Below are 288,358 nucleotides of genomic sequence, written 5' to 3'. Positions count from 1 at the left end.
AGAATTAAATCCATAAAAGGACATGAACTAAATGTACTGAACTCAACTTTTATCTTAATCCACACTAGGTGGTTTCAGTGTTATTTCAAAACTTGTGAAATGGTGAAAGCTTTATTCAGGTATTATTCAGGGATAAAATAATCCTGTTCGTTGGTTGCCCACTGATCCCTTATGGATCCCATACTGACCCATGCATGGACCCATGATAAACTGTTAACTTTGTTGTACCAGGGCTGACATACTGACTACAGATAATTCTTATTCTCTTTCTTCAATTTCAAGTTTATTTTTAAGAATCAGAGTTCTTACTGACTATGTTAACAGACTTTGATGGTTTCAGTTTCTATTTGAAAAGCACTACAAAGATGTAGTATCACATTTGGACAGGTTTAAATTTCCCTCAGTGTGATTAGAATAGTAATAACAAAACTACAATAGAAAAGATGCTCAAGGCAGACAAGGTTACATAAACTCAATGTTTTCTAGTCCAAATCATCTGGTAATTTAGCTAGAATTTTGAATGAGAATTGCATTCAAACTTCCATGGGGAATAAAAAGTGCATAGATACAATATATTTAACTTAATGACAACTGTTTGGTGCTAGCAAAATAAAATACGGCCATTTAAATAGTTTGCCTGACTGGATAGGCCTGATAAAACAATCCTAAGCCAAAACTAATTATTGTCGCAATACTCAAGCTTTGTGGACACAATCAAAGAAATGTGTATTCAGACTTGATGGCCTTTGTGTTTACTGGGACTTTTCCTCTCCTTTCTCTGGGTCTTGCAAAGCTGACCCTAACCCCTTTTGAAGTCTGTGGTTACCCTGGGATCACATCAGATGCATTGAAGTGGGTTGGGCAAGAAAGAAGAGAGCTCATTAAGTGCTCACATTTTAATGCCATTTTCAGTGGATTACAATGATTGCTGAATGAGTTCTAGCTCTCCATTCATAGATTTAAAAGTTAATATTTTAAGATATCAGCTTATTGTTGTAGTAACATGAGGGCTAATGTTTTGAAAGGGAACAAAAAGGTTTCAGTGGTAAAGTTAATTTTGTATTACTGAATTATAAAAAATGTAAACATTCCAAAATGTATTCAATATATCTCTTTCTCCTTTTTGAGATCTACTAATGTTTTTATGCACAGGGCTATATATTTTTACGCACCCTGTACTTAAACTTCAACATAGCATGTTGCATAGTTTTTTGCATTTCATTCATTTAAACAACATTTAAATGACTTCTGTATACCAGGTTTGATACGCTAGGAACTTGAGATGTAACGATAGTAAGAGTTTTAATTATGGTAGAGGAGATAGAAAACAAGTTAGAAAATAAATGAGAGTTTTAGAATACACTCAAGACTGAAAAAAAGAAGACAGAGCAATAGGATAGAAAGAGCATAAGTGAGGGTTTACTTTACATAGAGCGGCCAAGGAAGGCTCTCTGAGTGTTAACTAACATTGGGTAGGCGCCAAAGAAGCCAGCAATGCAGAGATTCAGGTGTAAGGATGGGCTAGTACAAAGGTCCTAAGAAGAGCACAAATTTAATTTGGTAATTTTTGGTTTGTGTCCCTTCTCTGCCATATTATAAGGAAAGGTATCATGTCATTTGGGATGTAGCAATTATGTGTTTATAGTAAATACATAAATAATGATGATGGTAATATCATTATTAATAGCTAACATCTAATGCACTTAGTACCTTCCAGAAACTATTCTGGATCTTTGGCTGTATTAGCTTATTTAGCTTATTAGCTCTGGGCTTTGCCTATATTAGCTTATTTAATTCTCACAGCAACCTTACAAAGTAGATGAGAAAACTGAGGTTCAAAGTGGGTAAGTAAATAGCCCAGGGTTACACAGCCATGTCAAACTAGCTGATCTGGAATATGAACCTAGGCATTCTGGCAGTTAACTACCTCCACCATTAACCCCCCGTTATGGACTGAAATGTATCCCCCCTACTAAAAAACTTCATACATTGAAGTCTTAAGAATGTAACCATATATGGAAACAGGGCTTTAAAAGTGCTAATCAAGTTAAAAGGAAGTCTTAAGGATGGGTCCCAATCCCATATGATTGATGTCCTTATAAGAAGAGGAAATTTGGACACAGACACACACAGAGAAAAGACAATGTGAAGACACAGAGAGACGACAGCCATCAACAAACGAAGGAGAGAAACATCGGCCAGTGCCTTAATCTGGAAATTCTAGCTTCTAGGATTTTGAGAAAATACATTTTTGTTGTTTAAGCCATGCAGTCTACAGTACTTTGTCATGACAGTCCCGGCAAACTAATGTGCCATCCAACTTGGCTAACAGGAAAAAAAAAAAAAGATCATGAATGGCCTAATAGCAATTTTATGAAAAAGGAAAAATAAATTGGCTTGAGCCCAGATAATTTAACTAAATGTATTTAACTCTGCAATATGTAAGAACCTAAAAGAGAGGCATTGATAATACTCTTTTTTCTTTACTGTTTGCAGTTTAGGTGTAACATCATTGTCAGAACCTGACGTAAATGACACAAGAGGATGAATTTAGACTTTTGTAAGTTAGGTGATGTGTTTTGCCTACACCGTCACCATTTGAACTGTTCCTCTGAGTAGTTATCTCCTGAAGATAAAAAGAGAACAAAAAAATGACTCACAGTATAACAATCATCTCACTATACAAAAACCCTAAATGTGTTCAAATTTTCAACAGAAATGATTATGATTCTAAATGAATACTTCTGCCTGTTATTGATTTATTACCTGTCAACTTCAAATTCAACCTTTGTGCCCGTTTCTTGAAAACGGATCTGGGCCCTTTAAATATTTCCCCTTTGCCAATAGACATAATGTTAAGCTTTGTCTGGAGACAGCACTAGAGAGACAATGCAGGAGGAAAGGGGTTTTGCATCTCGATGCAGGTGTTCTTGCTCCTCATGTTGCCTTAGCATGGGCATTTTCTCGAGCAGCTGACAACTGCGGCATGCATGGCTTCTTCAGCACTAAACTTCTGAAGCACTCACAGATGCTCCAGTACACGGTCCCCGCAATGTCTTCAGGCACCCACCTCAGGAAGGTTCACACTGGAGTACCTCCGGTGAAACATCATCCTGTGAACAGCCTTCCCTGGCATCCTTGAGGGTGGATTCCCTGCAAGTTCCACTAGCAACTTTTCCTTTTCTGCCATCAATAAGATCTAGATCTCAGCCCTGGGGATCTTCTTTGATTTCTCTATCTCAGCCAGCCATAAGGGCAGTGACTAGTATATATAGTTTAATGGAATATAATATAATATAATATAAATATGCTATTCTTTCTTTAGAATTCTTTTTACTTCTAATCAATATCTTGTTAGTCATATTCCTTTTATAATTAATAATTCTTTATATTAAACTTCCCTGTCCAAATTGCTCTGTGGCTTCCCTCTCTTGCCAGGACCCTGACTAATACAGTACTGAATAATCTCTCTTAAGGTTTTACAATCTCTCTTAAGGTATTGCAATATGCTTTCAGTTAGATTGTTGTAAAAGTAAGAATCATACAGTAACATCATTCTCCACTTCAAGGGCAATAAAAAGCTTCCCTACCCTAAACTTGTAATCCTGGAGAATACTAACATAGGACCACAGGTTCTTTGACTGGCTTATTTTTATTTTTCATACTCTACAACACAATCCCTAGCAAACCATCTTTACAGTGTTTACAAAGTTGATGCTCCAAAAACACCAATATGAGACCCCACTCCTGATGGTTCATATTTCACCTCCTATCCATGTGCCTCCACATCAGACCTCCCCACACTCCCACCTCCCACCAGGAAAGCATTATCTTGACCTTACCAGAGAGAATTATTTTGTCTTCAATTCTGATTTGTGCCCGCAACCTTTGTCAATCATGAGTCCTTGCTTCATATTCCAGAACCATAAAATTTTATATATATATACACACACATAAATATATATGTATAAATTTATACATATAAATATATACACATATATAATTCAATATATACATTTATACATTAAAAATATACATTTTTATATATGAATCTTTCATTTTCTCTTCTTTCTTGATGATTTCCTAGCGGTCATCTGTTCCTAGTAATATTTCTTACACCTGTCTACATTTAAAAATGCCCTAAGGAGCCAGAGCTGCTAGCTTTATTTCCCTCTTATTCAGATGTTTACAGTTGCAGATTGCTTTCTACAAATCCATTATCTGACTCTAAATCAGTCTGGTGGTAGTTTACTGATATTAGCATAAGGTTGACCTGAAAGTGCTATGTCTGATTGCCAAATACCACAAGTTTCTTATTTTTCTTTTTCTTTTTCTTTTTTTTTTTTTTTTTTTTTTTTTTTGAGACAGAGTTTCACTCTTGTTGCCCAGGCTGGAGTGCAATGGCACGATCTCGGCTCACTGCAACTTCCACCTCCCAGGTTCAAGCAATATTCTCCTGCCTCAGCTTCCTGAGTAGCTAGGATTACAGGCATGCGCAACCCGCCCAGCTAATTTTGTATTTTTAGTAGAGATGGGGCTTCTCCACGTTGGTCAGGCTGGTCTTTTTTTTTTTTTTTTTTTTTTTTTTGTGAGATGGAGTCTTGCTTTGTCGCCCAGGCTGGAGTGCAGTGGCGCGACCTCCACTCACTGCAAGCTCTGCCTCCCGGGTTCGCGCCATTCTCCTGACTTAGCCTCCAGAGTAGCTGGGACTACAGGCGCCCGCCACCGCGCCCGGCTAATTTTTGTATTTTTAGTAGAGACGGGGTTTCACCGTGTTAGCCAGGGTGGTCTCGATCTCCTGACCTCGTGATCCGCCCGTCTCGGCCTCCCAAAGTGCTGGGATTACAGGCATGAGCCACTGCGCCCGGTCCACAAGTTTCATTTCAACTACATTGAGAATGGTTTTAACATGGAAAGTCTTAGAAAATATACATTCAAATGATGTCAGTCCATACCTCACTTGGTCAAGCTCCTGTTTACAATATGTCAAGTACTAGGTGCGTTTAATATTGACTGTATCAGTACTTTCCATCTTTCAGTATAAATTTATTCCACTGAGTCCAGGAAAAACGATATAAATTTTCATTAAAGAAAACACCATATTATGACAGCAGTAAATGAATCATCTGCAATCTCTTTTAAAAGGTTTGATTTATTTCCTGCACTTGGGAGGCACTATGTTGTAAAAATATTTTCACTAACAAGTATGAAATATTGCAATATATATTTTTATACATACTGTATTTGGCTATGTAATACATTTCATTTTTGTATCTGCACACACGTGCATATCTACGGTGGGCCCTCCAGATAATTTCTTGGTTACATTTACTTTTTTTCATGAAAAAAAGAAAAACAAGTTGGCCAAGCAGCCTAGGCAAGCATCAGATTCATCATAGCTGAAGATAATATTTTCCTGAAGTGATTCATTCTCACATCTTCCTGCAGGAGTTTTCTCCACCCAGTGACATAGTGAAATGTCACTGAAGTGAAGGCTATTTTGCTTAGCCTCGACCAAACAGAGAGGCTTACTGTGGATATGCAGTTATTTTTCCTCTTGGAAGACAAATTTTTTTATGTATAAGTAGAGTTAAGCTGAATCTAGAGAGCTGCTGCATGATAAGAGCTTGGTTTGAAAACATGTTGTGCAGTTGAATGACTTGAATAACAAAATCCCCGGCAGAGTTTTTCTGAGCTAACTGCATTTGCACTCTGCAAGGAGATCAATGCTTCCCCTCATTGATTTTCCTCAGTTGCAGAGCCAGGATTATGCACATTGTGAAGCTGTATTCCCAGATTCATCCAATCTGATTTTCTAGTCAGCACTAAAAAGGCATCGTGCTCAACTGTAAACTGAAGGTTATAAAAGTATAACTGTATCAAATTTGTACTTTCACTAAGCCTGCATGTTAAACAGAAGCACAATAATGTATTCCTAGTGAGATGGAAGGGCTGCATGGGACAAGACAGATTCTGTTTGTGCGCAGCTTCTAAATAAATGGCAGAGATGCCAAAGATAAATCTGAGATGCCTTGCATACGTTTGTGTAACTCCCAAGATATTTTCAAATGTGCTAGGGCTTCCTTTCTGGCGGACTCGAAATGCAAAGTAAGCATGTAAAGAAATGATTTCCTTCCTAAATTCAGGAATTGACTGTCGTCTTTCTGAATTTGAAATTGCCCTAGAATTTATCACTGGAGAAGGTTCGTGGTTGGAAGGCTGTAAAAATCAAGGATCTAAAAAAAACATCAAGGATCTCTTTCACTGTAAACAACTGGCAGCATTAAAGGTTGGTGGGTTTACTCTGCAGTTAACACAAAGTCTTGTCTTCCATAAAGTTGTGGAACATGTTATAATCCAGTTCAGCACTAACAGCCAATAGCAAAATGAAAGCAACCCCCAAAAAAGGTGACTTCAGCTTTTCCAAAATTTTCACCTTTATTATTTTTATATATCAAATAAGTATGCTGCTGTTAGTGAAGGATAAGAGGGGACAGCTGACTCCTACATTAAATTTTCTCTTCCCCATTGCACTTTGAGGATAGAGAAGGTGTCACGTTACAAGGAGGATTTCATATTTGCTTTTGAGAAAATTGTGTAAAATAAGCCATTTCCTACCAAGACTAGATAAATGATTACACAGCTGCTTGCCTTTCAAAGAGAATTTGCTCAGAATCTGGGCTTGCCACGGTGCTCACTTCATTATTAAAGAGTGCTGTCATATCTCACTCCCTGTGTCTGCTGGGGGCCGGGGTGCTCTCCCACACACCCACCCCTAGAGGCTGCTTCTGCTATGGAAACAAAGTCTGGAGGCCAACGAAAGACATTTGGGCAGATCCATATCCAGGGTTAAGAATTTCCACTTCCTAGGCTTAACATGTAAATTGAGCTGGCAGATCTACCCTAGTAGCTAAGAAATATAAACATGTTTCTAAGTTACCTAATCAGTGGACATTTTCCTGGTAAAAGATTAACCAAGCTGTGATCAGTTTCTGAGCAACTGAAGGTGAAAAGCAGATTCTCTATTCTAAATGTCAACAACTTACCCCAAAGATTTTCTTCTTTCTTTAAATCATTCACATAGATTTTTAAAAAATCAAATGAATATTATTTCCCAGTGTAAACTTAAATGAGACCAACCCACCCTTATAACCAACAAACATACCTTGATCTGCTTTTATTTTTCTAGTCTGCCATAAGAAAATCCGCACTTAATTGCAGGCATTGGCAACTAAATGCATTTTTCCAGTTATTATTGTCATTCTTATCTATAAGTATCAGTGATATTTTCAATTAACTGTGATGTAGCATGAATTACACTAATATTTAAGTGATAGTCTTCTAAAGAGCATTAATTTTTTAAATAAAAGTAACATATATATCTCATACAGCAATTTTGAAATACTTGAAACTCAAGTTGGAATTGATTTTCTTGACTGTAAAGGAATGTTCTTAACCAGAGTACTTTCCTCTTGGCGTGTTCTCTTTAATGAAGTCTTACTTCTGAGAAAGTTGAGTTTTTACGAGTTGGTGCCCTTGCTTCAGTGATAGTAGTCTAAATAAATATCGTGAAGAAATTTGATAATGGATAAGTAGCAGGAGACACCATTGTTTAACCTCCAAACTATTCTAGTAAGTAGGGTGATAGACTTGCCGTGCTGAATAATGGAGCTGTTATTCTAGCCCAGTAGGATTGTTTCCAAAGGCTTGCAACAGGGATCTGCCAGGCCCTGGCTGTGTGTTGCCCCTGAGTGCACTCATAGCCTCCAGTGTCAAGTTACAGCACATTTATCAAAGGAAATAACAATTTGGAAGAAAACCACATTTTCTACTCTTTCAAATAAGAAACATCCCTGTACGCTACTTTCATTTTTACTTGTTTTACCTAGGTGGAACAGAAGACTACTCTGGAAAAATAATTGTTAATAAAAAAAATTACAACATTGAGAGAATTTCTTTCCTTTGAAATATATACTTTTAAGGGGCCATTTTAATACTGTATTTAAAAAAGTATATTTTCTTTATAAACCCTGAACATGCTAATATATTATTATACACAGCATAAAGTTAAGGGCGTTTCAACAGTGAAAATAGAAAGCATTCGTAGCTATTCAACCCTGAATACTTAGGACATTTCATTTCTTTTTACAGCAACCATATTCCGTCAATAAAAGATCAAATGCTTTTGGTTACTGGACTGAAAAAAATCAAATCCTCCAAACTTTTAGCACTTGATGTTCCTGGAGTATTTGCTCTCAGCTATAGCTCATTAAATGAGCTGATCCACCACTGAGTCTATAAATTGAAACAAAGGCAAAGAGCTCTTTTTTTTCCTTTTTTCAAAGTAGATGGCACCAAACTGAAATGCACTTAAATCTGGGTTTTTTACAAGTTTTTCTTACACACAGTGGGTATTCTGCAGAAAAAATGCATGTCATTCATCCAGCCATTTTTCAATACCAATCTGGTTGGGACGTCTCTGGGTTGGAGTGGTGGAACCATGATTATTAACTGGTAACTGGATGAGACTGAGGGGAGGCCATGCAAACAATAAATGAAGTTTGACAAATTGGGTATTTGGTAATCACATGACCACTGCATTAAATTACAAGTTTCTACTGTATTTTATGTCATTTCACACAAAAATACGGTGTTAGCCACTATTCTAGGCACTTTATAGAGTATGTAAACAACCCTATGAAATGGATATCATGATTTATCCCCATATTAAAGGTGATGAACTGGGTCACAAAGCTTACAGAGCTAATAAGGAACAGAGTTAGGACTTGAACTCAGGGAATATTAGCCTAGAGTTAATTCCCTTAATCACTCTTTTATTTTACCTCTTCTGTCTTTCTTAGGGATGTCAAATGAGGAGCTTTAGAGTCCCAAGGAAGTTGAAATAGATTGACCAATATGTAATAGTCAAGGCCTTCATGCCACCCTTTTCTTCAGCCTTTCTTTATGTCACACATCCTATTAGATAAAATGTAAATCTAAGATCCTTTGCATTCTGGTGCACATATGAGTACAGATTCATTCATTCATTTTTAACCACATTTCCATCTGAGAGGTGATACTACAAATATCACCAATTTTCAATTCCAAACATTATTTTTCCTTTACTTTATATCCCAAATCAAAGAAAAGATTTTCATCAATTGTTGAGTGTTAACCAAGCCAAGATGGCATTGCAATAGCTCTGCAATAATCTCTTCAAAAATAGCTTGGCTGTAGTGTTAGATTTTAGTAGTATATTCAGGCCATATAGTTAGAGTCATGCCGTATGAAGCCTTTCAGATTGGCCTCTTTCACTCAGTAACAAACATTTAAGGTTCCTCTGTGTCTTTTCCTGACTTGATAACTCATTTCTTTTTAGTGTTGAATTTCAATATTCCTTTATATGGATATACCGCAGTTTATTTATCCATTCACCTACTGAAGGACATCTTAGTAGCTTCCAAGTTTCAGCAATTATGAAAAAGGCTGCTATAAATATCCATGTGCAGGTTTTTGCATGGACTTAAGTTTTCAATTAATTTAGGTAAATACCAAGGAGCATGATTGCTGGATCATGCAAACTCATCACGATAAGAGCTTGTTTAGTTTTGTAAGAAGCTGTCAATTGTCTTCCAAAGTGGCTGTACCTCTTTGCATTCCCACCAGCAGTGAATGAGAGTTCCTGTTGCCCCACATCCTTGCAGCATTTGGAATTGCCAGTGTTTTGGATTTTGGCCCTTCAAACAGGTGGGGAGTGGTATCTCATTGTTATTTCAACTGGCACTTCCCTAAGGACAGATGATGATGAACAACTGTTTATATGCTAGTTTATCCTCTGTATGTCTTCTTTGGTGACATTTCTGGTCATATCTTTTGCCCATGTTTCAATTGGGTTGTTTGTTTTCTTACTGCATTTTAAAATTCTTTGTATATTTTGGATAACCATCATTTATCAGATAGGTCTTTTGCAAATATTTTCTTTTAGTGTGTGCCTTGAATTCGCATTCCCTTTGTGCCTCTTGATTCTTTTGAGTTTAGGGTAATTAGTTCACTGAAGTGATATAACAATAAATTTTTAAATTTGTATCATAAAATCCCATTTTCTCTGCTGGGCATGGTGGCTCACGCCTGTAATCCCAGCACTTTGGGAGGCCAAGGCAGGCAGATCATGAGGTCAGGAGATCAAGACCAGCCTGGCCAACATGGTGAAACCCTGTCTCTACTAAAAATACAAAAATTAGCACGGCATGGTGGCATGCACCTGTAATCCCAGCTGCTTGGAAGGCTGAGGCAGGAGAATCACTTGAACCCCAGAGGTGGAGGTTGCAGTGAGCAGAGAATGTGCCACTGCACTCCAAGCTAGGCAACAGAGCAAGATGCTGTCTTGGGTCTCGGGAAGGGAAAAAAAATACCATTTTCTCTTTTACATTTTAACTGAAGTCTTGCTAGTCCCACCTCCATCCAGTCTCCCAAACTTGATTCCTTAAATTGCCTAGACTGGTTTTACATTCACCTCTGTGAAAGTCTGAGTAACTAAAATTTCCATATAAGACTGTGCCTGTTGTGTGTTTTTCCTTTGAGCTCTGGATGTCTGATATAAACACAGAGGAAATCTCTTCACTTTTATTCATCTTATGTTCTTTGTTTAAATTTCCTTTTCCTGAACCAGTTTCCCATTTGCTTCAATAGTTCCACTATTCCCTACAGAGCTATAAAATAAAATGTGCACCTTAATTTCACAACCAAAGGGGAAAAAGAATTGGATATGGTTGCTTTCACGTAGAATACAGTGCTAGAGCCGGCAGCAGAGCAAATTTATTTGCTCGTTTATGTAATCATTTTCAGGTATTAGCACATTACTTTTAACAAATGATTTAAGGATGTTGGTGGAAAAGGGGCCTGTATGGGGATATTTATTTAGATTTTCAAATAGTTTGAAAAATTAAAGCATAAGTCTAAACTTGGTGTCGATACTCTGTATTTTCCAGGCACGTCTGCAGAAATGATCAGACATATGGAATTACAAGATCTCCTGCTCATTTAGGGTGTTCAAGGAAATCAAAGAACTGTGGAAACCATTACTGTCCAGGAAACAATGTTGTCTTTGAAAGCCTCGTCACCTAAGACATATCTCTGAAGTAGATGAAAAAGCCAACCCAGGCATGGTAGTGGAGCCCAGATGTCTCATATGTTTAGCATGAGCTAGAAGACACTGTTTAAGTAAAAATGACTAAAGCCAGCCTGCCAAAAAAGCTTGTGTTTCAGGTTCTAAGAGTTACTTGCTCATTTGACAGATATTTATACATTCCCTACTTTGTGTAAATCAGCTCACACAGCAAGAAAAACATATTTAGACGGTTACATAAAAGACACTAAGAGCGAAGTGACATGAGAGGAACAAAAATAATCTTATTAGAGTTCTTAGAGGGAGAGAGTACTCTTCATTTAGTAGATGCGATCAGACAGGCTTTAAGGAGGAGCTGCAACAAAAGGGTGAAGATGGTGGCAAGTGGAGGTTGGAGGAAACAGTAGTTTGCATGGAAGGGCATCGTAAGGAAAAGGTGTAGAAGCAAAAAGTTCACGTCTTCTGGTCCTGTTTGGGGAAAGAGAAGCAGTTCGGTCTGGCTGGAGCTTAAACATATATAAATATATAAAGAAGATGAGAAGAGAGGTGTGGGAAGAGAGCATCCGGGCCCTGTGTTTGCTGTCTATTGCTGCATAACAAATTACCCCAAACCTGACTCCTTCAGACAGCAAACTATTGTTATTTTACAGTTTCTGAAGATCAGAAATCTTGCTGCAGCTCAGCTGGACTTCAGGGTCTCCCATGAGACTCAGTCAAGGTATCTATGAGTCTGGGCTGCAGTCATCTGAGCCTTGTCTGGCGCTGGAGGATCCACTTCTAAACTCAAGTGGCTATAAGCCAGAGGCCTCACTTCACTTCCAAGCAGGCCTCTGCATGACAGCTGGCTTCCCCTAGAGAAAGTAATGAGTAGGGGAGACAGAGAGCAAGTAGGACAGAAGCTTTAATGTCTTTTGTAACCTGATCAGGGAAATGATGTACCATCATTTCTGCCACATTCTATTGGTCACAAAGACTGACCCTTGTACAGTGTGAGACGAACCACACAAGGGGGTGGGTGCCAGGGGGTGAAGATCTTTGGTGCCATCCTAGAGTGTGACTTGCACAACCATTTCAGTTGTGCAGATGAGGCCCTGCACATCTCTAAGAGCTTTATGTATAATGTAATTATCATGAAATAATTTTTGAAAAGTAGAATGTATGAGCAGATAAACAGAACTTGATGCCTCATAAGATGTACTTAGTGACATTGAAACATACGCATTTGATGAATGGTAGAATGAGCAAACAGAATGAGTGAACAGCTGGAAGGATAACTAAAGGTCTAGATGAGAACTAATAAAGCCCCAGCTAGGTTGGAGACAGTGGGATGAGAAAGAAGGGCCAGATGCCCAAGTCAATAGCACAAAGGCTGAATTGACAGGATGTGCTGTCTGTCTCTAAAATAATTCAAGAAGAGATCTGATGATGTCTCCATTCTCTCAGCAAACATTGTGTACATGCTAAATACCACACACTTTGCTATAGATTAGGGAGAAGAACTGAGGAAAGTCAGGAGCTCTCCGTCTATTTGGAGAGAAAGATAAGTAAACAGAAGGTTAGAATTCTAGGCAGTAAGCACACTCCCGGGAAACAGAAAAGGGCATTTGGGGGCTTGAGAATGTATTGTCGCTTTAGTTGGTGGGCTGTGCCAGAAAGGGCCCCCTAACTGAGTCAGGAGAGATGAGGTTGAGGAGATCAGTAAGGGTTTTTCAGGCAGAGAAAATGAGCAGCTCGGAAATCCAGAGCTTTAAAAAATGGCCCCATTGGCAGACCAGCACTCGTCTATGTGGGTGTGGCAAAGGTGGGCCTGCAAAGGTAGGCAAAATTGAGGGCCAGAAGTGTCCTTGGTCCCAACTTATGGAGTGTATGTTTTATTCAGCATGTATTGAACATGGTAATCATCACATAGACTTGGTGTTTCAGAAAGAGCTCTTGGGCCACTATGTGAAAAGAAGGTGAAAGGAAAAGACTGGAGACCAGAGAGCTGTAATCTGGAAGTAATCCAGGTGAAAAATAATTAAGATCTATAGACAGGTTGTTACTGTGTGGCTGCAGGAAAGGGGCATCTAAGAGATATTTCAGAAGTAGAATTGATCAGATCATGTCATTGATTAGATGTGGGGCACGAAGGAGAGGGAGGTGTCTAGGATTACTCTGGCCTTAGTGACTAGTGGATGGTTGTCCTAACCATGGGAGCAGATAATGCAGGTGGAAAGGCAGTTTTGGGAGAGAAACAGTGAGTTTCGTTTTGGATGGGCTGCATTTGTGAAGAGTGTGCTATTCTGGTAGAAAAGACAATCGTGCAAACTTGGAAGCCAGAAGAGAAACCTGGGGCTGGGCAGATTGGCTCAAGAGTTATCAGAACGCTCTTCTGTATAGGTGAGCTCATTGGTGTGGATGTGATTGCCGTGGGAGAAAATGTCATATGGAAAGGGAAGGTGTGGCCACATGGGGAACACTAACCAGTGTGCAGCTGGTGAAACAGACTGTTGGGACTGAGAACGGGAGATTCAAAGACGGGAAGTGTAAAGACAGAGAGGCTAAGGGAGAAACGTGCTGAGAACCAAGGACTTGCAAACAGGAGTTACAGACAGTGTCAAATGTGTCAGAGAAGGGAACCAAGACATGGATGAGACGATGTCTACTGGATTCAGCTGCTGGGCTCTCTCTGGCCACAGAGGCCAGAATACAGAGGGCTGGCAAGTGAACATAAGGCAAGAGAATGTAGAGATTCAGCAAGAAATGTGACAGTGAAAAGAAGGAAACAGAAGGTTCTGTAGCTAAAGGGGAATGTGGGTTTGCCAGAGACTGCAGACACCACAGGAAGGATCATCTAAGAAGCTGTTACGGAAGTGGGCCAGGGAAATGCTGGGAAGGGAAGGACAGGTCCCTGGCAAGGGCTCCACCCCCAGGCCTGTGCCCACGGACCTAGGTGAGGACAGGCACTCCTGTCTTCATGCCCAAATGTTGCATTTCCCAGGACCACCCTGGCCTGCCACGCCTCCATCCTGTGCCTATAAAACCCCCCGAAGCCGGGCGCAGTGGCTCAAGCCTGTAATCCCAGCACTTTGGGAGGCCGAGGCGGGCGGATCACGAGGTCAGGAGATCGAGACCATCCTGGCTAACACGGTGAAACCCCGTCTCTACTAAAAATACAAAAAGAAATTAGCCGGGCGTGGTGGCGGGCGCCTGTAGTCCCAGCTACTCCGGAGGCTGAGGCAAGAGAATGGCGTGAACCCGGGAGGCGGAGCTTGCAGTGAGCCGAGATCGCGCCACTGCACTCCAGTCTGGGCGACAGAGCGAGACTCCGTCTCAAAAAAAAAAAAAAACAAAACAAAAAACCCGAGACCCTTGGCTGGGCGCAGTGGCACACGTCTGTAATCCCAGCACTTCGGGAGGCCAAGGTGGGTGAATCACTTGAGGTCAAGAGTTCTAGACCACCCTGGCCAACATGGTGAAACCCCATCTATACTTAAAAAAAAAAAAGAAAAAGAAAAATCAGCTGGGTGTGGGCCAGGTGTGGTGGCTCACGCCTGTAATCCCAGCACTTTGGGAGGCTGAGGCAGGTGGATCAAGAGCTTAGGAGTTCAAGATCAGCCTCACCAAGATGGTAAGACCCCATCTCTACTAAAAATACAAAAAGAATTAGCTAGGCATGGTGGTGGGCGCCTGTAATCTCAGCTATTCGGGAGGCTGAGGCAGAGAATTGCTTAAACCCGGCAGGTGGAGGATGTACTGAGCCAAGATCGCGCCACTGCATTCCAGCCTGGGTGACAGAGCGAAACTCCGTCTCAAAAAAATATATAAGTAAGTAAACAAAAAATAAAATAAAATTAGCTGGGTGTGGTGGCGGATGCTTGTAATCCCAGGGACTCAGGAGACTGAGGCAGGAGAATTACTTGAGCCTGGGAGAGGGAGGTTGCAGTGAGCTGAGACTGAGCCACTGCACTCCAGCCTGGGCAACAGAGTGAGACTCTGTCTCACAAAAAACAAAAAACAAAAAACAAACAAACAAACAAAACCCCTGAGACCCTTGCAAGCGGGCACACAAGTGGCTGGACGTCAAGAGGAACACATCGGCAGAAGAAGACACAAGCAGCTGGATGGCTAAAGGACAGCGAGGGCAGCATGCCTGCGGAAGAGCCCCTGGCATTCTGCCGGCACACCAGCAGCTAGGTGGAGGTTGGCCAGGGCAGTTGAAGGAGAGTTCAGGCCACCTAGCAGCCTGACTCCAGGAGAAAACCATCTCCCTTCTGGCTCCCTCATCTGCTGAGAGCTACTTCCACTCAATAAAACCCTGTACTCATTCTCCAAGCCCTCGTGTGATCTGATTCTTCCAGTACACCAAGGCAAGAAACCAGGATACAGAAAGCCCTCTGTCCTTGCAATAAGGCAGAGGTCTAATTGAGCTAACACAGCCGCCTACGGATGGCTAAACTAAAAGAGCACCATGTAACACACACACACTGGGCCTTCAGGAGCTGTAAACATTCACTCCCAGACACTGCTGTGGGTTCGGAGCCCCACAACCTGCCCGACTGTATGCTCCCCTAAAGGTTTGAGCAGCAGGGCCCTGAAGAAGCGAGCCTCTCCCCCATCACAAGTCCTTCAAGGGGGACAAGGAAACTCTTCCCATTTCAAAGCTGTATCACTAGGAGAAAAGAAGAAATGGACGCCAGATACTATGTAGGGAGACTCACTAGTATGTGTGAGGGCAAGAGAAATGGATAGTGGGCAAGACATCAAAAGAATTTCTAACTTAATAAGTAGGTTAAGAGGGAGAGTTGCTGGGATGGGGTGCAAAAAAGAGAAGTTTCAAAATAACCAGTGTGAAGTAAGGGGGAAGGAAGTGTCTAGGGCCAGAGGAAAAAGGATTAAAAGCAAAACAGAGGAACCGTTTGAGCGTATGAATTTATCGTGGCACCAATTAATTGACTGATTGATTGAATCAGTCATTATTGGATGCTTCATAAGGTTTAGGTAATGTTGGTGCTGAAGGAGTCACTGAGGACTAAAAGATTCAGACAAGCAAGAGTCCATCCACTCCAAAGGAAGCAGAAAGCTGCCATGCTAGGCAAAGACCAGACAAATGTATCAGGGAAAGCTTTGCTGAGGTTTTAAGGTCCAAGATGAGTTCTGATTGGTTGGTAGGGGTGAGCCAACACAACAACTGTTACTCCTGGATAGATTTCCCAAGCCATACGCACATTCATGCATAGCATGAAGTCCCATGCCAGCCACTATTATAGCTGTTGGTAAGTGTAAGTCAATTTTCATTTGAACTAACATGCTTGCTCTATACCTGAATATGTTGAAGATACAAAATATTTCATATTTAGGTGGTTGGCAAATAGAGAAATAATACCTTTATAAAGATCTACTAAAAATAGTTTCAAGAACTAGTAGCTACAGTCATATTCTTTTTTTTTTTTTTTTCTCTTCTAGGAGGTAATCTAGCTTCATGTAAGCAAAGAAGAGAAGGAATGGAATATGACGTGCTTGTTCCGATCCCTTTGTTCATCACTAGCACATTTCACTCCTCGCCTGCTTAGAAAGCCAATAAGCCAGCAAACCCCCAGGCCAGGGCCCAGGAACTGGCATCCACTCTAGCCCTTGGAAGCAAGTCAGACCAATTATAGGTTGTAGAGACACTGCAGTTTGTTTGAAAATATTAAGTAGGTCAAATTGTCCTGTGAAATGTAGGCTGCCAACTTCTTTATTAGTAAGAAGACCATTTATTAATGTATTCAACTTCTGTTTCTTGAGTGAAAGGCAATTTGATGGAGATTTTGGGTCTTACTAAAATAAATCAGAGGCCCCGTCCTCTGGAGACGACCTGCAGTCTAGAAGGGAGATGTCTACAAAAGGCTCATACAGGGCAGCAAGGTTATGTGCCCAAGAAATTTCACAATAACACAGAGTAATCAGCCCATTGATATTTTTGGGATCTCCCACTGGCAGTGAAGCTCAGGAGAGGTGAAAAAAATACCAGGATTTCCAGGTCAGTATGCAGCTGCTAAGCTGGCCCATGATACTATATATAGTCTAGGTGTCCTGAAACTTTACACCACCTTTTAAAATCATGTCCAGAAAAATTAGTTAAAATCAAACTGGATTAATGAAAGTCATGCACTGATCTAGAGGCAGGCAAAAATGCCAAAATATGCCAACAGAAAAGCAGAAAGTAGCAACATCATACAGGGCCCTAGAGGTCAGGGGTGATCCTCTGTAGATGCCCGAGCAGAGCATTGGCAATCAGGAGGATGAGTACAGGCAGCTTCTCTGTGAACAAGCTGAGCTGCAACTGAGTGGTAAAAGAGCAGTGGAACAGATATTGGAGAGGATTATGAGTAGAATAATGACCTCTACGGAGCCACCGGAAAAGGGTACGGCTGACATCCTTCCATCCTACAGGGAGATGCTGTTGCAAAGTTTAAAGGAAGCTTTCCCTAAGATGCACAAGCTGAGGAACCTAGAGAACATGCTGGTAGCAGGACCTAAATAATGCTATGGGGCATAGAAGAGTAGGTAGCAGGGCTTCACGGATGACCAGAAGAAAGGGAAAGGCACCAGCAGTCCTACCTCGACTAAATTAAGGGAAGAAATTGTCACCTCCACCAGGTAAGTACCCTTCATGGGCATTCCCAGAGCATCTCAAGGTTTCTTTGTTTTGTTTTTGTTTTGAAACAGGATCTCACTCTATTGCCCGGGCTGTTGTTGCTCTATGCCCAGGAATAGCTCACTGTAGCCTCAACCTATTGAACTCAAGCAGTCCCCCAGCTAAGTCTCCCAAACAGCTGGAGTAGCTGGGGTTACAGGCACGGGCCACCACACACGGCTAATTTTATTTTTAGTAGAGACAAAGCCTTGCTATCTTGCCCAGTCAGAGCATTTTGAGTTTATCCTTCGCAAGGCACAGGCTTGTAATTGCCTGCTTACTTGTATATGCTCTTGCCTAGACTAACATCTCCTTGAAGTATCCATTATTTCTCTGTTTTCATTACCCAGCACATTACTCAGCATATAGCCATCACTCAATGTTTGCTAAACGAAACAGTGATCAAATGACTTCTTGTTGGGTTTTGTTTGCATGTAGGATATAGGAGTGTGAGTAGCAGGGCACTGGATCAGGAAGGCAGAGTGAACCTACAGTGAATATCTGCCCTTTGCCCAGCACGTAAATCATCTCCCTTTTCCTTTGAGGAATTTCCAGTTTCCTTTGTGGAATTCACTACTTTTGAGTTATGGAAGGACACACATCCCACCTACCATCAAAGATGGCCAATCTGTCAAATGCTCTTTCTCAACCTCCCTTGCACCTGGGGCATGGGCATATCACCTAAGTTCTAACAATCAGACCACTCCCCTGGTTTTGAATAGAAAGCTTGTGATACAATGAGGGACAGAAAAAAAAACCACTGTGGTTTGGTGACAGTTGCAGAATTGAGTGCTTGGGGCAGTAGCATGATGGCTGCCATAGAAGACAGTGCACATGGCAACCACATCATAGTGGGAACTGACTCTGCTAGCATTCTGTGACAGCAACTGTGGTGTCCTCATCCAGCCAGTTCCGTGGCATTATTTTGAGAATTCATTCTGGCAATACAAGCTTCTGAGTCTGTTTCCAGCCCTCCTGACAAGTCTGTAATCTGCCCAATATATTTTTTAAAAAATTCCTTTCTTGTTTAAGTCAACCAGAGTCAGTTTCTGTAACTTGCAACTTGGAACCCTGACTGATATAGGGCTAAACCCTGGGGGACCAGGCTAGAACTTTCACATATCATCTGCAGGCAGCAGGGACCATTTAGACTTCTACGGGTGTTGTGACAATCACAGAAGTGCTCTAAGAACATCAAACTGTCAGTGGTATATAGTATGAACTAGAAGGAGATGGATCTTGAAGAAGAAAAAAGACCAGGTGGGAAGGTTTTGTACCTATACAGGTGAGAAGCAATGCAGTAATGAAGGACTGAGCTAGGAGATTTGTAACTAGTCAAATGGTAGATGATGAAAAGAGGTCTATTTCTAATTCCTTGTCTGGTTTTCCACAGGGAATTTGGTCTAAAATTAGGGAAAACTGGGCTTCCATGAAAATGCATTATTTAGATCACACCTTTCCAGGTTATCTTATTCTGGTCTTTCATAGTCTTTGAGCTATTTTACAACTCCTCATATTGTGAACAACTGATAGCAATGCAAAGTAATTCTTGTCTGTAGATAGGTAAATTATGCCTACTAGAGGTTCTATTGACTTTCTTCCCCACTGTGGAAGAAGCCAGTTTTGCCTCTATTTGCACATTTGTTTTAACATTTCTGATCCATAAATTAACATTTACAAAAGTATCCCTTGAACTGGTTGAAACACCTCACCAGTTTCCTCTTTAATGAATCAAATAAAATATTTACCTTGTGTTTATATTTATATCCGTAGGAGACCTTGTTTTTTTTTTTTTTGAGACGGAGTTTCGGTCTTGTTGCCCAGGCTGGAGTGCAATGGTACAATCTCGGCTCACCACAACCTCCACCTCCCGGGTTCAAGCGATTCTCCTGCCTCAGCCTCCTGAGTAGCTGGGATTACAGGCATGCGCCACCATGCCTTACTAATTTTGTATTTTTAATAGAGACGGGGGTTCTCCATGTTGGTCAGGCTGGTCTCAAACTCCCAACCTCAGGTGATCCACCCACCTCGGTCTCCCAAAGTGCTGGGATTACAGACTGAGCCACCGCACCTGGCCTGGATACCTTGTTTTTGAAAAATTTAAGCCTTCATTTCTTTCTTTGTACATGGCTTCTTGAAAAAAAAAAAAAAAAAAGCTCCAAAATGGACATAAGTTACCGTTGTTCCTGCTATTACCAGTTGATGTTTAACACTAGAGGTAAGTGTCTAGTACATGACAGGATTTATCTTAAAGAGGCTGTAGAAGAGGAGAAACTTTCCCTCTACTCTCTTAGGTTCAGTATCTGGAGACTGCACATTAAACTGAGAAAAGAAAGATTAACAGGATAAAAGGTTTATTTCACATGGACACAGGGAAGTGGGAGACTCACAGAATAAAAGTGAAAACTCCAAAATTGTGGTTAGACCCAGGGACTTAACATACTATTTTAGCAAAGGGTAATAAAGTATGGAGAAAGGACTAGACAAAGGAAAAGAGGAGTCTGGCTTCTAGAGAGGGTAACTTGTGGGAAGGTGACTAGGAAACTGTTATGGTCTGAATACGATTTGTCCCCACCAAAACTCATGTTGAGGCTTGGTCCCTAATGTGGCAGTGTTGGGAGGTGGTACCTTTAAAGGTTGATTAGAGGCCAGGCACTGTGGCTCATGCCTGTAATCCCAGCACTTTGGGAGGCCGAGGTGGGCGGATCATGAAGGCAAGAGATAGAGACCATCTGGGCCAAGATGGTGAAACCCTATCTCTACTAAATATACAAAAATTAGCTGGGTGTGGTGGCAGGCGCCTGTAGTCCCAGCTAGTTGGGAGGCTGAGGCAGGAGAATCACTTGAACCTGGGAGGCAGCGGTTGCAGTGAGCCAATATCGCACCACCACACTCCAGCCTGACAACAGACCGAGACTCTGTCTCAAAAAAAAAAGGGTGATTAGATTGTTAAAATGGATTAACGTCCTTTTTGTGAGACTGAGTTAGTTCTTGTAGGGATGGATTAGTTCTCATGGGAATGGATAAGTTCCCAAGAAAGCAGTTATTATAAGGTGAGATTGCCTCTCATATTTTGCCTTTGTCTGCATATGCCTAGTTCCCCTTACATTATCTGCTATGTTTTGATGAAGCACAAGGCCCTCATCAGAAACCACCAGATGGGGCCACCCAACCTTGAACTTCCCAGCCTACAGAACCATGAGTGAAATAAACCATTTTTTTAAAAAAATTAAATCTGTCTCAGAAATTCTGTGATAACAACACAAAAATAGACTAAGAAATACATGGTAAATAAGCATTATTTAGTGAAGTTTGTTATGTAAACTAAGTCACCTCAAGTGATAATAGTTGTCTCTAGAGTCTTTCTTCTCTTCTTCCTCTTATGGAAAAAGGAGGTCACCCGTACTTTGCAAGTGTGGATTTCCTTTACAAATGTAGATTTCCTTTACAAAGGGGAAATTTATGCCCTTTTAAGCAGAAAAGGGAATGACCTAGAGCGCCTCCTATGTTTGCTGTTTCTTAATTGCCTTCAGTTCAAAATAATCCTTATGCCAAAGTGACATATTTTGAGGTGATATTCTGATCCCTTCCAACTGCTATAACAAAGTACCACAGACTGGAAGACTTTCACAAAGCTGACTCATTTATATGTAAAGTATTTGTCACCCAGTGTCCTAAATACATAGAAGTGTATGAGGGATTAAAATCCCTGCATATCCAATAGAGTCCTAAGTAGATCTCAATCAATATGAATGAATGGATGGGTGGTTATGTTTATAGTGCCTGTCTTATGGCTGCATGCTAAATCCTTTTCAGTGGACTCCAAGGAAGTGACCCAATTCTCTGGTTATATTAGAATTTTGTTATATGGAATATAGCTTAAAATAAGTGGACCATCAGCTGAAAGTAAGAAATCTTTGAGTCTTACAGCTATTTCATTGAAATAGAATTTGATTTGTACCACAATCATAAAAGGTGGTCTAGCAGTGCAAGATACTCTTCTATGGGATCATGAATACTGATCTATTTTTTACACAGATATATCTCAGAAGCTAACATTCAGAAATGTGCTAACACAATATGTCACAATATGTTGTTTAACAAAAATATAGAAAAAAAGCCATATCTGCCACAAATGAGGAGTGTCATTAAAGCATCAGCTGCAAATATTCACAAGCTTCTGACTTGGCAATTGGCTGCAGAGAACCACTTACTCAAGCAATTCTTCACTATTAGCTTTTGCTTGTTGCTCTTGGCTTTAGCACAAAGTTGCTTTTAAAAGCAGGTGACAAAATGAGAACCTCAAGTATATGACCTTATTTCAGGTCATTTGTAACTGCTCAGATTGTTGGTTTGCAAATAGTATTAATAGGCTTGCATGGTTTTCATAAACCACCTGAATAAGGTGCTTCTCAGAAGGAACCATGCCATTCATAAAGCAAGGACTCTGGAGCCAGATGGAATGGGTGTAAAATATGGCTCTACCATCTCCTATCTGTTTGATGCTGAGAAAATTATTTAAATCTCCCTATGTCGGCCGCGTGCGGTGGCTCAAGCCTGTAATCCCAGCACTTTGGGAGGCCGAGACGGGCAGATCACGAGGTCAGGAGATCGAGACCATCCTGGCTAACACGGTGAAACCCCGTCTCTACTAAAAAAAAATACAAAAAAACTAGCCGGGCGCGGTGGCGGGCGCCTGTAGTCCCAACTACTCGGGAGGCTGAGGCAGGAGAATGGCGTAAACCCGGGAGGCGGAGCTTGCAGTGAGCTGAGATCCGGCCATTGCACTCCAGCCTGGGCGGCAGAGCGAGACTCCGTCTCAAAAAAAAAAAAAAAAAAACAAAAACAATATCTCCCTATGTCTTGGTTACTTACCAGTAAACCTCAGAATCCTCATGGGGAGTGAATATGTAAAGCACTTGCATAAAGTCTGGTCCACAGAAATGCTACATAAGTATTTGCTGATAATATGGAGATGTGTATTTATTCATTGAAAAAAGAATTCCTACAAACTACAATGGTTCTGGCTACTTCCCAACATGGGGAAGAAAAGTGGCAGACTCAACATTGCCAACAGCTGGGGAGGACCAAGATGACTGGCCCTTTACTTCTCTATTACAGTATTTCCTCTCTCCCCTCCACCTTTCCCACATTTCTGGGAAAAGTGCCCAATAATGCAAACAAGTTGTTACCAGGACCTCCCATGTGATGTGAGAGGAATGGTACCTGGTCTGGACCCTTTTCTTCAGGGGAAATTTTCTGATTCTTTGCCAGTTTAGTGGGAATGATCAAAATGTCTTTTGATAATGGTTTCTGTTCATTTTAGCAAATCTCGTCCCAAACTGCAAACATAAAAAAAATGTGGATAGCATCTTCTTTTATTTCCTTTGCTAAGTAGTTGAGAAGCGTGAGATAGGTCCTTACAGCTTCAGGCTTGTCTTCAAGAGTAAGTCCAAAAAAGAGATAAACAGATTTCCTGCTTCAGGGACAGGCTGACAAGGGTTAACATTTTGCTGAGGACTCCATTTGTGTGCTCTGTAAGGAAACAGGCAATGCCTCACAGGATCCCATTACCCAAACAGGAGAAGCTAGAAGCCTTGGGAAGTATTTACCCGGGGCATGAATGGGTCATATAACTTCATGTAACTTGCAACACAGCATTTGTTTAACACTCAAGTAAGATTAGAGGGGAAAAAAGGCGCGCGCGAACACACACACACAGAAAGAGAAGGAGGAACTTAAACCAGCTATGGTGAAGACAACCTAAAGGTCAAAATTGTAATATTAAATAAATCTTACAAGATTTTATAAACCATAATTTATTGTCTATGTGCAACTGACATTTTAGCTCTTGGTTTAATACCAGACACTTCAAAGTATTCTTGTAGAAGAATGGTTGATAACCCTCTTACACAGTATAATTGGAATTCTGCATGTTAGAACATTTGGTTTCTGAAAGATTTTTGTAAATGTTAATAGCTGTCTTTTAAAATAGTGTAAGTGTGAAATGCTATGAAAAGCAAAGGTTTAAATGTCACTCTGTCTATAATTTTCATATTGTAAAAACTAAATAAGTTTTTTTAAATGGAAAATCTAAAAGCCTGCTGCAAGTTTGAAGATATCAGCTCATTCATTCTTCGTTTTTGAAATAGATATGACATTTAACCAAATGAGCCAAATTTAGAATTAAAGGTGATCTGTTTTTTCTAAAATTTAATATTGAACATTTAGCCTAAACTGAAAAGCAATTATATTTACAGAGTGCCCTACTTCTTCCCACATTGCATGAGCTTATGATTAAAGATCTGCCTTTAAAGTATTCATCTGATGAGCCACCCAGCTACACATAGTCATTACCATCTGAGTTTTCATTGTGGACTCCAGCCAGTCTGGCTGAGGCAGTATTTGGGTTCTTTGTATAGAGGCAGAGCCAATGCATTTCTTCCCAGAGTACATTTCTTCCTACTATGAAAACAAAAAATGCCTTTTCCCCTTCTCCTTTCTTCTGCTTTTTGTTTTGTTTTGTTTTGGTTTGGTTTGGTTTGTTTTTTTGTTTTTTGTTTTTCTCTCAGGTTGGCTTTTACTTCTTTGTGAATGTTTACTGTGCAAAGGGGGAAGTGTTCATTTTCGTCCACTACCCCTCCTTGGGAATCTGAATTCTGCATCATCTCTGGTACTTGGCAGCCTGCGTACATAGGCCAAGAATGAGCATCCTACAAACAAGAAAATAAATAAACCTGATTCACGTAGAATAGGGCCTGAACATTACTGCTCAAACCCCATTTCACCTAAGTCCTGTTTAATGGACCAGTGTATTTGGTGTTGGGTACCTGGCTGCTATTAGAAATTTGTTACTTTTCATAGGTACCAAAGGTTGCAGGGGAATCAATTAATAAAAATGTGAATGAGATGGCATTCAAGAATTTCCCTCTAATGTATCACACTCATTCAATGCAATAGTGTTGCAATATGTTTTGCTGGTTGAAAGAGAAAGGAGCCAGTTATTGTTCAAATGCCAGGAAGTACAAGTAACTTGTACCTAACTTATCTGTGCTCCTGTAAGCATATGCTCTAGATCTCAGCATCCTTTGCCTTGTGTAGCTAACAAGAGAAAGTCAGTTGGGTTCAGCTGGTTTAATACACACTAAAGCTATTTTCACAGAATCATTTATTCATTCTCCCTCAGCCTTTAACTCTATGAATAGAAACCAGTTTTAGGCTATGCTCACATTAGAGGCAGAGTCAAGAGATACAGTATTGGTCAAATCCAATATTTTCTATTGGGATAAATTGGGGATGTATGTAATCTGTCCCTCTTTCATTTTAACTTACATCTTAAGAATATGATATCACTTTGACCCAGTACACCGGACAATGCCTCCCTCTTCACCACAGAGAAAGAAAAAAGATGTATCCTTCTATATGAAAGTGGGATTTATCTATATCTATATCTATATCTATATATATCTCCTGGGAGAGGCCTTAACAAGTGATTAACCCTGCTATTTAATTATGACACAAGAGCTGAGGTTCTCAAACTTTAGCAAGCATCAGAATCACCTGTAGGGTTTGTTAAAACACAGATTGCTGAGTCCTGTCCCAGTTTCTGAGTCAGTAGATCTAGAATAGGGCTGAGAATGTGCATTTCTAAAAAGTTCCCAGATGGTGCTGATGCTGCCTTTTCCACACTTTGAGAACCACTGAAATAGTGTGTTTTTCCAGCACCAAAGCCAAGGATTAACTGGGTTATAGCTAACAACCCTAAATAGCACACTCACTAAGTCACCTAAGGGCGTACTTTATATTCTGCTTTTCCCGGTTTACTAAAGAGAGAGCATCAGACTGGATGATTTACAAAGATCATTTTTAATGGCATGGGTCATGGACTGGTAAAACCGCTTAAAAATGTTCCCAACTAAATTACTGTGAACATGTTCTATTTGGGGCTTTAATTAATCATTCATTCCCATTTTTCTTCCTGAAAAACAAAAATAATAATATAATAACTTCCATTTGTTAACTTCTTCCTACAATGCTACTGGCTCTGTGTTGCCTGGTTCCCATCAGTTTACCTCATTCAACCTTCACTGCAATCAAGGAGGAAGCTTTGTCATCCCTATCTGACAGAACTGAGGACATGGCTGAAGGAGATTAAAAGCACATTTGGAAATACCGCTTTAGATACTCTACAAGTTAACCTTGGAATAAACCAGACTATCAGGGAGCATTGTCACTTACTGACAGATTTCTTTCATTCCTCTCTGCTTTGGCATTCGGCAGTCAGCCACATCAAGAGACCTCATAAGAAACAGCCCTGTAACTCATTTGTTGCTTTCCTGTAAGAATGTTGTCAAGGACATTATTTACTTCATTACAAAAGGTCTTCTTTGTGCTGGAGAAACTTCTCTCAGATCTCTGTGCCAGGAAGAATGGTGTTTCTCCCGAACACTGGGTTTGATCTTACAGATAGTATAAATTATATATCCAGGCACATCCTCCTTTAGTGAGTATATACAAACTGGCTTCACTTCATTTTTTTCATCTTCCAACATCTGCATCATAATATTTACTTTTAAAAATGTTCTTAACAATGAATATGACCAAGACAATTTGAGGAAACAGATCATAAACTTTGTGTCAATAGAGTAAGCATGTTTCCTGCAGGGAGATACCACTGTTCCCACTAAAACAGAACACAACAAAAGGAGGCAGGAGAGAAATAAATGACTTAGGACCTGTCTAGGTTGAAAAGGCAAACTAGAAGTGGTGCACACCTAACGTGTTTGAAAATATTTTGTCAACTATTATTCTTGTACTCTTGGCATTCCTGTGTTCTCCTCGTTCCTATTTCATTGCTATTCCCCTTTAATATTTCCTTTACATACCTGATACCTTCCCTCCCCAAAATGGTGTGTGTCTATGTAGTTCCTTGATAATTTTTGTCAATGAATAAACTTTGGGTTTTTGAAAAGGAGGTAAAAAGAAAGGGCTCTTACTGATTCTGCACAGGGCTGTACACCACAGGGTGAAGAAAAAAGGAATATCCAAATATGTTTAGTCAAGATGTTTTCCTAAACTATTGAAGAAATCTTATCTGGCCTCCTCTTAAAATATGTAAGAACTGTTTCCAGCAGCTTGTTATTTGGCTGTGCTTATTTTAGACCAAAGCCAATAAAAAAAAAATGAGACTCTTCCCACAGTTTACTTATTAATTATACAGGAGAAAATAGTAGCTCAACAGGAGAACTCTGGCAGACACCCTTTTACCCAACTTAGTGTCACTACCGGTGGGATGAACAGGCACCATGTGTCTGCTTGTGTGACAGTGTGACAAGACACAATACCACTTACCTCGCACTCCTGAGGGGATAAAAAAGTGCATCCTGAATCTAGTTATAGGGAAACATGGGATAAACCCAAACTGAGGGATATTCTACAAAATAAATGGCCTATAGTCTTCAAAACAATATCATGAAAGACCAAAAAAAAAAGGTAAAGAAACATTCCAGATTAAAGGAGATTAAAGAGTCATAAAAACTAAACCTAACACAAGATCCCAGATTGGGCTCTGAACCAGGGGGAAAAATGCTATAAAGGATATTACTGGAGTAGTGGCTTGTGCCTGTAGTCCCAGATACTCATGGGGGAGGCTAAGGAGGGAGGATCACTTGATCCCAGGAGTTCAAGGCTGCAATGAGCTATGAGTAGACCACTGCACTCCAGCCTGGGCATCAAAACTAAACCCTGTTGCATACCCCCCAAGCAAGGAAAAGATATTTTTGGAGCCTCTGGCAAAATCAGAATAAAGATCTGTGGATATGATAAGGGATTGTATTGATATTTCACATTTTGATAATTATAACATTGTTATGTGAGCAAATATTCATATTTTTAGGAAATACACACTGAACTACTGGGGTAAAAGGGAACTGTGCCTACATCTTACCCTCAGATGGTTCAGAAAAATAGAATCACATAACCATTTTACGTAGACGATAGAGATAAATATAAACACAGGTGCATTTACCCCATGTTCATGATGCAGCATGTTCATCACACAGCACAATGGGATAGATGGATGGATTCACAGATGGATGGATAGTTAAAGACAGGAAAGTAAATGAGGCAAAAGGTTAAAAACTGTGAATCCAGGTGTACAGTAGTTCTTTGTACTATTATTGCAATTTTTTTCTGTTTGAAATTATCACAAAATGTTTGAGGTTTGTTTTGGAAAAAATAATAGCCACAGCGTATTTTTTTCCCCAAGTAATAGTGCATGAAGTTTTGTTTGTGATGTGGCAAAGCAAATAGCTGCAAAATAAAGTCATTCACATAACAAGCATGGTCATCTTAAAAGCATGATGCCTAGTGAAAACCACTTCCTTTCATGCATAGACTTGGCTAAATCTTTTTAAAAATGTTTTGAAGCACTGGGGTTGATTATTCACACCACAGAGTTCTCATGTGGTAGCAGTGTTACGCACGCCATTTTTAAAACAAGCTTAGCTCTCAAAAAGCCCTTCCCGCTACCCTCTAAAAAGCACTAGAACACACCAAAGCATAGGCGGTACCAGCTGGAGTCATATATTCTGTTTTCTCTGACAAGGGTAGTGCCATTATAATCCAACAGGCCCATGTGAATGTGCGGCAAGCATTTGCTTCGATTTTTATTGTGGAGCATGACAGAAAAGAACATTTGTTCCTTTTCATTCCTGAATGTTTTCATGGTGACATTTCTCAATCTGTGGGTTTGGGTGTGTGTGTGTGTGTGAGTGTGTGTGTGTGTGTGTTTACTGCTTTCTTTTCCCTCAAAGAGATCACCCAGTGACCTTGAAATCTGCACTGGCATTTTGCTGGCAGGAAGGGAAGCTCTCTCTTCTCATTTGCAAAATGAATAACAATTTGATCATCTTTAAACTTCTAAAAGGTTAATTATGCTCTCTTCATGAGTACCGAATAAAAACGTGTTTTATCTCTGCCCAAATGAAACCCACAGGGCTCACCCTCCCTCCAGCTCTGCCAGGGGCCCGAGTCCTTCTGGCTGTCAATTAACCACTATCAACTCCTAGATCTGTGTGAGCTGCTATAGATTTTCTCATCCCAAAACTATGACAGCCCTCATTTGCTAGAGCCGTGTGGTGACTTTAAAAATTTCTCAGCAGGAAAGTGTTACCAGCTCCGGGTGTGGTGGAAAAAAAAGGGAAGCAAGAGGAGAGAGCTGGAGAGAAAGAAAGAGAAAGACAAAAAAAGGTATTGGATTACTAAAACTTCATTTCACTTCAAAGATTTCCACACCCAAACAAGAATTCAAACAACGTAACGAATATTGAAGGGAAACGCTAATGAAGATAACAACCAAAAAAAATTAAAAGCAAATTTAAAATATTTAAGCTTTGCTGCAGCCAGAAGCATTACATTCTTGCTGATCTGCTCGTTCTCAAGGTATACTTCTGCACACTCAATGATGATGGTGCCCGTGTGTCAACACTCGTGGTAGGAGTGGTCAACAAGACTTTGTATGGAAAAGGCTCAACATCTACCCCTCTCCCCTTTAACATTTCTAAGCTGCTACTATTTCTTGGCCATAAACAGCCTCTTTAGTTATAAGCCAGAAACCATATCTTTAAAAGCAAGTCTGAGAGAGTTACATTTCATTTTTACTACAAGAAAACGTCACCTTTCAAAGAAAAGCGATGGCGGAGAATGGCAGCTCACGCTGGGGGGCAGGAAATCCTGCTTTTGCTTGACACTCCTGGCTCCTTGTTTTAATAACTCATACCATTTCATATAAGCCAACCAAGCATTATTATATTTGAAAACATAAACAGAAGATGGAACAAGCAACATAGTTTTTTCTAAAGGAAGCTTGTTACTATACACAACAGCTCAGGTGTTTTAACAATTGTGTAATTACCAAGATACCCTACAGAGCCTGATCTTTTGACTAGACTGAAGTGTGTTGTGTGTATAAAAATAAAAAAGGCCTCTGTGCAACTTCACCCCATGTTCAAGATGCAGCGACTAAATGGGTGATAAAACAGCAAGTCCCTTTCTTTCCTTTCCTTCCTTTCCTTCCTTTACTTCTTTCTTTCCTTCTTTTCTTCCCTTCCCTTCCCTTCCCCTCCCTCCCTCCCTCCCTCCCCCCCTCCCTCCCTCCCTCCCTCTCTCTCTCTCTCTCTCTCTCTCTTTCTTTCTTTTTCTGGTCTCACTCTGTCACCCAGTTGGGAGTACAGTGGCATGATCATAGCTCACAGCCTCAAACTCCCAGGCTCAAGTGATCCTCCCACCTCAGCCACCTATGCGGGACTAGAGATGCTCACTACCATACCCAGCTAACTTTCTTTTTTTGTAGAGACAGGGGTCTCACTGTGTTGCCCAGGTTGGTATTCAGCTCCTGGGCTCAAGCAATCCTCCTGCCTCAGCCTTCCAAATAATGCCTGAGATTACTGGTGCAAGCCACCGGGCCTGGCCCTTTATTTCTTTAGCAACATCTCTGTAAGAAGATCTAGTGACGACTACAACTTTCCAGTGATTTCGTGAAAAATGAAATCATTTTTACCAAGAAGCACTAATGCAAATTCAGAATTTTGGTTGTTCTTCTTCCTGGATATGTGAGTATATGTGTGTGGCAATATACATAACATAAAACTTACCACTTTTACTATTTTCAAATGTATATTAAGCACATTTTAAGTGGTGTTAAGTACATTCACAATGTTGTAGGTACTTCACCACATCCATCTCTAGAACTTTTTTGTCATCCCAAAGAGAAACTCCCCCATTACCTCTTTCCCTACCCGCTGGTAACCTCTGCTCTACATCCTGTGTCAATGAATTTGCCATTTTTGGTACCTCACATAAATTAAATCATATAATATTTGTCCTTCTGTGCCTGGCTTATTTTACTTAGCATGTTTTCAAGATTCATCGACGTTCTAGCATGCATCAGGATCACATTTCTGTGTTTAAGGCTAAATAATATTCATATATAGATCATATATATCTATACACACACACACACACACACACGCCCCATTTTGTTTATCCATTCATCTGTTGATGGGCATTTGGGTTGTTTACACCTTTTGGTTATTATGAATAATGCTGCTATGAATATTGGTGTGTTTGAGTACCTACTTTCAATTCTTTGGGATATATACCTAGAAGTGGAATTATAAAGTATATACTGTGGTTTTTATGTATAATAATTGTGTCAGGCAGGCCAACACACACATGTTGCTTTATGTGAGGTAAAAAATATAATAGAAAGTTTACTTAGCAAATATTGGATATTATCATGCTTACATTCCATTCCAACATGGTTTTTGTTGTTATTACTCAAGTATTTGACTAATTATAGGAATATTTTAAAACTTTAGAAATGGGGGAAGAAACTGAATTCATGCTCTAATTTTCTTTTAGCAAAAATATAGAGTTTAGGTCTTAGTCCGTTTTGTGTTGCTATAACAGAATACTTAAAACTGGCTATTTTTTTTTTTTTTTTTTTTTTGAGACGGAGTTTTGCTTTTGTTGCCCAGGCTGGAGTGCTATGGCGCGATCTCGGCTCACTGCAACCTCCGCCTCCCGGGTTCAAGCGATTCTCCTGCCTCAGCCTACCAAGTAGCTGGGATTACAGGCGCGTGCCTCTAGACCCAGCTAATTTTTGTATTTTTAGTAGTGACGGGGTTTCACCATGTTGGCCAGGCTGGTCTCGAACTCCTGACCTTGTGATCCACCTGCCTCAGCATCCCAAAGTGCTGGGATTATAGGCATGAGCCACCACGCCCGGCCCAAAACTGGCTAATTTGTTTTTAAAGACTTATTTAGCTCATGGTTCTGCAGGCTGGGAAGTTCAAGATTGGGCAGCCACATCTGGTGGCTTCTGGTGAATGCCTCATGCTGCATCAGAACATGGCAGAGAAACAAAAGGGGAAGCAGGGCCGGGCGTGGTGGCTCACACCTGTAATCCCAGCACTTTGGGAGGCCAAGGCAGGCAGATCACCTGAGGTCTGGAGTTTGAGATCAGCCTGACAAAAATGGAGAAACCCCACCTCTACTAAAAACACAAAATTAGCTGGGCGTGGTGGTGTATGCCTGTCATCTCAGCTACTCTTGGGAGTCTGAGGCAGGAAAATCACTTGAACTCTGGAGGCAGAGGTTACAGTGAGCCCAGATTGTGCCATTGCATTCCAGCCTGGGCAACAAGAGCGAAACTCCGTCTCAAAAAAAAAAAAAAAAAGTGGAGGGAAGCAGGCACTTGCCAAAAAGGGCAAACATTAGAGGTGTCCTCACTTTGTAACTACGTGCATTCTTGGTAACTAACTCAGTCCCTTGAGAGTGAGAACTCACTCTTGAGAGAAAGGCATTGAGACCTCTTAACGACCTAATTGCCTTTTAAAAGCACCGCCTCCCAACACTGCCACATTGGGGACCAAGCCTCAACATGAGTTTTCGTGGGGACAAATCATATTCAAACAATAGTAAGGTCCAAACTAAAGCACTAACATGGGCAATAAGTATTTTCCTCTGAGTGGTGGATGGAGGAAGAACTTCATGTTTATGAAGAGTTATTATCACTTGGCAGGGACAGTTGACAAGGGTTCCGTCTCCACCCTTCCGTATGCCACTTTTCTCCCTGTAGTGGGAAGATTTTCCACAGCCCATGCAGAGTGTCATTTGGCAAACTGTCCCCCATTCTTCCTTTTACATTTTTTTTCTTTTTAGAGACAAGGTCTTTCTCTGTCACCCAAACTGGAGTACAGTGGGATGATCTTAGCTCACTGCAACCTCTACCCTACAGGCTCAAGCAATCCTTCCACCTGAGCCTCCTGAGTAGCTGAGACCACAAGCACATACCACCACAATCAGCTCATTTTTAAGTTTCTTGGAGAGATAAGGTCTCCCTATGTTGTCCAGACTGGGCTCAAGTGATCCACCCACCTTGGCCTCCCAAAGTGCTAAGGTTACAGGCATGAGCCACTACATCTAGTCACTGAGTCACCATGCCCAGCCATCCTTCTTTTCTCCCTACAACCCACTGTGCCTTTTGTGAACCAGATAATGCCACTGTTCTGCTCTCAGTTAATGAGAACAGATGGGCACATAATCCAAGGAGGATCAGTCTACAGATTGGCTAGGTGACCAGTGGCCTATGATCCAGATTTTGGATTAAAAACATGAGCAGAACTAATTGGACTCCTATCTCAGGACATGAGAATCAGGAAACTGTTAATGAATCACGGAGCCACCGAAGTAGTGGGCAAAGACGGTACTAAGAATGCTATGAGATTGTCAGGTTTGGAAAGGACACTGTAAGCCAAAGTTACATGCAAGCTGAATTATGAGGGAAAAGAGAAGGTCATACATTAGAGAAAAAATGCATCAGACACACACAGAGAAGTAGATATGTCTTGTGAGATGATACAGTCCATGAGGATGATGGCAGAGCTGCTAGGAAGAGCTGACTTTGTGTCTAAGTCTTGCCATTTCAAAGCCTCTCCATGTATTTCTTTATCAATAAACCCTTTCGTTGAGTTAACTGGAGTAAGTCTCTGTCCCCTGCAGTTTAACAAACCTAATTGAAACTCTATCTTCTACTGTTTCTTCTTCCATATCGACCATCTTCCAATGTCTCTTATTATCCTTCTAAGCCCCTTTCTTTTTTTTCTTTTCTCCCCCATCCTTCAACCCTACCTATGCCTCAAGCATACTGCTGAGGCCCATCCCTGTAGAAGACCCTAAAAAATGGAAGAGAAATAACACAGTAGTTTGGATATTTCTTTAAATGACAACTTTATTGAGATACATATCATAATTCAGTATTTTAAAGTATACAATTTAGTGGGTTTTAGTATATTCAGAGTTGTATAATCATCACAACTGTTTAATTTTAGAATTAATTTTCTTCATCCCAAAAAGAAATCCCATACCCATAAGCAGTCATTCTCCATTCCCTCCTCCCCCTAGTCTCTGAGAACCACCAGTCTACTTTCTGTCTCTACAAAGTTGCTTAATTCTGGGCATTTCATATAAATACACTATGTACAAAATACAATAATCATAATACATGAGTAGCTTCTTTCACTCAGCATAATGTTTTCAAGGTTCATCCATGTTGTTGCATGTACAAGTACTTCATTTCATCTCATTGTTGAATAATATTCCATTGTATGGTTATACCACATTTTGTTAATCCACTCATCGGTTGACAGGCATTTGGGTCGTTTCCAGTTTGCGGCTGTTATGAATAATCCTGCTGTGAACATCTGCATACAGGTTTTTGTGTGCACATGTTTTCAATTATCTTTGGTATATACCTAGGAATGGAACTGCTGGGTCATATGGTATAATGCAATATATTTAGTTGTCTTTTTGCTCCCCTTTCTTTTCTGCAGACCTTTGGCAGGTTTTGCAGCTGTCATTCTATTATTTTCTTTGCATGTTCCTGTTTTCAGTACATCTTTCCATTTTTCTCTTCTCTCTGCTTTTCCTTTTACCGGATTATTTGAGTTCATTAAAAAATATATATATATCTCATCCTTAAGTAGCTTTCCCTGATGGCTTTTATTACATTTCCTTTACAATATTTTCCTTCTCTCTCCCTGTTGCTGATAATGCTTGAGTAAAGCCTGCTTCACCTAGAGGGAAATAAGTATGTGGAATAGAATGGCATGAAGTAGTTCCATAGAGTAAGAACTTCATAAACAGAAGCACATATTCAAAGGTGCACAGACAGAAGATTACAGTAGCTCATATTTAAATGACCATTGTGGTCATATTTTTATTCCTGTATTTGCCGAGTCTGACCACAAAACTTGATGTTGACCTGCAGTCTCTTCCATCCATCCATCTAAACAAACTGCAAACACAATGTGACTCCCAGGTAATTGCTGCACTGCTGCTATAGGGTATGTCACCATCAGCAGTACTAACCCTTTGCCTCGGGCACCATATGAACAGTGACAGGCGAATCACCCTGATGAGATGAAGAACTCTAAGTGGACTGAGGGAGGCCTTTGACTCATCCCAGCCCCACAGCTTCCCAGTCAGACGTACCCTGATATTATTCCTACTGTAAACTCAAGTCAGAAGCTGAAAAGCACCAATTTTGCTCAGGGAGATGATTCAGTGTTTTTCAAGTTTTTGACAGCTGACCAATTAAAAACCAGATGATACTGTTAACAAGCTCTAAATAAGCCAGAATTTAGAACCATAGAAGGCACCAAAGCACCTACTGGCCCTCCATGCTCAGTGTGAGTTTGAGAGAAATTCAAACATAATTACAATGATGAGGAGGATGCTGATGACCTTAGGGATATGGGGCATGACTCACATCATTAACTGGAAAGCAGCAAATTCTGTTTCTTAAATATATCTCCAGTGAGCCTCCTATTTACTCCATTTCAGTATTTTTTATTTCAAGATTCTGAAATTGTATCCATTTCCAGTTAATGATTTGAATCCTGCCCAATATCCCTAAAGCCTTCACCATCATCTTTATCATCGTAATTATCATTGAATGTTTTTATACTCATACTGGGTACAGCTGCATATTAGATGAAGTAATGTGGCTGATTTCACATGTAACTTAAAAAGCATAGTTTCATCCATATTTAGTCAAACCACGTAGTTTATGCTATTGAAAATCTACCATTACTAAGACATTTGTTAACAAGCACTTTGCTAAGCCTTTCAGTCTATGAATGGGGAAGTTGAGATATTATTCAAAAGGGAAAGCCACACAAGCTCATATTCCTAAAATTCATTAATATCACCATTTTGTAAAAGCCATTGGAGATTTTTCAGGACAAGGAGTCACATAAAGAAGCCTGATCCCCAAATTGGTTGGCACTGCCCTTAACTTACAATTTTGAATACATTGTGTCAGGCAATGGGACTTTTGAGGGTATAGTGGATATGAACAGTAATGAGTTTTGCTTTTATTTTAATTTTTGTGCTCTTTATTAGCCAATATACCAAACCCCTTTCCAAATAAAGAACTGGTGCCAATATCAGTCAGGGATTTTCTATCCATGAGTGTATTCTTATTTCTGTGTGATCAGACTTCAGAGAGAGTTCTAAAACAAGCAGGGCTGGTGGTGCTGGATTTTAGAGCAGAGATGCTATAAAAAGTGCACATTAGAGAAGTTTTGGATAACACAGCATGATGCAAATTGCTACCATACGCATCGCTTACTGGAACCACGCCGATCTCAGCAGAGGGGACAGGAGTGACATCACCAGTACTGTGACTTGAACCACCCTCAGGAAAACACAGCTGATGGGACAGCGACGGTTGTAACAGCGCAGAGACCTAGCAATGCACGCCATGTGAGACCAATCAAGAAGCAGTTGCTGGAGTTCTCAGTTTCATTTCTCAAATTTTATAGCTAGACCACATAAAAAATTTATAAGAGAAGTTTGGGACATTTTGAGGCAATGAAGGGAAGTGGCACGGTGAGCATCATTTTATTTTGTTCTTATCAGGTAAGAAATCACCAGAAATGAAAGCTTTCACAGTGTCAGTGTTAATAACAAAATGACCCGTACAACAAGAACAGTTCAAGGGCTACTCTGTCCATTTCCTATGCCAAATAGCTCTTGCATTAACACTCTTGCTCTCTTCCCTAAAAGCTCACAGTGTTGAAATTAGAGAAGCCCCAGGGGTTACAGCAGGCCAGAATACTGGGGCAGACCATGTCTAAATGATGCCAGACACTGAGAAATGCTATCAAGGACCAGCATTTTAAAAAATATCTAGAGAAATATCGAAATCTGCTCTGGTTTATTTTATTTTATTTTATTATTATTTTTTGAGACAGAGTCTTGCTCTGTAGCCTAGACTGGAGTGCCGTGGCGCAATTTCGATTCACTGCAACCTCCACCTCCCGAGTCCAAGCAATTCTCTTGCCTCAGCCCCCCAAGTAGCTGGGATTGATTACAGGTGCACACCACCACACCCAGCTAATTTTCATATTTTAGTAGAGATGGGGTTTCTCCAGGTTGGCCAGGCTGGTCTCAAACTCCTGACCTCAGGTGATTCACCCACCTTGGCCTCCCAAAGTGCTGGGATTACAGTTGTGAGCCACCACACCTGGCTCTGATTTATTTAAATTTAGTGTCAGCTCTCTGGCAATCTCAACATCTCCTCTTTCTCAATCCAGTGGTTTGCTGACATTCATTCTCTTAATATTTAGATGCAACCACTAGCTGACCATGAACTGACTCTGTTTCCTATCGTTCACAAATACTTATTAAATACCTTCTATGTGCCAGGTACTGACTAGGTGCTGGAGATGAAATGATTCACAAAACAAACATGATCCTTGCCCTCATGTTGTTTATGTATTTACTTGTAGGGGAAGAGTAAGGGACATCAACGGAGTGCCACTCAAAACTGTAAGTAGAAACCACTATTGTAGGAAAACAAAACAAAACAGGTGTTATGAATGAGTGTATGGGAGGAACATGCTTGGTCAGGGAAGACCATATCAGGAAATAGAACCAGACACTTCTTGTCACCTTCTCTGCTTGTGTCGTCATCCATGATCCCTTTGTTCTATTGCCAGGACCATGGCAGGAGCCTTCGAAGCAAATTTTCTGATTCACTTCCTTATTCGCAACTGGTTCATTTCCATACAGCAGCCAGAGGGAGCCTCCCAAAATGCATGGGAGGTAATTTCTCTTTTTTTGAGACTGAGTCTTGCTCTGTCACCCAGGCTGGAGTACACTGGCACAATATCTTGGCTCACTGCAACCTCCGCCTCCTGGGTTCAAATGATCCTGCCACCTCAGCCTCTGAGTAGCTGGGATTACAGGTACACACCACCACACCTGGCTAAGTTTTTTGTATTTTTCGTAGAGATGGGGTTTCACCATGTTGGCCAGGCTGGTCCCGAACCCCTGACCTCAAGAGATTCACCCACCTCGGCCTCCCAAAGTTCTGGAATTACAAGAGTGGACCACTGCGCCCAGCTCATGGGAGGTAATTTCCTTCCCCTACTTGAACTTGTAGTGTAAAGATTAAAAGTCCTTTCATAGCCTTCAAGGCCCTAGAAGACCTGACGCCCTACTACCTCTCTGCCCTCATCTCCAACCACTGTGTTTCCGCCACACTTTCCTCCTTGTTGCTCTTCAAAAGACCAAGACTGACCCTTTCTCAGGGGCTTCCAAATTGTGGCCTCTCCTCCAAGAAAGCGCTTCCCCCAGATGTCTGCAGAGTGTCCCCATCACTTAACACAGACTTTACTGAAATGTCACTTTGTCAGGTCTGCCTTTCCTGCCAATCTGTATAAATAAGGAGTGTCCCACCAGCACTCCCAGGCCTCCACTTGGCTTTCATTTTCTGTACCATACTATATATTGTGTTTCATTTACTTATTGTCTGTTTTTCCCCACTAATGTGCAAACTCATGAAAACAGGGAGCAAACTGGGATAAAACTATGAGGAAAAGTCGAGCAGAGGGAGCAGCATGTGGGAAATCCTGAGACAGGAGAGCTTGGTGTGCTGAGCCACTGACAGCATTGTGGCTTTATGATTTATCTGGAACCACAGGTGCCTCCAACTCTGAGAACTGATCAAGGGCTTGGACAAAAGAGTGAAAATACCATTAGGAAAAAAAGAGTCCCTTCTGTGCAAAAAAGAGTCCAGATATATAGAGGAAGAGAAGGAAGGAGAAGAGAGAACTCAACTTTCACTGCTCAGCAAGGCACAGAAAAGGTCATGCTTTAAGAAAGAAATTCTCATTAAATTTCATGATTATTGTTTTGTTCTTTATTTTCCTAAGATCAAATGAAAAACATCTGCCTTTAAAAAATTCCTTTGAGAAAGTTGGTTAGGAGAGAAAGTTGTTTTAGCATGACTCAGTAGCCTACATTTTCAACATCTCTCACCCAGTCTTCATCATTGCCAGGCACTTGTTAAGTTTACGATGTCATTGTTTATGATAAAAGTTAACAAAAATGTATCAGAAATGAATTATAATCATTTTATTTAACAATTCTTTTCTGGGTACACTGTGCATTGAACAAACATTGAGTATTTACTAAATACCAGGCCCTGGGTTAAGGTGCCAGGGACATGTGGACTCTGCCTTCAAGGGACATCCTGGTCTACCAGCAAATCAGGTAAAATACCAAAGATTACAGAATTGGTGACAAGGGCTACAACAGGTAAACTGATCTTGTAAACCTGAACTGGAAGGAGAATCAGACCCAACAACACTTCCTGAAGCTTGAAACAGGAGCAAGGATCACTAAGGCGAAAATTGGGGGAAGACTCTTATGGGTGGAGACAGCCAAGGAGCAAAGCTCTGAAAACACCAGAGAACAAGAAGTCCTAGAGGCCCAGCTGCAGTGGCTCACATCTGTAATCCCAGCACTTTGGGAGACTAGCACTTTGGGATGGCTTGAGGCCAGGAGTCTGAGACCAGTCTGGACAACATAGTGAGACCTTGCCTCTACTTAAAAAAAAATTAGTGGGGTGCAGTGGTGTGTGACTGTAGTCCCAGCTACTCAGGAGGCTGAGGCAGGAGGATCACCTGAGCCCAGGAGTTTGAGGTTACAGTGAGCTATGATTGTGCCAATGCACTCCAGCTTAGGCAACAGCAAAACCTTGTCTCAAAAAAACAAAAAGAAAAAAGTCCTAAAGAAGGAATCCTTTAATTATGTGCATCAGAGACAGGCCATTAATGGGTTGTAATTTTAAAAAGCAGCTAAAATGAGGGAGCGCACACACGCACACACACACACAAAAAAGTGTACACTTATCTCAAATATTTAAATACTCATTAGCCACTTTAAAAAATATAGGACCTCCACATTGACCATGGACTACCACATGGGCTTTCTTACATAAATCACACCCAAAATAGATCACCAGCTTTTTCTGTAAGAGAAACTTAAACATGTTTTATGAAGCAATCTGAATGTAAAACACTCCTAGACTTCTAGGATCCCCTCACCCTAATATTCACAGTAGTCTCTACCACATCTAATCAAATGCATTTCTCTTATAGCAACTTCGTGATGTCAAGTTTTTCCAGCACTTTCAACTTAGTTTCATTGTAATAACAAGTTTCTTTTGAATCTCATATTTTATTGTTTCAAATAAATTTTAATTAAATTTAATAATTACAATAGCAATTACAACTTGCATAAACAGGTTCAGGAACAAATGCAACCAGTTCCATGAAGCAGACAACTCAGTGTGTAGGAGAAGATGGATAAGGCCATATGGCAAATTTGTCCAAGCCGCTGCCCACTGGCCACATGTGGCCCAGGATGGCTTTGAATGTGGCCCAACACAAATTTGTAAACTTTCTTAAAACATTATGAGTTTTTTCATGTTTTTGTTTGGTTTAGCTCATCAGCTATCATTAGTGTTAGTGTGTTTTATGTGTGGCCCAGGACAATTCCTCTTTCAGTGTAGCCCTGGGGAGCCAAAAGATTGGATGCCGCTGCAGTGAAGTAACTAGCCTTCTGCTCTAAATCAACCATGTTTTCTATGGGTTCCTCTCCTTAAAAGATAGTACCTAAGAACTAGGTACATACTAACACTTCTATCAAGAGGATGCAAACTACTTAGCATTCTCTCTTACATCTCAGTCAATTCACCATATGTTTTATATCTATTAGGTGCAGAGATTTACAATAGATTGAACAGGAGAAATTAAATATAAATGAAAGGACTATTCAACAGCATAATGGGGTGATGATAGTCAATAATAACTTAATTGTACATTTAAAAATAAAGAGTGTAATTGGATTGTTTGTAACTCAAAGGATAAATACTTGAGGGGATGGATACCCCATTCTCCATGATGTGCTTACTTCATATTGCATGCCTGTATCAAAACATTTCAAGTACCCCATAAATATATACACCTATTATGTACCCGCAAAAGATAATAAAAATAAATGAAAGCCAAAAAAAGACATTATTGACCTTAAAAGATCTCTAGTGTTATTGTACAAATAACTACCATCATCACTGTATTATCTGACATTCACTGACTACCTACTTTATGCTAGGCATTATGGAAAATACTTTGCACACATAATCTCAATTAATCTTGACAACATTTCTTTTTTTTTTTTTTTTTTTTTTTTTTGAGATGGAGTTTCACTCTTGTTGCCCAGGCTGGAGTGCATTAGCACGCAATCTCAGCTCACTGAAGCTTCGCCTCCCAGCTTCAAACAATTCTTCTGCCTCAGCCTCCCGAGTAGCTGGGAACACATGCATGTGCCACCACACCCAGCTAATTTTGTATTTTTAGTAGAGATGGGGTTTCTCCATGTTGATCAGGCTGGTCTCAAACTCCTGACCTCAGGTGATCTGCCCACCTCGGCCTCCTAAAGTACTAGGATTACAGGGGTGAGCCACCACGCCTGGCCTGACAACATTTCTTTAAGGTAGATACAAATATCATCAACCTTGTTTTACAGGTAAGTTAACTGAAGCTGAGAGCCACTCAACTGGCAAAGCCAAGCTTTGTCTGAGTGAAAGTTGTTGCCACTTTGCTTCCTTGCCCTTTGCTGTTACCAATAATCAGAAACCCCAGATCAGTCTTTCAGCTATTAAACTGTAATAAGCTTTCCTCCTTTGGTTTTTTACTATTAGCATAGAAGAGTTTCCTTAAATCACTTTCTCCACCTGAAATTATCACTGGAATGAATGAGACCTAAAAACTTGTGAAGTCTGTTATGGATTCATTGAGTGTCCTGCAGTGTGCTAGAAGCCCCAACCCTGAATCAGTCTCAGGCCCACAATTTCAGTGGTCACGACCAACCAATGGGACCATGGCATGACCGATGAGCATTCCACTCAGGAACCATAATGCCAAACCTCTTTCCCATCTAAGAGTCGACCCTGATTTTTATTACTTGCATTATGTTTTTTTTTTTTTTTTTGAGACAGGATTTTATTCTGTTGCCCAGACTAGAGTATAGTGGCATGATCTCAGCTCACTGAAACTTCTGCCTCCCTGGCATAAGTAATCCTCCCACCTCAGCCTCCCAGGTAGCTTGAAATACAAGCACACACCACTATTCCCAGCTAATTTTTTGTATTTTTTTGTAGACACAGGGTTTTGCCACATTGCCCAGGCTGGTCTCAAAGTTCTGGACTCAAGTGATCTGCCCAACTCAGCCTCCCAAAGTGCTGGTATTACAAACATGAGCCACAGCTGCATTTTGCTTATTTTAACAGGACTTCTCTAACACCCTAGTTTTAGAGAACTAGGTGGAATAAAGAAAAAAGAGAATGAACACAGCAAACTATTAAGTTGGTGGTGATGACCGACTTCTAAGACATCATTAATTTAATACTCTGATTTTTTTAACTATGATAAAAAATGTCATATGATGCATTTATAGTTTTATAATAGATGAATAATACACATATGTTATAAATAGTCCCAACAATACAGAAAAACATAAGAGATAAAATAGAAGCACTGAAATCTTTCTACCCACTGACAACCATGATTAATATTAATTGATGTATAATATTCTGCATGCATAAGTGAAATTTTGATGAAAATATTTTGACTTCTTTTTCTATAAATAACTAATCCAATTTTTACCTTTGCAAAAGAGCATGATGTATCCATATCAGCTATCAGGCATCATCTCCTGATGGTATTTCAGGGACTCCCCTCTACGAATCCAGTTAGAATGAAGCACTGTAATGCAGATACAACAATGTCCTACTGCAAACACCTTTGTATTTAGACATAACCTGTCTAATATATTTGTTTCCTGTGCATGTAGTCCTTAAATAAAAATAGTCTCCTTTTGCACCTCCTCCAAAGAATTGATCAGAGTTTAATTAGATTTCATTCCATTGATTTATTGCAGTGAACTGAATTGAGCTGAATTAAAGAGAGTCATGTAGGAACTGCTGAGCAGTTGTTAAAATGTATCTCCATTCTTGTGACAATGTGGTGCCTTCAGTCATATGGACTTAAAATGAAAAGACTTATAGTCTTTTAAGATAGCAAAAGCTCTTAAAGTTTGGGTGAACAATGTACTGTTTTATTCAAATATCAAAAATCAAATAAATTAGAACACCATGATTCTCACAATAGTTGAATGAATCAAGAAAAAGAATTTCTTCTTTATTTTCTTCTCATGTGTATTATCTTCATTCCCAGAATTACCATTCCCTCATGCCTTAATCTGTTCCCGAAATCCTATCCCTTCTAAAATAGAGCTATAGCTAATAAATATTTTAAATACTGAAATTTGTTAGGCATGTTCAGAAAATCTGGAATAGTTCAAGCCAACTACAATGTCTCATGATGGGTCGCTGGGGGTTACTGGACAGGTGATGCTTTGCGATTTTGGCTGTTTGGGAGAGTAGCAAAAGGATGTCATCACTGCCTTTGAGACAAACGTATGTCCTGTGCTTAGTAATTGACACTAATAATCCCAAACATGGCATTCTTTATGCCACCTGGAGGTTCTGGAACTTTTTTTTACTACTTTCACTGGTATTCCAGTTTTTATTCCTTCTCTAGAAAGAAACCAGAGCTCTTTAATACTTGGCATGATCAGGCTACTAAAGTGTGTCCCACGAAGGGATTTGCACTTGAAGAACATCCTCATAATCTTCAGAAATAAGCAAGTACCCCGCCGGGCATGGTGGCTCATGCCTGTAATCCCAGCACTTTGAGAGGTCAAGACAGGTGGATCACTTGAGGTTAGGAGTTCAAGACCAGCCTGGCTAATGTGGTGAAACCTCGTCTCTACTAAAAATACAAAAATTAGCTGGGCATGGTGGTGCATGCCTTTAATCCCAGCTACTTGGGAGGCTGTGACAGGAGAATTGCTTGAACCCAGGAGGCAGAGGTTGCAGTGAGCCAAGATCACGCCACTGCACTCCAGCCTAGGAGACAGAGCCAGATTCTGTCAAGAAGAAAGAAAGAAAGAAAAAGAGAAGGAAAGGAGAGGAGAGAAGAGGAGAGGAGAGGAAAGGAAGAAAGAGAAAAGGAAAAGAAAAGAAAAAAGAGAGGGAGGGAGGGAGGAAGGAAGGAGAAAAGAAAGAAAAGAAAAGAAAGAAGCAAGGAAGGTAGGAGAGAAAGAAGGAAGGAAGCAGGGAAGGAAGGAAGGAGAGAAAGAAGGAAGGAAGGAAGGAAGGAAGGAAGGAAGGAAGGAAGGAAGGAAGGAAGGAAGGAAGGAAGGAAGGAAGGAAGGAAGGAAGGGGCAGAGAAAGAAAAGAAGCAAGTACCCAACATGTCAGGGGAAGAAGAGGTGTATCCTGTCTGAAAAGCAATTTCACTGAATGCAATGAGCCTGGGAGCAAAAAAGATAAATTACAGCCCTTTCATCTATAGAATCAAGACAAACAAACGCAGTGGAGAAAATGTAAACCCCTATGGCTGGTAACTAACTACCATCTGTCTTCCATAAATCCCTTGGAAGTGGAGAAGGCATTTCAGGTGCTAAATGAGACAAGGGTTACAGCCCATATGTTGCAATCAGTGCATTTACAAATAACCACACCCTCAATTATAGTGATTTGCAAATGGCAACGGCAAAAGCTGATTGCTTCCTAATAGTCACTCTCCCCTTCCCTAGTAGCAGAATCCCAAATTTATTTAGGGGCATCCATGAGCCCAGACATAAGACCCTACTTTTCAGCCCCCTCTTTAAGTTTGATGTGACCGTGTCAAGAAGTTCTGGCCAATTATATGAAACCAAAGTGTTGTACAGTGTTTACAGAAAGTTCCCTCAAAATGCAGGGAGTGAGCCCTTTTTTCTCTTCTTTTCCCATTTTTTTTTTTTTTTTTTTTTTTTTTTTTTTTGAGACAGAGTCTCACTCTGTCGCCAGGCTGGAGTGCAGTGGCGCGATCTCCACCTCCTGGGTTCAAGCGCTTCTCCTGCCTCAGGCTCCCCAGTAGCTGAGACTAAAGGCCTGTGCCACCACGCCCAGCTAATTTTTGTACTTTTAGTAGAGACGAGATTTCACCATGTTGGCCAGGTCGGTCTCGGTCTCATCTCATGATCCACCCGTCTTGGCTTCCCAAAATGCAGAGATTACAGGAATGAGCCACCATGTCCAGCCCTTTGTTCTATCTACTTTATCCTACGGTACAGAACATGAAACTGCAGACCACTCCTAGGAAAGGCGGAGCAGAGAATGAGAAGAAACCATGCCAGTCCTTGACTCGCTACCTCCAGATTTACTTTACTTCAAACAGAATTAAACTTTTATATTGTTTAAGCCACTGTTGAGGGGGTTCACTATTATTTGCAGCTGAAACTAATCCCAACTCATACAGATTAGAAATAAATAGAGATGTATATAATGCCCAAGATGTACTGGTAGTGCAGAGAAACTGGCCCAGGTTCTTTACACAGGCTAATGGAAATGAGTTCAACATAAGTGCCCAAAGCAGCAAAAGGGTAAGGCAGGGAGGGGGAGTGGGCAAGGAGTGCCAAGCCCAGAGGCCAGGAAGGCAGTCATTATACTCACGCCAGGCTGGGCCTGAGCACAACCTCACAAAACTTAACTCAGTGAAGGTTCAGGGCACCACTACCAATTCTTTAGATTGGATATAAGCCAAGAGAGACATAGCACACAAAGGCTCTACGGCAGTATTTTCAACTCTTATTCCACGCCACTAATGGTAAACATAAAAAGCTCCGAGCCCTCACCTTGAGAAAATGATACACCCCTGGAGGATTGAAACCCAACTCCCCTCTCTCCCATGCCCACCAAGAATAACCACAACAGAGCTCCCATCAGCTGCCTATGTACTGCTAAAGGTACTCATTAAGAGGTTTGTTCTTTGTGTATAAAGAAGTTCTCAACTTTTGTTTTTTCTGCCTCAAGGAACAGAACAGATGATACTCACAATGTGAAACACCCATGGGCATGCCCAGAGTGAGAAGAAATTTCCAGCTTGCTAACTGTAACTCCAACATTTTCAATCCCACTCAAGAAAGCACGTAAGAATTGGAGTGAGAATGACATTATTATAAATGATGTCATGACAGTGACAACTTTGAATTTGCTTTAATATATAAAGATATTAAATCATATCAAGTGTTCCTAAATAATCTTCAAGTCACTTGAAGATAAAAGTATTTGTAACAACCCTCTTAAAAACAGCAAGAGCTCAGAGCAAGTCACCCATTTACAGATGCTCCTCAATGATTTCCAAGCCAGAAACAGGCTTACAGTGTAGAAAACCATTCACCAGGTAAATAGCCGAGCAAGCTTCCTCATGCAAATGAGTTCTGAATAAAATTCTCTTTAATGATAATAATGAGGATGCTGATCAGAGCCAATTATTTCAAGTTTCATAATTTGTATATTAACTAAACATTCTCATAATTAAGCAAGTTAGCCTAGGGAAATACCATTCATTAAAGGCTCTGGTGTATTTTGTTTCTGAATTTTCTGCTCTAAAATATTCCTGTGAATAGGAAGTGAACTTGCCTGTAAGTAACAGGAAGCTGAAAAGAGGAACTTAAACAAATTTGGGGTATTATTATTATAATGCAGCCAAAAGTCTGGAGGTAAGCTGTTCAGAGCTGATGCAGTGTTTCCAGGTAGTGGGAAGGGATCCAGGCTCTTTTCTATTTCTACTCAGCACGTCCTTAGGGTGAGTTAATCTCTTTAGGGTCTCAAGATAGCTGCTTCGCTGCAAATTTATGAGCCCATTCTGAGCAGGAAGAAGAGGAAGGCAAAGGGCAGAAGTAGCCACCAGCTGAGTTGGTGTCCTTGAAAGAGCTTGTCTAGAAGCCCTACCCAGTAACTTTCACCTACACTGCAGTGACCCAAACTGTCTCATGGCCACCTCTAGCTACAAAGTGTGACTGTGGGGAGTGAGGAGTTGTGAGAGTGATGATGAGGAGGGTGGGTAAGAAAGGGTGATGAGAAATAGCTTTTCAGCAGGGGCAAATCTCTTCCCTACACAAAATGAGGGTTATGTTAGGGAGGAAGGTGAGGGAAGGGTTGATATCAGGTGAGCAACCAGCCTTGTCTTTATCTCCTAGCACTTGGAAGAGTAAAGAACAAAAAGTAAGGAATTCTGGAAGTCTCTTAAAAAAAAAAAAAAAATCTATGTTTGAGATCGCCAATAGAAGTCATCAGAACCCTGTTAGGGAAATGCATGACATGAAGACACATGCTTGTCTCACTTTGGAACTGGAGCAAAGAGTTGAAACCTACATCTGTATGGAGACACTCAGACCTAGAATAAATGAACCTAAAAAGCAGTCAAGCTGCCTACAGCAATATCACAAATAGGGGAATGTTGAACTTTTTCTAAGAAAAAGATAAAAGAAGACAAACATGTAATTCTTTCTGTATGAAACCTTTCTTTTGTTTTCTTTGTTTGTCCCTAAAGCATCTTTGTTGTTTTTGTTTAATCTTCTGTTTTCTCCAATTCCTTTTATTCATTTAAAAAAAAAGGTCCAAAAAGGTGCTATAATTGCACCTTTCTTTTTTTTTTTTAGCTTACAATGTTCTTATCAGTTGGGCCCCTCTTTACAAGTCAAACTGTACACGTTTTCTCTGTGTCAGTGATGGAAACCCAGCTTGACATCTGACAGTCATACTCAGTCCTTTCTGCTTTGCACATCAGCAACTACTGGAACACTTCTGAATTAGCGCTTCGCTGTCAGTTTTGTTAATGATGTTTGAGGCAAAGAGGAACACAACCTACTCTTCTGGGAATATGATATATTGACTCTGTAGAGTTGACAATAGTAAAATGTTGGTCTAATGCCAAATTTGCCTTTCAGATATGTCACAAGTTCTAAACATCTGAAAAAAAGAACGAATAGAGCTTAACCCCGTATTAGCAACTCGTGAAAAGCTGGATTTAAATGTTGGCTTAATAAGAGTTTATTTAATTATCATTAATCATTAAGAAATCTCCATTACAGGTGACATACGAAAATGAACAACAGACTTTGTTCTTAAATAGTATTTTCCCATTTGAAATAAAAACAATTTGCTAATAATACTTACCATGACCCCTGAAGAAAGCATAGACAAAGTTTTTTTCGTTTGTTTGTTTGTTTGTTTTTTTGAGATAAAGTCTTGCCCTTGTTGCTCAGGATGGAATGCAGTGGTGCAATCTCGGCTCACTGCAACCTCCTCCTCTCGGGTTCAAGCGATTCTTCTGCCGCAGCCTCCTGAGTAGCTGGTATTACAGGCACCCACCACCATACTCAGCTAATTTTTGTATTTTTTAGTAAAGGCAGGGTTTCGCCATGTTGGCCAGGCTGGTCTCCAACTCCTGACCTCAGGTGATCCACCTGCCTCGGCCTCCCAAAGTGCTGGGATTACAGGCATGAGCCACCGTGCCCGACCTAGACAAACATTATCCTATTTATTTATTTATTTATTCATTCATTCATTCATTGAGACAGGATTTCTCTCTGTCTCACAGGTTGGAGTGTAGCTGCGTGATCACAGCTCATTGCAGCCTCAATCTCCAGGCTCCAGTGATTCTCCCACCTCAGTCCCCCAAGTAGCTGGGCCGATCGGTGCACATCACAACACCCAGCTACTTTCTATAGTTTTTGTAGAGAAATGGTTTCACCATGTTACCCAGGCATGTCTCAAACTCCCGGACTCGAGCAAACCTTCCACTTTGGCCCAAAGTACTGGGATACAGGCAAGAGCCACCACATATAGCCAATTATTCAATTTTTAAATAAATTGAAATAGTGGTCGAAAATGTTCAGTAAAAGTTATATACTTTCATCACTTATTTTAGAAAAATGAGTCATCTCACAGTCTGCAGGTCCCATGTTATATTTTGGTTAAAGCAGCACATAATAATAAATTGTATTCTTATCATAAGAGCATAGGTCTAAGAATTAGAATTTAGCCTCCAACTTTCTTGTTAGAATTTCTAACTGACAATTTGCTAGTGGAACAACTCAGAATTTACTATATCTTTCCTTGAATCTTTGTTCATAGCTATGTGGGACATGTTTGTCCAAAATGCACAAATGCAATTACAGCAAACACATCCAGCTCTGAAACGAAGACCCCAGTACCTTACATTCTTAAATTTCTATGCTATCTGTCCATGGAAATAAATACATTCCTAACCTTTTCCCCTTTACCAAATAGATTTAATAAATCTACAAAGTAAAACTGCTTAAGTGGATCAAGTACATATTCAACTTTTATTTACAGGACAGTGTGATAAACTAAAAGCATCACTTTCATGAAAACATTATATTAAAAGGCTCATCAAAAAACATAGTTATTTTAAAGAATGAAACAATGGCACAATCATAAGAGCTCTGCCAGTCTTTTCACCTAGAGCAAAGATAACGGTTACCTATGTACTTTATAAAACTATTGTGATAAAATACACATAACATAAAATTTACCATCCTGACTCTTTTTGTTGTTGTTGCTTGTTTTCTGGGTTTTTTTTTTTTTTTTTTTTTTTTTTTTTGAGACAGAGTTTCGCTTTTTCACCCAGGTTGGAGTGAAGTGGCCCAATCTCGGCTCACTGCAACTTCTGCCTCCCAGGTTCAAGCGATTCTCCTGCCTCAGCCTCCCACGTAGCTGGGATTACAGATGCCCACCACACCAGGCTAATTTTTGTGTTTTTAGTAGAGACGGGGTTTTGCCATGTTGGCCAGGCTAGTCTCAAATTCCTGACCTCAGGTGATCCACCCACCTCGGCTTTCCAAAATTCTAGGATTACAGGTGTGAGCCACCATGCCCGGTCCATCCTATTTCTAAGGAATCAGTCCAGTGACATTAAGTATATGTATTTATTGTGCAGCCATTGCCACCATTTATTTCCAGAACTTTTTCATCTTCCCCAGCTTAAACTTGGTACCCATTAAACAATGACTTCGAAATTCCCCTCCTCCTCAGTTCCTGGCAACCACTATTCTACTTTCTGTCTATGAATTTGACCACTCTAGGTACTCATCTAAGAGGAATCATACAGTATCCTTTCGTGACTGGCTTATTTCACTTAACAAATCAATGTCCTTAAGGTCCACCTATGTTGTAGTGTGTGTTAGAATTCCCTTCCTTTTTGAGACACTGTGTGTCTATACCACACTGTGTTTATCCATTATCTATCTATGGACTCTTGGGATGCTTCCACCTTTTGACTATTGTGAATAATGTTACTATGACCATGGGTGTGCAAACATCTCTCCAAGTTCCTGCTTTCAATTCTTTTGTTTTCCACGCAATTTTTAAGTGGTAAAACCGAGTACTAGTGTTTATTTTACATGTGAGGAAAAAACACCTTTAGAAATATTTGGAAAACATTTTAATACTAATAGGTAGCAAAGCAAGTGCATAAGACAGTAGAAAGAATAGACTCATCTCTGCAACTTCCCTTTGTGGCCTTGTAAGAGTCATTTGTGCTCTGGTTTCCTCATTTGTAAAATAAAAACCTCTAGTTATAATTACGTAATTATTAAGTCTCCTTTCCAGTTCTAAAATTCCACGGTTTAATGGCTCCAGTCGACTCAGGACATCGATTCACCAAAGCTTATGAGATAGTTCATGATGGTCCAGGGCCAGAGTCCAAATTTGATGGACTTTTTAAGTTTACTTTTTAAATTCAGAAATTTTTTTGCTCAGATGTAGGGAAGAGGAAACTAATAAGAAATTCATTTGAAAAGCAACTTGTGTTTTTTTGTTTTTTTTTTTTTCGAGATGAAGTCTTACTCTGTCACCCAGGCCGGAATACTGTGGCACAATCTCGGCTCACTGCAATCTCTTCCTTCTGGGTTCAAGCAATTTTCTGCCTCAGCCTCCCGAGTAGCTGGGATTACAGACGCCCACCACCATACCCAACTAATTTTTTTTTTTTTTTTTTTTAGTAGAGACAGGGTTTCACCATCTTGGCCAGGCTGGTCTTGAACTCCTGACCTCATGATCCACCCGCCTTGGCCTCCCAAAGTGCTGGGAGTACAGGCGTGAGCCACCATGCCTGGCCCAACTTGGGTTTTTCAAAAGAAGTAATTAATAGAAAAATGAGCGTTCCAAGGACCTTTGCAGGTTACATTCTTTCTGAAAAGAGAAACGAATTCACCTGTAATATCACTGTAAGCATTGTGAGCTTTGTCAATATGTTAAAGTGTTATTCTTCAAAATTGTACACTGCCTTGCTCTTCTGAAAGTACAGTTCAGCTAAAAGAATCTCAACAACTATGTTATCCAAGTTGCATTTTACTCAAACAAAGGTGTGTGTGTGTGTGTCAGAGAGAGAGAGAAATACATCTTCAACCCTCCTCTACTGTAACTGGTTTATGTCTGAGAGTCAAATTACCCAGTTTGGATGATGGCTTGGTTCAAATAAACTACATAATTGCAAACTTTCCACTTCGTTTTCTGTTGAGTAAACATAGAGTTTGTGTAAGTCTGTGGTTTCGTAATGCTACCGAGCCCACTCTCCCCGAACTGGCACAGAGGCCACCAATTCCCCGTCTCTCAGGCCCGGCAGAGCGTCAGAGTGGCGGGATCAGCCTGGAGTGGTAAAACAGATTCACGCAGCTGCTATTCTCTGAGTTGGGAGAGGTGAGAAACTGCTCTACTGTAAGTCTGTCACGTTCTGGACTTGGCTAGCACCCTCACAGGAAGTGTGCAGGAAGCCTTCTGATTGGTCCACAGAGTTAACCTGTGTACTGGGAATTTTATTTCTGATACACACACATAACTCTACCTCACTCCCTCTCTTCCATTCCCATGAAATGCCAGGAGCTAGCCCACATGCTCAGCCTTTGAGCCACTACCAATGCTATCATCTTAACCTTGGTGTGCCTCAGTTTCCTCATCTGTAAAATACGGATTATATAATAGTACTACTCCATGCGGGTTTGTGAGGATTAAATGAATTAATATAGTCAAGATGCTGAATCTGTACCTGGCATTTAGTGAACCCTGGGTACATGTGATTATTATTACTCCCTTACCATGCCCTCCTGGCTCCTTAACCACCTCCAGGGTTGGTCCCACTGCCTTGATTTTACCGTGACTCACGGGTGTGCTCTGATTCTGGGTCTCTTCTCCAGCTGAAGGCCCTTGCAACTTGCCTGATGCTTTTGGGCACTTATTCCAGAGTCCTACCAATTTCCACATCAAGCACCACCTTTCTTATCACACTCTCCCAGGCCTCCAGCCCACTTCCCTGACCAGCTGCTCCATGCAGTTCCAACACTAACAATATTCAAGTTTTGGTTTGATGACAGGCTCTCTTTTTACATCCTAACCTGAGGGGAGACTGCCCATGGCACATGTGGCTTAGAAGTTATCTGTTGGATAACCTTCCTCATCTTATAAAAGATAAAAGTGCTGGAGTCATGTACAATCAATCCCTTGCACCCCTCTGCCCCCAGGTCCAGCTCTAGAACGGATGTGGGGATGAAGCCACGTCTCTTGCCCTGAAACATACAGGATGTCAGTAACAGAGCCAGAAACTGGGGCCAGCTCTCGGCTTTCCCATGACTATGTTCTACCCACTCAACTATAATGCCAAAAAAAAAAAAAAAAAAAAACCACAGACATTTCATCAACCTGTCTCTTCTGTCAAATTGCGTTATTCTCAAATTGTGTAAGCCTTATGTAAACAATATCGCTTCACACATGGGGTTCCATAAGTACATTTGCTGCGTGGTTCTCACACAGCAGGTTTTCTATAGATGGATATATAAAAAGTGCCAAGATTTCAAACTTAAGAAAACACTTAAAGGGCGGCCATCCAGCAGCATTACAGTCATTTTTTTGCCCCGAGGCACAGGAGAATGAGTTCTTTGCAAATGGACGGTTCTAGCTGATACTCATTACCAAGTGCTTCTAAGCAGATGGCTTCCCTACTCTACTGATCCGCTGAGACCAAATGGCTGATGGATCTGATTTTTCAGACACATAATTTTTATATTCTTGCTGCATTTTTCTTCTTTCATTTTCTTCTCTTGTCACTCTTGTTCTCCTCCATTCTCTCATTCTCTCTCCAGAATAACCATTATCTCTGTCCTCTCTCTCCCCTTTCTCCATTCCCTCTTTCGTAAACAACCCTTAGTACTGCAAGTCCGCACATGTTTATTTGAAATTATTATGTCTAGGGAAGGAGAGTCTCTGTTAAAGCTCTCTTAAATAATGCAAATTCATTACCTAAAAATGCTTCTCCATCTATCTGATGTATATTTATAAGGTTGCTGGATTTTTATTGTTTTTTGTGCAAAGATGGAGTTTCCTCCTACTAGTTACTAGCTAAAAGTCATTAAATTAGCTTGCACTGTAATAAAATGAAAGCATTTACTTGATTGTTAAATAATTTAAAGCAGGCTCACTAAGGTATATTGCCACAACTTAATATGTTGTAGCATAAAATGAAGATGCTAAAGCCCTGACAAAGAACAACTTTGGAATTCAGCAGCAGGTATTATATATGTTATGCTGATTAAGATGTTATGTTTTAAAATAGATTTTCCTGCCTCCGATCTCTTCTCTGTCCAATCTAACTCACAGTTGCCACCTTAATCCTACAGAAACATCACTTTACATACCTTTCAGAAATCTGCAGCTTCGTATCATTTAGAGCATCGTTCTCCAGTGAGCATCAAAATCACCTGGAGGGCCTATTAAAACAGTCTGCTCAGCCCAATTCCACCGTTTCAGATCCGGTGGGACTGGAGTGGGGCCTGATAATTTACATATATAACATGCTTCAGGTGAGGATGAAGCTGTTGGAGTAGAGACCACACTTTGAAAACTCATTGACATTGAAACCCAGACTTTCACTTTGATTTCAATGCCCTTTTCTTGTAATAATATGGCCTTTCTCTATTCCTTGAAATGGATATCCATAAGTTCCTTTCACAGAGACCTGCTATTTTGGTGAAACTTTTCTATTTTTTACCCCCAGAACAGATGTTGCCACCTGTATTGAGATAATTTCTGCTGTTTAAAACATACACTTACTCTTTCTGTAAAACTCAATCCCACCACTTCCATGAGGTCTTCTCCAGATTCTACAGGATTTCAGGATTTCTTTCATCTCTGATTATAGTAGCATTGGCTTTTCTCTTCTATGTATTTGACCATGGTATAAACTGCCCGGTATTATTACTTATCTATCCATAAATGTGATCAAGTAAACTAGTTTGCAGTACAAAACAACCAATAAATTTGAAGATCCTAGTCAAGGTTTAATTTATATAGCAAAACAAAAATTAACTGTTTTTAAATTTGTTGTTGTTGTTTTTTAAATAAACATGATAATGGTTAGTCACCAAGAACTCTAAAATTGTACCAGCCGTCCTCCTAGTGGAATCAAATTGGCCACATAGTGATCCGACAAAGTCTTCTGCTATGTGCTGCACAAAATCTTTTACTAATTCATCAATATATGATTTTTACGCCAGTGCTTTTTCGAGATAACATAGCTAAGTAATAAAACTGATTTCCACAAGCCATACACAAATAAATCACGTGGTGCTTCTAATGGGGAGAGTTACTACAGATGCATATCCCAGTTTTATTATGCATATAAGTCCAGAGGTGGATTTACCATGTAATGAAGCTTAATCTTCAGGCTCATCATTTGGATCACGGCTTCATCATGTCCTTCTGTGGCTCAATGAGAAGCCCTGATATTGAGTTAATGTGGTCAACTATTTTTGCAAATTTTGCGAAAGTAAATATTTTTTAAACTGTCTTCTTGAAGAGGGCCTCCAAAATTGTATAAGCATCAAACCCTACATGACTTGGGTCTGGCCCTAGAGATGGTACATGGATATAGGTCCAAGATGAGTAAGGCAACCAAGCCAGAAGCAGAATTAGGGTTTCAAAAATAAATGATTACTTTGCCGCCAGTTCTCTGTTTTTTCCTTGAATCCATCAATGTAATTCTAGAACTATTAATCAGATGAAGACACATGTTTTGCTTTTTAAAAATTAGCAGCCATCTTATTCATTTGTGAAAATGGAAATATTAATTTGTATTCTCATTGATTTTATGTAATTCATATTACAAATAACATTACTTGAAATACAGGTAATTACAATTTTAACAACAGTTATCTTTGTAAATCAATGTAGAGCTTGTTTGAGAAAAAGGTTTTTTATTTATTTTAGGAATTGAAATGAGACTCTGAAGATGACCTATTAAAAACATATGGACAATTCTGAATCCTCAAAGAATGGAACAAAGGGAGAGAAAACCTCATATTTTAATGACCACTTAAAAGAACCACAAAACTTAAACTAATCAACAAAGTCTTGGATGTTTGCATAATAAGGACATGTGAAAGAGTAATACATCACTAGCGATGATAACACATTACTCAACTCTGAAGCCACAAAGAACATAGGTAGAAGGTTTAGGAAAATCTGAAAGTCACAAACTAGAAAAGATAAAATTGGGCCTCTTAAGTTTATGGTCAGATAATATGATTTATAGATACTGGAATAAGTCTAGCTCTTATATAAATTTGTTTCAAAAACAAAAAGTAACGTTTTCTTTCAGAGCAATTTGTCATTACAATGAGCTTCTGGCACTTGACCAATTCTTTTCAGAGACTTGCTTCAAAACAAATGGCCATTAAAATCTTACCATGTCACAATAGAAAATCCTTACTATAATTCATTCTTGATGCAAAATTTACTTAAATTACTGTATTCATTGAGAGAGACTGCCAAACTTCATTTCACAAAGTCATTTTCATAAGCAGTAAATCATAATTTAAATTTATCTTTATTTTCATCAGATGCATTATTTGTTTCCCATGTATAAGATACTGTTTTTCTTCATGCAGTAAGTAATTCCTAAGAACAAAGATTTTCATTTCTAACCCTCATTCCTTGAAGAAATGATGGAAATGAAGTGAAATATACATTATATGGTACAGTAAAAATTAGGCTTACATTTTTAAAGCCAAGAAACATGAAATGTTAAAGCTAGGACTCCTGAAAAGTGTTTAGTAAAGCCAATTATAATTTAAATTAAATGGACCTATTAAGTAATCACTATGTACACAATCCTTGCACAGATAAATGAATGTGTAAATTACCAAGAATAAAATAAGAAAATTTTGAGATATTAGCCATATTGATTCAACTGAAAAAGCTCTAATAAATTAATAATTGGAAAATGGTAATTCACAATGCATTTAAATTATAACTTTCTGTGTTATCTCATTTTTGGAAAAAATTATCTCATATTCATATATATGTGTGTATGTACATGTATACATGTGTAGACATAGATTTAGATAGATATAGAATAAAGCGTGGAAAACAGATGCCAAAATGGAAGCAGTGGCCATCTTTTGGTGATGAGTTTCTAAGTGATTTTTATCTTCTTCCTCTGGCTTATCGTTTATAAAATGATTCTTAAAACAAAATATTTTAAAATTCATCTTTGATAGCGACAAATGATTGCCAGTTGTACAGATCCATTTTCTATTATGAGAAGTTTTAAGGTTGATTTTCTACTTTGTGCATATGAAATTTCCCTTTTTGCACTCTGCTCCCCACTTTGGTATAGCATTTTACTTGAATACGTATAAGTACATATTAGAATCATCAAAACCTTCTAAGAAAACTTAAATTAAAGAAGAGGCACTTTGGGAGGCCAAGGTAGGTGGATCACTACTTTGGATCTGCTTGGCAGTTTTCCAGATGAGAAGCCTGTATTTTGTAAACAAAGGAAAAAGTCTTCTCAGTCTAGCCTTGGAACGTGAATAAGGATACCAGAGAAATGTGATACGCTAGAAGCCTCCTTTTCAAGGTGGGCTTACAATCAAACAGTTTTTTCTCAAAAATAATAATGAATTCAGGGTTCGCACCCTTAATATGGGTGATAACATTTCTTTTTCTGCATTTGTTTGTTTCGTATTTTGTATATATATTTATTTTTTAAATTTTTGTTTCCATAGGTTTTGGGGGAACATTATTTGGTATTTGGGGTGGTATTTGGTTACATAAGTTCTTTAGTGGTAATTTGTGAGATTTTGGTGCACCTATCACCCGAGCAGTAAACATTGAACCCAATTTGTATTCTTTTATCTCTCACCCCATTCCCACCCTTTCCCCCAAAGTCCATTGTATCATTCTTTTCTTTTTGTGGGGGGAGGGACGGAGCCTCTGTCGCCTAGGCTGGAGTGCAGTGGCACGGTCTCAGCTCACTGCAACCTCTGCCTCCTGGGTTCAAGCAATTCTCCTGCCTCAGCTTCCCAAGTAAGTGAGACTACAGGTGTGTGCCACCATGCCCAGCTAATTCTCATATTTTTAGTATAGATGGGGTTTCACCATGTTGGCCAGGCTGGTCTCAAACTCCTGACCTCGGGTGATTCACCCCGCTCAGCCTCCCAAAGTGCTGGGAATATAGATGTGAACCACCGCACTGGGCCCACTGTATCATTCTTACACCTTTGCATCCTCACAGCTTAGCTCCCACTTATGAATGAGGACACATAATGTTTGATTTTCTATTCCTGAGTTACTTCACTTAGAATAATAGTCTCCAATCCCATTCAGGTTGCTACAAATACCATTAATTCATTCCATTTTATGGCTGAGTAGTATTCTATCATATATATATAGATCATATATATGATATACATGATATACAATACTATATATCATATATTATACATTTTATATTATATATAATGTATGTATGAGTATATATTATGTATGATATATATAATATTATATTATATATGATATATATGCCATAATTTCTTTATCCACTTGTTGATTGATGGGTATTTGGGTTGGTTCCATGTTTTCACAACTGCAAGTTGTGCTGCTATAAACAAGCATGTGAAAGTATCATTTTTGTACAATGACTTCTTTTTTTCTGGATAGATACCCAGTAGTGGGACTGCTGGATCAAATGGTAGTTATACTTTTAGTTCTTTAAGGAATCTCCATGCTGTTTTCCATAGTGGTTGTACTAGTTTACATTCCCACCAGCAGTGTAGAAGTATTCCCTTTTCACTGCATCCATGCCAACATCTATTATTTTTTTTTATTTTTTTTATTATTCCCATTCTTGCAGGAGTGAGGTGGTATTGCATTGTGGTTTTGATTTGCATTTCCCTGGTCATTAGTGATGCTGAGCATTTTTTCATGTGTTTGTTGGCCATTTGTGTATCTTCTTTTGAGAGCTCTTAGCCCACTTTTTGATGAGATTTTTTTTTTTCTTGCTAATTTGTTTGAGTTCCTTATAGATTCTGGATATTAGTCCTTCGTCAGATGTACAGATTTTGAAGATTTTCTCCCACTCTCTGGGTTGTCTGTTTACTCTGCTGAATGTTCCTTTCGCCACGCAAAAAGCTCTTTAGTTTAATTAAGTCATACCTATTTATCTTTGCTTTTGTTGCATTTGTTTTTGGGGTTCCTGGTCATGAAATCTTTGCCTAAGCCAATGTCTAGAAGGGTTTTTCCGATGTCACCTTCTAGAATTTTTGGTTTCAGGTCTTAGATTTAAGTCCTTGATGCATCTTGAGTTGATTTTTTATAAGGTGAGAAATGAGGATCCAGTTTCATTCTCCTACATGAGGCTAGTCAATTATCCCGGCACCACTTGTTGAACAGAGTGTCCCTTCCCCACTTTATGTTTTTGTTTGCTCTGTCGAAAATCATTTGGCTCTAAGTATTTGGGTTTATTTGTGTGTTCTCTATTCTGTTCCATTGGGCTATGTGGGTATTTTTATACCAGTACTACTACACTGGTTTGGTAACTACAGCCTTACAGTACAGTTTGAAGTCAGATAATGTGATGCCTCCAGATTTGTTCTTTTTGCTTAGTTTTTTTTTTTTGAGACTGAGTTTTGCTCTTGCTGCCCAGGCTAGAGTGCAATGGTGCAATTTTGGCTCACTGCAACCAAAGCCTCCTGGGTTTCAAGTGATTCTCCTGCCTCAGCCTATCTAGTAGCTAGCTGGGATTACAGGTATTTTCCACATGCCTAATTTTTGTATTTTCAGTAGACACAGGGGCTCACCATGTTGGCCAGGCTGGTCTCAAACTCCTAACCTTAGGTGATCCACCTGCCTCGGCCTCCCAAAGTGATGGGATTACAGGCGTGACCCACCATGCCCAGCCCTTTTTGCTTAGTCTTGCTTTGGCTATGCAGGCTTTTTTTTTTTTTTTTAATTGAAGAATGATGGTGCTATTTTGATCAGAATTGCACTGAATCTGTAGATTGCTTTTGGCAGTATGGTCATTTTCACAATATTGATTCTACCCATCCATGAGCATGGATGTGTTTCCATTTTTTGTGTGTCATCTATTATTTCTTTTAGCAGTGTTTTGTAGTTTTCCTTGTACAGGTCTTTCACCTCCTTGGTTAAGTATATTCCTAAGTATTATATTTTATTTTTTTGCAGCTATCACAAAGGCGTTGAGTTATTGACTTCATTCTCAGCTTGGTCACTGTTGGTGTATAGCAGAGCTACTGACTTGTGTACATTAATTTTATATCCTGAAACTTTGCTGAATTCATTTATCAGTTCTAGGAGCTTTCTGGAGGAGTCTTTAGGGTTTTCTAGGTATACAATGAGATCATCTGCAAAGAGTGATAATTTGACTTCCTTTTTACTGATTTGGATATTCTTTATTTCTTTCTCTTGTCTGATTGCTCTGGCTAGGAATTTCAGTACTATGTTGAATAGAAGTGGTGAGAGTGAGCATCCTTGTCTTGTTCCAGTTTTCACACGGAATGCTTTCAACTTTTCCCCATTCAGTGTTATATTGGCTGTGGGTTTGTCATAGATGGCTTTTATTACGTTGAGGTATGTCCCCTATATGCTGATTTTGCTGAGGGTTTATAAAGCGATGATGGATTTTATCAAATGCTTTTTCTGCATCTATTGAGATGATCATGTGATTTTTTTTCTAATTCTGTTTACGTGGTGTATCACATTTGTTGACTTGTGCATGTTAAATCATCCCTGCATTCATGATATGAAACCTACTTGATCATGGTAGATTATCTTTTTGATATGCTGTTGGATTCAGTTAACTAGTATTTTGTTGAGGATTTTTGCATCTATATTCATCAGAGATATTGGTCTGTAGTTTTCTTTTTTTGTTATGTCCTTTCCTGGTTTTTGTATTAGGGTGATACTGGCTTCATAAAATGAGTTAGGGAGGATTCCCTCTTTCTCTATCTTGCAGAATACTGTCAATAGAATTGGTACCAATTCTTTGAATGTCTGGTAGAATTCAGTTGTGAATCCATCTGGTCCTGGACTTTTTTGTTGTTGCTGTTGGTAATATTTTATTACTATTTCAATCTCTCTGCTTGCTATTGGTCTGTTCAGGGTCTCTAATTCTTCCTGATTTAAGCTAAGAGGGCTGTATCTTTCCAGGAATTTATCCATCTCCTTTAGGTTTTCTAGTTTATGTGTGCAAGGTGTTCATGGTAGCATTGAATGATCTGTATTTCTGTGGTGTCAGTTGTAATATCTCCCGTTTCACTTCTAATTGAGCTTATTTAGATCTTCTCTCTTCTTTCCTTGGTTAATCTTGCTAATGGTCTATCAATTTCATTTATGTTTTCAAGGAATCAGTTTTTTGTTTCATTTGTCTTTTGTATTTTTGTTTGTTTGTTTGTTTGTTTCTTTCAATTTCATTTAGTTCTGCTCTATCTTGGTTATTCCTTTTCTTCTGCTGGGTTTTGGTTTGGTTTGTTTCTGTTCCTCTATTTCTTTGAGCCATGACTTTAGATTGCCTATTTGTGCTCTTTCAGACTTTTTGATGAAGGCATTTAAGGCTATGAACTTTCCTCTTAGCATTGCCTTTGCTGTAAGTGTGATAACATATAAATGTGAGATCATAGATATGTTACATATAGGATAAATTTGGGGAAAATTTTCTGAATATGAGGATGCTTTTTTAAAAAAAATATTACCTATGTGCCTGAAAGGCCTGAGGTATTAACCTAGAGTAGACTTGAACCTCTGAAAGGACTTGAACGTATAGAAAAGATAAGAGCTGAGTCAGGATCAAAGTATAACATGAATGGCCAAAGGCCCATCCCACCCAGAGATGGAGCTAAGCAAAGGCCACTCAGAGAATTCCTGGGGCCAAATTGCAGGGAACACAGTGGGGGGACTGCATATCTCGAAATTTTTAGCACCTTCTGATTTCAAATGGTTTGTCCCATTTTTCCTTTAAGGGCATAAGCAATAAATACACCTTTCCAAATATACAGTTTGTGTAGTGCTTGGCTCCCGTGAGATTGATGTTTGCCTGAATTTAAAACAGGTGCCTGTAGGGCTTAGGAAGGCAAAGATTCCATTTGTCCTGGGTCCTGTAGGAATAAAAATGTGGTACAGGCTAGGCTACATGGATGGTGGAAGTGTACACTGGCAAAAATAAACAACAACATCAAGCATCTGAATGTAGAGCAGTGGTCCTCAACCCTCATTGTGTAGCAGGGTCTAATATTTGGTGCCTGGCACCTGTGCTCAACTCCCGCTAAATTCATGTTCAATTGCTCTGCAATGAGGCTCAAAATCTTCCTTGATATGGTACCACTAAGGAGCTTGTTAGAAATGTGGAATGTCAAGGCTCCAGCCCAGATCTACTGAATCAGAGTCAGTATTTTAAGAAAAACTTCATGTGATTTGTATGAATGTAAAAGTCTGGCCAGACATGGTGGCTCATGCCTGAAATCCCAGCACTTTGAGAGGCCCAGGCAGGGAAGATTGCTTGAGCCCAGGAGTTCTAAACCAGCCCGAGCGACATGGTGAAACCCCATCTCTACAAAAATATAAAAAATTAGCTAGGTGGACTAGCATGCACCTGTAGCCCTAGCTACTCAAGAGGCTGATGTGGGAGGACTGCTTAAGCCCAGGAGATCAATGCTACAGTAAGCCTAGATCATACCACTGCACTTCAGCCTGGGTGACAAAGGGAGACCCTGTTTGAAAAAAAGAAAAAGGAAAGAAGAAAAGAAAAGAAAAGGAAAGAGAAGGAAGGAAGTTAGAGAAATACTGCTGAAAGGGATCAGAATATGCTAACCCAACTATGCCACTTTAGCGTAAGGATTATTTTTAGCTGAAGACAATTGAGAAACAGCAGAAACAGGAAGAGCTCTCTGCCCTCCTGCTTTCTGCCTAAAAGCAAGGCATAAATTTCCCTTGTAAAGATGTTCCCTTCTTTCTATCAGGAAAAGGGGAGCAACTCCAGAGACAATTCTTATCACCAGAGACAACCTGAGTCTGCATAACAAACTTTACGACACAAAGTTATCTACAATACATTTCCTAGTCACTTTCACAATTTATCACACTTAGGATCCCAAATCCCCTTTTCCTTTGTCTAGTCATTTCTCCACAATTTATCACCTTTTGTTAAAATGGTATATAAGTCACCAGGTCTAACCACTTCTTTGGGTTTTCATTTCTTTTCTGGGAAGCCCCTATGCATGTAAAAATGTTCCTAAAATGTGTATAACTTTTCTCCTGTTGATCTGTCTTTTATTAGTTTAATTATAGGCCTCAAGCAAATAACTGAAGACAGTAGAGGAAGTTTTTCTCTCCTATACTACTTTGGGAGATGTTTGTGACCTGGAAAGGAGTTTAGTGACAGGAAATGCTTTTAGGTTCTGTTTGTTTAATACTTTAAACTTGTGCCAATTAGGAGGCCACAAAACATTTGTGTCTGATCCACTACAGCATTATTTACTATTTACTAGGAAATTTCCCAGGACACTGGAGTACAGTGAGGACTTCAGCTGAATGTATATATTTAGCACTTCAAAACACGCTGAGATCAGGGCCCAGAAGCCAGCAAAAATGGCAGTAGTTGAACAGAGCTCACCTCTGAATTTAGAACAGAGGCTGCTATCTTTTTACTATTTTAGACTTCCTGCTGGCTAAGAGCATCCCTTGGCCTAGAGGTATTGATTATATCCAGAAATAAATCAGAGACTTCTATGCCTGCTTGAGTTAAGAGAAATCAGACTTCACACTCTTGACAGCTCTGCTGGAGCTGAGGTCTGCACCCAGCCAACACAAATCATTTATAAACAGAAATGAGAAGGCACTCTCACAGCATGGTCACATTCATGGAAAGCATCAAGCTAAAGCAGAGGCTCAGTCCCAAAATTAGCAGTGTCAACATCACCTGGCCACTCCCAGACCTACTTAATCAAAATCTCAGGGGGTTGAGGCCCAGTAATAAGAGTAATTAGAGTTTTAACCAACCCTCCAGGTGATTCTAATGCAAGCTAATTATTGAGAAGGAAGCTTCTTCCCATGTGTACTGAGCCTTTCCTATGCACCAGGCACATTTCTAAGCATATTAACTCATTTAATCTTCACACCCGCCCTATAAGGTGGATACCATTTTTATCCCGTCTTGTAGACGAAGAAAGCGAGGCTCAGAGCACATTTTACATCATTTCACAATACTGAAACCAATCAAGTGCCTGGCACTGTGGTGTATTAAGCACTTGGGCACAATGGGGAGCAAAACTCACATAACTGTTTTAGTGGAACCCACAGGCTAGAGTAGCCACTAAGGATATAATCAAACAAACAAGAAGTAAGACACAAATCGTGTTACATAAAGAGATATCTGAGCCATAACAAAAGTCCCAAGGTTGCTGTCTCACATAGGCAGCAGATTGGTGCTGGCTGGTGGCAGGAAGCCTCAGTTTCTATCCACACTGGGTCTATCCACAAGTCTGTTTGAGTGTCCTCACAACATAAACAGCAATTTAAAAGAAGAAGGTGGAAACCAAAATACCCTATATAGGGTTGCCAGGTTTTGCAAATTAAACTACATAACACCCAGTTAAATTTGAATTTCAGGTAAATAAAAAATGAAGTGTTAGTATAAGCATGACACATGCAATATTTGGGACATACACTAAATTTTTTTGTTTGATTATCTCAAATTCAAAATTAATTGGATATACTGTATTTTATCTAAAAACTCACCCTTCATTACCTAGGTTCAGAAATCACACACCATCACTTCTGCCATATTTAATTAGCCATGCTGAGCAGCTGTGATTCAATGGGAGCGGAAACTACACAAAGGTGTGGACACCAGGAGGTGAAGATGACTGGGGGCTACTTTGGAGGCGGACTAAAACACCAGATTTGCTACCTGTCACCAAAGGGTTTCTCCAGGGATCCATTCAGTTTCCTCACATTTTTCCCCAAAAAGGAGTGATCATTCAGCATCTATGATCACAATATTATGGTATCAAGACACAAAATAAGAGTAAGACTAATTCCCCTGAAGGAAGGGGAAGGTGAACAATGTAAGCTTTTCTTGAAGCCACTTCCTCAACAGTGAGATCAATGTTTGCATATGTGTCTAATTTTAATATCTATTCAAAATTATATTTTTACCTACTATGCAAAAGGTTTCCAAACAACAGTGATGCTTTCCTTTCTTTCTTTCTTTCTTTTTTTTTTTTTTTTTTTTTTTTGAGATGGAGTCTCACTCTGTTGCCCAGGCTGGAGTGCAATGGCGCGATCTCAGCTCACTGAATGCTCTGCCTCCTGGGTTCATGCCATTCTCCTGCCTCAGCCTCCCAAGTAGCTGGGACTACATGCACCTGCCACCATGTTAGCCAGGATGGTCTCAATCTCCTGACCTCGTGATCTGCCCGCCTCAGCCTCCCAAAGTGCCAGGATTACGGGCGTGAGCCACCATGTCCGGCCAAGTGATGCTTTTCTTATATTCCCTTTATGGTTTGATTGATGATCAATGTGGGTATTTTTTAATCACCTTCTATGTGGACTTTTTCATCCCTCTTAAGTAAAACAGTATGTTGCATTTCAAGATCTTTAAGTCACTACAAACCTTTATTTTCTTGCCTAATAATACTGTGAAATGAAAGACTTAACATTTTCATAATATGAATAACATAATGCATAATGTATAGAATTTTATCAGCTCTTTCAACTTGGAAAGTAATCGACCAGAAGTAGAAATATTAACCAGCATTTCTTGAGTACTTACTAAGATTGGGGAATTTTTCATGCCTTTTAAGCCTCACTGAAAATCTGCAATGTAGGTATTGTAACTTGATTTCCTCTTCTCCCATTAAAATTTACCCCACTAATAGATAAGCTGAACACATATATCATTCTATTAAAAGATTTAGAGATCAGTATTTAAATACTTGCTTCATTCCGCCCAGCTATAGGCATTAAAGAACAGCAGGCCCTGAGCCAGTCAGAGAAGAGGTGTGAAATGGCAGCTAGGTTTTTATGCTAAGACTGACCAGGTTCTGAAAATCACGATGTCAAATACTAGAAAAGAATATGGCAGCAAGAAATAGTTTGATAATGGGTAAGATACAGGCCAAGGCAGGCAGATCATTAGGTCAAGAGATCGAGACCATCCTGGCCAATATGGTGAAACCCCGTCTCTACTAAAAATACAAAAATTAGCTGGGCGTGGTGGCGGGCACCTGTAGTCCCAGATACTCAGGAGGCTGAGGCAGGAGAATCTCTTGAACCCAGGAGCCAGAGGTTGCAGTGAGCTGAGATCGCGCCACTGCACTCCAGCCTGGCAACAGTGAGACTCTGTCTCAAAAAAAAACAAGAAAAAAAGACTTATATCTCAACTCCTGCAAAAGTGTTCTTTGTCTATTTTATATTGGATTTTATTGTGAATAATTCTGAAAGCTCTCATTCATTGAGCATATTACATATGTAAGGGATTGTCCTAACTGCCTACATCTGTAGGCACTGTCCTAAACAGGGTGCCCATATATAATCCTAAGCCTCACAAAAACTCTTACAAATGACTTTTTTCCACACATGGTAAAACTGTTTCAGAGATGCAAAGCAACTAACCCAAATTTTCAAAACTGTTCAATGTTATAGTTGCAGCATGACCAAATGTTCCAATGCAGAGTACTTGGTCACTCCACCTGGTTGTATTCATACGCCAGATCCTTCTGAATCCAAAGCTGGTGTTCCTTCCATTACTCAACAGTTTCTTTGTTGAGTTGTGTAGTATCTACTTACCTCCCACCCCCATTACAGCAATGCTTAGCACAACATTTTACCTGACAACACTAAGTAGATAGTGAATAAATGAAGGGATGGATGAATGGATAGTTTCTATAAATAGAGTTGTGTAATGATAATACCTATTAACTATATTCAGTAGTATGGGTAGGAGAGGTTAATAGGGCTTATAGGGCTTAAGATATCCTGGGGTTTTGTGTGTGTGTGTGTGGTTTTGCTTGTTTTGTTTTTTTCTCCCACTAGCTTTAAATAGAAAGGCGTTAAATGTGCTGGTAAATGCTAGCAGCCCTTGGGGACAAGAAAGGACAGATGTTTAGGGTGTAGGAGGATAGACAGTTCGAGTTTTTGTGCTGCTGATTTCCCATCTATGATGGTCAGTTTCAAGCTACCAAGGCAATGTCATTGCACACAGAGTTGGGGAGAGAGGAAGCAGTACACCATTATACTATACTTCTATCATACAATAGATGTAGATAACCTCAAGAACATGGGTAATAGTAAATATTAAGAGGTGGTCGATTTTAAGGTATTATCTTTGTTTTAACATAATTTATGTAATTAAAAACTTGCATAATCTAATTTTGAAGAATGATTGTGTTTAATAATCAGCTCACCAGAATCCTAAAAATGGAAAATCAGTTCTTAGGAACAATCCATTGCACTAGTTGGCAGGCTCCTGGTCTATGCAGTAGCCCTATAGATTTCTCCCACTGGAGAAATTCCTAATCAGTGAGCTGGTTCAGGCCAGCACTATCATCATACCTGGACCAAAAAAAAAAAAAGAGGAAACTCAACAAAATCTCTCTGATATACAAAAAGAGCAGGGCGTCCCTTCCAGAGATAAGTAACAAAATCATCTAGGTGAAACTTTAGAGGATTTTAGAAATTTGGTGGTCCATTAACATTATGAAATTATTTCTAAGGTTGGCTAAATTTCATAGAAAAGACTGGTATTTTCACATACTCATGCATTTTTATTTTAACTGACTGATTAACAGACTTCAGCCAATTTTCTGGAGAAATATGATAATATAGCTTACTCTGTTTTTATATATGATACAAGGATTGACTTATATTATCAAATTTACATACTAAAATATAAACAACTGAAGAAATCCATAATATTTGGGATATTTTGTTAGTTTTATACAATTATTTTGCAAATGAATTTCATATAATAAAGTAAATCCATAATTAGCAATAGGAATAAGTAGGAAAGAGACTGTAAATACTTCTCTAGTCTAAAGGAAAATGTATGTATCTATCCCTCTATCAAAACAAAGCCTTCAAGTAGAGTAAGTTTCTTTTATTGTTGTTGAGAGTCTGAACTTTATTTTGAAGAATAATTAACTCTAAAATTGTGTCTATCCACAGAAGAAATGAATCTCAAAAGCAATTGTTCCTCTCTAAGCAAAAGGAACAATAATTGAACAAATATGCTTTTCCAGGTAGGTCAGCTTTGCCCCCCCTTTTTTTTTCAGGATAGGCCCAAGGTAAAAATGTTCTTGTGTTTAGTGAAGATTATGCCCTGAAAAGCTACCACCAAAAAGCTGAGCTTCTAGAGAACCCTCTATAACTACTCTCAAGGTGAAACAGGATCTAAAAAGTTTAGAAGATCCAGTGTAGACCCTCTCCTGGAATTGACCAACACAACATAATGCCGCCAATATTCATGAACATCTTTAGGGCCTTAGAAAGCAGGGGTGGCTCACGCCTGTAATCCCAGCACTTTGGGAGGCTGAGGCGGGCAGATCACCTGAGGTCAGGAGTTCGAGAACAGCCTGTCAAACATGGCGAAACCCCATCTCTACTAAAAAAAAAAAAAAAGAAAAAAAGAAAAATAGCCAGGTGTGGGGGTGGGGGCCTGTAATCCCAGCTACTCAGGAGGCTGAGGCACAAGAATCGCTTGAACCTGGGTGGCAGAGGTTGGCAGTGAGCCGAGATGAGATCACACCACTGAACTCCAACCCTCAGTGGGAATCTTTTCCCACTTTATGAGAATTGAATTGGGGAAATACTCACCACAAGGAGAATCTTTTCCCACTTTTCCCACTCAATAAAGATGGAGTATTTACTGAGACTCCATCTCAATAAAAAGAAAAAAGAAAGAAAGAAAGAAAGAAAGTAGCTAGGCTTACAAGATGCCTTCGGCTCCAGAACAACATAAGGCTAACAGGGTGCCTTGAGGCTGTGCCCTAGTGGGAATCTCCATGTATTCCATCAACAAGTGCAAATGAGCCGACTATGTGCCAATACTCTGCAAGGCCTGAAACTGTATGCTGAATATGGCATATGTAGTTATTTTCCTCATTGCAGCCCAGGGAGACAATCAGACCAGCCTGAAATTAACATTCTTAAAAGGACTCACATGTATGCTTCTACTAATATCTTCGAACAAGGTTATATAAAGTTATATAGTCACAAGAATACACTGACAAAACTGCAATTAAAAAAAAAAAAAGTCTGGTTTGGCCTGGCGTGGTGGCTTATGCCTGTAATGCCAGCACTTTGGGAGGCCAAAGTGGGCGGATCATAAGGCCAGGAGTTCAACACCAGCTTGACCAGCATGGAGAAACCCCATCTCTACTAAAAATACAAAAATTAGCCGGGCATAGTAGCGCATGCCTGTAGTCCCAGCTACTTGGGAGGCTGAGACACGAGAATCGCCTGAACCCAGGAGGCAGAAGTTGCAATGACCTGAGACGGCGCCACTGCACTCCAGCCTGGGCAACAGAGCAAAACTCCGTCTCAAAAAAAAAAAAAAAAAAAAAAAAGTCTGGTTTACTGAGGTAAAATTTATATCAAGAAATAATTTACCCTTTTGAAGTATACAATTTTATAAGTTTTGACAAATATACACAATTGTATGACTACTACCACCACCCTACTTCAAGCTTACTTCTTATTACTACACCACACCACCTATACTACATTACCAATAAAAATATTTTTAGGCCAGGCTCAGTAATCCCAGCACTTTGGGAGGCCAAGGTGGGCAGATCACGAGGTCAGGAGTTCAAGACCAGCCTGGCCAACATGGTGAAACATCTCTACTAAAAATACAAAAAGTAGCCGGGTGTGGTGGTGCATGCCTGTAATCCCAGCTACTCAGGAGGCTGAGGCAAGAGTATCACTTGAACCTGGGAGACAGAGGTTGCAGTGAGCCAAGATCATGCCATTGCACTCCAACCTGGGGGACAGAGTGAGACTCCGTCTCAAAAAAAAAAATTTAATCCTATTACTATCTTCTGAATAGCATAATTATGCTGCATTTGATATTTTGCAGGTCAAAGAATTAAATTTGTAAAACTGTAAGTTTCTCAATATACTTTAATGTTTATAAGCCTATCTTAGTCATTCTCCATTTTTAAATTAAACCAAGCCTATCAAAAATACAAGGTAGTCTTGGTCTCTCTCCTGTGCTCAAATAACTTGCCCTAATTATGTGGTTGGCTTCATAGACAACTGAAAAACTGTGTGTAAAGAGTATGCATTTACTTTTTTACAGAAAGTTCAATTGTATGTCTCTTACACTACTCTTGCTATACTTTATTTCTCTCATCACCCTTCCCAAGTCTAACTGTAGCAAAAAGTTAAGTTACATAAAGTAATATTTGAAAGCTGGTGGGTCTGTGCATTCTAAATACACAAGACACTGGAATGGCATATCAGTTCCTCTTCTCCTTCCCCATCCCCCACTTTTATTTTACTCTTTTGAGAATCAGTGAGGCCACACTTACTGTTACTGAGGCTTTTCAGGCCAGTTGAACATCTACATCATAGCAATATTGCACCTCAAAGAAATTGTTCTCAGCATAGATGGGGAAAAAAAAATCACTCACTTGAGCAAATGATTGGACCAAATTGTACAAAAACCTTTTAAAGACTGCTAGGGTTTGAACATTTATCCCCTCTAAAACCCATGTGGAAATTTAATTCCCAGTGTGGCAGTGTTGAGAGGTAGAAATTTTAAGAGTTGATTGGGTTATAAGGGCTCTGCCATCCTGAATGGATTAATCTATGCATGGATTAATGGGTTCATGGATTAACGGGTTATCACTGGAGTGGGACTGGTGGCTTTATAAAAAGAGGAAGAGAGACCTGAGCTAGCATGCTCGGCCACCTCACCATGTGATGCCCTGCACTACCTGGGGACTCTGCAGAGAGTCTCAGCAGCAAGAAGGCTCTCACCAGGTGTGGCCCCTAGACCTTGGACTTCCCAGCCTCCATAATTGTAAGAAACGAATTTGTTTTCTTTATGATTTACCTAGTTTCAGGTATTCTGTTATAAGCAACAGAAAGTGGACTAAAATAAAAACAGTTGCAAGCAGAGATAGTAGTGGAAAGCTATATCCTTGTGATATAGCTTGGTGAGTATTTCCCTAATTCGATTCTCAATGACTTCACAATGTGAATGGGTGCTGTGTACTTCAGCTTTCGGTGTTTAATGTGCTTATCTGTAAGATGTAAATCATACATACCTCATGGGGGTTGTTCGGAAAATTCAATAAGAATAACCTGTTTACCAAGCAGAGCACCTACCATGCAGAAGATGCTCAATCTGTTTACTTTCCTCTCGTCCTCCTTAAAAATTAGTTTCAAAATCCACTTGAAATATTCAAAGCTACTTGTAGACTCCAAAATCTACATTTAAATCAAGAAAACTTGGTAAAAAGGTACTCAATAATGCTGACCCTTAATGAAAGTACCACACTATTTTGAGAGTACAGATCCCCTCTTTACAGATTTTGCGTCTCATAGCTTCTTATTGCAAGTAAACAAGAGCCTTTTGTGGTAATCTCTCCCACGTGAGCAATGGGAACAGACTGTTTTCAATCTAATGCAAACAAGAAATTGCTTAAGTAAAGGTAGTGACTGTATGAATCATAAACCACTTTCTCAGATAACAGCCATTATGTAAGTCTGTGAACAAATTTGACAATTTTTATTTCATTGCCTTTTGACAGCCCTTTAGAAGGGTTTAAGAGAACAAGATCTGACTATAGCTTTCAAAAATTCATCATTGCATATTTGTTAACCTTGCTCCCTGTGATAGCTGAAGAACTAAGATAATGCCCTTCAAATGGAGATAAATTACAATCTTTCAAAAGATTATCACGGTCTTAATCGAGTTTGCTCCAGCAGCTGAACAGCCTGTGACCTTGTTAGTTACACAACAAACGTACCTGTTACTTTATGCTTCTATAGGTAGCGCGGTAGAACCTTTAAACTACATGTTTTCTGTATATAAAATGACAGATTTATTTCAGCTAATGCTTTTTTAGATGAAACAGAAGATCGTTTATTTTAAAATATACCAAGCTACTTTGTATGTGTAGTGTAATTTTTTAATGATTTGCATTGAAATAACTTCAGAATTACCAAAACGTAGAGAAAATAATATAAAGACTATATGGATACCTTTCACTCAGATTCCTCAAATGTTAAAATTTTACAGATGTGTAGTGTAATTTAAAAGAGGACAATGATTCCTGGTTCAGAAACAGAAGTCTTGTATAATTCTGTGATAGCATATTATATGTCTAATAAAGGCATAGGGATTTCACATTGAAAATCATTTAGGAGAATGTTAGAGAATCCACATTCTCAATTTCTTTGAAAGAAATCAATTGCCAACTTTTACATATAAATGTAACTAACTGCAGGTATATGAACACATCCCAACATATGGTTCAGTTTATGAAAACTACAATACTACATCTTGGGAAATTAAACTACTTTTATCCTGAATATAATGTTACAAATAGCATGGAAATCAGCACATCAGGTGTTCCAGGATGTCAGCACATCAGCAGTTATACCAGAGTGCCAGCATTCAACAGAAGGGAGGGAGAGTTTGAATGGAATTAATTATTAAATGGTAACATTTAATCCTAGATCCTTATTATGTGTGCCAAGAGAAAACATCTGTGGGTGCTTAGAACAGACAGATTTGGAGCATCCACACAGATTCTGCTAGGTTTGATGAAACCTCCCAGGGAACAAGGTGATTTGGGAAGCTAAACATTTATTCTCCCACTTACACTCATAACCTCTCTGGAAATAGATGAGTCCGTGGTATCAAGAATGACTTTATGACTTACCCCATGTGGCAGAGAAGAAAAGGAAAGGCGCTTACTTTCCACTTTTGCTGTGTCAGGGCTATTTGAAACGAGTTCAGTGTCCATGAAAGAAAACTAAGTATCACTGCATTGGCCAATCTAGCAGCAGCTGCCATCTGTATGACAATATCCATTTATTCTGTTCCCTGCCACCTCTTGCATCTCTGTTGTAGTGTTCTTTTGTAAGTGTTCCTGACATTTTGTTTATCTTTCTTTTAAACATTCTGCCAAGATTATGTCTGAAAATGAGGGAAAAAAAAACCCTCCATTTTTCACTTGCTAAATCTGTTACAAGGGAAACAATTCAGTGCCATTCTCAAAACACTAAAGAGCTTTCAAGATATTGAAAATTCTCCAGTAAGTTGCCAAGCAAAATCAGGGCTAGGGTATAAATGTAAAAGGGACAAATAAATTCTCATACGTGATTCTAGTTGGATGGAATCAAACTCTTAATGGATAGCCTATTCTCTCCATTGTCTAAATGGCAGGCTTAAATAAAAACATTTTCCCTCTCAGCCTCACAAGCAGACACATATATAAATACCTTCTATACTTCTTAACAAAAGAGAGACCCTTTTGAGGTACCTGGAGAAAATTTAAAATTTAGTATTAGAAGTATTTTGATTCACAAATCATAATTGTGTACATTTATGGGGTACAATGTGATGTTTTGATATTTGTACACAACATGGCATGATGAAATCAAACTAATTCACATATTCATCATCTACCTTCCCTATCATTTTTTATGGTGAGACATATGAAATTTACTCTCTTAGTTATCATTAGAGTCACCCTGCTGTGCAATAGATCTCAAAACCTAACCTCCCTGTCTCTCTGAAACTTTATACCCTTTAATCAACAATTCCACATTTCCTCCCTTCCCATCCTTTTCCCCCGCCCTAGCCACTGGTAACCATAGTTCAACTTTATTGGATCCCACATATAAGTGAGCTCATACAGTATTTGTCTTTCTGTGCCTGGCTTATTTCACTTAGCATAATGTCCTCTAGATTCATCCATGTTGCTGCAAATGACAGGATATCTTTTTTTTCTTTTTTTTTTTTAAGACTGAGTAGCATTTCATTATGTGTATATACCACATTTTCCTTATCCATTCATCCACTGATGGACACCAGATCATTTCCATATCCTGGCTATTGTGAATAATGCTACAATGACCTTAGGTGTGCAGATGTTGCCTCAATATATTGATTTCACTTCTTTTGGACATGTACTCACAAGTGGGATTGCTGGATCATATCATAGTTCTATTTTTAGTGTATTGAGTACTCTCTAGATGACTGTTTTGATAAAATGTTTTTATGACTTCATAAATACAATCCAAGATCGTCTTACTTTGATTTAATTGATTACAAACATTTGACAACAGAGTTTTTCCTTTTCTTTCTGTGGAGCACCTTGAAGACTTCCGGGCATTAGAATTGCAGCAGCACTACCACAATGTTCATTTTGTTAAGTTTGGATGATTTGTTCAGTGATGGACGTCCCAAATGTAGTGCTTAATCATTCCATGGTGAAAATGCTGTAATTTACCAGCAAAAGGAATTTTGTAAGGAAATCAAAGAAAAATGTTTCACAAATGACTGGAAAGACTGCTTCTGAATTTTAGACTTAATTCACCATTGTAAATCTGATTTCTATGTTATCATATTTCTTGTCTGTGTTTTTCATTAGCTAGATTGGTTCGATGCCCTCTCCTCCCCTCCACTTTTTCTGACCTTTCTTTGATTCTTTCTCCTAATTTCTGAATCATGGTTTTTCTTCCCAAGACTTGGGAACTGCTTAGAAAGAATGTAGAAAACTTCTAGCAGAATGGCTAGAAATTTCTACAAATTTCTATATAATCTGTGTGTAATATTTACAAATCAATGACTAAAATTAAGACCAGTTTTGCAAATGTATCTCCACTAAAGAAGCATAGTGCAAAAAAGTAATTCCTAATTTTTATTGATCTCCTTGAAGGCTTAAGAATATCCAAGAATGTAGTGTTCACTAATTCACTTAAAATCTTCTACTCTTGTATTTATTTTCTAAGCCTGTGAACTCTTGGGAGCTTCTCACTTTATTGCCTGAGCATTAAGGTCTATGTCATCACAGTATCTTGTCATAGTCTCCATTACATTAACCCTTTTCCCAATAGAGTCCCCTAAGACATGGTTCTTCAGCTTTGATTGTTTCACCAAAGATCTTCATGTAGTTTTTATCATTTCCATACTACCATACTTGCTGGGTGGGGGGCCCTCAAATAGAGCCACATTAATTTTAGTTAATTGTTATTCTAGCTCTCCTTTCTACCTATTATTGCCCCATGCAAAGCCCATGCAAAGCCCCATGCAAAGCCCATGACTTAACTCTGTGTATCCCCAAGGGCTATCTCTGAAGTGGTTATAAAGAAGACTTGGTATCAAATAAACAAGAGCAGTAAATAAATCCTTAGCCACATAGCTGTATGATCTTAAGCATACGATTTCGTGACCTCCTCTAGTGGGTGAAGAGGTATTTCACCAAAATCCTTGTCCATCCTGAACCTCAGAATGTGATCTAATTTGGAAAAAGTGTCTTTGCAGATACAACTAAGAAAATGATCGGCTGGGCGTGGTGGCTCACACCTGTAATCCCAGCACTTTGGGAGGCCAAGGTGGGAGGATCACGAGGTCAGGAGATCAAGACCATCCTGGCTAATACGGTGAAACCCCATCTCTACTAAAAATACAAAAAATTAGCCAGGTGTGGTGGCAGGCGCCTGTAGACTCTGTCTCAAAAAAAAAAAAAAAAAAAAAAAAAACACGATCAACCCGGGAGGTGGAGCTTTCAGAGACCTGAGATGGCACCACTGCACTCCAGCCTGGGTGACAGAGCAAGACTCCGTCTCAAAAAAAATAAAAATAAAAAGATCAAGATGAGCTCATACTGGATTAGAGTTGGCCTTCAGCTAATGAAAGTGTCTTGGGAGAGACATAATAGAAGGCATAGAGACACAGGAAAGAAGGCCACATGAAAACAGAGGCCAGGGCAAGGAACACAAGGAGCCACCATAAACTGAAATAAGCATGGAAGAATTCTCTCCTAGGGTCGTTGAAGGCCGCATGGCCCTGCTGACACCTTGATTTTAGATTTCTGGCCTCGAGAACTATAAGAGAATTTTACCTACCTCATGAAAGTGTTGTGTAAATTAAATGAGATAATGCGCGTGAAGGGTGTGTTAGTCTGTTCTCATGCTGCTAATAAAGACATACCTGAGACTGGGTAATTTATAAAGAGAAAGAGATTTAATTAATTCACAGTTTCACATGGCTGAGGCCTCACAATCATGGCAGAAGGCGAAGGAGGGGCAAAGGTGTGTCATACATGGCGACAGGCAAAAGAGCCTGTGCAGGGGAAGTCCCCTTTATAAAACCATCCGATCTCATGAGACTTATTCACTATCATGAGAACAGCATAGGAAAGACCCGCCCCCATGATTCAATTACCTCCCACCTGCTCCCTCCCATAATACGTGGGGATTATGGGAGCTACAGTCAAGATGAGATTTGGGTGGGGACACAGTCAAACCATATCAAAGGGGCTGGTACAAGAGGAGGTCCAAGTCTCCACTTAGTCACTCACTAGCAACAGCAGGGAACATTACTCAATTTCTATGTGCCTCCCCTATCTTAAGGATAAAAACCAGGAACAATAATTTTCACCAACCTTCACTGAACAGTTTTTGTGATGATCAAATGACTTCACAGACATGAACATTCCTAGCATATAAGAATCACTCAAGAAATGTGGAGATCTGTGCTCTTCCTTCCCCTTGTCCCTCAAACTACTGGGAGTGGTATAGTAGTGGAAGAGAAACAAGAAAATCAGGACATCGTTTTTTTCTCTAAGAATGGCCAGATGCCCCCTGGCAACCCCAAAAGAAAATTCTGCTTGTATCTTTGAGTTGATGTCTACATCTCGTTACATTGTTACCCTCTAAATATAATTTTCAGAAGTACTGATGTTGACATCGCTAAGCCAAAACAATGTCTATGTAAATAGAATTGGTAAAAATCCTATCAGCAGTTCTACGGGTTCAACCATTCCAGATCTGTTTCCCTCCCTCCCTCCCTTCTTTCTTTCCTTTTTGTGAATGTTTCTTCCCATCCACTTTCTCTCCATATTATTACAGTGTTCTGATGTCATGGTTGGGAATAATTCTAAAAAGAGAGCCACCCCAGCCTGCTCAGGGTGATTCATCATACTTTAAGCTTGACATGTCAGGTTGTACTATAAATGTGTGTTCCTGGGCACTGTGGCAGGTTTCACTAAGAGCTGAGACACACTACTTAAGAGAAAACAGAGAAAATATGCAGCATAAAAACAGGTAGTGGGTATTTGTGAACAATTCAATCAATTGCAACGATCCACAAGACCAGGTTGGTGGCTATAACCAGGGCTATCATTTCATATGTGGTGACCACAAGAACACCAAAGTATGGTAGGGAAATCAAGTCAGGGAAATATTTGATGGGAACCAGCCATTTATTCAGTGACTATTTACCAGAGTTGCCTGGGAGAGAAGTAGCCGGACAATATCACTGGCTTCCGAGGGCCTGAGAAGGGCAGAACTACCCAGGAATGGAAGCCACAAGCAGCCCAAAGCTAGAAGGCTGTCCCCGTGACACTGACCACTTGCTCAACAAAGAGACCACTGGAGAAGACTGCAAAAGTCAGAAAAACTCGCCAGGGATTTAGGCAAAGAGCTGATGAAGTTTAAGTTGTAGAGAATATATGACTCTGGAGTCTTACAGTCCTTGGTGTAAATCTGGCTGTGACACATATTTGAGTGGCCTTGAGAACATTATTTATTTAAGCTTCAGTTGCCCCCAAACGTAAAGTGGAGATAAAAGTTACCTACCTTGCAGACTTGTTGTAAGACTTAACTGAAGTTATATATGAAAACGCCCTAAGATGTAAAACTAGGAAAAAATGAATTTTCCCCTCCCTCCCTCCCTTCCTTCCCCTGAATTTCTATAAAATCAGTTCCCCAAGGTAAGAAGAAAGAACTTTTACATTCCATATGAAATAATCTATTTCTTGATCCTTTAGCATCAAGATTCAAATGGTCCTTTACTTAATTAAAGCTAGAAAGGGGACATTGGAAATTTCTTTTACAGACATCCCTAGATTTCTAAAACGGTTGACTGACTATACATTAGCCTCCTCTCCACTTGTCACTAGTAAAGTATCCCCTTACTGTGAACAAGAGCTGTATATATACACATACACATAAACTTCAATGCTTCTAAATGCTAATTTGTAATGGGCCAAGAGTAGACAGAGAAGAGATGATAAAAATGGCAAAGTTATCAGGGTGAGTGGAGGTCATAAAACTGGAAAAAAAAAATAATAATAAATTTTAAAAAAGGTAAATTACCAAGAAGCTAATGAAAGATACCTGAAAGCAGGGAATGAATTAAGACCTTGAGTGAGGGATTTAGACTTAAAGAAGATGGATTACTAAGGTGGATTTCAGCTTCAAGTAACAGGAAACTAAGCTCAGAAATGTTTAAGCAATAGATTTATTGGCTCATCTATCAGAAAGTCCGGATATAGTGAGGGCTTCAGCATTGTTGGATGCCATGGTTCAATACATCGACCTGGTCTGGGGTTCTATTAGTCTTTTCACTCTGCCTTCAGAGTGAAAGCCCAGTACTAAAGTCCATTCCACGTTAATCACAGAATGGCCACAGTACCAGTCAGAGCTCTGGTGCTTTCTTGTTCACATTTGGTGGGAGAGAGGAAGTAGATCCTCATAGTTTCAGAAACTTCCCACAAATCTGTCGGCATCTTATATTTTCTGGAATTGGATCACATACCCATCCCTAAAGAGAAAAGGACTTATCCCTCAATCAATCAGCCTCACCGATAGGCCATGTGGGAGTCAGCTTCCCTTGAAGTATTTGGACTACGTCAGAGGGCTTAGGTACCTGAACAAAACCAGGTAGTGTTAGGAAAAAAGTATAGATCGATCCAGGGTACGTCATCTACCTTTTACACTACAGAATATTAGCAAGGTAAACATTATACTTTCATTTAGTTCAGCCTCCTAAGTTTTCCAATGTGATGGCAATGTCACACAATGAAGTATTGGTAAAGTCAGATCTAGCGATTTTTCTTACATTCCAAGTCGTAAGTTTGTTTTGCTGTAGTGTTGTTTTCTCTTAACTATATTAAACTGCCTCTTAAGCAAGTAACACAAAACCTTTTCACCCTAACAAGTGCATATAATAAGAGTTCTCCAATTCTAAAGTCTGATACTCAGTGAGTCCCCAGACCCACACATCTTATACTGTGCCCACCAGCGTGAGAGGTCCAGGAATTCTGCCACACCATCGAAGTCAGTGGTTCTTAACCTGATTGGGCAATAGGATCACCCAGGGAACTTACTAGAAATACCCATGCCAGAGGATAGTGACCCAGTGGGAATGAGGTGAGGTCTGGGCATCTGTATGTTTTTTAATCCCAGGTAAAAGAGAGTTAGAGACTGGAAAACTGAAGCTTGGATTGGAGAGAGCATTAATTCACTGTATACTCTTTTGTGTGGATTCAATTTTTTCATTATGTATCTATATTACTCTCTTCCTTTCCTTTTTCTTTTCTTTATTAAGGTCCTCAGTGTTTCTGAAGTGCAGACAATGAGAACTATCAATCTATATGATCAAATATCAACCTTTAGGTTGAATACCCTAGAGCCAAAAGTGTTTAAAGTTGGTTGTCAGAGTGATATTTAAACATATTGACTTTTTTTTTTTTTTCATAGAGATCTGGGGTGGGGGGCATCTTACTGTGTTATCCACACTGGTCTCAAACTCATGGTCTCAGGTGATCCTCCCACCTCAGCCTCCCAGAGTGCTGGCATTACAGGTGTGAGCCACTGCACCCAACCCATACTGCCTTTTTAATGAAAACCTTGGGGCCAACAAATTGGTCAGTGCTAACACCTAACTCAGATTCTTGGACTCATTTTTGGGGATTTCTGGACAGACCACAGAGTCTGGAATGTGTCCCAGTTTTTGAAATGAAATAACATAGATGACCAGATCATTTTGTTGACAAAGAAAATTCCGGAGAACCTTGTTCGGCTTCCCCTCAAACGAAGAAATGATGAAATAATTTATAACTGAAAACAGCTCCATGCTGTTTGCCATCAGTCCTCAGACACATATGCCTCAAATGACAGAGAGAGACCAAAGTAAGATTGTGCTGTTTACTTTAAGACGTCTTTGTAGAGGTACTTCTCCGAGTCTCTTCTAAGTGATCAGAGGCACTGCCCCTCTTTGAATTACAGCTCTAAGAAGCAGGAATCACTAACGAGATGTTTTAAAACCCCTTTCACTAGCAATTTAAAGAGATTAGAAGTTTGATGGAGAAAGATGTGTTTGGAAAACATTAAAACAGTAGACATTGTTTTCAGAAAGAAACATCCTTTGGTCACACTTTTGTAGCTAGTTATGATCTGATGGAAATCAACTACAAAGAAAATTCAGTGTAGCCTAATGGTCATTTTCTGGTGTACAAGCGTACACCAGATCACTTGTGGCATAGCAGTTACTCCCTTTTGTATTTGTATTTCACATAGGATATTTTTAAACCTGCATATAAATTGTCTGACAAATCTCTATATCTACCATATCTGGGGTATTGTTCCTCCTATGAGCCCAAAGCCGTAGCTTGCTAACTACAAACATTTTAGGTACAAATTGCTGCTCTCTCCTTCTGTATATCAACATTACATATAGCCATATACGGCTAATTTTCTTCTATAGGGGCTTCCTATCCTTACAACACCTGGAGAAACAGATGTTCCTCAGCAGCCCTGACTTTAGAGGCAAAGCTTATCTGTGTGCAGGATGGAAATGCTAGGTAACTCTCCAGAGGAAGAGCTCAGAGGTTGTCTCATCCATGGAATTCATGCAGTATAAGTGACTTAGTCTGAGGAAACACTGATCTCAGCCATTGGCACCAAATCTCCCATTGCTCCTTTAAAGTAGCTCACCCTTAGTTTGGGCCTGTCGCCTGGAGGTACATCCAAGATGGACCAAAAGATCCAGATTAGCTCCAGGCAGCGACATGACAGTCTAGAAGAAGGAAGGCCAACAAGTTTTCCTAAGGCTGTTTCCCCACAAAGCATTGATAAGAAGAAAGCCAAATTTTCTGTTTTCCAGGTTTTTTTCTATTCCCATCCATCTCCCTCAGCTTTAAATTTCCAAATATATCAAATATATATATTTTTTTTAGATGGAGTGTCACTCTTCACTCAGGCTGGAGTACAGTGGTGCAATCTCAGCTCACTGCAACCTGGCCTCCCAGGTTCAAGTGATTCTCCTGTCTCAGCCTCCCGAGAAGCTGGGATTACAGGTGCACACCACTACGCCAGGCTAAATTTTGTATTTTTTGTAGAGATGGGGTTTCACAATGTCAACCAGGCTAGTCTCAAACTCCTGGCCTACAGTGATCCACCTCGGCCTCCCAAAGTGCTGGGATTATAGGCATGAGCCACCATGCCTAGCCTCAAATGTGATTATTCTTAAAAGCAAACCAAGTTCCACAGAATATATATATTTTTAGGTGAAACTTGATATTTAGTGTTCTACACTGCTTTGAAAATTGAAAAGTATCTTTTCTTTAGTTAGAAGAAGGGGAGAGAACTAACAGTTGAATTCCTATTGTGATTTATTATAGATACATGTTGGATTTTATGTCATTTCATTTAATCCTTGTAACTATTCTGCAAAATAGTTACATTGTGTAACTTAATCCCCAGACAGTGTCCACTGTGTACTTTTTCTGTTCTAGGGACTCTTACAGGGGTTAGAGACTTTGTGATCCCGCCAGGAACTCAGTCTGGTGGGGAAGATAGCATATGAATGACTAATTACAGTACAAACAGTAAAGTCCCATAATACGGAGATGAACAGAAGGATATTCGAGCATACATTTTAAATTTAAATTTCTTTAACATGTGCACCAATCAAAATGGTAGGCTCACCCCAAAAAACATTCTGAGGCTGTTGCAAAAGACTCCAATATTTTGATACAAAAAGCTTTCTAAAAACAGATGGTAACTAACTAGTAATATAGGTACCTCTTTATCTTTTTTTCTGTAAGGGAACTCTGGAAAGGTTTCTAAATACTCTTTTCTTCTAACAGAGTTACTTATTTCTAACAAAGTTATTTTATCTTTTTATTTTTATGTTTTGAGACAGGGTCTCACTGTGTCACTCAGTGCACTGGAGTGCAGTGGCACGATCGTAGCTCACTGCAGCCTTGACCTCTTGGGCTCACAAGATCCTCCTGCCTCAGCCTCACGAGTAGCTGGGACTACAGGCATGTGCCACCACATACGGCTAATTTTTTTTTTTTTTTTTTTTGTAGACGTGGGGTCTCCTCGTGTTGCTCAGGATAATCTCAAACTCCTGGCCTTAAGTAATCCTACCACTTCAGCCTCCCAAACTGTTAGGATTACAGTTGTGAGCCACTGCACCTGGCCTAATTTCTAATGATAGTATTTGCCAGTAAAATAACTTAAAACAGGCTTAGTGCAATAGCTCACATCTGTAATCCTGGCACTTTGGGGGGCCAAGGCAGGTGGATCACTTGAGGTCAGGAGTTCGAGAGCAGCCTGGCCAACATGGTGAAATCCTGTCTCTACTAAAAGTACAAAAAATTAGCTGGGCATGGTGGTACACACCTACAATCCCAGTTACTCGGGAGGCTGAGGCAGGAAAATAGCTTGGACATAGGAGGCACAGGTTGCAGTGAGCCAAGATCACGCCACTGCACTCCAGCCTAGGCAACAGAGCGAGACTCTGTCTCAAAAAAAAAAAAAAAGAAAAAAAAAATCAAATATTTTAAAGAGATTTTACCTATTCATTCATACTCTTACACAGTTTTAAAAATATTTTCATGTGGCTTACAAAAATACGTACAATGGCACAGAGTAAATGAAAATAGCAGCAAAATGACTATATCTGTGTATCTTTCTATATCAACTTCCTCTCAATATCAATTTCCTATTCCCCACAAATAGCTATTTCCTCTCTCCTGGTTTCAATTATTTGTGGCTATCTGGAAAGCTCTGGTTTCCTCTGGAACTGATCAGTGCCTTGCTCTGGCCCCAGCCTGCCCTGGCTTGTCTTCATGTGGGGTCTGCATCACCTCCTTCACAAGCACAATTCAGTCTCCAAATGACTCAGGCAAGAACTTTTGTCTCAAACAAATCTGTTTATCAGAGAGCCATTGGATCGTAGGTTATAGAAGCCTCAACAAACAGGATATTCCATCTCAAATTGATGGCCTCTTGGCAAACACAATAATGCCTCCCAGGGAAGCATATGATTCTCAGGAACACCACAGCACGTCATCAGCCACAGTCACTGAAGGAAACAGGTTAGGAATCTGCTCACTGGCACTTCCTGGTTGAAGTACAACAATTAGTGTCTTTTTTGAATATGTGCAGCTTTGGGATTATTAATTTCAGCATGAGAAATCATTAGTATTCTTAATTTAAAGAGGAAATCTTTGGACAGGAGTCTGCGGCTATAAGTCAATACTAAAGATTTTCTCTGAATTATGATGTTTTTACCTGACTCTGAAAATGGATTTTTTTTCCCTTTTCATTTTTGAGCTTTTGAATTTGACTTAGCACATGGACTCTGTCAGGTTCCTGTGGTGAATTGATAATGAAATTAGGAGAGACAGGGTCCATTGACTTAGAAGACCTGTGCCATTAGTTAAGTCTTCCCTCTGTTTCTGCAACTGGCTTGACACCCACTTAGTCACCTGGGTTTTGGCACTTGCCTCTGACACTAACACTTGAGAGAGCAGAGCTCAGAATGGAGATGAGGAGGTAGCACAGTAAATAGGCATTATCAAAAAAAGACAGAGGTAAAATCAATACCTCCATTAACATCTAGAAGCAGACTTCTCAAAGAACATTTATATGTTTAGCTGACAGTAATGTACCAAGAAGACTACTTCCTTTATAGGTCACAAAGTATGTAACTATCCCTATGGTGTTATTTATTTTTCTTCCCATTTGGCTAAGAAGTATCATCAATAGGATTTAAAACTAAAAATAAACAAACAAAAAACTCTGCCCAGTAAAAATACTCAAATAAAGGGTACAATTTTCAACAAAGTAGATACAACAAAATTCTAGTAATATACATCAAAATTATTAATAATGTACAGTAAAATAGCTATTCTCTTGAAGTTTATCATAAGGCTTTGATATATACATACATCTTTTTATAAGGTCATTACTTTTGTGATGCATGTGACTTGAGATACCTGTATTGCAATGAACTGTATGTTTCTGGTTTTGTTTTAATGGCACTGTGTTACTGTTGTTATCCTGTCATGTTCAAATATAGGTTTAATTCCTGGTTTTCACATTCCTTAGCTCTGTGACTGTCAGAAGTCAACTTACATCATGCTCGGTTTCCCTATGTGTTACAGTAGTATTAGGAGAAATAAGTGATAGATATGTGTAAATGCCTAGCACAGTGCCTGGCACAAAATAGGGTCTCAGTAGATGCTAGTCCCCCATCTCCCCACCCCACCCCTCATTGCTTTCTCTTCCTCCCATGTTGGTTCCCGTGCCTCCTCTGCTTTGCCATCTCCTTCTCTACACCGTCAAAGGAACACCTCTGGGCAAAGGAGACCACATTCATTTATGTCAGATAACACATTGACCTGGTGGCCTTCATTCCAGTGTAAAGAGGCTGGGTACCTCCCCTGTAGCTGTCATTCTTGCTCCTCTGGTGTTCTTTGCTAGTGCCTGTGCACAGGAGCCAAAGCTTGGTGTGGCCACCTATCATCACTAAGCAGTGTAGGATTTGGGGCCTGTCTCACCTCCAGGAACAGAAGTTGGAGCAAATAAAAAGACGTAGTCTGTCAACTTGGACTTTGCAGGACACTCTGAACTGGAGTCCAATCTTCAAGAAAGAACAGGTTTAGAACAAAGAAGTATTGAGAACCTTGGAAGAAAGTGAGATCGCCTTAAAATCCATCTGAGCAAAAGATAGGCTCAGCAGTATCTGACATGCATCCTAGACCATGGAAAAGCACATTTCAAAAAGTTCAAAGAAAATATATGTTTGGTCCCAGGGCCAGAGGGTTTTCTAGAAGACTATAAATAGGTCCAGAAGGACTAGAAAATTAAATTCTAACTATATAATAAAAATTAGCCAGATATGGAAGAAAAACTAAAGAAATCAATATAGTTGCTTGGGAACTCTCCTTGGAGCTCAGATATTAAAAGGCATGTTTGAAAGATCAAAGAACTTGTAGCCAAGAACAAAAGCAATTCAATAGCACAAACCTAAAAGAATGGTGTCATATAGAAGAAAGTGAAAAATAAGCACAATTTTGCTGAATAAAAGGTTAAAAATGACTTTTACTAATGTGTACAGAGTAAGAACAAGGAACTGTTAGCCACATTTCTAAGAGATCATGATGTAATGGTAATGAGACAAAGAGAAAATAGAATGACTTAACTCCATTTTGCTTGTGTCTTTTCCACTAGAAGAATGACCTTCAGACTGAAAATGCAGATGTGGCTGACAACTACAGACAAAAAGTGTTCTCTATCAGGCAGGGAGCCCCGGGGTGATTTTCCATAGGCCAGTGTCAGCAGGATGAAGAAAACTGGAAGCCAGAAGCTGGGCAACTACTGTGATGGCCCATACAAGAGGAGGTAAGGACACAGTCCAGAGGAACAGAGCAAAGCAGGCACAGGGGAGAGGGGCTGAGAGGGCGGAAATGACAGAATAACCCACTGCAAAGCCTCTAGAAAAGCGCTGGATGTGCTGCTTAAGGTGAACTTACAGAAGGAAAGGATTCCACACATCTTTTGTGGAAGCAGAAAGCAAACAGGATGGGGACGGGGAGAGCAACCACATGAGTCTATTCATGGAGGCAGAAAGTGGGGCTGTGTTGGAGACATAGTGAGAATCCCGGTTCATCAGAGTCACAGGTTATTTCCAGGGAAATAGCTGGCTATAAAGGGGCCTTAGAGGAAGGGATAAACACTATGTCTGAAGGGTTTACTACCTGTCAGAAAGTCTCCAATGAGCGCTCCACACCTGATGAGGATCCAGAGAGGAATTAAAAACAAAACAAAACAAAAAAACACGCACATATAGAGCCATTCATTTGCCTCCTCATTCTGGGGATACCACGTAATCTGAATATAGAGTTGAAATCTGAAGGAATCAAGAGTTTCGTGAATTTTTTTGTTTTGTTTTGTGTGGGATTGATTAGTTAACAGTGAAACTGTTGAAAACTGTGGACAGAGCCACCCCCCCTCTCCCTGTGAAAGGCAGGGAATCTGGATTAATTCTTTAATTTCAGGGTGTTAATGCCAGTAAAGAAAGCCTTGTGGTACCACCAGAGCCGATGCTGAGGCTTCCTAAGGCCGATTGGGGGGGTCATGAGAAGGAAGTGACATATGGGCTGAGAACTTTCAGACCAGTAGAGCTTAGCCTGAAGAAATACTCTGCATGTTTGGAGTGTGAAAACTGTATTCAGACCACGGTGCCTCATTTTAAAGAAAAATGTTGCCAAACTGAACTCTGCCAGATGAGGAATCAAAGATGGCTAGCTAGGAGTTAACTGACATAGCAGGAAATCTGGTTATCAATTCCATGTAGCCTTAGAGGAAGAATGTCATCCAATTCTGAGGCAATCTAGCGTCAAGGTCAAGCTCAGAAGCTCTAGACCCAAATATGAGGGTTAAAATTCCGGCCCTACTATTACATTACCTTTTCTGTTTAATAACATTAATAATAATAATTGCATAGAATTGTTGGGAGGATGAAATGAATTAATACGCATCACGTGCCTAAAACAGTGCCTGGAACACAGCAGTCACTCAATGCATGTTGGTTATTATTAATATTATTATCCAGTGAATAATAGTTATAATAAAACAGATAGGTATATATTGCTATATTAAAGAATGTTTTGCGATTCAAATCGTTGAACAAAGTAAACAGGGTTACCTTTTAAATAGCCCCTGAGGCCGCTGCGAGAGGAGCCGCCGCCATGTCTGCGCAGCTGCAATAGATGGTCCTGCGGAACTGCCCCAGTTTCCTGATCAAGAGGAGTTGAGTAGACCTACAGCACAGAGCCCAATAACCTGAAGGCCTGCAACTCCTTCCGCCACGACGGGCTGATTCACTGCAAGACTGTGGGCGTGGAGCCGGCAGCCGACTGCAGAGGTGTGGTGGTGGTCATGAAGCGCAGATCCAGCCAGCGGAAGCCTGCCACCGCCTATGTGCGGACTATCGTCAACAAGAATGCTCGCGCCACGCTCAGCAGCATCGGACACGTGATACTCAAGAACAAGTATGCCCTGACCTGCGCATGGCTGCCATCCCCAGGGCCAGCGCCCTGCACGGCCAGAAGCCTGTAATGGTGAAGAGGAAGCGGACCCGCCCCACCAAGAGCTCCTGCGGCCGCGCCGCCAAAGCAATAAAAAGTCAGCTGGCTTTCTCAAAAAAAAGTATAATAATAAAATAAAATAAAATAAAAAATAAAAAAGTTAAAATGTTTAACCAGAGATTAGAGGATCATCTGAAAGAAGCAAGGAGGAGCTGCTGCCTGCTTTCAGTAGACAGAGGAACTGGCTGAGTCTAGTTTTTCTGACTTTTGGAGTATATACGTACATATGTATAAATATATATATGTAGTGACAGGATCTCGCTCTGTTGCCCAGTTTTGAGTGCATAATCCTAGCTCGCTGTAACTTCGACCTCCTGAACTCAAGTAATCCTCCTACCTCAGCCTACTGAGGATGAGAAATTGATATTTCAGGATGGGCGCGGTGGCTCATGCTGTTAATCTCAGCACTTTGGAAGGCAGAGGCAGGCAGATCACCTGAGGTCGGGAGTTCGAAACCAGCCTAATCAACATGGAGAAACCCCATCTCTACTAAAAATACAAATTTAGCCGGACATGGTGGTGCATGCCTGTAATCTCAGCTACTTGAGAGGCTGAGGCAGGAGAATCGCTTGAACCCGGGAGGCGGAGGTTGTGGTAAGCCAAGATCGTGCCATTGCACTCCAGCCTGGGCAACAAGAGCGAAACTCCGTCTCAAAAAAAAAAGGATATTTCAAGTGCTCTTCATTTTGACTAATAGATGTATCACTGGTAGTAAAGTATTTATTAAATGTCCTGTGAAACTTTCCTTGTCAGGGGGAAGTATCTATTTTATAGATTCCCAAGGCCATAGATCTTAAATTAGATCTATCCTTAAATTAGGACATCGCTGTGTATTTCAATTTGCGTTGAGTCCAATCCTGGGGAAAGCTATAGGTTCAGTCGATAAGGCAGAAATAAAGAGTACAGACTTGTTCATAGAAATTCATTCCAAAATGTGAAATAAAGGAGTTTTAATCTACTGTCAAAACTGCCACAAACATTTCTTACACATTTCTTTGTCATTAGTGAACTAATTGTACTTTAATCGAGTCAGCAGTGAGCAATAAGAATCCATGAGGAAATACAGTAATATAGTACAGATTTTTATTTCCTTCAAGAGCTCTCCTCAGAATTCATGATCTCAGTGAGAACATTGGTAATCGGTGAATTATCTGGGCTCTCAAAATGCAGAAAAGAATCAAAGGAGATTTAGAAAGAAGCACTGGCCCATTTTACTGAGAATTCAGCCAGGCTGATCTGCTCAATGGTTAAAGAGTAACAGCAACTACATTAAACACCAGAATGGTCAGTGCAATTAATGCAATTAAAGTAATTAGTCCTGGCAGCTGTAAGGTCAAATAGAGGTAGCTTTGTAACAACAATCTGCCACTGCAAAATTACTGACATTTCCAACTAAATTATATTCTCTAAATTGTTGCCTTAATGCTAAATAAATAAAGTTATGCTAATGTAGGGACTGATTACAGATTGAAATTAGCACAATTGCTTGTTATACAGTCTGCTAGGGTTAACATTTTTTAAAAACATAATTAATGGCCTTTGCTTACTGTCTCTGGTTATAGATCCTGCAGCTCATTTGCATTCTTTTGCGATATGCTGACAGTGCTAAATGTCTAAGAAGAAAGATCTCATCTGCAGGCGGAAAATGCGTTTTTCACGTCATCAAGTTAAAACTTGTTATGGTTTCAGGGCAGTGTTAATAACAAAAATGACCAGAAAAGGAATGGATAAGAATGAGGCTAGAATCCGTTTTTCTTTTCAGTCTTGTGATCCAAGCCTTTTCTGGAGTCAATGTGAAATGTAATTGCTCTTTTGACCTCTATCTTCTCTCTCCCCAGGTCTGAGGAAGAGCTACACTGGTTGATTATTGCAGGAATGAAAGGCACTCTGACCTTGTCGACCGAACGCCTTGCTGCTTTCAATGTTGCCCATTATACTGAAGGCAGGCAACTCCTGGAGAGAGGCGGAATCTACAGGAGAGCTGCTCCCCGGGCAACCTGCCAGAAAAGGCTTCATCAGCAGCAGTTCAGACATGACCAAACAGCTCAGGCAGTAAAGGAAACAGCTAGAGGGGAGAAAAACAGAGTATATCAAAATATTGTTAGCACACAGCCTGAAGAGCTCTCAGGCATCTATACTATAGAGTGCCTTTGCGAATACTGCCCATCGTCATCCGCCTGAACTGAAGATCGACCTGGGAATATTTGCTGGGGAAGGAAGCCGTAACCAATATAAGTACAGTCACTGATTTCCTAAAATAGGCAGTCGCTCATTCAAAGGGATTTGTGATAATATTTCTATGTAAAGAGGAATGTAGGGTGATTTTCAGCAGAAAGTAGGTCGGGATATCTGGTTACAACAATTGCAGCCGGGTGGGTGATGGCTCAAGCCTGAAATCCCCACACACTGGGAGCCCCAGGTGGGAAGATCACTTGAAGCCAAGAGTTCAAGACCAGCATGAGCAACAAAGCAAGACTCCTTCTCTACAAAAAAATATAAAAATTAGCCAGGTGAGGTGGTGCGTACATGTAGTCCTAGCTACTTGGGAGGCTGAGGCAGGAGGATTGCTTGAGCCCAGGAGTTGCAGGCCACAATGAATTATGCTTGTACCACTGAACTCCAGCCTGAAAGACAGAGCAGGACCCTGTCTCTAAAAAAAGAAAAAACTTACATTTAAATTTAAAAGAAAACACAATTGCTCTAGATGATAAATCATTCACTAAAAACCTAGTTTGATTATTTTTAGAATTTATGGTTGATGTAAGGATTAGGGTACAATTCACAATGAGAACATGCTCTCCCTTCAAGCTCCAGAGTTGAAAGAGTCTTTGTTTAAAATCAGCTGTGGTTCCTTCACATAACTGCTCATTCTGCTCAAATCAATTCTATTCAACAAAATTTTATCGAGCATTTATTATGTGTCTAATCATTCTGGGAAATGTCAATGAGATGTGAAGTGTGCCTATGAGTTAATGAGACTGGCTGACCAAGCAGACACAGAAATGGTGGTGTTTGCTTTCTCATTTCATTGTATTCATTGAGAGAGAACACCAGAGGCCTCTGCTATGAGTGAGGCATGGTGTTAGGTTCTTCAGATTCAGACGTCATTTAACTGTTACATTAATTTTCAGGTCCATATTATTATCCCCACTTTAGAAAGAGTTTACTGCAGTAAAAAAGACCCTGGAATCCGGAATTAGCCAGACTTGGGTTTGCAAGGGAGAAAAGGTATAATAACTTTCCTCGTCCGTTGTAAGGGACGCTCCTATAACGAAAGAGATTGATGAAGACTGGACAGGCATATGGAAATGCGATTGTACCAAAGAGTATGATCTAATGGTAATAGACTGGGAATGGTAGGAGCCCAGCAAGGCCTGTCTGTTTAGATTCTTTTTGGCCTCTCTGTGTAACATTTCTTCCTCCCAGGTATGGGACAGGACCCTTATGGAATGGCAGTCTTCAAGGGAGAAGAGAGAGAGTGACCTTTCTAAGTTTTATGGCTTGCTTTGCGGGAGAAGAATTCTGGTTTCTATGGCTCACTGAAAAGAAGTGAGGGACTCCCAGGGGAGCAGGAGAAGCTCAGAGAGACCTTGCTTCTGAAGCCTTTCAATCTCCTTTAGTTCAAAGTAGTCAGCATGCCAAAGCACCATACTTTGGAGTATCATGTTCTGAGCCCCAACAGGTTCATGCACAATTCTGTTACTACTCAAAATCTCTGCAATCTTGAAAAAATTCCCCATTTCTCTGGATTTTTATTAGTCTTGTTCCTGGAATGAAGGAGACGAGATGAACTTAAGACCTTTTCCATCTCTATAGTTCCATGAGAAATATTGTTGTGCAGATTTTCTGGGACATCCCAATTCTAAATGTTGTGGCCCATCGTGCCTGTAAAAATATTTATGCTCATCAAATGCTGAACTCAGGAAGCATAATCACCCTCTCTAAAAATAAAAAGAACTATCAGAGTTAGGAAAATAATGATGAATAAAGGCTAGGGAGAATGACATTACAAGATAATTTTCAAAAGAAGGGTGAAATCACGACCCTCATACAGATATAAAAATGAACACGTTAAAGATTTGATTCTAACCATTAATCAAAGACGGAATGCAGAAGATATTATAACTGGTTCAAGAGAATGTGAAGAGACATATTTAAAGATCAGGAATATTGAAATTAGCATGCAAATTGAATAAAACCAGTTTTTCCAGGGGTAGGGGAAGGAAGTCAATTGAACCTATATTAGACATGGCAGAATGTGCATGTCTATCAGTTACCTACAAGACACAGAGTTGTAAAATAACTCAAAGACAATGAAAGGCTAGAATCAGATAACAGGAAGGTTGTACCAGATGAAGCATAGTTTCCCATTGAAGCAGTTTTTTTTTTTTTTTCTGCAATGAAAATAGCTTTGATGGGGTTCAGAAACCACCCCCCTAAAATATGGCATCTTGCATACTAAGTATTTTAAGCTGGAGGAATGTGAGAAGATGGCAGAAGCAGGAAGGCCTATCTGACCTTCTCCCACCCTTCCTTCCTGAAGGAAGGAAGGTTAAAAAACCTAGAAAGGATTTTTTGACCTTCCCCTGAAGCAGAACATAAGACCCGCATGTGAGAGGCTGCCTCCTACGCCTGGAGGAAAGGAACATCCTTATCTCTCAAGACACGGGGATACAGAGAAGAATCTAAGAAAACAGGCCTGGCTAAGTCTCCCCAGTTTATTATCGTCGTCAGATCATACTTTTTAATCCAATCATACTTCTCCACAACTATCTACTTATTAAATCTAGCATAAAAAATACACAGGTTTACCTGTTTCTTCAGGTCTTCATTACCTTATGAAGGCTCCCATGTCACATAAAACTCAAATAAATGTATTTATTTTTCTCTCGTTAGTCCATCTTTTGTTATAGGGGCCTTAGCCATGAACCTAGCAATGGGTGAGGAAAAGATATTTTCGCTCCCCTACATTCGCTTCATGTGGAATACAGCATTTCATTGTAATTTCTGATTTTTCAACGGATATCTAGGAAAAAATGTCAGTGGGGGCCTGGGTGTGAACCAAAATCACCTGAGATACTTTCAAAATAGAATCACACCCTCTTTGACCTGCATCAAGCCATCTAATAAATGCACTAAACAAATAGAGGGCGTCTTCAACTGCTTTTTGAGGTTGAAATTCAGATTTGAGGAGACCTAGAAATTCAGCTATGTGCGGTTTTTACAGATACAGTAACACTTCCTGATGCTTTAAGGAATCTTTTGTGATTTTCTTGATGTGGTTTTAGAGTCATGAAACTGTTAAGAGTTTGGTTCACCAAGGGCTAAGGACCAATGTGCACATTGCAGGGATGGGAAGGTCAAAAGGAAAAAAATGGGAACTAGAGAAATAAAAATAGGGAAGAATAGGATAAGGAAGACTAGAAATAGAGACTAAGAGGGGAATCAGCTGGTGCACTGGCATGCCAAGGATGCCTCCCTGATAGAACTACTTTGTTAATAAAAATACCATTTTAAACCCGTGCCCATAAAGAGTAGGAGTAAAAAGAAGCTTTATTTCTAAAGCTCTGCTGCCGCCTCCACTGGAAATCTAATGTGGTCTCTTTTTTTCTAACTTTTCAGGGCATACGTATTCTAGTTCCATTATAATGGTGGAAAATGCTGTCATACACACTGTTCCTGCAGTTTTATACTTTGGCTTTATTTTCCTCTCTTCTACACTTCCTTCCCTCCACAAAAATCGAAAATACATAAAATGATAAGTTGAAAGCCCGAATTGAAGTCTTTTTAAATTTTAACTTATTTTTTTAAAACCACAACGTTGTAAATAGACTGGACTAAGGGAAATATAATTATCTATAGCTATGAAAGGGGAATTTATGGAAACGCCAATTCAGGCTTAACTCAGCAACTAAAATGAAATGTGAAAAAGAAAAGAAAAGTGGAGAACTCTTTGGAGGTTCTAGGATGATTGTGAGAATCCCCAGAGATTGATCATGCAGATGGAGGAAAGAAGGCCTCCAGAGGGTCCGGGTGTAACAGACATTCTGTTTAGTGAAGCTTTATAACCCTCCAAGATACTAATTTGGAATTACTTTTGAAAGAAACAAAGTAATGGGGTTCAGGACATGCTGCCGCCCAAATATGGCATCATGACATTTAAGAAAACAGCAGAAGCAGAAAAGCCATTCTCCCCTTCCCCTCACTCTTCTTCCATGCAGCAGGGCATGAGACCCTCATTCAAAAAATATCCTTTCAAACACAGAGAAAAGGACCAGCCTTGCCTCTGAGGACACAGGGACACAGAGAAGAATATGAACAAACAGACCTTGCTTAATTCTCCCTTAAATCTTAATTTTTATTACCATTAGATCATGCCCTTTTGTCCTCCAATCACACTTAATCAAACTTCAACATAAAAATCCTCAAGTTGTCTATTTCTTTGGGCCTTCATTTCTTTATGAATGCTCTCCTGTCACATAAAACTTATATTAAATAAACGTGTATGCCTTTCTCTTGTTAAATCTGTCTTTTGTTATTAGGGCCTAAGCCATGAACTTCATGATAGGTTAAAAAAAGAAAAAGAAAAAAAGAACGTATTTTTTTCCCCCTCCAAACGTAATTCTTACATTCAAACACATCAACTCAAGATGGGAGGCAATTTTATCTTGACTAAATCCTTCTGGAACTATGGACACCAGGAAAGGAAGAAAGGCCCTATGGCTTTTATGCATGACATAGAGCAGATGGTCAGCAAACTCCCCGTGGGCAGTGAATTCACTGTGCTTGGACAAGTCAAAAAAGGTTAAACCAACTAACACCATGAAACAAATGAAAGAATGCTACTTGAGTCTTTGTGAAGTCCAAGTTTCAAATAAATTGTTTAGTCCAACAGAATAGTTGCTTTCTTTTCATCGTTTTAACCTGAGGGAAGAAGAAAAATAAATCAATGTCAGATTTTTTTTTGGAAACCGCTTCTAGTAGCTGGGCAAAATATATAAAGAAAATGAAAATAATCATTTGCTTGTGGGAAGAGAAAGCCAATAAAACTTATAGAAGCTTCCTTCTAAGAGTACATTGCTAGGGTTCAAGACACATTACACCCAAGATATGGTGCCTTGGCATATTAAATATTTTAAACTGAAAGAATTTGAGAAAATAGTAGAAGCAAGAAAGTATCTCAGACCTTCTCCCACCCTTCTCTTCTGATGCATGTCCTAAAACATAGGAAGGATTTTCTAACCTTTCCACGAAGCAGGTCGTTAAGATATTCACGTCAGAGGTTCCCTGCCTACACATAAAGGAAAGGAACATTTTTATCTCCGAAGGCATAGAGACATAGAAAAGAATCTGAAGCAAGTGTTGCTAAGTTCCCTGCCCCCAGTTTGTTACCATTAGATCATACTTTTTAACCCAATCTTACTTCTTCACAACTATCCAGTTACTCATCCAGCTTAGCATTGAAACATACACAGGTTGGCCAGGCGCGGTGGCTCATGCCTGTAATCCCAGAACTTTGGGAGGCCGAGGTGGGTGGATCACAAGGTCAGGAGTTTGAGACCAGCCTGACCAATATGGTGAAACCCCATCTCTATTAAAAATACAAAAATTAGCCAGGTGTGGTGGCACGCGCCTGTAGTCCCAGCTACTCAGGAGGCTGAGGCAGGAAAATCACAGGTTCAAAAGTGGGAGGCAGAGATTGCAGTGAGCCAAGATCGTGCCACAGTACTCTAGCCTGGCAACAGAGCAAGACTCCATCTCAAAAAAAAAAAAAAAAAAAGAGAGAGAGAAAGAGTCCTTATCTTGTGGAGATGTATACTAAAATACAATTCTCCCTTGGTGTCCATGGAGAATTCATTCCAAGACGCCCACAGATACCAAAATCACACCACTGCACTCCAGCCAGGGCAACAAAGCAAGACGTCATCTAAAAAAAAAAACAAAATAAAACTAAAAAAAAAAAAAAAAACACTGGCTTACCTGTTTCTTCAGGTCTTCATTTCTGTATGAAGCCTCCCATGTCACATAAAACATGCATTAAATAAGTCTATCCTTTTCTTTCATCCATCTTTCATTACAAAGGCCTCACCATGAACCTAGCAATGGGTGAGGAAACGATATTTTTCCTCTGTCGCAATACATTGGTGTTTTGTTGTTGTTGTTGCTGTTGTTTGAGACAGTGTCACTCTTGTCACCCAAGCTGGAGTGCAATGGCGCGATCTTGGCTCATTACAATCTCTGCCTCCCGGGCTCAAGCGATTCTCCTGCCTCAGCCTCTTGGGTAGCTAGGATTACAGGCATACACCACCATGCCCAGCTAATTTTGTATTTTTTAGTAGAGACAGGGTTTCACCATGTTGGCCAGGCTGGTCTTGAACTCCTGACCTCAGGTGACCCCCCTGTGTCAGCCTCCCAAAGTGCTAGGATTACAGGTGTGAGCCACTGCACCCGGCCACAATGCATTGTTTAAAATGGAAGTTTAGAGATATTTTTTCTCCTCTGCTCTTCCCCAAAAGCTTTGAGGTACACAAACTGTATCAAAATACGGTTGCTTTCTAGATGTCATGTTTTAAATAGTACTATACACATGCGTTCCAAGTTTTCAGAAGCCCATTCAATGTTTTAAATAAAAGCAATTTAAGGAATGGGTAGAGAGTGTAGTACTAAATACAGCAACATAATTATTTTCATGTAAATCGTCTCCTCTACATAGTGTTAGAACAATAAGAACAAAAACATGTTTATACTGACAAAGTTTGAATAAGTAGAAGAGGTGGATTTGGTTCAGAATGTCCATAACTTCTCCATCCATGGACAAAGAGTAGGGAGCCCCTTTAATTTCCTTTGCATTTGGTAAGTTTTCCATGGTGCATTCAGATCACGTGTGCCTGCATGATCAGATAAGAGAAGGCTAGAATTACCAATGATGAAAGGAGGCAGCACAAGGGCAAGATGCAAAACAGCTCTTCCTTTTCTCACCTCATCTGGATGGATCTGAATTTCAACCATCTCACTTCTTTTTTGTTCTCATAGTGATGGTGGGTCTGTTTTCCAAAACTGGGTTAGAGACATGGCAAATTGAGTTCTACAGATTATTTTTCTGAAGTGCCATTCAAAGAAGAAATGTGATGTCATTACGCTGACTGGATATTTCGTTCTGCCTATTTGTATATACTTCTCAGATAATAAATTGAGGGCAGTTTAAATTAGCCATCATTGGCCAGATGCCGTGGCTCACTCCTGTAATCCCAGCACCTTGGGAGGCTGAGGTGGGTGGATCATTTGAGGCCAGGAGTTCAAGTCCAGCCTGACTAACATGGTGAAACCCCATGTCTACTAAAAATACAAAAAATTAACTGGGCATGGTGACACGCGCCTGTAATCCCAGCTACTCAGGAGAGTGAGGCAGAAGAATCACTGGAACCCAAGAGGTGGAGGTTGCAGTGAGCTGAGATCGTGCCACTGCACTCCAGCCTGGGCAACAGAGCACGACTCTGTCTCAAAAAGAAAATAATAAAAATAAAAACTAACCATCATTCAGCAAGCATATGGAAATGATAAACACAGAGGTCTTGTCCTTGAAATAATTTTTTGGAATAGAAAGTTGGAAAGCTGTGATTTTAAACATAGTTTAATAATCAGAATAATGGGGTATTAAGGTTCAGGAGTAGAAGTGACTTCCAATACTCTGTTGCCTTTTAGGTAAATGTAGGGATTGACCCAGAGCCCTCAGTAGACTGCAATTTAATATTCTCTAGCATAAGTCAACATTTGGTAGTCAACACTGAGCACTGCACCTGGGAAGCTGAACGGGAGACTTGTCAGGAGATCACTGGTCTCTGGCACGCAAACTAGGCCATTGGTTAGGATATTGTTTTCCTTTACTGCAAGCTTCCAAAAGTCTCTAGAAAAGAAAAACTATGCCATTTTATGGAAAATGTGGGAAACAAGTGCAGGGTCAACATTTCATTTCATTAATATAGATAATACAGAGACCAAGTACACTCTTGTTTTTGATTCAAGTTCATAATTTATTTAGATTTCCTTAGTTTTTAACTATGTTCCGGTATCCCATTGATGTGGGATATTTTCTTGACCCCTTTGTGGGACTTATGGCAGGGGTGCCCCATTCCTCAGTCCACCATGCTCCAACCCCACCAGAGGGAGCACATAGGTAATCAAGGGCAGGAACCAGCTGGCTGCTTTGGTAACAGCAGACGCAAACTCTGTGCAGGCCCTGCGGTGGCATCCAGGTGGGGGTGCCTGTGACCCTAAGGCCCCAGAGGTGTAATACAATGCTTTGTTAGCTCTGCTGTCCACAAACAGCAGAGTGTTACAGCTCAGTAAGGCTTTTTCCTCATTGCGTGGGGTGGCTGTCCTCCACCAGCAAGGGCAAAGGGCCAGTGTGACAGCCTTTTCGGGTATCCACATTTGGTGGGTTCTGAATTCTTGTCTAGTGACCAAGAAGAATGAGGTCATGTGGATGAATTGAAGGATGGTGAATGCAGAAACCTTTATTGAGTGATGAAAGCTGCTCTCAGTGGAGAGGGGAGCTGGAAAGCGGATGGGAAGTGCAGGCTGCTCTCTCCTGAAGTCAAGTTGTCTGTCTGCTTCTCTCCTTCAAAGTCAAGTTGCCTCTCTCCAACATCCAGCCATTGTCCCTAAGGTCAAGTTGCCTCTCCTCGATGTCCAGCCGCTTCTCATCTCTACCGGCTGAGTTGCGGATCTTTGTAGGCACAGGACGTGGGGCAGGGCGTGGGGTGGCTCATGCCTGTAATCCCAGGACTTTGGGAAGCTGAGGTAGGCTGACCACCTGAGGCCAAGAGTTCAAATCCAGCCTGGCCAACATGGTGAAACCCTGTCTCTACTAAAAATACAAAAAATCTGCCAGGTGTGGTGACGTGCACCTGTAGTCCCAGCTACTCAGGAGGCTGAGGCAGGAGAACTTCTTGAATCCGGGAGGTAGAGGTTTCAGTGAACCGAAATTGTGACACTGCACTCGGGCCTCGGCGACAGAACAAGACTCCATCTCAAAAAAAAAAGAAAGAAAGAAAGAAAGAAAGAAAGAAAGAAAGAAAGAAAGAAAGAAAGAAAGAAAGAAAGAAAGAAAGAAAGAAAGAAAGAAAGAAAAAAGACATGATTCAGAAAGAACCAATCAGGAGAGAGGGGACTGTGGCTTTCAGGCTTTTCAGCTTGAAGGTGGGGCGAACCTGCCCCTGTTTGCCTAGAGTTTCTCTGCCTCCTGCCTCTATCACCATAAAATACTCTTATACAATGAAAAGAATACAAGAATACAGAAAGAAGAAAAACTATTTTGTGTTGACTTACCTAGGAAATGTTAAAGGGATCTTGGAAGTATGCAGCACTCAATTGACTGACCTGACTGGGAAAGGTGTAGTATAGCCTTTCATCTATTGCCTGCTGCCCTTTTGGGTGAGGTTCTTCCCTGGGGTGAAGAAGAGACCTAGAGTGAGCAACAACAGCCCAAACATGAAGTCATTTTGCTCCAGGTCACCCAGAAACACAGTAACTCTGAGTTGACCACGAGCATACTCTGGCTTCTCTAGGCCAGCCCATGGTGGTTAAGCTTTGTTTGGTAGTGAAATCTCTCAGGCTGTATGACATCCTGGGCCTTGTCCCACACAGACAGCAAAAGCAACTGTGAAATAGTGACAGTCTCATTAAGAGAATGGTGTTTTTGCGGTGGAACATCAGTCACCACTAAATAATTTTTATAAAGGAAATGTAGCTCCTACAACGGGGAAATTCTTTCAGGACCAGTTCAAAGGTGAGAGTAGATTAGCAATCATCTAAAAATGAGAATGCAATTATGAAAGAATCTCTCCCACCCCCCATCCCACCCTCCCCCCCACGTTCTAAATGTTTTCTTCCCCCCCCCCCAAAAAAACATCAAAACAGTGGTCTCCAACTTTTTTGGGAACAGGGACCAGTTTTTCAAAAGACAGATTTTCCACAGTAAGGTGAGGGTGAGGGGGTGGGTTGGGGTTATCAGGCATTAGATACTCATGAGGAGCATGCAACCTAGATCCTTCGCATTCACAGTTCACAATAGGATTCGCACTCCTTTGAGAATCTAATGCCCTGGCTGATCTGCCAGGAGGCTGAACTCAGGTGGTAATGCTCCCTTCCCCTCACGTCCTGCTGTGAGGCCCAGTAGCAGTCTGTGACCTGGAGGTTGGGGATCCCTGCATTAGAACATAGTCTAAACTAAGACAAACACACGAATAAAAGCAACATCATACCACCACCTGCAAAGTCATTTTTCAGCTGCAAATCCACATCCCATTGAGCCCAAAATGCAGGGGGTAGGGGGTGCGAGGAGATGAAATGTATAAGAGCAGGAAGGGCAGACAATACCTAAACTTCTGATAGGAGTGATGGTGCTTTCATTGAGATAGGAAGTCTGGACAAAGACTAGGTCTGGATAAGAAAGACTATAATGAGGAAGAATCAGGACTGAAAGAGAGAGAGAGAGAAACACCCTGAAAATAGAGAAATGGAAACAAATGATAAAACCAAAACTGAGAGAAAGCAATAAGGAACTGATGGGTGCATACAGGTTGAATAGTTAATCCTAAAGCAAAAAGAATACTGATTCCTGTGCATTAGGAAACTCCTTACTCTAAGCTAGAAAACTCCTTCCTTTAAACTAAGGGACTAACATTTGTTGGTGACTTTGCATGTAGCTAGCACTGTGCTTCAGCACTTTCTCGTACAGTTGACCCTTGAACAGAATGAGTTTGAACTTTGCAAGTCCACTTATACGTGGATATCTTTTCAGCTTCTACCACCCCTGAGACAGTAAGACCAACCCCTCCTCTTCATTCTCCTCCTCAGCCTACTCAGTGTGAAGATGGCAAGGATAAAGAGCTCTATGATGATTCATTTCCACTTAATGAATAGTAAATATATTTTATCTTCCTTATGATTTTCTTAATGTTTGCTTTTCTCTAACTTACATCATTTGAAGAATATGGTATATAATACATATAACATACAAAATGTGTTAATCACCTGTTTATGTTATAAGTAAGGATTCCAGTCAATAGCTGACTATTAGTAAATTTGGTGAGGAATCAAAAGTCATATGAGGATTTTTATCTGGGCAGGGATTGACACCCCATCCCCCAAGTTGCTCCAGTGTCAACTGTACGTTAGGAAACTGTTTTAAAAAAAGAGCAGGTTATCATATGATAGTCTTTATTTTCTATGTGTCTACAGAACAAGAACACTGACTGATATTTTGAAAGTAGAGAGTGAGATTAAGAAGATGGTTACACTTGGGATCATGCTTTGGGAAAGGTGAAAGCAAAAATGACTAGAGATAAATAAAAAGAATGCCAAGTGGTATTCAGTGTTCAAAGCTGGATATGCACGGTTCAATGTCTTAATTTTTTCAGACTAACTAAATATCATGTTGACATAATTCAGGGTCTATGGCAATTAGAATGGAAGAAAATTGCTTTCTGTGTTCTTAAAATAATTTTATCCTTAAAAAGCTAAACTCACAAGAAAAAAACAACCCCATCAACAAGTGGGCAAAGGATATGAACAGACACTTCTCAAAAGAAGACATTCATACAGCCAACAGACACATGAAAAAATGCTCATCATCACTCGCCATCAGAGAAATGCAAATCAAAACCACAATGAGATGTCATCTCACACCAGTTAGAATGGCAATCATTAAAAAATCAGGAAACAACAGGTGCTGGAGAGGATGTGGAGAAATAGGAACACTTTTACACTGTTGGTGGGACTGTAAACTAGTTCAACCACTGTGGAAAACAGTGTGGCGATTCCTCAAGGATATAGAACTAGAAATACCATTTGACCCAGCCATCCCATTACTGGGGATATACCCAAAGGATTATAAATCATGCTACTATAAAGACACATGCACACGTATGTTTATTGCGGCACTATTCACAATAGCAAAGACTTGGAACCAACCCAAATGTCCATCAGTGACAGACTGGATTAAGAAAATGTGGCACATATACACCATGGAATACTATGCAGCCATAAAAAAAGATGAGTTCGTGTCCTTTGTAGGGACATGGATGCAGCTGGAAACCATCATTCTCAGCAAACTATCGCAAGAACAGAAAACCAAACACCGCATGTTCTCACTCATAGGTGGGAATTGAACAATGAGATCACTAGGACACAGGAACAATGAGATCAATCACACACCAGGTCCTATTGTGGCGGCGGGGGAGGGATAGCATTAGGAGATATACCTAACGTAAATGATGAGTTAATAGGTGCAGCACACCAACATGGCACATGTATACATATGTAACAAACCTGCACATTGTGTACATGTACCCTAGAACTTAAAGTATAATAATAATTAAAAAAAAGAAAAAAAAAAAAAAAACTAAACTCAAGGCCAGGTGCAGTGGCTCATGCCTGTAATCTCAACACTTTGGGAGACCAAGGCGAGCAGATCACGAGGTCAAGAGATCAAGACCATCCTGGCCAACACAGTGAAACCCCATCTCTACTAAAAATACAAAAATTTTGCCATGGCCCACTCCCGTAATCCCAGCACTTTGGGAGACTGAGGTGGGTGGATCACGAGGTCAAGAGATGGAGCCCATCCTGGCCAACATGGTGAAACCCCGTCTCTACTAAAAATACAAAAAATTAGCCGATGCAGGTGCCTGTAGTCCCAGCTACTTGGGAGGCAGAGGCAGGAGAATCACTTGAACCTAGAAGGCAGAGGTTGCAGTGAGCCGAGATTGTCCCACTGCATGCCAGTCTGGCAACAGAGACTCCATCTCAAAAAAAAAAAAAAAAAATTAGCTAGGTGTGGTGGTGAGTGCCTGTAGTCCCAGCTATTCAGGAGGCTGAGGCAGGAGAATTGCTTGAACCTGGGAGGCGGAGGTTGCAGCGAGCTGAGCTTGCACCACTCTACTCCAGCCTGGCGACACAGTGAGACTCTGTCAAAAACAAAACAAAACAAAAAAAACAAAGCTAAATTCAAAGAACTGAAAAAACAAAACAGAAGTAGCTGGCAAACTTCTGAGTCATTGCTTGAAAGTATGGCGGATTCTGAAATAGGCACCCTTCTCAGGTCAATAGGTTAAAGACTAGTCTGTGTTAGATTGGTTCAAATACCCTGCAGTATTGCCAAGGGTTTGATTCTACAAATTAGCAATACTAGGAGATACAATTATTACACAACTCCGTGACCTCCGATAACTAAAGCATTTTGTGAATCTCTGACAGGTAAGGTGCAAGTGAATAAAAGCAGCGTAGTCAGATTTCCTGAAAATGTTACACATTCCTGCAAAATTAGTTACAATAAGCACTCTCGTAATATCCAATTGGGCAAATAGGCTTATTCAACTTAACAAACATTTACTAGGCACACCTGAGTGGGAAGCACAATGCTAGACAAAGCATTACCCCTACAGGGGGTAACCTTCATGGAGGACTTACTATGCACCAAGTACCGTTCTAAGCTCTCCACATGTGTCCATCTCAATAAGTGCTTACAACAACCTTATGAATTAGGTCTAATCCCAAGTGTACAGAAATGGAAACTGAGGTGTGCTGGTCACTCTCTGCCTTTCTGAGGCTCAGGGCAGTGAAAGGCACACTTGGAGGAAGAGCAATCTTGTTTATCTTGTCTCTCCTTGTTTATCCCACACTCACTGTAAAAGCGTTAGTGAGGAAAGGGAGCTCAGAAGTTGCCAGAAGAAAAAAAGTGAACTCTTACATAAAGTCTAGATGTTGAGAAAATGGACCAATTCTTATTATTGTATCATATTAAATCATATCATCTCATATCAGATTATCTCTTTTTTGTTGTTGTTTTCTTTTTTACTTCTTTTTGAGACAATATCTTGCTCTGTCACTTAGGCTGGAGTACGGTGATGTGAACAAGGCTCATTGCAGCCTCAATCTCCCAAGCTCAAGAAATCCTCCTGCCTCAGTCTTCTGAGTAGCTGAGGCCACAGGTGTGTACCACCACAGCTGGCTATTTTTTTGTTTTTTATTTTCTGTAGAGATGAGGTCTCGCCATGTTGCACAAGCTTGTCTTGAACTCCTGGGCTCAAGCAGTCCTCCTGCCTTGGGCTCCTAAAGTGCTGGGATGAGAGGCATGAGTTACTGCACCTGGCCAAGATTATCTTGTCATAAAGATATATTTAGAAGTGTCACAAGCAGCCTTGGAAAAAAATTGTCTTGTTAACTATATTGGTTAACGGTAACTGCTACACATAATGTAATCTTTGTTTTAACCTTAAATGTTTGACGGTAGTGTGACTGCTTCTGATGAGGACATGGGAATGAATGTGTAAAAAGCATGATTGGCCGGGCGTGGTGGCTCACGCCTGTGATCTCAGCACTTTGGGAGGCTGAGACAGGCAGATCATGAGGTCAGGAGATCAAGACCATCCTGGCTAACACGGTGAAACTCCGTCTCTACTAAAAATACAAAAAATTAGCTGGGCGTGGTGACGGGTGCCTGTAGTCCCAGCTACTCGGGAGGCTGAGGCAGGAGAATGGCGTGAACCCGGGAGGCGGAGCTTGCAGTGAGCCAAGATCGCGCCACTGCACTCCAGCCCGGATGACAGAGCGAGACTCCCTCTCAAAAAAAAAAAAAAAGCATGTGATCATCCACATTTTACCTCAGTCTCCTTAAAAAGAGGAAAAGGAACTTATGTCTACTAAAAAACATTGTGTGTGATTGTCCTACAAGAGTTCTAGGAGTTTCTCTACTATCAAGATATTTAGGAATTTGTCCATATTGAACAACATTCCTTCACTAAAATGTCTGGTTAACATTCCATATCATTGTTGATTTCAGATTCTTTAAACTCCATCAAAAACATGTCAGCTACCACTTGCAGCCTCAAGAGTATACAGTTGTCCCTCAGTATCCATGTGGGATTGTTCCAGAACCCTCTTGGGTACCAAAATCTGCAGATGCTCAGTTCCTTACACAGAATAACCTAGTATTTGCATATTACTTACGCACATCTCTCATATACTTTAAGTTATCTCTAGATTGCTTATAATACTTAATACAATGCCTACACATCACCACATTCAGGTGAATTCAACACAATCTTCGGCAGGTAGCAAATTCAAGTTTTGCTTTTGGCAACCTTGTGGGTCTTTTTTTCCCCAACATTTTCAACCCAAGGTTGGTTAGATCCATGGATGTGGAACCCAGGAATGTGGAGGACCCAACTGCATACACAGATGTTACACCATTTTTAGAAAAAAGCTCGTACCTTTTTAAAAAGTATTTGTGATTAGTTTATTAACATTATTTAAATAATAACACAACCATAGTTGATTTGCTGCCACTACCTTGGAAATATTTAAACATTATTAAAACTTAGCTACACAGTCTAGTTTTATCTCTAAAATTAATGCTTTTAGGCTCAATTTATGCCTGTCAACAAGTAATGATCATAGATGTGAGCTGGCTCATAATCCAGAGGTACTAGGTTACAATGTGTTACCATGGAAACTGTGTTTTATTGCATTCTCTCTTCTTGATTTAAGGCATTTGACAATCATAGCAACTGTTTGCCAGTTTCCTCACATCATAAAAAATTCAAAAACACAAACAACCAATATAAAAAAAAAAGAAGGAATATCCTCTACTGTTCTTGGACCCCCCAGAAACATAAAAAGGAAATGACAGCCTTATATTTAACATGAACCTTTTGTGAATAGTTTATCTCTTAGAAAGTCTAAACGTGTTGGAAAATTCAATCAGTGGTTAGTCATCGAATGGACCTGTCTATGGTTCATTTTGTTTATTGCATCATATATCTTTTATGATCACTGGGACTTTAGCCTGAAACAGCATTTTCTTTAACAAGGACCGTGTTTCCTTTAACGTTGTTTATTGCATCTGAAACATTACTCTTTGAAATCATGGTACATTTTCCATCGAGCAAAGGTCTGCAACCGAATCTTGCATGAATGTGTTTATTCAGGAGCTAGAGCAGAGGGGGAAAAAAAAAAAACCACCTCATCCAGTTCATGTAACATTAATCACTTTGCCAGTGTTCAGCTGAGGTCATTGCCACATTCCTAGCAGTATTAAGGCAAGTCAAGATTAATCACATACATTAAACCTTGGAAGGGGAGCACGTGAAAGGGATCTCAAATTAGACATGTCTTAAAAGACAGAGAAGGGACTGTAGCGAAATGGGTTTACCTTGCTGCAGTCTGTCTTGGATATAACTTGCTCGCTTTTACCACATGTAGTCATACAACTGCTATGAATCTGTAGGTCTTTTTCCTCTTTCTGGAAGCTTATAAGTCAAATTTAAGGTCTTTCTGGGCATTCAAAATAAAGACTCATTCACCAAACATTTTTTAGTACATACTAAACACCAGGCACCTGCTAGGAGCTGTCCATGCCAAGACGAATGAGACATAGCCCTCCCTCTCTCTGCCTCCTCCAATAAGTGCACAACCCACCCAGGAACACTAAGGCCACTAATACCATGCACACTGGGAACATGATTTGGTGGGAGTACAGAAGGGAGAATGGCTGATTGTGATGGGAAATCAGAAAACACTGAAGTTAACTTTAGACAGGGAGAAAGATGAGAAAAGCAATCTAGACATAGGAAGCAACATAAAGCCTTAGCGAGTGTTCATAGAGTAATCTGTTGGGGCAGGGGCGAAAGCAAGATTGTGTAGAAGAGCTGGAAGGAGTGGTAGAAGATGAGATTGTACAGTAAGTTGGGGTCAGATTGCAAAAGTCTTTGTACATGTCCTTTATTCTAAAAGGAATGAGAAAACTGTGAAGAATTTGAAGCAGAAAAGTTAGAATAATCAGATTGTATTGAAAAATGATTATTTGGAGCAAGCGCAGGTTGGATGGCAGATTAGTTGGTAAGAAACTAGAATCACTGTCTCCAAGGTGGAAGAGAGTACAAGTCACCCAGAAAAGCAGTGATAACAGCTTAAACCCATAGAGTGGAGAGAAACACTGTGGAGCCAGATGTGACAGACTAGTCAATAGAGTTCCTGGAAGGAGCCAGAGAGTGGACGATGGAGCAAAAGGAATCTAAGACAATGCCAAGGGATTTGGTTGTGTCGAATAAGCAGATAATAATGCCATGGAACAAGGCAAGGAAGGTCATGGGAATGATGATTTCTGTTAGGATGTTATAGCACTTATAAGTGACAACAGGGCTGGATACCTTGATTTGGGGGTCATCAACTTACACTTGATTGTTTGAGTCATAGAGGAAGACAAGACTATCAAAGGCAAAAAAAGAAAGGAGAAGAAGGAGAGTCCAGGGAATATTTTATGGGAGAAAAACTATTTCCCATTTTTTGTGATAGTTTTTACATTAAGAAAAACATTAGAGGCTTGAGGAATTTTTTTTTTTTCTATTTACAAAGTAAGCTTGGCACATAGAATAACAACTCCTTAAAGACAAAATTTGGGAATAAGTATTAGATTGAAAATATTTTATATTCATTGCTTATATATAAAATGCAATCTGTATTTAAGATGCTAGTGGGCTCATATTTATAGAATAATGTTTCACATAAGAGGCTAACATTATTTCGAATCATTGCAGCTTTAAATGTTCATAATATGCATATTTAAATATGTGCTTATATTGCAGGTGACAGATTTACACACTTCCCATGTCAACCATCACACACTTTCATTAAAGATTTATTTATTTTTAAAACTACATTTTATACTCCCATAAAAAGGGGAAATTAAATCATAAAAATACACACAAAGTTAGTGTTTACAGTCTAACTACAACTCATGCAAGAACCATCTGAGTCAGTGTCGTCTTTCCCCAGTTGAGTGTGGAGAGAAGGCCCAGGTTAAGAGCTTAGTCTCTGCTCATGGAGATTTGAATTGCAATGACTGAATTTTCATTCAAACCTAAATATAACAAATGTGAAGTACAAAAGTATCACCTTCTAATAGAGCAGAAGACTGAAATCGTATTCATCTATGCTTTGCCTCATCTTTGTTAATATTGAAAATTGAGAACTGTTAATCATCCAGTAGCAAGAAACCATTAGAAAAATAATAATTGTATGTTAAATTCAGATGGAAGATTTATACTTTTCAATGAGTTTTCTGTGAACTCATACAATAATTCATTCATTCATAAGTACTTACCAAGCAGCCATAATGTGCCAGATGCTATGAGTGGAAAGAAATTGGTGACACGGTGTGGTGTGCAGTGGCTTATGCCTATAATCCAAGCACTTTGGGAGGCTGAGGAGGGCAGATTATGAGGTCAGGAGTTCGAGACCAGCCTGACCAACATGGTGAAACCCCGTCTCTACTAAAAATATGAAAATTAGCTGTGTGTGGTGGCGGGCGCCTGTAATCCCAGCTACTCAGAAGGCTAGGGCAGGAGAATCGCTTGAACCCGGGAGGCGGAGGTTGCAGTGAGCCGAGATCACGCCACTGTACTCCAGCTTGGGCAACAGAGCGAGACTGTCTCAAAAACAAACAAACAAACAAAAAATAGAAGATGGTGACACAGTCCTTGCACTCAAAGTGTGAATACTCTACTCTTTGGGAAAGGATGAGATAACTACTTCAGTTGCCATTGTGATTGACTGGACACACTGTGTTTTGCACAACTCCAGGGGGACCCATTTGCATACGGACTACAACATAGCCCTGAAGAGACTCTAACCCTGCCTTAAACCAATTGGCATCCCCATCTCCCTGCCTACAGTGAAGAGCTCAGAGATGAATGTGTGACCCAATCAGCACCAATGAGATGTGAAGAGATGTTTGCTGAGACTTTGGGAAAAAGAAGCCACCTCGCTCTTCCTGAGTGCTCCCAAAAGGAGCTCATGGTTCATGTGGTGTGAGGATGTGAAGTCGGAAATTGCTTTGGGTGTTCTGCAACCAGAAGTTTTGAGCTTGGAGTTGTTGGGGTCTATCATGTGGAACCTGAAGAGGAAGACAGAAACAAGGCAGGCAGAATGGAGGGATGGAGCACTCAGCCCCTTAGCGACATCCCAGGAGCTGTAGGTCAAGCCTCCTCCAAAGTCAAAACTATTTTGGCTGGGTGCAGTGGCTCACGCCTGTAATCCCAGCACTTTGGGAGGCCAAGGCGGGTGGATCACAAGGTCAGGAGATTGAGACCATCCTGGCTAACACGGTGAAACCCCGTCTCTAGTAAAAATACAAAAAATCAGCCAGATGTGGTGGCACGTGCTTGTAGTCCCAGCTACTGGGGATGCTGACGGAGGAGAATCACTTCAACCTGGGAGGCAGAGGTTGCAGTGGGCCAAGATCGTGCCACTGCACTCCAGCCTGGGTGACAGAGCAAGATTCCATCTCAAAAAACAACAACAACAAAATTAAAAAAAGCAAAGTCAGAACTATTTCATGTGCATGAGCCCTTTTTTGCTTAAGCCAGACTGAGTGGAATTTCTGGTCACAATTGTGAGAATGCTGACATAGTCACCAAATTAACACCTTCCTTGTATCTAATTTTTGTACCTATTCAGTATCTACTGGTTTATGTGCTTCCAGATGTATATTTCAGCTTAGGGTGAAATAGATTCGAGTGGAGTCAATGAGAGAATGGATAAGCCCATCTTTGAGAGCTTACCCTAAGCACAGAGGCAGAGCCAACTGCTTTCTAATCCATCGATTCTCATTCAACCTGATACAGAGATGAAGACAAAGAAAATGGATATTAAAAAGAAGTATTTAACATTCAAAGCTAACCTCCCAAGCTGTCGACACTCTATCTTCCTAGAATTGGAGGCTTTTTGTTTGTAATGTCCTCAATAACACATAAGAAAGTGCTCAGCATTTGTGTGATCCTTTATAAAGATTTGCTTTAAAATTTTTGTTTTAATTGTAGTAAGATATACATAACATAAAATTTACCATTTTGACCATTTTTAAGTGTACCATTCAGTGGCATCAGTACATTCACAATGTTGTGCAACCATCCATCCATCTCCATTACTTTTTCATCATTTCAACCTGAAACTCTGTACCCACAAAACAATAAACAGGCCGGGCGCAATGGCTCACACATGTAATCCCAGCACGTTGGGAAGCCGAGGCGAGTGGATAACAAGGTCAGGAGTTCAAGACCAACCTGGCCAAGATGGTGAAACCCTGTCTCTACTAAAAATACAAAAAAAAATTGCCAGGTATGGTGGTGGGCTCCTGTAATCCTAGCTACTCGGGAGGCTGAGGCAGAGAATTGCTTGAACCCGGGAGGCAGAGGTTGCAGTGAGCTGAGATCACGCCACTGCACTCTAGCCTGGGGGATAGACCAAGACTCCGTCTCAAAAAAAAACCCACAAAATAATAAATAAAATAAACAATAACTCCTCTTTCCTCCTCCCCTCAGCCTCTAGTAACCTCTATTTGCCATTCTGTCTCTAAGAATTTGCCTAGTTTAGGTACCTCATTTAGTGGAATTACACAATATTTGTTCTTTTATGTCTTATTTTACTTAGCATAATGTTTTCAAGGTTGATTCATGATGTAGCATTAAGATCCATTTTCAGGGCCAGACGTGGTGGCTCACACCTGTAAGCCCAGCACTTTAGGAGGCTGAGACGGGTGGATCACCTGAGCTCAGGAGTTCGACACCAGCCTGGCCAACATGCCAAAACTCCATCTCTACTAAAATACAAAAATTAGCTGGATGTGGTGGAGTGTGTCTGTAGTCCCAGCTACTCAGGAGGCTGAGGCAAGAGAATTGCTTGAACCTTGGAGGCAGAAGTTGCAGTGAGCCGAGATCACGCCATTGCAATCCAGTCTGGGTGGGAGAGCAAGACTCTATCTCAAAACAAACAAACTAACAAAAAGATTCAATTTTAGCCAAGCCCAGTGGCTCATGCCTGTAATCCCAACACTTTGGGAGGCCAAGGCGGGCAGATCATTTGAGGTTGAGAGTTTCAGACCAACCATGGCCAACATGGTGAAACCCTGTCTCAACTGAAAATACAAAAATTAGCGTGGAGATGGGCACCTGTAATCCCAGTTACTCCAGAGGATGAGCCAGGAGAATCACTTGAACCGGGGAAGCAGAGATTGCGGTGAGCTGAGACAGCGCCACTACATTCCAGCCTAGGCAACAGAGTAAGTCTCCATCTAAAAAAAAAAATACATTTTAAAATGTATTTGGCCCCCCCCAACCATGTTTAATTTCTGCTATTCAAAAAATAATATGCAGGGCCGTCCAGGCACGGTGGCTCATGCCTGTAATCCCAGCATTTTAGGCCGAGGCAGGAGGATCACCTGAGTTCAGGAGTTTGAGACCAGCCTGGCCAACATGGTTAAAACCCGTCTCTACTCAAAATACAAAAATTAGCTGGGCATGGTGGTGGGCACCTATAATCCTAGCTACTTGGGATGCTGAGGCAAGCTAATTGCTCGAATCCAAGAGGCAGAGGTTGCAGTGAGCTGAGATCGCACCATTGCACTCCAGCCTGGGCAACGAGAGCAAAACTCCGTCTCAATAATAATAATAATAAATAATAATATGTAAATATTGTCCTTGTTTTTAATTATAACATTATAACATGCTCAGGAGCTGTATTAGGGTTCTCTAGAGGGACAGAACTAATAGGATATATGTATGTAAAGGGACGTTTATTAAATAGTATTAACTCACACTATCACAAGGTCCCACAATAGGCTGTCTGCAAGCTGAGTAGCAAGGAAGCCAGTCCAAGTCCCAAAGCTGAAGAACTTGGAGTCTGATGTTTGAGGGCAAGAAGCTTCCAGCACAGGAAAAAGATGTAGGCTGGGAGGCTAGGCCAGTCTAGCCTTTTCACATTTTTCTGCCTGCTTTATATCCTGGCCATGCTGGCAGCTGATTAGATGGTGTCCACCCAGATTAAGAGTGGGTCTGCCCTTCCCAGCCCACTGACTCAAATGTTAATCTCCTTTGGCAACACCCTCACAGACACTCCCAGGATCAATACTTTGCATCCTTCAATCCAATCAAGTTGACACTCAGTATTAACCATCACAGGAGTTGACACATATTTAGAACCCTCAAGGGCCCAGATAATGTACTAAGCCCTTTAAAGACATTACATTATTTAACACTAAAATAGTAACAGTTACATTATTGTCAAAGACCCCTCAAGCCTCAAGATCATGTGACATTGTAACTAGGATACCATCCTAATTCTCTCCTATTCAGAGCTCGTGCTTTTCCCATTTCTCCACATTGCAATGGTCCAGATACTCCAAACCAGAGAATGATGTAATAGAAAACCTATTTCTAGTTCTATTAATAGCTTTAAAGTTTCCAAGATAATATACTTATCCTTCTAATTAGGCTTTGTTTGAGCTAATATAAAAACTAGTTCACACTGCATGCGCCTACTTAAATATTTGGGAAAAGGCTACCCTCCAGAAGCTTACAGAGTGATGGATCTATTATCCTGGAAACTCAAGCTTTCTTTGTCCAACACAGAGTTCACTACACACACAACACATAGAAACCCTGGGCCTGGCACAGTGGCTCACACCTATAATCCCGGCTCTTTGGGAGGCCGAGGCAGGTGGATCATGAGGTCAGGAGTTCGAGACCAGCCTGGCCAACATGGTGAAACCCCATCTATACTAAAAAATAGAAAAGCTAGCTGGTGTGGTGGCGTGCACCTGTAATCCTAGCTACTCGGGAGGCTGAGGCAGGAGAATTGCTTGAACCCGGGAGGCAGAGGTTGCAGTGAGCCAAGATGGCGCCACTGCACTCCAGCCTGGGCAACAGAGTGAGACTCTGTCTCAAAAAAATAAAAAAAGTAAAAAATAAACGAATGAAAAACAACCTGTGATTTTTCAAGATGCTTATCATTATCACAGAGCTCAAGATTCTTCTGGCTTTTCCATGCAAGCATTCTAGCTGCCCAAGAGGAACCTTGCCCAGCAGTCCCTAGAGCGAAAGGACTAGGGCCACTTTCTAGCCCAAAGCCTTTGTTGTTGTTTGGAGGATTCATAAAAGAAGAATGGGAAAAGGCTGCTGGCAAAGGTATTTTGTTTTCTAGAGGCAGAGAAAAGTGGGTCAGAGATTTTTTTCCCCAAATCTAGGGCAAATCTATTTTTTGGCTGAGCATTTTAAAAGACATTGCTCAATTTAACAGAAAAACAGCATTGCCACATACCCAGTTCTTCTGAGAACTGTTCCCCTGACTTTGGATTTTCACCAAATGTGCAATTATACATTTTTTCACCAACATATAGTTTAACTTTGTGGACAGTTCTTTGGGAACACATTGGGGGAAGTAGTGTAGGTCCTGACAAAATAACAGCCAGTGCAGTCAGCGGACTTGGTTGGATTTCTGGCTCCAACACTTTACTTCCTATGAAATTGTGAGCAACTCTCCAAACCTCCCACTGGCAGTTATTTATTTGTTGCTGTGTAACAAAACAGCCCCAAATTTAGTAGGCTTAAAACAGGAATCATTTTATTTTCTCATGATCGTGTGGGTCAGCTCATCGGACTAGGTTCCATGGGGCAGTTCTTCTGATCTCTCCTAAGGTCAGGTATGAGGATATAGTTGGACAGTGATTCAACTAGACTCAACTAGGGGATGCCTCATCAAAGATGGTCTCACTCACATGTCTGCCTGGGGCATCTCACTTCTTCCCATAACCTGCAGCCTAGTTTGGGCTCATTCACACAATGATCTCAGGATTGCAGCAACCACAAGCAAAAAAGCACAAACCCATCTACAAACACTTTTTAAACCGATGCTTGCATTACATTTGCTAATGTCTCATTGACCAAAGCAAGTCTCATGGCCAAGCCCAGACTCAAAGTGTAGAGAAAAACCTGGGCAACATGATGAAACCCCATCTCCACAAAATATACAAAATTTAGCTGGACAGGAGGACCACATGAGCCCAAGAAGTCATGGCTTTAGCGAGCCATGAGCATGTCACTGCACTCCAGCCTGGGTGACAAAGTGAGACCCTTCTCAAAAAAAACCCAAAACAAGCTGGGCACAGTGGCTCACGCCTGTAATCCCAGCACTTTGGGAGGCTGAGGTGGGCAGATCACAAGGTCAGGAGGTCAAGACCAGCCTGGCCAATATGGTGAAACCCTGTCTCTACTAAAAATGCAAAAATTAGCTGGGCGTGGTGGTCAGTGCCTGTAGTCCCAGCCACTCAGGAGGCTGAGGCAGGAGAATCGCTTGAACCCGGGATGGAGACGTTGCAGTGAGCCGAGATTGCACTTTGCACTCCAGCGTGGGCAACAAGAGTGAAACGCTGTCTAAAAATAAATAAAAATAAAAATATGAAAACCAAAACAACAACCAAAAAGCAAAGGGTAGAGAAAGAAACTGTATCTCTTGATGAGAAGAAAGGCAAAGTCACATTGCAAAAAGCTGTGAACGTAGGAATGGGACGAAGTATTGTAGCCATCTTGCAAACAAACTACCTTCTTTATGAAATGGGGATAATCATATATTAAATATAACATTGCTGTAAACACTGTAATGTCCTTCTCTTTGTTGACTAGATCACTAGGGCTTAGAAATGGAAAGGGTGTAAGATAAGGTAGACTCAATCTCATGATACAAGGTCTCTAATGCTCAGTTGAAGCAGCCATGGAAACTTAATGATATACCAGGTACCTGTTGAACGACATCATCGAATTTGTTCAGGGAACTATTTCCACTGGTATATATAGAAAGTTTGGAGACCTGGAGTAGGGTAAATCAAGGATAACAAGAATTGCTGCAAAGAGGAAAATAGAAAGTAACAGTGGGAAAAAATAATGGGAACAGTAGGTAGAACAAAGGCCATGGTTATGGATGCAATCAGGGTAGAGTGAAGCAAAGGGGAGAATCAGCGGTAACCCTCTGTGTCTCTGCCTTGGGTTACTGAGACACTAGAGGTCCTGTTCACAGAGAAAGAAATGGGAGTAAGAGGTGCTTATTAGGTGAGATAATGGGGCGTGGTGTGGAGGGACCAAGGAGATTTCGAGACCTCAAAGTATCCCATGTGTGAAGAAGAGTCCAAAGTGTTGACATTTGAAAATATTTGAGACTTTTTTGTAGCAAATCTTAAGCTTTACATTAAGTCTAGGATTGTCTTATCAGGGCAATGATGTTTTATTGCGTAAGATCCTTTTTCAAAGAGTAAGTATTTTTTAAGTATGTGTGAATTGATCATTTCGCCCCTTCAGGGTTAAGATTTTTTTCATTATGGTGGAAGGTATTTATAAATCAGTCCATTCACGTGTTTTTTTAATCTGAAGTCAATTCATTTATATTCCCTTTTATCCACTGACTTTTCCCTTGATTGTAATAACTGTATGGTTTGCAGTTTCTGTTTGTAAAGTGGCTAAAAATTGACCAGTGCACCACCTGGAGCATTGTCTCTTAGCAGCGCCACCATCAGCTCTCCCTGGGATCATGACTCTGACCTTCCTCCTCATCTCCCACCCCATCCCCTCAGACCATCTTATCTTCCAATTCCTCAACAATTTATTCTCTACACAAAAGCCCAAATGATATTTTAAAAACATAGCTCTGATCTTATCATTTTCTTTGTAGGACCTTTCTCTTTTCCTTAGAATAAAATCTAAACTCATAAACATGGCCTAGAAGAGCCCAGCTGACATCTCCGACAGCCTTGCTCCCCTCACTTTCTGTACTTTAGTTATCCTGGCCCTCTTTCTCTTCCTCTAAGGCACCATGCTCATTCCTGCCTTGCTGTCTTTTCATATACTCTTCCTTCTGCAAGAATTACTTTGCACCCAGATTGTACCAAGGTTGACTTCTAGCCTTTCCAGCTTTAGCTCCAGTGCCCTATCCTTGGAAAGACATTCTCCAGCCTCTCTATTAAATGTTACTTGCCCTACTCTCTTCCTGTACCTCTCTTGTCATCGTGTTTTATTTATTTTTATTTTTATTATTATTATTATTAATTATTATTATTAGAGACAGCGTCTCGCTCTGTTGCCCAGGCTGGAGTGCAGTGGTGCCATCTCGGCTCACTGCAACCTCCACCTCCCGGGTTCACACCATTCTCCTGCCTCAGTCTCCCGAGTAGCTGGGACTATAGGCACCCGCCACCACACCCGGCTAATTTTTTTGTATTTTTAATAGAGGCAGGGTTTCACTGTGTTAGCCAGGATGGTCTCGATCTCCTGACCTTGTGATCCACCCGCCTTGGCCTCCCAAAGTGCTGGGATTACAGGTGTGAGCCACCATGCCCGGCCCACTGTGTTTCATTTCTTCACAGCAATTATCACTATTTAAAATTATCAGTTTCATTTAGTTTCTTATCTGTGGTCTGTTTTCATCCAGTAAGTTTATAAGTACCATAAGACAGAATAAAGATTTTGGTCTTCCACTCTGTGCTCAGCGCATACAGCTATGTCTGGCTCAAGAAATGCTTGCTGCATGATTGAATGCAGTCAGTCATTTCAAAATTCTTGTTATTTATGGCTTTCAGACTTTTCACTGCACTCATGCCTGTGTAGATGCATGATGTCCTCTAGCCCCCAATGTCCTCTAGTACTGTGCACAGTCTTTCTGGTATATTTGATGATCATTAGAGAAGGATAGAAGTAACTCTTGATGTGATTACTTCACTTTCATTGATGCAGCCTAAGGTGGAACTTCTTGGGTCACATAGAACTTATAGGCAACTAAAAGTCCTATTTTCACCTATAAATGACTCTCCATACAAATCTTAAGCTTATCCCATCCCCAAATTGTCATTAAAAATCATTTTTAAATACCATAAAATACATAAGCTTTGTCCTCACTCAGACTTCTCTTCAGTTTCTGGCTCATCATTCAAATTTGTCTGAATTTTTCTGAATCCACATTATGTCACCAAACACATTTGCTTGCTTTCTCAGTTTTGTGCCAAATTCAAATTTGATAAGCACATTTCCTCTGTCTTCAGCAAAGTAGATGATAAAATGTTGGACAGGGAAGTTCTGAAAGAGAGACATGCCACTATTGTACCACTAAAAATCTCCCCATTAGTTGAACCAGCCACACCCACTCAATTCTCCTATTCCCCACTTTTCATGTCTCTACCTTTTCTGAGGATGTCATTAGCAATTTGTCATATGTCTTGTTGAAATCAAAATATTAAGTATTAGGCTGATATTAGGCTGAGGTGGGAGGAAGTCTTGAGGCCAGGAGTTCGAGACCAGCCTGGGATACCTAGCAAGACCCAGTCTCTAAAAAAAATGTAAAAATTAGCCAGGCATGAGGTGCACTGCTATAGTCCTAGCTACTTGGGAGGCTGAGATAGTAGGAAAACTTGTGCCCAGGACTTTGAGGCTTCAGTAACCTATGACTGCGCCATTGCACTCCAGTCCATGTAACAGAAAGAGAACTTGTCTCAATAAATAAATACCCAATATTTATAGAATTCCCTTTTCTACCTACCTATTTAACCAATCCTATTTCTAAAAATGAAAGGAAACTAGGTGTGTCATGACTTGTTTTCCTCTTCTGTTGACTGATCTGCAACTTTTCATACAACTTTATCTTTCTTATTTTTACCAGGGGAAAACACTCTTGATTCAATGGATGTTACATCCTTCTATTAGGACTTCCTAAATTAACTCCTTGCATCTTGTTGCAGACTTTAGACATGTCTACTCTTCAGTAATATCAGCCCCTCCTTCTTTCATCAGATCATAGTCATCACAACTGCAGTATTGGTTCTTGTATTAGTCAGGGTTCTCCAGAGGGACAGAACTGATAGGATATATACGTGTGTGTGTATGTATATGTATATGTATATGTATATGGGAGTTTATTAAGAAGAATTTGCTCACACGATCACAATGTAAAGTCCCATCATAAGCTGTCTGCAAGCTGGGGGAAAAAGGAGCCAATAGTGGCTCAGTTTAAGTCCAAAAGCCTCAAAAGCAGGGAAGCCGAGGTGCAGTCTTGAGTCTGTGGCCAAAGGCCTGAGAGTGCCTGGCAAACCACTGGTGTAAGTACAAGAATACAAAGGCTGAAGAACCTGGAGCCTGATGACCAAGGGCAGGAGGAACGGAAGGAAGCATCCAGCATGGGAAAAAGAGGAAAGCCAGAAGACTCAGCAAACAAGGTTATCCCACTTTCTTTTACCTGCTTTGTTCTAGCTGTGCAGGCAGTGGTTGGATGGTGCCCACCTACACTGAGGGTGGGTCTTCCTCTCCCAGTCCACTGACTCAAATGTCAATATCCTCTGGCAACACCTTCAAAAGAGACCCAGAAACAGTACTTTACCAGCCATCTAGGCATCCTTTAGTCCAATCAAGTTGACACCTAATATTAACCTTCACAGTTCTCAAACCTGATTTGGCTTCAAAATCATCTGGAGGCCTTGTTAAAACCTAGATTGTTGCATTTCATTCCCAGAGCTTCTCATTCAACAGTTCTGCGGTCGGAGCCAAGATTTTGCATTTCTGATAATTTCCCGGCTGATGTTGATGTTGCTGGTCTGGGGACCATAGTTTGAGAACCATCAACCTTAGTATGCCTCTTCTTTAAAATAAAACAGTCTGGGTGTGGTGGCTCACACCTATAATCCCAGCACCTTGGGAGGTCGAGGTGGGTGGATCTCCTGAGGTCAGGAGTTGAGGACTGGCCTGGCCAACATGGTGAAACTCTGTCTCTATTTAAAATACAAAAATTAGCCAGTGTGTTGGCAGGTGTCTATAATCCCAGCTGTTCTGGAGGCTAAGGCAGGAGAATCATTTGAACTCAGGAGGTGGAGGTTGCTAAGATCAGCCACCGCATACCAGCCTGGGTGACAAGGGTGAGACTCCATCTTTAAAACAAAACACCAAAACTCTTCTCCAATTTTACAAGCACCTACAAAAATGTTGCCTCACTTCCCCCCTCCCCTTCATAGCCAAACTTACTCAGAGCATTGTCTAATCTCATATTCTCCATTTTCTCATGTTCATCCCAACACCACGGAAACATCTTTAAGCAAGTTTACCAATGGTTTTCTTTTTGTTAAATTTAAAGATCACCTGTCTGACCTATTCTTATTCCTTCTCTCTGGTACATTTAAGAACTTCTTTCTTAAAATGCTTTTCTAAGGCTACACAAGATGGCTCATCCCTATAATCCCAGCACTATGGGAGGCCAAGGCAGGAGAATCACTTGAGCCCAGGAGTTTGAGGCCAGCCTGGGTAACACAGAGGGACCCAGTCTCTACAAAAAAAGAAAACTTAGCCAGGCATGGTGGCACACACCTGTGGTCCCAGCTATTTGGGAGGCTTAGGTGGGAGGATCACTTGAGCCAGTGAGGTTGAGAAAAACAAAAATGTTTTTCTTCTTCTATTAGTTTCTGAAATACCATTTTTTTTTAATGCTTTGCCTCCTAAATCACTGATTTTCTTTTACTCTCTTTCACTGGTCTCCCTACTCAACCCAAACTCTAACTGCTGAAGTGCTTTAGGGTTTGGTCCTAGACTTTCTTCTCTATCTCATTGTTCCTCTAGATCATCTTTTTTTTTTTTTTTTTAATTTTTTATTTTTGATGGAGTCTCGCTCTGTCACCAAGCTAGAGTGCAGCGACATGATCTTGGCTCACTGCAACCTCTGCTTCCTGGGTTCAAGGGATTCTCCTGCCTCAGCCCCCGAGTAACTGGGTCTACAGGGGCACGCTACCATGCCCAGCTAATTTTTTTTTTTTTTTTTTTTTTTTTGTATTTTTAGTAGAGACGGAGTTTCACCATGTTCGTCAGGATGATCTCGATCTCTTGATCTCGTGATCTGCCTGCCTCTCCCTCTCAAAGTGCTGGCATTACAGGCGTGAGCCACCACACCCGGCCTCCTCTACATAATCTATTTCCCTGTGGCTTTAAATACCACATCTCTTACATTTATACCTGTTCGCCAAGACCTCCCTTGCGAACTTTAGACATAATTCCAAGTGGAGATCCAACTACCTATTTGACATTCCACTTGGATGTCTCTTGAGAATCTCAAATTTAAATCGTAATTTTCCATCTTAAACCTAGTTCTTTCAATTATCCCTGTGGTAGGCAGAATAATGTCCCTCCCAAGGATGTCCACATGCCAATACCTGGAACCTTTGAATATATTACCTTACATGGCAAAAGGGACGTTGCAGTTATGATTGAGAACTTTGAGATGAGGAGATTATTCTAGATTATCTGAATAAAGTCAACGTCATCACAAGAGTCCTTAAAAGTGGGATGAAGAAGCAGGACAGAGAAGGAGCTGTGACAATGGGAAAGAGAGTCAGAAAGATGGCAGCATGATTATCAAGGTGACTCCAATCTAAACCTTAAAAGCAAAGAACCTTTCCCAGTTGTGGTCAGGAGGAGATGTGATAACAGAAGGAAGCTCAGAGAGATTACATGCAAGAGCCACCTTTGTTGGCTTTGAAGAGGAAGGAAGAAGGCTAGGAGTTTAAAAATGCTGCTAGTCTCTAGAAGCTGATATTGACAAGGAAACAGATCCTCCCCTAGAACCTCCAGAAAGAAACAGTCTTACTGATGCCTGGATTTTAGCTCAGGTCAGACTTCTGACCTATAGAACTGCAAGATATTGAATTCATATTGTCCTAAGCTGCTAAATTTGTGGTATTTTGTTACATCAGTAATAGAAAATTAATACAACCCCCCCCCCCCATCTCTGGAAGTGGCACCAATATCTACCCAGTTGCCCTGGCCAAAACCTTATGTGTAGTTTGTGATGCTTCCTTTTTAACTACCTTTTACCCACTCAATCCATTAACAGGTTCTGATGGGCCTGCCTCCAAAATAGAACTTGAATCTGTCCATTCCTCTCCCTCTTCACTGCCAGCATCCTGCTCCAGGCCATCATCATCTTGCTTCTGGACAACCACAGTAGCCTGATAGTCTATGTCTACAATGGCCACCCTCCAATTAATTCTTCATGAGTTAGCGACAGTGATCTTTTAAAAAGTGCATGTCACTTTTCTGTTTTAAACTCTGTAATATCTCATCAAGTTGTATACAATAAATATGTACAGCTTTTTGTATGTCAAAAAAAAACCTCTGTAATATCTTCCCATCACAATTAGAATAAAATCCAAGTTTCTGAACATGTCCTACACAACCTGGTATCTGCTTACCTCTCTGACTTCACTTTATACATTTATCTTAACTCACTTTGTTTACTATTATTGAACTCCTTTCTTTTCCTATAACAAGAAAAACTTGTGCTTTGTATATGTTATTCTCTCCCCCAGTAAATTCCCATATACAAATTTGTTTGATTTGTTTTTTTTGCTTTGTTCCTCCAACCAGAAGGCAAGCTACATGAGGCTTTCTTAGTTGATTCAACCTTACTCCCCCCGTGCCTACCACAGTGCCTGACACATTGTCAGTAGTAAATATATGCTTCTTGAAGTCAATGAAGAGTGAGTGAGTGAGTGAGTGAGTGAGTGAGTGAGTGAGTGAGTGAGTGAATGAGAGTGATGAGACCATGGATTTTTTCACTGAGGTGAAATGCACATAACATAAAAGTAACAATTTTAAAGTGAAGAACCAGTGGCATTCAGTACATTCACAATGTTCAATTACCATCTTTATCTAGTTCCAAAACATTTTCATCACTCCAAAATAAAACCTCATACCCATGAAGCAGTTACATCCCATTCTCTCCTCCCCTTAGTCTCTGACAACAACCAATCTGCTTTCTGTGTCTATGGATTTACCTATTCTGAATACTTCATGTCATTGAATTATATGATATATGACCTTTTCTCTCTGGCTTCTTTCACTTAGCATAATGTTTTTGAGGTTCATCCACATTACAGCATGTATCAGTATTTTGTTCCTTATTGCAATTGAATAATATTCCATTATGTGAACATACTTGTTTATTTAGCCATTTGTCCCTCCATTTGTCCCTCCATTTTAGCCATTTGTCTGTGATGGCCATGGATTGTTTCCACCTTTTGGCTATTGTGAGTACTGCTACTATGAACATTGTATATTTCCTTCTAACAGGTCCCAAACCCCATTTTGGAATTTGCGGTGTAGACAGTGATTTCTAGAGTATAAACTCATTCAGTTTTTGCGTGTTTCTTATTTGTTAGCATATCTCTCATACCCCAGGATTTCTCAGAGTAATTGAGAGTAGCTTTGTGATAATGTCTGCTTAATCATCACAGAATTCTCAGCTAAGTTGTTTACTCTGTGGATTCATATGGCAGGTCCCAAACTCAATACGGCTGGAGACGGAACTGGGGGTAGGCAGGAAGAGATTAAGGGGAAGGGTGGTATGTGTAGTTAAAATTATAACTTTTTTGAAAAGTGCATGTTGCAAGATAATCAATTTACTCATTCAGTGATGAACTCTGTTTCCCTAAGAAATATCAGACGCTGTCAATGCTTACTGAATTACGCACTTGGAGTCCCTTGGTGGTATGTTCAATGCCATCTCCAGTGTTAGAAAGTTTTAATCTGCAATTAGATATATTATTAAGCCATTAAAATATCATTGCATTTTAATGATTTGAATCTATGAAAATATGTAAATTAGTAATGGCTTATTAAACTTTACAATTTCTGGTTATTGTATAAAAAGATCTGTACATTATAAGATGTTGAGCGGGGAGCCTTTTGTGCATTTCATTACATTATTCTTCTGTGAAGATGACAAGAATAAAAATGCCCATGCAATTACTAATTTTTAAAAATAAGCACATTAGCTATTATGAACTGAAACTATTTCCATGAAAGCCAAGTGCAAACAGTTGTTTAGGTCTAAGCACTTTATCTCAATCCCTGGCACTCTATTTTGTGCTTTGGAAAGCTCTACTCAATTCAAACATAAATTTAGAAAAGGTTTCCTCCCTGAAACCCTCTAAAAGCCTGTAGTTATGGTGGTTACTTAAATATTATTTCCATAGCTACACTGGCTTCTAGCCACAGCTCAAATGCATATCAACAAGCTTGGTGTGAAAATGGAAAGGGAGGGAAAAAAAAAACAGAAGAGACAGAGGACACTAATTTTTCTTCTTCGGAGTAGGAAGTATAATGTCTTTATAAAGTAATAATTAAAAGAAAAACAATTACTGGAACCTTATCTGGACCATGCAGCTGTACTTCCCCCTTTTACATTAGCAGTGTTTCTAAGGTTATGACAAACCATGAAAATTGCATCTTTAGGGGAGTTTTATTCCTTTTCCTATGATTTGATTGAAACAGACAGCTACATTTTGTGTATATATAATTAGGCAGTAAAATAGGCTTTGAAGGCAGGTTTCCATTTAGTATGTGAGTCACACACACAACAGCCTTTCATTCAACAGCCAAAGACTGATCTTTTTAATGCTTCAACTCACTCAACATGTTTTTTGAATGCTACATCTTGCACTGAAGGGGAAAAAGGAAAAGAAAAAAAAATCAGCTTTTAGCCCATATTTCTTTATTTTCTTTCTTTCTTTTTTTTTTTTTTTTTTAATCTCCTTTCCAAAGAAAAAACAATCTGAAAAACCAATCTAGGAAATCTTTGGTGATTTAACCTTATGACAAACTGATTTTTATCGTCTTTTTTCCAGATTGTCGTTCGGGGCACCAGTGAATGCTGCACCAGTTCTTGGCGTATCTAATCCCTCTCATAAAAGGCCATTGTGGCAGGAAAACTGAGACCAATGGCTTTTTCATTCTCCACCTCTCAGCTCTCCAAAATAATGGCACTGGGTCTAAGAAGGGGGAGTGAGAGGGAGAAGAAATACAATCCCATTTTCTCAATGCTGTGCCCATATGTGGCACTAAGTGATTTCTTTTTTTTTCTGAACTTAAATTAGGAAGAGCTTTAACATGGTGCAGTTATTTAAGATGCAGCCTGTTTTTAGGAAAGAGATTGCCCTCTGAGATTTTGTGACTACAATGAGAACAACCCTGGGTGTACTTTTTTTTCCTGTAATAGAAATCAAGTCTATCAACTGTGCATCATCATGCCTTATCTGATTACAAAGCAGTCGCCTATTAATCTCTATGCTTTCATCTCACTGTGTAGCATTTGCTATCTCCTGTCTTATTCTGGCAAACCCAAAGATGGAGAGAATAATATCAAGCTACTTGGTTGATTTATGCAAGTGATAGTTTGTGTTTGTAGAATGCCTTTCATCTGAAGACCTCAAAGGGCCTTATGAACATTATCACATTGACAGGGCCCAGCTCCAACATAAAGGGCACAGAAGGGCCATAGTCATGTAAATCTAAATTTCTAGAGTGATTAGTACCCTGGTAACCAAAAGAGATAAACTAGATTCTCATTTTTGATGTGAAATTTGATGTCCATGCAGGAATTTCAATTTTCAAGTCAGGCCCCATCACTGAATAAACCACTCAGTATTCAATTTACTTCCTGGGATGTCCCCCTGGGAAGTCTACTCCCCAAGATAAAGGGCTTTACATGACAGGCAGGTGTATATATTTCTTCAATTGGCCTAATCTAATAAAGCTGGACATGATTTATATGTGCAAAATGTTGCCGTGTTAAATAATTCAGAATGAAACTGCCTTTCTGGTTGTGCTACAAATAGATGTCAATCTGCATTTGATGGTGCCTGTATCCCACAGGGATTTTGAACCAACTAAAAGAAAATGCATTTCTTGTGCTGGTTCTAAGAAAAAACACTCGGGACAGCTCTCCCAACTGAAGCCTAGGTAATTTTGGCCCAAACCAAATGACATCTTTCAAAGTAGACTATCCTTGCTGGTTCTGTTTTTGTAGGAGAAGCACCTTCCACAGAAGAGTGTGGTATCCATCCAGGTTTCCCTGTCAATCTGATACAAAGACCTCTCTTTATAAGAGAGATACATATGCACATAATCAATTCCCAAAAGTTGAATAACCTCCTAACAGGTCCCTCTTTTTGCTGACTTTCTTAAGACTCTTCTTCACATTTCTCTTCCCTTCCTACCTCACAACTTCTCTCCCCATTCCCAATCCTATTCTCCCAAACTTGATTCTTAATGATTTTTTTTATGAAAACAATATTATGAGTCAATTTTTTACCATTCTGATATCAAATGAAGTCATAAGATTTGCATGCATCACTTCCATATTAATCAGAGAGACACAATAGGAGCTGTCAGTTTGCCAAAACAAGGTCTCCTCACTTCCATAGCATTATGTGTCTAAACTTCAACAGTGGTTTGCATTTACATGATAAAGCATAAGAGGCACTATTTTCCAAATGGGGTCTCTTTGCTTATGAAAATGAAATGGCAATATTATGAAAATGATCCAACCAATATCGGGAGTTTCTTGATGATAACTTCAGAATGCCTGTTATTATATTACCAATTCGTTAGCCTAATTTTATGGATAGATATGATAAAACAAGGAAAATTTATGTCCTGTGCCTTTCCTTGCGAACTAACCAGACCACAGCAGTCAGTTATTTCATCAGTCTTCAAAAGCTCACTGGGATCTCAGGGTTGTGTTACCCTGAAAGAGAATGCAGCAAATGGCCAGTGAAGAAGTGCTAAATGACAAGTGCACTTTATTCCTGTGGATCCCTCGGTCACACAGAACCACGACGTGGTTTTTCTGGGACTAGTCCTATTTCATACGGGCAATGCTTATTTAATACTCCCTCTAATGCAAGCATATTTTTTGAGGCTTATTTTAAACCCAATTCAGAGGAATATTCTACAGTTACGAAAGGAAGCCCCTCATGGATTTTTGACGAAGTGGTGGGAGGGGAGTTAGAGGGTTAAAATTCTTCCTGCTCCCATCACATTCCCTCATATCATCCTTTTCTATCTTCTTTACATCATTTATTACTATCTAAAATTATTATATGTTATTACCTGTTTACATATTATTTCTCAACTTCACTAGAATATAAACTTCATGAAAGCAGGAACTTTAGTATCCCTGGTTCCTAGAGCAAAGCCTGGCACACAATAGATTTTCAATAAATATTTGTCGAAAGAATTAAGAATGGGTATCAGTTATTCTAAACACATATATCAACATTTGATAGACTTCTGATTCTGTAATTTTGTAAATATTTAACTAGTATACAAATGACCTGATTATTTTGATTGCTGTTTGGTATAAATGTCAATCCACTGGAATTAATTGCAAGCCAATGTCCTGTGACTCTCTACTGCCACTTTATCACATCTACATTACAAAGAAAACTAAGACATATGATGATCCAGAATTAGCGCAAGATGATAACTTACAAGCTAAGCTATAATTTTGAAACAAGAGTTGGATGTAGGTTCTGGATATTATATTCAAACACATTGATAGTTTTTGGGAGCCATACACTGCACCCTTAAAAACAAGCCTATGGATCAAAGCCTGGCCTTGCCAAATCCAGTATATGTCTTCTCTTTTTTCCTATTTTGCAGGTCATAGACCATAGTAGTTAAGAATGTGGATTTTAGACTTACGCAGGTTACTTGAGCTCCAGCTCTCCCATTATGCCTCCATTTCCTCCTCCCTAATATGGGATAACAGTTTCTATCTTCTTTTTTAAAATATATTTTAAGAACAAAATTATGAGGCCAGGCACAGTGGCTCATGCCTGTAATCCTAGCACTTTGGGACGCTGAGGCCAGAGGAACACTTGAGGTCAGGAGTTTGAGACTAGCATGGTCAACATGGTGAAACCCCCATCTCTACTAAAAATACAAAATTTGCTGTGCATGGCTGTGGACACCTGTAATCCCAGCTACTTGGGAGGATGAGGCAGGAGAATCACTTGAACTCAGGATGTCGGGGTTGCAGTGAGCCAAGATTGTGCCACTGCACTCCACCCTGGGTGACAGAGCAAGACTCATTAGAAGTAGTGTCATGATTCTCTTGTTGCCGTTGTTGCCAAACCTATTTTGGCTAGCCTGTCCTAACTTGGGGTATTTACTCTTTGGCTCTACATTGTCTTCAGCTCAAGATCTCCCTTCAGATACTTTATTCTTTCCTTTAGAGTTTAATTGACCCATTTCTACCTTTTCATTGGAGTGGATCATTCAACCAACTTGTCTTTACTCCTGGCTGTCCATAAGCTTCATTTTTTCTCCCAGCCCAGCCATGCCAGCATTGTTCATCTTGTCCCTCTTTGGAATCCCAGATTCTTAATCTAGCTACCACTTTGAGTGAGTCTCTCACTTTGGGCTTGAAAAATGGTTTCAAAGATAGCTCTGATTATCCAGAATATTAGATTAATCTTGCCACTATCTTTGATGTGTGACCTTTGACAAGGAACAAGCAAGTTGAGTTTCCATGTTTTCAGATGCCAAATTACGAGAATTTGGGTTAGAATATTCTCTAAGGTCTTTTCTAATTAAAAATGTTGGTTCTGGCTGCAAGTGGTAGCCCATGCCTGTAATCCCAACATTTGGGGAGGCTGAGGAGGGTGGGTCACTTGTGTTCAGGAGTTCGAGACCAGCCTGGGCAATATGGCAAAACCCTGTCTCTATTAAAAATACAAAAAAATAGCCCAGTGTGGTGGTGCACACCTGTAGTCTTAGCTGCTCAGGAGGCTGAAGTGGGAGATTTACCTGAGCCCAGGAAGTAGAGGCCACAGTGAACTGTGATCATGCCACTGCACTCCAGCCTGAGTAGCAAGAGTGAGACCCTGTATTCGAAGAAAAAAAAAAAAGAAGAAGAAAGAAAGAGAAAGAAAGAAGGAAGAAAGAAAGAAAGAAAGAAAGAAAGAAAGAAAGAAAGAAAGAAAGAAAGAAAGAAAGAAAGAAAGAAAGAAAGGGAGGGAGGGAGGGAGGGAGGGAGGAAGGAAGGATATAGTTCTAATGATGAAAAATTTTATTTACTTTCATACCTCCTCAGGTTAAATTTTAAAAATAACCACTGTACCAAAGCATTCAACTTCACTATTATTTTATCAAATGCTAGACCAACTTATCTAGATTGCATATTTGCTATTATATCTTTATCTCAACATCTCCTAAAGCTATCAGTGTCTAATATATCATTTTCTAACATACTCTTAGACTCATCTGTATACAACTGTTTTTATCCCTCTATCAATTCATACTGTTTTGAAATGCAATTTGGGGGTATAATATTAGCAATTTATTATGTCTGTTTGTATAATCCACAGCCGTCAAGATGGAGTATCATCCAACTACATGTTTATTTGATAGTTTCACTAGACAACATAAAAAATGAAAATGCATTGCATTTGTGGATGGCTTTTTGTCTTAAAAGCACATTCCCACATTAACTTGTATGACCCTCACAACAAATGAATGAGATAAGTAGGGCAAGCCTTATTGTCCCAATTTATAACAAGAAAAACTAGGGCACAGCAGAAAACTGAAGTGGCTTGCCGTAGGCACCACCGTTGATTAGCGACAACTAGGACAAGAACCCAGGATTCTAACTCTAAATCCAGGGTTATTTCCATGGTTCCTGCCCCCATTCTCAGCCAGCTCACTCACTCCACTAGGTGCCCATCACCAAATTCTTCACTGCTGTAAGAGATCTCTTACCCATTGACCACATTGCTTTGTTTGGGCAAAATAGTCAAATAATTTGTTATATAAAAATACAAATAGAAAAGTATATACATGTGTTTATATTCTTATGAAAAGTTATACAGGGAGGTGTTTGCAGTTCACAGTTTTAGATGTGTTGCTGAAGATAAAAATCCTGACCAGTGTGATTACTCATACCTGCAATCCCAGGACTTTGGGAGACTGAGGCGGGTAGATTGCTTGAGCTCAGGAGTTTGAGACCAGCCTGGGCAACATGGCAAAAACCCGTCTCTACTAAAAATACAAAAAAATTTAGCCAGGTGTGGTGGCACATGCCCGTGGTCCCAACTACTCTGGAGGCTGAGGTGGAAGGATCATTTGAACCTGGGAGGTGAAGGTTGCATTGAGCCGAGATCACGCCACTGCAGTCCAGCCTGGGTGACAGAGTGAGACTCTGTCTCAAAAAAATAAAAAAAAGAAAAAAGAAAAAAAATTCTGGTTATGTTTGGCTTTAGTGCCCTACTGCCTTTGCCAACATGGGCCCTGGTGAGGAAACCATCTGATAATCAATTAAAAATAACAAGAGTCTAGTGAAAAAAAAAAAAAAATATATATATATATATATATATATATTTGAACTGTAATGTTCCTGCTATTTACAACTCTGAATAAACTATTAGGTTGATGTTTACTCTTGCTGACTTACACTCACCTTCCCCATTTTATTACTGTAACATCATGGGTATTGGCATCAATCTCTTTCAATGTCAGGCCAGATGTGGTGGCTCACCCCTGTAATCCCAGCACTTTGGGAGGCTGAGGTGGGAGGATCACCTGAGGTCAGGAGTTCAAGACCAGCCTGACCAACATGGAAAAACTCCATCTCTATTAAAAATACAAAAAATTTTCCAGACATGGTGGCACATGCCTGTAATCCCAGCTACTTGGGAGGCTGAAGCAGGAGAATCACTTGAACCCGGGATGCAGAGGTTGCAGTGAGCTGAGATCATGCCATTGCAGTCCAGTCTGAGCAACAAGAGTGAAACTCCATCTCAAAAAAAATATATATATATATATACACACATATCTTTCAATGTCAAAGAGCCTAGAAGTTTTAAATGTTTGCCCTTTCTTCAGTCTTCTATCACTGACTTCTTTCACACTAGTATCCATGAACTCATGTGTCTTAGTGGTTGTCCTTCCATTTATTTTGATTTGCAAATTTTGTAAAATAGATTTCATGTGTATATTGCTCAGTCTACTACATTTCTAGTTACAGCTAAGCCCTTTGCAAGAAACATAAAAGAAGTTGAAAATACAATACTATCTGTCTGCTTGAAGTCTTGAAAGACAAGATACATTTAAGAAAGCACTTTTTATGCACCACATGTTTGTGTCTCCCCAAATTCATATGTTGATGCCCTAACTTCCAACGTGGCTGTATTTAGAGATGAAGTCTCTAAGGAAGTAACTGAGGGTGAATGAGATCATATGCATAGGGCCTTGATCCAATGGCACTGGTGTTTATAAGAAGAGACACCAGAGAGCCCTCTACCTCTCTCTCTTTTCACCACATAAAGACACAGGGAGAACGGAGCCATTTGCAAGCCAGGAAGAAAATGCTCACCAGTAACCAACCATACCAGACATTGATCTGAGACTTTTAGCCCCCAGAACTGTGAAAAAAATAAATTTCTGTTGCTTAAGTCTCCCAATGTATCTTGTTTGTTATGCTAGCCCAGGCTAACTTTTATAGCTTAGAGAAAAAAATATATGACAACCTATGGAGAACTAACTAGATCATGTAGTGTACAGTGCAACAACAACAACAACAACAACAACAAATAAGAGAAGTAAAAAATGATTTGGGGTAGTATTCCTCAACATAAAAACTATGGTGGGTTTGACTTACTTTTTAGCCTTGAAAGAACTGTATGATTTAGATTACAAAAACCAGTGAAACGAATGGTGAATTACAGGTATAGTCACATGATCTTGGTTTCAGGAAGATAACATGGAGTCATGAAGAAACATGGAGGAGGCCTTGGACTCATACAGACTTGACTTCAAATTCAAGCTTGGTGTCTTTCTGGTCACAATAATAGTACTGCCATTACAGGCCAGGCATAGTAGCTCATGCCTGTAATCCCAGCACTTTGGGAGGCCGAGGGCAAGTGGATCCCTTGAGCCCAGGTGTTTGAGACCAGCCTTGGCAACATGGTGAAACCTCGTCTCTATCAAAAATATGAAAAGTAGCCAGTTTCATAACCTGGTCTCAAAATAAATAATAAATAAACACATTTTAAAAATAATAGTGTTACTATTACATTGCAAAAACCACAATTACTTTTGCACCAACCTGATATCTATCATTTGAAAGCCTGTTTTGTGCCAGGTACAATTTTACAAGCACGATTTCATTGAATCTTTCAAACAACCTTGTTACTCAGTCCCTGAGACACAGTAGGAACTCAATAAATGTTTGTAAATGATTTAGTACTAGAGTATGGTTCTCATTTTTTTCTACGAGGAACACAAAGCTCAGAGAAGTTATATGACTGGCACAAGGCCACACAGCTAACAAAGAACAGAGTTAAGATTTGAACAAAATCTGTCTAATTTAAAAACAAGGATAACACTTTTCTTGGTTGGTGTATTGGGTAAGCAAAATGTTCTGGCTAAAGATTTAGTGCAACGCCTGGCACACAGAGAGTGCTTAAATAAATATTAGAAGAAAACGTCTCACATCAGGTAAACTGATATGAGGTGAATAAGGAACAAAAAGGAAAGCAGTAGCACAACTATTTTTAGATTTTCAACAGTTTAAGGCCATGGGTTTAGAGTTGATAGAACCTCAAATGACCCATGGAAAGCAAATATTTAATGTGATGTTTGCTTTCATGCTCAGCCATGGCCACTGTTACTTAGTTTTTTCTGCCTAATAATTTTAATCCTAAGCATAAGAAAGACAACTAAATGACTTTTCCTGGAATAGTCTTCATTTTTCATACTGAATAGTTTAATAATATTTTCTGTTATGGTATAAGATGTTATTTGATACCTCTGATATATATAACACCTTAATAACTATTTGAGATGTTGAATCAAACCATATGCTTTTTCGAAACAACCTAAATATTCATCACTTGGAGAACTGATATAGTAAATTACAGTATTTCCATCCCAATGATATCATGCAGCCATAAAAAGAATGAGCTCATTTCTATGTACTGATCTGGGAAGATGTTTATCATATATTCTTAAGTGAAAAAGTAATTGCAGAAAAAGCTATAATAGTGAAATTCTAGTTTTTGCAAGAAAAAACTGCATATCATGTATAAACTTATAAATGCATGGAAACAAAATATGCAAGGGAATATAGTAAATCAGAGAGAAACGTTTCTACTGGAGAAGAGAGTATGGTTAGAAGGAGATGGAAGACAACATATTCTTTTTTGCTTTATATACACCTGAATATTGCATTTATTAGTAGTAGTAGTTTTACTTTATGAGACAAACATAATTATTTTTACTTATTTCTTCAATTTAAAACCCAATAGGGATTACATCAAGATAATGACCTCAGCATGCCTATACAATTTTTTTTAACAACCCAAACTCCACTAAGATGACAGAAAATAACCTTTAAGAGTGCTACAAAGCAACATGGGTTACCATAAGAGCACCATATTGGCCGGGCGCGGTGGCTCATGCCTGTAATCCCAGCACTTTGGGAGACCGAGGCGGGCGGATCACATGAGGTCGGGAGTTCCAGATCAGCCTTGCTAACATGGTGAAACCCTGTCTCTATTAAATACAAAAAATTAGCTGGGCATGGTGGCGCAAGCCTGTAATCCCAGCTACTCGGGAGGCTGAGGCAGAAGAATCACTTGAACCCAGGAGGCGGAGGTTGCAGTGAGCTGGGATCATGCCACTGCACTCCAGCCTGGGCAACAGAGCAAGCCTCCATCTCCAAAAAAAAAAAAAATTTGCTACAAAGCAACATGGGTTACCATAAGAACGCCATATTCTCTTGAGAAATTCCTGAAAGAGAAAAAGCAGTAGAGAAAAACATGAACAGAAGAAAGCTATCACAAACGTGATATCAGTAATACCAACAATAACCTAACATATGCGAAGTTCAATAGAGAACCCACGGTAATCCTCAAAGTACCAAAGAACCACATTTGAAAGAGCTACACTAATAGGGTCCAACTGCTTGCTCCTTTGCCACATCAATTGACCAGCAGGAAACAAAGGCTTTTTGCCTCCAGATTATCGCTCTAACTTCTTTCCAAACAAAATAAGATGACCTCTAGTTTGTGAGTTCAAGTTGGAGAGGAGCCCTAGGTAACGCAAGGTCTACCAAAGGACCTGGGAGTGGGGAATATATTCACACTGTTTGCAGCTGCATTACTTTCCTTTTGCATAGCATTTGTTACTAGGATAAAACCTTGAATAGGCATTTATTTTTTTTAAAAATGTATTTCCACAGGTTATTGGGGAACAAGTGGTTTGTGGTTACATGAGTAAGTTCTTTAGTGGTGATTTGTGAGAGTTTTGTGCACCCATCATTCGAACAGTATATACTGAATCCACTTTGTAGTCTTTTATCCCTCACTCCCTTCCCAACTTTTCCCCGAGTCTCCAAAGTCCATTGTGTCCTTTTTTTTTGAGACGGAGTTTCACTGTGTCCCTAAGGCTGGAGTGCAATGGCACGATCTTGGCTCACTGCAGCCTCTTCCTCCCGAGTTCAAGTGATTCTCCTGCCTTAGCCTCCCGAGTAGCTGGGATTACAGACATCCACAACCACACCCGGCTAATTTTTGTATTTTTAGTAGAGATGGGATTTCGCCATGTTGGCCAGGCTGCTCTCAAACTCCTGACCTCAGGCGATCCACCCGCCTCGGCCTCCCAAAGTGCTGGGATTACAGGTGTGAGCCCCCATATCCACCCCTCTCTACTGACTCTTTTCTCTCCACATGTTAAGAATGTCAGCCGGGCACGGCGGCTCACACCTATAATCCCAGCACTTTGGGAGGTTGAGGTGGGCAGATCACGATGTCAAGAGATTGAGACCATCCTGGCCAGCGTGGCGGAACACCATCTCTACTAAAAATACAAAAAATAGCTAGGTGTGGTGGTGTGCACCTGTAATCCCAGCTACTTGGGAGGCTGAGGCAGGAGAATCGCTTGAACCTGGGAGGCAGAGGTTTCAGTGAGCTGAGATCATGCCACTACACTCCAACCTGGGTGACAGCAAGACTCTGTCTCAAAAAAAAAATGTTGAAGGCTGTTTCATAGTAGGTAAACAACAACAAAAGTCTTTTTCCCAGACTCTTTTTCTAAAAATGATGCTCTCTCTTCCCTTTCAACAACAAGCTTCTAAGACTAGACTTCATTTGATCTACTTGTTCCTGTCTATTTCAGTCCCAAACCCATTGTAGTCAATGGGTTGTTGCTACCATTTCACTGACATTGCTCCTTCTAAGATCACCAATGACTCTCCAAAAATAAAAACCAACGGAGGCTTTTCCATCTGAAACTTACTTGATTTCCCTGATGCATTTGGAATTGTTGGTCACTCTCTCCTCAGACCTGTCACTTCCCTAGTTTTAGAAAATCTCTCTTCTCTCTCATTCAAGCCCTTTTACATTTTGCCCTATACTTAGATATTTATTTATTTATCCAGAAGATCTTCCTTGACAACTTAGATGTTGTTTTTCTCTAGGGATCCCATTTGTGACTCTATGTTCCGTTTGTTGACATTAACTTTTGTTTCATTCAACATGTTTCGATTCATAAGGACCTGTCTCTCAATAGGTTTTCATTCATAAAGACCTCTCTCTGCTTCCATTAGTTTATTTAATTTGGCTGTAAAATATTCTTGCAGAATTTGCACTTTCTAATTTGAGGGTTTCTAAATTCAGAGTTGTCTTACTACATGTTTATTGTTATCTTTTGTCCAGTGAATATACTCATTGGCTTCAATATATCTCCATACATCCTGAGCTGCTTGTGATTCATTACCGTCCCTTACATTTTTGGGGAATCCATTCTCTCTACTATTTATACATACGAAGTTCAATATAGATTCATTAATTTACAAATGTTTTGAGCATTACAATTTTCAAGAATGTGCCCAGGCATATATGGTATGATTCATTACTATCTCCTGGAACTTTTCTATCTTTTCTTTTCATATACATTAATAAAAAACTGTAGGTGATAAGAAATTAAAGAATTTTCCATAGTCCCTACTGGGGTAGGCCATTGTCCTCTGATAAACTCAAACGCCCCTCTAAAGGGGGTAAAGGCAACTGTGTAATCCAGTCTGGATGAGAACACAGTTTGACATACATTACAAAAGATTGCCCTTCGTTAGAGTGACACAGCACAGAGCCAAGGCACTCAGCCTGGTGAGCAGAGCATGGTCTGATGTCAGCGTCCATTGTCCCCTCAACAGAACACCGTTGTGCTGGTTCATGATGACCCTATCTACAATAAGACTTCCGCCTACAGCCTGACCAGCATTCCTTCCCTTTAAGACCCCTAAGATCTAGCCATGCTGGACAACACTGGAGCCCCATTCTTTCTTGCCCCTACATGTATGGTCATTATATTTCCTCTGCTTGGAAATACAATCTCCATTCTAATGTGGTTTAACAATTTAACCTACTTTATTTCTAGAACCTATACTGACTCCTCAGATAAGGGTAGCTTTTCCTTTTGCCCCAAAGCAATGCTTCTTTCTACTTATTATCATAAATCACATTCTTTTCATAGTTTAGTGTCTTATCTCCTCTAGGAAACTTGAAGCCTCTCAAGGGCAGAGATGATGTCTTTTCCTTTTCATATCTTCTTTGAACCTTACATAACACAGTAGAGGTTTGTTGAGTTACTACATGGATATCTCAAACTTAATCACAGGAAATGAGTTGATATTTGTAAAATGCTTAGTATAGTGCCTTGCACTGAGTAAGTGCTATACAGGTGTTTCTTAAATAAAATGAAAAGATGATAGGAGATGAGTTTGAATTTGGAAGAACCATTGTTTTTATAATTAATGAAAACTGGGTCTATAATTTATTAATAGACTCAGAGATACTTTCCTCTTTATCACTAGACTTTTACTAATGTGGAACCATGGATAGAAACATTGCTTTCTTTTTATATTCTGTTCCTTTTTCTAATTACATATCATTTCTCTTACAGTGATAGTTAAATCTCATTATATTTAATGATTTATCCATTTTCTGCTATAACAGTTTTATCAGTGACTCCTTGTGTTATAATCTCATTATTTCACAAAATTATATCCTATTTGTTAAGAATAGTAACTGTTACCATGATTTTATCTTTTTCAATGCCCTTTTTAATGTCAATGTCTTAGACCTCTTTGTGAAAAGATTAAACATTTTTCTCTTCATTTAGTCTAATTCTGTTCAATTTTGCTTATATTATATAGTGTCTTTCACTGTATGCTGCTATTTTATTTAAAGAATTTAATTCTGGATAGGCATGGTGGCTCATCCTTATAATCCCAGTGCTTTGGGAGGCCAAGGCAGAAGGATTGCTTAAGTCCAGGAGTTCAAGACCAGCCCTGTCAGCAAAGCAAGATCCCCATCTCTACAAAAATAAAAATTAAAAAATTAGCCAGATGTGGTGGTGTGCACCTGTAGTCCCAGCTACTTAGGAGGCTGAGGCGGAAGAATGGCTTAGGCCCAGGATTTCAAGGCTGCATTGAGCTATGATCATGCCACTGCACTCCAGCTGTGGTGACAGAGCAAGAGCCCACCTTAGAAAAAAAAAGTAATTTAATTCTGTGTCTGAATTCTGTGTTTCATTTCTACAGCTCTATTTCTTTGAATAAGACAGAAAACATGTACTGAAGAAATCTAAACCACCAAATTTTTTCTTTATTTTAAAGAAAATGAATGAGCTGGGCGTGGTGTCTCACGCCTGTAATCCCAGCACTTTGGGAGGCCAAGGCAGGTGGACCACGAGGTCAGGAGTTTGAGACCAGCCTGACCAAGGTGGTGAAACCCTGTCTCTACTAAAAATACAAAAATTAGCTGGGCATGGTGGCACATGCCTGTAATCCTAGCTACTCAGGAGGCTGAGGCAGGAGAATTACTTGAATTTGGGAGGTGGAGGTTGTAGTGAGCCAAGACTGGGCCATGACACTCCAGCCTGGGTGAAAGAGTGAAACTCTGTCTCAAAAAAAAAAAAAAAAAAAAAAAAAAAAAAAAAAAAAAAAAAGCTTATACAAGGAAGTTATAAACTGTTCAACTGAGTCTCCTAGACACATGTTGAAAATATAAATAGTGGCTGGGTGCGGTGGCTCACACCTGTAATCCTAGAACTTTGGGAGGCTGAGATGGGTGGATCGCTTGAGGTCAGGAGTTCGAGACCAGCCTGGCCAACATGGTGAAACCTTGTCTCTACTAAAAATTCAAAAATTAGCCGTGCGTAGCAGTGCATGCCTGTAATCCCAGCTACTTGGGATACTGAGGCAGGAGAATCGCTTGAACCCAGGAGGCAGAGGTCGCAGTGAGCCGAGAGAGCGCCATTGTACTCCAGCCTGGGTGATAGAGACAGATTCTGTCTCAAAAGAAAAAAAAGAAAACATAAATAGCATGTTACAGATTTTCAACGTATATGGCCTTGCAAGTAAATTGGACTCAAAACAAACAAACAAACAAACAAAAACCTGTGTAAACAAAGGGTAGGCTACAGGCATAATCTGCTGCTTGTTTGTATATACAGTAAAGTCATTTTACCCTATTGGATTAATGCAAAAACTGTTCTAAAGCCAAGGGATAAATTGTGTTTCTGAATAGCTCCTTCCTTCTCCAAGGCACGGTAGCTTTTTTTGTTTGTTTATTTGAGTCAGGGTCTTGCTTTTTTGCCCAGGTTGGAGTACAGTGGCATAGCTCACTGTAGTGAGCCTTGAACTCCTGGGCTCAAGTGATCCTCCTGCTTCAGCCTTTCAAGTAGCTGGGACTACAGGCATGTATCACCACACTCACCTCATTTTAAAAATTTTTTTGTAGAGACATGGTTTTGTTATGTTGCCCAGTCTGGTCTCGAACTCCTGGCCTCAAGCAATCCTCTCGCCTTAGCCTCCTAAAGTGTTGGAATTATAGGAATGAGCCTCTCAACTGGCCCCAGTTTTTAACATAGAAATTTTCAAAAGTGTGTGTGTGTATGTGAGCACATGTATTACATAAAGAATATTATGATACCAGCGGGGCATGGTGGCTCACGGCTGTAATCCCAGCACTTTGGGAGGCCGAGGCGGGAGGATCAGGAGGTCACGGGATCGAGACCTTCCTGGCTAACACGGTGAAACTCCGTCTCTACTAAAAATACAAAATATTAGCCGGGCGAGGTGGCGGGTGCCTGTAGTCCCAGCTACTCAGGAGGCTGAGGCAGGAGAATGGTGTAAACCTGGGAGGCTGAGGTTGCAGTGAGGGGACATCGTGCCTCTGCACTCCAGCCTGGGCAACAGAGCGAGACTCCGTCTCAAAAAAAAGAAAAAAAAAAAAAAGAAAATTACGATCCCAGTCAACAAACCACCAGTCCCAATAATGGCCAGTTTTATGTCATTTTTTAATCTCACTCTGCCACCTATTGTGGTAGGACTTTTCCTTGGTTCAGCTAACGACGGGGTCCTTTTCCATCCCACGGTCATGAAAATTTAGGCTCCCAGATGGTTTGAAGGGTGAGTGAACCAGGGTTTCATTGGGTGAAAAGGAAGAAAAGGGGGAAACAAGGACTCTGGCAAGGCCAGATAGAGTGCTGCCCACCAGCAGCTTGAATCTCAGGTTCCACACAGGAAAAGGTGGGGCAAGGTTCCTCCCTGCCGCAAATGTCCTGAACTTCGCGTTGGCAAGGCTCCATCTCACTGGCTTGGCTGGTTGGAGTTTCTCCAGGGATCCCCTCCCACCTGGCTGCCTCACTATTATGAGAATATTTTTTAAATGTTTAAAATTTTTCTCAGATCCAAAGATCTGACCCCCCAATTTTTTTTTTCAATTAAGTGATAAGAACAAAACTGATTTTTATAAAAATATCCTTAGTCTTAGGACCAGAAGAGATACAATTTCTCGCATAGTTTGCATATATCTGATCAAATGTGCCATATCTTCGGTTTGGCATAGAGTTGTTCTATGTTGGAAAAAAATGAGCACATTGCTTGTTAACTGCATTCTTTCAGGAAACGAAGTCCTTGGTCACCTGTTAACATTCCTGTGCTCGGCTGGGCGCGGTGGCTCACGCCTGTAATCCCAGCACTTTGGGAGGCCGAGGCGGGTGGATCACCTGAGTTCAGGAGTTGGAAACCAGCCTGACCAACATGGTGAAACTTCATCTCCACTAAAAATACAAAAAATTAGCTGGGCGTGGTGGCACGCGCCTGTAATCCCAGCTACTCAGAAGGCTGAGGCAGAAGAATCATTGAACCTGGGAGGCAGAGGTTGCAGTGAGCCGAGATCAGGCCATTACACTCCAACCTGGGCAACAAGAAAAAAAGAATGAAACTCCATCTCAAAAAAAAAAAAAAAAAAAAAAAAAAAATTTCTGTGCTCAACAAAAAGAATGGCAATATAGCAATGAATGTTGTCTGGAGTTTTATTTTTTTCTGATAGTTCTGGTGCAGTAGTTAAGCATACAGGCTTCCTATATTAAATCTTGGCTGGACCAAGATCTGACTGGAAAATTTACACAAATTACATCATTTCTGTGTCTCAGTTTCCTTATTCTGATGCTAATACTACTTATCTCACTTGCCTGCTATGAAGATTAAATAAATTAATACACATAAAGAATTAAGAAGAGTTTTTGGAACATGGTAAATCACACATATATTTCCTACTATTACTCATTTGAATTACAAAGCTATTTCAGGCCAGGTGAGGTGGCTCATGCTTATAATCCCAGCATTTTGAGAGGCCGAGGCAAGAGGATCCCTTGAGCCCAGCAGTTTGAGACCTCCTGGGCAACATAGGGAGACACCCTTCTTTACAAATATAAAGAAATTAGCTGGGTGTGGTGGTGCATGCCTGTGGTCCCAGCTACTCAGGGGGCTGAGGTAGGAGGATTGCTTGACAGGAGGCTGAGGCTGCAGTCAGCTTTGATCATGCCACTGCAATCCAGCTTGGGTGACAAAGTGACACCCTGTCTCCAAAAATACAAAAAAAGCAAAGCAAAACAAAACAAAACCCAACAATAACAACAACAGCAAACTTGAAAGAGTTGTGCATCCTTAAGACACTATAGGAGCGTTAACTTCTTTTTTATTTTTTTTTTTGAGACAGAGTCTCTTTGTTGTCCAGACGGCAGTGCTGGAGTGCAGTGGCGTGATCTCGGCTCACTGCAACCTCTGCCTCCCAGGTTCAAGCGATTCTCCTGCCTCAGCTTCCTGAGTAGCTGGGATTATGGGCGCCCCACTATGCCAGGCTAATTTTTGTATTTTTAGTAGAGATGGGGTTTCATCATGTTGGCCAGGCTGGTCTCAAACTCGTAACCCCAAGTGATCCACCTGCCTTGGCCTCCCAAACTGCTAGGATTACAGGCGTAAGACACGGCACCTGGCCAAGAGTGTTGACGTTTAAAACATCTTTTAAAATTATAAACAAAAGGCATTGTTTTAATTATGAAAAAATACATTGTCTCCTTTGCCTGAAAGATTACTTTTCAGTATTAAAGGTTTTTTAATGTAATGTTTTGAATTGTAAAAATCTCAAGAAAATTCTTTTTTCGGAGACATTATGTTTAGAATTATAAAAATTAAAGCATATGTTTGTTCATTTAACTTTCATGGGACTCCTCTAAAATCCAAAGAGACACCATTAGAACCCAAATAAACAGAAAACATTAAAATATGGTTAGAAAACATGTTCTCGCCGGGCGCGGTGGCTCAAGCCTGTAATCCCAGCACTTTGGGAGGCCGAGGCGGGTGGATCACGAGGTCAGGAGATCGAGACCATCCTGGCTAACACGGTGAAACCCCGTCTCTACTAAAAATACAAAAAACTAGCCGGGCGCGGTGGCGGGCGCCTGTAGTCCCAGCTACTCGGGAGGCTGAGGCAGGAGAATGGCATAAACCCGGGAGGCAGAGCTTGCAGTGAGCTGAGATCCGGCCACTGCACTCCAGCCTGGGCGACAGAGCAAGACTCCGTCTCAAAAAAAAAAAAAAAAAAAAAAAAGAAAGAAAACATGTTCTCGTATATTCGACTCTGTTCTTAACAGATCATTACATTTTAAAGGTATTTACAAGAAAATACAAGGTGCTTCCTTAAATGATTCTAAAAATCTTTTTAAAAAAGACAGAATGACAGAAAAGAAAAGAAAGGAAAATAAAAGGTAATTAAAATATTCATAGTAAGAAAATGTCCACAGAGCAGTCTGGCATGCAATGCATGTGTTGAGCTGTAGAAACCTTAAACATCCTGGACCAGAAGTCAGCCAATCAGGGGGCTGAGAACCACATTTCCATAATGATGATTGGCTGGTGGACTGGAGGCTCCGCTGAGCTGTGAGGAAGGGGAGGAAAAGCTCTGCTGAGAAAATAGCAAAACAACTTTCTGGCTTTCTGTTGTTTATCGCATAGTCTCCAAATGATTGTAGTGATTCATTCTTTAGGAAAGCTTGTTTTGAAAACAAAAGAGGCACAGTTGCTCACAACGAAAGTGATATTCAACAGCCAAAGGAGCCGAGTATAATGGAACTCTTTTATTCTTCTTTAAAATAAACTTTAGTCTCCTGATTTCATCTAAGCAAGTATGTGAAGACTTCCTAGGTGATGCATGAGGGTTGGATTTAAATCATAAAATTAGGCAGGGGTTACTGTTTCTGATAAGTATCACTGCTTTAGTCTGTCAGCTTTAGAAAATGTGCACAAATAGAATGTATTTTTATAAAATGTGAAAAAAATCCTTAAATTCTAGCATCAAAAGTGTATGTAATGCTTTCACACTTGAGGGAATTCTGCCACTCTCCAAAAAGAAGCTAATGTAGGCATTCTTTTTTTTTCCTGCAGTCATATATGTGTGAAAGTTGGAGATACATTTATCAATGTGTTTGGTATTGCTCTCAATTTTTACACATATGTAAAAATCTACTGTCATTAAGTCACAGGGATTTTTAAAATGACAAACGAGGAAGCAGAGAAATGGAGGCAAAGGAGAAAGATGGAGTGGAACGTAATGGCTGGATCCTGCTGCCTCTTGATCTTCCTGTGCTTGGTCGTATTGCATTTGTTATAATTGTTTTGAATTCAAATAGAGCAGTGACAACATTTCTTCTACAAGTTTTTAAATTTAGTTTTACAGACATTGTATCTACAGGCCATCTATCTGGAAATGAGAATAACTCTATAATGCAGATTAAGCAGAAGTATTTTGCAGTCTCTCCCAGTGACTATTCTTTGGCTAGCTAACAGACCAGCCATTCAGAAGCAATTTTCTTCAGGCTGAAATTATGTGCTGACCTTAGCAGATCACTTCCCATAATAACCCTTCCCCCACCCAGTGCTAAATACAATCTGTCTCCTACTCACTGTAATAACGTGCAAATGACTGTAATTTTACAGACAAGAAACAGCCCAAAGTGAAACGTGTCTAAACAGAGGTCGATTTGAAAAATCAGGGCTATTACCTAAATCTGTAAAATACATATTGTAATAAAACCAGCAACAGAAATCTCCAATAAGTAGTTCTTTTTTTTTTTTTTTTTTTTTTTTTTTTAATGTAGCTTGTGTTTTGATCTTCTTTATGCAGTCTCCACTGGCATAAAAGAAAAATCCTTTTCCAGAAATGGTTTCATTACATGAGATGTAAATTGCCTTACTTTGCTAACTGATCCTCAGACCTTGCTTGGGCACCCACTCAGATATAGCTGCACACACCACACCACAAGAGCCTGAGCCAAGCGGAGGTACAATTTCAGACACTTAACACTGACCTACATTGCAGTTCTCTTAATGCGAGCAGTATACAAATGTTTTCCTTTAAAGACCACGTTGTTTTGCAATATTTTGCTAGGTTCTCCATAGCTGCAAGGCATAAAAAAGATCCAATTTGTTGCTTTTTCTTTTTGATTATTTTAAGATGGAGGATTGGAGACTGTATGAGGAATTACATAAACATAGAGGGTTTATAAGTATATAAAGTTGTTCACCTTTATATTGCTTTACTAATTAAATGCATTGTAGTCGTAAATAAATTCATGTAATATTTGCTTTATATCGTCGCAACTTGTTTAAGGTAACCTGTATTGTAAAGACATGTCAAGACAGTCATTATTTTCCCTCCTTTGGATGGAGGATCTTTTGTTATACTCCAAGGAATTTAAACAGAAGGTGAATTAATAGGGCATAGGAGTATCTTGAAAAGTTAACATAGCAGAGTTATACGATGTGTGTAAGTAGCCATATTTACAAAATGGATATTGGAAATGTCCCACAGTCTTTCACGGCAGGGAGAAGACTATTGATGTTTTTCTTCTCTGAGAACCTTGCTCCCCAAAAGGACCTAAAGTGTTATGGTTTGCAGGGGCCCCTCTTTCCATGGTAGACAAGGCTCTTGGTGCTTTGTCTTGTTCCAGTGATATTTCAGGATAATGGAAAATGTCAAATGTTTGACCAAGAACAACACTGCTCTTCTCTTTTTGGCGACAGTTATCTAGAAATGGATATTTTTTGATTTTTTTTAAAAGGCAGGATCCGGCTCTGTTGCCCAGGCTGGAGTGCAGTGGTGTGATTATGGCTCACTGCAGCCTCGACCTCCTGGGCTCAGGTGATCCTTTCGCCTCAGCCTCCTGAGTAGCTGGCATTATAGACTATCTTACCTGACTCGTTTTTTTTTTGTTGTTTTTTTTGAGATGGAGTCTCGCTCTGTCACCCGGCGGGAGTACAGTGGCCTGATCTCAGCTCACTGCAACCTCTGCCTCCCGGATTCACGCCATTCTCCTGCCTCAGCCTCCCAAGTAGCTGGGTCTACAGGCATCCGCCACCACACCCGGCTAATTTTTTGTATTTTTAGTAGAGACGGCGTTTCACCGTGTTAGCCAGGATGGTCTCGATCTCCTGACCTCGTGATCCTCCTGCCTCAGCCTCCCAAAGTCCTGGGATTACAAGCATGAGCCACCGCGCTCGGCCTAGTTTTTTAATTTTATGTAGAGGTGAGGTTACCCTATGTTGCCCAGGCTGGTCTTGAACTTCTGGGCTCAAGCCATCTTCTCACCCCAGCCTCTAAAACTGTTGAGATTACATGCATGAGTCACCACATCCAACCTGGGAAATGGATATTGTTAAAAGTACTACCCAGAAACTTGAATTGGATTTAGCATGCAGGTGTGAAAAAGTAGAGACAGTGTTTTTTCTAGAGGACCTTTAGCAAGTCAGGATGTTACCTGTAGGGGAAAAAAGCAAAGACCTTCTAGTGTTTGTGTAGGTGTTTCATAAGTCATCAACTATATTGCCTAGAAACCAGGGCAGGACACCTGCCCGCTGCCTTGAGGCCATCCTGTTCATGAGCAAACCCAGAGAGATAAGAATCTTTCTCCATAATCCTCTGGGATAGCCAGTAAGTTTCTCATTATGTCTAAATTAAGTTCCTTTTCCTATAAATTAACCCCTTTTCCATGTAGGTTTTATTTTTTTTTTTATTTTTTTTTTTTTTGAGACGGAGTCTCGCTCTGCCGCCCAGGCTGGAGTGCAGTGGCCGGATCTCAGCTCACTGCAAGCTCCGCCTCCCGGGTTCACGCCATTCTCCTGCCTCAGCCTCCCGAGTAGCTGGGACTACAGGCGCCTGCCACCTCGCCCGGCTAAGTTTTTTGTATTTTTAGTAGAGACGGGGTTTCACTGTGTTACCCAGGATGGTCTCGATCTCCTGACCTCGTGATCCGCCCGTCTCGGCCTCCCAAAGTGCTGGGATTACAGGCTTGAGCCACCGCGCCCGGCCTTTATTTTTTATAACTTTGTTTTCCACTTTTTCCCTTGATCCTAAGTAGATCTCAAGTGTCAATGTTGGCATAAATATAGAAAAGGTAGGCTTAGGAATAGACTCCCTTACAAATACACAAAAACTGGAGAAATAGATATATATTTAGACATGTTCTCATTCTGTTGCCCAGGCTGGAATACAGTGTTACGATGCAGCCTCCAACTCCTGGCCGTTAATGATCCTCCCACCTCAACCTCCAGAGTAGCTAGGACTATAGGCATGTACTACCACACCTGGCTAAGTTTTAAAAAATTTTCTGCAGCTGGGCACAGTAGCTCACACCTGTAATCCCAGCCCATTGGGAGGCTGAGGCGGGAGGATCATGAGGTCAGGAATTCGAGATCAGCCTTATCAACATGGTGAAACCCCGTCTCTACTAAAATACAAAAATTAGCCAAGCGTCGTGGCACACGCCTGTAATTTCAGCTACTCAGGAGGCGGAGGCAGAAGAATCGCTTGAACCCGGGAGGTGGAGGTTGCAGTGAGCTGAGATCATGCCACAGCACTCCAGCCTGGGCGACAGAGCGAGACTCCAGCTCAAAAGGAAAAAAAAAAAAAGAATTTTCTAGAGACAGGGTTTCACTATGCTAAGCAGGCTGGTCTTGAATTTCTGGCTTCAAGCAATCCTCCAGCCTCAGCCTCCCAAAGTGCTGGGATTACAAGCATGAGGCCTAGCCCAAGAAATAATCTTTGATCTTTAAGAATATACCCTAAATCAGAGGAAATAGGCACCAAAGAAAGATCACCATATTTTCCTGTGTTATTGCTAGAAGCCCCTGGCCTCCTCAGCATCGAGATCTTCTGTCTTTAAAAAAGGAGGAAAGGGACCTTTTGATGACCTTAACAATGATCTATAAGCAGAGTTGATCTTGAGATCCAAGGAGGGGACAGTGGAGGTTGTTGGAGGTGGGATGGTCTTTTTTTTTTTTTTTTTGAGATGGAGTTTTGCTCTTGTTGCCCAGGCTGGAGTGCAATGGCCCGATCTCGGCTTGCTGCAACCTCCGCCTCCTGGGTTCAAGCGATTCTCCTGCCTCAGCCTCCCGAGTAGCTGGGATTACAGACATGCACCACCACGCCCGGCTAATTGTGTATTTTTAGTAGAGACGGGGTTTTCTCCATGTTGGTCAGGCTGGTCTCCCGAACTCAGGTGATCTGCCCACCTCGGCCTCCCAAAGAGCTGGATGATACTTTTTAAATGCCCTTTTACACTATCCTCATGCTTCTTCCACCCTCTGTTCCAAATACTCATTTCCAGACATCTCCTCCTTTCTACCACATCTCTGAGTAGACACTAAGGTGTAAAATTACATAGTGAGCATATTATACAGTAGTGCATTGGTATTATGAAGTATATGCATGTGGATATTAGAATGCAGATAAATAGGTTCCTAGTTACCTTGATGAGAGATTAAGATAACATTTTCGTCTCTATAAATACAGAAAACTCCCCAATTTTGTGAGAAGAGTAGCTCTGATTTTCAAAGCTGGTAGTTAATTGTCTTAGTTTCAGTCACCAATTAGGTGATGGTCCTCTGATGCCTCTTGATTGGCCTCTTTGTCAAACAAAACAAAACAAAACAAACACAAGAAAAGCCAGTCTGACAACACTGGTTTATTCAAAAGTCTCCTGGAAGAACCTGGGAGGAAGGAGGTGGGGGTGGGGTGTAAATGGAGTGTGGAGATGTTGGAATGGAAGGAAATACTTCAATTTGTCAAAATGGTTTGGGTTAAATTATGTGGTCGGGTCGGGCCTAAGCCTTCATCTTTGGCCAGTAGGGTTTCTCAGAAAGGTTTAAGGTTTGGGTTTAAGTGTTGAAGCTAGGGTTAGATTAGATTATTTGATTATTAGGAACCCTAAACTTTGGTTTTAGTTAGACTTCATCTGTGCTGCAGACGCTGTAATTTGTTTTGTATTGGAGGAACTGCAATCTTCTCCAGCTTCACTAGGTCTCATTTTTAAATGTCCCATTCTTTTAAGAACTAACTATTGATTTTTCTAAACTAATATAACATATGGGGTAGGCATGGGCTTCCAAAGGCTGAGATGTAGATGGCACCCCAGGGACACAGGAAGTGCCCAAGAGTGATCTGGTCCTTTGAGAAATCACTCTTTTAAAAGAAGAAAAGTCAAAAAACAGTATGGTGCTGTATTCTTATCAATGGGGCATACACAAATGTAAAATCTGTACATTCAAACATATATAACAAATCTCAAAGCTAAAACGGATCCCTAATTTGCCCATTTTATTTGTTAAAGTACAGCTTTGATTTGAATACAAATTGACTTAGGGAGAGCTAAGGACTATTACAGATTGCATTCCTCTGGTTTATATATCCCAATAAAGGGTGGAAACTGCTGTTTATAACTATTTGCAGCCTCAAATCTAGTTCATTTATGGTAGTGAAACAGCTAATTGGCAATTTTTTATAGACTAAATATACTGAAAGCTCAAACATGAGTCAATAGCCATTATTTAAAATATGTGACATAAATATTTTTATTGATCCACGAAGTCATCACTGAATATTTACATCAGAAGCTGTCTTCTGCTAGCACTCATTCACTTTATATGTGTCCATATGACTCAGTTAAGACACAATCTTAAATTGCAATTGTCATGTGGAAATTACAATTACAGTAGTACTGGATCTTTACAACTTGGGATCATGATGCTTTCAGTTTACAGTACCCTTTGACTTTAAAATGTCCATATTGTAGCTTCTAAAAATAATGAAGGTAACAATAAAAAAATTCAAAATTAAATGTACTCTAAAGGCTTAATATATGTAAATACATTAGCTTAAATATGTTAGCTTTATAGTAAAACGCTAAACTTGTTATTTCATATTAACCTCTCTTATCCTGTGACCTGAGTCTCATTAACTTGGTTGCTGGCATTTGTCCTACAATAAATTGTAAAATATTTCTGTGTTTGTGGATTGTAGATGTAGCATTCAGAAGATTTATGACACCCGGTTCCCCAGCAGTAGGGTGAAAGATTTGGGGGAAGAGGAATTCTGACCATTCCACAGTTTAAATATGTGTACTGGAACTGTTCAACAGTTAATCTTCCTAGTATATTTAACTTTCACAAGTCAATTTTTAAAAAGATGAGGCTGGCCCGAGGTGTTACTATGATTAGCTAGGACCTTATTTTAATATTTTTTCTTTTTTGGCGTCAATAACACCAGGTGGAAAAGATTTGTTACTAATTCCAGGGAAGAATCATTCACATAGTGTTGGTTAAATGGTCGCCTGCATTCACACTTCAGTGCTTGTAGACCAGAGCCCCGGAAACAAAAGGGTTACTTGTTTCCCCACCATCGCCTTTACCCGCAGATCGATTTTTCTTATTTAATCAGCGAGTAAAAAGAGAGAGACAGGGAAGAAAAAGAAAAAAAAAAAAAATTGCAGGAAGGGCAAAGTGGTGGGGGGAGGGTTGAAAGCCAGAAGCTGCAATACAGAAAATCAGTCTTGGGAGTTGGACTGCGGAGTCCTTGGAACAAGGAAGGGAAGCCAGCAAAATGCTCGCAGTCATTTCCACACAGCCAGCCTCCCTTTTCTCCTCGCTACGCGCTAGTGGCTCATTTGGCTTCTCTCTGCCACCGAGCGATCACATACATTATTTCCCCCAAGATAACACAATCAAACTTGTATTTACCGACATCCTCTCCTCGCAGCCTGTTTGAGATTTGTTTTAATAAATAAGTGTTTTATGTGAATGATGTAGTAATTGAAACGGGCGCACCATTTTTTTCCCTTCTTACTGCGGGAGGTTCCTCAACCCCAATCTGGTTGGAAAATAAAACGCTTTGTCTCCACAACCACCCCCCACAGCACCCCCACCCGCTCTCAGTGTGTGTTTTATACGTGTGTATATCTCAACCCCCTACAGTAGCCAAGAGAAAGCAGCTAGCCAATGAGAGAGCCCAGTTTCATAAAAGCTGCTCTCTGATTGGCCCGATGCGAAAGGGCACTGGGAACAAAGAAAAGTCCCTTTCAGGTATAGAGGCTGAGAGCTTCTTTTGCTCCACTCCCCCTGTGTGTGTGTTGTGTTTCAGTCCTGATTTCAGTGTTGCAGAACAAGCTTGTTGTGTGTGTGCACCAGGGGGATTTTTGTTTTGCTTTTCTTAAATTTTAATTTTTGCTTTTATAAAACATACACAGGACGGTCTGTGACATTTGATGGTCCATCTTCTTTAATAATAAATTTGTTGAAGAGATTATAATTTCCAAAATAAAGCGGCTGCAACCAAACACATTCAATGCAGTTAGAAGGAAAAGGTCAACTCCATCCAATACAGACCGTAAGTACGGTTGCGTGGTGTGTCTCTATATAGCACTTAGCGGGGACTTCATGCAGGGGAATGTGCGAGTTTTATGCATAGAAATGAGGAACTAGTTACAGGGTTTGGCTTTTGCATTTAGAACAACAACCCAAGAAGGGTGAATTTTATTCAGTGGAGGGTGAAGCATTTGTAACTTCACACAAATTAAGCTTGACTGGGCACTCGGGGTAACTTAGAGTAAATTAGCTTTTGGGCTCTAACCCAAAGGAGAATAAAAGTGACACAGTTACATATCCTGGTCTGCAGTGTCAATTCTCTAGCTCACCTTACTCCCTCCCTCTTCTGTCCTAGCTGGGCAGACCCTTCTCCCAAACCGATCCAGGAAAATGGGGGCAAGGGCAGAACAAGCCGATTTCTCTCTCCTGTCAGCTCCCAGTGCCCGCTAATTTAAAATTAAACAAGGGAATAGTCACTCATTACGTGTAATGGTTATAATTACCATTCGCCATCTCCTTGAAAAAGCAAGCAACAAAAATACCATTAAGAGAAAAAAATAAAAGCCCGACCCAACCCAAACAAACCCCCAAATAGTAACAATGGTGTGTTTATTACAGGACCAGGCTGGTGAGCAAGCAAAAGGTTTTTCTTTGTTTAATACATGAAGTGGGGGTCCCTAAAATCCAAGTAGCTCGGAGGTACCCTTCTCCCTCCCCCAGGCGTCCCCGTCCCTGGCCCCCTGGGAAAGCTGACAAATTGGAGATAAGTTGAAAGGTTTATAAAGTGTTTCTTTAAAACATCTGCTTTGCTCTTGTGCTCATTACATTTCACTCCTTCCGAACTTTGGAGATCCTAGATCTCCGAGAAATGTTTCACATTCATAACTTGTAGCTTCGCCCACTGCGGGGGGGCGGGGGGAGGAGGTTGGGGGAGTGTGTGCAGGGGGAGGGGAGAGACCTACAGCTTTTTTTTTTAAAGACCAGATCAGTATTTTCTTGATACGCTTGTCACCATTTTTGTTCTCACGACAACCAATTGAGCCCTTGATCCTCACGTGATGTGAAAGGCTTGCACTGTAACAAAATCGCTCCTTTTAGATGGTTGGTTGTTACTAACTCGCCCATCCCCCTCTCCCAGCCCCGACATTTCCAGCAAAGCGACTCTCCACTTCCAATCCATCAACAATTCATTACTGCTTTTAGCTTCCAAACGCCAGCTAATTAAAAATACTAAGCCAAGCTCCGGGGCCATCTGACTAAACACAGGAGGGGGTGGGTGAAGGGAGGAGGAGGAGAGAAAAAATAAATAAAAGGGAGACACACCGTTTGCTGCGAGTATCAGAGGGAAAAACTCCCGAAAAAGGTCGCCTTAAAAAAAAAAACCCAACCAAAAACCTTTTTTTTGACTCTAATTATCGAATTACCACATGACTGATTGACCTGAGCGACAGAGGATTCCACTCCCCTCGGGAACTGTACTAGGAACTCAGTTCCTTTTTCTTAAAACAACGTAAGACAGGAAAACATCACATCCTTTAGGTTTCGAAGACTGAGCCCTTTTTAAACGCCGTTATTTTCCCCACCCCACCGCCCCCCGCCCCGAGCGAATGCTGTTATAACTGGTTTATCAGCTCACTGAATCATCTGCTCCCTCCTCCTCCACACCTTTCTTTTTCTCCTCTTGCCCAGTTTCTCATCCCACCCTTTCTTCCTCCTCCTCCTCCTCCTCCCTCTACTCCCCCCCCCCCCCTTTTCTCTTAAGTTAGTTCAAGAAATCAAATCTGTCAGGACGGGCGGAAAAATGCCACTTCCCGACTAACAGGCGGAATCCAGCCCAGATTTTCAGTCCTTTCTTCTTATTCTTTCTTCCCTTTCACTAATTTATCCCGATGTTAGCACATTCTGTCTCGTTACTAGCGGACGCCTGTAGGTTTGCTACATGGGATCATTACTGATCACGGTGACTCTGAAGTCTGGAACTGAAGGCGGAATGAGAAGTTGGGAAAACTTTTTTCTCTAAACTCTCTGTTTTTTAAAAAACTATTATTCTCGATGCTTGTTAAGAGGAAAAAAAAACCTTTGGTGCTTCTGTTGTGAATGTGAAACATTATTTTCCAGCTGTACAGTGACACATTTTTTTAAGGAGAAAAGGACTGATTCGTTTGCCAAAAGGGGGGTGGGGAGGTGGAATAATGTTATCGAGTGATTATTCTGGCTGAGATGTGTTATTTGGTTTCTTCCTTCTTGATCATTTGGTGTTTAAGTAAAATGAGGCACAGGCTTGTTTGCCGAGTGGAGTGGGAAAGGCATTTTGATTTGCTGGCCTAATTAAAAAATGATAAAGGATTAAAAGGTAAGCAATGTCTGTGTGTGTGTATGTGTGTGTGTATGTATATTTATTTATTTTTTTCTTGACAATCAACTGTTAAAAAGGGGCTGATCCCTTTAAAAACCGTTTTAACTGCTCTTTGTCAAACACACACTCATTTGCGGTCATTGAGGCCACCTTGGCGCAGATCACTTAAAGTGTATGTCTTAATCAGTTTTCCGTACAGTCAGTAGCACCATATTTAACAGAGTGAGCAATTCTGTGACCTAGGAATACGGTAGAATTGTTTAAATGTATTTTTTTTTTCTCAAAAGGCAGATCTTTAACTTTTTATATAACACTGTCTTTTCTAGAGAGAAATGCTCTTAAAAGACATGTATTTTTTAAAAAAAAAATCGTATAAGCTGTTGGGGAAAAGAGGATAGGAGGGAGGTATGTGTGTGTGTTGGGGGCAGTTATTGGTTGTTTTTTCTGTTCCTTACTAGGAACAAAAACCAGATCGCCCAGACAATTTGTAAAAAGAAGTACTGAAACCTAAAATTAGAAATAAGGAAATTTTAGCAACATTCTATTCTGAAAACTAGCCTCAGAACTTCCAGGGTCTGGTCTTCTAAATTGCAAGATCTAGGACATGTTTAGGGATGTTGAAAGCTGTGTTCTTCCTTCTTGTCTGAGTGTTCAGGCTGTGTTTCTGGGGTTGAGATATCACATGTGCCAGACAGAAATCCTAAAGTTTAAAAGAGAACACAAAAACCTTTCTGGACTTGAATCAGATCCTTAAGATAATTTAATGCTTTTAAAAAGGTGATTATCCTTGTGTTGTTGATAAAGGGATTTTCTTTTTAGCTACCATAAGATGCTTACTGTCATAGGTTTATTTTTTGGGTTTGGTTATTTTCCTTTAAACCTGATATTGGACTGTGGAGACAATACATGAGCCACCTTACTCTCCATCCTTCCCTGTCCCCTTTACTGATTCCCCAATACTAATCGTTTTTTATTCTGGTAACACCCAGACAAGAAATATTCGACTTTTCCCCCCTTCACAGGAAAAGGTGGACCTGGACTGAGGGTGTAAAATCCCTGGACACATTCGTGAGGCAGGAAAAAGAAGAGGAAGATTAGAAGATTTTTTTTTTTCTTTGAGAGAAAGCCCAGCGGAGATAAACGAATGTCCCCTCATCTCCAAAGGAAAGTTCATCGGATTTTTATTCTAGAGAGCTCATCTTCAGGATGTCAGTGAACATTTCTACTGCAGGAAAAGGTGTGGATCCAAATACAGTTGATACTTATGACAGTGGCGATGATTGGGAAATCGGGGTTGGAAATTTAATAATTGATTTGGACGCTGATTTGGAGAAGGACAGACAGAAATTTGAGATGAATAATTCCACCAACACCACTAGTAGCAGCAACTCCAAGGATTGTGGAGGTCCGGCCTCCAGTGGGGCTGGTGCTACCGCAGCCCTAGCTGATGGCCTAAAATTTGCCTCTGTTCAGGCCTCTGCTCCCCAGGGGAATTCACACAAAGAGACCAGCAAATCAAAAGTGAAAAGGAGTAAAACTTCTAAGGATGCTAATAAATCTCTGCCTTCTGCTGCCTTGTATGGGATTCCCGAGATCAGCAGCACTGGCAAGAGGCAGGAAGTCCAAGGGCGCCCTGGAGAGGCAACTGGCATGAATTCAGCGCTGGGTCAAAGTGTGAGCAGCGGCGGCAGCGGCAACCCAAACAGCAATAGTACCAGCACCAGCACCTCTGCCGCCACCGCGGGGGCAGGCTCCTGTGGGAAAAGCAAAGAGGAGAAGCCAGGTAAAAGCCAGAGCAGCCGAGGCGCCAAGCGGGATAAGGATGCGGGGAAATCCAGGAAGGACAAGCACGACCTGCTTCAGGGCCACCAGAATGGCAGTGGCAGCCAGGCCCCTTCCGGGGGGCACCTCTATGGCTTTGGGGCCAAGAGCAATGGAGGTGGCGCGAGCCCCTTCCACTGCGGGGGCACTGGGAGTGGCAGCGTCGCCGCTGCAGGGGAAGTTAGCAAAAGTGCCCCGGATTCAGGGCTCATGGGAAACTCTATGTTGGTAAAGAAGGAAGAGGAGGAGGAGGAGAGCCACAGGCGAATCAAGAAACTGAAAACTGAGAAGGTAGGATAAAGTCGCCTTCCTAGATGTCCTACTCTTCTCTGTGTGCATTTGTGTGGGTGTGTGGGGGTGTGCCTCTGTGTGCCTTAAACTTATTTATGCTTTGTGGTTCTTTGTGAGATTTCTATGATATGCATCCTTTATATTAAAATTTGATATGGGGGAGCCTACTTGGGTGCAGTGTTTGGCTCTTGCTTCTGCTGTCCTTGCTGCTGCTGCTGCTGCTGCTGCTGCTGCTGCTGCTAGTGATGCTAGTGTTTGGGTTCCCAGGTAGGAGGCCCTGAATGTTCTAAGTACCTTTTGCCCTGTAGATCGGTTCCTCACTAGTCAGCAGGTTGCCTTGTCCTTTTAATAGAAAACCTGCTCATGCACCCTCTTGACTCTTGACCAGGTTTCTTCCTTAAGGGGAACAGTTTTCTCTTTTATTTTATTCATCCTAGTATTGCTGGTAATGTGTCCTTAGGTGTAAGGTTCAAGTTCCCTCCCTGGAGAGGAATGTCGAGGATTCTAATTTACATTCTACCCTCATCCTCCCTCTTTTTTTTTTTTTTTTTTTTCCTTACTGTCGACAAAGTAGTACTGTGAAAGGATATCCTTGAATGAGTTCTTGTTATTGGTCCTGAATTAAACCCCAAGCTTGATGTGTTGGGTTGTTGGTTTCATAACTGCAGAAAAACTCCATGGTTGTGGTGGTTGTTAGCACTCTACTCTTGTTCCCTTACCCAGTTCCAGTTCTTAGCTAGAGATTTAAGAGTGTTATCACTTGGATACCTAGCTTGACTGGGGAGCTGCACGGGCTAAGAAGAATAAAGCAGACTTGCTGGACTGATATTCGTGAAATGTGAAAACGTAGCCAAAGGGGATGCAGACGGTTGAGTGAATTGGAATATAGAATTATGTGCTGCATTTGAATGGTGTGGATGGTTGATTTAGACCATTTGGACCCTTCCTCCCATCTTTGTACAAGTCTATAGTTAGACTTGTACATTGCCTTGGAAGAACTGCCCGCCCCGACACCCACCCCATGTTTTGCTGCTTAGTCATAGACCACATTGACTAATGTTTGGGAACAGAAGGTGTTCTGTTCACTAGGCAAGTTGGGAAGGAGTTAGGGGTGTGTGTGTGATATTTCTATGAAATTAGTCTTCATATTAATTCTACAGGTTGTGCCTTGCAGAAGCAAGATTTCTGTCATGTGGGTTGTGGCATGGTTGTTTGGGAACATGCTTATTAAATAATTTTGATTTTTTTTTTTTTTTTTGCTATAGTTGGCGATTGGGATTGTAAGTGGTGATAATATATCTTTGGAGAATTATTTCTGTGTAAAATGGTTCACTGCTCCTTAAACTTTTATATTCTTGTTTTTGTGCTCAGGATTTAAGTTGGAGTATAGGAGTAAAGTTCTGATTTTTAAAAGTTGATAGAGGCACATTAAGGTGTAGATAATGCCAAATTTGCAAAAAGCCTCCGAACACTTATAAATTCATATCCTCTTGGTAAGGTACATTGATGAATATAAATGAATTTTTTAAAATTCCAGGTTTTGATTCTTATGTTTAAATGTGTAGTTTCACATTGTTTCTGCTAAAAGACGTTCTGAAATCTTCTTATTACTTAGTACAGTAGGGCATTTACTTTTGTTGCCAATAGTCTTCAAATTGCAGTTCTAATCTGCTTTAACTATCTAGATGAATTGCCCTAATCCAGTGCTCACAATGGCTGTGGTTAAGGAGTCAGAGCCATTTGATTGGATTCACTGGCTGCTTGGAATGTGGGAGGTACTGCCCTTTTGCATTCCCCTTAGCCTTTTAATCTTCCAGCCAAATGTTCACATTCAACAATTTTGTTTAGCTGGCAATCGGAACATTTCAGTATCTCAAAGGCTGCTGTCATGGCAACTGAGATTAGAGCGTGGTGTCGTTTCTCCAGTTTTTGTGTTCTTTTCACTTTCCAGTCACAGAGGAAACTGGATGAAGAATGGAAGAATTAAATTATTCATATACATGCAACTAACCTTCAGTTACAGCAGTATAAATGTGATAAATATGAATTACATAAATGAAGAGCAAGCAAGTCATGATGGATCTGGGGTGGGGGCGGAAGAAAGCACATTGCAATTTAGATTCACTTCTGGTCCTGTACCAGAGGAAGCCGTGCCACCAATCTTAGCCACTGGAGTTGGCACAGGGGCCCCTCAGAGGCTTGGATCCAGGGGCTTGGATCCTGTAATGTTGGCCATTCTCTGTCAAGTTGGGCGTTGGCTCAGGATCTCAAACATTATTCCTTAAGGCTTTCCTCCCCACCCCCACCTCATCCTGAGAACGACTTCTCTTAAGAATGCTTTCATCCTTGGCACACAGAAATGGCACTCCCTTGTATGAATGCCACACAGGAAAGTAACTCTAATTCCACTAACTAGTGGTTGCATCAAATTAGGCATCCATTTAGAAAATGCTTCCTACTGATGTGAGAATACCTATTCAGGAAGTAAAGATTTAGTAGGACAAGAAGCTTCACCTGAAAAAATATTTCAACACCGAGGTTTTTTTGACATTTTATACAACGTTTTAATTTCCTTCAACCTTGCTTGATTATCTGGGTTTGTGAAGAGTAAGTGCCTGGAGAGTGAAGATTATTAATTTTCAGCAATCAGATGTGGCTTGTGAGGGGCCACGTGTGAAAACCAAAGGGGAGTGTATGTGTGTGTGCATATGTATATATTCTTTTTCTGGTTGGAAGGTTCACAGGAGATTCATAAGACTTGCTGTCACCGGTTAATTTTTACAGCATGCTTAAATGTCTATTTTTGGTCTGTTTATTCTGTTTCTTCACTACACAAAGTCATGTAAAACATGATAAATTGGACCTTATGAAACCTAATTAAATCAATGAGTGTTCTACTCCTTTATGTGGAAACCACAAGTATGTTGTAAAAGTCGCCACTCCCTTAATACGTGAACAAAATCAAAACATGCCATAATTCTAAGATGTTTGAGCTATATTTCTGTAGCCCATTTTGTGGTTAAGCCACCAGTGACATGTCTGAATAAGTAGATTTGACGGGTTGACTTTGGTTGTTAAAACCTGCCTCTCCACCTTCCCCTCCTTCCTTGTGAAGCAAAATAGCCTTGCATTGAAGCTCTTCTTTATGTATCCTCCTGGCCATCTCACAGTTTTGACTTCTCAGATAGGGAGGCATTCAGCTGGGCTTTATAAACAAACAGTTTATATATCAAGTTGATGGATTTATTTGATTTCTGGAAAATTCAAAAATATATACAAAAACTCAAAAATCCTAAAAGTGGCTGATACTTAAACAGAAGTGAAAGGCACAGGAGGTCATATAGTTGTGTCTCAATACCTATTCAGGGAAGAGAATTATTTCTGTAATATCATATTGCTTTCATTAAGATGGCCCTGGTCATAAAGGTGGTGTCTACAAATGGACCTGTCCATAAAGGATATCATTCATTTTATTTTATTCTTTTGTAGAGGCCTTTTTATACTTCACTAGGGAATTCTGGCACATTTTCTAAGTGAGTGTGAGCAGTTTAAGAACATATTTTGATTAATGAGTTTTGTGAACGTTATTCTGTTTTTTTTTTTTTTCAAATATAGTGTCCCATGTGAATTCTGCCTAGAGTTTAGTGTATCTACTGTGAAATAAAAGGGCAGAAAGGTCACTTGCTTTAATTAAAGAACAGAGTCCATTGTTGTTGGACAGCTGTTTTGAAAGCTACATAAGGGATTTAGCTGTTAAAAACGTTGGTAACTAAGGGTGGCTTCCAATCAGCATTGATCCAGCTCCTTACTTTTCTATAGCTCTCCTTACAGGGTGACAGGGCTTTTTGAGGTAGGGAGGGGCTGCCCTTTCCCCAAGAACGCTTGGAACTTAGGTATTTTTGTGATCAGACCCATCACTGAATTCTGACTTTGGTGTGTGAAATCCTTTTGCTTTGCTGGAGAGAGAAGCAATATGCATAACTGATCAAGATTGTCCTATAGGAGATAAATAATGTTTTGCAACTTTTAATAACTTTGCAAATAGTCTGTAAAAAACGGTGGGGGGAGGGATTGATAGTCCAAATGTCATGAGGTTAAGAATGCTCTTCAAGTGAAATTGCTTGGCTGCAAGATGGTTTTAATTAGACTGTTATAAAGACTTATTTTTCCTAAGCAGCTTTTTATAGTTAGTAAATGAAATGTATGCCGAAAGTGCTAAGCAGAAATCTCCCTAACCACAGAGGTGTTCAATAACCAGATTCAAACAACATGGAAAGTACCATCTGTTCTTGGTTTTCAGCATGAAAAAGAGAGATTGAATGGCTGAGATTTGCTCCAATTTTGACAGTGTCTGCGTGCGCGCGTGTATTTTTTTTAATTTAAAAAAGTTCACCTGGTACTTCATAGAAACTTGAAATTGCAGTAATATGAGCAACACTGTGAAAACACGTGTTCCTACATTTATTTTAACCAGTTCCACTTTTATTTAAAAGATTTCCAGAAACCCAGCCATTGAACACTTTATAATGGTTATACAGTTCCTGCAGGCAATCACAATGAGCGGTCAGCTTTTCCAAAGATCTGACTATTTAGTCAGTACCTGAATTATTCTGTCAATTTTCCCCCTGGAGGCAAGGAGGAGAAAAGGCTCTCACGCCAACTCCGGTCAGCGTTTATCAGTTAATCTAATTGTGTGTGATATTGCTGTGGACTGGTGTTTAGGATACATAGACCTTGCTCTTGTTCAGAGCTGTAATCTAGGATTGTTGATAGTGAGGAAAATATCCTTTTAAGGAAGGGTAACTTTTGAGTCCTTGACTTTTAGACACTAAGAATCTTGGTTCTGGGTTTAGTTAGAGCCCTGGGTAAAACATTATCCGGCCTTTGTTTGAGGTCTTTTATTGAAGCTAATGACTGGGCTTGTGCCTCCCTGAGATAAATGACATTATCTCTGAGTGGCCTGACAGGAAACAGACATGTTAATGGTGAAGCTGCGGGGAGGATCTGCTTGGGTTCTGACAAAAGAGTCGAGAAAGGGACCCCTGGTTGTGGTCATTAACACATAATGCATTCTTGCTCTTCCTAAGAGGCCCTTGATAATTGGAAAGCTATTTTAGCCACAAGCACTTAAATCATAAATCTACTACTCCTAGTTCTTTGCATTCTTAAAAGTAGCAAAGTAATGTGTTTTTTGTTAACAAGTGTGTGATCTTGTTTTTTAATGTGGTGGCAGTTCTAGGCTGCCTGGGTAATGACGTGTGGGGGAGCTGCACATTGAATTGTTTTTATCAGCTGAGATCCTTCTTTGTCTTTCAGCATTGCTCAGCCATCTCTCTACTTTAATAAAGTGAAAAAGTGGGTACAGAGCTGAAAATAAGTCATTTTTATGCTTGAAGATGTCTTGTGGGAGGGGCATAAAATCTGTTTCATAAGATTTTGTGCAATGATTTGAATGTGATGAAGTCTGACTTTTGGAGTGTATGTTTTCAAAAGTCATGAGTATAATTGAGTTTCAGTGCAGTTTAAACTCTGTCTTCTTGAACGAAGATAATTGCCATGTTGAACACACTCTAGAGGTGTAGAAGAGGTGGCAGGATCATGTTATTCTATTCTCTAATATTAAGCACTGGAAGTTTTTCATAGTAACTTCTGCAGCGCAACATAGTTTTGATTGCCAGCACTCTGAACTTGCCAGCGATCTGAACATCAAGGGTTTTGCTTGAATACAAAATAGTTTATTCCTGAATTACTTGTATTACATTCCTGTGTCATACGGAAGTCAGAACTAAGGAAATACTGGACTCTCCTTGTTAGCAACATCTTAGGGAAAATAACCCTTCTTCACTAGGATTCTTGTTGATAAATGATCATAATACTCTCCTCTCCTAATGCAGTCATTGAAGATTAAAGGGTTGGAAAACAGGCGAGCTCCTTGCCTCAGTGATGACTTAGGTTGTCATTAGAGAGTAAGTAATATGTGTATGATATTGGTGCCCTGTAACTGGTGTTTCATAGGTGTGTGTATATAAATGTTGTAACTGCATATACAGATGTTGGATTGGGAGTATTTAGTTAGTATGAGCTTTATTCTCTAAAAAATGGTCACTGTTGGTTTTACGTTCAACTGTGCTGCAGAGTATATGGACCTCTGCCTCTGTGTCTAATTCTTTCTCCCAACTGCAGTTTCACTAGTGACTACTTGCTCCCTGTCTTAAGTTCTTTTTAATTTAAGCTCAAGGTTTTGGCAATGGGAACAAAGCCTTTGCAACTGAATGAAAGGTTGTTAAACTATTCATAGTTGATTGACCAGCAGTTGGGCTGTTTGTAATGTTATTTTGAGAGCTCAAAGGATATGCAAGAGGGTAAGACTTGGCACTTTGCTCCTAAAGCTGAATTTTGCATATTTGCTAAATTTTGCTTAGAAATACCTTTGGGAATGTAGTAGAAAAGATGATGGGTTTTGCCTTAAGAACTGAAATGATCACAAAGCAAATACTTGTATTTTGCTAGGTCACTAGGCTTTGAACCACAGGGATCCCATCTGGTATTCAGAAGGCTTTTCTCCCCAGTGAAACTAAATGAAAACTTAAAGGTCTAATATATACCTTTTTATATAATATATGTAATTGTAATAGAGAACACAAAGGAAAGGGTGTTTCGGTTAGAACAAATAGGTTTGAAATGATGAACAAATACTTCTGTGGGTTTTTCAAAGCCACTTTCTCTTCTTTCTCATCTCCACCCCCCGACCTAGTTTGATTATTATTCACTGTGACTATTCCAGCCCAACCACTGAGCTTTCTGCCTCCAGGGAAGCCTCATTGTCAGCTAGCACCTTAAGAAAAATGTGTCTACAGGGACATTTAGGCATATTCCAATAATGCCACATGAATGTAGCTTTTACAGTTTAAAAAGCAAGTAAAAATATATGGATTATATTTTGTGTTGTACATAATGATTTCAGAAAGCAGATATTTAGGTTGTGGAATTGGCTTATTATGTTAACCAGAGAGCAGATGGCATGGTGCCACAGACGAATAATTTTACTTAAAGGGACTTTTAAGGTTTTGATGTGTTTTCTTTTCCTCTTATTTCCCTGATGGCTTCTTTTTATTGAAGGGTAACTTAAGGAGACCTGGTAGCAATTTTACTGCCTTCCCCTGACAGTTTGAAATAATAGCTTGGTCTTTGGTTGCGCTGATCTTCTACCAGTCAACTCGATTCTGGTTTTTGTCATGTGGCAGAGAATTTTTAAAAAAGTGTTTGTAGTATGTTTTAAGAAGTGGACTCTTTTATATGCCTCAATTAGCAACAGACGACAAAGTTCCAATTGGTCACACTTTCATAAACTCCTGGAAGTCACTGTTTGTCCTTTTGATTAAAGAAAACTCCTGGTTTAGTTTCTTAGGAAAGCACATCTGGCCCTCTGGCCGCTTTCGGTACACCTTTTTGTCCTTCGCATTAGTCACTGAAGGTTCAAAGATTGTGTCTAAGTTGTTCCTAGTTAGGTTAGAAAATTTTCCCCACGCTGGAGGAAATGTACTTTTTTTAAAAAAAAAAATTTTTAAACTACACTCATCATATGTTTGAATTCAGCTGGCATAAAAGTACCTTTTGTTTTTGTGCCTAGATTTTACAGTTTTATCCATTCTTCACCTCAAACATCATCAGGATGAGTTGGAAAGCATCTTCTAACTTTTTTTTTTCCGAAGTGTGCATAGCCAGGCCAGATTACTTCTGGATTTCCTGTCACTTCCTTGACTGATTTTATGGATGGCTCATGTTAAAAACAACAAAAATGTTTGAACTGGAAGGGTTGAAGCCTTGGGTTTTCATTCTTCATGGAGAACTGTTTATTTGTGTGTGGTTCACCACAGTACATGGATAATACTATCAAATCTGTGCTTTATTATAGGCTTATGACTAGCACAGCAGCACTGTAGTTATGTGTTCCCGTGCTTTAGTTATTTGCCAGTTCTTTTGTGATGGAAATGAAATTAGAGCTGAATCTTTGCAGCGAAGGGGAAAATAGGCACAACAAATAGAAACTATCCCTTGAGCCAGTTAAGAAGTAAGCAGTGGTGATTAAACATCTTTTTTTTCAAAATAATTGAAACACAGAGGAAGCTACTTCCATTTAGCTTCTGTGAAGATGTGTGGAAGATGAGCTCAACACTTTTGAGAAGTGGAGGCTGCAACTAGATTTTATCCCCCTATATCGTTTGACATCTTCAGTAATTGAAAAGCGATTCGTATTCCCAAATCTTTAAACTTCTCTGAAGGTGTAATTTGAGTTAAGTAATATTGTTTGTTTCTGCTCCCAAAAGGGAGCAACATGATGTTAAAACAGAGCAATTGAGCCTCTCCGCATCCAACTCCATTTGGTCAATTGTCTCCATTTACATTCCTTGCCCAAATCTTTCAACAGCCTTTCCCATGATGCCGCAGCAGATGCCAGACACTGAAGTAGAAAGCGAGCAGCTGTTTCTAAACATTACTCCATTGCTGTATTATCCTCCACAATCTGCTTTCTTTTGCTCTTCCCTTCCCCCATTCTTAAAATAAAGAAGCCTTCTCTCCCTTTGACTTTTGCATCCTCCAGTTTATCAGTGTGCAGGTTTTCTATCTTATCATTCGCACTTCAGCAGGTCCGTTTATTGTTTTCGCTATGGGAGCAGATGGAGGGTCCTGGGCTCTTGGGGGCGTGGCCGCTGGCACCTCGGGCCCGGGGCTGCGCGCTCCCGACGGGGCGGCGGGGGCGTGCAGCCGGGGACGCGCCCTTCTTCCCGCCGGGGAGCCGTTTATGGCCCTGAGCGCTGTAAATCTGTCAGCTCTTCACGACGCCCTCACCTCTTTCTTCATTTGCTCCAGCTTCTAGTTTGACAACGTTCCCCTGAGGCAGAATTCTAATCTGCTTCCAATTAGTTGCAAAATGTGACTGAAATTTCCACATTATGACTGCTGTTTTACTTGCACGCACACATCTAGAAACAAATTAATGCTCTTGAATATTTATTTTTTGAGCCCTTGGATTTACTTTAAGAGGAAGAGTTTCCAACTGTTTGGAATGACTTCCAGGGTTTGCATTTTTTCCCGAAAGCCGAATATACTGAGTACATTAAAACAAAACAAAGCAACTATGTTGCCCCCCATCACTTAATAAGCCTTTTCCATCTTTTCAAGATTTCCCAAAATGTATTGCATATGTTTAAGTAATGCAAATAAATTTTGTAGTATTTCTAAAATAAACAAAACAAGGATGTTTGGCTAAGGAAGGGTCCCTATGCAGTGTTTTAATAAAAGAGAAATATACACACACATTTCCTTCTAAATATAGCTTAAGTATACTTTGGCCAAAACACAAAGACTTTTGTTCCACACTTTTAAATTCTTTCATTCAATATTCAAAAGCTGTAAAGCCAAATAAACGAATTGGGTGATTAATTGGCTTGGCACAAATCTAACGGCAGCATTAAAGAAGTTACTGTGGGCATTAATGTGTACCCAAGTTTTTGTGTAGGTCTCTGGAGCACACCCTCCCTCAGTGAGCGGCTGGGCCGGTTGTGCTGAGATCAGTATAGTAGGTGGGTTCCTGTGACTTTGGTCTTCCCACTCCCTCCTTACGCCAATGTTAGGAGAATGGACCTAGCTCTGGGATTGTTCTGTTTAGAGGGTGATCATCACCCATCACCCCAACTCCATTTCCTCTCTTTCGGTGAATTTTTTTTTTTTTTTTAAACAAAGATGTTGATCCCCCTGGTTATATGTAAATATTAGAGTTGTTTCAATCTTGGTTGCTGAGAATGTCAAGTTAAGACAACCATTTTATTACTTGCCTTAAAGACTGCTTTCTCAAGTACTGGAGAATTTTAGTACCAAGGCAGTGGATCTCTGGATTAGTATTTGTGAAAAGGTGCTACTCTTAATGTAAACAGCGAAATTTACTGGTGCATTTTATAGTAGAATTTAGTCCTCAAGCATCTTGGCAGATTGATATCAACAGTAATAATGGGCTTTAAAGAGGTGTGAAGGATTTTATTGATGGTAAAGTGGTTATGTTGATCGCATCACTGTGTATTAGTTTCTGAGTAACAACTGCGCATGTAAATGGCTGCATGAGTTTTTTTTAAAACATCTTTATCATATACAGTCATAAAACCCTATATTGATTGATTTCTAATGCTCTTTTATGTGCCACTTTCAATCTCTAATCAGGAGGTGGAGAATTTATTTCATTTTGTTTCCACAAAACCTATTCAAAATTATTTCTTAGATATATAGAGTATACATTATTTAAATGATTTTCTAAAAGCTTATTTTTAGATATGCCAGAATCCCACAAAAGAAGTTGGCGTACTCTTTGTATTGCTTCCTTTCTTCTTACTCAATGACTAGTAGTAGAAAAAAACAGCCAGATTGAAATCCTTAAAAATTTAAAATGTTGGGCCTTCAGAGTGCAGAGACCTCCTGGGTTAAAAAAAGAAAAAAATAGTGGCCCCGTAGTGAAATGCTCACAATAGCAATGATTGTGGTAGCCCCTCAAGTCCTGGGGTTCACTAATTACCCTTTAATGAGGTCAGTCTGCCCCGGCTTTTTCCCTACCTTGGGAGGAAAAGCACACAAGACAGTTGGAGTTCAAGTGGATCTTGCTGTATTTGCAACTTAGCATAACTGCTTTGAAAGCCCCCAGGGTGCTTAATTGGGGCCTGGGCATTTTTGTTTGGGGGGAGACTATACACAGCTCCTCATTGTGCTTGTAGAAGCCACTGTGCATCTTGGAAGCATTACATGCTTTTGTTGATGGTGCATAGTTTTATAAACTCCAAATGAGCTTATTGCTTTTTAACCATTGGGAGAGCTAAATAATGGAAGAACCTAGAAGACTTTGGGTTGGGCAGCGGCCAAATGGGGGGGCAGGGTGGGGGAAGAGAAAGAGAGAGAGAATGAATGGTTTAATTGTAGAGCAAACCATTTGTTTGCAGATTAAGATTTACTCCGTCGCCAAATCCTATGGATGAGGTGAAAGAATGAGGCCGTAAGGTACAGAAATTGAATGCCCAATGTTATGTTTTGTGATCATGCTCAGCTGTTTTTACCCTTTTTTTCACAAAGAAAGCAAAAGAAGAATGAATTGTTTAATGGAGAGAACTGCCTGGCCAAGTGCATTTTTTAAGCTGTACAGAGGCAGGGAAGAAGCGGGGGGTGCGGGGAGGCAGGTTATTTCTGTGCTCCCTGGTCAGGAAGCAAAAATCTTAAGATTCTTTTAGCTGAGAGAGGGGCTAGAAAACTGGGGGAATCTTCCTTTTTGCTCACTTACGGAGGAATGGTGGTAGTGGAGGTAGGGAGTAAAAAGTAGAAAGGTGTGTGGGAAAGAGGGTAGTTGTGGTAGAGCTTTTGTTGCAAGGGCCCTAGACAATGCATTCTCTTGAATAATTGGGACCGTTTATAGAAATTCCCCACGATTTCATTAGTTAGCCCTGTTTCTGAATAGAAAGGGACTCTCCAGCAACAGCAGTGAAGTGGTACAGCAGTTTTGGAGGGGGAAAAGCAGTTGCCTGGCAGCCTGAATGTCATTCTCTTTTTTTTTTTTTCTTTGAACAAACAAAAAAACCCTTTTCCTAAGGACTGGATGACCAGAAATCATGGCATTTGTCCATGTTGTAGTTGCAGTTTGTCCTTCTAATCTTCTTGTGAATAAATAGGTTTCTGGAAAGATCTAGTGTTGTTTTCTAGAAGTATCTTTCTAAACACTCCCCAACTCACTGTTCTTATTTTTACTTTAATCTTGGGAGTGAAACCCTTTATCTTAATCTGCTCTTTTGTATATAAATTGTCTCTTTTTGATAGCTCAGGATGCATGCCATGAAAAAGCATGTTCTTCTATAACATTAAAATCATTTGTTTATTGATGCATATTTGATACATTGAAATTTTAAATATCTTACTTGGCTTAAAGTGATCTTGTTTTGTTTTTCTCCTAGCTTTAAGTTCTGCTATTATTTATTATTTTGGTATCCTTTTGAAATGGCATGATTTTTGAGTCCAAATAATGGCTGATAGCTTCATTATATAGATCTGTTTCTTCTGAGGGGCAGTGAACAAGAGAAGGATTGTAGGAATTGGGGAGCAAAGAGAGTGTAAAAAATTAGGTCTAAGTAGTTTCGGTCTTGTCAAACTGCTACTCACTTTTTAATGTGCGATTGCTCATTCCTGATTCTTTCCTGTTAATATTTTCCATATTAGTGAGGAAAGAGACTGGATTTTACTTCTGTTAACGTCTAAAACTCCAAACCCTTTTTTTTGTTTTTTTGAGACAGAGTCTCTCTCTGTCACCCAGACTGGAGTGCAGTGGCACGATCTCGCCTCACTGCAACCTCTGCCTCCCAGGTTCAAGCGATTCTCCTGCCTCAACCTCCCCAGTAGCTGGGATTACAGACACCCACCACCACGCCCGGCTAATTTTTATATTTTTAGTTGAGACGGGGTTTCACCATGTTGCCCATGGCTGGTCTCGAACTCCTGGCCTCAGGTAGTCTGCCCGCCTCCGCCTCCCAAAGTGCCGAGATTACAGGCGTGAGCCACCACACCTGGCCTAAAACTCCAAACTTTTAAGTATGATGTAACTTGGCCGGGCCTATAACCCCAGCTACTCAGGAAGCTGAAACAGGAGAATTGCTTGAACCCGGGAGGTGGAGGTTGCAGTGAGCTGACACTGCGCCACTGCACTCCAGCCTGGGCGACAGAGCGAGACTCTGTCTCAAAAAAAACCCAAAAAACAAAAAACTTAACACTGCTGTAGTCACTAAGCAGACCAAATTTGTGTAAACACATTTTTAAAAAGTTATTAAAAAAAAAAATCATGTCTTACCAGTGGGAACACCTGCAGATGCTCACCTACCTGTGATTTCTTTGGTTGTTTGAATGTTAACATGTGCTCAGTCCAGGTTTACTTAGCAAACCAAAACAAAAGTGCACAGATAAACATGGCTTCTCTTAGTATTTGTGACAGCTTAGAGGCTTTGCAATCTTGAAATAGCTCTACGGTTTTAATCCTTCCTGGAAAGAAAGCTTTTTATCAAATTGTCGGTGCCTCCACTATATGAATGCTTCTGAGGATTTAAAAAACACCGCCCTGTAATACACAATTTATTTCAGTAAGTTTAATATGTGCTTACATGTAGCATAAAGAATGGAGAGTAAGTGCTGAGCTTTCAGCCCCTCAAAATTTAATATTAACAAGAGTTCTTGTCTCTTGCTTCTCCTCTCTAACCTGTTCTGTATACTACAGATGTGGATCCTTTTTGTTGCCCATATACAATGTGAAAGGAAAAATGCCAACCTAAGACACTCTGAAAATGATTTCTATAAACCTGTTTACACCAAAGTCTAATACTGCCTCTCATAGCCCATATTAAAGGCTTAAAGTCTCCTTTGAAACACTAGCATTTGCATCCGTAAGCCTGCTATAAATTTCTGTACATTATTTCCTTGTAAAAACCAGTCTTTCCCAGTTACCTGGAGTCAGTACATCTGCGAGAGTTACTTCCAGCAGATAATCCTGTCTTGTTTTAGATTGATAGAAATTCTGTAATATCTATAGTTTTATACTGGTGATTGGATGACAACACGAAATCACTTGCCCTTGTTGGATTTCGGTTCTGTAAGTATATTGGATCTTAAACATGTTAAATTTTCCTTTTTTGATACTTACAGTAAACTCTGAAGAGGGTCAAAGGCTTTTACACTTGAAACATCTAGAAAATGCCCTATGTATTCAAATCACATTTTTGCCAGTGTTTAACACATAAACACAGATCTCTTCAAATCACTTGTGCATTTGGTGAGCAGCTTGCCAGCACACACCAGGAGTAGGAGGAAGTTAAATGGTGGTGAAAAAATAGGCACTGTTTTATCTTTTGTCTGTAAAATAAATTCTGAAAGCTTTTTGAATAATTTTACTTTGGATTTGTTGTTACTTCGGGATCTAAGGAATAATTCTAATTGTACAAATCTGTGCAGTGAGGTGTAGTTGCTTCCATGTTATTTGAGCCTGAATGTGCGTGCATAATTGGAGAGATTATTGGAGAGAGAGTGTTTTGCTGTGGTAGATGTGGTTTAAATCCTAGCACTGAGCATAGCATTTACTTTCTCAGCTTACCCACAAAATCTGTGACTAATTTAGTGAATGTGAAGATTTTTGTCCAGATGGTTAGGTTTAATTGTAAAAACTGGAAAGATTTCAAAGTACCCTTTGGGGGAGTGCGGGAAACAACAAGTAAACAACAAAAAAGAAATAAAAGTAACCACAGATCACTAAATATAGCATATATGTATATTTTATATTTATAAACACACATAGACATATATACTTAAACATATACACATATAGAAGTACGGTATTTACAGTCAAGGAACAGCTTAAGGAATTTGTTGCAACAGCCTGAACCAATACAACCTACAAGAGGAGTAATTTTTAATGTTTAAGGATTTACTATGTTCTGTTCTTAAGTGTTTCCTAAATGTGAGTGTTTAGCCTCTCTTGGGCTCAGAATAGGTTTCCCCTCCAGTGTGTTAAGATACCACTTTCCTGCCACTGGCTATCCTTGGTTTAGGGGCATTGTTAGGTATCTCACCAAACATTAGGGCAAATGTCCCTCTCACTCAGGACTTCCATTGGCTTGTCTTCCTCTCTGGGATGTTCTCCGAGGACTGGGCCAGCCTGTTCTTCCCAAACTGCAGCTGTAAGCTCAAAGAGGGAGTAAGCTTGTGAAAGGGACAGTGAGATGGTGATTAGTGTGCTGTGTCAGGATGAGTCTTCTTTTAAAACAGCATCCATTTCTTCTTCACACTTCTTGCATTTGATGGCCATTCCAGAATGAGTACAGTAATCAGAACTGATGCTTTTGAAGCGACTCAGGACCTCCTCCTTCTGGTTGCTTCCTGTGCAGATGAGAGCTCAAAGGACAGAAATTGGTCTCCCTCCCATTTTGTAGAGTTAGAATACTGCTGACCTAAATCTTGGGCCCATAAATTAGCTTTGAAGTTGGTGGGCTAATAGGGTTCTATAGTGAATTTTATTTGTGTTACCTGGAATTATAAGAAGAGAAAGAAGAGTGATGTGTCATGGGGTTTAGGAAATAGCAGGACAGAAGGTGAGGCTATGGGGCTGTTGATAAAGTCGGCATTGTTTGAGTGGGTGGGGTTTATGGTACTATAGTCTACAATGCAAGCAACATGGATATATTTCTTGCACTAGAGTGGAAATATGCTCAAGTATTTATAAATCAACATAATTGAATAATATTCAGGAAGTATAGATAAATGAGCTAAATGTATTTGTATTTATCATATATCAATTGCTGTCATATTTGATTATTGAGTCCTCGCATTTAAACATGGCTAAGGAACGAGTTTGAGGTTGTCTTGCATGGTAAGGAAGATAAGCAGAAGGCCAGCCATGTTGGGACAGTGATTTTCAGATTATGGAACATCTGTGTAAGATAGGTCAAGAGAAGGTGCTTCCTGTGGAGGAGTGAGTACTATACATGTCTGTGAGGCTGTTATTATTGCCAGTAGCATGGGAGAGCTAGATAAACAAAAGGTCAGCCACTGCAAAGCAGAGGTGATCTTTGCTTTGATCCCCTTGGCTAAGTTCCTTCTGAAAATATCTTTCGGATATGTTCCTATCCACCTAAAGCCTCTTGTTTTCTCCATTTATTAAGAGCTTTGCCCTCCACTACCAACCTACTGAATGACCCTTAAGGTGATTTTAAGATAGCACCTTTATCCCATCGTGAGTCGACTTTTCAAGACCAAGGTATGGAATTCAAAGGTAGGGACTGGTCTGATAGGAGGAGAGGCATAAGAGCTTTCCTGGTGTCTTAAATCACACCTTTGAGCAATCATCTCTTCTGCCTATTTATAAAGCTGTGTTTGGAGAGAACCTCCTTTACAGATGTTTCTTAAGATACTTGGGGCCAGGTGCAGTGGCTCACCCCTGTAATCCCAGCACTTTGGGAGGCCCAAGTGGGCAGATCACCTGAGGTTGGGAGTTCGAGACCAGCCTGACCAACATGGAGAAACTCTGTCTCTACTAACAATACAAAATTAGTTGGGCGTGGTGGCACATGCCTGTCTGTAATCCTCACTACTCGGGAGGCTGAGGAAAGAGAATCGCTTTAATCCGGGAGATGGAGGTTGTGGTGAGCTGAGATGATGCCATTGCACTCTAGCCTGTGCAACAAGAGCAAATCTCCGTCTAAAAAAAAAAAAAAAAAAAAAAAGGATACTTGGAGCTGGCAACAAGATATAACTGATGAGGTTGAAGCTATATCTGATGTGTGTGAGGTTTTTTTTTTTTTTTTTTTTGGTCTGATTTTTTTAAGGGACTTTTATAACTAAGAAGTGAAGTTCAATAAGGACCTAGTAAGAAAACGAGATCCTGAGGATTGATACCGTCTTGAGAGTAGTGTAAATGTTATATAGTTATTTTTTCCATATTTGTTAATATATTTTTACATATACATTCATTTCTAGAATTTCTGCATATTTCTAACATACCCAATGAAATTGATTTGAGAAATAGAAATAAGAGAAGTAGTGTGCATAAACTGACAAAGATACTGTGAGGGCAGCTATACAAGGTCAAGGCCACTGGAATCCCAAGGACAGAAGTCGGAAAGACAATGGATGTGATAAACTCAATATAGCTTGTATGAGCAGTGATACCTTTTATTTCCTCTGAAGCCTTGACTTGGGGAGAGGAGAGGGTTTTAGGGTTGACAGAGCACAGGGTTGTGAAATTTTCTATTGAAAATCCTGGCACATTTAGAACACAGTGGAGAAGAAATTTACTGGAGGAGATTTGCCTACTTGTAGCAAAACTCTGTTGCTGTCACTGTAAGACCTTTGGTGCTGTGAACTATAGGTAAAGGGATGAAGATGAAGTGCGGGATCTCACTGTGATTTTGAAGCTCTATTACAAGGGTAGAAAGCTTGTTAAGTACAAGCTTGAGATGGGAGAGAAAGAGCGGATTCAGCAACTGATGCTGAATTGAGAGAGGATCTAAAGCCTGGAATCCCAAATGATTGGATATTTGCACTTTTTTTTTCTAGAGGTGCTTCCTAGTCTGTTTCTTGACTGACTGCACATGCTGTTAAATCCACTCAGGTAACACACATGCAATGTGTTGGGCGCACAGACCGTATCCAGATTGGACTGGGAGTTGGGCAGAGGCCAGGTCATGCAGGGCCTTGTAGGAATTTGTATTTTAAGGAATTTGGATTGCAGGGCCTTGTAGGAATTTGTATTGTAAGGAATTTGGATTTTAACATGAATGTGATGAGAAACCATTTCAGAATTTTGAGCAAGGGAGTGACTTTTTTTTTTTTTTTTTTTTTTTTTTTAAAGCAAATCTTACTGTTGACTGTTGTGTGGAGAATTGAATGTAAAGAGGCAAGAAGTGGACAAGGGAAATCAGTTACAGGACTTTTTCAGTGGTCCTGTTGAGAGAAGATAGGCTTCTTTGGTGTAGGCATGGAAGTGGTGGCAAGAAGTGGTCACATTGTCTCGAGATAATGAGGATATGGATATATGTGGAGTTGTGAAAGAATGAGAATTAAGGAAAATATCTGGATTTTGGAGGTGGATGGAATCAAGAATTGTGACTCATATTTGATATATCCTGTGGCTGCCAAGTGATTATGGTCCGTCCACAGGAAGGCCAGGGCTGTAGACACCTATGGGCAAATAGGTGGGCTTTAAAGTTACTGGGCTGGAAGAGGTCACCTCTAGAGTTAGTATCGATGGAAAAGGCTAGGGCCCAGAGGTGGGCTATGGAGCAGTAGGAGCCAATGCCGTGCCCATTGAAGGGGAAGAAAACCCAGCCAGTCTGGTGTTTCTGGAAAGCAATTGAAGAAATTCTAGCAAGGAAGGTGTGATCAGCTGTGTCAACTGCTGCCAAGAAGTCAGGTTAAAATGAGACTCAGAATTGATTCTTGGTGACATTAGCACAAATGGCTTCTGGGGTAAAGGGTAGTGATGGGGAAATAAAAAGTCTGATTAGAGTGCTTGGATTTTTTGTGGGAGGTGAGAAAAAGCAGGACACTATTAATATAGCACCCTTTTTTTCTGTAAGAGGCAAAGAGATCAGGGAATATCTATCACTTTTTTAAAAGTGGAGAACTGTCACAGCCTGTTTGTATGCTGATGGGAATGATGAGTGAGGGATGGAGAAGAGCTGTCCATACTAGAGAGAGAGGAGACAGTGTCCTGGAATAGGGTGCATCCATGGGTCTCTGGAGCTAGCACAGTCCGCCATTATTAACGGAGAAGGTCAGAGAATATGTACAGATTTAGGGGTGGTACAGTACTAGAGCGTTTTCATTTTATCACTGTGCAGAGTATTGTTGCTATGTTAAGGGATTAAAAAAATACACAAGTCATAGACAGCAGTTAAATATTCATTTCCTTGCCTCCTCCTACAGTTTAGAAGCTTTGGCCACTTTGTATTCTGACAGCAAAAATAATTAGAATGGGGGAGGTGTAAAAGCAGGTCTCAATCTGTGCTTTCATTTGTTCATTCGTTCATTCCTTTATTCATTCCTTACTTTGTTTACCCAGCAAAAATACCTAGTAAAAATATTGCCTCAGCGAAAATTTTTTTGAATGTCTATTATATGCCTAGCACAGTCTGGGTCCTGGAGGTACAGTAGTGAAGAAACCAAGACTCTGCTTTCATGACGCTTATATTAAAATTTATTCCAGACAAACACATATATTTTGGTTGGCGTTACGTGCTCTAAGGGAGAATCAAGCAGGAGAATGTGGTAGAGAGAGACAGTGGAAAATAAGAATTTTATTTGTTTATGTTTGAGTAGAGACCTGAGTACAGTTAGGAGCCATTTGGCCCCCTTGTGGAGGGAACTTTTTAGACTCAGGGCTTGTGTACCATAATCCCCCAGGGGTGGGGGAGAGGGAGAGTGTATTTGGTGTGTTTGAGGAGACACCAGAGTGACTGAAGCTGGATAAGAGAGAGAGGAGAGTTCCAGAAGATGAAATCTAAGATGGAGCTTGAGGCCAGGCTCCCAAGAGCCTTCCAGAACCAAGTAAGACTTAGAAAGGTGGGAGGGACTGGGGGGCTTTGAGCAGAGGAGGGACAGGCTGTGACTTAAGTTCTAAAAGTATCTCAGTGTGTGGGAACTGATCCTAAGCTTAACCTCTGGCTTTTGATTTCATTCTCATTTCTCAGTGGTTAGGGGAGATGACGTTACCTCGTGTGAATTATATCAACTGATTTAACATGCAAGATCATAAATATTGAGTCCTTTTTCAGAAAGTGGAGAAAATGGTAACTTTCTCTGAAGACATTGATTGAAAGAGTATTACTTTCCCCAGAGAATGTTTTCCAGGTGTCTCTGGTTGTGTACACACACACACACGCACACACACGTGCTATTGAATTAATATAGTTGATGTTTACTAAAGTTACAAATAACAAAAAATTGGAAATGACGAGGTAATAATACAAATAGAAATGTCAGTCTTTTTTTTTTTTTCTTGCACTCCTTGCATACTCCCTGGGTTTGAACATGTTTCCTACTTAGGAGACTGGCCTAGAGCCCCGAGAAATTAGTTGCATTTATTACTTTTTGACTATTTTTTTTAAATTAAAAAAGCAGGTCAGAAATTGGTAAAAGTTCAAACTATACTAAAATGTTATATAATGAAAAGTAGGTTTTACTTCCCCCTTATGCCCTCCAGCCTGTTCCCTAGAGCCAATTATTTTGAACAGTTTTGTATGTCCTCGAAATAGTCCCCATATGTTCAAGAATATATATTTATATTTTTGTCCCCTTATACAAATCACAGCATTTTAAAGAAACTGATCTGCACCTTTAAAATGTTCCTTTGAACATCTTTGCACATGTATGTTTCAAAATTTAATTGTCCCCCCAACTTGATCGCATCCATTTGCATTCCCAGCAACTGTGGAACATGAATTACCTATAATTTCTACAATTTAACACTGTGAGTTATAATTTTCTGGCTTTAATCTGTGCTAATCTGATAGTAATATATTTTAATTTGCATTTTTCATGTGTACAAGCCATTGTATTTATTTTCCTAAATATTGATAACTTATAACCTTTGATTAATTTTCTAGTGAGCTGTTGGCCATGTCTTACTGACTTTTAAGTATTTCAGTGTATAATTATTAAATATATAATTTTTTCGTGTGTTTTGCAAATTTTTTTATATGCTTTGCAAATATTTTTTCCCATCTCTTCATTTGTCGTTTGATTCTGTTTATGCTGTTCCTCCCCCTACCCCGTGCGAATATCTTAAACTGTATAGTCAGATTGATTGATTGAGTCAGCGTCTCACTCCATCACCCAGGCTGGAGTGCAGTGGCACGATCTCTGGTCATTGCAACCTCTGCCTCCTAGGTTCAAGTGATTCTCCTGCCTCAGCCTCTCGAGTGGCTGGAATTACAGGTGCCCACCCCCACGACCGGCTGATTTTTGTACTTTTAGTAGAGATGAGGTTTCACAATGTTGGCCGGGCAGGTCCCGAACTCCTGGCTTCAGGTGATCCGCTCACCTCGGCCTCCCAAAGTGCTGGGATTACAGGTGTGAACCACTGTGCCCAGCCAAAAATTTTTATTTCTTAACCTTGGAATAGGAAATGTCTCCCTAAACCAGTACAAAACCCCTTAGCCATAAAAGGCAATGAATTCTAAATCTGACTATAAGGCAGGGCCTGGTGGCTCACGCCTGTAATCCCAATACTTTGGGAGGCCGAGGCGGGTGAATCACCTGAGGCCAGCAATGTGAAATCAGCCTGGCCAACATGGGGAAACCTTGTAGCTGGGAGTGGTGTCACGTGCCTATAATCCCACCTATTTGAGAGGCTGAGAAACGACAATCGCTTGAACTGGGGAGGTGGAGGCTGCAGTGAGCCAAGATCGTGCCACTGCACTCCAGCCTGGGCAACACAGAAAGACCTTGTGTCTTAAGTCTCCTACTGCTTTTATGGTAGTTGAACTATTTTTATGGTCTTTAACTGCAATTTATGATACACACCTTCTTGGTTTTGGGGGTCGTATTTCTACTTAAATAATTTTTGATCCAGTATACAGAATTGTTGAACTCGTAATATAAATATTATTTCTTAATCATAGCTGTGCATCTGAATTACCCGGAGTGCTTAATTGTTTCCATTTCCACAAATACCCAGTCTCAGGTCTCCTAACCCCTATTCTGATTCTCCAGCTCTAAAGGTTGGCTCCTTTGTGTGCATTTAGCAAATGCTTCAGATAACTTATTTGAAGGTATTTTCTCCAACCTGCAACCCCCACCTCCCCGTCCTTTCTCAAAGGGCAGATGTTAGGAATGGTTATTAGAATTTCGTGTGTGTGTGTGTATGTTTTAAGGCTTCTTCTTTTAGAAATATCATCACAGTATTGCTTTCAATATGACTTCATTGAGGTGTTTTACAGGTGGTTAATTAGTGTACTTGGTCAAATGGGAGGCAAAGGGACTAATGATTTGCAGCTCTAGCCCTAGGAACATTTACAGCCAGTAAATACACTTACTGGTGTTTCCCAGAATCCTAGGGCAGAGACATCGCTGCACAAATGAATTGCTTAAGTAGTAAAGATGAGCCGTAGCTTTGCTTGGTTAGCCATTTTGGTTTAGTAGAATGTAGATAATTGCCATGGAGGCAGGGGAAACGTTTTGGGAGTGTCTAAAGCATGAAGTTGGAAATATTACTGCTGTAGGTCTGATCTATGGAGGTCATCTCTTCTGGTCAGCTGGGCTTCAGAAAATTGCCATTTTGCTATCGTGCTCTCAGTGTGGAGGGTAGCCAGTAAGTCCTGCTGATGTTGGCCACGTGTGGCTTTTAGGCAGATTGTTCCCTCTTGCAGACCTTTTATTCTTGATTTGTACCTGGGTCATGATCCAGGGAGAGAAGCTCTAGAACTGGGAATTGGGGGACTGGTCCCACTTGATGATTTGGCTTTGAGTTCTTTTTTTTTTTTTTTTTTTTTTTTTTTTTTTTTTTTTGGGATAAGAGTCTCGTTCTGTTGCCCAGGCTGTAGTGCAGTGGCGTGATCTCGGCTCACTGCAACCTCTGCTTCCTGGATTCAAGCAATTCTCTTGCTTCAGCCTTCCGCGTAGCTGGGATTACAGGCACCCGCCACCACACCTGGGTAATTTTTGTATTTTTAGTAGAGATGGGGTTTCACCATGTTGGTCAGTCTTGTCTTGAACTCCTGACCTCAGACGATCCGTCCACCTCAGTGTCCCAAAATGCTGAGATTACAGGCATGAGCCACTGCACCCGGCCTGGCTTTGAGTTCTTTTATGACCCTTGGGCAACAGCCACTGTCTCTGAGCCTTAGTTGCTTCTTGGTTATGTTGTCTGACTACCTTTACTGTTCCAAAACAGTTGTAATTTCCTCCATTTCTATTTATTGCTCTGGAAACACATGTCGTTTATCTACACTTTTGCTGTTTTGTTCTGTGGTATGTGAGTGCATGTTTCCCCTGCCACCCTAGGACCCCTGAGGGCATGGATGCCATCTTATTTCTTTTTATCTCCCCAGCGCCTAGCACTGTGCCCTCTTACAGGAAATGCTCAGTCAATATTTGTTGAATTGGATTCTCTTTTAGTAGGGTTACAGAGGAAAAAAGGGCCTTAAAACTGGCTCGATGGGGTCCACATTTTTTGTCTTTTCTTCCATGTAGAGATCGTTGGCAAAAACATTGATGGGAATTATCTGGATTTTCTTCTATCTTGCATTTATGTGACATTTTTAATTCTTTAACAGTATTGTCATCTGTATAATCAGTTATACTGCAGCACCTGGTTTCCCAGGTTTGGTAGAGCATGCCTATTGAATTTTAAAGAATAAAGATGATTTATTCAGAAGGGTCATGCTGTCAGAATAACAAACTGTCATGGCATCTGCATTAGGCAGATTTTTGTCTGATGATTTCTTTGTTACCCACATGACTTTCAGGGCTAAAATGAAGTGCTACTTTTTTCTTTAAATCGTTATTCAAAAGTAAGAGAGAAGCGATTATTATAACATATAGCTTAGGTGTGACCTTTGAAAGGTTGTTTAAACCAAGTTAATGATTTAATTTGTGGAAAAAAAAGAGAGAAAGTAAAAAGGAAAAAAAAAAAAAAGCCAGCCCAGGAGTTTGGAGTGTAATTAGATATTATGAGCTCAGGCATGAATTTGGCCCCTTTCTCTCTGTTGAAATTTGTATAAGAACATGAAGCACGGCCCATTCTGACACTTTAATCATAGGTCATTCATAGCCATAATTGTTGTTGAAAAGAACAGTGGTTTGATTTATTTTCACCTGGAAGTTGCCCATCAAACACAACATGTTATTAAAATTTATTTTTTCCAAAAAGTGTACTTTTCAGTTTACATTCAACAGATTGAAGCTATACATGTTTACCATGAAAGTCTGTTTCGCCTGAATGAATTCCGGTGTTGCTGTGTTAGGTAGCTATAGCATAGTTTTCATAGAGCCTCTACTAAGTTTTATTTTTCTTACCATTCACAATTTTTGCCAGAGAAGTGGTAGAAAGAAGAAACTTCATAATCAGAAAGGTGATAGAGAAACCTCATAGTCAGATATATTATAAAAGAAGATTATGGCAACCATTAATGAGAAATCTAACATCTTTTGGAGTGAGCTTCTAATACAGTATCAACAAAGCCTTGGAAGGGTTTCCTTTTTGAGACACCCCTGTTGCCCCCAAATACATTCGCTCAGATAAATTACCTACTGAGAAGGCTATTTCTTTTCTAAAATAAAAAGTACAATCAATAATTTGTAATCTCTGTACAGTGCCTGGCATGTGGCTACCCAAGGAACATGTGTTGAATTCAGTAGCACGTTAAATTATGTTTAAGTACTTCCAAAGCCACACTCCTGTTGGTTGTTTTGTTGTTGTTGTTGTTGTTGTTGTTTTGACAGCCTTCAAAGATCATAAGAGAGTACGTTATTGCTCTGGCTCCCAGGTGAAGAAACTGAGGTTCAGAATGATGCCTGTGCTTTTAGTCTGGCAAATGTTTATTGAGCATGCACTGTAATGAAGAAGAGGCACAGCTCTTGCCCTTGAATTTACCACTGGGTCAGTTCTCATCTCCTAGGTAGGTTAGGATTTTACTGGGCATCTATGGACTCTCTCTACAGGAAAAGGAAGAGAGAAAGTACACAGATGTATAAACCTTTGCTTCTGTAATTACAAGGTTTCTAAGGCTCCACAAATCTTTGAACCCCAGATTAAGAATCTTTGATCCCCACATAAAGAATCTTTGATTTAACCATTGCTTGTCAACAAGCCCTTGAATTAAGTGACTGACTTAGGGGGCAAATAGCTTAACTACTGAGAAGCAACAGGAACCCCATGCTTCTTTTTCCTCCCCTAATGTTTTTGTCACCGCCCCATGCTGATTTTGAAGTGGTGAACAACAAATGAAATAACAGGAAAACACTTGGTAAATGTAGTGTTCTACAGATATGAATGCAAACAAATCTGTAAGTGGCAGGGAAACCCAGACCACACATTTTGCAGTGTGGCTTATGTTCATATATTAGGGAGCCTGCTGGAACCCCACTAAACTGTTAGTTGCCAGCTGTTTGGTTTCATCTGATCATTTACAAAAATATAGCAATCCTCACTGGTGTGTATGTTAAATACAGACATCACTGAAACGAATGCTGTGCCTGTGACATACATTTTTGCAAGTGCTTTCTATGTATGGGTTGTCAGAGCTAGTTTAATTCTAATTGCAGAAATATCAGTGGGATTTATATCCATCTTCTTCAAATAGTTGGAAAGAAGAAATTTAAGCACTTAGTGCATTTTGATTTTTGTTCTACATTGTAAAGAACCATGTTAATTTCAAGAAACTCATTAACGTGCAGGTCAGTACTAGTAGTTTCTCTTAGTTACATATTGGTAGATGGCAGAAGTATTAAAAATGGCACATATGTGATGAGATTTTACAAAATTTCTGATTTTGAGGGTAGAGAAAAAGCCAGTGGATTTCCTATTGTGCAAGTTAATTTAAAAATAATTTAATAATGACTCCATTTGTTTCATTCCAGCATTAAAAAGGGACATGGAGAAGGCTTGCCTGTCTTTATTCACCAAATAGCAGTTTTGCAGACCCTTACAAGTTCCCATATGCTAGTGAAAAACATTTTCCAAGAAATTGGCAGCATTGCACTTTGTAGCTGATGCCAGCTTCTTCCTTGGGCCAATTCAACAGAAAAGAGAGAAAAAAAAAATGCCTTGTTTTAGTGGCTGAATTACTCTGACAAGCTTTCACATCGCCCCTCCTCTTATTAATATTCTTTTTGATGTGAGCTTGTAAAACAGAGGATTGGCTGTTAATCTCCAAGATCTCAAGGGCTTTTGGCAGTGGCCCATAATTGATGTGTTCACATGGCTGTTGTCTGACTACTAATGATTAGACAGCAGTGTTATCTACCAGCTAAATCAGTGTTGCTTATAAATCACACTTGATAAACTGCAGTTTCATTTCTTCAAAGAGTTCGTACAATTCTGCATACTTTGATGGAAGTGCCAGAAGCATTTCATGATTCTTTGACAGCTTAGATTAGGTTTATTTTTCATTTCTGTTAGACAAAATATTAGACTTTCTAACGCATGTGAAAGAGAATTTTTTTGTTCTCCTAACAAGGTATTTAAGAGTGCTAAGCAGAGAAAGATGACCTGCTTTCAGTGGGAAGATGTACAAGTTGGGATGGCAGGTCCTAGTTTTGCTTTTGCTACCTACTTCAAGGTGAATGGAGTGGGGCCATGGCATCTGGTGCCATGCCACTTTGAAAGAAGAAGAGCAGAGGCCACCAGGGAGGAAGTCTGCAGAATGCGGGCCTGTGCTCAGATTGTGATAGGGTGGAGCAGTGAGATAGCACTAATTGTTCAGCCATGTTATGTGTTGAGCCCATGCGTCAAGGTGTGATTCTCCTTTATAGACAGGCAAGAGAAAGCAAAAAGGATTTATAAGAGGAAAAGGTACCAGCCATAGTATTCATTTTCCTTCTTTGCTGCCCTATGGGGACACTCAGCCGGCCATAGACACACCCAGAGTCTCCCATCTGCCCAGAACTCTGTGTTCGGCAGAGATGAAACCAGATTGCATGTTGCGTGCACCTGGTGAGCTTTGAGAACTTCTGCTAAGTTTTGGGTCTTTGTTGGCTATAAACTCCTGTGGTCTTTGAGTTAACTTTACTCATTTATAAAACTAAAACAACAACAACAACAAAAGGACTAAATAATATCTAAGGTGATTTTACTGCTTTTAATTTTGCATGTCCTTGGACTGTATTGTTCCAGAGCCTCAAAAAAGCCTTTTTGCTAATGTTAGTTAATCTTTGCTTAATTTTTGAGATCAAATATTAGATTGCAAAGAAATGGTTAAATCAGAATGGTTTGTGATTTTTAAAAAACTGGTTTTTTAGAATGAATTTATTTATGTATTTATTTATTTGAGGTGGAGTCTTGCTCGCTGTGTCACCCAGGCTGGAGTGCAGTGGCGTAGTCTTGGCTCACTGCCACTTCCGCCTCTTGGGTTCAATCAATTCTCCTGCCTCGACCTCCCCAGTAGCTGGGATTACAGGTGCTTGCCACCATGCCTGGCTCATTTTTTTAATTTTTATTTTTAGTAGAGACAAGGGTTTCGCCATGTTGGCCAGGTGGGTCTCGAACTCCTGACCTCAGGTGATTCGCCCACCTAGGCCTCCCAAAATGCTGGGGTTACAGGCATGAGCCACTGCTCCTGGCCAGCAAAAATGAGTTTTAAAAATCACATTTCAAGAGAAGTTTATATAATTTTAAGATTTGTCAGAGGGTAAATATTTAATCAAAATTTACTTTTTTTTAAGACGGAGTTTTGTTCTTGTTGCCCAGGCTGGAGTACAGTGGTGCGATCTTGGCTCACTGCAACCTCCGCCTCCCGGGTTCAAGCGATTGTCCTGCCTCAGCCTCCCGCGTAGTTGGGATTACAGGCATGCACCACCGCGGCCCAGCTAATTTTGTATTTTTGTAGAGATGAGGTTTCTCCAGGTTAGTCAGGCTGGTCTCCAACTCCTGACCTCAGGTGATCCGCCTGCCTCGGCCTCCCAAAGTGCTGGGATTACAGGCTTGAGCCATGATGCCCAGCCAAAATGTACAACTTTTATTCAGAATAAAATTATGTTCTGTGACAAAGATTGGGAGTGGGGCTTTTGTTAATAACTTATTAAAGTTTAAAGAGTTATTAGAGCTCTAGAATGCAAAAATGCAGGAGAATGCACTTAACACTAAAGCTACCTGAAAAAATTTCACCCATCCTACCCTCCCCCACTCCACCAAAACAAAAGTCATGTAAGATTTAACTGAGTACTTCCTGTTATATCCAGTACTTTTAGACCTTAAGTCTAGGTGGCAAGTTTATTTCCCAACTTCCTAAGAGTGGCTTTGACATGAGCACTACTTTTTCCTGGTATATTTTAGGACTGTAATTAAAATAAGCACTATAGTCAGGGAATAAATGTTTATTGGTAAGTATTAACATTGATGAACAAAGGTAATTAACCAAGCTGCTTATTTAAATGACTTGTGGTTGAAGGAAATCCCCTCCTTTTTTTTTTTTTTTTTTTTTTTTATTAAATGAAACAATTTAAATTTAAGTTGTTTTGATGATGGTTATTAGATTTTAATGCACTATGGAAAAATACCCATGAGTAACTTAGAGGAGATAGCCATTCAGTGATTTAAATAGATGCTTCATTTAGTTTTGATACCTAAAGCAACTATATTAGAGTTTCTAATGCAGCTATAAAATATGAGATAAATGCATTAAAGGTATAGAGTATGGTTTTCATTATGTAAAATATGTATGCATAAGTAAGGGCTGGTTGGTAATATTAAAAATAAAAATAATGATAACATTTAAAAAGATTTTTTTACACCACTTAAAAATAATATTTTCTGTTAAAAAGCAGTATACGTACATATATCTATGAGCTTTATGAAGTGTGTATATTACCATTATGGCAAAAAATAAGCATGCACTTTTTAATTTTAGAAGATAATAGTTTTTCTTGACTGATTATTTAAATCATGATTCAAATCAACTTGATTTAAATGTAGTCTAGATATTGCTAAAGCTATATTGCAGGTGTTTGTCAACTAGCTAGAAATTATTTTAATGGTTAAGGGAGTGCATAATAGAAATATTTATTTTGCTGCAGATATGGCAAGCTCTGTCACCCATGGGGTGCTCGTACTTGGATATTAGACACATTTGTAGAAATAAATAATGAATATTCTGGAAATGTGATGCCAAGAGAGTGTGGTCCTGTTTACCACCCCTGCTATCCTTCATTTCTTTGTGGCATCATTTTTTTGTGTTAAAGAGTAAATGAGGTGACTTGGTAACTGTGCAAGAATAAATGGTTAATAACATTTATTTTTATTTACAATTCGTGCATTCTTTTGAGACCATTTTCATAGAGTTTGTTTCATTTAATTCTTGAAGTACCCCTATAAAATAGCGGAGGCAAACATTCTTAATTCTCATGGATGTTGACACTAGAAGTAGAAGATCCTGATTTCATTCTTAGCCTGGGTTTCTCTTAGGATGTCAGCTTTTAGAAGAGGAAAAATCACTGTTCTCTCCAAATAAAATCTTATTATGTAGTTGGTTCTAAAGAACCTTAAATATTCAATTATAAATTCATCCCTAGGTATTTTGAAGTGTTTCATTTAATTTGAAAATTGTCCTCTGGTTTTCAGAGACTATAGCAGTATGTTTTTAATGTGTTGGTTTAGCCATGTGACAAATTAAGAAAGGCTTATGAACATTTGTTATTGAGATTGGTATTGGCAAGGACAGTAATAACTAACATTGTTGAACACTTATATGATAGAGATACTGAGGGCTTTATGTAGGATCTCTCGTTTGATGTGTCTATTACATTAAATACAATGAGGTAATACTATAATCTCCACTTTATAGGTGAGGAAATTGAGGCTTAGAAAGGTTAAGTAAATTTTCAAGATTATACTAGTAAGTAAATGATCTGAGATTGAAGCACAGAGACCACACTCCTATTTATTACACTATATTACCCAGTTCAAAAGCATTAGTGAGACATGTGACATGTGACATTGACCTGTCATACTCTGTGAGAAGCAGCTTCTGGGACTGATGGCCTTCGTTGTTCATCCATGACTAGATTTCTGGATGAAAGAACCCCAGGTTTCTAGGAGGGCTTGTTTCATTTCTAGTTCTCAACAGAATGTGTTTGAGAACTTGATTTTTTCATCTAATTCATTCACTTATGGGGGAATTAAGATAAAGTATCCTGGTTTTCAAGCTAAAAATGTACCAAAAACACATTGCAATTACATAGGATGCTTAAGTTTCTTCTTTTAGGAATAGAGAGGTTATCATAGATTGACAGTGTTGTTTTTTTAAAAAGTTTACTTCTTATGTAAGCTCCATGAAGGGAGGGATCTTGTCTGTCCTGGTTATTATTAGCACCCAGCATAATGGCTAGTATAATAAAAAGATGTTCAATAAATATTTAATGTTTTACGTTATGACTGCTTAAGTTAGAACTGGAATGTGGCTCGTCATATCTCTTTTGGTTTATGACTCTTAGGTTTTTTTAAGAGTTAGGTAGTAGTAGGTACATTTATTATTATTTTTCATTCAGACATGGATCTAGATGTTTACTTTTAAAATCTACACTTCTCTCCACTCCCTACTTCCTTTTTCCCTTCCTTCCTGCCTTCTTCCAACATACTGTTAACTCCCCCTCCCCCTCTCCACCAACAGATATTAACGTCCAAGACTGAACCTAAATGAGCTCTTGAATTCACTAGAGCAAGGATTGGCAAATTTTTTTCTGTAAATGGTTGATAGTAAATACTTTAGGCTTTGCAGGCCAAGAGGCAACATCACGTATATTATGTAGGCACTTGGGTAACAAGAGAGAAAACAGATTTCCACAGAATTTTTTAATTGACAAAAATTAAAATCCAATGACAATTATTGAGCACAATTTTCGGTAATACAGATCTACTGATGAGAAGAATGAAATTTTTCTTGTGGGAGAGAATAACATTCCACTTAATAAGTGTTCAAAGTTAATGTTTGCTGTCATTACATTGATTGCAAAAGTTCATCTGTAGAAAACATTCTTAGCTTTCAGGCCTTAGGAAAACAGGCAGTGGGCCAGATGTGGACCATGGATCATCATTTGGTGACCTTTTAACTAGACTGTGGACTGAGAAATCCCTAAGCAGGGTCACTTCCCCTAGATATTCCTTCTCCTAAAGGCTCATTGCTCTAAGACTGGAAAGGGAGGATGTTCAAATGGGATTTGTAGAGTAGAACCACCTTAGGGAACTAGTGAATATAAAGATACAAGAGTAGTGAGAGAGAAGGGAAGGAGAGAGAGTTTATCTCTGTTCAGGGACCAATGGTGATTAAGGGGCATGTGCCTTGGACGTCATTCTGGGAAGGCCGGGATCAGGTGGTGGGTGGGGATAGAGGTTTGAAAAAGCTTATTTAGGATACATATTACTTTTGTGATTTAGCTTCCTGAAATGAAGGGCTCATTATCTTGGCTGTCCGTGACACACAAAGATTAAGGGTCATGGCATTTGGGGATGGGATCTGGTTTCTCAAAGATCATGCATCATCTAATGGAAAAATAGGTGACTGCAGCCATGGTGTGGAGTCATTTCTTCACCTAAATTGAAACAAAAGTTTCCAGGTTGGTGTAGGGGCAACACTGTGAGGCTGCCAGTGGCTGTTAGGGTAAAATTAAGGGAATTATTAGGAATCTACAGCTTTTAAAAAGCCAGCTGCTTTGTTCTTCTGGTAGCTGGAAGGAAAGCAGGGACCATGGGCGGGCAGCGTCTTCTCGTGGCTTCTCCATGGCGTCATTGGACACCAGACTGCCCAGACCTCCCTACTCTTAGAGCCCCGCTCCTTAGATTAGTTACCCCACTCTCCAGGTTTGCCGGTACCTCTCCAGCCACTCTGCTCCTTCTCACTCTTTGTGCTCCATCACTATGGAGGCCTACAGGGTTTCGCCCCTTCTCTTTACATTCTTTGCATTTTCCCTGAGCCATCTCAGCCACTCCACTGGCTTCATTACTTTCTCTTTGCCAGTGGTCACAGAGCTGATCTAGGATGATCTAATTCTATCCATCTGCCTGATAGACATTGCCCAACAGGCGATCCTCTGCCCATCCTCCCCATCCCAGGCCATGACACTGTCACCAACTGAAACAGACCCCTGGGACACATCTTTGAGTTTGCCCTCCTCTGCCACCTTCCCGAGTCTGACCCCTCCTCCCTATCCCCCCACCCCAACACAGGTGCCAGGTCTTCTTGGAGTACTGTAATAGCTTCTTTTTTTGTGTTTTGTGATGGAGTCTGGCTCTGTTGCCCAGGCTAGAGTGCAGTGGTGCGATCTCAGCTCACTGCAACCTCCACCTCCTGGGTTCAAGTGATTCTCCTGCCTCAGCCTCCCGAGTAGCTGGAATTATAGGCACGCACCTACACCTGGCTAATTTGTAATGGTTTCTTGTCTTCCTTCCTCCAGTCTTGCCCTGTCTCATCTGTTTTCCCGTGGCTTCCAGTGTGCTTTTTACCACATGAACAATCGGATCCTCCCGTTCCCCTGCTTTAAAATCCTCAGTGCCCACTTCCAACTTCACAGTAACCCCTCAGATTCTTAGCCTGGCCTGGGCTCTTGTGAATTCTCGGGTATTCCAGCCTTAGCTCTCTCTGCTCCCCCACCCCCTAAGCTGCCAGCCCCTTCCCAGAGTGTACCATCCAGAGCTGCCCAGCCCCACTCCACCTCCCATCCCTTCAGGCTAAGTCCTCCACTTCCTTAACACACAGCTCAGCACACTCCCTGCCCCACCCCCTTGGTGCTCCCACAATGCCCTGGGCTTAACTGACCGTCTTCAGCTCTGACCACACTTGGCTCTTCGACCACTGCTCATCTCCTCACCTTTGGCATATTGTGGCACCTGGCAATAATTTGTTGGATGGAGGAATGACTTCCCCAACAGTGAGGCAGCTTAAATGGCAACCCATCTAAAGGGGAGGGCCTGGGGTTAATACATGATTCCTGTCACACAAACTAGGTCTTTATGCCACCTTGGACTCACTTGTGGATTTCAGGACCTCTGCATGAGGAGTTGAAATAATAGTCTCCAAGCATCTACCCTCTCCTCTCTGCTTTACTTTTACTCTAAAGTGGAACACCCTAGCATCTTTTCATTAAAAAATTAGTTTAAAAAATGATAAAATAGTATATGGTCATGTTAAAGTTCAAGCAGCAGAGAAGGCTATACAATGAAAAGTGATTCCTTCTTCCTCTGTATGTTTCTATATGGATAAAATTTCTGAAAGAACACACAAACTGTTAGAAGAGGGTTCTTTCTGGAGAGTGATCTGTTGACTTTTATTAATAAAATCTGCTGTGTTCTCAAGGTGGGGAAACCGAATTATGGACCTGTGAGCAAGGAGCTTTTTGTGTGTGTGTGAAGGGCTCTGTGAGAAGAAACTTTTAAAAGTGGTTTAGGTTTAGAACTTGGTAGAGGGCATGATAGACCCCATTGGGACAGGCTATGGCCTCTTGTTTTTGCTCCTGACCCTGAGAAGTAATTTATCTCTTAAGACTAAGTTTCCTCAGTTTACACAATCAGATGAGAAAACCCACCCTTGCCTTTCTCTAGATGTGTAGTAAGAATGAATGTTTCTTTAAAGAGTCCTTGACAATAGATATGTAGCTAAGTATTACATATGGATGGAAATATAGTATACGTGCATGTATAGAGATGGTGTATGGGGAAGCTTTGTCATGTTCTCTCTAACCATTCCATCTCTGTGATAAACTATGGAGAGCTTTACCCAGTTGCTTAACTGTGATTCAGAATGAAATTACATTTCCAAAACTTTGCTTAATTTATTAAAATTGATCAATGTTTTGGGTCAACATTTGGGAGGTATGGAAAGAAGAGGCAGGACACACACATAAGAGGCTTCTTAGACATATGTTGAATATATGTGAGCAATATTCAGATTTTGCAGGGAGAAAAGTGAGTGGTACCAAGATAGTATCCTGGGCAGGGAGTCAAAATTGTCTTCTTCTGTGACCGACCCGTGATGTTTTGGATGCTTCTGTGGCCTTCCCTTTATATGGATCTCAGCTCACCGCAATCTTTATAGGACACCACATAGCTCCCATACAGTGTGACTCAGGCGCTTCCTTGTCATTTCATTTGTTATGACCAGCATGTTTCCAGTTTGTAATTCAAATGTGTAAAATTTTGGTTGAAAACACTCCTTTTAGGTGGTTGCAAGTGAGATTCCCTAAAAGAAGATAAGAAAAATAACTGATGTTAAGCTGAGAGAAATCGGAATGTGGTGGTTTCCAAAATGGGCTTTTCTTTATTCTCCCTGCCTTTCTTTCTTCTTAAAATCATGTCTGCATCCAGAAGCGTAAGGATGAGAGACTTCTAACCTTTCCCTGATTTCAACCTAATTTCAAGGAGAAATAAGGGTCACACAAGGACAGTGTATTTATCAATGACCAATATCAACTAAGATACATGCATTATTCATGTGTTTTGAAATTGATTTATTGGCTAATATAGGCACAACCATGTTTAGGAACATCCAGAATTTTCCATTGAACTTTCTTTTTAAAAAGTTTCTCTCTTAAGGGATTGGGAACAAGATCTAATTGATAGAAATGGAATTTGCGTGGAACTTTTCAGCTTTGTACAAAGGGCCTTGTGAAAAGGATTAATCCAAGAACACAGACTTTTTTAGTAACTTTACGATGGTCTCCTTTCTTTGTGGCTTATTTTTGTGCTTTAAGTGTCTTTGGAAATAGGATGAGAGGAAATCAGAGAACTCTTATGAACAAGATATGAAAACACTGATCATTTACTGCTACTATTTAAAGCACACACAGCTCTGTGAGTAGTGAGAGATGTCAGCGGCACTTTTGAAACAGATTAAGTATCTGTGGCTCAGCAGTAGGACAGGTTTTCAAAGAACACAACTGAGGCTAAGTATGTGACAAATGATGTGGTGTGGTAGAAAAGAGTCCCCGTGTCTGCTCCCCCTCCACCAATATCGCTTTGCTATAGAACGCTACACAGTTCAAGGTCTTTGAGGGAGGAATTTAATTTGGCTTCATAACAAAAGAAATTTAAGACATTGAGTAGAGTGGTTTAATTATATTCCATCTTTACATACTCAGTACCTTCTGTTTTGCTTTGAAAACTGTCATGACTAGAGAATGAAGTTAAAAATAGTCCCGGCTGTTTAAAGCATATTTTACACATGTAGCTGTGTACGTGTACATTCTCTTGCTTTGAGACTTGTATATAGGGACCCTTCTGGCAGTCAGACACGAACAGTCAGTGACCCCCTTTCCTCTCCATCCCAAAGTGGTGCCATGCAGACCCCAGAGTTTTTTTTTTTTTGAGACGGAGTCTCGCTCTGTCGCCCAGGTTGGAGTGCAACAGTGCAGTCTTGGCTCACCGCAACCTCCGACTCCTGGGATCAAGCGATTCTCCTGCCTCAGCCTCCCGAGTAGCTGGGATTACAGGTGCCACTACTACGCCCAGCTAATTTTTGTATTTTTAGTAGAGACTGGGTTTTTCCATGTTGGTCAGGCTGGTCTTGAACTCCTGACCTCAGGCGACCCACCCACCTCGGCCTCCCAAAGTGCTGGGATTACAGGCGTGAGCCACTGCACCCGGCCTCGGATTTTTGGCATTCTGGAATTTTGGCATGGTGGGGGTTCTGGCTGGAGGTGGAAGCATCCGTCTTGGCCCCAATGGCCTTGGGGCCAGAGCCCTGGTCTATCCCCAGGCCAAGTCCTACCAGATCAGCTGCTAAGCCTGAACAGCACTTGAGGGCAGGGTTGGTCTTCATACCTGGTAATGAGAAAGTGGAAATGGCAGTATAATTCCCAGTCTGTGCATAGTGGTAATTTTAGAATTGGATGATTTAAAACAACAATAACAATAAAACAAAAGCTGAGCTTTGGTTTCAGTAAGGTTTTAAAGTGAGGTTTCTGAAGGGATTGTAGTATTTTCTTGCAAGCCTGAGATTCACTATTCTGAACTATGGGTAATAAAGGGTGATTCAGGTATATTGCTTCCAACATATAGAAAAGGGTCAGAAATTACCCGTGGAGAAAGGTTTCTTTCCATCTCATCTTCTATTTTACATTTAGAAGGGTTTGCGTTTGATGTTAGACCAATGTGGGGCCAAATTCTGGCTCAGCCACCGACCCTGAGTGACCTTTTAAGTTACTTAACTTTTCCCACGTTTCCTTTTCCTCATCTGTAAAATACTTCCCTTAACAATTTTGTAAAGATCAAAAGAGAGAATGCACAGTATAATCCCTCCTACACTATATGTGGTAAGACAGTTATAATCCCTCTATGTTGTGTGTGTTAAAAAGTAGCTGCTGATGTTACTATTTTTATGAGAAAGCCCATGGACTTTAAGATCAGAGAGCTTTGGTCTTGAATTTCAGCTCCTTGGATAAAGTTGCCCATCCTCTGAGATCTTCAGTTTCTGCTTCTATAAAATAGGAATTTTGTGAGAATTAAAGGAGATAGAAAAAGTCTGGTACCTTAGACCCTCTGTGAGAATTTGCCCATGTTGTTTTCTCAGCAAGCTGCAAAGCGTAAATGGCTTTGATCATGGTTCTGAAAGGAAGAGTTGTCTCCATCGCATTTACGAAAGGCAGAATTAGAAGTGACCAAAATTCAGTTGTTACAGGTTTGTCCTTTAGGGATGGAAATTCAGCCTTGCTGATTCGTTTTGGAGAAAAGATCAGTGCCTAATTTAAGGAAACGGTTTTTTAAGCTTCTCCTGCTTTGCTAATGAAGCAGTGATGTCAGGCAGAAAAAGGTTGGTTAAAATGCAAAGTAAGAGACTGCAGCAGTGGTCACCTCTAAAGAGCTGTGATTTCCCCTATATGGTAGTGGAGTCTCTTTCTAATGCTTTTTAAATGAAGAGGTGACTATGGGCAATCTCGTAAAACAGCCCAATACCAGGATATGGAGAAAAAGTGAGCATTAAGTAATCGTGCCCCAGCATTCTTACAGACTATAAAAATATTGGCTCTGAGCAAAGTAAAACACCATTCCCCCTCTGGTTGTTGGCGATCCTGGGATTGAGGGGTTAATAGCAGGATAGGTGTGGATATTTTTGGCAACAGATGGGAGAAAGCTGTGGCAAGCTTCCCTGTCAGGGTTTAGACCTGATTCCAGGTAAAGGAGGAAATCTCTCTGCCTTCTGGAGGCTTGCTTCTTGGCAGTCCTGGGTTTCACCTTCTCCTTCTACCTGGCAGCAGAGCCACCTGAATGTCTCTTTGTTGGGTCTGGGTGGAGCAGGAGTGCTCGAGGGAGCCCTCTCCAGCCCTGCCCTAGCCACCTATCCTCACGGGCTGTCGGTTTCCTGGTACTGAAAGCATCACTGACCAACACAGTGAAATGTCCCAGTGATGAAAAGCTGTCCCCACCAACACTCCATCTTTGGATCCTTCCTTGCCCATCAGCACTCAGGAAGCCTTTGAAAGAAGGTGAACAGAGACAACATTGCCAGGATTTCCCTGCAGATTACCCGCCCCTAACCCAGCCCTTTGATTACACACACTAAGTGCCACTATCTGTGTAAATAACCTTTTCTTCCCTGTCTCCCTTCAGCCTCCCTGTTCCCTCCTCCCATGCTCTTAGGCTCTCTCGTGTGATAAATAGCCAGGCTACTGCTCAGCATGCACCAACACCTGGGAATAATCATGCAAAAATAACAGTGAGAGACTGCCGCGTGTCTGTTCTTGACATTAACTTTCCTCAGTTTGACAGGCTGCCACTACCAGCTGTTAGACTTATGGGTCTTTTTTTTTCCAGTGGAGATGGCTGCTTTCCTGCTTTCCTCTTTTTTTGGGCTCTAATAGGTTACATCAGTGTCCTATCAAGATGACAGAAAAGAGCTTTGACAAAGAAACCATTGCTGAAACAGGCCAGTTCTCTATTCTGATATTTTATTCCAGTTATTAGTATTATTAGACTAACAATCCCCCACACTGATTTTTAAGTGAGGAGTATCTGATTAGAACTATATTGTGTTACTCCCCTCAGAAAGGGATTTGTAGTTGCCTCTTGTGAATTGCCTTTGAATGCAGCAAATACTAGCATTTGGTCCCATAGGGCCAAACCACCTATCGATTGCAGGTCTCAGATATATTTGTAATAATGATACTAATATTGACAATAGCAGTAGCCCCTATTTACTGAGTGCTACCTTCTACCAGGCCCTGAGCTAAAGTTATTTGTATGATCTTATGTAGTAGTCACATGAACCAGGGGTTATTTCCGTTTTACAGATGAAGGCAGTGATTCCCCAGAGCGATCACACTACTTGCTTAAGGTTTTGTAGCTAACAGTAGAGCTGGGATTCCAACTCCCAATGAAGACAGATCCCTGCCCCACCCTGTCTTCCATTAACACCCTACTTTTTGCTCTCAGGCCACCATGAAAGGTCCTTTGGTTGTAGTTCTACAATTATCCTTGTAATTTTGCTGTATTTGTATGATTATTTGACTAGTGCACAGTCTTGCCCACTACACAGTCAGTTCACAAGGGCAGGGATCTGGTCTGTTTGGGCTACTCTTGTTCTAGCAGGTTGCACGGTGCCTGGCACACGGCAGGTAGTAATTATTGGGTGGATGTGTGATAAGAGTTGAGGTGAGCTGACTGTTAGGGCAGCAGTGCATGAAAAAAAGCTGCAACTAGAGATTAGGAGGAGGAGATTCTGTAGTAGTACGGGACTCATCAGGACCTTCATGGTGATCCCATCATTGCCATAAAATTGTAAAATGGGGGTGGGTTAAGCCAGTCGACTGCTGCCAGATGCCAGTGTATGAAAGAAGCAGTATTTCCCCAGGCTGAGCTTCTCAAGGTTAAGCCCCCTTTCTTATATTTTTAACATACTTTAACCGCACTTAACCATGCATTTGGAGGGGATTATAGATTTATGTTAAATATAGTAGGATATAAAAAGGAGCTTTGGAAGGTTGTGTGCAGGGTTAGGGAACTGTAATATCAGACCAGGGACTTTTAAGCCAGTGTTTACTGAGCTAAGCACTATGCTGAGCATTCACTTTGCACGGATTATCTCACTGAGTCTTCACTGCAACTCTTGTGGGGGTAATTGTTACTATTATTCCCATTTCTTAGAACTAGACACTGAGTCTTAGAGAAGAGAAGCCCCGTAACTTGCTCAGGGTTCCACACAGCAGGTACTGACAGGGTCAGCATTTGAACCCAATTCTGTCTGCTAACAGAACCAGAGGTTCCAGGCGTGGTATGCTGCCTCCTTACTGCAGGGAGTCCTTGTGGCAACTGTGGCCACCCTCTGCCTTAACGACCTTCATTGGCTGAAGAAATTATGGTTCAGTGTATGGATCAGTGACCTGAGAAATCAGGGTGCAGTGGACTTGATCTTTTGTATAAGGCAAAAATAACTACTGAAAATGCTTTAAAATCCTGCTTTACATATGATACATGTGACTTCACCTTTGACACTGAGATACACAAGAGAACTGAAACCTTTTGGGGGGAGCAGCTCCTGCTGAGTGCACTACCTAGCAGAAAGAATTGGCCACACTCTTTGAATTACTTCCCTTCCACTCTTCTTCTGTTTCCTAGTGTATGTTGAACTCCTGTCAATTTTCTGCTTGTGGGATGCCATCGTTTTATGTGTACCTGGGCTGCCACTAGAGATAGCTTATTACACTTGTACAAATACGGGCCACAGTTTTCTCTCAACTGAGTTGAGTAGGTCGGGCTAGGCGACATTCTGTGATTATTTCAGGGAGAGGCTAGAAGCACAAACTCCAGCATTCTCTGGTTGGGCAAGTCACGTGGCAAGGCTGCGGTGAAGCTCAGTCCTGTCAGCTGATGCCATGAGGAATGTGGGCCCAGGAGAGCACATTATTCAATTATTATTTTACGAAAGAGGAGAAATTTAAATTCTTCTCCAATTTACTAAAGTGTTGGTAAAAAAATTGGAATGTTTTAAAAAGTAACATACCTGCCAAATAAAAACACCTCTGGGAGTGGCTGTAATCCCCACCTGCAAATCCTGTTCTCGTTAGCTACCTCTAAGGAAGAGGGGCCTATGGTAGACCACGTGGGTAGACTTTGTGCTCCACCTCGTCCCCAATCCCAACATCTCACAGTGGATGGGGGGAAGGTGCGATTCTCCTCTCATTTGCTTCTCCTCTCACTGGTAGTGCTGGTCTGGTACCTATGGGAGTGGCAGTTCTGAGTCACCATGAAAAGCCGACACTACAGTGGAAAAACGAACAGAGAAGTTCACTCGTGCAAGTCAAAGATGTGAACCTCAAAACAATAGTAACTATCGGGTTTAAGCCTTAAAAGCCTTAAATAGTCTAAAGACTATTATCACGTTGGGGTACTATTTATGATTAAGTTTATATTTAGTCAAACTCTCTGAACCTTGTCTTTCTCATTTTAAAACATGTTGAATTGGGCTCAAACGTTCTTGCTATAAATATCAATTGAACTTTCATGGTTGCATTTGGATTGTGTTAATGGAAACAAACACAATTAATTTACAAGTAGGCCCAAAGTACTCTGGCTTCTCCCCTCAAGGCATCCCGGTTCCATAGAAATTTGAACTTGGAAATTACATAAATATGAGAGAGAGAGAGAGAGGTGTGTGTGTGTGTGTGTGTGTGTGTGTGTGTGTGTTTCTGCATGCAAATATATATCTATAGGTGGAGTTATGTTGAAATAAGGCTTTAGTCTAGAAACTCTGTTGTGATGGGATTTGTCATCAATATTAGGTGACTGAAGAATGCATTTGCTGTTGTTTTTAAGAGACGGACTTGCTTTGTTGCCCAGGCTGTAGTGCCATTGCATGATCATAGCTCACTGCTGCCTTGAATTCTTGGGCTCAGTTGATCCTCCCACCTCAGCCTCTCGAGTATCTGGGACTACTCTCATGCCACAGTGCCTGGCTAATTTTTTTTCTTTTTTTTGAGACGGAATCTTGCCCTGTCGCCCAGGCTGGAGTGCAGTGGCAAGATCTCAGCTCACAGAAAGCTCTGCCTCCCGGGTTCACGCCATTCTCCTGCCTCTGCCTCCCGAGTAGCTGGGACTACAGGTGCCCACCACCACACCCAGCTAATTTTTTGTATTTTTAGTAGAGACGGGGTTTCACCGTCTTAGCCAGGATGGTCTCGATCTCCTCACCTCGTGATCCACCCGCCTCAGCCTCCCAAAGTGTTGGGATTACAGGCGTGAGCCACTGTGCCCAGCCGTGCCTGTCTAATTTTTAAATTCTTTTTTGTAGAGAAGGGGGTCTTGCTGTGTTGCCCAGGCTGGTCTCCAACTCCCAGCCTCAAGTGATACTCCTGCTTGGAGCTCCCACAGTGTTGGGATTACAGGTGTGAGCCACTATACCTGGCCAAGAATGTGTTTTCTAGTTGAGGAAAATGGGCCTCAGAGAGGTTGAAGGACTCTCCAGGGTCATAAGCTAGTTAATATCAGAGTTGGTGCCAGTCCTAGTGTTAGTATATCTTGCCACCATAACTCTCATTGCCCTGTTGTGTTCTCACCTCCAAATCAGAGAATTGATATGCTGTAAGACTCTTCATCTCTAATTTTATTTCATTTTCTTATGCATCCTATTCAAGCTACATTTGTTCTCTTGATATTAATGTAGGCTGTTGATCAGGTAATATGAAGAATATTTTCAGAATAATGTTCTATTTTTTCTTTTCAATTTATACATGTGACATCGAATTGCAGTCAATTTACAACTAACTATACAAATTAAGAAGCTGGAAAGCCTGCCAAAAAAACCCCAATTTTCTTTGGTCTCTATTTTTGACTCTGGAAAGTGATTCTAATCTCAGACAGTCTTTTAGTTGTAATAAAGACTACTAGGTAGCATTGTTTTTTTCCCCCTTAAATTTCCTCTCTCAGAACCCCTTTGTTCATTTGTCAGCTCAGTTTTAAAATAAGAACTATCAGTGTGAACTTTGATCCACATTAAGCTACATTTACACAAAAGCATAAATCACAGTACCTGGGGTTTGGGGCTGTTAAATGCTTTTCTTTCCTGGGCTCTGTGATCAAGAATGCAGAACAATAAAAAGCATGGAGCAAAAGAAGTTTTATGGCAGCTTTGAGAGCAGGAAATTAAGTTTTTTTAACATGCAGATGGGTGAAAGGCTGTTCTGTTGCATCTTGGATCACTCAGGCAAGTGAACGTCAGTTTATCATTTTAGTGAAATGCAAACTGTAGAAATAGTTCCTACAGTCATATGAACAAGGAGCCCACACAGATGACTGCTTCAGCTGTTTAACTAGGAGCACACTTCCTCATATGACTCTTGAAATACACTCTTTTTGTTTTGTTTCTTTAAAAAAAAAAAAAAAAAACCAAAAACCAACAAAGACTATATACTATCACGCCTGTAGCCAAGTGGCTACAAAAGATAACTTACAGTGGATAACTGGGAATCTATGAACAGCAGAATAAGATAACATTTTTACCAGAATGATCTTCGATCTGTCCTGTTTACATACAGGATTTGTTAGCCCAACTGATAATACTTGTGAGGTGTCATCCCTTAAATGTAGGCCGTTTCTATGTGCAACACAAAGACATAGATAATCTGGAGTCCTGGTACAAATGGGCTTTGTGTGTGGCATTTTCACAACCAATAATCAGGGTCAGAGCTATCTGTAGCAGTCCTAGCAATGGGCCAAATGAATGTACTGTTTAGTACATGCATAGCCTTTGGTTTCATTATGGCCAGACTTTTAAACTTTTTGTGATGAAGAACTCCTTTGCTGCTCTCCTGGGGATAGCGGTGCAAAGGGGATGTCATTGCACCACAAGATCTTGTAGTTGGCTGTGATTTACATTTCCTCTATTTAGAGAGATGGTGGCTGAGCCTTAATCAAGCTCATTAAGGATCTTTACCAGTTTAACCACGGAAGAATTTGTGCGTTGGAGAAACTCAAGTTCTGTTGATGTGGGGCACACACATTTATCTCCCCCGGATATGAATTCTGCTAAACTTTGCAATAGAACACTTAATTAGGAGTTGATTCTGAATACATGCTAACAATATCCAGTTTTTATGTTTCGGTGTAGATTGTAAAGTTCATATATTTATATATTCAGCAAAGCTAATATATTTTAGTAGTGATTTAATTCATTATGGTTTATAAAGTGCTTTGAAAACAGTTTTAGTTCATCTCTTATACTTAAATTTTTAGTGTTTATTGGAGTTTCTCCTTTGGAAAATGTTATAATTTTTAAAATGAGATTTCATTACATGTCAGAAGTAGCCTTAATTTTGCAAAACATGTTTCATTCACGTCTGCTGAGGCTAACGGTTGTCCAATGATGAATTTAGAAGAGCACTGAAGGCCTGCTTATGATTCAGGGAGCTAGCGCTCTCATGTTTACCTTATTTGGCATGAAAAAACAAAATGCTCATTTCTATTCTACTTTATATTTTGGCACCATTGAAACACTCAAAGCATATTATAATTGCAAATGGAATTTGGAATGGTGATATATTCTAGAAGTGGTATAAGCAAATTGCATTAAAAGGAATGCACGGAATGCAGCCCTACTGCAGTAAGCCTGTCTGTCTTTCAGGTTGATCCCCTGTTTACAGTGCCAGCGCCACCACCGCCGATTTCCAGCAGTCTCACGCCTCAGATTCTACCCTCCTACTTTTCCCCATCTTCATCCAATATTGCAGCACCGGTTGAACAGCTTTTGGTTCGGACTCGTTCTGTGGGTGTCAATACGTGTGAAGTTGGAGTAGTGACAGAGCCAGAGTGTCTTGGGCCCTGTGAACCTGGGACCAGTGTGAATTTGGAAGGGATCGTGTGGCATGAAACAGAAGAAGGTAAATACAATTTATTTTTATATATTTCCCCATGCCCTCTTCCCCACGATGTATTTATGTCCACCTGTGAGGAGAATTGGTTTTGCGGTATTCAGAGAGGAATGAAAAGTGTTTTTTTTCCGCTCTCTGGATTTGTGTTGGAAGGAAGAACTGTGTTTGTCCTCTTGTGCATGGCTGCTTTTACATTGCGGATGAGTCAGGTGTTTCGAAAAGTGATTCTCCTCTTTTAAGTGCTAACATGGAAGGACTGTGAGAAGCGGGTTAGGGTTTACTCTGCCCCTAAAAGGTATTGTGGAAATTGGGAAGGGAGATAGATCTCAAGTTTATGTAATTCTTAGGGTGCCAACCAATGTGTCTATCTTGACATGGTTGTTTTTGTGTTATGGAGGCTTATATTTATTTTCTGAATTGAACCAAGGTTCTTGTACGTAGTGAGGATCATGGTCATGATGTGGTTGTGGCCAGCTGGTGCTCGGAAGTAATGAGGCCAGGGCCAAAGACTTAAGCCCTAGTAAGCCGGTCACTTCTCTTCTATGGCCAGAGACATAAAACCTTTTCTGTTCCTTAACTCGGCAATCCATTTGGCAAATGCAGTCCATTGGCCACAAGACAAACAAGGTTCAAAGGAAATGGATCAGGATTAATCTATCATCGCTATTGGAATATACATCAGAGCATATGCCATGCCGATAGTGGATCCAAATCTTGGCCATGTCTCATAGCACATGACCACCAGGTACAACGTGTTTCATATGGCCAGTGTCATTAACAAGCCAACCAAAACAAGCCAACCAATAATTGAAAACTAAGTACCAAGACGAGCTGCAGTGCTCCATTGGGGAATGAGTAGAGTAGAAGGGATAAGGAAGAAGCATGCTGCAGGGTGCTTCAGAGTGTACCAGGGAACAAAGAAAAATGAAGGGGTGGGGAACTTTTTTTCCCCTGTCAGTTAGATTGGTCAAAGATAAAGGAGATGACAGTTTGTTGATATCGTGGTCATTTGCCAGAGGAGTAAGGGCAGGATGAGGGTAACAAGAAGGGTCTGAGAGTCACAATTATTCATTCGATTCCTCTGAATCAAGGGGGAAAATTTGAGGGCCAAAACTCAAAGGGAGAAGGTGAAATGTATTCAAAAGTGACTGAGTGAATGGGGAATGTTGAGGGTAAGTGCTGGGCAAGAAGTAGTTGAGAAAAAATAGTTAAGGATAGTGACAAACTGGGGAATGATAGAAGAAAATAAGAATAAATTAAAATCAGATGACAAGTGTTGAGTATAATTCTTAAAAGGTAGAAAATGGCTCAAGCTGTTTCAAGGTAAAAAACAAAGGTTCTTAGAGAACTCTGAATTCTACATTTTACATTAAATATACTCTTGTAGGATATGTTTCATAATTAAATAAAAAATATTTGTAGATGGCACTGGTAAGTATAAATAAAGAGTATACAAGAAAGAATCAGAGAAAAGGTCTGAAAGTATGACTATGGTCAGCTCTTGTTTGCTCAGAGGGAAGTGATTAAAATTTACTTTTGTGGCTTCAGAAATGTTTGAGTTTTGGGTCTCTTCTTTCTGTTTGTACTTTTATTTTGAGTTTTTCAGATATTCTGGGAAGCCATTTGAAACAATACCGTGGAACCACATTGGGAGGAACTGATGTTGGAGGAGTCAGAATTTGTCTCTTCTTGCTTGTCCGTTCAGTCACCCTCCAGTACAAGGGGTCCCATGTGGGGAGCAAGCTTCTATCATGTTATTCTCTTGGGTTGTGCAGTTTGCCTTCCCTTTCATTTTCTCTAAGGGAAATGGTGGATAAGGCTTTCAGACTGACACTTCGGTGTGAAAAGTACAAAAAAGGATTCAAGACCTTAATAAGGTCACAGTGAATTTGTTTAGGTGCGCACATTTTCAGGAACAGCAAAATATTTGGAAAGTGTAAGGGTTAATTTCCCTAAACTTGAACATCAGATTTTTTTGTACTTGGATAATTTACTCATTAGGGTGAAATGCTGTCTTCCCATTTCTTAGCTATGACTTAGCACTCCCATCAGTTTATTGCTTGTCATGATTTTATTTATTCAAGTGTGGAGTAGGACTAAGTTCCTGCAGTGTGACCTCACTGGGTGGTAGATGTTGTAAAATTAGCCACAGACTTTCTGAAACAGCTGTAAAGCTTGAGTTATTTTTCACTTTGCTTAGAAGTCTGCTTAGTTTTGACTTTTAACCTTAGCCTCTTCTCAAAGATAGGATTATTTAGGAAAAAAATCAGGGTCTGAAAACTATAGCAGTACATAAGTTGATGTGGAATTTTGGGCATCTGCTTAAAGAGCTGTAAGATATTATTACTATTATTATTATTATTTGATAGTGATATACATAAAGCCTCACCAGTTCCACTCTGTCCTCTGAAAAACTGGTCTCCTGAGTCCAATGTAGCTGCTTTTATATGTGCTCCGATCCATCCATTTCTGTGGATATCTTTGTACATTCGTACAATGAACTGATAGCTTTAGAAGGTTTTCAGGCTGTTGGCAGCTCCAGCTTTCTCTTTACTGCCTCACATTTTCCAGGATTTGGAATGTGTGGATGTTTACTGTGGTGACAAGAAGGAGCTGGAGCTGTTAATAGAGTTATTCTTGCTGAATAAACTAAACTTCTGACCTCCAAAGAATTTAAGAACTCGTCTTAGTAAAGGCCTGGGTCATAAGATGTATGTTTAATGTGCAGCCATTTGCAAGAGCGTTCCATTTGCATTTTTCTCACTACAGCGTGTTTAAAGCTCTTGTACCAATTTAAAAATTAAACCCACTTGACCATTAATTTTTTCCTTTTGGGAAAAACAAAGAGAGACACAGAACAAACACGTTGGGAGCCAGTTATTTGGCAGGGCTGAAAGAGAGGGATTCCAGGAGAAGGGGAGGGGAGAGTAAGCTACAATAGTTTTGTAGTATGAGGTTTCACTAACAAAGAGCTTCAAGTTGAGCATTTATAAAACTGTCAGGTGCCTTTGACTAATGTCCTGTAGATGGAGTTGAATAAAATCCTGTCCCTGGTATTTTCACTTTGAGAGTACTGTGTAACTGATAGTGTTTTCCACAAACCTAATTTGTTACGTGCGATCATATGTGTGTGAAGGTCATATATATGCGTGTGTTTTAAGATCCTAGAATTTTAAGAGTTCATGTCTGCACTCTTTGGGGAATATTGAATATTACTGTGATTTCTTTGGATGGTTGGGAATTGCAAAACTGGACTAGGAGGATCCTCATTCAATACTTAATTGTTTCTTGTGTTTAGAGTTTCTCATTAGAGGAGGATTCTTTTAGTCATAGTCTTTCCCCTAGTGTTACTGCCAGTACATGAAGTACTGGTTGTCTAAGAACCAAGTTGTGCTCACGAATAAAGTGTTACTAGTGAAGTTCCCTCTGGAAAAAATTAATGGGTTTCAGATCATGCCTAATAGGAGAGAAAAACTATTACTACATTTGGATGTTTGGTAATTCTACTCTGATCTTTTTTCTTTAAGGTGAATGCATAGGACCAATGATGTATGGTACAAAATTACTCACAGATGTTGGAAAGAATTTCCTTAGCATTTATTCCTGCCATTTGGGACACACATGCCTCTGTATAGTCATTTGTTTGAAAATTTGCTCTTAAAAAAAAAAACCAGAAAAAAAACATAGTGTATATAGCAATATGTGTAATACATATGTGCTGAACTTGGCTTTTTAGCCTTTATGAATGTGTTTCCTTTTGATTTTTATTGAATCATGTTTCCTATTGGCTTTTTTTTTTTTTTTTTTTTGCCTTACCTGAATACATACTTGGTTTAGCTGCATCTGTCGCCATTGTGATGACTGTTATTTACTACTGCTCTGCCACTCTGTCATTCACGACCCTTTCACTTTCTTACTGGTTAAGTAAAGCCAAGAAGAAAAGAAAGTGAGAGAAAGAAAACTGGTACTTGCCAAAGACGGTTCTCAGTGCTGTGCCTTTGAATCACCTTGGGAGCTTTTAAAACCCACTGATGCCCAGGCACCACCGCAGGCATTTTAGTCTGGGTTGGCGTTTTGGTCTGGTTTGGTATTGGTGTTTTGTCAAAGCTCCCTAGGTGATTCTAATGCGCAAACAAGGTTGAGAACCACTCTCGTGGCAAAGAGTTTATGTCTTAGCCCTCTGCAAGTTCCTTGACCTTTTCCCTGTAAGGAAGACACATGTGTTATTGCTTCACTTTCCCAGATATAAAATGGACATAGGGACACCTGTCCTGCTTACCTGACAGTGTCCATCAGGATGCTATGGCAGGTGAGCAGAGTTGTTTAATCACTGTGCTGATGAAGAAGACGTCTGTCTTTGTTCCTCAACATGAACTCCACAGAGGATTTAAGAGGCTTAACAAACAACTGGTAGTACCAGTCTTCCTAAGTTATTGATATGGGAAGAGTGGACCCTACTGTTGATTTTTCAAGTGAGCCAGATGCAATACTTCTATTTCTGTGTGGCCTCTGCTGAATTATTTTTGAGATGATTCAGAACCCCATAGTATTAAGGAAAGTTGTTAATGTACCAAATATAGAATTGTGCTCGGAGAATCAGATTTTTCGGGGGTGGGGGCAATGGAAATACAAAGGGCAACTTACCATAGTGACTGTTGTTTTAATGAGAAGACTCAGCACCTGGTGTGAGAGGAAGAATGCTTGTTTGTATGAGGACCTTCTTCACCTGATGCATTTTTCAAGGAAGGAAATTGACTTTGGGAATCAGTGTTTTCAGGGTAGTTAATTGGAGAAAGAAATGATTCTTTCTTTTCTTTTTCTTTTTTTTTTTTGAGACAGAGTTTTGCTCTTGTTGCCCAGGCTAGAGTGCAGTGGTACGATCTTGGCCCACTGCAACCTCCACCTGCCAGGTTCAAGTGATTCTCCCGTCTCAGCCTCCTGAGTAGCTGGGATTACAGGCACGCGCCACCACGCCTCGATAATTTTTTAATTTTTAGTAGATACGGGGTTTCTCCATGTTGGTCAGGCTGGTCTCGAACTCCTGACCTCAGGTGATCCGCCCACCTCGACCTCCCAAAGTGCTGGGGTTACAGACCTGAGCCACCCCACCCGACCGAAATGATTCTCTTTTAAATCACCAGAGATGTTCTTAAATTCTTCTGCTTCGGGCTGGGTGCTCCTGTATCTCCAAAGTCATAAAGATGATAGTGTTTAAGTGTGCAATGCAGGAGGAGGTTCGAGCTAATTCTTGGTTGTTTTTTTTTTTTTTTTTTTTTGAGACAGGGTCTCAGTTCATCGCTCAGGCTGGAGTGCAGTTGTTGTGATCATGGCTCACTGTTGCCTTGATCTCCTGGGCTCAGGTGGTCTTCCCACCTCAGCCTCCCAAATAGCTGGGACCACAGGTGCATACCACCACACCCAGCTCATTTTTTTTTTGTATTTTTTGTAGACACGAGGTTTTGCCATGTTGCCCATGCTAGTCTCGAACCCCTGGACTCAAGCGGTCCACCCACCTTGGTCTCCCAAAGTGCTGGGATTATAGTGAGGTATCTCACTCAGCCTCAAGCTAATCAATTTAAAAGGTAAATGATCCTATGTAATGGAAAATGAATCTGTGGTATTGTTATTCCTGTTCTGCAGTATTTGCTTACCAATCTTACAACTGAAAATAGAACTTTTCTTTTGAAATTCTGATAAATTTGAGGCAAGATTAAACATTAATCCAGGCTTACTTTGTATTTTCAGTAACAGCATGGAGTTGGTATAGTACTTTACAGAATGAAATACTATTTATTGAGGTATTTCATAGTGACTTTATCAATTCAACTTTGACTCCCAAGAGGAATAAGATGTCTGTATTTTGCTACCCCTATCCAAATCAGTGGCGATTATAACAGTGCAATGATGGGGAACTTGAGATGTCTAGTGTGCATGCTTCTTATGACTCCTGTGCTAAATGGAGATAAATCAGCCCCCAGTATGTGAATTGGGCAGGTGAGCATGGTTGTTTAATTACCATGCTAATGAGAAAAAGGGCCAAGTGGTGAGCCTCAGCGTGAACTCTATAGAAGTTTTGAGGGGCTGGAAGAACTACTAGTTAGTGCCACTCTGTATTGGCTGTGAACTTTCCCCTTGGCTTCCTGGGCCATCTTGCCATGGAAGTTGTTAGTGAAAGTGTGGGTGGTTCCCATCATTCAGAGCAAACTGTTGCAAGGACAGAAAACCAAACACTGCCATGTTCTCACTCATAGGTGGGAATTGAACAATGAGAACACTTGGATGCAGGAAGGGGAACATCACACACCGGGGCCTGTTGTGGGGGAGAGGGAGGGGGAGGGATAGCATTAGGAGAAATACCTAATGTAAATGATGAGTTGATGGGTGCAGCAAACCAACATGGCACATGTATACATATGTAACAAACCTGCACGTTGTGCACATGTTCCCTAGAACTTAAAGTATAATTTAAAAAAAACATAAAGTGTGGATGATTCCTTGAGGTTCATCACCATTGTCAGCACAGCAGCTCAGGGTAGCAGTGCACTTCTGAAGTTCACAAGTGCTACCCACTTTCATATGGAAAAGGCAACCCAAATAGTGAATCAAATCTGTATATTTACCATCTTAGTTACCTCTGATTATTCTGAGTACATTGATGAAAAAAAATTTTTTTAGTAAAAATAAAATCGAATTAAGGATACATAATAAACAACAAAACTCATCAGGGTATTTTCATTTTAAGATTAATGAGGGCCTGACATGGTGGCTCATGCCTGTAATCCCAGCACTTTGGGAGGCCAAGGCGGGCGGGTCATGAGGTCAGGAGATCGAGACCATCCTGACTAACACGGTGAAACCCCGTCTCTGCTAAAAATACAAAAAAAAAAAAAAAATTAGCCGGGCATGGTGGATGGCGCCTGTAGTCCCAGCTACTTAGGAGGCTGAGGCAGGAGAATGACTTGAACCTGGGAGGCGGAGCTTGCAGTGAGCTGAGATGGCGCCACTGCACGCCAGCCTGGGTGACAAAGCGAGACTCGGTCTCAAAAAAAATAAAAAAAAGAAAGATTCATGAAATGTTAGCAGCTTCATAGAAAAATACAGAAGGTAGAAAAAAACGAAAGACAGGTCTTCACATAGGCATACAATAGACAGTCAATAAAGGTGTACTGAATGGAGAGAAAGGAAGGAATTGTCCTGGGTTTTGTGCCATTTTCCTGGATTTGCTTTACTTGTGGACCTACTTGTCTTATGCTTTTCCTGATGAGGGATTGCAGCCAAATTTGGATATGATGAGTGATTGTGTATTTTGTGGGAAAGCAGCAACATAGACCGTCACTTTAACTCTTGTCAATGTGAAAAGTAAGCTGTTGTTGAGTAGGATTCAGTTTAATGTTTTAGATCAAATATTTGTTTTTTGGTGTCATTTGTGTATATATTTTCGTGGTGACATTAGGTGCTAAGTAATGAACCAATAGTTTTAAAACTCACTATGTAAAGACACTGTTACCTCTTTTTTTGTGTTGGTTGATATTATAGCCAGGTTTATTCTTATATGTGAATATATAATGGAAAACTTTAAAACTAATTTTTTCTTACGACTTATGGTAAAAGATGTAAGCGCTATCTTATAATATTTGTATGTATATGTGGTATTGTTCTGCTTTTTAGTCTTCTTCCTGTAAAGAAGGAATTAGTAAGAAAAATCTTTTTTTTTTTAGAGAGAAGTCTTGCTTTTTTCCCCCAGGTTTGGGTTGAGTACAGTGGCTTTATCTCGGCTTACTGCAACCTCTGCCTCCCAGGTTCAAACGATTCTCCTGCCTCTGCGTCCCAGGTAGCTGGGATTAAGGTGCCTGCCACCACGCCTGGCTAATTTTTGTATTTTTTAGTGGAGACGGGGTTTCACCATGTTGGCCAGGCTGGTCTCGAACTCCTGACCTCAGATGATCTGCCCGCCTCAGCCTCCCAAAGTGCTGAGATTACAGGCGTGAGCCACCGCGCCTGGTCAGGAATTAGTAAGAAAATCTTGAGTGTCTTAATATTATAGTGACTTTGAGCTGAAGAGGTATTTTCTAATTACAAAATGGAGATGGCCTCGTTGGTTGCAAAGAATAGCTTGTTATCCTAGGTGGATATTTGATTAAAGTATTCCACTGACATTTAAAAAATAAGTTCTCACAGCAGCTTTATTGAGATATAATTCACATAACTTACAATCTACCCACTTCCAGAGTATAATTCAGTGTTTTTTTTGTGTGTGTGTGTATTCAGAGTTGTACAACCATCACCACAATTTATTTCAGAAGATTTTGATCACCCTGAAGGAAACCCTGTATCCGTCAACAGTCATTACCACTTACTCCAATCCCCCCATTTTGTTGACTTGTACATCCTTGTCCTTGATTCTTTGTTGTTTTTATGTGCAAACATGTATGTTGTGTGGATGATAGAAGGGACTGGCTTGTTGAGTACTTACTTTGTGCCAGGCATTGTGCTAGGCATGCTTGTCAGGTCATGATTTCCTTTAATCCTCAGAACAAAAGCCAAAATAAGCCCACTGTCATTATCTATATTTTAATAAAGGAGACTTAAAAAGGGATTCATCTGTGCCAGGCAGCACACGTGGCAAGTGGGGGAGAGTCTGGATTTGAACACACTGTGGTTGGACTTTCAGAGTCCTTGTTCTTCATACAATTCCTGGGTGTTCTGGATTTCTGTCTACCCCTTCACAAAAGTTCCTGTCTATTTTACAAAGTGCTCTTTGGAAAGGGAGTCAAATGTGATGTAATAACTGGAGTTTATTTTTAAACATGGAATGATAGGAATTTCTTTATAATTCTAGCATCTGATTTTGGCAGTAGTATTTGAATCAGCTTCAGCTGGGTTGATGTATACAAACCATCACTTTCAGTCCCACTATGCTGCAAGCTTCTTAAGTGCACAAATTCCATCTGTTTTGTTCACTGTTGGATCCCCAGCGCCTGGCACAGAGTAAGTGCGCCATACATATTTGTTGAATGTTGAATAAATTCGTGGAACAAAGTGATATGGTTTTGATACCTGTTTGAGTAGTGTAGCTTTCTAGTCAGGAATATGTTACTTTTAAATTAAGTTTGGTCTAGACAATTGAAAATAGAGAAATCTACTTTGTCACTGATTTTAAAAAATGCATTATAAAATCTCATTACATTTTATTATGTTTCAGCCTCCATCCTTGTTATTGTAAGATTAATCTGCACAAGAAAGGAGGAACAAAATATTTGACATACTTTTTCCCTCAAATCATACATATCCTCAATACAGTTTTCATTTTTCAATTATAAAAGGAATACATGCCATTTTAGGAGATTTGGGAAGAAGAGTAAAAATGTAGATGGGAAAAAAACTCTATAATCTCACAATTTAGTGATGACTTAATAAATATGTTAGTTCATTTTCTTGATTTTTTTTTTTTATTCTTAACTCTAGGTACAGTGTTGTACTGCAGATCTCTAGAACTTAATTATCTTGAACAACTAAAACTTTATACCTGTTGAGCAGCAATTTCCCCTTTTTCCCACCCACGGTTGCTGGGAACCGCCATTCCATTCTGCTTCTGTCTGGCCAGCTACTTTAGATACATCATATATGTGTAATAATTATGTGACTGGCTCACTTCACTTGATGTAATATCCTTAAGGCTCATGCACGGTGTCACATATGACAGGATGTCCTTTTGACATGCTGAATAATATTCCAGTGTGTGTATATTCCTCATTTTCTTTATTCACCCACTGATGGGCACTTAGGTTGCTTCCATATGTTGGCTATTGTGAATAATGCTGTGATGAACATGGGAATACAGACATCTCTTCAAGATCCTGACTTCAATTTGGATAAACAACCCAGAAGTGGAATGGTTATCTTTCGATTTTTTAAATAATGGCTCTCCTAACAGGTACGAGGTGCTGTCTCATGGTTTTGGTTGCATTTCCTTTGTGGGTAGTGATGCTGAGCACTGTGAGCATCTTCACACATACTTGGCCATTTGTGTGTCTCCTCTGGAGAAAAGTCTATTCAAGTGTCCCCCAGCCCTCACCTTCTTTCTTTTTTTTTTTTTTTTTTAAATAAAAGAGACAGGGTCTTGCTATGTCACCCAGCCAGTAGTGCAGCCTCAAATTCCTGGGCTCAAGTGATCCTTCTGCCTCAGTCTCTCAGGTAGCTGAGATGGGCCTACAGACGTGTGCCACCATACCTGGCTGAGACACGGTCTTGCTATGTTGCGCGGGTTGGTGTTGAACTCCTGGCCTCGAGTGATCCTACCATCTTGGCCTCTTGAGTTCCTGGGATTATAGCAAATAACAAATAACCCAACGAAAAATTGTGTAAAAAATTTCTGCACATTTTTTCATTGAGTTATTTTGTGTGTGTGTGTGTGTTTTTTTTTTTTTTGGATATTAACCTTTTGTCAGAAACAGAGTTTATAAATATTTTTCCATTCTTTTTCCTTTTCATTCTGTTAATTGTTTCTTTTACTGTGCAGAATCTTTTTAGTTACATGTAGTCCCACTTGGCTATTTTTGCTTTTGTTGCCTTTGTCTTAGTGTCTTTAGTTGAGATCATTCAGTGGATAAGGTTTGCTTTGTTTGTGTTTTTGTAGAGGTGGGCTCTCACCATGTTGCCCAGGCTGGTCTTGAACTCCTGGGTTCAAGCGATCTTCCTGCCTTGGCCTCCCAAAGTGCTGGGATTACAGGCATGAACCACTGTGTCCGACCTGGATACACTTTTATAAAAGGCTGTTTTGTAAGAGCAGTTTTAGGTTCACAAAAAAATCGAGAAGAAGGTACAAAAATTTCCCATATATCCCTTGCCCCTACACATGCATAGCCTCTCCATTATCAATATTCTCCACCAGAGTGGTACATGTGTTACAACTGATGAATCTAATTGACACGCCATCAACCAAAGCTCATAGTTTATGTTAGGGTTTGCCCATGGTGTGATGTAATCAGTGAGTTTAGACAAATAGATAATAAGCTGTATTCACCATGTAGTTTCATGCAGAGTATTTGCACTGCCCTAAAAATCTTCTGTGCTCTACTTATTCATCTCTCCTTCCCCCATCCTGGGCAACTACTGATCTTTTAATTGTCTCCATTGTTTTGCTGTTTCTAAAGATGTCATATTGTTGGAATCATACTGTCTGTAGCCTTTTTCAGATTGGCTTCTTTTACTTAGCAATATGCATTTAAGTTTCTTCCATGTCTTTTCGTGGCTCGATGACTCTTAGCTTGTGAGTGCTGAATATTATTTCATGGAGTCTGGATGTATCATGGTTTATTTGTCCATTCACTCCTGAAGGACATCTTGGTAACTTCCAAGGTTGGCAATTATTAATAAAGCTGCTGTAAACATCCATTTGTAGGTTTTTGTGTGGACATAAAGTTTTTAACTGCTTTGGGTAAATACCAGGGAGTGCAATTGCAGGATCATCTGGTAAGAGTATGTTTAGTTTTATAAGAACCTGCCAGACTGTTTTCTGGAAAAGTGGTATTACTGTTTGGCATTCTCACCAGAAATGAATGAGAGTTCATTTGGTGTTGTCAGTGTTGTGGATTTTGACCATTCTAATGGGTGTGTAGTGGTATCTCATTGTTTTAATGTGAATTTTCTTGACAGTTTATGATGTGGAGCCTCTTTGCAGGTACTTATCAGCCATCTGTATATCTATTTTGATGAGCTGACTGTTAAAGTTTTTGGCCCATTTTTCTTAGAGTTGTTTTCTTATTATTGAATTTGAAAAGGTCTTTGAATGTTTTGGAGAATAGTTTCCTCTCTCTCTTTTTTTGGGGGCGGGGGGGCGGGGGGGACAGGGTCTTACTCTGTCACCCACACTGGATTGCAGTGATGTGGTCATAGCACATTGTAGCCTTGAACTTTTTGACTGAAGCTATACTCCTGGCTCAGCCTCCTGAGTAGCTGGGTCTACAGGTGTGCACCGCTACACCTGGCTAATTAAAAAAATTTTTTTTTTTTTTAGAGACAGAGCCTTGCTCAGTTGCCCAAGCTGGAGTGCAGTAGTACAATCATATCAAGCATATCACAAGCATATCACTGTAACCTTTAACTCTTGGGCGTAAGTGATCCTCCCACCTTGGCCTCGCAAAGCACAGGATTATCGGCATGACCCAGTACGCCTGGTCTTTAGTTTTTCTCATATAGATCTTACACATATTCCTTTTGCATTTATACTACCTAAGTATTTCATCTTTTTCATTGCTAATATAAATATTATTGTGTTTTTAATTTCAAATTCTACTTACTCATTATTGGTGTATGGAAAATTGATTGACTTTTGTATATTAACCTTACATGCTGCAACCTTGCTATAATTTCTTAGTAGTTCTAGGTAGATACACTTTTAAATGTTGCCTTCTTTTAATCTTAACGTTAAAACACAAGCATTTCTGGTGTTAAGAAAACACTTTCTAGGAAGCATTTTTTAAAATATCAAATATGCCATGGTATAGACACACCAAAGCTTAATTTAATTTAAATTCCATTAAGAATGGATATTTACATTGCTTTCAACTTCTTAGATAAATATAAATAGCATTACATAGTATGACTTTGTGTATGAAGTTTTTTTGTTTTGTTTTGTGAATTTGGAAGTTTTATGCTGGGATCAGTTTTCAGGAAGCTGAATTGCTGAGTTGAAGTACACAAACATTTCTAATGTAGTAGAAACACATATTGCCTAACTACTTCCCCTAAGAGCTGTACCAGTTTATATTTCCTGGATGAGAGTGCCCATCTCAGTTATCCTTTCCAACTTTGGACTTGCTGACATTTTGATGACAAAGGGATGAAGTTGTAAGTCAAATGTATAGCTCTCAACATTCATACCCAGGGTCCTACCCTACATAGAAAGGGAATGAGACTTTCTGCTTATAGTAAAACCCAAAATTGTTCAGCAAGAGGAATCTGCAAGAGTACAAACGATGCTCCCAAGAGACCACACGACTGGGCTCTGCATCAATGGAGGGCTTTGCTCTGGATGTCAGAAAGGTTTGGATTTAACTTTGGCTTGTGTCTAGAATGACTTTTACAGCTCTTTCTCTCCCAAGTGAAGGAAGTTAAAAGAGACTTTTAAATATGAAGAATTCAAACACTCAAGGGAGAAAATTAGTCTGTCAAGCATCCATTCTGAACTGGAAGGAATCTGATTTACTTGTGTTGCTGTCTCTGCAAACATTTTTCTTCTGGATTCTGCTTTTTCAGAATAAAGAAGGATGAAGGACAGGGTTTTCTAGGAAACCTTCTGCGTCTCATGATTTGTTTATAATATATAATTTGTCACTTGATGCATGCAGTGTGCAGTTTTCCCTGGCATGCCCGAGTGCTGTCCTGCCCCCTGCTACTTTTATTTCCTCTCGTAGTCTCTTTTTCCCTTGGCTGCTTCTGTGTATAACTACAGCAGGAGGAAGAACCATCAAGGTAGTTTTCAAAAGTAGTATCTACAAAAGCATTCCTATATGCCCTTCTGGGGCCTTTCTGATCTCAAATAATTTTGGCTGGTATTTTCCTGGCAAAAGAAAAATAAGCTGTAATATGAGAGAAGACATATCACAGATTTTCAAAAGCTGTCCTCAACAAAAAAAGTAGGGGGAATTCGGCTCGTGGGCACAATTGCAGGGTATCTAGCAAAGTCTGACATAACCCAGTCAGGAGACCCAGGAAGGTAAAAAAGTGCTGTGAGGCAGGCAGGATGCTTACAGCTCATCTGATAATTTCTTGGAATTGAATAGTAAATTGAGCATTTATTATATACATACACATTATACCCATATATATTCATTTCATAATTAAGTCTTCAGACTCAATGTATATATCTGAGACCCCTTCACAGTATTTCCAACCTTGGATGTTAGAAATGTGGCTGTTTCCTTTATGTGACACAAGGCACATTTGGTGTGTCTGAACAATTAAACACTTTTGCCTGGAGAACCTTCTGTTGCTCTATCAACACCATCTAGTTAGCATTTTCTCATTTACGGAGACGATTCCCATAATCAGGCCCATTATTCTTATGGAAAAAGTAAGGTACAGACCATCCAAAGAAAATGACAGTGGGAAGTGCCTTCTTTCTGAATTTCTAGTTTTATCTAATATGATTAGTCTTTTCGTAGTTTTGAGTCTGTTTATGTGTGTATGAATATAACCAACTATTTAAAAAATATGCTATGAGAGAAATAAATAAACATTTGCTTGTCCGTTTGAGGTTTTGACTGAAATATGGAAACTTAATTCGGCTTATTGAGTGAAATGTTTTTAAAATTTGATATTCACCAAATATTTTTACAAAAACACCTCAACTGTAGTTTCCAACTATATATTTCATAACAAGGAAAAAAAATGGCCCACCACTTCCTGTGCCTCAGAGAGTCAATGCCTTGTATTCTCCTGGCCCAGTGGACAGTTTTGATCCTGCCAGCTCTTCGAGGACTTACCTGTACATTTGCACAGTTTGTATATTGTCTTGTAGATGTCTTCCTCATATCCACATTGACAGACAACTTTTGAAGTAACTCAAGTTGACAGAGCTGACTGAGAACATTTAATGTGTCTTATTTCACTTGAGCAGCAGCAGAGGCCAACTTGTTTAAAGAGAACCTGCAAAAGCTGCTTTCCACTGCTTTCCTCAGCTTCATAAGAAGACCTAGTCGCTTTTTGGAATATGAAAAGCCAGCCAGTTCCAGACAGTGCACATAAGTACACATATAAAATTATTTATTGTCCAGACACACATGTGCGGGTGGGTACCAGAAGCACAGAAGAACCACAACTGGGACTGGGCCATTGGCTTGGCTCACTCTTGAAGCTGGCTGCAGTAAGCAAGTGTGTGAGAGTCACTTTCAGTTCAAAAAGTCTTTGAATACTCAAGGGCAGACACATTAGGAGGCCATAGACCAGGAACCAGGACAATCTTCATTGCAAAGCAGTAGCGCCATGGTGAACTCATCTCTTCCATAGACTCCTGCCTGATAGGGTGACCGAAGGGCATTATCACATTCACAGGGACAGAGAATCTAATGGAATTAAGGAAATGGAGGGTCAGTTTTCAAAGAGGCAGAATAGAGTGAGCTACTTAACATTATATTGGTTACACATTAATCTTCAATGATTCAGAAGGGGAGTATTACCTTAAATTTCCCAGTCAGTTACTAGAGAATCCCTAAAGTATACACCCTCTAGGAAATCTCACTTTATATTTGGCATTTGAATTAAAAGTCTTCTTAAAATAAATATCATCAGCCATACCAGTCCTCCTTAGCTTGCAGTTTCTTGCAAGTAGCACATTTCCAAGTATGGAATTTCAACAAAGCACATCATATGTTGAGTGTGACTGTTAAGTATTTGAGGCTGTGATTTAGAATCACCATCTTTATTTTCTCAAAGCGAGGAAAATGAAGTATGGGGGAATCTATGAATTGCATAGAAATCAAGGCAGAGTCCAAAGGAGAATTAAAAGCACAGAGTTCTGTGGCTCTAGTGATGGCTTGGGAGGGATATAGTTGTTCTAACCACATATACCCACCTCAAGGTTTCAGGATCAGGTGGGCTGGCCGCGTGCTGAGTTCTTCCTCTGGAGAATCAGGCTGGCAGCTAAGTCACATCCCCTGGGATCTGTTGATAAGTTGCTGTTGTTTTATTATTTTTAAAATTATTATTATTTGTTATTATTTTTACTCTAGATTTGACTCTACCCTGACTATGCCTGATCAGGAGAGTCAGGTTTTACACTACACTTTACCCAAAGGAGATGCAGATACTCTACCAGCGGGTATGCAACTGTAACTTCATGCATTCCTTGGGGTAAATTGTTTGTGTATTTTGGAAAGTAGAAAGAATAGTCTGGTGTTTACAGAGGAATATTAGGGGATTGTCAGGGAGCCTAATTTTGTGTTGTTCTTTCGCTCTGTGAATTCTGGCAGTACAACTTGCTATGGTTCAGTATTTTGTGTCATTCCCCCGTTTATTTCATTCTGATCATTAATGAAAAGCGACAAAAGTGTAGCAAGAGTGCCAGGCCAGTTGGTAGGCATAATAAGATTGATTAGAGCCCAAAATGAAAACATTAAAATCACTTGAAGGCAGCCAAAACCTTACTTCTATTACATATGAACTTCTTTTTTGGATACATGAATAGTGAAGAGTATCTGGAGTTGACAGTACATGACTGCAAAAGCATGTGAGAAGTTATTTGCCTTTGTAATGCCTCATGACAACTAAGCAAAAAGTGCATTTATATTTCATACAAAATATTGTGTTCATTAAGACCCTCTGAAAGGACATAATTGTATAAATCAAGAAGCATCTGCAATATTTTGTTTAAAAATTCTTTATCCTTTTGGCTGCAGTACTCTAACATCTATCCACTTAGCAGATTTTAAAAATGTATTGTTGCAGAATCATCAAGAGTTCTTGGTATTTCAGTTATGACTACTGTTGGACAAACTGTGTTTGAGAAAAGACCTGTAGCTAAACCATGAGAAAAACGGAATTAAAACAAAATGGCGTGGTTGCTCTAACTTTGAGGTTACTATAGTGTACTTGTTTTAAAACAAGGGAAAAAGGAGTCCAGTTAAAAGGAAAAGGAAAACTAAGTAACTAGTGAACTTCTGTTGGGAACTCTCACTTCGCACCACACCCATTTGTTACAAAAATATATGTATATATAATGACCTAACGCAGTTCTTTCAGAGTACTTTTGTTGCGTCCTCTCCTTTTGGTGACAATATCCCCAATTCACTGTGAAAACTAATGCATTATATATAAGCTAAGTATGATGTAGTTCGGAAATACCTTAGGACTTAATGGGTAAGCTTGATAAGGTACAAGGGAAAAGAAGAACCCTGGAAAAAAGCACTGGATCAGGTGTCAAGAGAACGGGGCTGTAACCTCCCTTTTCGCACCCTCTAGCTGTGTTTTCTTGGCTCTGGCCTCACTTTCCTCAGGTGTACAGAGAAGGGGTGGAGGTTGGAGTACGTAATCTCTTGAAGATACCTGAAATTCAGGTAGCCAAGGAATGTTAAGATATTACAGTGTTCTTCATGGCAGAATCAGGTAGCAAAGGAGTGGTAAAGATCTTAAGGTGTTCTTCATGCCAGCATCATTTCAGACTTAAAGGATTCTAAACAAAATTCTTAGCAAATAGTCAGCCCTGATGGCATTACCCACAGTGCGAAGTCCTGTTGAACGAGTAGCCGTGACTTGAGTCTCCAAAAACAGGTCTATTTCTAGGACTCTACTTACTCCCATCATTTATTAAACTAGTAGCACTTCTGCAGGTAAAGCGGGATCTGGTTTGAGTAGGCTGACACTTATTTTATGTTCTGATACACTCCAAAGAAGAATGAACCCATTAAAGACATTATCTAATAAGATTCCTAAGAGGTAGAGTCTTACCAGTTTCATTAGCAGGTTTTGGAACCCCTGGTCTAACGTGCCTGTACCACATCCAATAACTTCTAGTGCCACTTATATATACCTTGTATTAAGATTTCTTAGAATGCTCAAAAGACCACTGTGAAATACAGAATTTATTGGATGCACGAGAGTTAACACATAAATGTAGTTGAATTTTCTTTTTAACTTTTATTCAGGTTATGTGTGTATATAGTTTAAAGAGCCACATAGCTCTACAAGGCCCGTAACATAGAACAGTAGTTTCATAGTTCACCTTTCCCTTCACCCAGTTTCTACTTTCCAGAGGCAACTCACAAAACCCTTTGGGCTGGCATCTTCCTCTGTATTTTGAAAACACATGTTTATATGGGTGTTTCTTGATTTATTTTTCAGTTTTAGGTATTTTATAGTAACTTTTTATTATGGAAGGTAATGATTTAGCTCCCTTACTCACCCTTTCCTCCAACACAAATATATTTTACCACCACCCATACTTCCAATATAATTATGAGTTATGAGCTCTTCATGGCTATGTAACAAATTATTCTAGACAACAGTACCTTAAAACAACAACCATATCCCACAGTTTCCATGGGTCAGGAATCTGGGAGCAACTTAGCTGGTGCCTCTGGCTCAGATTGTCTCGGAAGGTTTCAGTCAAGCTGTAGGTGCTACTGTAAGCTGAAGACACCGTCCAGTGGAGATGAAGGAGCCACTTCTAAGCTTCCTTACATGGTTTTTGGCAGGCATTAATTCCTCACCGGCAACTCGACGTGCTATGCCACGTGGACCTCTCCATAGGACTGCTCACAACATGGCAACTTGCTTCCCAGCAAGATCAGAGCGAGAGAGAGAGAGAGAGAGAGAGAGCGAGCGCACCCAAAATGGAATTCAGTCTTTGAATAACTTAATGTTAGAAATGATAGCTCATTACTTCTGTTGTACTCATGTTCATTATCAGTAAGTTCAGCCCACACTCAGGGGAGGGCATCACACAAGAGTGAATGCCAAGAGGCAGTGTCATTAGGGGCCATCACAAGTAATTATGAGACTGCCCACCACAAGTAATTATGGTTAGGTCACTATTCAGCGTTTACATTATGACTACAGCACAGCCATGTTCTACGATTACCTTTTCTAATCCAACTCTTTTCCAAATGAGTTAATAATTAACTTATTTTTTTGTTGGCTTAGTGTTCTGTGCATACATACTGATTCACCATTAACTGTCATGCCAGAATTATAAATTTGCGTCTCAGTATATTGAAATACACCAAGTATAAGTTCTATACATTTTATCTTTTGGAATATATTCTCCCAGAGTTTTCTTTTTTTTTTTTGAGACGGAGTCTGTCTCTGTTGCCCAGGCTGGAGTGCAGTGGCGCGATCTCGGCTCACTGCAAGCTCTGCCTCCCGGTTTCACGCCATTCTCCTGCCTCAGCCTCTCCGAGTAGCTGGGACTACAGGCGCCCGCCACCACACCTGGCTAATTTTTTGTGTATTTAGTAGAGACTGGGTTTCACCGTGGCCTCTATCTCCTGACCTCGTGATCCGTCCGCCTCGGCCTCCCAAAGTGCTGGGATTACAAGCGTGAGCCACCGCGCCCGGCCTCTCCCAGAGTTTTCTGACCTTCTCCAATCTGGGCTGATTGCTTAGGCATTATTCATAGCTATAAAAATCTGAAATCTCTCTTGTATACTATTCCGAAGATGTCATTGCCTCTTATGTTGGATACCCTATTTCCTGACTCATCTCTGTTGGTCCATCCCTTCATTTGGGTGGTGCCCATTTTCCAATAGCTTCCTAAAAAAGGATTAATGGTAGGCTGGGCACGGTGGCTCACGCCTGTAATCCCAGCACTTTGGGAGGCTGAGGCGGGTGGATCACCTGAGGTTAGGGGTTTGAGACCAGGCTGGCCAACATGGAGAAACCCCGTCTCTACTAAAAGTACAAAAATTAGCTGGGTTTGGTGGCAGGCGCCTGTAGTCCCAGCTACTCAGGAGGCTGAGGTAGGAGAATCACTGGAACCTGGAAGGCAGAGGTTGCAGTGAGCCGAGATCGCGCCATTGCACTCTAGCCTGGGACATAAGAGTGAAACTCAGTCTAAAAAAAAAAAAAAAGAAAGAAAGAAAGAAAGGAAAAGATAAGTATTCATGGGAAGTAAACATTTTGAAAGCTCAGATGCTTAAAAAATGTAATGCATAAAAATTTCTTCTGTCTACCTTCATGCTTGATTGATAATGTGGTTACATGAAGAATTGGTTGAAAATCATTTTTCTTCAGACTTCTGAAGATTATGCTCCTTTGCTTTAAGCTCCCCAGTGTTGTCTCTGAGGAGGCCAATGCCATTCCTGATTTCAGATCTTGTATTTGATACCTGTTGCTCCACCCCAGAAACTTTCATCTTTTCTTTGTTTCCAGTATTCTGACATATGTCAATGGCATCCCTTAGCATGAGTCTTTTTTTAGAGTCAGGAACTTGTTCTTTCACCTGGGCTAGAGTGAGTAGCATGGTCCTAGTACACTATAGCCACAAATTCCCGGCCTCAAGGGATCGTCCTGTCTCAGGCTTTCAAGTAGCTGGGACTTACAGTCATGTGCCAACATGCTAGGCTCATTTCTTTTTTTTTTTTTTTTCTATTTTTTTGTAGAGATGGGATCTTCCTAGGAGTTTAAAGGTAGTCTTGAACTCCTGGTCTCAAGTGATGCTCCCAGCTCAGCCTCCAGAGTCGCTAGGTTTCTTTCTCTCTCTCTCTCTCTTTTTTTTGAGATGGAGTCTCTGTCACCCAGGGTAGGGTGCAGTGGCGCAATCGCGGCTCACCGCAACTTTGCCTCCCGAGTTCAAGTGATTCTCCTGCCTCAGCCTCTTGGTGCCCACCACCACGCCCGGCTAACTTTTTTTGGTATGCTTAGTAGAGATGGGGTTTCACCATGTTGGCCAGGCTGGTCTTGAACTCCTGACCTCAAGTGATCCGCCTGCCTTGGCCTCCCAAAGTATTGGGATTACAGGTGTGAGTCACTGCGCCCGGCCTAGGATTCTTTTTTAATCTGTTGTTCTGAGTTTGGTCCTCTCGTTGAAAACTCAAGTCCTGTAGTTTTGGAAATGTTATAGATGTATTTCTTTGGAAAGGATTAATTTCCATTTCCATGCTGTCTCTTTCTGGAACTCTTTTTATGTAGAAGTTGAACCTCCTGTACCAATCTTCTTCTTTTCTGATCTTTCTCCTTTTTCAAAACTCTGGTTTATGAGCAGTTTGTATTTTCTGTTGGGAGAGTTTTTTGCATTTATCTTTGTGTTTTCATTTCCCCCATATCGTTTTTAATTTCTAAAAGCTTTTTATTTTCTATTTTGGTTATTGGCATTGCTCTCTTAAAAAGTCTTCTATTCTAGTTTCATGAATGAAGCATCTCCTTATTTCTCTGCAGATATTTAATTAGCTTTTCTTCTTTCTTCTTTTTATTGTCAGCATTGCTTTTAATTCCTCTCTTTTTTGTGTATGTGTGTGATTTGTCATCTGTATTTTATGTTGGAGACTTTCCTCAGATGCCTATGACCATTGGCTGTCTGCTTCTATGAGTGGTGTGCTGAGAAGCTAGTTTGAACTTCTACATGCTTCAGTAGAACTGAAGACCTGGATCAATTATTTCTGTAGAGTTGCAATTCCCATATTCTGGAATTCTGTAGAGTTGCAATTCCCATATTCCTTTTCTCTTGCTTTTATCAGTTTTCCCCCAAAAAGACTTCACTGATTTCCTGGCAACCAACTTTCTTGCTGCCAATTTTGGAAAAAAAGAGAGTGAAGCATTCAGTCTTCATTATATAAACTTTATAAACTATGACTGAAATCTTCTTCTTTTTTTTTTTAGTGGCTATAATATCATCCCCGTTTTACAAATGAGAAAATTTTTAGAGCTTTAAGTTTCTTTGTTGTAATTTCTTCATGGCCATCATTTATTTCATGACCTGAAATTGAGATAATTTCAGTCAATTTGGAATGTGCCATCATAATTATCCTTCTACAGAGATCTAGTCTCTCATTATTGTGGTTTGCTTGGCCTTTTTTTCCCCCCCCCAAATGTGGCTTCAGTGATGCTTGGTTTTCAGAAGACTATACGCTTGGGACTTAAATCAGCAGCATATGAATGGCCAGACTCCCCCCAGCCCAGCCCTACCTCCCTCCCTTATGGGTCCTTGCCAGATCATTATCTTGGGCTTGAGCTCTGTCTTTATCTTTACTTATCAACATGAGCTGTTCGCCAAGCTGATTTTTCACAAATTCTTTCAATGTTGACCAGCCCTTTAATACCTGCACTTCTAAGAATCAGAGTCCTAGGAAAAGACAGATCTCATAAGCATTTTCCTTCTACAAGGGACAGATGTGTGGAAGACACTCATTAAAACCAAGGTACACTGCTATGTTCTATGGTAAAACCAAGCCACGGGGCAGGGTGTATTCCCCAGAGCTCCAAAGCACTCTGCTCACTTAACCAAAGCATATTCAGTCGCCTGTATTTTCAAGTTTTTCTTCTCAGCCTAGAAAGGTACTTTTTCCTTTAGTCCACCTACTTCCGAATAATAAAAGGTACTTGCCTGCCTTCCTTGAGTGGAGACTGTAAAAGGTGATTTTAAACATCACATTGATATCTTATTCTGAGGCAGGGATTTTTCTCTCTCTTGTCCATGAATGTAGCCCCAGTGCCCAGCACGTTAGCAATTACCAATAAATATGTGTTGTCTGAAGGAAGGAAGGGAGGGAGGGAGGGAGAGAGAAGGAAGTCAAGAGAACTCATGACTTGACTTCAGCCTGACTGAAAACAATCTTGCCACTTCTGTCCCCACTGCCTCCCATGTTGCTCAAGTCCTACACAGACACTCAGAGGGACCTTGTTGCATGGAGTCCGTGCTGTTCTGCCAGTTGAGTCAATAGGTGACAGGCAGTAAACTGAAGGAAACCTTTTTATATCCTTAAAAGTGTTATCTTCAAGAAGCACAGTTTGTAATGCTGGAGTGAAAAGGAGCCTCCTTTCAGATGGCCGGCTTGATGCAGGCAAAGCTGCTAATTTGTTTTCAGCTTCAAGGAGATTTAGAGCCTTGGCCTCCCCGGCAGTAGCTCGCAGTGGAATTGTTTTCTTCCTCCTTCATGTAAGTCTGCCGCACAGAAATAAGAAGGGCCAGGGTGTTTACTGAGCTGGCAGGACTAAATTCTTCTTTTTACAGACAGACCTGGAGATTTGTTGCCCAGGACTTTTCTGACTTAATGGTGTACTCTTGGGAAAATACACCAATCTTTTTTCATATCTGAGGGCAACCACAGAACAGCCCACAGGAAGGAGCACTAGAGTCCAGTCACTTACCTGCTGGGAAAGGAAGAATCAGAGGGGAAAGCTTTTGGCTCATGGGCCCTGGGCAGAGCTGTCATTAGCCCTGGCAGAAGTAGACAGCATACAAAGGAAACACACATCAACTCACACGCACCCTCAGAAAATGCTCGTCAGACTCAAACCTTTGGCAAGTGACACCCCTGGCTTTGCCTGCCAGTCTAGATGTGAGCATGGGAACGGAATGGCAGCCCATTGTGGTGGGAATGACAGTTCCAAGTTGTCCTTTTCTGGCCTCTGGTTAAGTCTCCCGTCTGTTTAGACTACATTTACAGGAACCTATCGGTGGCACTTAGAAGGGGAATGTAGAAAAAGAAACTCTGCCAGGTGGTTCTGTTTGTGCGTTCTTAGTCAGCCGTTTCATTTTGTGGATTTCCATAGTTAATTAGATTAATTTTAGTCTATTACAATTTGCTGGGATTTTTGTCTCAAAGTGTTGGGTACTGAGAGTTGAAGTTTTAAGATTTCTTGGTAATGCCTGGATCAACATTCTAGGAATTGCTTCATTGCCAGCTTTCCTTTTTTGGCAGTGGAAAAGGCATGAATAATGCCTTCTTTGAAGCTTTAAGGCACACAATAAGCTAAGAACTCTCTAATTGAACTTTACAAGCTGAAGGGGCTGACTTACGGGCAGCATTTGAACAAACTTCTAGTTACCATAATTTAGTAAGGGTTGGCTGCCAAAAGCCATGTAAGGCTTTATTTGATCCATTTATGAATTAAGAGCCTGCAGTAAATTAATTACCATATATTGGGGCTAATAAAATCTAGCAGGATGAGAATGCCTTTGGGTTCATCTGCAGAGAGGAATAAGGACTGAGAGCTGCTTCCTGGTGCCTGAGTGTTTCTGGCTCGGGGCCTTCTGCAGTGCTGGGCAAGGGTGGTGTTCGTGCTCCGTGTCCACCGAAGAGGCATTTGAGCTAGCTTTTGGCTCTGCAACTGCTGGAAGGCTTTGCTCTATTGATCATAATAAGCTGTTCTGTCTTATTAAAGTTGCATCATGGAGTCTGGTTTTTAGGAGCCCTATTGAGAATTAGTTGCAGAAGAAGCGATTTGCTTGTATTTTCCGACAGTTAACAGGCCAAGCAGATGGGAGAGCAGACCTGAAATAGTTGGGTTGGCTGCCTGCCACTGTTCTATGAATTTTGATTTGCACGGATATGTAATAGTTGTATTTTTCCCTTTTTTGGAAGTACTTGCCTGTGAGCCTTGGGAAAATTAATCCTTGGTTTCCTGCAAAGTACACCCTTGTACGCGAATGTTGCTTCGCAAATGTTGCTTCAGTGTTCCTTACAGACCCTGTGCTGTGTCCTATGTCAAACAGATCAGGACACCTTAGACTCTGTTCACCTTAGAGGAGAGTTCTTGCTCCAGTTTCCCATGGCTCCTCAGGGGAAAACTGTTTTCATTCACAATCTACTTTGTGTTTTAAGATGTTTTCCCTTTCAAAAGGGGGGATTGCTTTTCTTTTTCTTCAGGCTGTGTTCACCAAAATAAATGCAAGAAAGGATGTTAAATTTAAGCTTAAGAAAAGGAATTTATAGACAAATGTGAAACAGGCATGAATGTATCTGGGTAAAGATCTGAGTTCTTCCTAAATCAGTTAAAATCTTGTCTCATTAAGCATTGAATATATATGCAAAATAATATTTTAAAACATATGCATAAGATATAAAAAACAGCATGAAAGCAAACATATATTTCCTATCACTAGATTAAGTAATTGAAAATTTCATTTTCAGGACCTTTTTAACCCCTCAGTGATCCTTCCTTAACCCTATTCTGCTTCTTGCCCTCCCTACATAGCCGCTATCCTGAATTTTATGGTTTTTATTCCCATGTTTTATCATATACTTCTAAAGTCCTAAATAATACATTGCTCAGTTTTGCATGGCTTTGCACTTTGCATAAATGGAATCATATATAGTATATTTTCCAACTTGCTTTTTTCACTCAACATGAAGCATGAGTTCATTGTCAATGCTGCATCATGTTGTTTGAATATACCATTATTATTTATCCATTCTTGTGCCCATGGATTTTTGGATTGTGGCCAGTTCTTTACTATTTCACACACTTTCTCCTGATATCTAAGCCAATTGTTAAACAAACCAATCTACTTTAAATAGTGTACTGCTTTTTTTTTTTTAAAGATTTGTTTTGCTAACAGGGTACGTCAAAATATTTTAGGTATTATAGATTATAAAATGACCATTTATTACACACTTCAAAGAAAGTTCCATATTTATGCAATGTTGTAAAGGAACAGGAGCTTTGTTTGTCTGCTCTTAATAGCGGTCTAGATAAGTCATTTCTTCTGCAAAATGCATTTCATTAATATTTGTTAAAACTACAGCTTGAAGAGTCAAATGGAATTTTAAGATCAGAAAGATAAACAGAAGGAAAAGAAAACCTCCAAGAAGTGCCTAGTTCATTTCCATATGCTGCATTCACCTCTCCTTCTTGGGCTCACAGAGCATTTATTGTTTATTGTGTGCACTCGCCCCTCAGATGGCTCTAGGCTTCTCTGGTTACTTCTCTCCAGTAGCATTCACCAAAGGCCTTTGATGACATCTCTTTGACTTCATTTAATGTTGAGAACACACTAAGTTCTCAATAAATATGTACCATTTTTCAAGTATGTCTTCTGAGACAGGCTTTGTTGAACAAGTAGAATGCTACATCTCTACTTCTGCAGCCCATCTCCTTGCTGCCAGCGGGCCTTTGCGTGGCCAGCTGTCTCATGTCTTTCAGCTCTTGGCACAGACACTACCTCCCAGAAAGGCATTTCTTGACTCCCTTTTCTAAAATAGTCTCTCTCCTATTACTCCCTAAACCTTTGCCTTATTTTCATCAAGGATTAAGTACCTAAAATCATAGCTGCTTGCTTGGTTATTATCTCTCTTGCCCCATGTGAGCATGGAGTCTGTCTTGTCCACTACTGTATTCCAAGCACCTAGAAGTGCCTAACGCTGTGAGGGGGCAGAGCATAAAAATGGATGGAGAAAATAAATTTCCCTTAAATAACAGATAGATTAAGGGTATTTCTAAAACAAAAAAACAAAAAAACAAAAAAAAAACACGATGGCTGTAGTCTCATGGAATGAATCCTGATAGGGACAAGAGTCTTTTAAACAAGTGATCAAACTCCTTAGGCCTTATTTTTCTGTCTGTAAAATGGGATTAAGGATTTGATAAACACAAAATGTTAAGGGATACAATATTGCTTTAAAAAATGGAAACAGTATTTTGAGAATGTGTTGATACCTAAACTGCCACTGGCTGTACTAGCCTTAAATGTTTGTGAAGGGAAGGTGGATTGAAAGTGTTTTTTATACATTTTCCTGCAGGAAGAAAATAGTCTTCAAATAGAAAAGGATCAGTCAGGTTGGAAGGCTCCGGAAGACTTTGTATTTCAAATCCATGACCTCCAGGTCAGCTTGAGTAATTTTTCTCAAGCATTTGCACACGTTTGAATGATTAGTCACTTAGCTAACGTGTACTAGAAACTTACTAATAACATTTTTAGTTTTCTCCTTAGCACTTAGGTATTGAGCCTTCTGTAAATTTCACCTTCGCTGATACTCTGTAATATCCTCTTGTTTTTTCATCAGGGTGTATTATTATCTGACCAGCTGAGTTGCAGTCTCCTTCAAAGGAGAGACTGTTTTGTTTTTAATTTATTTGTTTTTAATTTGTTGTTGTATTTGGCAAACATAGTCTTGTGCCTTGCAGAGAAAGCGTGTTTGGGTAAATACTTTTAAATACTTTTGATTAACCTTAGAATCGATTAGGCCCATTCTTCTCAATCTGGACTGCATATTAAAGTCATTTTAGGGCTGGGTGTGGTGGCTCACCCCTGTAATTCTAGCATTTGGGGAGGTGAGGCAGAAGATCACTTAAGTCCAGGAGTTCAAGACCAACCTGGGCAACAAAGTAAGATCCTGTCTGTACAATAATAGAATAAAAAAATTAGCCAGGCGTGGTGGTGCATACATGTAGTCCAAGCTACTCAGGCGGCTGAGGTGGGAGGATTGCTTGAGCCTAGGAGTTTGAGGCTGCTGTGAGCTATGATTATACCATAGCACTCCACACTAGGTGATAGAGGGAGACTCTGTCTCAAAGCAAAACAAACACACAAAATCATTTTAGGAACTTAGGAAAAAAAATGCATTGACTAAGTCCTAATGGTCAAATATTCTGATTCAATTGGTTTAATGTGCAGTCTATGCATTTTTTTTTTTTTTTAAATGAGTTAGTTTGTAACTTCCTACAAGTTACTCTGATGAGCAGTGAGGACTGAGAACCACTAAACTAGGCTGGAAGATTAGTTCACCAGTGTGACCATCCACTGGAATCACCTAGGCAGGTTAAAACGTACTGATATTTGGGCCCCACTTCCACAGGATTTGATTTGAATGGGGATGGGCATCAAAGCTTAAAAGCCACCCAGTTGATTCCAATGTGCAGCAGTTTTTGAACTATTACACTAAATTGTGGGCTCTTTGAACATAGTACCAGACACGGATAGGTTAGCCGTTGTCTGACTTTACCTGATCATTCAATTTACCTATAATGTGTGGTGCTTGCTAAAATGCAGATTCCTGGATACCACACCAGAATCTACAGAAGAATGTTTAGAGGAATGCCAAGCTCCACAATGATTTTTATGAGAATGCAAGTTTGGAGAACATGGCCCAGTAAATATTCCACTTCTAGAATTATTATCTTTATGAGTGAATTTTCTCATAATTTACCTGGTTTGCCTCTGAGCAGAGAAACTTGCTTTGCAAGCACATACTATCTTTTGAATAATTTTAAAAAAACTTTCATATTTAGGGAAAATGTATATAAGCAGCAACAGGCATCAAATTATGCCATGTCAAGAAACAATTATAATTTCTTTCTATCGTTAAATGATCATAAACTACATGTTGTATATATATCCTTGAAATGAATAGCTGATTTAGAGATAAACATTTGATAATAGGAATATGCGTCAAAACTGATGAGAAGTCTTATTATATGTAAGGTTTATTCCCCCCTACTCCATATTCTATTTAGGCTTTTTTGAATTTTGAGCTGTTGTCTGGTTTGTGTTTAACTCTTTTGTTTTCATGATTTTTGTTTTAAGGACATACTCATATATAGTATTATATTAAAAAAGAGAAATGAAAAAAAAAACAAAGATGAAAAACTGAGCTCGTTCAATAGAATCTATCGAATTCTATTATGTGCCCAGCATTGTGTAAGAATGTCTATACATTTTTTTTTTACTAGGAAAGAAATTAAAAGTTTAAGGTCATCTTGTGGTTGGAGGATAAGTATAAATGTTTTACAGTGTCCAAAAAAATGTACAAACTGCTTAATCCACCAACTGGTTAACGAATTGCATAATGATTGAGAGTGAGGGAGATCTGCATATCTGTATTTCTATCTATAACCATCATATGGTCTGGTGTTTCTAATAATTTGTAAGATTTCAATCTCTCGTAGGAGAAAGTTCTCCTGGTATGAGTTAAGTACACTGAGTATAATAATAACAAGCGTTTGCAGCTTTGTGCTGAATCCATTTGAAAGGATGCACAAACTATGCTCATACTGATGATAGGGTTGCAGGGTGGGTGCTGGGACCTCACAGTTAAGTTAGGCCCCTTCATTGGCTATTGGAGGCTCCAGAAATGTATTAATTGCATGTACCCAGTCTTTCGGGTTATGTTTTTTTCTGCAGTTTGAGAATAGCCAGTCCACTGCAGTTCCCCTTTTTTCCTGTTTCTTTGAGAGTCACCTTAATTTAGTAGGACCTTACTGTTGTCACCGCATACTCACTACAAGCCTATGATAACTGACTTGGGCTCATACTTTTTTCCGATGAAAGAAGTTTTAGGAGACATACTTGTTTTCTCTGGACTTTCTCTGAACAAGGTTAAGATCTGAGATTTTTGCCTTTTAGCATTTGAGACGGTAACATCAAAAGGCTGTTCCTTCAAAGAACTTTATGTTGCTATTTAATTGGTAATCACTTTTCCCCTGATTTAGCTCTGTGCTTGGTAAATTTAATAGGCTCAGTATTTTTATTTTATATTGGTACTATGAGATGAGTGTCTGAATCAAAACACTAAATTTTGATTAGGAATACAGTTGAACACCTAGATTGAAGATCTGTTCCAGTGTTACTTGAGAAACATCTTAAACTGTGTTCCGGTGAAAATAAGTGAAGGTCCTTTTTTTGTTTTTTTTTGTAATTATTCATTTTGTATGCATTTTTCATTTAATATCAGGAGACAGTTTTCCTGTTTCCCAGTCAGCTTAGCCTTACTGAGGTAATCAAGGGCATAGTTAGATTAGTTTATTAGTTCTTTAGAGATTCATTATTTCCATGGAGGAAGAGCATAGGCCAGTGGTTTTCAACTCTGGTTAAACATAAGAATTCCTTTTTTTAATAAGTGGTCTTTGGGATCCAGATCAACCAAATCACAATATTTTGGAGTCAGCCATGCTGTGGTTATTTAAAAACAAAATGAAATAAAACCTCTCTTATAATTAATGAGCACTAGGATTGGAAACCACTGACACTGACAAACCAGTTCTGTATTATATTTGGCTGAGAGGGAGTTAAATCAAGTGTCTTTAACTAGGTGCCTATTAATATTTTATGTTGTATTTCTCAGTAGAATTCTTAGGAAAAGAATGACTTTTTAAAAATGCTTTTGCTGGATACTTTCTTGATTCATTATTTGATTATTTTTTTCTTTGTAGAATTGGGCTTCTCTGAGGCCTGTTACCTTTTCTGTGTACTTCATGATAAAGAAGCCCAAGGGGGCTGGGCACAGTGGCTCACGCCTGTAATCCCAACACTTTGGGAGGCTGAAGCAGGTGGATCACTTGAGCCCAGGAGTTTGAGACCAGCCTGGGCAACATAGGGAGACCCCATCTCTTCAAAAAATTTTAAAAATTAGCCAGGCGGCCAGGCGCGGTGGCTCAAGCCTGTAATCCCAGCACTTTGGGAGGCCGAGACGGGCGGATCACGAGGTCAGGAGATCGAGACCATCCTGGCTAACACGGTGAAACCCCTTCTCTACTAAAAAAATCCAAAAAACAAACAAACAAACAAACAAAACTAGCCAGGCGAGGTGGCGGACACCTGTTGTCCCAGCTACTTGGGAGGCTGAGGCAGGAGAATGGCGTGAACCCGGGAGGCGGAGCTTGCAGTGAGCCGAGATTGCGCCACTGCACTCCAGCCTGGGCGACAGCGTGAGACTCCGTCTCAAAAAAATAATAATAATTAAAAAAAAAAAATTAGCCAGGTGTGGTGGCTCATGCCTGTACTCCCAGCTACTCGGGAGGCTGAGGTGGAAGGATGGCCTGAGCCCAGGAGGTTGAGGCTGCAGTGGGTTGTGATGTCATCCTGCCACCAGACTCTGGGGCGAGACCCTGTCTCAGAAAAAAAAAAAAAAAAAAAGAGAAACCCCAGGACAGTATGATGTGCCTGTTTCTTAGCCCCAAAGTTAAGCCTAGTTTCTTTCTCCATAGAAAATCTTTTTGTTTAAGGGAAAGGAGATAAATTTGACTCTTGAGGTATTGTGTGGGTAGACACATTTAGAAGAGAAGGTTGAAAAATTAAATCTGGTGTTCTCACCATGTGCTGTAGCAGTTATTAGAAACTTAATGTGGAATGGGATTTGTTTTTGTGGTTTCAAATGACCTTTTGGATATGGTGAGTTATTTAAAACCCCAGGTGGCAAGGTGAATCTTGGCACATTACTGATCCAGGAATTGGGCAGGAGATACACAGCCAAGAAGAGACCTCTCTGGGCTTCTCTTTATATTGTGTGTCTCTATTTTGGACCGTTTAGTTAGAGCTTCCTTTGAATATTTTATTATCTACTTGGTTTATAATCAGGACCACCCACCTGATTTTAGCCTGCTGCCTCTTTTCTGCCGTTTTATTCCCTCAAGCCCACAGTGCATGTGTATTCATGTTTTTGCTTTCCATTCACGGAGATCTCCAGCTGGGAAAATATAGTGTGTACAATACTCTCTGCCTTCAGCTGACATTGCTCATAAATTGCAACAGAAACACTGCTATCAGCAGCTTAATAGCAGGTAGAATACAGCTCTACATATCAAGTCTCAGCAGGATACAGAAACTATGGTTACCAAATTTCCAAAGGAGAAGGGGAGGGGGTAGAAAGTTTTCTGTCTAAGAATAACTGAAACAACATTGAAAATTGATTCACTGAAAGCAGCTTTTTGAAAAGGACTTATAAGGGCTGACCCAGTGGTTGCTCTGCTGTCACTTTTTGCTGAATTGTTATTTTTGAAGACCTCACAAGAAGGGTTTTGTGTGATGGAACGGTATAGAAAAGGCAAGCGTGTTTGCTTCTGTTCCTTTCTTTCTCTGTCTCTGTCTCTTATAGTTTTAAAAGAAAAGAAAGGGCCTTTGATAAACTTAATGAAAAGTGTACTGGTTAACTGATTCTAAAGTAGGGTGATTAGATGGAGTTAGGAGTTACCCTCAGGCACACTTACCATCATACACAGGCATCCTTGGCAGAGGATCCATGCCTACGACAAGGAAGAAGCTAGCCTTGCTATTAGTTTTTTCTCTAAGCTACAATTTATTTTATCTTGCATGGTGACTGGTCCAGTTATTTGACTTCTGGTAAAATAGCACACAATTACATAGCATATCAAGATGTTCATATTTTAGGCAATGATGTGAAAATGGGCACTCTTATTTATAGAGCTTTTCCATTAAAAAAAAAAAAAAAGGATAGATAGCTGCACTTGTGAGAATTTCCAGTGCTTTATTTAGCACATCATTTTATCTTAATAAGTGAGATTATATTAATATTTTGAAAAGTCCCAGATTCCCCTCTATCTCTACAAAGAAAGGATTGCTGGGCTCCATCATCTTTTGTGAGTAGCCACAGCAGAATACTGCTTCTTGCCAGAAGAGATTAGTGTGGGTGGTGAAATAATTCTTTCTTTAAACCAAGTAAAGCTGTTGTATTAATACTCCTGTCATAGGACTCAGGCAGATAAGAAGCCTCTCAGCCTTGTTCCAGGCTCCTTAGTGACTTCTAAAGGAATAGTCAAATACACCCTACTCCCACCTGCAACCCAGTCCCCAAAATACTGGAAAGGAATTAATCAAATTCATCATTCCCCATTTCTTTCCTGGAAAAACTCAACGCAGTTCATGTATATCTTAGTTTGTATGATGCACATTTTTCTTTAAAGTCGTTAGCCTAGTGGCTCTGATAAGAATCACCTTGGATCCTTAGGGGAGAGCTAGGGATTAGTATCTGTAATAAGCACTCAGGGGTATTTTTATCATCTGGTGAGTTTGGGAAAACAGAGGAGTCTGATAAGCCTGGATATGAAACCCATCTATACCATCCTCCAGGAGTGTGTGTGTGTGTGTGTGTGTGTGTGTGTGTGTTTGGGAGAAGGGATTCATGGATTTTTTTGAACCAGGGACCCAGGTTCTGAAACCTACGCTATAGTTCCTTCAAAAATGGAACCCTGATTCTTAACATTTGGAACAAGCTAATACCTTGCAGCCTATATCGTTCACTTGGCAGGGACAGCCCATTTGGTTTGAGTACTGTATTACATGCTGCCCACTGTTCCCGTCAGGTCCCTGGGTGCTGAACCATCTCTATGAGAGCAGTCCATGTGGTGGCTGATGCCATCCTGAGAACATCTCTTCTTCCATTGTGGAAAGCACAGACAGTGTGCATCTGAGGATGCAGCCCCCCAACCTTTCAGCCAGAGTGGCTACGTAAGCCTTGTGATAAAATGAAGCAAGTAGAGCAAGAGGCTTGCAATGTAAGTTTAGATAAACTCTATTTTGTAATGTGATTTCGGTGAGGGATGCTGAGTCACCAGGCTCATTCTTGTCTACCACTTGTCCCTGTCTTATCAAGGTGCTATCCTGGGAAGTCTATGGTCATATTTACCAGAGGCAGTAAAGTCAGTACTGCTCAATCTGATTTTTTTTTTTTTCTTCTCGGTGCACTAAATGTGGTGCTAAATGAGTTATATTTTAGCAGTAGCAGTATGCCCTTTGCAATAGGTAGTCTTCTGGTTCATTCTCTTCAATTACTTTATGTGCCATAAATTTGAGACATTTGGGTTTGGCTGTCTTGCTAATTAGGAAGTTTAGGATTAAATGAATTGGTTGAATGATTGATTAAATGAATTGCTTCCTGTGTCACCAACTGCAGGACTTTGGTTATTGCTCAGTGCATTGGCCCCTTCTTTACCCAGACCTCAAGGAAGTCTTGTCTTGAACTCCCTATTCTCCAAAGCAGTTTCTAATCACTTAGCTTTGTGTTAGTCTCACTGGGGCAAAATTCCCAAAAGGCTCCTGGGTGTGGGCTAGGCCTCCCAGCTGTGTGATGGGCGTTAAAGGAACATTATGCTCACTGGAGAAGTGCTGAGAGCCAGGCAACTGGCGTCCTGATGGCCACCTACCCCAGAGGCTGCTGGGTGGAGGCAAAGGATCACTGGAAGAGAAGAAAGTTAGAGATCCAAGTGTGCTTTGGGCTCTGTTTTTGGCTCTGTTCCAATTAGTTTTAGGGCCCAGTTTAAACCTCTCTGGGCCCCAGTTTCCTTCTTGATAAGGAGGACAAATATGGAATAAGTGGTCTCCAAGATTCTTTTGTGCTTGAAAATTCTGTGATTTTGTGTGTGTGTGTGTGTGTGTGTGTGTGTGTGTGTGGTGTTTTGTTTTGTTTTGAGGCAGGGTAGCATTATCATACCTCACTGCAGCCTCGATCGCCTCAAGGCTCAAGCGATCCTCTGGTCTCATCCTTGTAAGTAGCTGGAACTATAGGTGCATGCCACTACATCCGGCTATAATATATATATATATATATATATATATATATATATATATATATATATATATATATTTTTTTTTTTTTTTTTAAAGCATAGTCAGGGTCTCTGTATATTGCTCAGGCTGGTCTCAAACCCCTGACCTCAAGTGAATCCTCCTGCCTCGGCCTCCCAAAGTACTGGTATTACAGGCATGAGCCACCATGCCTGGCCTTTGTTGCTTGTTTGTTGGTGTTTATTTTATATGAGTTCTAGATGTGATACGGTGAAGCTTATTGTGTGATTTACGTACCTTGTCATGTATATTTAGCACCCTGACCAACTAGAGCAAGGGGCAAACCTCTTGAGTTGAGGGCCAGGAGTCTTCTGTTCACTCTCTTTGCACCAGTGTCTGCTACAAGGGAATATTGGGTAATTGTCGCAAACTGGAGCCATCCACCCTTGGTTCCATTTCCCAGTTCCACAGATTACTGCCTCTGTGATGTTGGGCAGTTACTTATTGCCTTCTTTGTACCTCGGTTGTACAGTAGAGATACTCTCATATAGTACCTCCTCTTTGGGTGGTTAGGAGGATTAAAAGAGTTAATATTCGGAAGACATTTTTGAGTAGTGCCTAACGTAGCACGATATGCACTTGTTAAACAAACAAAAGTGCAATTCCCAGTGTTGTAATATTTGTTCTAGGCAGAGACAGAGGGCTGTCTGTCATTAGCATGCTGTCTATAATTCGGAATTTCAACATAGAAGACCCTGCTACTTGTGGATCTTCTCACAGTTATCAACAATGGTGTTGATGTTGCCACTTGTTTCCTTCCAGCCACAGTGATGATGGGGGTGGGAGGAAGCTGTGTTCAGGGGATAAATGCAGTGCAGAGCTTGCACAGAATGAACACTCTGTCCACAGGAGCCCAGTTTCACTGATTATCAGAAGCCGCTTTCCTCTGGGGTCAGATGGAATTAAACTACAGGACATGTAGTTGGAATCAGTGCTTTATGTATAAATGCTTTGTAAAAGATATTTCTTGCCCCCTGCCGTTCCTCCTGCCATCCTAACTTCCAAACCCATACCAGTAAGTTTATATCTTGAAGGTAACGACTGGGGTTGTGAATATAGTCTAAGTAGATGTTATCTTGAAGAGTTGATCTTAAATACTTCCTGCACTCAGGGATCAGGCAGTTCATTTTTACTTTGAATTGAATTGCTAATTTATATTAAGTAGATGAAAATTTACATCTCTGTAATCTGCTGCTCCCGAGGATACCTTCTGCATCTGCACTGACCATATTTACTCATATGCTGATTCCAGGCACCTACATTGTTGGTTATTGTGACCATGTGTTTTTAGAATGACAATTTTTATTAAATGTCTTTAATATTTTGTGTTCTATTTTATAGAACATATGTTTGCATACTGGGATTTCTACATATTTACCAAGTTTCTATTTTAAAATATATCTCTACATAAAAATAGGCTAATTTAATTAACTAGGGTTAAGCATTAAAGGCCAAAATTGTTAAACAGATTACACACACACACACACACACACACACACACACACACACACAGAGTAAACCCAGTTTGTATTTTGATCATTTAAGTTGTGATAAAAGTAGTCAAATTGAGTTACCAGTCTTACCAGGACTGGGGTGGGGAATGTGCCTTTGCTATATTATGAAGGCAAGAAGATTGACGTGTTTTTCTTTCCATTTCTTTCCCTTGTATTAGGAACCAGGTACATGATTTCTAGTAGCCTAAAGAACTGGCATTTTAAAAGAAACTACTCTATTTGTATTATTTGGAGAGCATGAGGGTACCCTAAAGCACACTGGGAAAGAAAATTATCTTTTAGTATTTCAGCTAGTACAAGGGAAGTGCCTATTAGAAGCAATGGGCCACTTGAGGACACGGATTGCATCCAGTAGTGGCGCAGTCACCAAAAGGCAGATGAAAATAATCTGTCCCAACAAGGATCACAACAGGAAACATCATCTGAATTTTCTACTATTGACAATCTTGACTATGTAGCCTGGGATTTGCATTGCCAAGCAACACGTTAAATAATTTTATATCTCTTTGAAATCAATTTCTGGTGATCACACATGCAGATTGAAAACTATGGCTTTAAGATTTACATTCAGTGAATAAAATTTACGTTCCCTGAAAGGCAAAGAAGGCTGTCATTTCATGCCTCCTAACCTTCATTGTCTATTTCCCTTTGGTACACACAAGCAACCTAGTACGCACAAATGTACGTGCCCATTATGGAGAGACAGCTTTCTGCTCTGTCAACTTTGTTTTATAAAAGCTCTGTTTTCTTTATTGCCTTTATCTATTACATCTGTAAAATTTATTTTAAGCAATGACAAATCTCTCTTTGGGGCCCAGAGTCTGGGAGAATAACCACTGGCAGGCTATTGGGAGGAGATTTGTTGGATATGACTGTTCATTAAACTGCAAGGAGTAGTGGGAGAGGCCAACAGTCTGGATCTGCCGTGGCTGGGCACGTTATGGGCTGTGTTTAGAGCTTCTGCATCAGGTGAGCGACAAATGTACCTCATCAATTGCTTTTGTAATAGTTCAATAAAACTGGATGGCTACTGAAATCTCAGAGGAAGGGGTTCCTGATTTCTTTAACTTGTGAGATTACTTATCCACAAAAATTTCTAATAAAAAACAGAAATACATGAAACCAAATTGTTTACAGCTATACCGTTATTAGATTATTTTAAAAATGGAAAGAACCAACTGAGATGGGCTCCTTCACTTAGGCGATATCAGAATCAACTGATGAACAATTTTCACCTTTCCAGTTTTTATTTTTATATTTGACTGGGGAACATAATTATAATACAGGAGCTCTTTTGACTCTGTTGTACTTTTATTTATTTTAATATTTCATGTGATTGAAGCATGGCAGTTCAGCAAATTAAATTTATAACCATTGGTGTGCCAATAAGTATTTAACAACTGACTTGGGTGGGAGTTGCAGTGGGAGAGCCCTGATTTGTAACATTTGTTGTTTTCTGTGGTGATTATATCACCACTGTGGTCAGTTTCAAGTTTCCAGTGTGATGTCACTGAACATAATATTGAGAAGAGATGCTTGCCACCTGCAGCGCATGCCTCCAGCATACCACTGTCATCATTGAGAAGACCTTAGCCGTGTGGGTCCCCATCCATACATGCACAATAGTTCCTTCATGACACTGTGTTATTTATAAATACGTTTATGTAAACTTATACAGTGCGTTTAGAGGTATGGCATCAGAAGTCAGACTGCCTGTGCTCCAAATCTCTGACTTTCTGACCTGGGGCAAGTCAGCCAGTTAAGCTTTCCAAGAGTTAATTTGCTCATCAGTAAAACAGCAATAATAAAAGAACCTGACACACAGGCTCTGAGGAATGAAGGAGATAAGCTGTATAAAAACACTCATTCTTGCGACCTACATGTAGCAAAGCACTCAATCAATGTTCCTAATATTTACTTTCTGTCTTTATCCCCTGGGGACAGTAACAAAAATGTTAACTGCCTAGTGTGTAAAATAATGCTTATTAGTTTTGAATTGCCTTCTTTTAAGATTCAGAGGAGGCCCCAAATTCAACTCTACCAAGATTCAGTGAGCACGTCTTGAGTTCAGTTTGTCCATAGGCTTACAATTTTTAGTGATTTCAATTCTGACCCCCTGCAGTTTCCATCTTTATTAATTCAAGACTTAAAATTTGTAGACTGTCTTTTTTCAGCAGCTACTTGAATATTTTAGTTTTTTTCCCTCTGAATTGTTTCCTAACTTATTTCTAGGCTGTAAGAAATAGGACTACTCAAGAAAGTTCATTTATATAAGAACAGGCTATTCCATTTTGTTTTGAGTACTTTACAAAATATGTTTTGGCCCTGTTAGCCCATCATATTTATGAGCTTAATGTGCTGTGATGTTGCATTCTTGTTTGTTAAAAATTAAGGATTTGTTAAAAATTTAAGCTGCAGATACAGGACTACAATGTAAAGGAAAAAGGTTAATTGCAAATTTTAGGTTTCCTCGATCTAATTCTCTCGAATATTAAAATTAAGTTGAACTGAATGGCACCAGAAAATGTAATCGGCCACACCAGGAGACTTTATCAAGATAGAAAGCATTGTTCTCCTAACCAGCGCCTTTTTGGAAAGCTTATCAAATTTAGTATTACTTTCACATATCTTAGAGTCAATCCATTATCCAGCACACAAATGGAACAGAATTTAAAATGGCTTTCTGCTCACTGGTTTGGGAAAGTGTGCACTAATTCATATATACTAATTCATATGCTGAGATGTACTAAATAAAGTATTAATAGCATAATACTTTGGCTAAATGTCAAAGTCTTTTGTGGCTGAAAATTTCTCAATCGAAAGCTGTGTATAAAACCAAATCATTTGATTTTTGTGCTTTTTCCCTGAACCCAAGAAATTTGATTTCCAAAATGTCAACATGTGCTTTCGCCCTTGAAGCATTCACATTCTAGCCTGTCGTTCACCACTTGGAACAGCAAGGTTTTGCGGGGTGGGGCGGGTTTGGTGCGTGCTGTGTGGTAGGCCGGGTCTGTGTCCCTGGTGCAGTGAGCAACAGACCTGGATGCTCTGGTGTGTACCTTCTACAGCCACACCACTGGCCTTTCCCTCCTGTCTCCCCTGAGAGGCCTGTTTGGGTAAGAAGAGATAATGGGCTGCCTGTTTTCGCTTTCAAAGAAAACCGGAAAGCCTTTGGACCAATAATTCTGCCACCCCTTTAGAGTGCTGAATTTCTTCAAAGGAAGCCTGAGTGGAATGCTGTACTCTTCACCCTGAGGCTATCCAGTCTGTTGCTGGCTGCTCACAAATAGAGCTACCAGTTTCCGCTGAAAAAGATCTTTAGTTATTTTAAGCAAAGGACCTCAGAAGGAAAAATAGGTTTCTACCTCATTCTTCCATCAGGCATTTTCCTGCCCTATATACTAATCCCCACAGATATTTGCCATGAAAAAATTTATTTATTGTTCCATGTGCCAACCCCCAAGTGTTAGCATAGTCCAGCCAAACATTCTGTTTGCATTGGTATTAGATTTACTGGTTCAGGGACCGTGGTAAGTACAAATCAGATTTTTGTCTAGAAGTGTGTGTGTGTGTGTGTGTGTGTGTGTCTGTGTGTCTGTGTGTGTCTGTAACTCTTGAGAGAATTACAAGGCAACCTGCGAGGATGCTGAAATATTTGGTCAGGTTTTCTTTCAGTGAAGAGAGGTGTATAAGACACACCCTGACAATGAGCAGCAATTAACAGTGCATTACTTTCTGGAAAAGACTTGAAGTCGGCTGCCCTACAGGTCAGAGTCAATAAAGACTGAGTTACTAACAATAGCCTTTCTCTCGCTAAAGCCTTGGACTTAACCCTAACTTCATCAGAGCAGAGAATAAGAGAATAATGTGAACAATAGGAGTCTTGGAGGTTGACTTGGGCCTAATGCACAGAGGCAGTAAAAGCTGTCAGAGAGCGTGATTGATTGGCTCACACGCCTTAGTCCCCAGTGCGAAGCACTAATGTTCCTGCCTCTTCTGAGAGGGCTGATGTGCCACCTGGGGTCAGAACTTATCAGCCTGTGGGGCTAATGTTTCAGACGAGGCCAAAGTGCAGTCAATAATTTATACGGAAATTTGTGCTCAGATTCGCAAGGAAAGCAGGTTTTGACTTGAATTCGTCCTCAGCCATCCAAGAAAGAAGTCAGAGCCAACTTCAGATCTTCCTGCTAACACCGCTGCTGTGTATATTAATAATACTTAAGACAAATGTTAATTGAAGAAGATAATTTAATCATGAAATATTTATTTAGCAGTTAACATCTGGAGCCAAATTTCAGGAGTTTCGGAATTGATCAGTGAAATGGGGAAAGGAAACAGCAGCGATTTTGAATTCATGAAAAAACAAAATCACCTCTAGAATGTAATAACCAGGTCAGGTTAAATCAGAGTGACTTCGGAAACTATTAAGTGTCCATGGGGAGCATCGGTTTACAGGCCCTGAAATTGAGGTTCATGGTACTGACAACATGGAGAGAAATGTTAGGTGATATCAAGGACTAGAAGAGATATAAATATCGGAGAGGAATTAGATTTCAATTAGATGCCTTGAACCCTTCATCCTGTTTGCAGAGAACGGTTAGCTGGCTGTGTGTGACTGTGTGTGTACAGACGATCTCCGTGTCTGCGTAAACACACGTATTTACACACAGAGTATATAGAAATAGACAGTAAAGCAGTGACACCAAGCAGGCTGGTCAATCAATAACCAGCTAAGTTTTGTTCTGCTCCAGCAAAATGACGACTTTGCTCCAGTAAGTGCTAACAAAGGCCCTTTTACCTTCCCTGTGCTGGAGGAGAGCACTATTAGTCACACTTCATTAGGCTTGTTTACAGAAAAGAGCTGGTCTCTAAGCACGTTATTGAAATACTTGTAACTCTGTGGGGCTTTTTTTTTTTTCTTCCCTGGAAGATAAGAACTTTGGAATGTGGAATGGGGGAGGGTGGGAAGGCAGCCTCTGAGTGCTGTCAAGAAAACTGGCGGGTCCAGGTGGGAACTGGAAAGATGAGTTCACGTTTAACCTGCTCCGTCCGTCTGCATCCCCAGAGCCTTGCTGCAGAGTCTCATTTCTGTTGTCACAGTACTGGGGAGCTTTAATTTTGCCTTTTGTAATTTAGACCAATGTCAGGCATTCAGTTAGCTGTAGCTGTTCCTGAAAACATGAAATGAGGTTTCCTTACCCTGAAACAGTCCAGAGATGAGGCTTCAGTGATTTAGAACTGCATTTCTCAGTTGACTTTACTGCTGAGTGGTCAGAGGAAATGTTTGCTTTAAACAATGGATGGGTTAGGAAAGATAACTTTTACATCGGTTGAAATTGGCAGTGGGTGTAGAAATAATAAAAGAAGTCCCTCAGGTTGGAATTGGTAGGCCTTAAGATTCTAAAAGACAGGCCACCTTTATAGTAAGCCTGGTCCCCAGCAATGTGGGATAATTAGTGTAGATGCGCGTAACCGAGTTTGCTTCACCTGGAAGGAATGCGGGAGGGCTTGCTGCCGGCTGCATTTCTGAGTGTGGAATTCATAGCATTTTGGCATCTCCTTCCCTTCTTCAGCTTATGACCTGGGTGAATTACAGGAGAGTTTAAAAGATGAGGACGCCATAGTACATATGCTGAGTGGCTTCTTTATGCTCATGTTAAATACTTTACATAAATCACATCTTATATTCATATTATTCCCATTTTATAGATGAGGAAACTGAGGCTCAGGTAGGTTTAGGTCAGCTCAAGATGAAGCAGCTACAAAGCTGGCTGTGAACAGGTGGGTCTGCCTCTGTCTCCAGAGACATGCTTTCAGGTGCTTAGGGTGCTCCATTTGATGACCACTGTTTATTTTTTCTTCCTTCCTACTCCTCAGAAATGACTGCAGACTAAACTTGATTAGCGTTCATCCTTTCGGCTTTCCCTATTGCATTCTGAACCTGAGCCACATGCTGTGGCTTCTCTACCAGAGTGTGGTAACTACTTCCCACACTGCCTGCAGGGCATGGCCACCTCCAGGAAGAACAGGGAGGTTCACCAACAACATAAGCCTCATTCACCCTGTCTCCAAAGGTGAAACTGAGCCTGGTTTCTCTGACATTCATATTCCTTGTTTCTTTTCTAGGTTGGCAAAGTTGGTGACTTTTTGGTGACACACAAAATGTACCCCTTTGTGTGCCATATACATGCAGATCCCTCCCATTCACACACACAGACACACACACACAGAGTTAAGAGAGGCAGTTCTCCTGTTTTCGGCTGCTGTTGTAAATTGCTATTTTAAATTTCAGTGAGTGGAATAATAGCAGAGTGATCATCTCCAGTAAATGTTGTTGGCCTTTGTAAAGTATAGCTTGTTCAGAGGTTTTATGATTTACAGAGGACACAGCTGGTGGCCAGCAGAGCGGTAGGAATGTGTGCTCTCCTGGGCCCGGTATAGCTAGAGATGAAAAGGGCCCAGAGCTGGCACAAAAGCAAATAAGCGCTCTGACTTTAAATAAAGCATCATAATTTATAGGAAGCCTGGCTCTTCAATCCCAGTGAGACACATGGATCAGTAGCAGCTTTTTGATGTGGAGCATAATTGTCAATTGGTTCCCACTGTCTCCTTATAGCTCAAGGACTGGGGATGGTAAGAAATTACTTTAAGACACAGTCCTATAATCTACAGTTGTATTACACATATTTTGACAAGCAATTCAATAGCATTTAAACCTGGAATTCTGCAAATCACCCATGACCTACTGATCTACAAGAGGTGGTGGGTTTGTGAGGAAAACTAGGTGATGAGAGGTGTCCGGAAGACGATAGCTCCTATTCCCTTTTCCTTGCCTATCCCTCCCCACAAGGCATGAGATTTTTCATTCTTACATTTTATTTCCTTTGCATCTTTCAGTTTCATTCATCTTGGTAATTACTCTGCCTTCCTGCCTGCTCCTCCTTCCTTTGCTCCTGCCACTGGGGAAAAATTGGGCAAGAAACAGACTATGCTGCCAGATACAGAAAATAGGGAAGTGGCAGATAGCTGTTAATGACTTTTCAAATTCAGAGCATTTTACACCCTTCTACCCGCTTTTGGTCCTTAGAGTACTCTGTTTTTCGGTGAGTGGCATGGAGGGGGAGTTTTTGCCTGAAGGATGATTTATTTTTGTCTGGTTTTGCTGTTCTTTTTACCTGTTTTTTCTAGTTGAAATAATGGCATCGTGGAGAGCTTGGGTATCTGAGTCGTTAACTTAAAAAAAAAATCCTGTAATTAATATTAAGTGCAGGAAAGGACTGGGACCAATGATTCGAAAGGCTGCATTCTTTCAGTTGCTTATCTTCAGTGACATCCTGAGTCTGACAGTGGTAGTGAGTGAAAGCTGTTTCCCTCTCATTTTGGGACACCCTGGTCCCGTGCTGTGTGCCCAGGGCCACTTGTAATCGCTGTCTCCTAAAATAACACTCTTAGGAAAGGAATGACCATTAGGGGGTAATACCATAAGATCTGTGTCATTATTACAGCTCATAGTAGGCCTAGTTCAATAATTACAAAACACCTTTCCCAAACTTTTTAACACTTTTACTTAAAGGAAGAAAAATATGTCTTAACAAGCTAATGATACAGGCTTGTGAGATTGGATTGGGGGAGGGGAGTCAATTCTGCTACAGTGGGCATTGAACCTTTGTCTTCCCACGAAGAGAGGGAGGAGGAAGAGAAGGAGAAAGAATTCTGCTACTCTAATGAGGAAATTTGGCTTTAAAAAAGGAGGGGGTTTGAGAAACCTGCCCCACACGAGAAATCATCATCCAAACTAATCAGATTTCAGACCAACCAGTGGTGCCTGACAAGGAGCAGGAGAAAAATTAAGTTTCAAACTTGGCATTATAAATCAGAGTGATGCTGTTGCTTAGTTTGGTGGCACTAAGCCTCAGAGGAGGCAGCTACTTACTAGGAAGTTTCAAGACAAGAAATAAAACCCCTTGGTACAAATGTATACAGACACACACTCTATACATGCACATATTCAGTTTATGCATTTGAATTGCCCCAAATGTCTGACTCAGAAGACTGTATTTTTTTATTTGATTCCAACTTCCTGTCCTTCTTTGTCCCTTGCATCGGGCTGTGTGTTGACTGAGCCCTGAGGGACCACAGCATGAAGACCATCCCTTTTGGGGTTCAGGGGGTGGCTTTTGATGCATCCCAGTTAAATATCTGACTTGCTGACCTTGTTGAAGCAAGCTCAGGAGTCTTGTCCTCTTCCCTCCTCCCCCAACACTATCACCTCAAACCTGTTATGCCTGCCTGCCCCCAAAGTAGGGACTCTGTGAACCTTAGCAGAAACTACTAGAGGAACGGCCTACACAATAAGGGGTACATATTGTGTATGAATGGTGCGGTACATATATTTTATTTTATTTTAAAGCTAGCCTCAAGTCATCAACGGCAACGTTGCTTTAGGATATGCATGTTTGCCTAACTTAAAAGCAAATATTTTTGTTACTGATCAAAATTCCTGATTAAAAGTTACTTTCTAAAGATCTTCATGTGATTTTTTTTTTTTTATGATGCTCTTTGTTACCTAAAATGTCTATAATTACACCTGTGACATTTTATAACTAGGACACTTGCTTGGTAGAACATATGTTTTGATTATTTAAAAGAAGTAAAGCATGTCTTTCCACAGTAAACATTAATTGATTTCTACTGATCTGTTTTTTTTTGGTTTTTTGTTTTTTTGTTTGAGACGGAGTCTCGCTCTGTTGCCCAGGCTGGAGTGCAGTGGTGCGGTCTCGGCTCACTACAAGCTCTGCCTTCCGGGTTCATGCCATTCTCCTACCTTAGCCTCCCGAGTAGCTGGGACCACAGGTGCCCGCCACCAAGCCCAGCTAATTTTTTTTTTTTTTTTGTATTTTTTAGTAGAGACGGGGTTTCACCACGTTAGCCAGGATGGTCTCGATCTCCTGACCTCGTGATCTGCCCTCCTTGGCCTCCCAAAAGTGCTGGGATTACAGGCATGAGCCACTGCACCCAGCCTCTAATGATCTGTTTTGATTTAGTATTTTTTTTCATGTTATATCTTGGGCCCTCTGAGTTTTCACTGATGCTTAAACTTGGTCAGTGAAACTATTGTCACCATCTATAAATGCGGTGCAGCCTCCCATGTGAATGTATGGGACAGCGTTTTAGTGTTACCAGTGGTGCCTTATTAAAGTCTTATTTCTGCTCCCTTTTCTTACAAGACTCCTTAACAGGCCATTATATCTTCTAGAAGTGGGAAGGGATAATGTTACTAGGGAAGCAAGAAAAAAGCAGCTAGGGCTTCTTTTAGCTGACCAGTCAACTGGATATTGACCACCTGTCTTCATGGGAAAGAAATAGATGGCAGTGAATAAGCGAAAGTCTAGTTTTCCAAGAAGCTCAATGATTTTCCCAAATCAATACAGCTCATCAGGCCTCAGAACAAAGGCTGCGGGGGAGGTGACAGTGATGGAAGTGGCGCTGTGTTCTTTTGTGTATTAAACCATAAGGCCCGTGGGGAAACAAGGTTTCTTTAGCTGTGTTGTGTGTGTGTGTGTGTTTAGGGCTTATTCTGTGTATTTAAGGGGGAAATCCTTTCAGTTTTTTTTTTAAAAAGGATCTCCATAGATTGTATACCAATGATCAAATGTACTTTTGAAAGAGATAAGTACACTCAAGTAAGAAAGACTATCATGTTTTAAAATGCAGAGTAGAACAGCATTTTCCCATTGCTTTTTGGTATTGCTTAAGGTTTCATCTTTTGTTGTTGTTATATATGGATTGGGTTTAGATGAACCAAAAAAAAGTCTGTGTTCAGATTAACCTCTGGCAAATCAAGAATCATAACTACCCTCCCACAAACAAACCCTGTTCCTAATGCCCTGAAAATAACACCAACTCCTAATAGGAATGCTCAACTGTCATCTGAGAGGTTAAAATTAACGCAGATAGAGTGATGCCAACATATTCCAGCTGCTGACAGAGAAGATCTATCCAAACCAGCAATTTTTAGTCCTTCAGTCCTTTAATCTTTAAGCTCACTGTGCTTTCATAAAGTAGTACATTAACACCAGAGCAGTGTGTCTCTGGGGTTTATGACTGGGGTGGCGGCACACTAGGGCATAAAGTGTTTCATTACACTTCCTTTTGTTAGTACTGCCCTATCTCCCAAGCTCCATTGCCATACACTATTTGTTCAGATAAAGCCCTATGTGCAGGGTGACTAATCGCAGCACTGTGTTCCAGATGGTTTGATTACAGGATGTGGTTAAAGTGACTCTTCAAACATTCAGCCCAGCAGTAGGGCTCTTTAAAAAAAACATACTGCATTTTATGGTCATGTGACAACACTTACTTTTCCTGTCCTAGTGCTCTATATATACTTGGCACAGGTAATGGGAAAGTCCCTATGATTTTTGGCTGGCAGGTATTTTATGAGCAACCTTAGTTGTACATTTAAAATCTTCCCAAATAATTATATTTGAAGAAGGATCTGTCTGAAGGTTATAAGCTTCGAGGCTGGAACAGCGAAGCTTGTACTATACAACATTCAGCTTTTAAAAAGTACCAGTATTGAATACCACAGAGTGACAACAACAAAATAATGGGGGCAGAGAGTCCTGAACAAAGAAATGGTGATAAATCATACCTTGTACAATAGTCACATTGTGTAAAACTGTAGGGTAATATGATATCTGAAATATATGAATTTTATCCTGTACTCATGAAATCAGCATATTGTGACATTTTGTCCCTAATGTTTCACTAGAAAAAATATATACAAAAGGAAAGAAATGTGTAAACTTTCTTTTTTACAGGCATATGGCATGAATGGGTTACCATTTATTTGGTGTTATTCGAATGAGGTTTCTGTTTTCTGCCTGGGTGCACATCAAATCCATCCAGATGTGGTAGTCTGAGAGAGTTCAAAAAAACTTCTGTCTGATTCCAAACTCAGCATTTGCGATGCTTGGCAAAGACTTCTGTCCCAGGGATGAGGCACTTTAAAGACTCTGAAACAGTCTTTAAACTCAATACAAACAGAATTATGTCGATCCACTGGGAAATCAGGCATTTGCCCCGTTCTTGAGGAAACAGCTTCACAAATACCAGAAATAATAATTCATAAACCACATTTATAACATCTTGGGAGCAAAGCCTCTTCGCAGAGAATGTCTATCATCTATAAAACTAGTGGGAGATTATGCTTATTGGAAAAGGATGGTAGTTAGCATTAAAAGGAAGTCACTGAATAGGATTCAGTCTAGACTCTCTCTCGTCAGTCCCTGTGTAGTTAGTTCCTAGGTGTTTAATGATTCTCAGTTAGGTAGCCACTGTGCCGCCTGGGGATGTGGATGCAGACACTGCTCCTATTTTCAAGGAGTGTCATCTAGTTGGAAGAGATAGGCATACTGTGTATACGAGCAGAGTAAAATATTATGGGGGCCATGTATTACAGTAGGACAAATAGCCTCAAGTTCAGACCTGGGAGGTTCTCCTTGTCATTCAGGATCCCAGATGAAGGAGACTCTGCCACCTTCATCCTGAGGGCTTCAAGATCACAATAACCATTTCCATTGCAGCCAGACAGAAAGGGATGAGAGGTTCTTATGGGCCAGGCCTGGAAGTGGCCCACATTGATCAGGTCTCTCACTTGCTTTCCATAGGACTCACTCACATGACCGCATCAGACTGATAGGGAGGATGAGAAGGAGTCTAGCTGTGGGCTCAGAAAGGGGAGGGAAACATGGCTTGTAAGTTTCCATCAGGGCAAGAACTGTGTATGCAGTACTGTGGGGATCCAGGAGAGAATGGCCGTCTTTTGGCCGTGTGCCTGGTATGTGTGTGTCTAGGGCAAGGATTCACAGAAGTGAGAACCTTTGCATTTGTCTCCATTTATTTCTGATTCATTAGGAACTTTAACTTTCCCTAGGGATTTGGACTAAGGCATCTTCAAGGTTTCTTTTAGGGGAATTAAAAGTGTGACATGAAGAACGGTTGAAGAAACTTGTCTAGGCTGGAGAGTAAAGGAGAGATAGAAGCTGGATATTGTGGGTCACACTGTAATCCCAGCATTTTGGGGGGCTGAGCGGGGAGGATCGCTTGAGGCCAGGAGTTCAAGACCACCCTGGGCAAAATACTGAGAGCCCATCTCATTAAAAAAAAAAAAAAAAGAAAAAAAAAAGAAAAAAAAAAAAAGAGAGAGAGTGAGCAGAAGGTGAGGCGAATGCCAACATGGTCATTATCCTTGCCTGGATGAAAGGCTGTTGAGTAGATGATGGGTGGACTGCATCTGCAGGGTATCAGGAGGCACAGCCAGGACCAAGGTATTCAAAGACCAATTTAGTTTAACACAAGGAACAACTTTTTAACAAGAGGGCTGGAAAATAACTAGGCAGTCCTGGGTGGGTGCTGGTGAAATCTTCTATCAGTGATGAAGCTGGAAGGAAAAGGGACACACACACACACACACACACGAAGTCCTGAGGGTGTTGCACCAACAGTGCAGTTGGCTTCCTGGTCTCATAGCTATTGCACCCTTGGAACTTTGGCCCATCATGGTTCTCTACACCTTAGTACCTTGCAAGCTTTAGGCTTCTATTCCTATTGCCAATTCTCTGGAACTTCCATATTTCTCATTCAGATTCTCAACATAAGCCCCTGTTGGGCTGGCTGCCTTTGCTCCAGGTGCCCATCACTGGTCCAGTCAGATGGGAGCAGGGTTAGGATCACTGCTTTAGGTGGGGGCACCATGAACATGAAATCCAGGATCTAGCCTGATGTGATAGCATAAGAGGCCTACTGTAAAAATGCAGGTAATAGACAGAACTATACTTCCACTTGTGCATCAGTGTATGCCTGTGTACTGTTCTTTTCATGCACAGACTCTTGAAGTGCAGAGTTTGGATGGAGTTCCAAGTAAAACATGGTTGATTCCGTAGCACCAAATAGGCACCTAATGTGTACCCTGTAGACACACACAGTAAGTGTTGAGCTTGACATCTTCCTGGAAACCCTTTACAAAGGACATAACAGAACACTGACTGAAATCCTTATGAGGTCTCAGGCTTTTTTGGCTTGAAGAAGTAAGAGGCTCAGGTTTTATAATAAAGACCTTGTTCTTATTAAATGTTCCATAGGTAATAGGCCTTGGGGGGCGGCATCTCAGACAAAGTATTAACAATACAAAGAAGAAACCTGTGTGTGGTCAGCACACTCTCAAACTATCCATTGTACTCTTCAGCTGTATTCTTTATTAGTAACAAGCCTCAGATATTTTTCAAGTATAACATGTTACAGGGCATTAGCTCTCTGACAAAGACCAGGCCCAGTCCATGGGTGGACAGGGGAGAATGATAAACCTGGTAGAATACTTGAATATAAAGATGACAAGTACCTGTATAGAGCGTCCCCAACACCTAACTCACAGGCTAGATGTTTGAGTAAGTGTGCATGAAAAGAAACTCATCTTTCTGGAGTAAGTGTACACTTATTTCCAATTTATATGTGAGAAATAGAACTTTATGCCGAGATTTATAAATTCAAATTTGCACTTTTAAAGAACTGATTCTCATCATGGGCGTTTATGCCTTCAGTAATTGTAGTCTGTTTTATATGACTGTGGGTTACAAAATGTTCAAGATTTTGAGATTTCAGCAAAATGATAAATCATTTACATGTTTTAGAACTTAAACACCACCTTTATACTTGGCCCTTCACAATGGGATGTTGTCTAAACATAGACCTTCTTACAAAGAAACAGTACACTGTGTGGTTTATATGAGAAACATTCCTTAAGCCTTCATTCCAATATAGAGTGGCAGATTTGGCTGTGTAAACATGTGCCTGTATATATTCGGATATGAATTGTAGGCAGATTTAAATACTCTGTGGCATTGTGAAGCGGCTTGTACATATAAAGAAAGATAAACACAAGCACACATATTTAATTAGCACTGCTTGATGGAGACTGTTCAAATTCTCCTTGGGTGTAAAGCATTAAAACAAATTTTAGCATTTTAAATACGGAATGCTTCTGGAAAAATAAGGGTGACTTATTTAGGTCCTTTGAAGTTGAAAATGGACTTTTCTTTCCAGGACTTTATTCCTTCCAAGTGCAAATAACAACAGCATCACTTATACCTCAATAAGAGGTCTGCTTGTGGGGCTTCCAAAAAGAGCAGCAGGAGATGTGAATAATTTTACAGTGAGGAAGTTGCAACTGCAGATTAGCCTTTGTGACAGCTTCAACCTGTGGCCCCAGATAGCCAGTGATTAATTGCCTGCCCTGGGTCCCTTCCCTTGTTCCGGCTCCAGGTTTCCCTTGAGCTTGTTTTGAGAAGGTGAATTCCGTTCTGAGGGTTCTGCGTGGGCCGGCGTGCTGTGTGGAGCCGCGTGCTGGGGGGAGCGCAGCACGGTCACACAGACCGAAGCTTTCACGGCACGGCCGGGCTCGTTAATGCGAATGAGCCTGTGTCCCGCGTGCACCAAGGAAGCCGAGCAATGCGGGCGGCCCTCTCGCCCCGCACGGCCTGCGCGCCGTGGGGGCTGCGTGCCTTTGCCTCCACCACGCTCGCCTCTCCCCGACCGCTGCCTCTGTGCTGCGGGCGGCCGCCTCGTCCCAGCCAATCAGACGCTACTGCTCGCAGCGGGCGCCGGCCAATCCGCGGCCAGCGTTCGCTGGAAACGCGAAACCCTTAGGGGAAAAGCAATAACAAAAGCCTTTCACTGCAGACAAATGTTAAGTGTCTGTGCAGACTTTTCCTGTTTTTAATTTTATTACTGCAAGAATGGAGGGTTTGTTGTTTCTTTCATGTTTCCTTTCAAGCAATTTTAATTATACATTTGTGCTACATCAGGGACTCTGGAACGCAGTGATTCAGCCTATTGGATCTAAAGCTAAAATGCAGTAACCTTCTGGCAATACGGATATATTCCTGCACTGTAAATATAGCTGACATGCTAAAGAATTTTAAGCAGCTGCAAAAGTCTTTGACACCACACACAGTGCCCCAGAGAGCAGATGATGAGAAAACCAGCTCAGTCTTCCCCTTCGCCTCCTCTCCCACTCCCTCCCCTTTCCTGAAGGGATGTGCTCATAAAGAATCCTTTCCTTCGATTGTTCTGTCTTGTGCAAATTTTGACCAAATGCCTAATTGCCATGGATTCTCATCGCAATATGAAATTTTATACTCAATGGCTTAAAAAAAAAATGTCCTGAGGGAATTACATTGGAATCAGCTATGATTTGAGGAAATACTTGCTTTGCTCCATCCTAGCCTTTCCCCTGCTAGCCTATTGCTACAATAGACTGAATTAACACTGAGTAAATAATTCAGCTGTTGCCTAAGTAATAGCAACATAGACCATATGGGAAACAATTTTAAAATCTCCTTTTGAGACTTTGGAAAGAAATCGGTCTCCAGCGCGCCGTGGGGGGCTGCGTCCCAACCATTCAAATATGTTACCTGCTGTTAAAAGGTTCCCAAGGAAATGAATCTTACCTTGTGAGGTTTCCCTTACCATAAAGGAACCCAGTACAGGTTTTCTGTAAAATTCACAATGGCAATGGTCATGCAAGTGAGCAAACTAGCTAGAAATAGACTTTGACTAATGTCTTCTGGTGCTTCCAAGAAAGACTAGGGGTAGATGCAGAAAGAAAACAAAGGCTCAATTAAATATTTTATGTCTTTACCCTGATAGTTTATGTATGTCTCAAAATCAAGGTTCTATTAAAATATGCTTTAAAGAAGTGATTTTTTTTTAATTTGACATTTGTCCTCTCAGAAATAAAGAGGATATTATATTTTGTTTCTCTGTGACATTTGGTATACTAAGCACACTTAAGTTTAGTAATTCACAGATGCAGTGCTAAATTAAATTGTCTGTCTGAAAAGCAGTTGGACAAAGCAGAATGGCTTGCAGGAAACAAGTGTGTTAGTTTTGAGATTTCTTTTCTAATCCTCTGAGGCAAATGCTTACCAAAGTTGATTCCAAAGATAACCCCAAGAGTAAATCTATTGTGCACATTTATTTTCTTAAGAGGGCTATTTTAGGAGTCCTTAATATGAAACAAAACCAAACACTGAAACAGATATGGTACCCAGGCTGATTATTGTCCCACAAAGTCAAAGAGGGGAGGATTAGGGAAGTGAAATAATAGTTGATTGTCTGCTATCTAGACTCTTAAGTCCCCACTCTCCTCTCTATGCCTATTTTTATGCACCTGCATAATTTTTTTTCTTAATAAAAATCACCATCATTTTATATTGTTGAATTGGAAACAAAACCGATTCCTTTCAGTCACCCTCTGGTTTAAGCACTGGTAACTGGCGCTAGTTTATGTTGGCTGCTTGCCAAACGAAAGCAATTATGTGTAATAATAGAAAAATTAAGAGGTGAGTGTTGCTGTTTTACAGCAGGACATGGCAAAAACCATTTCCTTCTGTCAGCAGTATCTTGATTACACTCTCACACACAGTCTCACCCTTTTGTACCACGTGCGCACGCGCACAAATGCACAACACACATTATTTCCTGTGGGTTTTAACTTGAGGTCACTGAAACCAGAAAGAGGAAGAATGCAAACCACAGCTTTTGAAAGCAAATGAGAATAGAACTTTGCTGTCAAAAAAAAAAAAAAAAAAAGAAAGAAAGAATGAATAAGTGAACTGGAAATAATAGTAATCAGTGGTAACTATGATCCTTTTTCATCCCCTGCCTCCTGCAGGTGTCCTAGTGGTCAATGTCACGTGGAGGAACAAAACGTACGTGGGAACCCTACTGGACTGCACCAAGCACGACTGGGCCCCTCCCAGGTAGGAACAAGGCCTTTTATTTCTCTCCTTCCCCCATCCTCTCTTTGCAGGGAAACTATAGAGAGAGATTCATAATACATAAAAGTGTGCCTGTAATTGAAACCAGGCAAAGGAGAAATGAGCAATTTAGGACTGAACGCAGTAAAATGCAGATGCTAGATTTCTTTTCTGTCAGAAGATCTCTACTCCCCACCCCTTCTCTCCTGTCTTTGTTTTCATTTTTTTCTCAAAGTGGGAATTTGAACTGGATTGGAAGCTAGCTACTTGAGCTGTTTTTCTTTGGTTTTTCTGAGGAAGAATATAAGCCCTTGGTAACCTGTTCTTTTGCAGGTGTCAGAAATCGTCCGTCTTTTCCTTGACTGGGCCCAGCCCTTAAGCTATTGGAGTGTTGACTCCTCTTTGCTGCATTGTGTACTTTGTGATTTCACTTGGCTCTTTTGGGGATGCTCATTTTTACATCTGTTACTTGCTTCCATAGGTTTTGTGAGTCACCAACAAGTGACCTGGAGATGAGAGGGGGCCGGGGCAGAGGGAAGAGAGCAAGGTCTGCTGCTGCTGCCCCCGGCTCTGAGGCCAGCTTCACGGAGTCCAGAGGGCTGCAGAACAAGAACAGAGGGGGGGCCAATGGGAAAGGGAGGCGGGGCAGCCTCAATGCCAGCGGACGAAGGACACCCCCAAATTGTGCTGCTGAGGACATCAAAGCCAGCCCTTCCTCCACCAACAAAAGGAAAAACAAGCCTCCAATGGAGCTGGACCTGAACTCCAGCTCTGAGGACAATAAGCCTGGGAAGCGTGTCCGCACAAATTCCAGAAGCACTCCCACTACCCCTCAAGGGAAACCAGAGACTACTTTTTTGGACCAAGGCTGCTCTTCTCCAGTGTTAATCGACTGTCCCCACCCGAACTGCAACAAAAAGTACAAGCACATTAATGGCCTGAGGTACCACCAGGCTCATGCACACTTAGACCCAGAAAACAAGCTGGAGTTCGAGCCTGACAGCGAGGACAAGATCTCGGACTGCGAGGAAGCATTGAGTAATGTGGCACTTGAATGCAGTGAGCCAAGCACAAGTGTATCTGCTTATGACCAGGTGAAGGCACCGGCATCCCCTGGTGCTGGAAACCCGCCTGGCACCCCAAAGGGAAAGAGAGAGCTGATGAGCAATGGCCCAGGTTCCATTATTGGTGCTAAAGCTGGGAAGAATTCTGGCAAAAAGAAGGGCCTTAACAATGAACTGAACAACCTTCCAGTGATCTCCAACATGACGGCTGCGTTAGACAGTTGCTCAGCAGCAGACGGCAGTTTGGCTGCTGAGATGCCTAAGCTGGAAGCAGAAGGATTAATTGACAAGAAAAGTTTAGGAGATAAAGAAAAGGGCAAAAAGGCTAACAACTGCAAAATGGACAAAAACCTCTCTAAACTGAAAAGTGCCCGGCCCATTGCCCCTGCCCCAGCCCCCACTCCGCCACAGCTAATCGCTATACCCACTGCAACCTTTACAACCACCACCACTGGGACAATACCCGGACTGCCCTCCCTCACAACAACTGTTGTTCAGGCTACACCAAAGAGTCCTCCGTTAAAACCCATTCAACCAAAGCCCACGATTATGGGAGAGCCCATCACCGTGAACCCAGCTCTGGTGTCACTCAAAGACAAAAAGAAAAAGGAGAAGCGAAAGCTAAAGGACAAAGAAGGGAAAGAGACGGGAAGCCCAAAAATGGATGCCAAGCTGGGGAAACTAGAGGACTCCAAGGGGGCCAGCAAAGATTTACCTGGGCATTTTTTAAAGGATCATCTCAACAAGAATGAAGGGCTGGCAAATGGACTGTCCGAGTCTCAGGAGAGCCGCATGGCCAGTATCAAAGCTGAGGCCGATAAGGTTTACACTTTCACAGACAACGCTCCCAGCCCTTCCATAGGGAGCGCCTCGAGGATGGAATGCAGCACTTTGGTGAACGGGCAGGCACCAATCGCACCTCTGCATGTGTTGACCCAGAATGGGGCAGAGAGTTCAGCTGCAAAGACAAGTAGCCCGGCCTATTCAGACATATCCGATGCTGCTGACGATGGTGGTTCCGACAGCAGGTCAGAGGGCATGAGATCAAAGGCCAGTTCCCCATCAGATATTATTTCTAGTAAGGACAGTGTGGTAAAAGGGCATTCTTCAACTACAGCACAATCATCTCAACTGAAAGAATCCCATTCTCCCTATTACCACGGCTATGATCCTTATTATTCTCCAAGTTACATGCATCCTGGGCAGGTCGGCGCCCCTGCAGCTGGAAATAGTGGGAGCACGCAGGGAATGAAGATCAAGAAGGAGTCTGAGGAAGATGCTGAAAAGAAAGACAAGGCAGAGCAGTTAGATTCTAAGAAAGTGGACCACAATTCTGCATCCTTACAGCCTCAGCACCAATCGGTGATCACACAAAGACATCCTGCCCTGGCTCAGTCACTTTATTATGGCCAGTATGCCTATGGACTCTATATGGACCAGAAGTCTCTGATGGCCACCAGCCCTGCCTATAGACAGCAATATGAGAAGTACTATGAAGATCAGAGGCTGGCAGAGCAGAAAATGGCCCAGACTGGGAGAGGAGACTGTGAAAGGAAAAGCGAGCTCCCCTTGAAAGAGCTGGGCAAGGAGGAAACTAAACAGAAAAACATGCCATCGGCCACAATCTCAAAAGCTCCCTCTACTCCGGAGCCTAACAAAAACCATTCTAAACTAGGGCCATCAGTGCCTAATAAAACTGAGGAGACAGGTAAATCACAGCTTCTCTCCAGTCACCAGCAGCAGCTTCAGGCCGACAGCTTCAAAGCTAAGCAGATGGAAAACCACCAGCTTATTAAGGAGGCTGTAGAAATGAAGTCTGTCATGGACTCTATGAAGCAGACAGGTGTAGACCCAACCTCGAGATTTAAACAAGTAAGATTGTGGAGCGTGGCCCCAACAGGGACAGAGCAGTCTGAGACTTGTATTATACATGTCTGGGCTTGATCTGGTTAGACTTCTGACACAGGAAAGAAACCCACATTAGTTTTTTCCTCTGCTCTTGAAAAGTATCTTAAGATTCTCAAGAGTTACTATGTAGCTCTAAAATGTGCATTATCACTATTTTCTGGTCATGTATAGTAAAAGGAACTGTGAACATGTGCTTTGCAGATTTGTGTTTCATGCCATTGACTTGCTCTGTGACTCTGATGAGGTCCCTTAATTTCTTCCTTTCTTTTTTTTCTTTTTCCTTTTCCTTTTTTTTTTTTTTCCCTGGGATGGAGTCTCGCTCTGTGGCCCAAGCTGGAGTGCAGTGGCGTGATCTTGGCTCACTGCAACCTCCGCCTCCCGGGTTCAAGCGATTCTCCTGCCTCAGCCTTCTGAGTAGCTGGAACTACAAGCGTGTGCCACCACCCCCGGCTAATTTTTTGTATTTTTTTAGTACAGATGGGATTTCACCATGTTAGCCAGGATGGTCTCGATCTCCTGACCTCGTGATCCGCCCACGCTGGCCTCTCAAAGTGCTGGGATTATAGGCGTGAGCCACCGTGCCTGGCGAAGATCCCTTAATTTCTTAGTCTAAGGCGAGGACATTCCACAATGGGGCTGCTGAATTCCCTTCTAACTCTGAGATTCTGAGTCTCATCTCTAAAATATTTATTTTCCATTTTCAAATTTCTACTAGCATCTTCTTGGAAGATAATAATAACTGGGTCCCTGAATTCACATTTCCCATTAATCTTTTTAATAGAATTCGGGGCCCAAATTTCTTTCACTTGTGGTCAGAGATGCCTAGATTTCAGCCTTACTCTCTATGTTGAGTACCCCAAAACTCAGAGCTCAGTGCTGAATGTTTGTGAGGAGGGTGAGGAGGTTTGGGTGGCGGGCCTCAACAGCTGTCCCAGAGCCCCAGAGGTCAGTCAGCTTGAGAACACCTGAAAATTGGTTACCATGAAACCACAAATGTACTGGCACCTTCTGTCATGGTTCAGACATCCTGACCCACTGCAACCCTGTGAACATTAATTCTGGTATTTCCCAGCACTGCAAACCCCCACTCCCACCCTCACCCCCATGCTTAGATACTCCCTGATGCATTAGAGCAAGAACCACCAGCCCCCACCACCGCCACCCACACACACATTTACTTAGGCACAACTTTGCATGTTCTCTGAGAACCTGAATCCCCAGTGGGCTTCTATCATGAATGGGATGGGGATCACAAAGGCCATTTAGGATTCTCAGTTTCCCCACTTCCAGAGGCAAAAATCAGGCTGTCACTTCACAGGGCTACAGAAGAATGATATAATTTTGGGGGTTTTATAGATGGCTTTGTTTTCCAATACAGAAGCCATAATGTGTGCTATTAATTTGAAATTTTGTTTTGATTAAGATGTTAGCACGTAATGAGAAGTGAGCCAATATATTAAGCCTCAGCTGCAGTAGATGAGGAAAATGTATTCGGAAACCAAGAGTTTTTCCTCCTAAGTGATGTTAATAGCTATAGCAATTACTTAAATTTACTATTATTAGCTTGAGTTGGAGTTTTTAACATTCTTTTTTTACCTGTGCGAGATATTAAAAGGCAAATGAAGGTAGAATTAAATATGTCTGAGGATGTTATTTAGTGTTGAGGAATGACATTAAGGGCCCAGCTCTGAATTTCAGCAGACCCGAGTTGGAAGCCCAGCTCCACGACTGGGCAGCAGCATGACCTTGACGTTGCTTTGAACTTTAAACACTTGGTTTTGTCTTCTGTACAAGGGATCAATAATAACGCCTATCTGGGACATTATTACTTTGTAAGAGAAGGAGGTAAAACAATTAGCACAGTGTCTAGCACAGAAATAAATGTCAACTTAGTGTTAAAATTAAGAGTACTAGTCCTGTCATGATTATTAACAAGCTTTCTTTAAAATTGAAATTTTAAAACAAATCTGTTGGGTTTTTTTCTTTAAAAAAAAAAAAAAATCAGGATCCAGATTCAAGAACATGGCATCATTATGTATACCAGCCCAAATATCTGGATCAGCAAAAGTCAGAAGAACTTGATAGAGAGAAGAAATTAAAAGAGGATAGTCCAAGGAAAACTCCTAATAAAGAGAGTGGTGTGCCCAGCCTTCCTGTATCATTAACGAGCATTAAAGAGGAGCCCAAAGAGGCCAAGCGTCCTGATTCTCAATCAATGGAGGAGAGCAAGCTGAAAAATGATGATCGAAAGACTCCTGTGAACTGGAAGGACTCTCGGGGAACAAGAGTGGCTGTCTCCTCACCCATGAGTCAGCATCAGTCATACATACAGTACTTGCATGCTTATCCTTACCCACAGATGTACGACCCCAGCCATCCTGCATACCGGGCTGTTTCTCCCGTCCTAATGCACAGTTATCCTGGTACGTGTTGTCGGTTCTGACTATATTGGAGGGAAGAGGCGATGTTCAAATATTAGCTGTTAAAAACTCAAGATAAATTAGAAGCTTCAAGAGTGACATTTGTTTTGCTTGTTTTTATGCTGTTTAAAGTCCCAAAGATAAAACTGATTTAATGTAAGTTTTTTAAATGAAATGTCAGGAATCCTTAGCTATAGTTTCCATAGTCTCTGATGGTCTGCTATAGCTGTTAGGCTGACAGATACTTTATTGCCTATAAAAATATTCTAAGCACTTACTGTCATAATCATTATAGTTACTATTCCTTTCACTTAAGCAGACACGTAAATGTATGAAATGGCTGTAAGCTCAATTCTGTTTATAACCTCCCTTCATCAGGATGAATTAACTGGGAGAAGAAAACTGGAGAAGCTAGATACAGTTTAATGATGATGTAGCCCATTGTTAATGTAACCCCCTATTTTAAGATCTCTTTGACTCTTATTCCAAATTCATGTAACCCAAATTTTTTTTTTTTTAAAGATATAGCCTGTAACTTGATGTGGCATTTGTTTTTTATCTGCAGGGGCCTATCTCTCTCCAGGATTTCATTATCCTGTTTATGGGAAGATGTCAGGGAGAGAAGAGACAGAGAAAGTCAATACCAGCCCTAGCATCAACACAAAAACAACCACTGAATCTAAAGCACTGGATTTGCTCCAGCAGCATGCTAACCAATACCGCAGCAAGTCTCCTGCTGTAAGCCTCCTTTTGTTGTTATTTAAAAGTACTGTGTTTTGGGGAGAAAGGGGAACAAGCTACAGAACAGTCTTGAAATATAAATGGTTTCGGAACCCAGCTGTGATTTCAGGATGCTGTTTTATCCTAATACATAAAGAATGGAGCGTTCAAAAGTAAGATGCTTTCACACATGAGAGAAAATTGTTAAAGCATGTATGGCAGTAGCTAGCTTTTCTGTTTCAAAATCTAGTATACCTTGCTTACCCAGGAGGATGGTTGTTAGGTGGGAATTTAAATTCATAGGAACCAACTTTTGGTGTAAAATATGTTTGATAAGTCATTGAGGAATTAGGTAACAGAGGAGTCTATTTTATATAATTTTTGTAAGTAAGCAGGTCAGAGGCTATAAACTGTTGACCTTTTGGGCAAATCAAGCTTTTCAAAAAGTGTTTTCTTGCAGGACAGCTTTTAAAAATCAGATATTTTACATACAAATTCAGATGACCTCTTTCTCTTAAGACAATAGAAAATCTGGGCCGGGAGTGAGCTACCGCCTGTAATCCCAGCACTTTGGGAGGCCGAGGCAGGCAGATCACTTGAGGTCAGGAATTCGAGACCAGCCTGGCCAATATGGTGAAACTCCATCTCTACTAAAAATACAAAAAGTAGCCTGGTGGTGGTGGGCACCTATAATCGAAGGTACTCAGGAGGCTGAGGCAGGAGACTCACTTGAGCCCGGGAGGCGGAGGTTGCAGTAAGCAGAGATCGTGCCACTGCACTCTAGCCTGGGTGACAGAGCAAGGCTCTGTCTCAAAAAAAAAAAAAAAAAAAAGACAATAGAAAATCTTGTTCAAAATCACATGGCAGTAACTGATGGGAGCCAGTAGCCCCATCTGGGCAGTCTGTCCTGCTCCTCATCAATGTGCATGGATGTAAATAAAAGCTCCCCAACCTGCATCGCTTGTCTTTGTTATTAGCTTGACTTCTGGAGAGATTTGAGGTTTCTCCTACTTGAATTGACCCTCCATATTCACATCACCAGTGTTCATGGTTGGAGGTTCATCACGAGCAAAGCTGAGTGCCCATGACATGTAATAAGGCACAGATTTGAGCCTTGCACACTGTGAGGCTCATTTCCAAGAGTAAGTCATGTGGTTTAGGGGTGAGAGCTGTGTCTGCTGTTTTCTGGCCTTAACTCTTTGTCATGTCCCTTTAACTCTGCTGAATAATACAAATATTTGTCTGTGAAAGATGACTGTTCCCCAAAAAAGGTGACTGCTGTAGTCCTAGAGACTGTTGTGAAGAGAGACTAAACAAAAATAGGATAGTGCTTGGCTAGGAAAGAGTTTAAAGTAAATTAAAATAATAGTATCTGCAATGTGTATGAGTCTACCAGAAACTCTATAGAGAAACTAGAAAAGGTGATTTCGGAATCTTTCTGAGACCTTCTTCTTAGTACAAGGATTTCTTTTAAGTGAGAAGGATAACTTTAGTTAAAGGGTGGTTAGGTTCTAAAGGTAGAAAGTCATAGGAAATAAACCATCATTACCCCAGACTATGGTTTGGGGAGATGGGAGCTTCTCTGTGAGAGTTCAAAAATTGAGAGCTTCAAAATGTGGGTGTAAGGACAGTGATTTCTTGTGCTTTATATTGGCATATAACTTTAGGGCATGTTTTTTCAGTAGAACAAAATGTATACAGACACGTTTAAAATTGTGAGATAGGTTCTCTCCATAAAATACAAGTGTAATTAGAAAACTTGACCTTAAAGATATCTCCAAAACTACTTATTTTCTAAAAGTTGTTTATGGGAAGCAATTGGGTACATTCTTAACCTGCAATTATGAATGAATATAGAGAGAAGTCCTCTTATTTCCGTCATTTCAGGAAAACATTGGTGTCACTCGGTTTATTTTGGGTGGAGCAGTTCTTTTTGTGTTGGCTTAATTCCAACGGAAACTAATGCATGTTTTTTTGAAATTCTCGTTAGTTACTAAAGATTGTATCTTTATATTTACTTTTTAATCATTAACACAATATTGTCAAAGGGACGAAGGTGGTTTAGTACTCTTAGAAGTTGATTTTCAGAGCGTGAAGGGGGAAAATTTCTCTTTTTTGTTGCAGCCTGTGGAAAAGGCTACAGCTGAGCGGGAACGGGAGGCGGAAAGGGAAAGGGATCGCCACTCCCCCTTCGGCCAGCGGCACCTGCACACGCATCACCACACCCACGTTGGCATGGGTTACCCGCTAATCCCGGGTCAATATGACCCTTTTCAAGGTCAGCAGCTCTGTCATTATTGTGTCTTTGTCCATTCTGCTTTGGAAAACAGTTGCTAAAATTGCATTTCACATCTTAAAAATATTGAGCTTTGAGTTCACATTAGCTCTCAGGAGGGTTTTTAACACTTATTTCCTAGTGACACAGCTAACGCTATTCCCTCATCTTTGTATTCTATTGAGGCATGAAATGGCTACCACTTAATAATTGTCACCAGTTGATGTTATCGGTGGCTTACTGTTATCTCACAGACTGAGGGTGGTGGCCAGTGTCTGGGGCACTGAATATAACAATCAGAAGATCAGATATCTACTTCAGGGAAATTGTAGAAAAAGGGAGGGATGGTGGGAGGCTTTGGTGAAATTACTTGTTCTGATTTCTACATGCCTTTTAAGTTGCTCTTTTCCCATGGAAATCATGGGAGTAATGTGATCAGGTTTAACACTTTGATAACCTCATTCAAGGGTTCTTCACAGCCCTTCACTGCTGCGACTTCACTAAATGGGAGAATTGAGAAAGAGAAACATGTTTTAAGCCATAGGACTGATATCAGGGAATCTTCACCTTGTGGTTCATTAGTTGAGCATGTATTATTTGTCCCATCTTTGTCATCTCATAGGGGGTGGGTGATGGCACCATCTTTACAATTTGCTAGAATACCCCAGATTGCATGGCTTTAAACAACAGGAATTTATTTTCTCACAGTTCTGGAGGCTGGAAGTTCAAGATCAGGGTTCCAGCACAGCCAGCCTCTGCTGAGGCCTGTCTTCCTGGTTTGTGTGCAGCTGCTGTCCTGCTGTGTGCTCATATGATCTCTTCTTTGTGCATGAGCTGGTGGGTGGGGAAGAGGCAGGGGGAGCCCTTGTGTGCTTTCTTATAAGGACACTAATCCTGCCCTGTTAGGGTCCCACCCATATGACCTCATTTAACCTTAATTACCCCCTTATAAGCCCCATCTCCGAATCTAATCACACTGTGGATTAGAGCTTCAACATTTTGAGGAGACATAATTTAGTCTATTGCACTTGCCAAGTTGCCTCTTATGCTGCTGTGTGAATAGAAAGTAAGATAATATGTTTGAAAGTGTTTCCAAAACTGGGAAGTGATATACAAATGTGAAGGGGTCATTTTTATTTATTCAAGTCTTTTTAGTTGGTGTCAACTAATAGTGTTTAAAGAGAGCTTTTCTATTTCTTAAACAAAATAGAGCTTTTCTATTTCTAGTCTAACACATTATACCTATATGTAAATAAAGTATATATGAGAAGAAAATAATTATCTCTTTTAAGATAATATTATTGTTATTGTACTGTCTTAAGTTACCTCTGGGAAAAGAAAATATATCCAAATAAAAGACATAGAAAGAGACAGTTATCTTCCCTAGGTTTGCATTTGTTTACTCTATTTTTCCCCAGGACTGTCTTCTATAGAATTTAAAAGAATTCTCTGTTAGGCAACATCATGCCATTTGGAGCTATTAAGTCTCTGACTGCTACCTTCGTCTTGCAGGGTGAAAGTGAAGAGCATTTCTAAGTTTGATTTACTGATTCTGTGTATCTTATGGGACGCATTGTGTTCAGTCACTGGGGAAAATGTTAAAGTGATAACAATTATTATGGAAGTATTGTATTCTAGGCAAATAGCATGCCGCTTCTGTAATTCACTGTGACTTTTGATTCCTGTTGTTACCTGGCATCTATTATTTCTCTTGAGCTTCCTATTCAGGAATGCATGCAAACCATTTAGCACCATGCAGAGCTGGAGAGATGGAATGCTGTATCTCCTTCGAATAGCTATTAAGAAAACTGCAGAATATTCAAGAAAGGATAGATAGCGGATAGACCACATGGTTTGTACCGTGTCCTTGCTGTATGAAAGAGTTCATGTGTGTGTTCAGGAGAGGACACCGTGCTGCTACTGGGTCTGTGGCCCTTCCCCACTGGGCCTGTATCTACTCTTATCCTTCTAAAGATCACAGACACTCTACATTTTTTTCCCCATTAGGCTTGACCTCTGCTGCCCTTGTTGCCTCACAGCAGGTGGCTGCCCAGGCATCTGCATCTGGAATGTTTCCTGGACAAAGAAGGTAAATATCCTCTACATTTTTAATTAGTTCTAGATAGAAATATCTTAATGGTTGGGAGGAAGTAAGTACAGGATTTTTAGGCCAAAAACTGAACTCCTTGGGTTTTATATCCTTGTAATGAATGTGTTTATTTATGCCAGTGTAAGTTGCTTCACATGCAACTTAAATTCCATGAACCCCGTTCTATAAGGGTTACGTAGATTAGTAATTAACTGATTAGTTTTTTAGGCAGTTGAAATTTTCTTGGGTTATCCTTACAACATTGCTAAAATAATTCACCATGACTCCCTTTGTTTTATTATGTTTAAAGATAAAGTCGCAAATGGAGACATTTATTTTCATAATACTAAAGGTAATGTTTGTTCTTTGATATTTTAAATTATTCCCTAAGTTTTAAGAAGGAAAATGATTTAAAGGAATTAAATTGTTAGTATTATAAAATTAATATTTTTCACAATGCGTATCATTACTTTGTGTTTATTCACTTTCTCTGGAATTGAATTCTACATTTGAATGGAATTAAAATAAGTCTTATTAGTCTTATGGTTTTCAGGCTTACAGTGACAAATATTGACAGAGGCTGGGCATGATGACCCATGCCTGTAGTCCCAGCACTTTGGGAGGCTAAGGCGGGTGGATCACCTGAGGTCAGGAATTCCAGACCAGCCTGGCCAACATGGTGAAACCCCGTCTCTACTAAAAATACAAAAATTAGCTGGGCATGGTGGCATGCGCCTGTAATTCCAGCTACTAGGGAGGCTGAGGCATGAGAATTGCTGGAACCCAGGAGGCGGAGGTTGCAGTGAGCCGAGATTACACCATTGCACTCCAGCCTGGGTGATGGAGTGAGACTCTGTCTCAAAATTAAAAAAAAAAAAAAAAAAACCGTTGGCTGGGCACGGTGGCTCATGCCTGTAATTCCAGCACTTTGGGAGGCCAAGGCGGGCGGATCACCTGAGGTTGGGAGCTCGAGACCAGCCTGACCAACATGGAGAAACCCCCTCTCTACTAAAAACACAAAATTAGCTGGGCGTGGTGGCACATGCCTGTAATCCCAGCCACTTGGGAGGCTGAGGCAGGAGAATCGCTTGAACCCAGGAGGTGGAGGTTGCCGTGAGCCAAGATCGAGCCATTGCACTCCAGCCTGGGCAACAAGAGCAAAACTCTGACTCAAAAAACAAACAAACAAACAAAGTGTTGATAGAATCGTGTGCTAAGGTTTGCTTTTCTTTTGCAGAGAATAACAAGATTGGAAATGTACATTGTCATGTGACTGGATCACATGGGGAAGCGCTTTATACAGACATCAGTTCCATGGTGTTAATTTGAAATGCCTTAATGGCAGGCAAAAACCAGTCATTTCATTTTTGTAAATTACAGATTTTATCACAGAGTAACAAATGTTGCTGTAATTAAACTTCTGTTTTATATATATATACGTATACATATCTGTATATATACATATATATATATATAAAAATATAAATATATTCTTTACTTTTTGTATCAGTAACCAGGCTCGCACACACAGGGTCTGCTGCCACGTCGCAAACCACTCAGTAAAGGAAATTAAAAATGTATTTGTCATGTTGAAAAGTGTTAGCCACAAAAGGCTACTTACTTTCTTTTCCTTTTCCTTTAAAATTGTAAATAAATAATGTTATGTATCAGTGTGCCTGAACCTTGCATATCCTTCACATATTTCCCATAAGCCCCTCAGAAAGGCTAACTGTGATGATGACACTTTGGTACAATTTAGACGTCTATTTGGTGGCTCCTGTTAAAGACGCATCAGTGTAAAATGTTCCTGTAGTCACTGTTTGTACTTGTGTATTGTGGAAAAAGTACTTTTGGAAGGCATGGGGTTGCCAGTACCACAAAAACTGTGTTGTACATAATGTAAAGATTAAAATGGGGAAATAATGAGCATCTGTGAATAATGAGGTGTCATTTTTTGATAATCTTGAATGGCAAATAACCCAATAGCCTGCGTACCAGAGACATCTGTGATTGTTCTATTACTTGAATAGTTCTACAGTCTTTTTTTTTTTTTTTTTAATGTTTACAATTATCCAGTTTTAGAGGAGAGAGACTTTAACGCCATTGCCTGGTTACTTGTTTTATGCTGTAATCTAGTTTATTTTATGTAAAATGTATATTGAATGCTTTCCTTTTTTATACCTGCCTTAAATAATTTGGCAATCAGAATTAAAAAGTTTTTTTTTTTTAAATAATGGCTTCTTGTCTGTCTCATGTTATTTTCTGCCTGATAGTCATTCTAATTTTCAAGAAAGGGTTTCTTAATATTATTAATATCCAATGCATAAGATACAGTAAACAGATATTAACTTCTCTTATAGGATACATAAGTATAACAACCAAATAGTGTATTTAATTCGGTGGATGTATTCCCATTTACAGGGTATTTACCCTAAACATGGAGTATGATATCACTGGAAATTAGTAGATACAGGTTTCTGTGGTATGGAATGATACTTCAAAGATGCAAATGTTATGACATGTGGATAATAGGGAAAATATGTAAAAAGTCATTTAGTTAGTTAGCTGTCATTACATTGATTTACTAGAATATTTTATGCCAAATTTTAACTGCCTCTTCTTTCCCTTCTTTGCTTCAAATAAACACTTACTGAGTGCCTGCTTTATCCCAAGCACTGCCCAGGGTTCTGGCATACTGCAGTAAATAAAGCAGACACAAATTCCTGTCTTCATGGAGCTTTCATTTTTTGGTGGTGGGATAAACGTATCATAAAATATCTGGTATATAAAGCATGTTAGATGGTTGATGAATGCAATGAAGAGAAACGAAGCATGGGAGTGGGGCATAGTGAATGTGTGCTGGAGTTTGTAACTGTAAACAGAGTGGCCACTAAAGAGATGAGGGAGGGGTCCATGCAGACATCTGGGGGAACATCACTGCAGTGACATGGAAAAGCAAGTACTGAAGCCCCAAGGTGGGAGTGTGCGTTGTATGTTTGGACTGGTTGATTTCAGTGCTTCATTCCAGCTGTACGTTTTTATTATTTTACTGTAATTGCTAATGACAGTGCTACCACGTGGTTTACTAAAAAGTTCTTTAAACTGACAGAATTTGTCTTGGTGTAATTTGGTTAGTTCTACCTAGAGGCCTTTGCGTCGCAAATGAATAGAATTTTGCAATCAAAAAGAAATGTTTCCCTTGATTTTGAAAGACCACCTTAACGTGTTGCCTTTGCTGCTTGACTTACACGTCTAGTCTATGTTCTTAATAGAGTTCAGGAGGAAGATATTTTTCTGTTAGTTTTCAGTTTTTCTTTTGAATTTCATCCAAGTTGTCATTTATAAGAACATTGTTTATGGTGTTTAATCCTACACATAAGAGTATTTCACATATTTTTCATCATTTTTAAGCTATCAAAGCTTTTTCATTTTTATACGACATCTTGATTCTCCTTGAAGACTTGAGGTAATTTGTTTTATACCAGTTAAGCAAGTATGTTTTCTCTGTTTAGAATATAGTTGGCATCTGTTGGTTGCCTACATGCTGATTCAGTTCTTGACCAACGCCTTAACTGTCAAAGCACAGAAGCAGAACTAAGGTCAACTTATATCTTCACCAGCTGAATTTTCATGTTCTTGTTGGTAGCTGGGTGATACTCTGGACTCCTGATGATTTTCTTGCTCTTAATAATATATATGGAAGTCAATCTTCCCTTTCAGTTGCAAAATGACTAGATGTATGTTTATTACATACCAGGCTTTTTAAAATCACTTCTAATTAGGTGGCTAAATAAATAGGTTATAAATAGCTGCATTGGACCATGTTTAACTCTGCTACTGTAATAAACAGGAATGCTGATAAATACAAAGAGATATATGACCAAAAGCACATTGCAATTTGAATAGGCTCTTCCCCTAGGCTTTTACTGGAACATTATTCATGACCGGTTTACATTAATCACTAAATGAAGATGAAGTTTTGTTTCTTCCTCTTACTGTTACAGTGTTGTCTTTACTGATGACAATATGAATTGCCAAAGGCCAGGGCTTATTTATATTATGTGTGCCATTTCTCTGGCTGAGTATATAGTCAGTACCGAATGGTAAATTAAAGAGTCCCAAAAGACAAGCATACTTGGCTCCATTATATTACTATGATGAATCTGCCATTAATACGTTCTAATTGTTTTACTTTTATAGACATAAAATCAGTCCCTTTAGTGACTAATAATAGGGTTTATTGATTTTACTAAACATTACTCATTCCAGGCCTGCTCATATCAGCTTGTCCTGAACATATGCAAAAAGCCTGCAGTGCTGACACAGTGCAAATTAACTTCATGGAGAAATGGGAGTGAAGAGTTGTTTACAGCTGTGGTCCCGTTGAATACAGAATATTAAAAACCAGGTAATAGGCTCCGTATAGAACCATTCATTCCTAGATTACAATCTCAGATGGCTTTTTCATGGAAACTTGCCATTGCTGTTCAGCCCAGGTCATTAACACTTGCAGAGTAAAAAGTGTGGCCTTATACATTCACACTGGCTGTGACCCTGATTTAGTGTGGTTTCAGCCCAAGGGTCTGTGAGTAACCAGAATGAATGGCTCTGATTGATGCAGGATAAAAACAGCAGTTTAAATGATAATTACTGGTCATTTCATTCCTTCCCTGACTCTGAAAAAGAGACAAGACAGGCAAAGCCATTTATTATTGTTTTTGTCACTAACCACAGTCATCCATTCCCTGCTTCTTGCAGTAGCCTGAGTCATAAATGTTGTTTACTTTCAGTTAACTTTAGAAGAGAAAACAAAGCAAAGCCCCCAGTCTGACTTTTCATTTTTCTTGACAAAATCACTCTTTTAAGCAAGGGGTGAGTTCTCAACCTTGGCACTATTGACATAGGAGACCAGATAATTCTTTGCTGTTCTGTGCATTGTAGTATATTTAGCAGTACCCCTGACCTCTACTCTGGAGATGCTAGTAGCAACCTCCCCAACAAATTGTGACAACCAACAGGTCGTATGAAATTTAGAACTCATGCCTAGGCCCTGCCCCACAGGTAGAGTGCTGAGTTCTATTGTTCTTTGTTGCTTTTAGAGATAGGAAAGCCATCGATGGTTCCTTGTAACTAGAATGTAAATAGAATGGGGATACTCATTCGACCAATGTGGATAAAGTTGGACCAGACCTCCACCTCTTTAAAAAGAAATGGATGACCCAGATTTTAACATAATAATCAGTAGTTCTTTTAGGTTGAAGATGAATTCAATTTTAAAACCACATCTGAGGGCCAGATTCATTTCACAGCATGTCAATTAGCAACGCTAGCCCACTAAAAATACATATTATTTCTTCTGGAATGAAGGCTGTCAGTGGAAAACCTGGAAAAAATGGATAAATCTTAATTGAGCTGCTGGGATGGAACTCAGATTTTCTTCACACAGGGAGAGGCATTTCTTTCATATACAGGAACAAACATTGAGAGATTCTCACATACACTATACATTTCAGTGAAGTTTTTTTTTTTTTTTTTTTCACTTAGACATTTGAAAATAAAATGAAAGGAAACATCAAAATCTGCAATATGGAGAAAGTTAAAGTATCCAGGGCTGTCAAGAGCACATGGCACGATAACACCCATGGACAAGTCTAGGTTTAGGTCTGATCAGACTGGCCTGACCCTTGGCCAGCTGTTGTCACGTCCCTGCCGGTAATACCTGGAATGGCAAGTAGTACAATGGAACAAAGCTTCTTTCCTGTGTCCATAACAGACGTGGCTAATCATTGCAGCGTTCTCTCCACCTGAATGTGTGTGAGACCTCTTAACTTCCTCAGTACAGCTTTCCCAGTAGCCCCTAAAAAACAGACCAAAGTTGACATGCAACACGAAGGCTGTTGGCCACCTCTGCAAGAAACTAAATTCTTATGGAACTAAATCATGACCCCTAGAACTTTCAAGGGTGTCACCCTCACACCCCCCAATTTCAGGCAAGGAGACTTAACATGGCACTATTCCTCCTTTCAACTATTGGAAACTTTGGAAGTTATTTATTTACCTTCAGTGTTTCAACCAACCGTGATTTCTTTAGTCAGAAAAGTTGGGGAACGAGAATTGTTACTTATTGACCCAAATTTCTACTGATTTATGGAAGTGTTATTTTTTTCTCTTTTACTTTCATACTATCATCACGTCTTCTTTGGCTCTCCTGCCACCCTCTTATAATGATCTTTGGTTAGCTAGAGTCCATCCAGATCATCCAGTATCATCTCCTTGTCTCAACATCACCCGATTAGCAATTTTATTTCCATCTACAATCTTAATTCCACTTTGCCATATAACAACAGAATCACAGATTCTGGGGATTAGGACGTGGACATCTTTGGGGGCTACCACTCTGCCTGCCACATGCCACACCACCCAACACAAATTCCTTTCTGCCTGGGCAGTATTATTAACACAATAATAATAGTTCTACTGTATAATATAAAATATTACAACTGGTATAATGACCATCATCAAAATTATAGTATATTTGCTTTGCACTTCACATGTGACAACTCATTTAGTTCTCATAGCCACCCAATTACTTTAGAGCTGGAAAAACTGAGGCACCAAGCTAAAGTAATTTGCTCAAGTTCACACCACTATGTGAGTGACAGGACCGTAACCACTATGCTATACTGCTTCAGAGAAGGGATAATACACTCCCTAGGGAATCGACAAGATTTTCCTTTGCTAAAGTGCTTATTTCAGAGGGGCAAATAACGGTGTGCCTCTCCAAGCTGCTGTGAGACAAAGCCCCTGTACAGCCTCTGCTGGAGCCAGGTGTCAGACCCTTGTTAAACTCCACATTTGAGGCCCAGGATCCTGAGAGCCTAGTGGCTCTTCAGTGCATTGCTGGCAGAGGTTGCTGAAAGGTTTACCTTTTTTTGTTTTCTCATTGTCATGGTGGCCCTTGCTTTTTCAATACGCTACCATATGTATCTGATGACTAGAAGCTCAGAATACAGGAGCTGGGCTTCATGGCAACTGGTGCTTGGGTGTCAGAGGCTGGTGGGAAGGCTGATACTTTTGTGATTCTGGCAGAGACTATCACGGGCTCCTACAAAGGGTCATTCCAACGTTCTGACAAAGGGCCCCAAATTTGTACTTCTAATTATCTACAAATGATGTCATTCTTACTGTCTCGGGGGATTTTTGAAAATATTAGAAAGAAGGATGTTCAAACCTCAGCTGTAACTCTTTAAACATCTTCTCCTAACCAGATCCTTCTCCAGTGTATTTTGTGTGTACTGGGGGACAAGGGAATATGTGAAACTACTTGCAAGATATAAACATTTAAATTATAATTTCTGCAGTATTATATTGAAATTGCTTCTTTATTTCCATATGGTGAGAACCTCAAAAAATGAATGCCTAGAATTTTCTTGGCTTTTGTGAGGACTTTGCTCTAAATAGTATGTATTGGGGCAAAATTTCAGAAATTGAAAAATTCTTCCTAATAAGGGTGGCAGGGGCCAGTGAATGAAGGCATCCTGGCCCCCATTTGATCACTGGAGGTCACTGAACTAACTACAGGTCTGAAAGAGAAAGTAGTTCCATCTTCCTCATCACTCTTCAGAGAAGGTGGTCCAGCCACCCAACCTGTCCTTCTAGACCAGACGGGAATTTTCCAGGATGGGGGAAGGGGAGTGGAATCCCTAGCCTAGTGGGGATGACCTTTCAGCGTAATAACTATGGAGAGGGAGACTGTCTCTAGCAAGGCTGCTGTACAGCTGGATGTTTTCAGCTGCCTGTAACGGAAACCATGACTGAAACTGCCACCAACTACAAGGAAATGTGTTCTTTCCCCTAACACGAAGCCAAGAGCAGGGTGATCTCCAGACATCATCCTTCATGCTGCTGACTCTGCTCTGTGATACTCTTTGCTCAGTCTTCCTGGCCTTGTCCCCTGTGTTAGGGCCAAAGGAGTTCCAGATCTCTGTCTGGAGACATCAGTGTCCAGGGGAGAGAACTGTGTCTTCCTGTGTCTCTTAGGAGGGAAGAAACCTTCCTCAGACGCCTCTGGCAGGCATCCCTCCCATCTCTCCCATCTCCTTGGCCAGAACCAGGACACATGCTCACTCCTGAAACATCACCACAAGAGAATGGGATTGCCATGAGTTCCTCAGGCTAAGAAGGATGAGAATCTGCCCCTGAGTCATGCATGGGAGGAGTGGCTCATGGCTTAAGAACTAGGATTCTGTTGGAGAGAATGAAGAGGGGGATGAATATTTTGTTTTCTGAGGCATGAACCTTTCCTTGAGGCTAGTGAACCGTGGTAGATTCTCCTAGTGTCCTCTGGGTTCTCCTGAGGTGTAAGTCTGGGATGGGTGTGGATGGGAGGCAGACAGTTGTTTGCACTCCAGCAGAACTCACAGAGACCCTCCGCTGTAACTGATTTTTCCTCAGAGAATCTGGTGATGAGGCAGAATTAGGATAGCGGGCACGGGGCTGCACTGAACGCACTGTTTCAAAGGAACATGAAGAGATTCAGAAACCTGCCGTCTTTCTTTTCTTTCTCTTCCATGACGCAGCTGGTAGCCTCATTTTCCTGCCCCTCTACCAACCTGAATTTGTCCCTGATTGGGTGAGTGGTGGAGAGTGACCCCCCCAGCAGATCTAGTGACTGCAAACCATTGGGTTGGGATTAATTCCTTCAAAAGAAGGAATTTTGAAAGTGGGTGAGCAGGACATGAGGCAGAATTCATTCAGGAAGTATTTCCTGAGTACCTGTGAGGGGGCTAGGGACTGGGTGCCCAGGTCCTGTGTCCTGGGGACAGGATGCCCAGGCCCTGCCTTCTCCCACTTATAGACAGAGTGGGGCAGACCCCTCCCACCTCTGGATGAGCACATAGATGTCTCCGTAAAGCTGAGCAAAGCTGAACTCTGCAGACCTAGTGCTGGCCAAGAAGGTCTGCCATGAAGACAAGCACTCACCGTGAGACTCTGCCTCGAAAGCTCGTAAACCTGGGAGCCTGCTGTGCTCAGCCTCAGAAACCCCCAGGTGCCCGTGTGTCTGCCACCGCCAGCCCCCACCATCCCCTCAGTGATAAGATACTGGGAGGCAGACCATAAAAGGTGGATTTTATGACAACAGCTTGGTGACCAGACCGTCCCGCAGTCAGGGCTGCCTCCGCTGAGGGCGGAAGCAGGGATGACTCATGGAGAGGCCCCAGCAGACAGCCGAGGAAGCCTCTGACCCTGCAGTGCTGTGGGCTGGGTCACAACGGGACACTGGGGAGCCACAGATGTGCCCAGAGGTAGGGGGATGCTGTGAGTCACTCCACCCCTGTCAGGCACTGGCAGGGAGTTGAGGAGTCAGAAGCAGGGAGAGCCAACACCGAGCTCGCCCGGTACCTGTGAGCAGCCAGCCTCTAAATGGCTTCCAGCGTGACAGTCCTCACGCTGTGGCAGTGTAGTTTCTGGAAGCCTATGGGGCCCAGGGACATTCCTGTGACTGATTCCAGCGGGTGCGGTGTGCTACGGTAGGTGAACAAGCGGCCTTCCCAGGTGAGCTAGAGGAGGGACTCCCTTGTTATCATCCGGCGGTGGAAATCGATGAATTGGTACCTAACGTGAATGTGATATCCTCCTGGGAGGCCGAGAATCTCTAATCTTGTCCCACTCCATGTCAGCAACTCCGCAGGACTAGAAGCCTCCCTCTGAATGCTTGGCAGGGCTCCCCTGCTTTCCAGGGCCACTGTGCCTTGGACAAGGATGTTTAAGGTATAAATCACAGAAATCTATTCAAGCAAACATAAGCAAAGTAGGCAGATTTAATGTAAGAGCAGAGGGGTTCTTACAGGGGCAAGGGTGACAACTGTGTCCAAGCTTCCTAGGGGCTGGCGCTGGGTGGGACTGAGGAGACCTAGGCACCATGGAAGCTTCTCTCTCACACACATCATGGCTTGTTTTGTCTGCTTTTTTTTTTTTTTTTTTTTGTTACTCCTCCTCTGCCCCATTCCTGTCTCTGCACACTGGCTCTCTCTGATTCTCCAAACACATAACCTCACCTGACTGGCAATACTGTCTGTCATCTCCCAGTTCAAATTGCAGATTCTCAAGAAAAAAGGATTGAAGTGGCCAGGCCCCAGGGCCACAGGATAGAATGAGCTTGCTGAGGGAGTGGAGGCTGGGCAGTATGGGGTGGGAACAGTTGCTAAGCTGGCTCCTACTTTTGGCTTCTTTTGACTCCCCACACCACTTTCATCTAAGCCCTTTGTCGAAGGAACATTTATGACCAGGAGCAATCAAGCAAACCAGCTTAGTTAAAAAGAAGGTTTATTGAAAGCGTGTAAGAATCTGTCTCATACTATCCAAGGATAGGAGGGAATTGGCAGGTCATAGTGATTGTTGGTGTCTAGAAAATCCCTAAATATTCCTCGAATATCACATCATCTCTTACCTCTTCTTCTCTTGGTGTCTCTGTCCCATTCTCCTGCTTCTGCTGACAGACTGTTTCTACCTCTTTGTGACTTCCCTGTTCTTGTCATTGAACGTGGCCTAGGATTGCTATGGAGTTCACGAGGGCTCATTTCTCACCATCATTTAACTGACCTAGACTTTCAGTTTGCACTCCAAATTCCTGCGCCAAGTGCAGTGGATTTCTGTCCGAGGAATAACCAAATGTGGCTGGGCCAGATTTGGGAGAAGTGTATGGAATTATATAGGACTGTCAACACTCCTGTGACTTAGGAGATTCCAAGGATTTTAGGAGCTCTGTGCCAGCAATTGTGGGGTGGCAGACAAAGACTATATATATATGTATATATACACACACACATATGTATACACACACACACACGCACACACTTATTTTTTATACCACAAAAATAGAAATGTCCCCCTTTTCCCTGAGTACTTCCTCTTTTGTCCTACTTTACTTTTTCCATAGTGTTTACCACCAAATGACATGTTATATATTTGTTTGTGTATCTGATTATGGCCTCTCCTCTCATTAGAATGTAAACTCCATAAGAGCAGGGACCTAATCATTTTTTCCTACTATTCTGTCTCCAGCACCCAGAACAGTGTTTTGCCTAAAATAGGCTCTTAAATATTGTCAAATGAATGAGTGAGCAAATGTCATATCAGGATACAGTAGAGATGCCATTGATCTGCCTCCTTTCTTTGAGAATCTCCCTCACCCACAACCTCTAGAAGGTTTTACTTTTCATAATGAACCCCTTTGGACCTTACCTGACTTTATGCTAATGAGGTTCCCTTGGCGGGTCCTTGGGTAGCTTCAGGAAGGGGCTGGTCGTCAGAGGACCTAACCTCGTGATTAGAGGGTTGGAACTTTTTGGGGAAAGAAGGACTGGAGATTGAGTCCAGTCACCAATGGCTAGTGATTGAATCAGCCATGGCTATATAATGACTCTTCAATAAAAATTCTTCAACAACGAGGTTTAGGGAGCTGGTGAACTGGGCTGCTGAACCCATGTGCTGGGTGGTGGCATGCCTGGAGAGGGCGTGGAAGCTCTGTGCCACCCCTGTCTCCATACCTTGTCTTATATATCTCTTCTATTGGGCTGTTCTGTGTTGTATTCTTCATAATAAAACTGAGATTGTAACTCTTTCCTGAGTTCTGTGAGCCATTTTTGCAAATTATTGAACCACAAGGGGATCACGAGAAGCCTCAGATTTGTAGTTGGCTGGGCAGAAATGCAGGTAGTACGGGGACCCTGTTTGTGGCTGGCACCTGAAGTGAAGGAAGTCTTGTGGGACTGAATCCTTAACTCTATGGATCTGCACTCACTCCAAGTAATGTCCAAATTGAACTGGGTTGTAGGACACCCAGTTGGTGTTAGAGAATTGGAAATTGTTGTTGGGAAAATGATGTAATTTTCTGTAGAAGATTCAGGGAAGAGACATCTGAAGGCACTAAAGGAGCAAGTCATGCAGATGTCTGAGGAAATGTTTCAGGCAGAGGGAAGAGCAGGTGCAAAGGTCCTAAGGTGCGAATGTGTCTGGAGTGTTTAAGGGAAAGCATGGGAAACATTGTGGTTGGAGTACAGGTGAGGGGCAGAATGGCAGATGAGGTGTTGTGTGGATACAACCTTGAGGCTAAAGTTACCTTCAGCTACACAGTCAGACACGCTATCCTGTAATTGTGGGAAAGGCAGATTTAAAATGCACAGATCAGAGTTTGCTGAAGCATTTTAAACTAAAGCATACAGTGAGAAGCAAGTTGAATCAAATGGAGAGGAGGCCAGCCATGGTGGCTCTTATGTGTAATCCCAGTAACACAAGAGGCTGAGGTGGAAGGATCACTTGAGGCCAGGAGTTCAAGACCAGCCTGGGCAATGTAATGAGACCTTGTCTCTACAAAAAAAAAAAAAAAAAAAAAACTAAAAAATTAGCTGAGTATGGAGGTGCATATCTGTAGTCTTAGCTACTTGGGAGGCTGAGGCAGGAGGATTGTTTGAGGCCAGGAGTTTGAGGCTGCAGTGAGCTATGATTGTACCACTATACTCCAGCCTTGGCGACAGAGTCAGACCCTGTCTCAAAAAAAAAAAAAAAAAAAAAAAGTGCTACATTAATGCACCTAGGCTGGGGAGCACAAGAAAATGGAAGGGCCACAGGACCTGAATTTAGGGTTGCACAATGGTCACATATCTTGTCGTTCTTTGTGCTGCATCGGCCTTTCCGTCTGGTAATGTGGTTATGAGGGACCAAATAGAGGACGAGGAAACTGGAAGGTGCCTGAAGTGAGCACATGCCTGCTCTATTGGAGAGCCTGGCCAAGGGCTTTAGCATTAGCCTGATGAGCAGTTAAGGGCTTTATTTGCATCTCCAGGGTAGAGGGCAGCTGAGGCCCTTCATGGGTGTCACTGAGTGGCTGAAATAAGACTTCATGGATAGTGAGTGCTTCGTGACCTCATTTATATTTAGGATACAATAAATATTCAGTGCTTCATGTTTCTCATGTATATTTGGTGTATCATGAATATTTAGTACTTTTTTTTTTTTTTTTTTTGAGATGGAGTCTTGCTGTGTCGCCCAGGCTGGAGTGCAGTGGCACGATCCCGGCTCACTGCAAGCTCTGCCTTCCGGGTTCACGCAATTCTCCTGCCTCAGCCTCCTGAGTAGCTGGGACTACAGGCGCCCGCCACCACGCCCGGCTAATTTTTTGTATTTTTACTAGAGACGGGTTTCACCGTGTTAGCCAGGATGGTCTCAATCTCCTGACCTCATGATCCTCCCGCCTCGCCTCCCAAAGTGCTGGGATTACAGGCATGAGCCACTGCGCCCAGCTATGAATATTTAGTATTTACTTGGTTCTTCCTTGCCTTCCTAACTAGGTTCAAACATATATGCTCTACTTACTTTATCCGTCTAACATATCTCCCAGGTAAATAATTTAATTATCTATGCTTAACACATCTAATGATTTGCATCAATTTAATTTATTTCTTTGCCTTCTCTAACAGAATTGAATATTCTCAATTCAGAAAATGGTCATTGCATGAGGCCCAAGAGTTGTGTGTGTGCTTGGGTTGGGAAAGTGACATATTAACTACGATCTTGTATACTCTTGTAAGAACTTCATTTTTGCTTTAAAGGGAATGAAGGAGCTGCCTGTTTAGATGATTCTTTGTCACATGCATGGAAGATTTTAGGAAAGGTAGGAGGTAAGAAAAATTATAGAGGAAGGTGCCAGCTGCTTCTTTGAAGAGTAGTGTTTTATAAAAGCTGCTGACAATGTGAGTTATGGGTAGTTGGCGGGGGGAAGAATAATGGGTATTAATTTCACTTGTTTGCCTACCAGTCATTCCAATTTTGCAATGACGAAAAAGTGAGAAGAAAGTGTGGGATAAGGCAGCCACTCCAGGATGAAAGGAGGCACTGGGCAACAGCAGACGTGGGTCAGCTTAGAGAGCAGATCCAGCCAGCTCTGGAAGAAGTTTAATGGGAGAAGTTTGCAGACAGGAGGAGATAAATTAGCACCTTTAAGATCAAGGGACACAGTTGCTTTTTAACCGATTGTTCAATTTTTACAATAAACTTGACTTTCCCCCCAAGATGTCCTGTTTCAGTTAGTCCTTATCTATTTCCTTCTGCCCATTTCAATAGATTTTGAATATGATATTTTATACTTTGCACTATTTTCATGATTTGAGTTAGCTGGGACAGAACACCAACATATTTCCTACTGATAGAAATGTTGAGCCAGGCGCGGTGGCTCACGCCTGTAATCTCAGCACTTTGGAAGGCCGAGGCAGGCGGATCACCTGAGGTCAGGAGTTCGAGACCAGCCTGGCCAACATGGTGAAACTCCGTCTCTACTAAAAATACAAAAATTAGCCAGGTGTGGTGGCACACACGTGTAGTCCCAGCTACTTGGGAGGCTGAGGCAGGAGAATCACTTGAACACGGGCGGCGGAGGTTGCAGTGAGCTGAGACTGTGGCGCTGCACTCCAGCCTGGGTGACAGAGTGAAACTCCATCTCGAAAAAGATAATAATAATATAATAAAATAAATTATCCGGCATGGTGGCGGGTGCCTGTAATCCCAGCTACTCAGTAGGCTAAGGCAGGAGAATCCCTTGAACCCGGGAGGCGGAGGTTGCAGTGAGCCGAGGTTGTGCCATTGCACTGTAGCCTGGGGCGACAAGCACAAAACTCCCTATCAAAAAAAAAGAAAGAAATGTTGCAGTGTTTGTTTACGAAGCAAAAGGGGATAGCAGTCTTACCTGATATAAAACCCTGAAAGCCAATTTAAGCTCTACTAAAAGAGTCACTTAAAAATGTTTTTGTGCAGTATAATTGTTTTCATTTTTTTCTTTTTTCTGGATTCTTTCATTGAAAAGAAATTAAGGGGATATTCCTTTTTCATGTTCCTGTAACACAGAACTAGCAATTGCATTTTGTTTATTTGTAAATTGCAGAATATATTTATTAGAAAAAATCATAAAGCTTATGAAATAACAAGAGTGTACTGTTAATGTTTCTGCCAGGCATGGTGGCACACACTTGTAATCCCAGCTACTCAGGAAGCTGAGGTGGGAGGATCACTTTAGCTCAAGAGTTGGAGGCTGGCTGCAGTGAGTCGTGTTCACACCACTGCGTTCCAGCCTGGGCAATAGAGTGAGAGATCCTGTCTAAGAAAACAAACAAACTAACTAACTAACTAATAAGTAAAATTAATACATGAAAGCATAAAGGTAATTTTATCTGTATTTGTAATAAAACATTACTTGACCAGTAAATGTGGTATGTATTGCCCTAAATATACCTTGACACATTGGTTAGCCATATGGAAAAAAATTAGCCTGGAATCCTATTATATAATGCCTTACAACAAAATAAATTCCAGATGGATCAAACTTTTAGTGTAAGTATCACACTACTAGAAGAAAATGTGGATGAATTTATTTCTCTTCTTGGAATTGGAGCAGTGCTTCTGTGCATAGCATGAAATTCAGAAGCCATATAGGAAAAGATAGATAATTTGATTACATTTTAAAAAATTTAAGTTGCACTTGGGGACTAACATCATAAATAAAGTCAAATAGCAAACAGGAAATGGGAAAATACTTGCAAAATATACCTCAGGCAAAGGGCCAATTTTTATACTCAAATTATTTGTAAAAAGCATTGAGCCGGCAACCTCACAGAAAAGATGAGCAAAGGGTATAAACAACGTTAACAGCAAAGAAACTGTGATGACTGAGAAAAATATGAAAAGATGGTCATTTAATGAATTAAAGGGACAACAGATTATTTTTCATCTATCAGTATGACAGAGGTTAAATGTTGGTGTGTGGGTCCAAATTCCTGCACCGTTGGTGAGAAATTTACTAGAGACAAATTTGGCACTATTTGTCAAAAATGTAAATGCACATAATAATTTCCTTTTGGGAAATAGTCCATAGCTCTTCTCCCTCAATTGCGCAAAGACACTGTACGTAAATGCTCATTGCATCATTTTAAATCACTGAAAACTACCCAAATGTCCATCAGTGTGTTCTAGTAACAGCAGGGCCACAGTGTGCTGCCTTGAAAATGATGAAATAAGTCTTCATGTATTTACATGATATGGTGGCCGTCACATATTGTTAACAAGTGAATTCGCTAGATACTATGTGTAGGGTTATAGGAGTACAATCTTATTTCTGTAAAGAAAAAAAAACAATGAATAGACGTTTATGTATGTGTATGTTTGTGTGTAGATGTGTATGTGTGTTCGTGCAGTATATTTATATATGGATAGAAATACCTGGAAAGCAAAGTATTTCAAACTGTTAGCAGAAGTGATTTATGATGAATGGGAAATGGAAAGAAGTAGCCTGGGGGGGGGGGAGGAAATATTGTTGTTAATTAATATAATTATGAACTATTTGGTTTTTTAAAATGAAGGACATAAATCACTTTAAAAATAAACTGACCTTTTTTTCACCAACGTGGCATGGTGTGTCTCCAAATTATCTCTATCTCTTTTGGTATCCCTACCTCTATGTAATGTATTTCTATTTAATTAATTTAATAGATATTAAATGAAGGGAGAATGTTTATTAGTTATATAATCTTTTGCAGTGATGGTAATGGCTTTGAATTATACACAGTTTGTCTTTGGCTATGAGTGAATAATATTTTATTCTCTAGCTTAACATTATATGCATATTCTTACAGGCTTAATGAGAAAAGTACTCCAATGGAGTAGCAAATAAATAGAAATCTTTATTTATAATAGGCTAAGTACCCTCTTATGGTACTTCATACCTCAGAGTTCAAAAGAGACATCTTGGAGTTAAACATATCAATTGTGAAGCTGTCTATGTAATGTTCTTTTAGCAGATGTCTTATTTCGAAGTAATGGAGAAAGTCTTATCATTTTGCAAATTGAGTTGTGATGGGCAGTTAGGAGCAAGTAGTGGACTCCTCTGCACTGTGAGCTGCTGCTTTGAAAAGAGCAGTTCAGATTCCTTACCTGTTTAGTGAAAATTGAGTTTGGTGAGGGACTTGTGATTAGTTAATGCCCAGAGTAACAGAAAGGCTTCCTTCCACCTTCGTTGCTTTTCTACTGCTTAGTCTCTAGGGACTGGGAGTCACTGATGGTACCAGGAGCTGTAAGCAGGCTTAAGATAACTCTTAATGTAAAACAATTGCCTTGTATTGCCATCTCATATACTCATATATTTCTATGTCAGTGGAGGTGAACCTGGATCTTTTGTATATATATGCAAGTATTTTTTATTTGCCTGAATACCTTTGCCCAGCCTTTTCATCCCCAGCTTTCTGAATCATTTGTTTTTGGTGTGTTTCTTTTAGGAAGGGTAGAGATTAGTTTCTTAGTAATCCAATCAGAAACTTTTTTAATACTCAAGTTTAGCTCATTTTATTGATGGCTCTAAAAGATATGCTTGTCTCTGTTCTGTCATATTATTCTGTACTATATTATCTTTGTGCTAATTTTAACATTGTAATTCTTGTGATATTTGGGAAGGTTTATATTTTTGTGCAACTATTTTGCACAACTTGCTTGTATTATATAAAAGCGTAATTACCCCATACAAAGACTTCTTCATCCAAAGGCTCCCTTGTACAAAGGTTCCCTTTATTTAATAATGCCCATCCTCTTTGTTCCTTACCATCATCCATGATAGGATTAGTTGATGTTCTCTTCCTTCTCTGTGTACTCTCCTTCCTCCAATTTAGCCTTATTGTTTTCGTTGTCGCCTTTGTGGTGCTAACCCTTCCATCACTTGGTCAATATTAAATAACATTCCCTTGTCCTCACCTATTTTCTACCTTCTCCTCTCTATTTTTATTATTTTTAAGAGGTTATAAAAACATTTTCATACCTAAAACAAAATGAAACCAAACCCTCCTTATAAATGATGTGATCGTTTTGCCTAGCTGTGCAGAATATTACTTCTTTATCTTAAAATTCTCATAACTTTGTTAGAAAAGTGCGCAAATGGAGTAGCAAACAAATAGATATCTTTATTAATAATAGGCTAAGTACCCTGTTATGGTACTTCATATCTGAGAGTTAAAAAGATTATGTTGCTGGGCACAGTGGCTCACGCCTGTAATCCCAGCAGTTTCAGAGGCTGAGGCAGGCAGATCACTTGGGGTCGGGAGTTCGAGATCAGCCTGACCAACATGGAGAAACCCTGTCTGTACAAAAATTACAAAATTAGCCGGGCATGGTGGCACATGCTTGTAATCCCAGCTACTGGGGAGGCTAAGGCAGGAGAATCACTTGAACCCGGGAGGTGGAGGTTGCAGTGAGCTGAGATCACGCCATTGCACTCCAGCCTGGACAACAAGAGTGAAACTCTGTCTCAAATAAACAACAACAACAAAAAAGATTATGTCTCAGGAGTTCGAGACCAGCCTAGGCAACATAGCAAGACCCCATCTATACAAAAACAAATAGCCAGGGGTAGTGACCCACGCCTATAGTTCCAGTTACTCTGGAGGCTAAAGTGGTAGAACCATTTGAGCATGGGAGGTCAAGGCTGCAACAAGCCATGATCATGCCACTGCCCTCCAGCTGGGGCAACAGAGTGAAATCTTGTCTCAAAAAATATACATACATATTTTCTTAGTTCTTCCCCCAAGCCTAAATAGAATTTCTTTCTAGCACTGTACTTCTTAAATGGGTATCTTGCATTCAGACATCTTTATGAACAAATAAAGGCCTATTTTGAATCTTTAAAAAAAAAAAAAAAAAGATTATGTCTCAGTATTGGTTGTTCTGTTTTGATTTCCCTAATACAAAATGTGCCTTTTGAATGTATAGATACAAATCTTTATTTATTTCAGGAAAGTTTATTTGCTGATCATTTCAGAATACTTGCTCTGTTTTACATTCCCATCTTTGGAGATTCCAATTATATGTACATTGAATATCCTTGATTTCTAGATCAATTAGATACATTTTGTCTTTTATAACCATTATTTTCTGTACAATTTTTTAATTTTTAAAAAAATTTCTGTCTTATTAGTTTATTGCATTTCTATCTTTAGTATTTCTTTTTGGGTTTTTTCCACTTCCCCCTTTGCTCCTTCCATTTAGAAAAATTCATTTCTGTAATTTTTTTCTTGTATTTATTTCCTAAGTTCTGTCAGTGATATTTTATACTCCCTTGGGTGCTTAGTCTTCTCTCTGTTCTTATATTTTTATTTTGTAGTCTTGCTTTATGGAGGTAATTTTTTATTACTTTAAAAAGTCACGATACTTTTTGTGATTATGAATTTTATCTACTCTATGGCAATATCTTTTTAAAGAGTGGTTTTTTTTTAACCCGTTTCTAAGTTTTACTGCTGTAAAAATGTTTTCAAAACCACATTGTACTAATTATGTTATACATGATTGATTGGGTTACATTTTCCTCGACCACTTATTTAAAGGATGTTTTTGTTAGGAGCGGGAAATAGGGCAAGATAAAATTCCAGGCGTTGTAATGGTTCTTGTTTTTTTGCTGTCTTAGACACATTTTGCTTCAATATGATATCTGCATGCTTGGCAGGCTCTTTTCCTCTCTGAACCTGATATCGTGATCGTAGCTCTGTTTCATCTCACAGCAGCCTTCTCTTTCGTTTTCACTTCTTAGTGGATGCCTCTCATTTTCAGTGCATGTATGTTTATGCTTTTTGGGATCTGCTGTGAATTTGGGCTCCTTCATCCCTTGCTGGGCTGTTCCCTGATGCTTCCAGAACATCTTCCTTTTGTACTCTGCCTAATCTCTGCTATTTGGGGCAGCAATAATAATAATAATAAAGTTTTACCAAAAAGTTGTTTCCATAGTCCTTGTTACTCAGTACAGTTTCCAGGAGAAGAGAAATTCTGGACCAAATTGTCATTTTGTTTATATCAGAAATCTTTATTCTCATACTTTAAACATTTTCACTACTATCATACAGTTTTTTTCATTGCACAAGGCATATATAACTAAATGAGAATGAAGGAAATAGAAGTCCCTTTGATTCTTTCTCCTAAACTCTTTAAAAAGGATCAGTTTGCACTGGTTGGTACACATCTTTCTATATATTTCTCTGTGTACATATATGAAATTGATATTATATATTTTTAAATTCATATCTTAAATCTTGTCTTTTGTTAATACTCACTTTTAGGATACTATCTCATCCTATCATTAACTTTGCTCTTACTCTATAGCTACAGAACATGATACATTTTTATAAGAATTATTGGTCTTGAAATATGACAATTCCTTCTATCTTCAAGGGCAAAGTGCTCAACAAAAGTTGGACATTATGATTGTGGTAATTTTCTCTTTCTTTTTTTTTTTTCTGAGTTTTCATTTAAACCCCTCTCTTTTCTAAAATCTGAAAGCAAGAACTGAAGGCCTGCTCCCTCCTTTGTCCTTCTACAATAAGGATAACAAATACCTGCATAAGAGGAATTCCTCACAAACAAAATTACTTGGGGGAAAAAAAGGCCATTGGAAGGAAAAGAAAAACCAAAAATTGTGGGACTTAGATACAAGACGGGATACTTTAAAAAGCATCTTTTACTTCAGAAAGATTTCTAGTTTCTGTGTTATTGGTTGGACTCTAGGGATACATGAACCCATCTGAAATAGCAAGCAACATCTTGCGTGACATAGTCACGTAGGCGTTTTTCTACAGGAAAAGATCTTTATTTTTATTTTTATTTTTTTTTTTTGAGACGGAGTCTCGCTGTGTCGCCCAGGCTGGAGTGCAGTGGCCGGATCTCAGCTCACTGCAAGCTCTGCCTCCCGGGTTTTTACGCCATTCTCCTGCCTCAGCCTCCCGAGTAGCCGGGACTACAGGCGCCCGCCACCTCGCCCGGCTAGTTTTTTGTATTTTTTTAGTAGAGACGGGGTTTCACCGTGTTAGCCAGGATGGTCTCGAACTCCTGACCTCGTGATCCACCCGTCTCGGCCTCCCAAAGTGCTGGGATTACAGGCTTGAGCCACCGCACCCGGCTCTTTAGTTTTAATTAGATCCCAAAGACACCAATGAATGAAAAGTGTAAGTAGTACTACTAAGGATACTAATAGTTTACTGTAACTTTAGTGTCGGTAGTGTTGTGGCCATTTGTTGTTGTCCCTGCCTGGTATCCATTTCCACTTTCCTTGGTAACAGTACCTCAGTGTTCCTCTGGGGGACTGCCCTCCTTCACTCTCAGTCCAGGCGAGCACGTGGCTCAGGTGTGATTGATAAGCATACTCTACACTTGTGGCCATAATGTGTGGTTCAGGAAGTGGGCAAGTAATTCACTATTGGTCTGAGAATTTGCTGAAACTATTAGGAAAAAAGCATCTTGTTTTTATTGGAGGTGCTGAACAGATATAATATAAATCTGGGTCTGACAGGGACCTCCATGGGGTAAGAGCTTTTCTGAAAGTGAAGCTAGCAGGAAATAACATTGAGCCAAGAAATGGAAGAAGAGAGTCATGATACTTTTTTGAGCCCATAAATCTGGTAGTGTCTAACAGTCTCCTTGTGTACTTTCTAGTTACCTAAACTAATAAACACACTCTTCTTCCACTCTTTTGTTGGTTTACTTAAATGAGTTTGAGTTGGGATTTTGTCACTCAGGTGACAGAGTCCTCACCGACATCTCTGTGTGTATATATGGTTTTTGAATATATGCGGGAATAGCATTGACAATTTGGCATGCGTCTCAACATACTACGAGTTGTTTGGGAGATGTAATTTACCATTTCGCTTATTTAAGTCTATTGACATAAAACACTTTTTAAGGGATTAAAAAAAAAAACCTTTTTGTTTTCCTAACCTGTAATGATAACTTATGTTTTGTCCTTGGTCTGCGTGGTTGTGCTCTTAAAAAATGCCCTTCTGCCAAAAATGACTTTCGAATTCATTCATATTTATCTGTTATTTTAAGTCGGCAGTGTGGATGGCCCCATGGTACCCTGTGACCCAAAGAAGAAAGTGGGAGAAACAAGACAAACTGGAGGGCACCTGAGTGTGACTTCAGGATTTTTCTTATTTCTTTCATTTGCAATAAGCAAGGAAGAGTACTTGTTCTATTTAACCCAATAAAGTTAGAAGAGAGAACAAAGAATCATTTTGAAAAATCTGCTGATAGTTCTAATAAAATAGGTTCTCTTATCTAAGGCTCAGTCACAACAAAGATGAAAAAATTCTTTTATGTGCTCAAGTACTTTCTCAGGTTTTGAAAAAAATCAATACCATATTCACACTAACATTTGCTTGGATAAAATATTGACTGTAGACACGTTCCTTTGAGTCCTGACGTAAAAGCGCCGATCTTAATCGTCAGATGAGTTCTAATTGTCTCCACGCCCCTCTAACAGAAAGAGTAATGAAAGGACAGCTAAAAACAGAACTATATAGTTATTTTATAACTGGCACTAACAAATTTCGCCAATTACAGAGTCCATTCTGTAAGCAATGAATGTGTGGCTCCCAATTAATCTAGTGTACCTCCAGGCAAGGTCTAAATCAGCTGGATACAGCTAAAGCAATTTGCACACAGCTAAAAGCAAATTGGAAAATAAGTGTTCCACGCTGCTGCCTATCTTTCCAAGCCAAAGACACAATCAGTATTCTGGCAGCAGCCCTCTGTCATGTTATTTGCAGCTATCAATTTTAATTATAACAATTATTGATTAGTTAGGAAAGTGAATAATCTGAAGCTCAAATGAATGACTCTGTGGCTTCAGGTCTCCTTCCTGCTTCTTAAGGGCTATGATGAGTCCTACTCAAAAATCCCACCTGGATGTCTGGACTGTTCTGCCCCTACTTTTCCCACCCCTCCCCACTACACACACAGTTAGTTTTCCAAATCAGAGTCAAGACTGCTCTGACCTGAAATAAAGCTTGGCTAGCGTCTTATTTCTAATCAGAGAATTTAGAGACAAAGAGGGTTTGGAGTTCAAGAAACTATTTTTTCTCAGTTGGGTAAAGAAGGAAGAAGAGAAATTCAATAGAAAGAAAGGAAAATAGGACTATAGGTAAGAAAGAGAAGAAAAATGGTCACTAAGTTGTTACGTGAAACCAACAAGACAATGTGGTTTCATGAATGAGAAAGAAAGGCAAACTTTGGGCTTAAAAGGCCTGAAAGAATCTTTCCCTTAAGATTTAAGTGGGAGTTAAATGATGAGAACCCATATAGGCACATGGAGGGGAACAACACACACTGGGGCCTTTTGGAGGGAGGAGGTTGGAGAAAGTGATCAGGAAAAATAACTAATGGGTACTGGGCTTAATACCTCAGTGATGAAATAATCAGTACAACAAACTCCCATGACACAAGTTTACCTATATAACAAACCTGCACTTGTAACCCTGAACTTAAAAAAAAAAAAAAAAAAAAAGATTATTGCTACACTGTTAAATTTGTGATCTTGAGGAAATCAAATAACATTACTAAATGTTTATCTCCTAGTCTGTAAAATAAGGGCATGAATAACACGATGAGAATAATACTTTCTTTATTAGTCAGCTTTATTTTTTAGGTGGAGAAGATTGGGAGTGGGGAGGCAATTAAATGATACACTCTATTTGAAAGGCTTCTACTAGATGGTTATGAATGTTATGCTAAGCTCTCCCAAACAAGATCTATCATATTTGTTGAACTAACCACATTCTCCTCTAAGTCAATTTTCTTTTGTCAGATTCTGTCTGAAGGAACCCCAGAGAGGTAAGCAGATATAGATATGATAAATACGAACATAAATAAATTTATGCCTCACTTTATCAAATACATGCAGCTAGCAAATTTGGCTATAAAGTGAATTTCTGCAAAGCAAATCCCACTTCTCTATTGATGTCTATTATGAACTCAGATATACATCCATGGGTAAGAATTTCTCCAAGATACTAAGTCAAAAATTGTTATAGGACAGCAGTAGATACTTTGAAGTATATTCAGAATTTTGAAATATTTAGCATGATGTTCCCAACTCTGGGATTCATCTGGAACCTATCTGTGTCAGAAAAGATTGGTTAAGGCCTAAGACAGATCAGCAGCTCTTGGAATTAAGCGCCCCTTCTCCTTTGGTTTAAGCACTTAAAGTCCATAGAAAGTAGATGAATTCTGTGCTTTATCACTTCTTAATCTAAGAGCTCAGCATATTGGGCTTATTAATAGAAGGCTGGATAGAGGTGGACTACATTAGATGGTTCAGTCTGAATGTGGTAACTGCAGTTCAAGGGGCTGAAGGTCTTCTGTTACATTCTAGAGCAGGATGTAATCTAAGAACTAAAGCAAGATCAGAGCCTTGTTATTCTTAGCAAGTCTTACAGAAGAGAGGTTAAAACCTCAAATAATTAATACTCAATTTCTATTTGTTTCTTCTTGTAGAAAAAATCATACATTTGGAGAAGCATGCTTATAGGACTCAAACCTCATGGAGTCAACCAGTTTGATGAACATCATTTTTTTTTCTATAGGTTTCTTAAAAATGATTTCAAATTGTGTCGGGGGTACAATCTACTTCTTTAATTTAAGGAAAGGCATGGCTTACTTTGTTAGTTTGCTCTGTATCAGAGAATATGACTTAAAAAAAAATAATAAAAGATCATATAGCTGGGTGTGGTGACTCAAGCCTGTAATCCCAGGTACTCTGGAGGTTGAGATAGGAGGATAGCTTGAGCCCAGGAGTTGGAGGCTACAGTGAGCTATGATCATGCCACTGCACTCCAACAAGAGTGAGACCTTGTCACTAAAAAAAAAATACAAAATAAAAATGATCATATAATTGCTAGAAAGTCTGTCACCATATTTGGGGGTAATCTATTTATTACTTTAGTAAAAATTTAAATTAAATACCAAAGTAAATAAAGATCTGCAATGGTGACACAAATAGGAATTCTTAACTTTTCCAGAGTCTTTTTTTTTAAGCATCTTATTTAGATATGCAACATTAGTTATACTGGAAATATTTTAGAGTACTACATTGTTTTCTAAAGGACCCCATGGCATTTTTGCTTTGTTTTAACATATCTTTTAAAACAAACAGGATTGTATTTCAATATTTAGCGCTTAAAATTCTTTAATGGTTTACATTTCAATGAATTGAAATTATTTCTATGAATAGAACAGGCATAAACCTTCCTTATTTGATAGAAGGTACTTAGCAAAGGCAGTATATGGGTCACAAATGTCCTTGGGTTCCTGCTACATTTAAAACTCACGCGACTTTCATCCTTGAAAGTGGAGTGATTTGGTGGAATCAATCAAAAAATATCTATATTACAACTCAAAGTATGAAATAGAACATAATGCATATTAAAGAAGCATGAGATTTGGTATAAAAAATTTGGTTAGACTCTAAATCTGTGCCCTCTGATTCTATGTTCATAGGCAAGTTATTTAACCTCCATAAGACCAATGATCTCTCCTATAAAATGGAGATAAAAGAAAATGTTTATTAAAGAGAACTAGATAAAATAATTAATTTAAAGTGCCTAACAGTTGCTCAATAAACATTATTTCCTCCTTCCTATTCCTTTTTCTATCTCAACATAACATCAAGAGGTACACAAGGGGCCCAGTACCATGGCTCATGTCTTTCCTAGCCCTTGGGCAGGCTGAGGCAGGAGGATTACTTGAGGCCAGGAGTTTGAGAACAGCCTGGGCAACATAGCAAGACCCCACCTCTACAAAAAAACATTTAAAATTATCTGGGTGTAGTGACACGTGACTGTGGTCCCATCCACCTACGAGGCTGGGGTGGGATGACCACCTGAGCCCAGAGGATTGAAGCTGCAGTGAGTTATGATCACGCCACTTTGCTCCAGCCTGGCTGACAGAGCGAGACCCTGTCTCGAACAAACAAGCAAAAGGTGTATGAAGGAGTTGAAATCTCTCAACTGCTAAATAGAATATATTTACAAACTTCTGATTTCTCTACTCAAAATCAGTCAAGAAATAATAGACAGTTAAGCGGGATAATTTCTTTGTCAAAAAAAAAAAAAAATCAAAATCTCAATTGCAAGATTGTCTTATCTAACCAAACACCTTTGAAATCCTAAGCTTTGGCCCCTATACTTTCAGCAATATTTTACACAATCCTAGGATCTTGATGTTAGAAGAGCTTCTAAGGATCATCTGGTCTAATGGCCCACCTGTTGTTCTAATCCCCTCTTTCTTATGCTTCGGTCTTATCTGAACTAAAAGAGAAAACAGATTGGGGGAGCCATTGACTTGAATTTCATCTGTGAAGCAAACTGGTGGGGTACAAGGCAACTGACCTCATGAAATATGTTTCTTCTGGAATGGACTTGATCTACCAGCATTTGAGGTTCCTTGGGAAGTTAAGGAAGTACTCCTCCATTTAGCTGTTGTAATTATTTCTAGACCTGCTCTGGGGGACCAGGCTGGCTGCTCAGTATCCTCCATCCTGGGAAGTTTGCCACTCAGAACTGCTCCCCTGCTCGGTTATTTCTAGGGTCAGACCGTTTTCTTCCCTTGCCTTTCTGTACTTAATTGTTCTGGGTCTAATTTCCTCAGGTCACAGGCTGATTAATTTGATATACCAACATATAAAGTGTTAACGATGATCTTCTCTCTTGGGGTTATTCTCATTTTAATGGTGACTCATAAAACTACAGTGACCTTCTCAGCAGGAATGAAATAAGGTTATCTGGGACTTGGGCAACCTCACAGGGGAGATATCTTGGGAGAGGTAGGCATCGGAAGGCCTCCCATTTCTTCAAATCATACAACATATTTTCCTTCTATCTGTTTAAGATCAGCGTGGGCGGTGTTCATGTACACCAGAAACAGAGAATGTCTCTTTCAACTTACCTGATTACTTCATGCAGTTGAAATGCTTCAGCATAAGATTGAAATAACCTAGTAAAGGCTGAGTCCTATCACATTATCTTCTAAATGTCTCGGCTGTTCAACGTTTCTAAAAAGGAAAATCAAATCCAACTGCTTCATGTTTAAATTGGACACCTTTTTAAGTGGCTGAGAATGAGTAAGGAAGATCTGCCGGATGGCCTCTCTGGCAGGGGGGAGCTGGACATTGTCATTCTTATCAAGAAAAGGCTTTGCTTCTCAAGAAGCAAATCTCACACAACTTGATGAGGCCTCATTAAAAACACCAACTATAACTATAGAAAATCCATTTGCAGAAGAGCTAGGGCCGATGCTGTGTGAATTAGAAGGTCAATTTATTCATTAAAATGGATTCCTTAAGGCTCTGTGCTGTTATTACCTATGCCAATGTCCCAACATTTTTGTCAAAATGAAAAGTGAGTCTCTAGGTGTCTCTTCTTCCCACCCAGACTAGAGAGCCTGGAGAGAAAACCAGGAATTTTTAATTCAGTCTTTTCTGGTCCTACCAGTACCTGTGATCATCGATTTAATATTTACCCAGGTTGAAAAAAAATCAATAACAAATATTTTTGTAGTGTTTTCTTCATTTACTTATTTATTTTATTATACTTTAAGTTCTAGGGTACACATGCACAATGTGCAGGTTTGTTACATAGGTATACATGTGCCATGTTGGTTTGCTGCACCCATCAACTCATCATTTACATGAGATATTTCTCCTAATGCTATCCTTCCCTCAGTCCCGAACCCCCTGACAGGCCCCGGTGTGTGATGTTCCCTGCCCTGTGTCCAAGTGTTTTCATTGTTCATTTCCCACCTATGAATGAGAACATGTGATGGTTGGTTTTCTGTTCTTGTGATAGTTTGCTGAGAATGCTGGTTTCCAGCTTCATTAATGTCCCTGCAAAGGACATGAACTCATCCTCTTTTATGGCTGCATAGTATTCCAGGGCGTGTATGTGCCACATTTTCTTAATCCAGTCTATCATTGAAGGACATTTGTGTTGGTTCCAAGTCTTTGCTATTGTGAATGGTGCTGCAATAAACATACATGTGCATGTGTCTTTATAGTAGTAGCATGATTTATAATCCTTTGGGTATATACCCAGTAATGGGATTGCTGGGTCAAATGGTATTTCTAATTCTAGATCCTTGAGGAATCGCCACACTGTCTTCCACAATGGTTGAACTAATTTACACTCCCACCAACGTGTAAAAGAGTTCCTATTTCTCCACATCCTCTCCAGCATCTGTTGTTTCCTGACTTTTTAATGATCGTCATTCTAACTGGCAGGAGATAATATCTCATTGTGGTTTTGATTTGTATTTCTCTGATGACCAGTGATGATGAGCATTTTTTCATGTGTCTGTTGGCTGCATAAATGTCTTCTTTTCAGAAGTGTCAGTTCATATCCTTTGTCCACTTTTTGATAGGATTGTTTATTTCTTGTAAATTTGTTTAAGTTCTTTGTAGTTTCTGGATATTAGCCCTTTGTCAGATGGGTAGATTGCAAAAATTTTCTCCCATTCTGTAGGTTGCCTGTTCACTCTGATGGTAGTTTCTTTTGCTGTACAGAAACTCTTTAGTTTAATTAGATCCCATTTGTCTATTTTGGCTTTTGTTGCCATTGCTTTTTGTGTTTTAGTCATGAAGTCCTTGCCCATGCCTATGTCTTGAATGGTATTGCCCAGGTTTTCTTCTCGGGTTTTTATGGTTTTAGGTCTGACATTTAAGTCTTTAATCCATCTTGAATTAATTTTTGTATAAGGTGTAAGGAAGGGATCCAGTTTCAACTTTCTACATATGGCTAGCCAGTTTTCCCAGCACCATTTATTAAATAGGAAATCCTTTCCCCATTTCTTGTTTTTGTCAGGCTTGTTAAAAATCAGATGGTTGTAGATGTGTGGTGTTATTTCTGAGGCCTCTGTTCTGTTCCATTGGTCTATATATCTGTTTTGGTACCAGTACCATGCTGTTTTGGTTACTGTAGCCTTGTAGTATAGTTTGAAGTCAGGTAGCATGATGCCTCCAGCTTTGTTCTTTTTGCTTAAGTCTGTCTTGGCAATGCGGGCTCTTTTTTGGTTCCATATGAACTTTAAAGTAGTTTTTTCTGATTCTGTGAAGAAAGTCATTGGTAGCTTGATGGGGATGGCATTGAATCTATAAATTACCTTGGGCAGTTTGGCCATTTTCACGATATTGATTCTTCCTATCCATGAGCATGGAGTGTTCTTCCATTTGTTTGTGTCCTCTTTTATTTCGTTGAGCAGTGGTTTGTAGTTCTCCTTGACGAGGTCCTTCACATTCCTTGTAAGTTGGATTCCTAGTTATTTTATTCTCTTTGTAGCAATTGTGAATGGAAATTCACTCATGATATGGCTCTCTGTTTGTCTATTATTGGTGTATAGGAATGCTTGTGATATTTGCACATTGATTTTGTATCCTGAGACTTTGCTGAACTTGCTTATCAGCTTACAGAGATTTTGGGCTACGACGATGAGGTTTCCTAAATATACAATCATGTCATGTACAAACAGGGACAATTTGACTTCCTCTTTTCCTAATTGAGTACCCTTTATTTCTTTCTCTTGACTGATTTCCCTGGCCATAACTTCTAACCCTATGTTGAATAGGAGTGGTGAGAGAAAGCATCCCTGACTTGTGCCAGTTTTCAAAGGGAATGCTTCCAGTTTTTCCCATTCAGTATGATATTGGCTGTGGATTTGTCATAAATAGCTTTTATTATTTTGAGATACGTCCCGTCAATACCTAGTTTGTTGAGAGTTTTTAGCATGAAGGGCTGTTGAATTTTGTCAAAGGCTTTTTCTGCATCTATTGAGATAATTATGTGGTTTTTGTTGTTGGTTCTATTTATGGGATGGATTAAGTTTATTGATTTGCGTGTGTTAAACCAGCCTTGCACCCCAGGGATGAAGCCGACTTGATCGTGGTGAATAAGCTTTTTCATGTGTTGCTGGATTTGGTTTGCCAATATTTCACTGAGGATTTTTGCATGGATGTTCATCAGGGATATTGGTCTAAAATTCTCTCTTTTTTTTTTGTTTTGTCTCTGCCAGACTTTGGTATCAGGATGATGCCTGCCTCATCAAACGAGTTAGGGAGAATTCCCTCTTTTTCTATTGATTGGAATAGTTTCAGAAGGAATGGTACCAGCTCCTCCTTGTTCCTCTGGTAGAATTTGGCTGTGAATTCATCTAGTCCTGGACTTTTTTTGGTTGGTAGGATATTAATTATTGCGTCAATTTCAGAGCCTTTTATTGGTGTATTCAGAGATTCAACTTCTTCTTGGTTTAGTCTTGTGAGGATGTATGTGTCCAGGAATTTATTTTTTACGTGGCATTGAATGCTTATCTCACTGAATGTACTAATCAATCAGTTGTCCATTTGGTAAGTATGCTTCTTACATGTCACGCATAAATTCCAATTCCCAGTCCTATCCTTGATAATCCCACTTAGCAGATGACTTTAGACACATTTATTCACTAAACATTGATTTGGCCATTGTGTGAGCAGACTTTAGTAATAAAATGGAGGCTAGCGGATGTGAACACTTTAACTTTCCTCCTCTCTTTACCTTTTCTCTTTCCTGGCTCCTATCTTGGAGAAAGAAGACCCTTTCCTTTTTGCCCAGTTTGCCCCTTCTGGCTCTCTTGATTCTCCCCCATCTACCTCTACGGGATCCTTCCCTTTTACTCTCTCACAAACTGTATGTTTAATGCTTTCTTCCCTTCTCTCATGAATATGGTCAGCCGAAGCCTTCATTATCTTAAACACTGCCACTCAAACATTTTCCCCTCAAAGAGATAATGCAGTCTGTCTTCTCTTCACACTGAGCTTTTTGAGCTTTCTATGACCCTTGACTCTTCTTCCTCACCAGATACTCAATCCTTCACCTTTTGAAATCTGGTGTATTCCCTTAATGTTCTGTTGAGAGTGCTTCCATGACTGGAGCCTGGTGACAGGCTAAGTGACACTTCCCTGAAGCTTATGTCCCTGACCATCTTCCTTTTCCCCAACTCTCCCTTCCCTTGGATGCTGAGACCTGGTCCAATAGTAATTCCCATTTTTTTTTCCACCTCTTTTATCTCCTTAGTATTATAGCTTTTCTTAAACCTTTTGCCCTCAAACATAACATAGTGTTTTTGTTTTGTTTTGTTTTGTTTTTTTCCTTAGGCCACTTCTCTCTGTTGGTTTTCCTTCAGGTTTCTTTCATCCTCCGGACTTCAATTGCTGTTGTCTATGTTGCCACTTCCAAACCTGTATTTCTACTATTGACCTCTTTCCTAAGTTTCAGAACTACGTTTCTAACTCCCTCCTAACAACATCAGGG

General features: G+C 40.3%; 1 protein-coding gene, 1 long non-coding RNA gene and 1 pseudogene across 8 annotated transcripts; all 3 read left to right on the top strand.

The window, feature by feature from the left end:
- Positions 1–69,862: 69,862 nt before the first annotated feature.
- On the top strand, positions 69,863–93,275 carry LOC135964410 (uncharacterized). The gene is made up of 2 exons (XR_010587585.2): positions 69,863–69,988; positions 88,217–93,275. It is a non-coding gene; the product is annotated as an uncharacterized lncRNA (long non-coding RNA).
- On the top strand, positions 85,980–86,409 carry LOC102143811 (large ribosomal subunit protein eL28 pseudogene; annotated as a pseudogene).
- A 53,564-nt stretch (positions 93,276–146,839) lies between the features above and the next one.
- ZNF608 (zinc finger protein 608) lies at positions 146,840–259,411 on the top strand. 7 transcript variants are annotated; one of them, XM_045394176.3, is made up of 11 exons: positions 149,020–149,463; positions 150,489–151,578; positions 194,394–194,649; positions 246,620–246,707; positions 247,186–249,640; positions 251,682–252,099; positions 252,662–252,834; positions 254,941–255,094; positions 257,099–257,180; positions 257,491–257,532; positions 258,418–259,411. In XM_045394176.3, the coding sequence occupies exons 2-10, from the start codon at positions 150,673–150,675 to the stop codon at positions 257,492–257,494; spliced, it is 4,536 nt and encodes a 1,511-aa protein (XP_045250111.1). In that variant the 5' UTR covers positions 149,020–149,463; positions 150,489–150,672; the 3' UTR covers positions 257,495–257,532; positions 258,418–259,411. The 7 variants fall into 7 exon arrangements, with proteins under 7 accessions (XP_065402766.1, XP_045250112.1, XP_045250111.1 ...); XM_065546694.2 differs by lacking the exons at positions 149,020–149,463; positions 257,491–257,532 and adding an exon at positions 146,840–147,132; XM_045394175.3 differs by lacking the exon at positions 257,491–257,532.
- Positions 259,412–288,358: the final 28,947 nt, after the last annotated feature.

This window comes from Macaca fascicularis, chromosome 6 (genome assembly GCF_037993035.2).
Source record: "Macaca fascicularis isolate 582-1 chromosome 6, T2T-MFA8v1.1".
In the NCBI taxonomy this organism is placed as follows: Eukaryota; Metazoa; Chordata; class Mammalia; order Primates; family Cercopithecidae; genus Macaca; species Macaca fascicularis.
Note: the sequence above shows the minus strand (reverse complement) of the source record. Positions and strands in the feature narration are given on the sequence as shown.

What these genes read in the sequence shown, in the direction of transcription:
- ZNF608 (XM_065546694.2), top strand. Translation starts at nt 150,673, where the DNA reads ATGTCAGTGAACATTTCTACTGCAGGAAAAGGTGTGGATCCAAATACA. An exon ending in GTGGCATGAAACAGAAGAAG is followed by an intron (nt 194,650 to 246,619) that starts GTAAATACAATT and finishes TGCCTCCTGCAG; the next exon opens with GTGTCCTAGTGGTCAATGTC. An exon ending in TCAATATGACCCTTTTCAAG is followed by an intron (nt 255,095 to 257,098) that starts GTCAGCAGCTCT and finishes TTTCCCCATTAG; the next exon opens with GCTTGACCTCTGCTGCCCTT.